The sequence below is a fragment of the Phocoena phocoena genome, chromosome 7, assembly GCF_963924675.1.
Source record: "Phocoena phocoena chromosome 7, mPhoPho1.1, whole genome shotgun sequence".
Lineage (NCBI taxonomy): Eukaryota > Metazoa > Chordata > Mammalia > Artiodactyla > Phocoenidae > Phocoena > Phocoena phocoena.
Genome location: NC_089225.1, coordinates 110978861 through 111267218, shown reverse-complemented (window position 1 = coordinate 111267218; position 288358 = coordinate 110978861). Strand labels below are relative to the sequence as shown.

At 46.2% G+C, this 288358-nt stretch overlaps 2 protein-coding genes across 2 annotated transcripts; one reads left to right on the top strand and one right to left on the bottom strand.

Moving 5' to 3' along the window:
- Positions 1–58119: 58119 nt before the first annotated feature.
- On the bottom strand, positions 58120–59208 carry ACKR3 (atypical chemokine receptor 3). Its single transcript, XM_065880928.1, has one exon. The coding sequence runs from the start codon at positions 59206–59208 to the stop codon at positions 58120–58122; it is 1089 nt and encodes a 362-aa protein (XP_065737000.1).
- A 59892-nt stretch (positions 59209–119100) lies between these two features.
- On the top strand, positions 119101–287558 carry IQCA1 (IQ motif containing with AAA domain 1). Its single transcript, XM_065880633.1, has 19 exons — positions 119101–119254; positions 128134–128458; positions 132082–132201; positions 135994–136185; positions 138619–138690; positions 157323–157528; positions 182927–183011; positions 191359–191481; positions 203824–203899; positions 210927–211033; positions 211191–211292; positions 231948–232000; positions 235450–235532; positions 243181–243288; positions 247245–247444; positions 261001–261087; positions 271378–271555; positions 279497–279735; positions 287430–287558. The coding sequence occupies exons 1-19, from the start codon at positions 119244–119246 to the stop codon at positions 287556–287558; spliced, it is 2496 nt and encodes an 831-aa protein (XP_065736705.1). The 5' UTR covers positions 119101–119243.
- The last annotated feature ends 800 nt before the right edge of the window (positions 287559–288358 follow it).

The window sequence follows — 288358 nt, the reverse complement described above, 5'->3', positions numbered from 1 at the left end:
GGAGCCCAACAAGATGAACACATTTACTTACTTGACCTCTCCTACAATATTCACAAAGTAATTTAAAAATTGCAGAATTATAGGAGCCATGCCACTCTCAATAACAAATCTACTTAGCAAAGTTCAAAGTTACTTGAATTAATTCTTTTCTCCTGTACAATTAAGATTATCAATTTGACACACGGCTATTCATTTCTTTAAGTTTTTATTCAATACTAGAATTTGGTTCTCCTGTTTTAAACCTTGTTTTGAGTAATAAACTATATATGGCACAAAGATCACAATTCTATAAGAAAATTGTACTCAAACAATCCTTTCTTCCCTCCTTACTCTCTACCTTATTTTTATCCAGTCCCTGTAGGTCGGCACTTTTACTACCTTCTACTTTATCTTTTCTGTGTCTATTTTTTTCGTAAGTATGCAAATATAATCCCATATTTTTATCTGTTCTCTTTAACAGTTTTTTGGACCTTAACATCCCTACTTAACCATATATCCTGGAAATCATATTATATCAATTCTTAACACTCTCCTTATTATTAAATTTACTAATGCACATTATTTCATCGAGTGTCAATCCATCCCATTTCATTGCCTCACACACATCAGCTGAGAAGGAGAAAATGGAGATTGACGAAGTTGAGAAAAGCAGAGGTTAGAAGAGAGACGAGAAGGTGATAAATAGGGGTAGGGCAGGTCCAGAAGAGTAACTTGAGGCCTACCTGTGATAGAATCCAATACAGCATATGCCCTCCGTGTGGAAGGAGAGGCTTCAATAGGACAAATAGGAGAAAGGGTTCCCATAAGGTCCAAGCAGTGAGGTTCCTTGCAGGCTCAGAAGGGGTCCCAGAGAGCTGCCAGAAGTGAGTGGAGGACAAAGTCCTACACAGCAGCTTAATCAACAGATAGGATGCAGTGCAGACCTGGTGAATAAAGTCAGCTTTGCAAATTAGAATTTTAAAGCATTTGTGTAGGATTACCTTGCAGATGGCACAGTGATGGATAAAATGACACTCACAAAAGCAGAGATTCTCAACTGGGGTGTCTGGAAATACTCTGAAATTCCTTGTAGAACATCTGAGTGGACTTCTTGAGGAGGAGAGCATACAGGACTTCCGGCAGATTTTGAAAGGAGTTTGTGACCCAAAATTTTAGTTAAGTTAGGAACCCTAATGTGAGGGCCGGGAAACTAATGGATGAGCAGATGGCCACGGGCACTGAATGGATTGTACCAGCCAATGCGGGCAGTGAGAATGACTTTCCCAGGCTTCCTCCATTATAACCATAGATATGTTTTGCATACATTAGTTCATGCATCCCTATAATGTGTTTATTATTAACCCTGTCCCAGAGGGGTTAATAACAACCCAAGGCCATGATATTGGCAGGTGGTAAAGCTGGGATCTGAGCCCACACCTGCCTCATTCCAAGGGCCACACGCTGAAGCCAGCATCAAACGACTTCTTACCAGTCTAGCCACTGCTGACGTACCACACCCAGTCCTGTGTACCTTCCTTAGAAACCAAGTGGCAACATACCCAGAGAGGAGTGGCCTAACGGTGTGAAACTCACAACCTCATCACTGCAAAGACCAGTCAGGTGCCCTTCCCCGACTCTCCTCCACAGCCAGTGCCCCCTGCAGCCTCATCCTGCCAGCTCCTACATCACGGAGCTGCAGGATGCAGAGAAGGCTGAAGATCTTCCGCCTACCTGGACCCCAGGAAGTATGCTGCTTCCTCCCTGTTCTGGCCAAGTCATCACTTTACCCACCCCTGGAAACTGGACCCCCCACCACCCCAGATAGGTCTGCATTGTGAGTTCCTTGGTACTAGAATCTTTTCGGTTCTCTGTCCTGCACCTGGACCTTTCTCCTGCCTGCTGGCTCTCTTCCAGGAAGCCTCAGCCTCTCCACCTACTGGCCCAGATTCCCACCTGCGTCCAGAGCCTCCTATTGTACGTGCTCCCCCTTCCAACACTGACTCTGCCGGACCACCCTGCCCTCTGGACACGGCATCGCTTTCCAACAGCACCTGATGGTCTGTCTCTTGCTAATGTCCTTAGTGTCTGTAAAGCGAGCTCTTCTTACAAAATGCATCATGTTAGCAATCAAGAAATGAATGCCAAAAGCCAAATTAGAGTTTATTATTTTTTAAATTTATTCTCAATACTTTTTATGAAATGCCTGCAGGGTTATAACTTCTCCATCCTGAAGAGGAGAGAGTGGGGCATCCCTGCCACTGCAGGACTGCCCAGCAGGTCCAGAGTGCCTCATGAATACTGACTCCGATAGGGAAACAAACACCATCTATACTGAGGCGTCTGATGGGAATACAATTAATAACAAATGTAAAGAATTACTTGAAATTATTACAGCAGAACGTCGTAACTCCACTTTTATTTGACTGCATTTTTCTGGAAACCGGTCTTTTTCCATGGCTTCTCTCTGGAGGGAAGTTAGGAATATTTTTAAGTATTTAATAAGGAATCATCTCCTTGTTAAGGACATCCTTGTGTTTCAAATCTGGTGCTTGGCCTCAGCTGAACAGATGGGATTTTCCGTTAGCTCTCTTTAGAGAAGAATTCTGTGTGTCTGCAATCAGCTGTGAAATCCTACCTCCCCCAATAACACTGCCATTTATTTAGTCGGTTAGCAAACATGTTTATAGTACATGTTTACTCTGTGCCAGGTACTGTTCTGCCCACTACAAACATTAGCGCATGTGATGTACACCCCTAGCTACAGAACCATGGAAGTGGTAAGTCTGTGAACCTGGGCTTCTCCATGTGATTTAAAATTCACTAGAAGTAAAATTTCTTTTTAATTTTATGCCATCTCAACCCCCCCAAAATTTTAAAGATGCTATAATTAGAAGTTAGAGTGAAAGAGAAGTAATTGAAGAGTGATCGCTAATGGCTTTCTTTTTTGGCATGATGGGAATCAGAGTGGTGATATTCGCACAACTTTGTGAATATTAAAAGAAGAAAAGAAAAGAAAACACCGAATGGTATGTTTTGAAAGGGTAAATTTTATAGTATGCGAATTGTAGCTCGATTTTTTTAAACTTAACAAGGTAAGAAGACAAGAAAATCAACCATTCTCTTCCTCCTTCTCATGTTCCAACCACCCAGGCACCACACCGACCATCATTTTTTCCCCTCTTGCCTGCGACTCAGACGGAGAGAAAGGAAACAGTAAAATTGAAGAAAGAGAGAAAAGAAAACATAACGATACTGCAAGAGTAACCGGGGCGGCCGTCCCCACTTCGGGGTGGAAAACAACTTTTGGCTCTGAGAATCCTCCCGTCCCTGGCTTGAAGCCCTGCCTTGTAGCCATTGGTTTGGTTTCAGCAACGTTCTCCAGGTGGCTACCAAGCCAGGCTGGCTGGACCTTCCTGGTACTAGAGTGAGACAGCGGGGAGAGGCCACACACAAGCAGACAAGTGAAAAATGTCTTTGCAGGAGGTACACGCAGGCTTCGGGAGGAGAAACGCAGGGAGAGAGACGATGCTGGCCCAGGGGCAGCTGCTGTGATAGAAGCTCAAGCTGGGAGTTGGGGGAGCAATGGGTTCTACTAGGGCCTCAGAAAAGCTCTCCAGAGTAGGTCCATTTGCACAGGGTTTTGAAGGATGATTAGAGGGTGCACTGGAGAACTGGGCTCGGGAATGACCTTGCACATTTGGTGCAACTAAAACACATGCTGAGAAGGGGATCCCGCAATCAGCTTTAAGAAGGTGAAAAAGGAGGGTGCTCTGTGAGTCTGAGAACCCCGCTGGAGGGGTGGACACTGGGCCTGGCGAGGAGGGAAGGAGGTGCAGCTGGAAAGGATTCTGTCCACATCACTCCCCGGGCTTCTGGCTTCACGACAGGAGTCTCACGTTGGAAAAGCTGGGTTTGATGTGACTGTGGGTCTTGCCAGTGAAGACATTGTAGGGACAATGTGGGATGGAGCTCAGGGGACAGGGCATCCTCAACAGCAAGAGTGGGCTCGACCTATCTGTGAGCACGGAGGCAAGCAGGGCAGGGGAGAAAGCAAGAGAGTAAAGGATGGAGCCGCTAGGCGCAGGGAGGAGACGGGACCTCATGCAGGGGATGGAGAGAGAGGAATGTACACGGCCAGGTGGGGAGAAGAGGTGGAGCGCTCCAGGGGAGGGGCCGCGAGGACGATGGACACCAAGAATGTGGGGCTCCAGGATGCACTGCAGATGCGATGATGGATGGACAGGGCCCTAGCTAAGACGGGCCCTCTCCCCAGTGCTGAGACCGGATCACTGCCCTGCACGCGTCACAATTGCTCCTAGAGAAAGAGCTGCTCTCCATGCTTCCTCAGTGGAAAGGATGCAGCCCAGACAGACTCGGCGGCTTGTCAAACTCTGGGCCTGGGGCCTGGGGAACCCTGCCCCCCCGACACACTCCCTCCCCTCATTCTGCTCACTTCGCAGAGAAGATGCTTTCCTGGGCCGAGTGTGTGCTTCTGATTCAGGCCCTGGAGGAGGCCCCGGAGCAGAGGGCTGGTGTGCCCAGTGGCTCATGTCATAAAGAAACATCTTACAGACAGCGTTCTGCACGGCCTGAGAATCTTCTCCAAACACACTCCCAGAAAATGCTTTCTGGAGGCCCTTTTTAAAGGCAAAATTTTCAGGGGTTTACAAAAGGATTTGTTGAGAAAGAATGAGCCGTCACATGGAAGGATAAATGTGTGTGGTTACACGAGATTGATAATGTAGCCATCACACGCACTCACACGTGCACACGTGTGTACACACGCAGGACCTCCTTGTGACTCGTCCGCAAGTCAGCAGCGGTGGACTCTATGTTATTCTGACCTGGATTCTCCTTCTTCTAGGCTCTGATGATCCCAGGCCATCTGAGCTGAAATCATTCTGTGTTTAAAACCTTACGACTTCCTGAAAAAAACTGGGCAGACTTTGATCTGAAACTGCTCAGATCCCCATTTACATTCAGTTTTTACTTGGAGGTTTCTACAAGGCTCAAGTTTGCCAAAGAACTTTTCACAGGGGAAGTCTCCTGCCTGCCCTGCGGGCTCAGAGACAACCAGCAGATTAGGAAGTGACCAAGCAGGCCTGCAGCCCCTTTCTCTATTTTTACATTAGTCAGCGTCTACCCTGCGGTGTGGGAAGCATTGCGCTCCGCGCGCTGGAGCCCCCGCTGAACCAGGGTCCCCCCCGTGCGGCGGAAACGTGGGCCCGTGGATGCCCCTTTGCACGCCGGGGCATTAACCACCAATCCGTGTCGGGGCCCTTGGCTGCGGCAGCTCTAGAGAGCTCCTGTGAACTGATTTCATTGTGAACTTCACCTAGGCCACTCCAGTAGTTCTCGAACACCCCAGAAAGCATTTGAAAGGTCCTTTCCAGATCCTGATTCACTTGGTGTGGTGGGACTCAAGAGTCCACAGTTTTTAAAATGTCCCATTGTCCAACTGGGGATGGGAACCCCAGGCCATCCTGTGATAAAAGGTGCCAGGAAAGATTGTGCCGACCCCCAGGGTGGCTTCCAGCCTTCCTTGGAGCCATGTCACTGTGTCACATCAGCAGGACAGAGGCTGAGGTCAAGGTGCCTGTGGTGTGTTGTTTTCAACTGCCTGCCAGTCTTGGGGCTGAATTCATCACCCTATGAACCTAGGTACACCCAGTTCAGCCCACAAAGAGTCAGCATGGCTTGTCACCCTCCTCCCAGATTCTTTTATAATAGAACGTTAAAATACTCAAGAATTGCAAACAGTTTTCTCCTTCCTGGCTCAGAGGGTCAGGGGAAGACTGGCTGCAGGGGAGCCTGAGCGAGCGAGGTCCCCGTGGCAAATACCAGAGAGCAGCCCTCAGCCTGGATCTTGAGGTGTCCTCCATAAAGCCCCCGGGAGGGGAAAAACACTGATTGGGAGGGGAGGGAAGATAAAGAATAATATCGGGTCCAGGCACCGAGCCAGACCTACTGTCTCACTTTGCCTTCCCATCTTCCCCATGGGGGGAGGGGGCTGTGTGTGACAGCTTCCTGTGTCTGTTGTCCCAAAGTACCACGAACTGGATGGATTAAAACCACAGTGATTTTCTCACACAGTTCTAGAGGCCAGCAGTCCAAAATCAAGGCAGGGCCACACTCTCTCTAAAGGCGCTGAGGGAGGCTCCTTCCTGTGTCTCCCAGCGGCTGGGGGCTCCGGGCGTTCCCCGGCTTAAGGCAGCATCACTCAGTCTCTGCCTGTGTCCTCGCATGGCCGTCTTCTCTGCGTGTCTCCCTTTGTCCTCTCCTCTTCTCAGAAGGACACCAGTTGTCCCTTTGTCCTCTGCTCTTCTCAGAAGGACCACAATTGACGGTTGTGGACGAAAAATGTCGCCTCCCATATCAGTAAATAAAGGATGCTGCGGCCATCGAGACAGCAGCCACTGTAGCCTCCCCCAGCTGACTCCCCTCCCTGAGGGGAGTCAGGATGGAGAAAAACAGGATACTAGCCGTAGACAGTTAAGGTGCATATCAAAGGAATGATTTCAAATTTAAAAAATTTTTTAATTGAAGTAGAGTTGATTTACAATGTTGTGTTTATTTCTACTGTACAGCAAAGTGATTCAGTTATACATATATTTATTCTTTTTCAGATTCTTTTCCACTATACTTTATCACAGGATATTGAATGCAGTTCCCCCTGCTCTACAGTAGGACCTTGTTTATTTTATATACAGTAATTTGTACCTAATAAGCCCAGATTCGCATTTTCCCATATATAGAAAAGTGCTAAATTCATCAACTTGAGATGTCTGGTTTTTCTTTAATTAACAGTAATCTTTTGATATTTCAACTATGTGGTTTTTGTTGCAAAACTTCCTATAGATCCTGGCTCCTCCCTTCCCTCTTGGGAGAGGTCCCTCAGAGCTTTTCTGAGACGCTACCTCCTGGGCTTAAGTCCTCAGCCAGCCCACCAAATAAAACATAGTTCGCAACTTTTAGGTTGTGCCTTTTTTTTTTTTTTTCAGTCGACAGGGTCCACATGAACCCAGAATAATCTCTTCTCAAGATTCTTAGCTAATTACATCTTCAAAGGCCCTGTTTCCAAATAAGGTCACATTCACAGGTACCAGGGCTCAGGGGAGGGTCACTATTAAACCCACTACAAGGGGATCACCATGTTACCCCTATTCCAGAGATGAGGATATAGGAGGAAAAGTGCAGTAACTGGTAAGGGTATAAAGCTGGCAAAAGCAGAGCACAGAGCTGTGATGCGCGGGCGTGAGTCTGAGTGTTTGTTCTAAAGAAGGAGAAAGAGAACTCCTTTGGGTGATGACACACAAGGCAAAGTTTAGTCGCCAGATGGCATTGGTTTTGATTCTTCTAGAACCAGGGCGCTTGAGTAGTCTCTGTCTATGCATAGACTGTAGACCACCCATCCGTGGCATGGTCTCCGGCAGGAACCCACCCTCACAGCCAGGGTCTGTGACACTGGCCCCAGTGACAGTACCATGAAATAGAAAGATGCCATTTTAGCAAACACACTCACTGGCTTTTATCCCTGAATAAGCAAGGACGCTTCCCATGCTAATTAACCAAGACTCACAGGCAAGGGTCTCACCTGGGGCTCACAAGGCAGCCTTAATTTATGAGGATTGATCATAAATTCTCATTTAATGCGAATCATTCCGCAGCTTGTGGGGAATATGTCAGCTGTCACAAGCGCCCCAGGGCTGTGCTTCGCTGCCCCCGGTGACTTGAGCCTGATGCTTGGAGAGAAGACACCCGAAGCAGCCTCTGAAAAAATTACAGAAATCTAGGAAGAGACATCCAAGATCTCCAGATCACTGATCCAAGACTGAAGGAATTACAGTAGAAAATGTGACACTAGCAGGACAGATTCATCAGAACACACTTGCCACTTAGAGGAAGAGAGAAGTGGGAGAGAGAAGAAGATATGGAAAGTTAATTAACCTGCCAAATTTTTAATCCTTCACCTGTAATTGAGAGCTAGAATGAGAATGACAGGGAAACAAAGAAGGAGAGACATTTCTCATGTGCAAAGAGCACTTAGTAGCTGACCCTCCAATCCCGATACTGGACATGAGGACACAGGCCGGAGAAATCAGGAGACACAGCTGGAAGTCACCCTGCCCCTCAGGCCAGGCTGCTGGTGGAAGCCGTGCTCCTGGCTCAGCTCACCCCATTACACCCAAAAAATGGGTTTCCCACTAAGAGAGTTGCCAAGTTTCCCTCTGACTTTAATCAACACCAGCTGAGGATTTTGCTTTCTCCCCAAACCGGTAGCTGGTCTCCGAATGTGCTGGCGCAGATCTTAGCATGGGTGTCAGGTTAGAGATGCTCAGGTTGAGTGGTGTCAGACAGAACTTGGGGTTCATTGTGCAGCTTCTTCTGCAAAGATGCCCCAGCATGAAAAAGCAGAGCCCAGAAATTGGTTTTTCAACTGGTTGGAGTGAGCTTCTAATATATGAAATAAATGCTCCAGAATCTTAGAGACATGGTAATGATATTTATCCAAAATACTCTAACATTTATAGATCTGATTAGTTTTCCACCACCGATGCCCCATGGACCCTGCTCCTGACCACCTCCTCTGCTTGTGCCATGGGGCCATTTTCCAGGCACCTCACCCCCCACCACCATGTCCAGACTGATGACTTGCACATCCTAACCTCCATCCCAACTCCCTCAACTGTCCAAACAGAGCAGATCCCCCTCTGTTTCCCCTCAGCTGCAAACCTCCTCTTCCAGCTTCAGCTCCTGGCGGGGATATTGGCCCCGCCACCCATCCAGCCTGACGTAAGGAGGATGTCGCCTCCCCTGGGGTTTCAGGCCGGCCCGCGGTCTCCACTTAATCCCCTCTTTGTCTTCCTCTCCTAATTTCTTAACTCATTTGATCCTTTTCTCCCCACCTCCCCACCCTGGCTGAGGTCCTCTCCTCTTTGGAGCCTTTCGCAGGAAGCCCTTGACCACTGTCTCACCACCCACATCTCCACTGAGTCCCCCATCCACGGTGCACCCAGGTGGTCACGGACCCGCCTGAACGCCTTCCCAGCCTCTAAGCCCACAGGAGGAGGGACCCTCGGTGGGACCCACAGGCCGTCTGCAAGCCCATCGCCCGCTGTCTTACCCACACCACATCCTAGAAATGCAAACCACCGCATTCCTGCCCAACACATTGCCTCAAGGCTCTGCGCCTGGTCATCTGCTGGCCCCCAGCCTGCACTGCCCTCCCCATTACCCTCCTGATCAACTACACCCTTTAAAAACGCTTTCGTAGATCGTACCTGTGAAGCCTTCTCTGAACGCCCCCTGCCCCAAAAGGAGTTCATTTATGCTGCCCTCGCCTCCTGGGGCTGTCTCACACCACACATGTCACGCTTGTTCACTTTTTGCAGGCCTCCATCCCTCTGCACCATGGCTGGGAGCTCCTTGAGAGAGACCTGTCTTGTGCCTTTCCAAATCCCCAGAGCCCATCTCTCTATACAGCACAGATTTACGGGTCAAATCCCCCTGCCTCTCCTCAGGGACACGTCGTGTTGACAGCCTGTACCTTTGACATGATGTGATGAAGGGCACTTCAGCTCTGTGGGCTGCCCCACCCAAAACCCACAACCCCAGTCCGGCCATGAGACACAAGGGCAGACAAACCCAGAGTGAGGGGTGTCCTACCAAACAGCTGAGACTCCTTAAAATCCCCCCACACTCAAAAGGGGAAAGCACAGAGAGAACTTCTCCGTAAGTCTGAAGCCTGGTTTCCCAGCCAAGATCAGATTCCAGCATCACCAGGGCATCCTGGTCGTCAGGATGAGCGGTAGAGATGCCGTTGCTGTCACCCAGCTGCCTCTGCACTGATCCCAGCACTGCTGGCACAAGGGCCTATTGTAATAGTGAGTCACCCCCCACCCCCAAACTGTCCCACGTTTCTCCTTGCCCTTGGAAAGAAACCCAGAGTCCTCACCCCAGTCTAAAAGACCCTGCTGGGTCTGGCCCTGCCTGCCCCCAAATTTATTTCACTCCCCTCCCTCCCTCCTCTCACCGTGGACCAGCCGCACTGGACCCCTTCCATCCCCCGGACACCCCAAACTCCACTTTTGCTGCCTGCCCTCCCCCGACCCCGATATACCTGACCCTTCAAGTCTCCTCTAAACTGTCCCCTCCTCAGAGTGGGCTGCCCTGCCCACCTGGGGAGCAAGTGCCCCCTCCAATGCGGGGTTTTGTCACAGCCCTAGTCATCCTCCAGATTTGAGAGGTCCTGCTTCCTGGCCGCGTCCGCCACTGACCTGTCAGCCCCTTGACAGCAGGGATCACACATGCCTCATCCAGTAGATCCAGGGCCCAGAAGCTCATTAACACTTACTGAAGGGATGAAGGAATTATGCTGTCCGTAGTTAAACACCAGGGAAAGACGGTGAGTTCTGGGGCCAGCTAGACGGGGATCTGAAACAGGACTTCCAGAAAATGTATCTACAGCAGAGCCTCCTTCCCTGTAAAACCCCAGATGAAAGATGCCATGTCACAGGGTTGCAGGGATTAAGTAAGATAAGGGCTTTGAAGAGCCATGTGCTGCGTCTGGGGTAAGATGCTTGTTATCCCCTCATTTCTTAAAGATACGGTTAAGCCAACAGTGTACATGTTTCAATCCTTTCCCAAACCAACCCCATGGCTGTCATCCTTCCAACCTGCAGAAAGGACTCATGTTTTAGCTCGACCGTAAGTCATCCAATATAGCCCATTAAAAAAAAAAAAGTCACCTTTCTACCCTTCTCACGTATCCTGAGTTCCAGAAAGATTCTAACAATACATTTTGAAGCAACTTTTTCTGCTGGTAGAAAATAAAAGGTGAATTTGAAAGCTCCACTCGGAGGTGAAGGATGGTGAATTCTGTGCCTTTGTGGGTGGAAGCTGCAGTCAAAGGAAGAATCCAGAGAGAAGACGACTGTGAATAGGAAACAGAGAGGGAGAAAATAAGACAATGGCACTCAGCCTTCAGTCCCATCTTTGCTCTGAAACATCCCTCTCGTCCAATTATAAAAAGGAAAAAATCCCTTTCTTGGTGATAATTAGAACACTTATCAAAAAAGGTAAACAATGGTGGGAAAAGCATAATTTATTGCAGTAAAGACAAATATCTGTCAAGGAAGACAATGTACAAAAAGGGAGAGAGAAACACCCCTCGAAACAATAGCGGCTACGGGAGACTTGAATGGGGACACCAGGCCTGGCACCACCGTGCCCAGGAATACAAGTAGCATCGCACAGCTTTTTGCCCCAAAACAGGACACATGGAAGTGGCGAGGACCTGCTCCTGCCGGAGACGTGTCCCAGCCTTGTGTTGGGATGCTGGACTGCGTTTGAGGGATCTCTGTGAAGTGAGGGGCATTGCACACGGCAGTAAAGAGACATCCGGCGAATTCCCTCTCTGAGAGATTGGGACCCGTGGTACACGAAGCCTCCTTCCCACCGGACGGCCCTGTGGGTGGCTGGCTCATCGCCCTGGCAGTGTTCCCTGAGAACACGTGCAGGCTGCAGCAACAGAAGTAACCTCGGGGGCCTTGCTCGAAACCCTGTAGGCTGCAGCTGAGGAGGGGGGAGCTCAGGGCCCAGACCTCCCGCCCCTGAACACACGGGCAGGCCCCCTTGCACACACCACACGGCCTGACTTTTGAACTCCGAGGTTCGAAGCAAAAATCGCTCCTCCTGCCCAGCGATGCCGGCTTAGGAAAGTACCTAAGATCGTGGTGTCGCCAGACAAAGAGCCAGTCCCAGACCTCAGCAGAATGACTTCCCTGTGCTGGGTTCTGAGTCACCAGAAAACGTACCACTGCCAGGCGGAAGATCAGCTGGGGATCCCTCCAGGCTGGATTCTGGAAACGGCGGGCAGGGCAGCACCGGATGTGGAGTGCTGCCACGTCCCCTGGGTCACTGGAACAAATCCCAGCTCAGGCGGCTCAGCAGAGGCCATATCCGCGTCTGTTAGGGTAAGTGTGGTGGTTGAATGGTGGCCTCCCCCAAAAGATACTCCACATCCTGGAGCCTGTAAATGTGACCTGATATAGAAACATGCCTTTGCATATTTCATCCAATTACAGATCTTGAGATAAGATCAACCTGGATGATCCGGGTGGCCCTAAATCCAACTGCAAGTGTCCTTAGAAGAGGAGACACAGGACGAGGAGGAGAAAGCCACGTGAAGACAGAGCAGAGACTGGGGAGGGGCAGCCACAAGCCAAGGAACGCCGGGCGCCACCGGGAGCTGCAAGGCGCTGCCACGGGAATCTGCCCCAGGACCTCTGGAGGGAGCGCAGCCCTGGGGACACCTTGATTTCGGACCTGCAGCCTCCAGAAGTGTGAGCAGATAAACACCTGTTGTTTGAGCCACCCAGTTTGTGGTGATTCATTATGGCAGCCCCAGGGAACAAATGCACTCGGTTTCTTTAAGTCCAGCCAGACTCAGAAGGTGGCTCCGCCCCCAGCAGGCACCTGCGGGGATCAGTGGGCAATGGTGTGAGGGACCGAAGAAATCTCATGTCAGAACAAGGTCTCTTCCTCCCAGGTCACTCTGGAAACAGCAAGGTCAAGTTTTCAAAGATGGCACTGGGCGCCCCCCCGCCAACACCTCCGCCATGGTCCCTGAGCCCAGCTGTCCCAGGCCTCCCCTGGCGGCACTGCAGGCTGGCATCGCTGCCCCGCCCCTCCCCTGGACCTCTCCCAGACTCTGATTGTCGCAGGAGACTGTCCCCTTTACGAAGCGTGGGTCTGTGCGGCGCTCAAAGGCTGGCTGTGCAGGCAACAGCAGAACTTGAACAAATGAAGGACTCCATTTCCACGAAAAGTTTGGAAAACTCTGGGAGGAATTAAGTCAAACAGGTTTGTTTCTTACCTGAGTCCTCAGAGCGAGCTAAGGACCGCGGTGCCTGTCGTGAGGGAGCAGGGTGGGTGCACCGGGCCAGAGAGGGACCCCACCCCCCAAATTCACATCCACCCAGAACCTCAGAATGTGATGTTATTTGGAAATAGGGTCTTTTTGCAGCTGTAATTAGTTAAACTGAGATGAAGACATATGGGATCGTGGTGGGCCCTGATCCAGTGGGACTGGTGTTCTCATAACAAGGAGACAAACACACAGGGGGAGGCCAAGGGAACAAGGAGACAGAGATTGGAGTCACGCAGCCACAAGCTAAGGAAGCCTGGAGCCACCAGAAGCTGGGAGCGGCCAGGACGGACTCTGCCCTAGAGCCTCTAGAGCCTTGATTTCACGGTTTCTGGCCAGAACTCTGGGAGAATGAATGTCTGTTGTCTTTAAACCCCCGGTACCATGTCATGGTGGTCACAGGAAACGAGCACCATGGGTACCCTCACCCCGTGCTGTGTGATCCTGTGGGGATGCCAGGTAGGGGCCGTGCCTGCTCACCACTGTATCCATCACTCCCTGGCCCTGTGGCCCTGGGAATGTTGCCTGCCCTGCCTCCTCCATTTCCCCATCTGTGAAATGAAATAATGATGCCCCACAGGGCAATGAAGAGAAAACCATAATTCGGGAAGAGACATGCACCCCAATGTTCATAGCAGCACTATTCACAATAGCCAAGACATGGAAGCAGCCTAAGTGTCCCTCAATAGACAAATGCGTAAAGAAGGTGTGGCACATGTATACAACGGAATATTACTCAGCCATAATAAAGAACGAAATAGTGCCATTTGCAGCCACATGGATGGACCGAGAGATTATCAGACTATGTGAAGCAAGTCAGAGAAAGACAAACGTCATGTGGTATCACTTACATGTGGACTCTAAAAAAATGATACAAATGAACTTGTTTACAAAACAGAAACGGACCCACAGACAGAAAACAAACCTATGGTTACCAAAGGGGAAGGGTGGAGGGAAGGGATAAATTAGGAGTTTGGGATTAACAGATACACACCACTATATATAAAATAGATAAACCACAAGGACCTGCTGTATTGCATGGGGAACTATACTCAATATTTTGTAATAACCTATATGGGAAATGAATCTGAAAAAAGAAAAATCTATATATACATATATAAAACTGAATCACTTTGCTGTAACCTGAAACTAACACAACATTGTAAATCAACTATACTTCAATTTAAAAAAGAAAACAGAGGGCTTCCCTGGTGGCGCAGTGGTTGAGAGTCCGCCTGCCGATGCAGGGGACGTGGGTTCGTGCCCCGGTCCGGGAGGATCCCACATGCCGCGGAGCGGCTGGGCCCGTGAGCCATGGCCGCTGCGCCTGCGCGTCCGGAGCCTGTGCTCCGCAAACGGGAGAGGCCCGCGTACCTCAAAAAAAAAAAAAAAAAGAAAAGTAAAGGAGGTCACGATCTGTAAGGCCTCGGGGACAGCGTGGGTCCTACACACACCAGACACTCCATCCGCGTGCATCACCTGCCCTGCTCCCACGCTCTGGGCTCACAGACCCTCCCCAGGAGGCCCCGGGGAACCCCAGGGCACTGGAGCCGCTGCCGACGTCTTGCTGTCGCTCCCTTCGGCCCCTCTGCATCTGGGCTTGGGGCGGGGGGAGCTGACCTTTTCCTGGAACTTTCACATCCCATGGCCACATCTTCATCACTCCCTTCCACCGCCCAGCCTCCAGCACAGCCCAGCGCCCCAGCTGCCCGCAAGGTCAGCTTCAACACGGCCAGCCGGTGTGGATGGGGCCTCTTTCCCTAAGTACTTTCCTCCAGGTAGGAGATTCCCTCTCTGCCCCTTGCCCAGGCCCCTCCGCTGGATCCAGAAGCCGGGTGTTCAGCACTCACCATCCTCCTCCGGGTAGGACCAACCTCCCGGTCTGCCCAGGATCGCGGGACCTCCCAGGATGCAGGACTCCCAGTGCTAAGCTAGCACCATCACAGCAGATCAGGACAAGATGTTTACACTCCCGTCCAGCCCTGCCGGGCCCCTGAGTCTGGTAGAAAGTCTGCGCTGATCCCAGAGTCCTAGGTGAGTCAATTGACCTGGGTCACACCCCCCGCCCACATCATACAAACCCTTCCTGGGGTCACCTTCTCCCATCTCCCCAGCAACCTACAGCCCAGAATGAGCGGCATCAGGACGACTTTCTCATTTGGTGAGAAAGTCAGCAAATATTTCCTCAACACTAATCAGGAGATCTTTGCTTTCTGGGGTCTCACCTGGTCACCATATCTTCTAACTGACAGTTGCCTCCTTGAGACCCAGCAGCTGCCCACCAGCACAGGGAAAGCCTCCGGGCATAGCTGCCGATCTGACGCCCTGGTCCCACTGATGTCACTGTAGTGCAAGCTCTTCATCTCCCGAACCCAACACTGACCACTGATGCTATGTGACCCTGCCTCCCCGCGGTGGGGGGGGGGGGGGGGGGACAGACCTCGAGGTGGAGGGGTGTGGCCATGCAGGAAGAGGGTGTGAAAGCCACGCTCGTGGGAGCAGAGGTCTGGCAGATACGAATCATCCCTGCCCTGCAATCCTAACATTGCAAGCTGGTCCCCAGAACAGTTCACCCCAGCTCCCACCGCACACCTCAATTTCCCCTCCCCCAAAGAGCGCGACCACGCTCTAAGCTTCACTTTACCCCCGTGCACCCCTCACAGCTCTGTTCCCTCCCAGCTGACTGGGCAGGCAGTGACCCTACAGGGACAGGGACGGGCTTGGCTCCTAAGGACGCTCCTGGGAAACAAAGGGACAGGAGACACTTACTGGCCCTGCCCACGATATCTCTCCCATGTTGATTACTTAGTTACGTGGTTCTTTTTTCGTGACACCGAACTGAACTTGAGGGAGAGAATCACACCTGAGCGTTTGGGGATCCAGGGCACTGGGGACATACTGTTCGCACGTGAAGGTCGTTGGCTCTCCTGTTGCACCCATTTTACAAATAAGAAAGCTGAGGCTCAAAGACAAACCATTGTACCCAGGTCACGTGGCAGGGTCAGCTCTGCGCCTGGGTCTCCTGACTCCTGCCCCTGTGCTCACGCATTCATTTAACAAACATTTATCAAGGGCTGACACGAGCCAGCACAGCCTAGGGGTGGGGTAAGGCAATGAGCAAATGCACAGAAGCTCCTGCCCTCGGAAGCTTGAGTCCAGTGTGGGGGACGGGCCCTGAATAAACACACAGGTGCCCATTCGTCCTCGGTAAAGAAGCCCAAAGCAGGGCACATCCAGGATGGGCCTTCAATGCCTGTCTGCTACACGGATGGTCACAATGTTTCTTAAGCAAAAGAAAGCCTTTCCCTGACCGCCCCCCCCCCAAATCTTACATTGAATTGCAATGAGTAAAGCTGACCCAAGGGGCTCTCTCTGGTTGGGTGGGACCCTGTACCCCAGCCCAGCCCTCCCCCGGCCCCTGAGGCCTGTCTGGGAAACATCGGGGTCTGTGGGCCCCAGCGGGAAATTCAGTCCAACGGCTGGGATCTCGTTTTACTCTGCGGGCTTCACGGCCCCGACTTCAGCTGGGAGGCTGGCAGTACCAAGACCTTCCACCAGGCAGGCCCCGCTTTCGGGAGCCAGCCAGATTCCCTAAGTGACACCCAGGGGCTGCCCCTCGCTGTCCTGCCCACTCCGGGTGCTTCCTTATTGAGACAGAGGCACTGAGAGCCTGGCACCCCCATAGAGAAGGGGCCCCCCTCCCCAAGGGTGCTTTCCTGGAAATCGATGACGGTGACAAATGGCCCTCTTGTCTAAAAGGCTCAGATGTCTGTAACGGTGGGCACCCAGGCCATGCCACATTAGTGGGTCCTGAGAACAGGGGGCCACCTCCCACAGGCCTTTATTCACAGGCCCACACTCTTTCCACAGCGGAGACGGATCCAGCCAAGGGGCCAGCGAGGTAGGCGGCTGGTTTCTGAGCCGTGGACGGCAGGTTCCCTGGGGACTTGAGAGAAGCTTTTGACTGTGTTTAAGCTGGAGGCTGAACGTGGAGGGGGTGCTGAAATGAGGGTGGGAGCTGGGGGGAAGCGCCTCAAATTCACCATTCTCCCCGCCCCCATCCCCGGGCCCTCCCCACCCCTTCTGTTCATTCCTGGTTTGCTTGAATTCTCTAAACCCTTGCACTGGCTTCTCTCTGTCTCCCCTCCTCTTTCCTTCCTCTCACTTTTATTATTCCTGCCAGCTCTTTTCCTGGGCTGCATTAAGTGCTCACTCTAGAGTGGCTGGTGAATTGGATTAAAAAGCTGGAAATTATTAAAGGGAAATCAAGGTCGGGAAGCCTGGTCCCGCTGGTGATTGCTTTCCCGATTGTTAACAAATGGGCAGGATGCCATGAGGGCCCCGAGCTAGGAAACGAGAAAACTAAGGAACGGCGTCCTGTCCTGCCGCCAGCAGAGTGGACGCTTGTGCCCAGGCCCCAGTGGCCTGGATGGCCTGGTCTCCCACCTGATGGGCACAGGTGTCGCCCCCTCTCCTTGACACCTTTGCCCATGTAGGCTCACTGCCCTAAGTTTTGTCCGCTCACACCTCGTGCTGCGCACCCCGATCCCCGACCGCTGGGATCTCCGTGTGACACACCTCCCACATCGTGCCCCTCACGTGACATCTCAGGTCACCTGGGTACGCAGCTGCCTCTGCACTATGCCCTCACCTTTGCAACCCAATACCTCCTGCTCCGGACACGTGATCGGGGCTCAGCCTGGCTCCTCTTCGACCTCCACCCCCACCCCCCCATCACTCCCATGTGCACCCCTCACTACACTCCATTTCGATCCCCCCTGAGGACGAGGGGCTGTGGCTGCCTCAGCTTTGACCCCAGGAGCTCCATCAGTGTCCGAGGCCGAATCACTGAATGTCACCCAGTGACATCCTGGGACTCTCCCCAAGCTCCATGCCCCCGTCCTGAAATCAGCATCCGTAAGTGAACCACACACCCTGAATACAGTTGCCAGTAAGGCAAAGTCACCAAAAATGCCCCCAGAATTGATTCTCAGACCAGAACCATCCAGAAGACCTTTAGGACAAAGCTGAGGACCTGCCCAAGGTTTGTACTTCCAGCAGGCAAGGCTGCTGCGGCAGAGAAACACTCAATTCCAGAAACAAGGAGCCCACCAGGCCCCCATCCCTTTCTCTGCCCATCCCCTCCTCCCCAAGGTTTCCCCAGAAAGATTTCCAAGTCCTCAACGTCCCATTTCGCCCCCAGAACCTACCCCCCAACCTGCACAGAGCAGATGACAGCAGGCTGCAGGGCAAAATGTTGATTCTGAAACATGAAGAGTGAGGCCCCACTCAGAACCTGGGAAGGTCCTCTCACCCCGGGAACCTCTGCGTAGCTGGCTTCACCTGCCCACGTCTCCCACGTCAGTCCATCAGCGGGACGTGAAGTGGTGGACTCTCAGGGTTGGAAGCTCAACCCCACTTCAGGCATAAAACTCCTCCACATGGTCCTAGGGAAGTGCCCGAATGCCTCCTCTTAGAAGCCTCTGTTGACTGGAGCCTCACCACTACTAATTCACAGTAGGTGCTGATGACCTGGGGGATCTTTACACTGAGCCAGCCTCCAGCCCCTCACCTTGGACCCCCATCTGAAAGCCCATGAAGGGGTCTAACCCGTCTGGCACTCACACTGGGATGCAGAGGCAGGCCCGTCAGGACCACATCTCAGCACCCTCAGCTGTGTTCACTGCAGAATCCAGCCCATGGTGTCCTTTTGGATGTGGAGTTTGTTTCCAGCAAACTGAAGGTAACACAGAGCCTCCCATCATTTGAAATTTTGATCCACAGGTCATCTAAATTTGCATCAATGTCACTGATCACTGGTTGAGCAGCTAGGAAGAGGGCAGGGTCAGAGGGCCCTGCACGGGGGCGCTTTGGCCAGAGGATGCTGGCTTTGCATCCCAGCCAGAGCGGTCACACCGACCAGCCACCAGGGAGGAGGAGGGCCCCTGAGGGTCCAAGAGCTGAGTGTATATATGTCCATGCCTCTCTCTACTTTGTCACAGCTTACCCTTCCCCCTCCCCATATCCTCAAGTCCGTTCTCTAGTAGGTCTGTGTCTTTATTCCCGTCTTACCCCTAGCTTCTTCATGACATTTTTTTTCTTAGATTCCATATATATGTGTTGACATACGGTATTTGTCTTTCTCTTTCTGACTTACTTCACTCTGTATGACAGACTCTAGGTCCATCCATCTCAATAGATGCAGAGAAAGCTTTGGACAAAATTCAACACCCATTTATGATAAAAACCCTGCAGTAAGTAGGCATAGAGGGACTTTCCTCAACATAATAAAGGCCATATATGACAAACCCACAGCCAACATCGTCCTCAATGGTGAAAAACTGAAACCATTTCCACTAAGATCAGGAACAAGACAAGGGTGCCCACTCTCACCACCCTTCCTCTTCTTTTAAAAGAGGAGGGTGCTCCCCTGGCCACACTCGGCCATCTCCCCTCCACTCCCGGAGCTGCCGTCCTCAGCCGGTCACTCCGTGTCCCTGACAATTCACAACCGTTCTCAGTGCTCAAGCAGCGAGACCCACAGCCTCTGACACTACGAGCGCCCCTCCACCTGCCTCCATGAATTCCCATCCCCTCTGCAACCCCTCCTCTTCCAGATTCTCTCCTAACCTCTTAGATTTTTCCTCCTTGGTTCATTTCTCCAGTCTTTCACCAACTCCCCAAATCCCCCCTAAACCCTACTCTTCCCCCTGTGTCCCTGAGATAATGACAAAGCCCTTCACCATCTGAATGAAATCACAGAGGCAGCCCAGGGTCTCCAGGCAGAACTCACTTCTATCCCCCGACCCCGTCCCTGTCTGCCCAGGCTGCTGTAGCAAAGCACCACGGCCCAGGCAGCTTAAACAGAAATCTATTTTCTCACAGTGCTGGACTCCAGGAGGCCAAGGTCAAAGTGTCCACAGGGTTTAATTCCTCCGGGGCCTCCCTCCTTGGCTCACAGACAGCCACCTTCTCCCTGTGTCCTCTCATTCTTCCCTCTGGATGTCTGTGTTCTAATCTCCTCTTCTTATAAAGACACCAGTCAGATTGGATCAGGACCCACCATAAAGACCTCATTGTAACTTAATTGCCTCTTTAAGGATTGTCTCCACATACAGTCTGAGGTACTGGGGTTAGGACTTCAACATACAAATTATGGGGGGCACGGTTCAGCCCAGAACATACCCCCTAACTGAGTACCTCACAGAACCGTTCTCTCCCTCCATCCCCTCTGCTCAGCAATGGTCCTTGCAGTATTGCCCGGCAGCGGGAACACATTCCCACCCCCCACCTCCCAGCCCCCAGCCCTCAGCTCCCTAATCCACCTGCCACCCCGCCTCCAGTGCCGTGCTGCTCTTGTTTAAACATCACTGTTGTAACCCTGTTACTTGCAGGAGAAAAAGATTTGTCTCTTCACCCTCTGTCCCAGCTGTTTCTCTTCCCCACCCTCTGCTCTGCCCATCTGGCGTCCTGAATTGACACATGAACAAACTCTCAGGCAGGGGTCAGAGCTGCCCTTTCCCTCTCCCTGGACCCAATGCTCCCTTGTCCCTTACTTCTTTACCTGGAAAACGAAACCAGTCCTCTTCCTCCTCCAAGACCCCACCAAGGGGGCATCCTGCCCTCACCCCCAGTTGATGGTCACTCCATCCTCTGTGCACCCGAGTGCTTTATGCAGACCTGTCTCCTGCGTGGAGCCCAAGGGAGGCTGTTTGCCTCTCTGTCACCCACTCCAGCCGACAGAGAACAAGCCCCTTCCATCTCTGTATTCACTGTGCCTGGCACAGGGCAGACACCCCTCGGTCCTGGATAAATGAACGAATGATTAGCTCAGTGAATGAACCTACAGCCTGGTGCTCCTCCCCTCAGAGTAAACACAGAGCCTTGCAGAGAGTTGTTTTGCCCTAACTTGCAGTCTCTGAAAAATGAATCACTGCCTCTGAATTCTAAGAAATCCAATATCAAAGCCCCTAACAGGAAGCTGACATGTGCATGTTACAGACCCAGCAGAGGAATTTAAGGAGGTCTGGGCTTCGCAGCATCCTCTGGTCTGTGCGAGCCTCAAAGCCCGGGAGTGTCCTTCGGGGAGAACATTCATCCTGCCTGCCACGGCGTCCACTTAAGGGAATGCCAACCGCTTCACGCCACGCTGATTTTACAGGTGCGTATAATTACATGTGAAGTGTTCCAGCAGCTCCAGTGAGGAAACGGCAAGGAAAGCCGGCCCCCGTCTGCTGGATGCAGCAAGCAGGACAGGTCGTGCCTTTCATCGGCTGCAAGTCTTGGGTTACAGCTCGAAAGCTGGAACATTTTGGTTCTGTCTCAGAAGCCAGAAAGTTTGGGAAAAAGGGGAAATTTTCTGCATAATGAAGAGCCTGTTTGTTGGCGTGAAATCTACTCCTTGGCTTCTAGAAATGAATGCATGCTGCTTTCTAAGTCTCACGTAGTCTCCTTCAGAAAGTGGGACAAAACCCAAAGCCTTGAACTTTGCTGTGCTCGCAGTTCTGTATATGCCCAATCCCCTCAGTATTCTAGCCCACGTGCCTGCACCTTTTCTCTGGGTTCAATGCCACCTTACACAAAGCTCACACTCTGACAGCGACCCCGAGCCCCTGAAACACAGCAGGTGGGGCAGCCGGCTCTTTGGGCCCCTTCTCATTCCTGGCACAGGTCACAGCAAGCCCGCATCTCAGCTTCCCACAGGGATTTACAGAGCCCAGCCTCGGGGAGATGCTGACCCAAGACTACCCACACAGTTCCTGCCCAGTCACTAGCAATGTCCTTATTTATGCATTCATTCAACAAACCCTTATTGGGCACCTACTCTTTGCCAGGCATGGTTCTAGGCGCTGAGGATACTACAGTGAAAAAGTCAAGAAAGATGCCCACGTCCAAAGCCCTGTAAGCTGTTTGCTGTTTCCTTATGTAGCAGAAGGGACCTTGTGGATGTGAGTAAGACGGAGAGATGTCTCCTGAGATGGAGAGATTCTCCTGGATTATCTGGGTTGGGCCCTAAACGTAATCACAAATATTCTCATAAAAAGTCTTAAAAAATTCTCTGATTACTCCAACCTCACAATAAAACCTAAAAAAAAAAAAAATCTATCCACACATCCTACCTGAGAATGGAGGATTCTATAATCCTAGGAGGAAAGACCACATTTTCTTTGCTAGTTATTGGCTATCTAGAACATGAAGTATGTCAACAAAGGCTCAAAGGAAGAAACAAGAGATGCTATTTTAATACAAGCTTAAAAGGAGAAAAAGCAAATTGCATTGATGCACATGGTTTTCTTCAACATACACACAATAAGCTAAACATATTTCAAAAAAAGAGAGAAGGAGGCAGAGGGAGATCTGACCACAGGAGAGAGAAGGCAGTGTGATGACTGAAGCAGAGGCTGCACGTACTTTGAAGGTGGCAGAAGGGACCACAAGCCAAGAAATACAGGCGGCCTCTAGAAACGGAAAAGGTAAGGAAACAGATCCTCCCCTAAAAGCCTCCAGAAGGAACCAGTCCTACCAGTACCCTGACTTTAGCCCAGTGAAATCAATTTCGGACGTCTGACTTCTCAAACTGTGAGCAAATAAGTGCGTGTTGTTTTAACTCACTAAGTTTGTGGAGTGTGTTACAGTAGCCATAGGAAACTAATACATACCTTCTCCCTCAAGTGTGGATTTCAGGGAGCCAGGGTATCCAGGCCTGGAAGGCACAACGTGGGCTATCTAACATGCCACCAGATTTCTAATATTCATTAATCCACTAATTGGGCAAATGTTACACAGCATATCTCAGTGGGGCACGGTGCTGATGCAGGGAATGGAGGTGACAAGGACAGCCCTACTGCCTGGCCTTGTGGAGCTCCGGCCATGAGGCTCCCTGCACATGTCCAGCCACAGGGACCTCACTCTGACCCAAGGAAGCCCATTTATCCGTGGACAGCTCACTCTTAGAAAGTTTTAAGGACTCCTTGGAAATTATAATATTTCTTCCAACCAGTTTGGAGAAAGGCTGCTGCCCGGAGATGAACGTACTGTCCCAGGGGCTTGTTCTGTGTCTTTATTCCACAATCTACAAGCGTGTGAATGCAGCCCGAAGCTGAATCGCTCACCCCTTGACTTCATTACATCATCCTCCCAAATCCCCAGCCTCTTACACACCTGCCCTCATTCAGACACATCTTCTTTGTACCTACGCAACTGGTTTTCTTGAAGCCAAGTTAACTGTGCTTATGAAATTCCATCTTTTTAGATATGCTCCAGTATTCCTTCCTGATTATACATCCAGCACATTCGCAGACTCCTTAGCTATCTGTCATCAGAAAAGTATTTCTTCTATTTTGTGTGTGTGTGGAAGTAGAAACTTCAACAAGATCCCCATGCAGATCATTCCAAGCCCAGGTCTCCCCTCTCGCAGGAATGCCCCGCAAGGACATACATTCAAACGTCCTGCAATCGGATGCCTAGCACCCTCCTCGTCTGTCCTCCCAAGGCAGCGCCAGCTTCTTGCCAAGCAAGAAGTGGTTAATGCATCTCCTTGCTTTCCTCTATCTGGAGACCCAGACATCAGCCCTCTGGCGTGCACATTCCATGAGCATTAGGGTACCAGGCAAAACCCTCCCAGGCGGATTCCATGGAAGATGCATGGAGGCAAAGAGCATGTTAATCAAGAGGCTGGCTTCCAACAAAGATCGGTGAAGCCTGCCTTATCGGTTCTGGGAGCTGCAGCCGGCCGCCCAGCACACTCACCAGCCCTGCCAGCAGAAAGCGGACACTGGTAATTAAGGGCACGCCATTTACTAGAGACAAAGAAGAGTATCACCAGAAAGCTGAGTTTGGGAGGACTGAAAGGGCACAATCAAAATGTAATTGGGGGGTGACAGCCTCTGTGCATCCTTGCCAGCCCCTCAGCAAAGCATATTCTCGAGCCTTGGTTCGTGCTGTACTTTGCTCACACGCTGGTCATAGCATAGGAATAAAGAGAGGAAGACAGCCTCTCTGTAAAAAATAGAGTAAGTTCCCAAAGCCATGCCAGCCACAATCCTTCCACTGCCCAGAAAGAGGTTTTAGTGCTTCATTTTTTGTTTTATCTTTGTGTGTACTCTTTATTTGGTGTTTTATCTTTCCAGATCTTTCCAGCTCTGAGCGTAGACACACCGAAAACTATGCTGGACACATGCTAGTGCCTTTGAAATATACATGAGGTTTGTTTGCTTCTTCTCTGCATACATATAACCCATGGGTTATGCAGTGTTCTGCCACTTGCTGTTTCCAGGCAACAGTATGGGTTGGGTTTCCTGTCGTGTCTGCACGTATAAATTCACTCACTCTTCTTCACGGCAGCCGAGCGCTCCGCTGTAGGGACACATCTGAGATTGTCTCACCGTTCCTTCCATGTTGAACATTTGGGCTGCTTCCAGCGATTTTCTGTCCCTGACATCTTTGTCAACCTGCCACCTCCATCATCCTCTGTTGGGGCTGGTGTCCCAGATCCGGGCCCTGAGCCTCCTCCCGTCGCTCATCCACGAGCAGCACAGAAAACCATGTGCCACAGCCTGAACACACACTGAGCTCCCTCCCTCGCCGTGGTCCACACGGTGACCTGGACGGATGGTCTCTGCCCGGCCTCTTGGTCATCCACCGGGTCTGCCTCCCCTTCCTGCGCTCTCGGCTCCCTGGAGACCTCTGCCGAGACCGTTACGGGTCTGCCCAGGCAGAATGCGCTGCTCCCCGTTTGTAGGACACTTCTCACTGTATCACCCTCATTTTACATCCCAGCCCCTAGCACCATGCCTGGAATACAGCAGGCATTCAGTAAGTATTGTTGAGTGGGTGTAAGAATGAATTCACTGGGTTCACACCCACCCAGAGACAATGCCCATCTCCTTGTGGTAGACCTCCTTGGGCTCTACATGTTTGTGTTTCCTTTGTCATTATCGGCCACCCCTCAGTGCCACGGCCATTTAACCAATGAATGTCTATGTTCTTCCAGGTGAAGCTCTTGGTGGTGCTGCAGGAATCAGAGGGAGTTTACTGAACTCCCCATGTGCCAGGCAGAGCTCTCTAGGCATCTTCTCACCCAGTCTCATGCAGGAGTGACCAAAGGTCCTGGATGGCCAGGTCCAGCTATACTGGGCTGAACAGTGTCCCTCAAAAATTCATGTCCACCCAGAACCTGTGAATGTGACCTTATTTGTAAATGAGAGTCTTTGCAGATGTAATCAGGTTAAGTAGAGGTCACGTTGGATTAGGGTGGGCCCCCAATCCAATATGGCTGGTGTTATGGACTGAATGATTTGTCCCCCCAAAATTCATATGTTGAAATCCTGATCCCAAGGTGATGGTATTCGGAGGTGGGAGCTTTGGGAGGGAACGAGGTCATGAGGGTGGAGCCCCCATGAATGGTATTAGTGCCCTTATAAGAAGGGGTTGGAAACTAGGTGGGTCTCTTCCTACCACACGAGGATACAATGAGAAGCTGGCCGTCCGTAAGCCAGAAGTGGGTGCTCCCCAGAACCCAACCATGCTGGCAGCCTGATTTCAGGATTCCAGCCTCCACAACTGAGGTAAGTGTGCTATTCATAAGCCAGCCAGTCTTTGGTACTTTGTTACAGCCACGTGCACAGAGACAATCAGTGTCCTTATACGTAGAGAAGAGACACACAGGAGAGAAGCCATGTGATGACAGAGTCAGAGATTGACATGCAGCAGCATCAAGCCAAGGAACCCTGAGGATGGCCAGCAACCCCCAGAAGCTGGAAGAAACCAGGAAGCCTTCTCCCCTACAGGTTTCAGAGGGTGTATGGCCCTGGGGAACCTTGATTTCAGACTTCCAGCCTCCAGACCTGTGAGACAGTACATTTCCCTGTTTAAGCCATCTGGTTTGTGGCACTTTGTTACAGCAGCCCTAGGAAGCAATCCTGCCATCCTTCCTTCCACCCTTTCCTCCTCAGCCAGGCGAGTCAGGGAACCCGATGACACAAAATCTCCCTCCCGCTAGACTGAACACACACAGCCCTGCTGCCCTCAGGAGGGGCAGCCATACGCAGAGGCGGCTACATGATTGGCAAAGCCCAGCACAAAATGAGCATGCAGGCTCTCTGGTCAAAAGTCTTCTCTTCTGTGGTCTCTCTCTTGACCTATCATGTTAGCTTTTGTTTGCTGTTTATGTCCCTCTGGCTTGGGCACGGGGATATTTGCGGGGTGACTGCAGACCTTCACAAGTGTCTGGTCCCACATCTCAGCACACCTACCCTGGCTCCCCACTCCTGTGCCCTCCCAGACCCTGAGCAGGGGTGGGTGGGGGAAGAGGGGCAGGGAGGCAGCAGGGGGTGCACCCTCCATTGTCCCATCAGACCCCCATAAAAAAACACAAATTCAAAGACAAAACGATGAAGGATTTCAAGATGGCGACTGCAGGGCATTACACCCCAAGGGCAAGGCCCTCCGAGCTCAGGCCCTGTGACTGGCCTGTCACACACGCAGGAGACCAGCCCTGATTAGACCAAACCAAGGCCACTCAGAAGAGGACACAACGTTTATTGAGTCTGATGTGCTCAGGCCAAGCAATTTAAAAACCTTTTCTCCGCCAGCCCTGGAAAGCCACACGGTATGATTGTTCCTTTTTCCCAGACGAGAAGGCTGAGGCTCAGAGGGCAGAGTAAGGTTTGCGTCAGAAGGTTCTTTCTGGACTCTGGCATCATCATTCCCTGAACATTCAGCCCCCTCTGACAGTCAAGTCTCAGCCACCAGCTGGCCCACACCACGGGTGGAGAAAGTGGTCTATTTCCAGGCAAGGTTTGGGGCAATTTACACTAAAAAAAGATGCAATAAATCCAAAAACCACTGAAACAAGAATAAAAAGACTAGAAGAAAAGAATAAGGCGGGGGGGGGCGGCGCTTCCCTGGTGGCGCAGTGGTTGAGGGTCCGCCTGCCGATGCAGGGGACACGGGTTCATGCTCTGGTCCGGGAAGCTCCCACATGCCGCAGAGCGGCTGGGCCCGTGAGCCCTGGCTGCTGAGCCTGCGCGTCCGGAGCCTGTGCTCCGCAACGGGAGGGGCCACAACAGTGAGAGGCCCGCGTAACGCAAAAAAATAAAAAATGAAAATAAGGCGGGGGAGGCAAATATTTTTTCCCAGAAAACCTAAGCTGGGATAAACGACCTCCACTGCAGCACAAACTACCACCAAGGGAGGAAGTGGGGCCCGCGCGGCCCTGCTGTGGAAACAGCACGCTGCCTGGGACCCGCGCGACGGCCGCAGAAGAGCACGGCGAATTCAAGAATTGGGGGATGGCAGTCCTACCAAAAACATGCAGGTGCGCCAAATCTGGCCTTTTCATGTAATTATGCTTCTTATGAAAACTGAGGGCATCCTGTCAAGGTGAGTGTAGGGGAGGGGAAGAGGCAACGAGTACAAAGGGCGGAGATCGCTTTCCCACAGACCCAGTGTGGACACCCTAATCCCTAAGGACCTGGTGGCCTCTGGAAGGACTAGCGGGGAGTCACCACTTTCCCCCTGGCCCCGGATGCTCCATGTTGTCGGCGGGGAGGAGATGCAGACACACACGAGCAGCTGGTGTGTGCGTGTTGGATGGCAGAGTCTGTGCCGAGAGCCGACGTCCTAGAGGATGCCCTGCCCCCTGCTCCTCCAAAACAGACACCTGTGCACACTACCCACACACACAAAATACCTATTTTTTTAAATAAATTTATTTATTTATTTTTATTTATTTATTTTTGGCTGCACTGGGTCTTCGTTGCTGTGCACGGGCCTTCTCTAGTTGCAGCGAACGGGGGCTGCTCTTCGTTGCGGTGTGTGGGCTTCTCATTGCAGTGGCTTCTCTTGTTTCAGAGCACGGGCTTCAGTAGTTGTGGCTCGTGGGCTCCAGAGCGCAGGGTGAGTAGTTGTGGCGCACGGGCTTAGTTGCTCTGCAGCATGTGGGATCTTCCCGGACCAGGGCTCGAATCCGTGTCCCCTGCACTGACAGGCGGATTCTTAACCACTGCGCCACCAGGGAAGACCCAAAATACCTATTTTAAGTAAAATAAGCGGTAAAAGTAGTCAAAAGAACATTCTCTTCTTTAAAAGGGTGGTGGTTTTGTCTTAGTTGAGATAAAAGTCTGTTACTAACATAATTGCTTTTGGGCCACATAAAACGTGCCCTTGGCAGGAAGACGCTCATTTGGTGGCCTTGGCAAGTGCCAACCTTGGAGAGACTCCTAGAGAAGAAGCAAACGCGGTAGCTCGTGAGCGATAGACCCAGCTCACCCAGTCAAGCATGGAGAGGTCACCCGGCGTGTCTAGGGGCCCTGGCTGGAGCACAGAGCTCAGGGCTGAACGACCAGCTCTAGCAGGCAGGGCCAAGGCAGCAGCTGCAGGAGACCGTCAGGCTCCCTCCCAGCCCAGCACGGACCAGGGGCGCGCCCACCTCTGGCAAGCCCAGTGCCCCGAACTGTAGACAGGAGGATGATGGTGAGAAGAGCTCAATGAACCCAGTGGGTACCCAGCCCAGGGCTGGAAACACGTCCTCCGAGATGCCACTTCCCTCCCGCACCCCTGCGTGCCCACCTGCATGGTGCACATGCAGTTCTGGTCCCTTGGGAGAAGGCAACGTGACAATAAAAAGCTGTTCGAGGGAACGGCTGAGCCCGGAGTGGCCTGACTCTTTCACAGGGATCTGTGGTCCCTGGAGGGAGGAGCTGCTGCCCTCCTGGGACTTTGTAGTCTGAACTCAAGCAAAGAATAATGAGGGACCTTGACTGATTGGAAAACATGACGATGGGTCCTGCTGGCTTTCCTTAAATCCCACTGTTCTCTGGGTGCTGGCAAAGATGGCCCAGAGAGAACGCACACACTGGAGCCGCGAAACAGGCCCCAGTGAGCCAGGGTTGGTGGGTCTACTTCCCAGCCAGGTGAGGATGCCCAGTGCTCGGCCAGAGTGCACAAGCAGCCCTGGGTTCAGCATCTTGTGGCCTTTCCGTGAGGACTGCAACGCCAGGAAGAACGTGCCCTTCGGAGACACGGAACAGCGGCTCAGCAGGCTGAACGGACAGCTTCCCGCTCTGCAACACGGCAGGAGGGGGAGCCTGGAACTGGGCACGGTGGTTCTGTAGCTCACGGAGTGGCCTGGATCACGAGGCTCTCGCCTTCCGACCCGGGTGCTGGCAGCAGAGAGCAGGGAGGAGGGCGAGCATAGGCCAGTGGCCTTCTTACGTCACGCTGAAAAGGGCCTGCCTGCAGTTCAAGTAGGAGCCCCAGGGTAAGGACACAGGGCACAGGACTCAGGCCACCCTAGAACTCCTGTGGGAGCCCAGAATGTGGGCCCAACACTAACCCTCCCTTAGTGGGAAGTGGAGACACAGAGACCCAGCAACTAGGGCTTTTTTCAAACTGTGTAACTGATCCGAGAGCCTGGGAGCCTCTGGGGATGCTTTAAGAGACCCGGAAGTTTCCAGGACTCACGCAAAGCTGGACTCGCCCCTTACAGGGAGGCAACTGCAGTAAGGTGGCAGGTGAGCAGTCCCTTAGCTTCCGTGGGTGACACCCTTAGTTACCCCCAAACTACCTTTCTTAGGGATGTGAAAGAAGACTTGAGCTTGAGTCAATCATTTGTCGCTTTCCACAGAGTAAACTGCTCGCCTCGTCTCTTCTGGGCGCCTGTTCCAGGTCCCTCAACACTCACGTCTTGAGAACCCTGTGCCACACGCAGGTGCCGCAGCCGACGGAGAAGTGAGCGAAGTACGACCCCTGCCCCTGGGACCTTGAGGTCTAGGACAGAAGGAGGACCATGGGGTCATCATGGTCAGACACATGGTTAAGGAGAAATGAGCTCCAACCCCATGGCTTCCAAGGCCAGACTCGACCATGCACAGCAGGCAACGGCCACGTTGTCACGTCCCCAGCTCCCATGTTTGACCCAATGGGAGAGCCCCCCGCCAACCTCAGTCTTCCTTAGTGTTGATCCCCTAACACCAAGGTGACCAATGAGCTGCCCCTTCAGGGTCAAGCCCAGCTGATTGGCAATGGCTCCTGCGATCACTGCGCTGAAAGGATTTTGAGCCAGGCCTGCTAGCGGGGGCTGGCAGGGAAGAGAACCAGGACGGATAAGCCGTACCTGCCACTGGCCCCAAGGTGCCCGTGCTGCCACACGTTCACTGCTGACCTGGAGGTATTTCTGCGCAGCAGGTCGGTTTCCCCATCTTGACCCAAATGAATGATCCAACTCCATCAGAGCTCCTGTAACTCGGTATCACATCGACCGTCACAGCTTCCCAGTGCAGGCTCCACCGCTCACCGCTGGCTGTGAGTAAGCAGCAGGAGACCTGCCTGGCCCTGGGCACAGCTCGTGGGAGATTGTTAGCAAAATAACTTTGGACCTAATTTGTTCACTCAAGCCATCCACCGCCAAGGAGCAGGCTAGAAGGTTTGGTCTGATTAATCATTGTTGCTGAAGCCGAAGGGAATTAGCTGTATAATTCTGAGCAGTTGAACTGTAGTTCCACTGAGCTTTCATCACGAGACTGAAGCGTTTGCAAGGATGCCTTTCACGGGGACTAGAGGTGTGATTACGCTTTCACGTTCTCTCCACTTGACTCTGAACTAAGTCCAGTGCCAAAGGCTCACTATCAACTTACATTGTTTTCATAAAACGTTTGTGGAGCCACAACACACAAGGATTTCTTTATTGAAAACCACGATGCCCACCCCAGGACTGAGGCACCTGCTCCTGGGTGGTACATTTTGCACTGGCTGGTTTCCCCAGCCCTCTTCCCAGTGAGGCGCTCTCGTTGCAGCTGTCCCTGTCACTCTCTGCCCAAAGCATGGCTTTCCTCGTTGTCTCCTCTCTGTCAAGACGGTCATACATGGGGCTTTGTTCCATTCGCTGTTGCATCGGCCTGTGGCCTTTGTCGTGGTGACCTGAAGAAAGCCCTGTGACCTCGTCTTCCTAAATCTGCCCATTTAAGACCACAGGTTGTCGGCAGATTCTACTTGTGTACCCTTTGGGGTATGTTTTGTTTGCAAGGACGTGAAATCTGCCTCCTGACACTAATTTCTAGCATAAGTGTCTACAGCAGACAGATAACGCTCAAATTCCTGAACAGCCCTGGACCCCTGTCACTCTCCCCTTTTCTAAATCAAGCCACATGGGTGCTTGGGGTGCCATTATGGTGTAGGAGTTGGCTTCCCATGCTTCTGTGGTGTTGCACGTATTCGTATATAAAACATGTAGAAGGGTGCCTGACTCTGAATACATGAAGCCATCACTTTCTAATTCATCCCAGCTCACATCAAAAAGAAAACCCAGGGCTTCCCTGGTGGCGCAGTGGTTGAGAGTCCGCCTGCCAATGCAGGGGACACGGGTCCGAGCCCTGGTCTGGGAAGATCCCACATGCCATGGAGCAACTAGGCCTGTGAGCCACAACTACTGAGCCTGCGCGTCTGGAGCCTGTGCTCCGCAACAAGAGAGGCCGCGATAGTGAGAGGGCCGTGCACCGCGATGAAGAGTGGCCCCCGCTTGCCACAACTAGAGAAAACCCACGCAGAGAAATGAGAACCCAACACAGCAAAAATTAATTAATTAATTAATAAAAAAATAATAAAACCCAGCCCACGGTCCCGTCGACAGAAGAAGGTCTTAGAATGAAGCAGACCCAGGCACCAAGGGTAGGAACAGCACTCCAGGCTGATGGCTGCGATCACAATGATACAGTCTTGCAAGGTGGCCTTGACAGTAAGAGAGACGCTGTCTGAGAAGCCCTGGTCACACCGCAGGAACCCAAAGAGTTAGGGCTGTTGTCATGGGGGACCTGCTGGCACAAAGGAGCAGTACCTTCTCCTGTTTATTAAAATTCTAGCTCCGTGGCCCGGGAACACTGGTCTCTCCCATCCGTATTCAGGGTTTGTCCCTTGTTAAGTGTTATCTCATTAAGGAGCTGTCATCTAAAAACTTGGTTTATTTTGAAAATCTAGCCCTACATAAACAAATGGGGGATTATGCTGATTGAGTGATTCATCATTTAGTTATTCATTTATTTCCCCATTTTGTTCTACAACAAATCCCAAGGAAATTATAATATACATAATAACTTCATTTCTTTAAAAATACCAAGCGAAAGTATATAATCATTCAGGTGAGCTAAGAAAGTGTCTGGGATGAGCTCCGAGTCTTGCATTTAAAGATGGCAGCTTGAGTTCGTGGACTTCACTCCCCCTCACCTTAAACATTCTCACTGAATTCACTTTCAAAATAAGAGAGGAATTCTGTGACTGAGCTGGAAAATGATGCTGCTGTCACCATAGGTAATAAATAACCAGAACTTTCCGTAGTTACGTGGCTGGTGGGACACAGACCCCACCTGTATTGGAGGAGTGACAAAGTCACGCTGTGAAAGAACATGGGTCAGAATACGTTGCTGCAAATATCTTTGAAAAATACAAAATGCCATGGCACCGTTGACTACTTCACCATAGCCTGTGGTATTGATTCAGTTAATGAACTAGTTCAACAAACTGATATGGAGATGTCATCATTTATCTTTCATCAAAATAAAATTAATAAGGAGTCATTGGGTGATTTTTCATGATGAAACGTAAGCAAAAGGTAGCCTTCTTTTATTAATTAATCTATTTTTATTTTTTCTGTGTTGGGTCCTCATTTCTGTGCGTGGGCTTTCTCTAGTTGTGGCAAGTGTGGGCCACTCTTCATCACGGCGCGCGGGTCTCTCACTATCGCGGCCTCTCTTGTTGCGGAGCACAGGCTCCAGACGCGCAGGCTCAGTAGTTGTGGCTCACGGGCTTAGTTGCTCCGCGGCATGTGCGATCTTCCCAGACCAGGGCTCGAACCCGTATCCCCTTCACTGGCAGGCAGATTCTCAACCACTGCACCACCAGGGAAGCCCCAGAAGGTAGCCTTCTTGATCAGCGAACATTAAAAAGCATAAGCGCGGTTGCTGACAGCTCTGGGTCTTAGACACAAGTGGAATCAATGACTTTTGTACCGTGTTCCATAGCAATGCCGGGTTCTCTCGTAGATGTGAAGAGGGAAACCTCGACTTCCTGACTTCCCCCTTAACCAGATCAGTTTGGATTTTTCTGTATTTGTTTGTGTTTTATTTTACCTGAAAAAGTTACGCATCTGAAAACTGTTACAGCAGCCTTGAGCTAACGCGATTGCCTTGTTTACAGATAAGGAAACCGAGCATGGCCCAGGACCCAGACTCTCACCCTTACCTGGGATCTTTGCTAAATCGACAGGCAGCAGCCACAAGTCTGCACTTGCCTGCATTTCTGTCTCGCTATCAGTCAGGTTCATCCTGATCATACCTCGGGGTGATTGGGTGGTTTTATTATAACCAAATAGAAAATAGTTTATAACAGGGCAGAATAACGCAATGCAGGCAGACGTGACATTTTTCTCATAGGACTTGATGAAAAATGGAGTTATGACATTGTTTGAGATTATTCCAGAAAGCGAAATGCAAAACAAACTAGCCTGAGGATACAGCATAGCCCTCGGGGTATGTTAGATCCTCAAAGCCCTTTTGTTCTGCTAGAAGGTTTGCTAAATAATGTCAAGAACTGAAAATGTCAGTGACTTCCATTACTGAAGACTACAGGTCTTTTAAAAATGGTTAAACCCTAGGTTTTTGCCTCCTGTTCAGTTTGGAGAAATGTCAGGACACATACCATGTGAGAGTAGCAAGCCCGAGGATTGTCTGGGACAGGCTCGCAGACCTAGGATTTCAGATCTCTCATCTGGAATCCATTAGGTGGTAATATTATTAAGCTTCTAGTCAAATAGAAAAAAAAACAAAAAACACCGTATTCATTGGAAATGGAAGGCATTTGAATGTCAGCAAGGTTTCCTACAGCCAGGGACAATGTTTTCTTGAAAGAAATGGAGCAGCAACCAGTCTGTTTTCCTGGCAATTCCACCCTGTTTGCACATGGTTGGAATATGTAGCAGTTCTTCCCTGGGCAGGGCACTTGACCTCCCCATAAGCCCTGTCTCCTTTGTCATTACCTCAGCCCTGTGGAGTAAATAGGACTCCTTTTGGCTGGTCGGAGAAGTTGTGAACTTGGCCGAGAAGTGGCAAAGGCGCATCTGGAATGCCACCCTGGGGCTCCTGGCCCTGAGCCCCATCCTGGGCACCCCCCTCCACATCCCTGAGCCACCGAAAGTCTCTGCGGTGGACTGAATTGTGCACCCCCAAAATTATATGTTGAAGCCCTAACCCCCCACGGGACCATATTTGGAGATAAGGTCTCTAGGGAGGTAATTAAAGTTAAATGAGGTCATAAGGGTGGCACCTAATTGAGACTGTGGCCTTACCAGAAGAGGAAGAGACCCCAGAGATGCTCTCGTTCTCTCTCCCTTCTCCCCCCACACACAAAAGAAAGGTCAAGTGAGGACACAGAGGGAAGCTGTCTACAAGCCAGGAAGCAGGCCCTCACCAGAAACCAAGTTCACCAGCACCTTGACCTTGGACCTCTGGCTTCCAGAACTGTGAGAAAATAGACGTGTGTTGTTTAACCCCCTCATGTGCAGACTTTGTCGTGGCGGCCTGAGCAGGCTGAGACAGCCACTCTCACCCAAAGCTATGGGGTGTGAGTAGAAGATCTTAGAGAGGCCAAGGGAAGAGATCCCAGAAGTCAGAGCATGGGGGCCCCTTTCTATGAGAAAGAGCAAATGAGGGGTCCAGGCTGAGGGCCCAACAGGGCCGGTCTGTGTGCTCAGGACTCTGTGGAGGTAACTGCTATGGGGCCTCCGATCTGGGGGTGAATCCACTGAAGGGAGGCCCAGCCATGGCGGGAGGCCATGGGCCCCACTCCCGCAGGCTTGGGGTTACACGGGGACTCCAGACTTACCCTGGCCAGCCTGCCAGGTCAGAGGCAATCCCAGAAGGGACCCAGAGTCGACGGCAGAGGTGGGACCCTGAAGGCCTCGCTGGACTGGACAGTCAGGCCCAGAAAAGCTGCCCTCCTCTCTCCCTTCCAGCCAGTGCCAGGAGGGAGCATCAGAATGCCCCAGGGACATCACCAGGGGTCACGAGGGAGCTGAGGACCAGAGGACATGCGTGAGCCTGGATGGTCCTGTCTGTCCAGGCAAAGCAGGTTCATGTGTTCATGAAACGTCTGCTGAGCCCTGACTACAGGCAGGGACTACAGTGCCCACTGGAGACCCGACGAGGATGGGCTCAAGCACGGGGTGGCGTCTCCTAGGGAACCAGGGCTCCCGGGGAGCTGCCAGCCAACCGTGTAACTGAGACGTGGGCACCTTGGCAGAGAGCAGTGCAGAGCACGGAGGCTCTGCTCAGGCAGTTGCTAAACGAGGAGTTTGAACTTGTCAAGTGAAGAGGCATCCCTGGGGATTTTCAGGCAGGTGTGAAATGCCTAAACGTGCATTTCAGAAAGGTCGCTCAGGTGGCGTTTTGGAGAAGGGAAAGGCTGGAGGGGAAGAGGCTGGTGGGAAGGTGGTACAATAGTCCAGACAGTGAGCCCCTGCACCAGGGTGGAGATGGCAGAGACAGAGAAAGAGCTGGTGATGGACCAGACGTGCACATCAGGGGATGGGGGTGTGCTTCCAGACCCCCTGGTTTCTGGTTTGAACGACTGGCATGATCAGCCATTGATAAGGTGGGAGCACAGGAGGGCAAGTGGGGATGGTGGAGGCAAGGAGGCTAGCTTGCTTGAGTTCCTGAGACATCACCGTAAAGGTGTCCAGGGGTGGATGGGACACAGATCTGGGTCTCAGAGGAGAGGTCTAGACTGGATGCATGGAGTCAAGGACCCCTTGACCCATAGATGGCATTTCGGTGGGATCACCTGCTATAGGTGAATTGTGCCCTCATCCAAATTCATGTGTCAAAGGCCTAACCCCTAGTTCCTCAGAACATAACCACATTTGGAGAGCGGGCGCTTAAAGTGGAGCTTAAGTTAAGATGAGGCCGTTAGAGCGGGCCCTACTCTAATCTGACTGGTGTCCTTATAAGTAGAACTGTGGGCACACGGGGGACCCCAGGGATGCACGTGCACAGAGGAAAGACCGCGTGTGGATGCAGCGAGAAGAGGGCCTTCTGCAAGTCGAAAAGTCTCTGCAGAAACCAGCCCTGCCGACACCTTGATCTTGGACTTCCATGCTCCAGACTGCAAGGAAACAAATTTCTGTTGTTCAAGCCCAGTCTGTGGCACTTGGTTGCGGCAGCCCAAGCAGAGGACAACCAAGGCATCCTGTAGGAAATCGGGATACTAGTGAGATGGAGAGGAAAGCAAGCGCAAATCAAGATGATTGCGGATGGAACCGTGAGGACCAGAGGAGCATCACGTCAAGTGGACACTTCCTGGTGAGGCCACACACCAGTGAAAAGCAAGAGCTGTTTCTGTGGAGCAGTGGGGACCAGGCCAGACTGGGTGGCTGGACGGAGCCGGCGGGAGGGCAGACCATGGACATAGCAGGAGTAAACAGCCCTTCAAGAGGCTTGGGGTAAAGGGCAGAAACGGTGGGGACAGCGGTGTGATGGGGACCAAGCGCCCAGGGAAGATTTTAAAATTCTGTTTTCTTTTGTTCTTGGTGACGAGCATGTGTATTATGCGAGAAACTCAAGACTGCTTTTGTGGACAAGGGGTAGCATGTGGCTGGCATTGGACGCATCCTGCAAGATCCAACCGAAGCCGTACAGAACACTCCTCTGGGATCGTGCAGAGAATTTACCGAGGGAACAGTGGGCAGCATTACAGGAACGAAAAGGGCTGCTGAGACACCCAAGGAGAGTCATTAAACAACCAGAGCTGAACAGAAGAGAGAAAGAAACGGTGATGCCCGCGCCAGGCTTGTCTAGCAGGACCGCACGGGGGAAGGTGCCCAACGAAGTTGTGCATCAGAGGACCTGGCGCTTTCGGAACTGCAGCATCATCACAGGAGGGTCAGAAAGCAGGGCTGGATGCCTCTTTCACCTCGCATCTGCTCCCGGAGGCTCCTAGAGACAAACCCAGCCAAGGACCTAGGGCAAGAATGCCAAGCCAAGAGGCCAGAGAGGCCATGCCCGCCGGGTACAGCGTAGAGCTGATCATGGATTTGGGGCTGTTCTGGGTGAATTTTGTCTGCCCAAAAAAGATACATTGAAGGGCTTCCCTGGTGGCGCAGTGGTTGAGAGTCCGCCTGCCGATGCAGGGGACGCAGGTTCGTGCCCTGGTCCGGGAGGATCCCACATGCCGCGGAGCGGCTGGGCCCACGAGCCATGGCCGCTGAGTCTGTGCATCTGGAGTCTGTGCTCCGCAACGGGAGAGGCCACAACAGTGAGAGGCCCGCATACTGCAAAAAAAAAAAGATACATTGAAGCCCTAACCCCGAGGACCTCAGAATGTGACCTGATTTAGAAACAAGCTCGATGCAGATATAATGAGTTAAAATGAGGTCACACTGGGGTAGGGTGGGCCCGACTCCAGCATGACTGGTGTTCATATAAAAAGACAGCTGTGTGAAGCCGGACACACAGGGAAAGCACCACGTAAAGACGGAGCATTAGACTGAGGATCTAAAAGCCCAGAAACACCAAGGATGGCCACCAAAGACTGGAGCGAAGAGAACGGAAGAGGATAGCTCCTCCCCTAGGGCCTCTGGGGGAGCAAGGCCCCGCTGGTCCTTTGGTTTCAACTTCCAGCCTCCAGAACGTTGAAACAATACTTTCCTGTGGTTTGAAAGTACCAGTTTGCCGTACTTTGTGAGGGCAGCCCTGGGAAACTAACACACGGGGATAGAGGCTAACAAGCAGGTTTAGGGAACAATGATGAGCAGAGTTCCTGGTTGGGCCGGAGGGTCATGAACAAAAGGCGGGAAGTAAGGCTTCCTGGGAAGAAAGAGGAGGGGGCGGTGTGGGTGCAGAGAAGGAAACTGAGGCCATGCCCTTCCTTCCCCTGCTTTCTCCAGCGTGTGACAGGCAAGGTCCTCAGCCATGAGTTAGGTGCAGTGGCTGGGGTAGGAGTGGGGGAGCCGGGGAACAGCGAGGCACATGTGGCAGGGAAGGGACAGGAAGGTTTCTGAAGAAGGACGTAGTGGCCAAGTGCCTGGGTGACCTGCCTAGATTCAACTCCATCCCCTTGTCTGGCACCTGTCTTCACAGTATTGCGATTTTTCTCCAGCGGCTACTAGCCTGGTATGGGGCGAGATGTGGGCTGTTGGTATCAGTCCACGGTGGGGACTTGCAGTGTGGACGCTGCCAAGCAGTGCTGCCTGATAGGACTTTCTGCTGTGAAGGAAGTATTCTCTAAATCTTTACTGTCCGGAGGGAGGGCCACAAGCCATGCCTGGCCACTGAACACTTTAAGCTTCTGGTGCAACAGACAAACGGAGTTTGTTTTACTTTCATTAATTCCAATTTAAACCACAGGTGGCGCTTGGCTGCCATACTGGATCTGGCATGGGTGAGCCATGGTGGGTGTAGAAAAGGCCGGTTTCAGCCAAGGAGCTGGACCCACAAAGCCCGAGGCCAGGTTGGAGTCTCATCCAGACAAAGGAACAGCCTGAAATCATTAGATTCTCTCTTTACTAAATTAACTCCTCAAGGGGAAATTGGCCACTGGCCTAGAAGTTGGTGGGTAATTTTGAGGGGTGAGAGTTGTGTTGAGGTGTGAACCCTGGAAGGAAAAGTCATTCTCTAACATCTTTTCTCAGTTGGCCAAGGTCACCATGCCCTGCAAGTACCTTGTGCTTGTATTATGTGCGAGAAGCTTTCTGAAATGTTTTAAAACTTCCCAGATGTGCTGAAGAGCTTTGTCCTAGAGAAGTTACAGACCTGGTATTTTCATGGTGCTTTATCGTATCCTTGGGTCCTTCTCCCAACGTTTTAAAGAAAGCTCTTGAGAGGATAAGACGCCTGTTGATTAATTAAACTCAGTACAAGCCATTTGCCCTCTCCCGGGGCTTATTAAGCCACAGAGATTCCATAAAGAAGCCCCTGCTCAGATGTAAGAAAAATAAAAGAATTGTAAACAGTCACACAAAAGAATTCTAAGGATACAAGAAAAATAAATGTTGGGAAGTCTGTGCCGTGCCAGCAGTGGAAAAATACACACACTGATACCTGCTAGAATCACTGATAAGTGGTCCTCTTATGAGAGTCGGAAACACAGCCACAGGGCCTGGGCACCACGGCTCATAAACGCATGGAGGATACTCAGCTTCCCAGATGCTGACAACCGGTCTTCATAAATCCCCGAGTGTAAAGAGGCCAGGGGTCTGCCATGTGTTTCCAAACGATAAAATTCAAAGGATTAATGACAACTTAGTTTCCTAGATTGATTAAAAAAAAAAAAAAAGCATGCTACCCCTTTGTTTAAGCTGGATGTGGTGGTGTCGGTGCTGCCCGCCCCAGGACCACGTGGTTCTGTGCCCTCTCCACCCCAGCCCAGGCAGCTGTGGCATGGGGCAAAGTATCCCTTTGTGCTCTGTGAATTTTTCATACATAGACTCTTAGTGCTCTGGGTTTTTTTTCCCCCCCATTTATTCAAACCTAATTGGCAAAAAGTCATTCCAAGAACCCTTATTAAATACTGTCATTTCAGAAGTGAAAGTGCAATGATGAAGATGTCATGTGGGGATTTGGAAAAACAACATTTTTTTCAAAATCTATGAAGTTAGCCTGCCCTCTGGAAGTTTGGGTGTTATCTCAGTAAAATGAGTATCCCTAGGCAATATTTTTGGAAGGGAAAGGGCTGGTCAACCCGCACACAGGTGACTAAAACAGCAATATTTCTCTCTCACCAAATAGCCCATGAGGTTTCTCTTACTAAAGCAACATCCAAAGCTCGCCTTTAGCTCCTGCTGGTAAAAATCAATTCCAGCAACAGACCGGGGAGCAGGGTTTCATGATGAATGCATTCATTCTATGTAGAGTGTTTGGTAGCAGAGCTAAGTCTCTCATAAGCTGCGGAGCCAAAGGTAAGTAACTCTGGCTTATGAGTTTTGTTCTCAGTAGGAAAAAGAAACTATTTAAAATAATATTTCATGGTTACCCCTTCTGAAAGTTACATGTCAGGTGCTGGGGTGGAGGTGGAATCGAGGAGACCTGCCCGAGGTTGGTTTGGAGGCTGCCGCCTCGTCCGTCTGGAGCAATGTCTCCATCACGCGATGCTCATGGAGAAGGCAGGGCATTGACAACTCGGGTTTTGTTATGATGACTGCTATTACTTACGTATCTCTCCAATACTCAGCCCCCACTGCCAGCCGCCGCTCCCTGCAGAAATAATGCAGGTAATTAGAGACAAGCCTGCCTTCCCAGGGCCGTAGCTGGTAAGTCCGGGCACGATTTATGTTGTTTGGTTTTCACTAAGGAACCCACAGATAGCTGCTTTCAAAAACCCAGCCTGCCCTGAGGATAGATGTGGTAAGTCTGGGCCAAATTTATGAGAGTTTCATGAAAGCACATACATCAATCAGCTGGATCTGAGTAAGTGAAGTCCCTCTGTTCCCTCAAATGGCACGAGTCTCATTCATCCACTCCTTAATTCAGCAAGTATGGATGGATCCTCCTGTGTTCCAGACACTGGAATGACCCAAAGACACCAAGATGAGCGGACAGTCTCCTGTTTAATCATTCCACTGCCCTCCTCCCAACTCCTTTTAGGTGAAAAATACAGTAGAAGTTGGAGAACACACAAGTGAGACAAAACCCAGACCTATTCTCTTACATGCCATGGTGTTCACAGGTGGGCATGGTTCCCAATGTTCCCATCCCTTCTCTGTCACACCTGAGATGGAAGAACAAGCAATGAGCATCAAGGGGGGCCAGGTGCTCAGGGACAGACAGGGGAGATGGCTGCCCTGATGGGCGTGTGGAGTAGGTTCTGATTAAGGCCCCTCGGGGAATTCCACCTCCTCCAGGCAGCCCTCAGGAGTCTGTGAGGCAAGCTGGAGCCCCGTCCCTTGGCCCCAGTGTTGTTCCAACAAACTGAATTAGTTGACTTTGGGGAATGGCGCCCCATCATGACTTACTCAGGCGCTGGCTAAGACAGAAGGTTACATGAATTGAGTCATCATAGCTGGGGCCAAGAATGTTTTTTATTTTCCCCACTGTTACCAATTTTCAGATATATGGATTCCTCAAATATTATGCACATAACCACAGGACATGGTTCTAGAAACTAATAGCAGAGGGCTGTTAAAATGGAAAAGAACTTTGCATTTGAAATGTAAGAACAAACAACTTCTGGTAAATCTGTTTAAAAAGAAGGAAGATGTGGAAAGAATTCTTCTTGAGAGGACCAAGAAGGCTGCAATGCAATCGGCTGCTTCTGGATCAAGTTAGAATCTGCCAAGTTTGCCAATGGTGAAATTGAACTAACGGACTGATTCATTTGATAACAAGGCGCTCCCAGCATTGTCCAAGCCTGTGTGTCACAAGTGCGCTCACCCGTCCTCAACTGTCCTTTCACGATAATGTCAAACATTGGAGGAAATTAGAAAGAGAAGACTGTCAGGCAAGGGGAAAGGGGAGCCATCCCCGAAGGGACAAGTGCGCTAGGCTGTGTGTTACCAAATGCAAGTTCGTGTGCCTGACCCACAGTCGGGCCAAGCAGACGAAAACGGCAGAGTTTGGAGCAGAAAAAGATCTATTGCAGGGCCCTGCAAGGAGACGGGTGGGTCGCGCCCGAAAAAGCCTGAACTCCCTGAAAGGTTTCAGCAAAGCACTTTTGTATTTAGTATGAACTTTTAAAGGCAAGGTGAGGAAGGGGCGTGGTTTGTTGTTTCAAACTTCTTGGTGTCGGCATCCTTTGTTCTTGCCGCAGTCCTCCTAGGTCAGGTCAGATTCCTGTAAACCTCCAACAAGACGAATGTTATTCTCTGTTCTGCAACTTTGTACATCTATATGAACGTAAAAGTGTTATACCCCTAAAGGTCAGAGCCTTGAGAACAGCCTATCCTGCATATTTCAGGCTCTAGGCAACATTCTTTTACAAAAGGTGCAGAGCCAGCAGGACTAGGCACAGGCAACAGAGCACAGGGGTTAAAGTAAAAGAAATAGATCCAACATGGAGTCAGATGTGTTCTTCCCCATTATGTGTGTAGTAAGGGTCATTACAGAACTGTCTCAATTGACTCTCACCACACACTTTGAGGTGGACGTTAGTATGGAATCCGTATTCTAGAGGAGAGAACGAAAGCTCAGAAAGGCTGAGTCACTTGTCCAGAGCAAGACTTTGAATTTAGGTATGTCTGATGTTGCCATCTATGAACTAGAAAGAAAGCAGCGAATGTTTGGCTGGAGGAAGCCAGCCGTGGGGGATGGGCAGTACTCGCTTCCAGAGCTGGGCTGTGAGCTTGGTGGTCCTTCCCAGGGAAATCCGGAATAAAAGTCTGGCTGGCTGAGATCCTGGCTCACAGATCTGAGTTGGCGGGATCCAGGAAGACTAGTCTGTTGGTGGCATTTGGCCTGTCCTGAAGTCAGGGATATTCAGAGAAACACAACCCAGGGTGGGGTGAAGCACACTTCATCTGACCCAAAGCCAAGCCTGACCCCGGCGATCATTAGCTCCTCGGCCTTGGCCACAGCTTCTTGGAGCTGGATTAAAATCCAAGTGGGTCCGCTCTGACTGCCGGTTCCCTCACCGAGGGGAGTGTTGCCAAAAGAGCATTCATCTCCTGTATTCACGCAATTGCTTATTAAGTCAACGAGCATCTCTTAGGCCTACTGCGTTGCCAGGCTGGCATGAGACCCTGGAGGTACAAAGGGGCAGGAGGGGCCTCCCCAGCTGCCCTTCCCTTGGAATATGATTGAGTGAGAAGCACAGCAAACACACCCTCCGCTGAGCCTTACAGATCTATGGGCATTTTGTAGATCAAGTAACCGAAAGTAGGCCCTGCACAGAAGCCAATAATTCCCCATGGAAACAGCCATCTGTTGAAGGAAGTTCTGATTCGTGATTGGAAAGCAGGAGATAGTTGGCCGCCTCTCGATACAAAACCTTCACAAAGCCTCAGGGCCTCTGATTGGCCTCCTCTAAGACAATCTCCCGTTTCAGACATTTCAGGACTTTTCACCAAAAACAAGCCATGTGGTTAGGGTGTCCAGTCTTCACAGCCCACCCTCCCTACATGGCAGGGGTCTGGCTTCCAAGTTTGAGCTTTCTAGCCACATGAGATCGATATTATTTTTATGAACTTCCAGGAAAAAGAATGGTCAGTTTAATAACCTGCAAGTGATCTTAGAAGACCCGACCCAGCTCTCAGAAAGGAAAGATGGGGAAAACAAACCACAAAGTAAAAATCAGTGCACTTTCCTTTGCTTAGTTTTAAACCCATCCCTTCATCCTTCCTTCCCTTTGACTGGAACCCCAAAGGCCCGATTTCCTATTTTCAGGTAGTCCTCCTGGGCTGCAATCCTGCTTGGCCTGCAGACAACTTCTGACTTTGGGAAATTCTGTAAAATAAATCTATATATCATCAGGTATATCTGCTCTTGAAACCAAGGACTTACACCTAACCCCATAGCTCAGCAAAGAGGGAAGAGGAAACAGAACTCTTTTGCAAATTGGGTTTGGGTTTGTGGCAGCGCTGGGGTTTGCTCTAAGCAGCTGGGCTGACCGTCCCAGAAAGCCCCCCGGGTCCCTGTACTAGTCTGCCTGGATTGATTCCTTTTCTTGGCAGCAGCTGGAGGCAGTGGCCTCAAAGCCAGCCAGTCCTAGGTTCAAAGTCAGGCTTCCTCCCCTTATATGCCTTGTGTGGGTTCCTTTATACATGAAGCAGGGGTGATAATCACACTCGATCAGGATTCCATGAGATGATAACATTTGGGAAGGGCTTAGCCCAGCGTTTAGCATCTAGATGGGAGCTCCCTCCCTCTCGTTCCCTCTCAAACCTCAGACTGCACAGGGCTCTCCTCCGGACCTGGTCACCACCCAATCCACCGTCTTCAGTGGGCTGCTCCCGTGGCACCATTGCTGGAGCTGCCGAAGCACCCAAAGCTTGAACAAAACTGCCAGGAGCTCCTGGTTTTGTGCACCAAGAACACAGGAGTTTTTTTTGTTTTTCTTTTTTTTTTTTAATTATAGTTGATTTATAACATTTGGTTAGTTTCTGCTGTACAGTAAAGTGATTCAGTTATACGTCTATATACATTTTTTAATACTCTTTCTCATTATAAACCATGTTTTTATTAATTGTGTGGGCCTTTATAAGTTGAAGCACATGGAGGTATTTCACCAGGGACTTCCCTGGTGGCGCAGTGGTTGGGAATCTGTCTGCCAATGCAGGGAACATGGGTTTGGGCCCTAGTCTGGGAGGATCCCACATGCCACGGAGCAGCTGAGCCCATGTGCCACAACTGCTGAGCCCACGTGCCACAGCTACTGAGGCCCACACGCCTAGAGCCTGTGCTCCGCAATGGGAGAGGCCACCGCAGTGAGAAGCCCACGCACTGCGACGAAGAGTAGCCCCCACTCGCCGCAACTGGGGAAAGCTCTCACGCAGCAGCGAAGACCCAACGCAGCCAAAAACAAATAAATAAAAAATTTAAAAACAGAAAAAGAAAATCCATAGACTGTTTAGTATCTTAGTTTTCAGGTCTCTGAGCAGGAAACCACTGGATCCCGTAGAAACAGGGTTCCCCACCCCCCGGGCCTCGGACTGATCCTGGTCTGAGGCCTGTTAGGAATCGGGCCGCACAGCAGGAAGTGAGTGTCAGGTGAGCAAGCAAAGCTTCATCTGCCGCTCCCCGTCGTTCGCAGTACCCCCTAAAATTGTCTTCCCCGAAACTGGTCCCTGGTGCCAAAAAGGTTGAGGACCACTGCTGTAGGAGACCAAGTCCAGGGATGCCTGCTAAGGCGGGGCGTCGTAGCCTCCAGGCCCCCTTGGTTATCATTTCTGAATGTATCTAGAGGCCATGGCACAGGACAACATTGCTGAATGGGTTTAAACCAATCATGTTCCTGCTTTCACTCTTTGTTGTCATGGCATCTCTCTAAAGACAGCAGACTGTAGCGTGAAGAGCTTGGGGTTTAGTGGTAAAAGCTCTGACTCTCCTTCTTCTGTTCATTCATCTGTTTATTCAACAGCTCTGCACTGAGCAACTAGCAAAGAGTGAAGCACGGTGCTGGGCGGTGGGTGTGCAGAGACGATCTGGTTCCTGGCTCAGGGCGCTCACGTCTAGCTGGGGACACGGGACACAAAGGAAGCCAGGTCTAAGTGATGCAGGAGCCCAGAGGGACCATAACTTCTGTGACCATACCAACCCTGTCTGGAGTGTATACATTTACCAGACATTATGCCGCACGGTGAATACACTTTCTCTGAATGAATCCTCAAAACAAGCCCGTGAAAAAGATACCACCTGCATCCCCATGTTACAGTCATCAAAACCAAAGCTCTGAGATGTGTAACTTTCCCAAAGTCACACAGAGACTAATGGGGAGTAAAACCCAGACCTGCTAGACCCCAAAGCTCCAGCATTTGGCGATCCCTTCACATGCTGTTTGTTTCCCCTTGTACCTGAGTTGCCGCCCACACCCCTTTCTGGGTCGTCTGCCATTTAAAACCCCCAAAGCACCTTGATGGTAGGGGTAGGGAGGTAAAACAATTCGTGATGCAAAGTATCATTAGGAAATTCCTGAGTTCTCTACACAGGGAAGTACTTGCTGAACTAAGCAAGATTTTGATGCATTTTCAACAGCCCTGAACTTAATTTGAGGCTGAGATATGGTCTCTTAGTAAACATGATTGTTCAACTGATTTTCAGATTCTTTGGTGCAGCCAGGCTTAACCACGCGAGGTTCATAAGAGCCGTAGAGTCCTGTCTGGCCCGGCTCTCACTCACCACGGGGCCACCCAGCCCAGGGTGCTATTGCTTCTGGATCTACTGTATCACAACTCAGTGGGACCCGATTCCACAGGAGTCGGACAGCCCCGTTTTTGCGGGTCCCTCTGTCCTACACGATGGTTTCAGCACAAGATTCGAGGCAGCCAGGCCCACCTGCCCCACGCACATCCCCTGGCCACTCACGCTCGCCTTAGGGGATGTGGAAACAGGTCTAATTGCCTCTCCCGTTACTAGAGGTGCACGTGGATCAGTTCTAATCCACAAGCTCGGGCTCTCCCTCAAGTGATGGGTCGGTCCATGCACTTCTCAGATGTCTCTTCCGACTTGACTTTTCCAGCGAATGTGGAGCACATTTCCCAGGATGGGTGGAAATGCACTAGAAGACTTGCCTGCATATTGTGTGAACCAAGGGTGAATAAACATTCACAGAGGAGACCATCTCCTCCCCCGGCTTCCCAAAGGGAAAGCCACTAATTTAGCAGTTTGGTCCCAGCACAGTCTCTCTCACAATTTCACTGCAAGCCACTAACGGAAAGTTACTTTCCCACCTGTAAAGTTACAGCCATCTTTTCCAGCCCTCGAAAGGCATGATTGCTCTATCAGGGTCTCTCCTGAGACAGTGTTTTCCAAGATACTCAACTCAAAGCCACGGGCTCCTTGTTCCTGGCCGGACTCTGAATCAATGAATCCTGTCCTTGAACTTGACAAAGTCTCCTGCCCTTGGCAGGGAGAGAAGGTGGGGACATTCTTGATTCCCACCCATCACGCCCACTCCCTTGCAGTTGATATTTTTCTTTTCTGTTTTCTTTCTAGTAAATTCTTTTTAACATCTTTCCAAGATGCTCCTTTCTCAAGGAGAACCAGGACTCCGGTTGGGCTGGGCACTCCTGCAGAAATGCTGCCAGGACACAAAGTGCTGGGCATCCATTCATCTCTCATGCCCATGCTTGTATTTGTGCCCTCTCGCCAGCCAGTGTTGCCTGGAGCATAACTCACCTGAAATCCACTACCCCAGGGACAATCCCCCAACCTCAGCTAAGACACTTGCCCTCCTTGTGTCTGTTTCTTCTCTATAAAACAAGTGCTGGCCTGAACCCCAGAGTCTGGCATCTGAGAAGCAGAGTTTGTAACTTGCGATCAAAGAGCCTGGGGCTTTGGGGTTTGGTCACAAATGAGGGTGATGACGAGGCTGGTCTCCTCATGACTTATTTCACCCAACAGGGACTCAAACCAGGAAGATAAATGTGCAAGGTCCCCACAGTAAGCTGAGCCCGGGCGGTCCAGAAATGATGAGTTGATTAAGTCAGCCTCCAGGCAGACTACCAGTGACCACACCTAATTACTCACTGACCGCTCTTGGCCTGACCCTTGGAATTCCACACCTGTGAGTCACTCACCCTCCTCAGCTGCTGGGCTGTGTATCCTTCTCCAGCCCGCTTGTTAGTGGTCACCCTGCAGAGATGGTCCTTCCGCCAGCACCAGGGCCTTTGGGCACCATCAGGCGGGAGGTTAAGCCCTGAGTGCTAGAGAGGAGATATTCTGGGTTTCAGGATTCTACATGGGCAGTAGTAGAAATAAGGTGGAGTTTTACCCATGCTAGTGTCGAGTATTGGAATTTGCTAAAAAGAAAACAGAAAAGAAAAATATCAACTGCAAGGGAGTGGGCGTGATGGGTGGGAATCAAGAATGTCCCCACCTTCTCTCCCTGCCAAGGGCAGGAGACTTTGTCAAGTTCAAGGACAGGATTCACTGATTCAGAGTCTGGCCAGAAACAAGGAGCCCATGGCTTTGAGTTGAGTATCTTGGAAAACACTGTCTCAGGAGAGACCCTGATAGAGCAATCATGCCTTTCAAGGGCATAGAGACCTTGGTAAACGGTGTGTGACCCTGTTGACCGTGCTGCAGAGCCATTCAAAGGCCACGAGGCCCCCCGGAGATCAGCATCTCGCAGGGAACGGAGCGGAGGTGGTACCCGAGCAGAGGCCAAGGCCACCCAGCAGGAGAGGCTCTGTGTCCAGGCACCACCAGTGGGAATTAGGATCACAGAGACGACGTAACCACTGCCAGAGACACTGACCAAAGCAGAGACAGGGAGGAAGGGACAGCCTGGCTCCTCCCATGTGCCCACCCTCCTGCTGGGCCCATCCCGTGGCCCAGGGTGGCCAGAAGCTGGGGACCAGGAGTCCCCCGAAATGTAGCTTGTAGAACATTTGGAAGGATGACTCTGTCATATGTGTGAAGGGTGAGTTGGAGGGACAGAGATAAACCAACAAATGAAGCTAGAAAGGGCTTAAACTGAGGTGACGGCCCTGGTGGGAGAATGACAGGGTGGCTGCAGACCATGAGGGAAGACAAATCCCTAAGACAGCTAGCTTGCTTGAACTTGAACTTCCCGTGTGACACAGCAGGTCGACTGCACTGACTCACCCGGCACCACCCCATCTCAGTCAGGGCCCAATCAGGAGAAGAAATTTGAACAGGGAAGGTTTAACATAAAGAATTATAAACTGTAACAAGGAATAACTGGCACACCTTCCCAAAACCTCACTACAAGGGCAATAGAGAAAATAAAAAGAAATATAAATACACATAAACACATGTGTGTATATGGATATACACATATATATCAATATATAAATGTATTCACCTTGACTACTCACTCACCTTTTACTTTCCATCTTCTAAAACTGCAACGAAATTAGAAGGCTTGCAGAAGGAGAAACCAGTAAGAAACAAACCTATTTATGCCACAAATTCCAAAAAGCCTTAGAAATCTGAGCTACCAGGTGCCAATGAGAGGGTGATGTGGCCCAGTGGTGTGGTGCGTAACATACAGTTTGCAAGAACCAATTGCTACATTTCCAAGATGTCTGTGAGTCAGCTTTTAAACATGGCCATTATCAAAACTTAAATTATATAAACTTAGAATTTAAAGTATTTTATTAAAAACAAAGATAAAGGGCTTCCCTGGTGGCACAGTGGTTGAGAGTCCACCTGCCAATGCAGGGGACGTGGGTTTGTGTCCCGGTCCGGGAAGACCCCACATGCTGTGGAGCGGTTGGGCCCGTGAGCCATGGCCACTGAGCCTACGCATCTGGAGCCTGTGCTCCGCAACGGGAGAGGCCACAACAGTGAGAGGCCCGCGTACCGCAAAAAAACAAACAAAAAAACAAAGATAAAACTCTCAGGATGCATCACTTCCTAATTCTTCTATCACGTTTTGCCACCGTCTGCTCTTGAGGGGACCCCGGTCACTTGTGTCTATGTGAAGAATGTGCTACAAGCATCTCTTCCCAAATCTGCCTTCAGTGACGTCACATGGTAGCTTGAAATGGACCATGATGGGAATATTTACACCACAGGAATCAAGAGACAATAGAAGTCAGGGCTGTTTTTTCCTTCCAGAAGGTATTTGTTAAACATTTACCAAGATGCCACTGGATGCAACTGAAGACATGTGATCTTAGACCCTCCCCATATCCCGCCCCTACTTCACACTCCGGAGACCACCCGTCCCAATCCAGACAGAAGAGTGTGTCCTATGGGGAAACTGAATCGGAGTCCGGGAAATCGGAGTCTGGGCTTTGGGAACTCAGGCCCAGCAGACAGTGGGTACAGGAGGAAGGACTAAAAATAGGGCAGTTAAGCAAAATTGTCCCCCCAGATGGTGAGACTCGCTAACCCCCTTCCCTTGTTTCCTTTCCAGGATGCCACGCATCAGGGTTACACTTCCCACACCGAAGGAGGAAGATCTGGAAGAAGAGACCAGCCTGAGAAGAAAGCCCCACAGCCACTCACCCTCAGGGCGCCGAGGTGAAGCATCTCGGCCCCGTCAGCTAGTTCTTCCCCAGGGTTCGCTGGCCTCAGGGCCCCTCAACGCACAGTCGGTCAGACTTTCAGCGTCTCACTGTGAACGGTGACTAGATCACCAAAGATCAGTAACTATTTGAGAAAAATCCTAATGCGAAAGACAGAAACCAAAACCAACTAGCAGGCAAACAGGGAGAGAAGGGCTTGGCTGGAGCCCAGTCTGTGCCAGGCCCCATGTGCGCAGGGCTGGGCTGGGAACCCCATCCCATTCATGGGCAGGGGCATCCCCGCAGTGGGTTGACCAGTGTCCCCGCAAAAGACACTGCCAACAGGAGCCCGCGAATGGGGCCTTACTGGGAAAGGGTCTTTGCCTAGGAGTGTAACTTGCACCTGGAGTCCTCCCTGCCTGAAGCCCCTATACTCCCACATGCCCAGGCAGTGGCCACGCGCCCTCCGGGGCATCCCCAGCCATCTTACAGACCAGGAACCCCAGAGACCGAGGGCAACAGCACGAGGTTCCACTTAGCTTACAGATCCTGCGTGCGGTGGGGAGAGAATGTGACGGAAACCCTGGGAGCCCAGCTTTAAAAGTGGCCTCCGTGCCCTTCTCCGTGAACCGCCAGAGACCCTCCAGCTGCGATCAGCCTGCGGCAGGGCCGCCGAGCAGGACAGGAGTCCAGGCTCTCTGAGAACCGCCCATTCCTTCTAGAAACACGGGTCTAGTGGTCCATCCTACAGCTGTGAGAACTGAGCACCCACTCCCCGAAGCCTCTGTCTGCTGCCCACATCCTTGTCCTGAAGCCTCACCTTCTGTTCTCTGGGTGTGGGTGGCCATGATGACCTTGGCTTCTCACCTAGAAATAGGCTCCTATCGCACAGTGATTAATGACATCAGTGTTGATTACTTCTGGACACCTCAGAACCTTCACTCCTCCTGAAAGCATTTACTTTTAACAGTGACGCCATTCCAGAAACCGTCCTGGGGACTGCCAGCCCACATCCGTCCCCTGGGCCTGCCCCCTGGAGTCCCTCAGGCTGGGAAGGGAGGCCCCCTCTTTGTAAACGTTCCCTGATTCTTCCTGGAAAGGTTCACTTCCCCCTCTTGGCTCTGAGCATCTCCAGAAGAGGCCACCGGGAATCTTCTCAGCATCCTGCCCATGACAGTTTCTCAGCATCTCACTGTCCAAGCCCCCTTCCAGGCTGGGAGCATAGAAAAAACGAAAAACTGTGACTTCCCTGGTGGGCCAGCGGTTAAGACTCCACGCTGCCAATGCAGGGGGCGTGAGTTTGATCCCTGGTCAGGGAACTAAGATCCCACATGCCTTGTGGCACAGCCAAAGAAAGTTTCTTTTAATTTTTTTTTTTTTTTTTTTTTTTTTGCAGTACGTGGGCCTCTCACTGCTGTGGCCTCTCCCGTTGCAGAGCACAGGCTCCGGACGCTCAGGCTCAGCGGCCATGGCTCACGGGCCCAGCCGCTCCGCGGCATGTGGGATCCTCCCGGACCGGGGCACGAACCCGCGTCCCCTGCACCGGCAGGCGGACTCTCAACCACTGCGCCACCAGGGAAGCCCTTAATTTTTAAAAATTAAAAACAAAATAAGAAAAACCGAAGCCACAGCTGTCTCTGACATGTTAAAGACAAGCACAGTGCCTGGCACGCAGTGGGGGCTCAATAAGCCTCATCCGATCCATGACTGAAGGAACACACGCACGGATGGATGAATAAATTAAGGGGAGCCAGTGTGGAATAAATCACAGGGAAAGATAATCACGGGCTGCACAGCTGGGCAACGGGCGATTTTTCATTGACACTCCGGCTCCGCACAAAATTCAAATTCTCATTAGCACACGGCCTAAAACACAATCCTCACTTTTAACCACGACCCTGAGAAAGGCAACGGTGGGGGAACCTTTAATGCCTTCTTCCTATTGATCACAGCCTCGCAAAAGGGAATGAAAAGCTTAGCTTCAAACACTTTGCTGTGAAAGGCTAAAAGGAAGCAAATTCAGCGTGGTATCGTGAGGCCCGGGTCCCTTTCAGACACACCGCGGCCACCGACTCGCCGGGTTTGTGACTCGCCCCGTGACATGCCGCCGTGCCAACACACATTCTGAGTCACCCAAGCAGATTTAATGCCCTCGCCACAATGACTCTCTCGGCCTTTTCTTCTAAACATGGTTAAAGGGAAGATTCCGACCTACCTAGGAAAGGATTTTAATCAGTTTAGTTCCGGAAATAACTATGGAAATTCAGATTTTTCCATTCTGCTGCCCCTGAACATTATATTCTAACAAATGGCTGATGAAGTCACCCCCAGCCCCGTTCTTTTTTTCCCCCAGCCCATCGGGGGAAATGACTTGATTGGCAGCCTTTCTGAATCCCACATGGAAAGGTCTGAGTGAATAATCACATGAAGAGGCAACAGAAATGAAGCTTTGGAAAATAAGAAAAACACCAAAATCACCCATCACTCTTCACACACCCTACAGATAACCAGGCCCTCCCGTGAAGAGCCCTCCCGCTATTGCCAATTATCTCGGTCCTTGGGAAGCACGAGCCTGAGAAATCTAGACAAGGACGTGTGTACAGTGTCCAACTGTACTATGGACGGGTGACCGTAAGCTCACTTGTAGACTTAAAACAAGCCCGGAAAGTACAGAGCGCACGCGAGGTACGATATTGAAGACACGCCAGGCTGCATCGTACTTAAGCACTGGGGCAGCATGAAATGAATCATGCAAAAAGCTTGGGAAATGTTCGGGGATTCTTTGGGTGGCTTCCCAGCATCTTGCAGCATTCACCCTTTTATCCTGTCACTCAACAGTATTTACTGGCATAACTGCTCCTTTGACCTTTGCAAGAACCCTTTAATGGAGGTGGAGAAGTCTTTTTTTTTGGCCTCACCGCGTAGCTTGCGGGATCTTAGTTCCCCGACCAGGGATCGAACCCTCTCCCCCTGTACTGGAAGCACAGAGTGTTAACCACTGGACTGCCAGGGAGGTCCTGGAGAAGTCATTTTAAGGGTGAGAAAACTGAGGTTCGTAGAAGAACTGTTGCCAGCATCACAGAGCTATCGAGGGGCAGAACTGAATCTGTCACCCTGGTCTCCTCAAGCAGCCCTGTCACTAACGGTGTTCTTGCTGGGGCCTTTAAAACTAAATGGTGTAAATATTATATTGGAAGGTAAAACCTCCCAAGGGCACTTCAAATGTTGACTGAAGTTTAATTTGTGTGTGCCTTTTTTACAAGCATGTCTTTAGCTCTTAACCAGATTTGTGGAAGTAAAATCTCTTCAGGCACCATGAGGCTCTTGGTCTGAACCCTGCACAAGGATTGAAGGTACGTCTTGCCCTTGCCTGTCAGCTCGCAACCTTCTGCAGAGTTGAGGGGCAAGAAAAGGGAAGCTGAGGGCTCTGAGGCCCCCCTAGGATATACCCCCAGCCCCGGGACTGTCAAAGGGCCCTGCTCCGAGCGGATCGTAGGAAGTCATTGCGTAGCAGCCAGAATTCGTGTGTCTAGTGGTTGGCTAGTCCGAGGCCAGGGTCCCTCAGTCTCAGCTCTACTGACATCTGGGGCCAGTAATTCTTTGCTGGGGGCCGTCAGTGCATTGTAGGATGCTCTGCAGCTTCCCTGGCCTCCACCCACCAGATGATGGGAGCATCCCCACCCCAGGGGAGACAGCCAAAAATGTCTCCAGACACTGCCCGATGTCCCCCAGGGACATAATGGCCCGGTTGTGGCAGATGTGCCTCACTCTTTCAGTCACTGCCCACAGGTGGATATTCTCTCCCAGTATTTCTCTGGAGTGCATTGCTTCTTGCAAAGAAAATGCAGACTGTGCCCCGAGGCTGTGGACAGAGCAGCCCTGGACCTGAGCACGTGCTCTGTGTGCCCCGGGGCTGCTGGCGAGCACCTTGTAGAGGCTGTGGAACTGGCTCATCACAGGAACCTTGTGAAGCAGGTACTATTATCATCCGACTTTATGAATGAGGAACCTGCGAATTCCCAAAGATTCCCCAGGACGTTAGTACTGAGGGCTCTTTGGGCCTCACGCTCAGCTGTCCCCACTCCAGGGGAAGCCCTCACTTCCCGAAGGCAGACCTCAGTGCTGTGGCCCAGACAACGGCTAGACCACCCTAGACACGACCGTTGAAGCCGTGTCCGTGATGCGTGTGTTAGTGACCCCGTATGGTAACGAACCCACTGGTGTGCGTGTGTGTGTGTGTGAGTGCATGAGAGCCGGCTCTAGGGAAGTAAACTCTTAGTATTTTACAGAAATGTCAGGCCACCGTCAGTCACTCAGAAAGCAAAAAATAAAAAAATTTAAAAAAATTGCTGCAAATACAAAGTGCCTACAATAAGTAATCTAATTTCCTATGAGTCCTGACCTAAACTAGCATCATTCCATATTAAATGTCTCTGGACATTTTAGGATCCTGGCAGGCACTGCTTGTACGTGCACCATCAAGGGTATAAAGGAGCTTTCCTTGGAGGGTCCAAGACCACAGGCAAAGAGGAGTAAAGCGTTTTTTAATGCTGAGTGGACCTTTTCAAACATTTAGCTCACCGAAAACCATTGCTCTGGAGAGATGAAATCTCAGGGGCTTGTATCCACACAGAGTGTCACCCTGGAGTTTAAGACTAAAGCCTGGTCCTTCCAGAAAGGAGCTCTGCGGACCTTCCTGCACTAATCAGCCACCCCACTCACCCCATTCAGGGCAGATTCATGTGTGTCCCCAAATTCTGTGATACTGGGCTTACCTTAGATGGCATGTCTCCTGGACCCCTGGTTGGGGGTCAGTGCCCTCACAGGAGGAGCCCAGCAAAGGCAGAATTTCCACATTCCTAAAAAGTTGGGTCACATCCCTGAGCTGTTGTCTCCTGGGGAGACCCTGAGAAAAGGCCAGCTGCGAGTGAGTTAAAATTCCTCGCTGCTCCGTCAGAGATCTGAACACAAACATGCACGGGGGTCTCATCCCAGTTTGCTGCCAGGCTCCTGCGAGGACTAAAGTCCGTCGGCCAGCGAAGAGTTTTATGCCCGCAGGATTTTCCATCCGGGGTTTTCAGTGGCATTATTTTTCTTCTTCACTTTCTGGGAACCCAGTAAATTGCTCATATGTTGAACCAAACGGAAAGCATTTATTCCTGACTGACAACAGACTGCCGTCAGGGTGGCTTGCGGTGGTCCCGCTGGTCGCTGCCATTTGGAGCACAGTGCCAGGCGGGAGGGAGGGGAGCGGAAAAGCTTCCCCATCTCGGGCTCCAGGCAGGGCCTGTCGCGGAGCTGATGGCTGCTTTCCTCCCCAGCCCAGACCCCACCCTACGCTGGAGCTCCCGCCATCCGCATGGGGTCCAAATGCCATCACTTGCTAAATGACTAACAGTGTTATTACTATCTCACGAGGCCGGCATTTTCAAAGATCTTTCCATCACAAAGGACGCCAGAAGAATGGGCCTCGCGTGGCAGAATTCAGACTCTGGCCTCTGTGTTTGAGGAGGGCCAGGGTCTTCTGCCGAGCCCTTCTTCCCCACCAACGCCCACCTCGTACCCCAAACCTGGCACATGACCTCTGCCCACCCCAGGTCCACATCCGCGAGGTGGGCAGAAATTGTTTAAGATGTTAACTGATGATACCCCCATGGATATTCTGTACCCTTGACCTGGGCCTCTGTCATCACATCTGCAGTGACACCATCCAGTACCGCTGCTCCCGAGAAGGACGTTATAGCCAGAGATCAAAGGGAAGGCTTTTGAGTCTGTATGAGCAAGTCTTCAAGCCCCAGGCAGGGCAAAGAAGGGGATTTCTGGAAGGACCAGAGAGACCTTAGTCACTGGAGCATGCCACAGATGGAGCTTGCATCCCGGAGACCTGTAGGGGTCTGCGACACTGTGTGCTGAGCCCTGCGGGGAGACGGAAAAATCCACGTGATGCGTCTAGATTCAGTTCAGCCTCCCTCCCTCTGCACCTCAGGGCAGGAGGAAGCAGCTGGTGATTCTCCTGGGCTTCAGAGAAGGCAGAAACGCAGAAAAGAGCCAGGGGCAGCCCCCCGAGTACCCTAGTACGCCGTGGTCCAGAGAGGTATGGGACAGCAGAAAGAGACCCTTGAACAGGGCTGTCAGAAGGAGCCCTGCATGAGGACCAACCAGGCAAGAGGACATCTCAGCAGATGCCGACAGGGATGGGGGAGTTGGGCATCTCTAAACTGACCCAAGATGGGGCCTCAAAAGAGAAATTCAGTTGAATCGCTTCTGATACACCTATTGTAGAGCTGAGCTTGGGGTGCAATCAGCGCCCCGCTTCACACTGACTACATGCTAAGTATGTTTCTGTCTGAATTTAGGCCACCAGAAAGCACAGAGCAAACTTGCGACCCTTTTCTATTCTCAGGAACCTGTAACTGGGTCATAATTTTCTCTGATTTCACTTTGACAGTCTGCTCTTATTTCTCCTTGATCTTGGTGTCTCACCTATGGTTACGCCGTTATCCCACTACCCACATTATTATTATCTGACCTGAATCCTATTTGGAACAAGGCAAGGCATATGTGGACCTGAGAACATATGTGTGTATCAAGTAGATATTTAAAGTAATTTATAACCCAGGTTTCAAAACCCTCAGGCATAAAGCCCTCTGAGAAGGGGGACCCTTCCTGCAGGAGGTTGGATCTGAGGCCTGGGGGCTGCAGGAGGCTAACCGCTGTGGGCCGGCAGGGGAGCCGAAATGCACGAGGTGCTTTCCTATAGAATAGCAGCCCCCAAATTCACAGGTGAGGCTTGGATCCTGGTCCGGGTCGACCTTTATGTTGGCAAATAGCTCTCTATGCTCATCGGTCCCATCAGAGGTGGAGCTGGTCATGGCAGCGTTGGGGCACCAGGGCCTTCTCTGAGCTCCTGCCCAGGCTCAGTAGCTGAAGCCCCCGCTGCTCCTGTAGCCCAGGTAGAGTTGGTGAGGGCACAGCAGAAGTGGCCATTCTGAGAGCGCACTTCCAAACTACTAGTAAAGTGGGTTTACTTGGCGATGCACGGGCCAGGAATTTACTCACTGCAAGGCTGGAAGAAGAGCGTCATGGATGGGTTAACTGTTAAATGAAGAGTCTGTCTTGACCAGAGAAAGAGAGAGAACTTAAACCACAGAACCTCGGCGGGGAAGGTTCAAGGCCCGTGTCGTATGGCCTGGGGGAACACGGATCAGTTCTGGGGCCCAAACCCTTTGGGCAGACACAGCAGGTGGGGACATTTCTGCACCAACTTTGTGCTGACAGGGGCACCTACCAACCATCTCCCCTCCCTCAAACACAGGGCATGAATTTTTTTTTTTTTTTTTTTTTTTTTTGCGGTACACGGGCCTCTCACTGTTGTGGCCTCTCCCGTTGCGGAGCACGGGCTCCGGACGCGCAGGCTCAGCGGCCATGGCTCACGGGCCCAGCCGCTCCGCGGCATGTGGGATCTTCCTGGACCGGGGCACAAACCCGTGTCCCCTGCATCGGCAGGCGGACTCTCAACCACTGCACCACCAGGGAAGCCCCAGGGCATGAATTTAAAAAAGAAAAAAAAACAAACACTCACACTCAAATTTTTCTCCTTTTATATCATTTCATCCAAGTTAATCTCTTGGGCTTTGCCTTTATGGTAGTACTCTTTTCTTTAAACACATTTATTCGGTTGATCATCTATGCTGTAAATATTTGTATTATTGTCAAACATGCCACCTAATGCCAAACATGCTTTTAAAACTTAGACCCGAATGCCTTTTTAGGAAAAACAAATCTTTATTAAAAAAAAATAACTTACAAATGGAAAGAACTCTCTGAAATACAAGGTTTGTTTTGTGCTCCGTGTTACAGACTGGAATAGTGTTGCTTTCTTTATTTTCAATGTAACTTTACAATAATATTAATGTCACAAACTGCATTATAGAGCAGTTCTCGTTCCATATCCCAGACCGGGTCAAAATACCACACAGATAGAAAGCTATCGTAAATAAAACATTTCAGCCAAGACCAGCATGTATTTATATATATATTTATATGTATGTGTGTGTGTGTATATATATATATATATATATATACACTTTCAAAACAGCTAACAATTAATGTCATCCTTAGTCAAAACGGAAGTCAAACTAATGTCGCAACTACAACACTGCATATATGTCAGCATTATACCTCCCATACAATATTTAAAATATATTTAAACTTTCAAATACATTTAGAAGGTACATCAAGAGTGAGAAAAATAAAGTCTTAAGATTTAAATACAAACCACCATATAAAACCTTCAGGGAGCACAGAAAAGTCCTATTGTACAGAAGTGCAGGCAAGCCTGTCCCGCAGCTGGTGTGACAAGCAGCGGGGACTGCTCGGCACAGCCCCGCATGGTGGGTGCCACTCCGTCGGGACACACGGCCACGCGACAGACAGCCGCATTGGCGCGCGCGCGAGAGAGAAAGGAGCCACAGGGACACACGTTCCCCTTTTCACGCAACCGCGGCATCAAGCCTGAAGCCACTTTGCTTTACTGTGGAAAATGACGCAGCCCGGTGCCCTGCTGGGAGCAAGCACACACGTCCCGGAGGCCGTGCAGAGCGCATCACTTGGTGTTTTGCTCCAAAGCCGAGTACTCGGTCTCCGACACTCGGGAGGCATCGATGAGCTTGGTGAGACCCGTTTTGGCCGAGTACTTGAAGATGAAGGCTTTCATCAGCTCGTACCTGTAGTTGCGGTTGATGAAGCTGTAGAGCACGGGGTTGACGCAGCAATGCACCAGGGACAGGCACTGCGTGACGTGCAGAGCCGTGAAGAGGAAGTTCTCCAGCTGACAGGTGAAGGGGATGTAGTGGAGGATGGAGAAGATGTCCAGCAGTACCACGACGTGGTAGGGGAGCCAGCACACGAGGAAGACCACCACGTAGGAGAAGATGATCTTCCGGCTGCTGTGCTTTTCCTGGTCGCTGGAGGAGGAGATGGCTCGGGCGAGCAGGAAGTAGAAGACGGCAATGATGGAGAAAGGGAGGGCAAAGCCCAGGACCACGGAGATCAGCTCCATGCTGATCAGCCACTCCTTGACGCTGTGCTCGGGGTAAAAGGACCGGCAGTAGGTCTCATTGTTCGAAGCGGACGTGACAGTCTTCAGGTAGTAGGTGTCGGGCAGGGACACGCAGAAGGCCAGGAGCCACGCCAGGACGCACACGGCGCGGCGCGCCATCTTCTTCTTGCGGCTGGAGGTGTTGGTGAAGTAGGCGACAGAGAGGTAGCGGTCCACGCTCATGCACGTAAGGAAGAAGATGCTGCCGAAGAGGTTGATGGAGAAGATGAGGTGAGTGACCTTGCACGTGAGCTCGCCCATGGGCCACTGGTTATGCTGTACGAGGCTGACCACCCAGACCGGGATGGTGACCACCACCCACAGGTCGGCGATGGCCAGGTTCAAGATGTAGCAGTGCGTGTCGTAGCCCGTGGTCTTGGCCTGGATGTTCACCCAGACCACCACGGAGTTGGCGATCATGCCGATCACGAAGATGAAGATGTAGATGAAGGAGAGCGTGTACAGCAGGACGTTCTTGTTGGGCATGTTGGCACACTGCACTGTGTCCACGACGATGCAGTCACTGCTGTTGCACGGCCAGCTGATGTCGGAGAAGTTCCCCGGTTCCGAGTAGTCAAAGACGTGCAGATCCATGGTGTCACGGGCAGCGATCAAACAGCCTACGTGCAAAAGCAAACGAAAGGATGGAAGACCAGAATGGCTCCATTAGCAAACACTCCAGATCTGTAAAACGCTCTCCCAGTGCCCCTGTGTGCTCAGCGGTTTCCTAGTATCTTTGCGAAGAAAGGAGAAAAGAAACCAAACATAACAGAATCTGCAAAAGAAAACACACCCAGATTCTAAATCCCTGTGAATCTAAATCCATCTCTCTCAAAGAGAGAAACAATGTTTCCTTGCTCTGTCTTTGCAGGGCTTTGTTCTCAAGACATCGTCAGCCTGGCTGTGCCCAGGGTGTGAAACCAACACAGTCCAGAGGCCAGAGGGACATCAGGCCCTGAGCCTCAGGCCCAGTAGTGCTGAGGGCCCGCTCATTCTCTGCTGGGGATGGCACAGCCGTCTCACCTATGATCCCAAGAGCGGCGGGGTGGATCTGTTCCTGGCACTGGTGTGTCACAAGCGTCCTGCTCGCCTGTCTCAGGTCCACTGCGGTTTGCAGTCAGGAGGCCCCTGGAGATGCGGGCAGCGTGTGGCACGCCCCGCAGCTTCCCTGCACCCCAAACCCGCAGCCTCTGACTTCGCCATGTGGTTCACAACTCAGCGCAACCAACCAGCTGTCTCAAAGCGTGGGCCATTGCCTAGTTTTCCATCTTCTATGCGTCCAACTGCTTCAAGAGTAACTGGTGTCAAGACCCAAAGCACAAAAACCACCATCTCTGGAGGGGCTGACTTTTCTCGTCTTCCCTGCTGACCCGGCATGAGGTCAACACTCTCAACTGTCACCATTTTAACACCCATGGAGAACCCAGGCCCGAGGCTCCACCACGCCTGGAAATGATTCCCCCACAAACACCAGCTTCGAGAGCTGCCCAGGGCTGTCTTCTGCTGACTGGTCCACCCAAGGGCCCTGAAATCCCTCCACCACCTGCCGTGGGATGGCAGCCTCACTGCATGACTACGGGAAGGAAGATGTAAAATGAAACTATTCAACCTGAGGGTGCCCTGATCGGAGTTATCACCTAGAGTAAGGAGTTTGTGCTTCCTTTTCACCTGTTGCAGGTAATGACTGACCACGAGTCAAGCTTATTTGCCAAGTTCATTTAAAGTGGACTCCAGGACTTCCCTGGTGGCACAGTGGGTTAAGAATCCACCTGCCAATGCAGGGGACATGGGTTCGAGACCCTGGTCCGGGAAGATTCCACATGCCGCGGAGCAACCAAGCCCATGCGCTACAACTACTGAGCCTGCGCTCTAGAGCCCACGAGCCACAACCACTGAGACCACGTGCTGCAACTACTGAAGTCCGCGAGCCTAGAGCTTGTGCTCCGCAACAAGAGAAGCCACCGCAGTGAGAAGCCTGAACACAGCAACGAAGAGTAGACCCTGCTCGCCGCAACTAGAGAAAGCCCGCGCACAGCAACGAAGACCCAACACAGCCAAAAATAAATTAATTAATTAATTTTTTAAAAAAATAAAGTGGACTCCAGGCCACATGTAAGAGCTCCCAGACCATGAGGACTATGGTCCCTGGGTCAGTGCCCAGGTGACTGGGCTAAGGGTCTGCAGAGGCCCAGCTGGGAAAGCACCCATCTGGCGATCAGACCTTCCTGGATTGAGCTTCAGGTTCCTCACTCATTAGTGTTTAATTTGAGACTAGCTAACCTGTCGTGTGCCGCTGCTTTCTCAGGACACCAGCACACATCTCACGGAGCTACCTAAGAATTCACGGGCCTGAGACAGCACCTAACACAAGCAGACACTCAAAACTTCATGCCCACCCCTCCCCCTCTCTTTACCTATTAGAAAGCACAGGCTCACTTAGCTTTTGCTCCACGTTCAAAACTGACTCTTCCCAGCCGCTGGGAAACGTCCTGCCCTGGAGGGAGACGCAGGAGCCACGCAGAGAGCGCGGTTTGATGCTCTCATCTCCAGGCTTCATGAACAGAATCCCAAGAAGTGAGACCGTCTGCTGCCTCCCAGGGCTGCCTCCAAACTCACGGCAGAGGACCTGCTCTTGAATCCCATTTAGGGAGACAGCCCTCAGGCTCCTGTCCCTTCTCCTCCGTGGGTTGTAAGCGGCCGCTGGTTCCCCTCCAGGTGACCTGACCACACCTCAGTGTCCCCTGCCGCTGACGGAGATGGCTGGACCTCCCAGGAGGCGGCTGGAACCGCGGGCCCTGCAACCGGGAAGCCTGGTGGTCCACAGTCACCCCACCAGGAGGACCTCAGGCCCTGGGACCACCAGCTTGTCTCAAGACCTGACCCGTAGCGCGCCCACGCAGAGTCAGCCGGGTCAAGTTAGGACAAATAAACTGCTCGCGTTAAGAGACTTTGGAATGCCCTGTCCTAAGATGCAGCTCCAGGACCCCAAGAAGACATGGACACACAGGGGACGCCTCTGAGAAGCCAGGCCCCCGACCCACTGGATGGGCCTCAGGGTGGGCAGCCACCCCCAGACCAAGCCTTCAAGGTACTACTGACCCCTCCCGCTGCCCAGGCTGCTCACCTGCCTGGAGCTGACTGTGCCCGCTGTACCCCTGACCCCAGATGAGGGCAACAGAGGATTTGCGCTTTCCTCTCCTGCCTGGCTCTAGCGTGGTGACACTTCTCCCCCGTTTCCTTAAAATGAAACACATTTGCAGCATGGCTTAGTTTTATAAAGCGCTTGCACCCCGTGACCTCATCTGACCCGAGTCCCTGCAGAGCAGAGAAGCTCAGCTAGAGGACGAGCCACAGCCCCGCCACAGCCCCACAAAGGTGGGCCGGCCCCTAGCTGGGGCTCCTTCGTCTGCCCGCACTGGCACAGCCCTAGCAGGCCTCGGCAGACACAGCCAGAAACCCTGGAGTTTGGGTCATTCACAGGGGCTGGAGGAAACGGAAGGACCCCCAGCTTTGTTGGCCTGACTTGGATGCCATGTCCTCACCTCTGTCTTCAACCCAAGGAGTCATTCCGCTCGCTGGGCCACTCTTGTGCCCTGCAGGGTCCAGGTGGCGGGGCACTGCTCAGTGTGGACAGAGGGACGCACGCACGCAGGGGACCTCGGGGAAACGCCAGGCGTCTGTGTCCCTCTAGGACCCCACTTCTCCCACACAACAGACCGTTCGCACTCACACCACTGGGGCTGGGCCAGCCCTTGGTGTTCCCTGAGCCGGAGCCGCGGTGGGAAAGGGCTCAGGGACCCTGAATCGGTCCTTTGGTTTCTGCCCTCTGGGTGATGAAAACCTGATTTAGTGATCACTGGTCCTCTGAGCCCAAAATGTCACTCGTGAACCGGGCACGTCACTCCCTGCAGCCGTCCTTTCCCCTCGCTCCTGGACAGCATGAGGGAATCTTCCAGAAAGGGCTGAGGGGAGAGCAGAGGCTGGGGGGCTCCTCGCTGGAGCTTGAAAGCCAATTGGCCAGGCTTCCCTGGTGGTGCAGTGGTTGAGAGTCCACCTGCCGATGCAGGGGACGCGGGTTCGTGCCCCGGTCCGGGAAGATCCCACATGCCGCAGTGCAGCTGGGCCCGTGAGCCATGGCCGCTGAGCCTGCGCGTCCGGAGCCTGTGCTCCGCAATGGAAGAGGCCACAGCAGTGAGAGGCCCGCGTACCGCAAAAAAAAAAAAGAAAGCCAATTGGCCCCACTGATCAATCATCAATCACCGATCATCCATCACTGATCACCCATCAGCCCAGGAGATGAGGCCAGAGGCCCATGCCTTGACCACCAGCCTCCTGCTGGGGAAGGAACACACCCACCCCGACCCCACGGCCGAGGCTCCAGTGGTCCAGAGAAGGAAGAGAAGCACCAAGAGAGGAGGTTAAACAAGCAGTGCAGTAATCCAGTCCTTCCCCGATTTAAATGGGAAGCTTAAGGGGGAAAAAAAAGAAAGAACGCCAGACGATTAGTGTAACTTCGGTCATTTGTTATTTTACATGCATTCTGTTCTGGAAACAAACAAGGGCTCTTTCCAGAAAAGAGAATATTATGATATAAAGACAATCTGCCATGTTACATCACATGTGGTCCGTGGCTGTCTGAGCGCGTGTCCCAGAGGTCTGGGGCTAATGGTGTGCATCCCTCACTGCCCCGCTGAAGACGAGAATCTTCCTAAGTCACTGGCTTGGGTTTTAACAAGTGATGCTCTCAGAGCTCCTGACCCAAACAAACACATGACACAGCAACTACGAAATAGCGACCCGGGCCCCTGGTTCCCCGAGACCTGGCCAAGCCTGAGGGAGGAGGGGGTGAGGGAGGCTTTCCACCGAGCCCCCGGGGCCACTCAAACCCCCTGAGATCCTGCACCAGTCTCATCTCCAGGAAAAGCGGGAGTGGGGATCACCCCATCCACTATGGAGGCCCCTGCGGGCCCGACACTCCTCGTACACACGGTGACACCTCCCAGCCGTGGGGCTGGGCTGCGGACCCCAGGGCCTGGAGCAGATGCCCTCATCCACTGGGACCTGACCCCCTCTGCTGGAATAAACCAGCAGTTCTGTTCCTGTCAGCTTGGGCCAGAGCTGAGGAGGGACTTCTGGGTGTTAGGCCCACCTGCCCACTGCCTGCCTCCCTGTGGGCCAGGCCCCCCACCGGGGTGGACAGGAGAATGAGAGACCACTTCTGACACAGGTCATAACATCTGCATAAAGACTCCTGATGGAAGGAAAATAAAGGGGCTTGGAATAAAAGATTCTTACCATTGTTTAATTTTACAAGTTCACACGTTCTCCTCTCAAAATATATATTCCCAGGTCCCCAAATGTACATGCAAAAATGTTTACTGAAGCACTATTTATAAACCAGCAAAAAACTAGGGACAACATAAATGTCTACCCATGGAGGACAGCAAACCACTGTCTGGAATATAATGCAGCTGTACGAAGAAATAGGAAACCTACTTTCACGAACGTGGAAAGTTACACTTATACCGTAATCTCATGTATGTTAAAAAAAAAAACCCCAAAATTATGTGTATTTTTATAGATAAATATATGGGTGTAAAGGAATGGGAAAAAGATCTGTAGTAAGTATGACTTTGGGCTGGGAGTGTGGGATGAGGGGACAAAGGGGGAACTGTAGTTTCTACTCTATACACTTCCATATGATTTGAAACTTGCCAGGAAGAATTCTGTAAATGTGAATAGAGGGAGGAATGTTTCCCAGAACAATAAAGGTTCACGGTCCATTTTTTTCTAGACCAGGGAGATCCCACTGAGAACAAAGGAGTAATCATCACTTTTCATTCCCTTTTCCCCAACACGTACTGCTTTATCTCACCGAACCCCCCTCCAGGGATCACTTCCCATAGATTCCATGCCCAACACCTGCTTCTGGAGAGCATCGCACTTCTGCCAGGACAGGAAGTGGATTTTCCTACAGCCTGAGGATGGAGGGCCAGCGTCTGTCCATTCCGCCTCCCCCACCGGCCTGGGGTCTGTAAAGGAACTCATCTGCCACTCGCATCTCCAAATGGTGGAAGGGAGATGCACCACTCATTTCTCAGGCTTATTATTCATCAATCGAGTATCCTTGGCAACCACTTCAAGCGGCCTGACACATTCAGCTGCCTCCAAATGGTTGCCCTGCGCCCACCAGGCCAGCTGGGGGCAAAGTCAGAATGAGAATCTCCAAGTTCAGGGTCCCCATGGGGTGGCAGTTTGGCCTGCAAGGAATATGTCCTTTCACTGGCCAAGAGTCACTCCCTCCAGGACACGGTCTGCCAAGTGTTCAGGTGTCTGGCCGGTGTTCCCCAAAACTGCCTTCAGTATGTTTGCAATTTCCGATCACAATCCCGGAAGACCCTTCCCGACCAACCCCTGAGCCCCTCCCGCCCCAAATAAATTCCATCCCAAATATCCCCTCTGTTTCTCCCGCCTTCTCCCAGCCCGGCCGCGCATCTCCAGTCTGTGTCACTGGGCTATTGGTGTGTCTCACCTCATCCTCAAGCTCCCACCACACGACGTCTTACTCTCTGTGTACCAGCAATGGCACCTGGACAAAGCAGGTGTTCAACGAATTCATAGTCAATGAATCGACAGTGAATCGAGCTCCCCCAAGACCAGAAATCTGAGGTTATCGATGGAAATGGAGGCTCAGAAGAGACTTTTCTGAAATCCTCACAGAGCTAAGATAAACATCACTGGTTTCTATGTCCCCAGATGTTTGTGGAGCCCCTTCTGTGAGGGGCACTGCTCTGGGGCGTAACAAACTGAAATCATCACACCCGCCTGCCCCCAGGAACTCACCAAGTAACCGAGAGGTTCAGGAAGGCAGGAGGGCAGTGCTGGACAGCCCTTGAGCACAGTGGTGAGGGATTTCCACCCCAGTGGCTGATGGGGACCCCCAAGGAGAGAGGGGGTGGTGGGATGCTCAGTGATATGCCATGAGGAGGGTCACCGAATCTGGCTGAAACAGTCAGGCGGGGCCTGTCCATGCAGGAGCCACCAAGGCCTTGAGCAAGGGACCGGCTTTGGGGCAGAAAAGGAGGAAAGAGGTGACACAAACCACGGAGAAGGCTTGCACTGGAGGCTGGGTGCAGGTCAGACTGGAGGCAAACACCAGGATGCCGTGCAGAGAGGCGAACACAGGCCAGGCCGCCCGGGGCACCGGCTCGGACGCCAAGGGGCCCTCCAGGACTCTGCCTGCAGGTGGCCTTGCTGACTGGTCTTCTGCAATTGGGACTTGTGTCCTCCCAGGGTGGAATTTCACGGAGCAGCTCAGTGTCGTCCCGACAGGGTGACCCAGCTCCGCTAATCTCGCTGCTGGGCACCTGGCAACTGAGGTCAGACAGGCAGCAGGACCAACAATCTCAGGGGTGTGGCTCGTACCAGCTCTCGTCACTCTCCCCACTCCCCAGGGGCTCTCCAGTGGCACTCAGCCTCTGGCCTCCTGTGAAAGCCCTGCCCCTTCTACTACTCAGCCCGGTGCAGTCTGCGTAAAGAGGGCCCACATCATCTGTAAAGGTCATTAGGAAACCGCACGTCATTGGCGTTTGTTTCACTTCTTACCAATCCTGCATTAAATCTACGGGAAAGTCCAGGAGAGCTTCAGCCCAAGCCTGGGAGGCCACCTGCTGGGGCTGAGAGCAGAATGGGAGCGGCGTGTGCCCCACCCCGTGTCGCGCAGACAGAACAATGCTGTCCTGACTACTTATTTTACACAAGTAAAGAATTGCTCTGAATCGCTTGAGAACCTGAAAAAATAATAGAGAGAGAGAGAGAAAGAAAAACCCAAAGCCTAATTCAGATATGGGCCACCTATTTCCAGAGTCCTCAGACACACTACACACTGACGCACAGGGCAGCCTTGTCCACTGTAAGTACTGGGGGAGATAAAACGAACCCACATCCAGAAACCTGATCTGCTCTATTGGGCTTAGCAGCCCAACAGGGAAGCAGTGCCGGACCCAGAAGGGCAGATCCAGAGATTCCCACGGCACAAAGGCTGCCGTCTGGGTTGATGGGTGTAACCAGAGCCCTAATTCCCACCCAGCTTAGTATCAGGATGAGGTAGTGGGAGGTCAGCCAGCCCAGGACAGCCACTCACCTCCGGCTACACACAACAGGGTTCCCAGGAGAGCAGGACGCAATCTTAGACAAAATTAAGGGAAGACCCGACAAAGATTTCTGTTACAATAAGAGAACTGGAAGATGCTAGCCACCTGGCTGGCAGGGCCCTCACCATGCGGTCCCCATGCGGCCCCCTGCACCTTTATCTGTCCCTTGACCTAGAGCGGTCCGAGGCCACCTGAGGTGGTCTCAGCCCCTCCACCTTTAAATGCTTGGAACAAAAAACAAAGGGGGTCAGCTTCCAAACCTACTTGGGGCTCAGCAAACTTTTCACTATAAAAATATGTAATTCTCTCATCACTTGAAGAACCGAGCAACGTTTGTTTTTTTCCAATTCTAAGCTAGTAGATTCTTATGTAACCAAAGTATCAAAGATTCCCTACAGAAAACCATTAAGGATTCAAAATCAGAGGACTCCCCCCTTTTTTCCTTTCTTTCTTTTTTTCTGCTTGCATGCCTTTACTTTAATAAGACATATGTGTCCCAGAGCTACAATTTCCTGGACTTTAAAAACACTTGACACGACACACAAATGTCCACCTACACACATGCAATTCGATTGCAAGCCCTTCTCATAACGTTTTTGCTCCTGAGTAAAACCAAGCTCCTTGGTTGCCTGTACGAAAAGTACAAGTACTTTCTAGCCCCCAATTCCATTAGTGTTCTGCAAAATCACTGAGGACCATCTCAAGTCCTGAGTTACTCTTGGGGCTCACAGAATGACTCTCTTTCAGTCTCAGGTTTGAGTGACCAACTTCCCTTGTGTCTCCTGGAAAACGGGAGCCTCTCTGCCTGGAGTGATCACACAAAAAGCCACTGTTCCTGATTAAGTAGGTTTTTTTGTTTGGGTTTTTGTGTTTTTTTTCCATCCAGAAAGCCTATACTTTGCCTGTTCTGGACCTGATTAGAAAACATAATACCTTCTCCAGTCTCTCAAGACTTGCCGTTAATATGGGATAACCTCACTTCCGAAGTCCTGACTCAGTTAAGCATCGTCATGATGCCTGGACTGTACTCTCCGGAACTTTTTTTAAAACTACGATTGCAATGTACACCCCTTTAAAAAACTCAGATGGGCGGCAAAATACAGGCATTTCTCCATTTTCTTTTGCTTTTCCACTCGAATCCCGTGCAGCCCTCCTCCCCCACCCCGGTTTCCAGGAGGCTGTGGCATCAGGCTCCGCAGTTGTGTGCACACTGGAGTGTTTATTGCAGAGACTGGGGAAAAAAGAGCAAATTGTTTCCAAGCTAGAGCTCCCATGTGCAACTCCGCTTCAGAAAAAGGCTCTGCATCTGGGGAAACTCGAGGGCTGATGAAAGAAGGGCAAGAAGTTTATCCATTTAAAATCTATGGGAAGTTAAGCACAGACACCAGCAGCCTCCACTTTCCTTTCTAGGCAAGCCTATTTGATCTCTGCATTTTCCTGGAATAAATAAAGGGACACAAAGGCAGCACCGGCACATTTAAAAAGAAAAGAGAAAGTTACCACATTGAGATTTTGCAGAATGAAGTTTCAGGGGATGTCAGGGCATCAAATACCTTCAAAGGGCTGTAAGCCATTTCAGGGAGGCCTCTTCTATATCTGGAAAACGTTAATTATCCTGGTGTGAGCAAATGAATTGAGAGAAAAGAAGGAAGGAAAGAAGAAAGAAGGAAGGACAGACAGAAGGAAGGAAGAGAGAGAGAGAGAAAGGAAGAAAGGAAGGAAGGAAGAAAACAAAGAAAGAAAAGAAAAGAAAGAAAGAAAGAAAGAAAAGAGAGAGAGAGAGAGAAAGAAAGAAAAAGAAAGAAAAAAGGAGACAGCCAGTCTGACTTTTACAACTTCTCATTCTCCCTGGAACTTACAAGTCTTGGCTAACCACCCAACCCTGACCTCACTGCAAAGTTTTTACTTTCTGTCACCCCTCAAATCTTTATGCGGGCTAACAAAATTCATGTTTTACTTTAGGAGTATAATTAAATTGCAAAATCCTACACTTGTGTGTGTGTCTTTTTTTTTCCAGCTGAAGTTGGATTTAACACCTTCTGAGCGAACAATAGATACTCAAATTAGATCAGGAGGGATGCAGTCAAGAGACAAGACCACCGAGCTGTATTTAACATTCACCCTTATAGCTTCCGGACTTACAGGCTCTGGTAATCCTCCAAAGCAGTGAATTCAAACCACTCTGGACCCAAAGAGATTCTCAGCCCAGTTTTCTTCTTCGTTCAAGGATGCCTCTTCATAAATGGTACATCTTTCTGGAATTACACATTCACTGCCAATTCTATTTCCCAGTGGATATACCAGAAGCAAAACAGGTAGGCAGCGGTGCCAAGCTGATCCCAATGCCAACTTTGAGCAAGCTGCATGGACAGTGTGCCTTCTTGTGAAGTTCTCTGCTTGCAAATAAACCCCAGATTCCTCAATCCAACGAACACACACACACACACACACACACACACACACTGTGCCTTCCACTTCAGAAAACCACCCTTTTTTACTTTCTGCAGCCAAGGTGAAGCCCCCAGTTAACAGCCACGCTCTGCAATGCGGCCCTGCAACATGCAGCCTGTGCTTTCAGAAACCAGACCTGCAGACGCTCCAACACCCATCACAGCTTATAAGAAAGAAGAGCTCTGAAAAAGACCATTAGCTTAAGAGCAGAGCCCCTGCCCGCCATCCTCCCTTCCTTTCTAAGCAAGGCTGCTGACCCAGCACAGCTTCCTTACCTCCCGGCTGGACTCCGCTCCGGCTTAGGGCTCAGGGCTCGCCCTCTCAGCTCCTGCGCTCACTGCCTTAGGGTTGAGCACTTTGCAGGAAGTGTGAGCTCTCGGGCTGCAGACTTGCGTTATATACACTGCAGGGAGGCGGCCTCTAGATGGCAGCTTTGTAACCCGCATCTCCTCCCTCCCTCCTCCAGCCACCCCCTCTCTGCGCGCACGCGCGCGCACACACACACACACACACACACACACACACACACATGCTTGCATGCACGCACACACTTGCACCCGCGCACACACACCCCTCTTGTAAACCCCGATCTGTCATTTCCGGCCAAGCTCTGCCACACAAGCACACTCTTGGGAAACCCCAGCCTGCCTTCATTTGCAAAGTTTAATGAAGCTGCAAGGTCCAGACCCCGGGTGGAGATGTGTCAGCAGAAGAAAAAAAAAAAAAAAACGGGCGAAGAAACCCTAGTGCTTTGCAAAATCATCAAATATTTATCTGGTCTCAGGTATATCTTTAATAATCCCATTAACACCAAGAATTCCTTTGAATGCCTCTTAGCTCTAGCGAAGACTTTGTTCCCAAGACAAATTGCTCTGAACTTCTGAACTTCGGTGTTGATTTATTAAGCCTGGGTTGTCTTTGTTAATTCCTCCAAAACAGAAGTAACAATTTTGGTATGGGAGCAATGAATGCGTACCACAGCATATACAACCAAAGTGAGGGAAAGAGCCTTGTAATAGATTTTAGTAGATTTTATTTAAATACTTTTGTTTGTAAAGGACTTTAGGTGCAAAAACCTTGAAAATCTAATGAAAATGATGTTCTGAAGCACACCCAGTGCCAGGCACACATTAGAGGCATCACACATGTCTTTTGATAATGTCCTTTACGGAGGTGAATTTAGCAAATATTTCTTTATTTTTATTATTGAAATCTACATTCTTATCTAGAAGTGGGTAGCTGGAGTTCCATCCGTGGGGGAATTGGACCTAAAAATGTGTTCCATATAATAATCACCTCTACTGCCCTATTTACATAAATCAGGATGACTTAAGCTTTCACTTTTAAAGCCGTGCTGAGCTTTTCCCCCCAGTAACGTGCAGGGTTGTGGCTTTTGTTTTGCCTTCTGCTTCTCATGGCGTTAGTTCTGTGGCTCAACTCCCTGTGCGCTGGCACCCGGTGTTCCCACTCTCACCCCAGCTGAAACTTTTTGAGGTTCTTTTTATACTTCTACTAAAAATACCAGCAGACAGCCAAACGCTCCGTCTGGAGGATTGGGAGGTCAAACTCTCACGCGGCCAGAAGGCCTGGGTATGCAGAAAGCCCTTAACAAAAGAAATATTTTGTTTAGATGAAACTTCACAGTGGAAGTCACTGCAAAATGGGAGCTAAGAGCACACCTGCTCCGAGGGCTCTCACAGGGGTCTGCCCACACTGTCCCTGCCCATCTGGGCGCTGTCCTTAAGAACTGGCATGGATCTTCTTCCTGTCCTGTTGCCTGGGCACCCAGAGCCCCATCTCCGAGCTCCCACAGTGAAAGCTGCTGTAAAGCAAAACCACAGGCAGCTGGCTCTGCACGCACGCAGGATTTGGGGAGACTGTACGAAAACCCTCGCGACTTTCTCAGTCCTGTTTTCTACCAGCAGGTGACCCTGTGTCTGAGCCTGACGGAAATGTACCTGTGGCGGCCAGAGCAGAGATCTCCTCCGTGACACTGACACCCAGGCTGACTTTCTATTTCTATGAACGTGATCTGTCCCTTAATGCGATTCTCCTTTGGCAGGTTTTGGGGCAAGACCGAAGCGCGGGATGGGTTTGAATCTGCTCTCAATTAAGTGTGCTACGTTGAAAAGAAAGCAAGCTTTGCCGAGAAACCCGCGACAGGACGCAGTTGCTGAAGTGGAGGAAGGAAAACGCAAAGTAGGTGTTAAAAAAAAAGAACACGCTTCAGTTCAGACGCTGTAGGACCCGCGCTCCCCGGTGGCAGAGCTGGGGCGCCGGTCGCAGCACCAGGAGGACGGCGAGGGGTACAGGAGCCGCGCGGGCACAGTCTGGGTGCAGAGCTGTGTGCATGGGTGCCCCCTGGGACGAGGCCCGCAGCCCTCCCGCGTCTGAGTTCTGCCTGGGTCTCCCCACCCCTGACGGAGAACCCAGTCCTGGGGGAATTGAGAGGGTAAGTAAGCCAATGTTCTGTAAGGGAGGAAGATTCCATCACCCCAGGACCTAAAATGTCTCTTGGAACGTTTGGAAGTCTGCCCCAGCTGGTGGAAGGATTGCATTTGGAAGGGAGGGTTAGTCTCAGAGGAATGAGTTTGGTTCCCCCACAGTGGGAAACTGAGAAGGCAGGAATGGGTCGCTGTCCCTAGAGCTGTCCCGGCTGACCCAGAATTCAGAGTTCCTGGACCTGTTTTGCTCGTCCCGACTACATAGTGCAGGGGGGGCGGTGAAGGGGTTTTCAGCCAAGCCCCCCGCCCCATCCTCCCCTGTCTATAATCTGCACCTGGGATTTTAGACTCCGCAGAGCAGGCTGTCGCCTCTGGGCTCTGATTTGCCTGCAGGTGTGGCACCGTCATCCTCCTCCCTTGAAACCCCACCTCACTTTCAGAGGGATCCTGGAGGGCCAGAGTTGCGGCTGGCGGGCTGAGGCCTCCAGGGGAGCACAGTTAGGCTGGAGAGAGCTAACTGACAACTGCAAATGTGGTCCCAGCTCACCTGCATCATCGGCGCAAGGGCTGAAGACCGGCTCTGCCCAAGGGCGGGTGTTCCGTGCATCCTCAGAGCATCACACAAGGTGTTACGGATTCCTGGAGCCAGCCAGTAGACATCTTGGCCCGCCGGGAGTCATCTCAGCCAGGACTGGACATCCCCCCAGAATAACAGATACCGACGCCTTCTGTGGGGGAAGGACCTGGAAGGAAGGACAGAGCCCTGCCCACAAGGGGATGGGGGTCCAAGCCTGGGCTCCATCCAGACAGGCCTGATTTGGAACCTGAATTATACATTGTTATCTCCTTAGGCAACCAGCCTCTTTGGAATCTTAGGTTCGGAGCTTTAAAATAATTATAATAGAACGTTCTGTTCTCGGCAGGTGCCTCCCGGGGTTAAATGAAAAGGTTAGAGGCACCTCGCAGGTGCCAGGAAGGCTAGTTCTCTCCCTCTTCCTCCTCCCCTGGCCGTGGCCAAATTCTGGTGACACAGAGCATTTTTGAAGATATACAACCCAAGTCTTGCCACATTTTATGAGCTCTTTCATAAGGTTTGGCAAGTTTGCACAATAATAGCTCTGAGTGTGGAACTTTTGCCGGGCTCTGTGCTAAGGGCTGCGTTCTTTCAGTTAATCTTCACGGCAGCAGCCATTTACCTAAAACGTCTCTAGTTTTGTCCCGCTTTTCTAACTGAGAAAACTAAGGCCCAGAGAGAGTGGGCAAACTGCTCTGGATAGCTGTCAGTGAATAGAAGTGGGATTCAAACCTGGGTTTGCCCAGCTTCACAGCACATGCTATTACCTGGTACCGCAGAAAGACATACTCTTGAAACAGAAAAACCATTGTGAGACATATATCAGGGTGTGTTAAGTTGGTTCCCTAAAAACAGACTCTCGGATGAGAATTCAGGGCAACTGTTGTATAAAGGATGTGCTCCCAGAAGAACCTGGCACGGATAGGGGAAAAGACAACCAGAGGTGCAATTTCTAGCTAAGTCTCAGCTGCAGCCTGACCCCTCATGTCTCTCTGAAGCCTAAGTTACGCCCTAATTTGTCCCAACTCCAGGCAAGGGAGCTGGCTTTTGTGCTCCTATATCCTTCAACCAGTGGATTAGGGCTACTGGCTGATGGATGGGGTAATGTAACCCCCAGATACTCCCCATTCTCAACCTCTGTGAGCAAAGCTACTCCAGTAACCCAAGGTCAGTCTCTCAGAGACTCACCCAGTCTCAAGCCTGGGCAGTAAACCCACATCAAGGGTTGGGGAGGGGTGCACAGAACTAGAAAGGGGTCAGGGGGAGCTGAGCGCAGCACCGCCAGGGTCCACCGCAGTGAGCATCTGTGGCGTCTATTGTATCAATTTGACCCAAATAAGAGAGTACTCTCTAATCAAGACTCGGACCAACATGTTTCTATGCCGGGCCCTTCGCACCTGACATTTTCTGTTCTTGGAATGCTCTTTCCAATAACGGTTATATGGCTGCCTTCTTCTCACTATCCTGTTTCAGGCTTGAATAAAATTGCTTTAGAGAAACTTGCACCACTCTAGCCAAAGAACCCTCCCATCCCAGTTACTCTGTCATTATCCTGTTTTCTTCATAACAGTTAATCACCATCCAAAGTCGTCAGTTCCTTGTCTTCTCCCCACTAGAGTGTAAATTGCCGCAGGGCAGGAATGTGGCTGTGTTGTTTCAAGGCAGGATGCCTGTGGTCATACTCAGTGCTTGGCCCGTAGTAGGTGCTCATAAATATTACCTGCATAAACTTGGAAAAATCTCGCTTTTAAATCAGGTTTTCACCAGTCCCGTATTTTGCTCACTTTCTGCCTCGTAGAAATGGGGGGGGCGGGGGGGCGGAGGAGAGGGTGGTATTTAGGAAAGAGCCCAGGTTAAGTGCTTTGGGGAAACTTAAAACATAAACCTTGAATTAGGAGGTTGAGATTAACATATACACACTACTATATATAAAATAGATAACCAGCATGGACCACTGTATAGCACACGGAACTATACTCAAGATCTTGTAATAACCTCTAAGGGAAAAGAATCTGAAAAAGAATATATATGTGTGTATCTATCTATCTATCTATATATACACATATACTTATGAATTGCTGTGCTATACACCTGAAACTAACACGATATTGTAAATCAACTATACGTCAATAAAAAAAAAAAATAAACCTTGAAAGTGGGCAGAAGACTTGAATAGGTACTTCACACAAAAGGATCTACAGATGACCAATACACATATGAAAAGTGTACGACTTCCTTAGTCACTGGGAAAATACAAATTAAAACCACAGGGCCAGACAACTGGACACCCACCGGAAAGAATAAAATGAAAATGACTGAACGTTAGCAAAGGTGTGGAACCACCAGAATTCTCACACACTAATGTTACTTAAACTGTATGTGATGAAGGACCAGCAATTCTTTCTTCTTTTTCAATTTCCAGTGCATTTCAGACCAAAATATTGTGCCACTGAGAAAGACTAGTATGGAACTCCTGCTACCTGGGCCTCATCATGCAAGTGTGACATCTGCAGTGTCGGTCTTCACTGTCACACAAGGCTGCTGACTGTGGATTTGTATGCCACAGAAATGGCTCACTTCTATAAAAGTATCTAAATGCTCATTCTCGATTTCTGGACCTACCTCTTTGCAGACTAGTAGCAAATAGCTCACAACCCACACTTCCACTGACACACTGTGCCCTGATGGTGGAGGTGCAAATTGCCACAACCAATTAGGCAGGATTTACTAAAATTAAACATACACATACCCTCTGACTCAGAAAGTACATTGTAAGGTATATACCCAACTTGAAGGTGCAATATTGCAGCAAAAAATATACCAGAATGCTTATAACAGGACTATTTATAAGAACCCCAAATTAGAAATAACCTGACATTAGCAGAAAAGGATATTACAGACCAGTATCCCTCATGAACATAGACATGAAATCCTTTAAAAATCAAATCAAATACAACAATATAGTTATCATGACTAAGTGGGGTTTATCCTTGAAATGCAAGCCTGGTTTAACATTTGAAAATCAATATAATTTAATTTACTATATTAATAAAATTAAGTATTTGAAAACATTCAAAATCAATTTGTGATAGTTATTTTATTTATTTATTTATAATTTATATTATTTATTTATTTATTATTTATATTATTTATTTATTTATTAGTTTATTTTCAGCAATCTGAAAATAAAATGATTTTGATTTGATTTAATTCCTCAGTTTGATACAGGACATGTATAAACTTGATATAAGGCATGTGTGAATACTTAAGAGTTAACATCATACTTAATGGTGAAAAATTGAACACTTTACATCTAAAATTGAGAACAAGGCAAAGATATCTACCTTTACTATCTCCTTTCAACATTGTACTGATGGTCCTAGCTAGTGCCAATAAGGAAAAAAAAATAAATAAAGGCAATGGATTGGAAAACAAGATGTAAAACTTCTTTTATTGGTAGTTGATGTGATTATTTACATAGAAAATCCTGATTAATCTACAAAACAAATTCAAGAACTAATCAGTGAATTTAGAAAGGCCACAGAATACAAAGTCAGTATAGAAAAGTCAATCATATTTCTATACATCAGCAGCAAACAATTAGAAAATAAAATTGAAAATTTTCTTTACAGTAGCATCAAAAAACATTTACTACATAGGAACAAATTTAACAAAAGATTTGTGAGACCTCTACACTGAAAACAACAAAAACAGCAGTGAGAGAAATTAAATGAGAGGTATACCATGTTCATGGATTGGGAGACTCAATACTGTTAATACATGAATTCTTCCCAAATTGGTGTGTAGATTCAATGTAGTCCTAACCCAAATCCCAGATAATTCTTTGGTAGAAATTGGCAGGTTGATTTTTACATTTTTATGGAAATTGAAAAAACCTAACCATATCTAAAACTATCTTGAAATAAAAGAATGTTGGAGGACTCATATTTTGTGATTTCATGACTTAATATAAAGCTATGGTGATCAGTCTAGTGAGGTATTGGCATGATAGACAAATAGATCAAGGGAACTAAACAGTCCAAAAATAGACACACATGTACAATCAACTGATATTCAGCAAAGGTCCCATAGCAATTAGCAAAGTTTAAGAACAATGATATTTACTGTATCATGGTAGAAATCAAATAGTTGTCTATTGGGGTGAGGATTGACTGGAAGGGAATTTTCCGGGGTGAATGGCCATGTTCTGTATCTTGATTGGGCTAGTGGTTACATGAGTGTATATATTTATCAAATCTCATCAAACTGTATGCTTAAGATCTGTGATTTTCATTAAATTTTACCTCAATAAAAAATGCAAACTGTGGAATGTATATAAAGTGATATTATTTATATAAAATTTTAAAGCACTCAAAGAAAAGTATATATTGTTTAGGGAACTATAGTAAAAGCCTACTTAGATGGAAGAAAGGATATACACCAACCTGAAGACAATAGTTATCTCTGAGGAGAGAAAGAAATAGGATGGAGTGGGAAGCAGGAGCACATACACTGTCTCTATAATGTTTTTATTTCTTTAGGCAAAATACTCTCATTTGTAAGATCTTATTGGTGGGCACATTGGAATCCTTTATATTACTTGTTGTTCTCCATATTTGAAAAATTTCATTCTTAGCTTTTAAAGTTTAAGAGAAGAAAAAAAATAACTTGAATAGAAAATTCTGAGTGAGGCATCGCTTTCTCTACATTTACTTCACTGTAAAGTTTGACACAGAAAAGAACGTTTTCTTATCTGTGAGTGAGACCAGAAAACTTCTTCCAGGAGAGTATATCAAAGCATGAAAGACCTAATGAGATACCAAGCACATCAGGTCAAACCTAAGTCTCGTTTTTTCTGAAACTTTGGCAACATTCTAAAGTATTGTGATTTCACATTCCACAAACTTCAATAAAAAGATTTTAGCTTCAAAGCCTAAAAACAATTTCAGCTCAAAAATATCTAAACCTGAAAACAATCAAAGAAGAAATATCTGAGTATAGCTAATAAAATTATTTCAGCTGATATGAGTTTTAAGATTACAAATTTTATATATGCTAATAGGGTTATATATTTTCATTTCCACGTATGTTTGAAAATGCCTCTACAGATCTTAAAACACCACATGAGGTCAGTTATATATTTTCATTTCCACATATGTTTGAAAATGCCTCTACAGATCTTAAAACACCATATGAGGTCAAATTAGAATGGGAGACCCTTCCTTCCTTTCTCCCTCCTTCTTTCCTTCTTCCCTTCCTTCCTCTTTCCTTTTTATTTTTAAATAATTATAAACTTACAGAAAAATTTCAAGTAGAGAAAAAAGACTCTTCTTTCCCTGAACCATTTGAGACTGAGCTGCTGACATGATGCCCTATCACCCCCTAAATACTTAATGTGCATTTCTCACAAACAAGGATACTCTCCTTCTTTAACCCAGGGCAGCCACCAAATTCAGAAAAGTAACATCAAGACAGTCCTGCCTCTAAGTCTCCAGAGCCCATTCGAGTTTTGTCAATTTTCCCAATAGCGTCTTGGGTAGAGAAAAGAGCCTCTGAATTGTGTGTTACCCTAAGTCATTATATCTCTTTCCATGTCAGCCTTCTAGACTGTCCTTACATTTGGGTTTGTCTGATGGTTCCTTGTGATTACATTCAGGTTATGCATTTTTGGCTGGAATCGTACAGAAATGAGGGTGTGTTCTCACTGCAGCCCATCAATTGGTGAACAGTGTTCACTTTGATCCCTTGATCCCTTGATTCATTACAGTACTGACAGTGTTCACTTTGATCCCTTGACTCAGGAAATGTCTGTCAGACATGTCCACTGTCTTACTCTTTTCTCCTACATAATTTTGAGGGGACAGATTTTGAATCTATGCAGATATCTCATTCTTCCTCAAACTTCTGCTTTATTCATTGATTTATTTGTATCTATATGAATGTGTGGTTTCCTCTCTGTAAGTTACAGTCCATTGCTCTCAGTATTTATTTTGCAGCTAAATTGTCCCTGATTTAGCCAGTGGGAACTGGCTTCTGTGTTCTTTTTACATATCCCTATCATTCTTTGAACACTTCTTGTTTTCAGGCACAAAAAGATGGTCCAGGCTCATCTTGGACTTTCTCTAACCCAGCCTGGAATTGGCTTTCCAAGAAGCCTTAGTGGAAAATGGTATTTAGAAGCCAAAATCTAGGTGCAAAATGTGCTTATCATGGTATTGCAACTCCCCAGCTCAATCCGTTGTCAGTCAAGACATACATATGTATGCATACACACACACACACCTATACAGACATACATGCACATCAAAATATTTATATACATATATATAAATATATAAAATAATTGGTTCTAACACCAACACTTCTAATTCCAATCCAATAGACAGGTTTTATTTAAGTACCCTCCCTTTCCATATTCAGAACTCCCATCTCCATAGCAGGGAGATTATCCTTATTATAATTACTGTCCTTATTATAGTTCTTTAGTCATCATTCCCTTTATACTAGTCTCTTATTGCTGCTGTAACAATTTACCATAAACTTAGTGCTTAAAAAAACCAAAAATTATTTTTTTACAATTCTGGACGTTGTAAGTCTACAATCAACGTGCCCTGGGGGTTTCTTTCCTTCTGGGAGCTTCAGGAGTGACCTGCTCCAGAGGGTCCCTGCACGCCTTGGCTCAGGCCCCTTCCTTGCATCACTCCAACCTCTGCTTCCATCCCCCCATCTCCTACTCCTGACTCCAACCTCCTGCCTCTCTCTTACAAGGATCTTGTGGTGACACTGGGCCCAACTGGGGAATCCAGGATCACCTCCCCGTCACAAGATCCTTAATTAATCACATCTACACAGTCCCTGGTACACAGGTTACATTCACGGGTGTGGGGGACGTGGACATCTTTGGGGGTCTTGTCGCCCCTTCTTCCTCTGGGGTTGGATGTCCTCTTCACCATGTCTGGGCCCTGAGACCTCCTGCAGGGCTGCCCTGTGAGAATGTCTTCCTCCCCCTAGTCTGAGCCTCCATGGCTCCCATGTGGGCCCCACCTAATCAATTTAGGACTGTACTGTCAGGAAAGAAAAGGGGCAGAGCCAGAGCCTACTTTCTAATACGCTTTCCTTACAAATCATTAACAACTAATTTCTAGAGTTTCTATTTAAAGTTATGCTCACTTCTGCAGAAACCTTATCAAAGAAGTGAACCAATGGCCCTCCTACATCTTTTTTTCTTTAAAAGTCAGGAGGGCTGCCATTGTTATTCTTTGTTGGTAATTGCCAGGAACCCAACTTGAACTAGTTTAAGCAAAAAAGAGAAATTTATTGGCTCATGTAACCAAACCAAGGCAAAGAGGGGCTAGAACTGGGCTCAGAGATGGCAGGAACCAGGGGCTCCAATGAGGACACTTTCAGGACACTTTCCGTTTCCCATCTCCGCTTCTCTCTCATCTTGGATGCTTTCTCCCAGGCTGGAATCAGGGTGGAAGTGCTGCTTTTCCAGTTAATAACTTCGTAGCTTCATCACCAGGTGTGAAGAGAGACTTCTCTTTTCCAATACCAGCGTGAAAAGTCCCATTTCTGATGTAGATCAGGAGCTACCCCTTAGGTCAACCCCTTTGGCCAAGGAGACGGGCTCATTTATGAATGAAATGGTCCTGCTCCCTCTTGCACGAGCAGAGCACGTTTGGAACAGACATTTGTGTGGAGAAGTTACCCAGTCTCATGCCTGGTAGAGTGAAAAGACTGTGAGTGTCAGGGAGGTCATAAGGATGTGTAGTTTACAAGAGGCGGAAGACTTGGAGAAGGAGCAAAGCAGGAGGGTCAGGTTCATGTATTTGAAGAGCTGTCAGGTGGAAGACGGAAGATAATTAGCTCCAGAACCAGAACCAGTGATGGATGCTGGCTCAGTATGTGGAGGGACTGTCTGACCATCTCAGATGTAGATAAGCTGCCTTGCCATGGATGACTCACAAGCTTCGCAACGCCACACTGGGGATGTGAGCATCTGGATTCAATAGGACTTTTAAAGTCATTTCCAAACATGGCACTCAGTGAGACCCTATTGTAATGCTCCCAGCTATAGATTCAGCCTTTTTGCTTGTCCTGTGAAAATGGATATGTGACCCCTTTTAATATCTTTTCTTTGCCAGTTAGCCTGATGTTCAACTCTGTGGGCAGAAGGTGCATGAGGAAGCCCGAAGGAGGCAGGAGGAAGTGTTTTGCTTCCTAGTTTGGTTGCAGCCAGCAGCTTCCCCCAGCACCCCTGGGTGGTTTTTAGCAGAAACCTGGTGGTTTTTGGTACAAAACTTGGGTAACCTCTGATGAGACATTTCCTCATGAACAGCTTTCTCCGGTACCCTAGAGCACAGGGTTCTGGTAAGTCCTGATGGGGCATCACCATAGCAACACCTCTGCCACCACGGAGCCCCGGCTGTGCCATCTTCAGTGAGGTCTGGGTCCCAGCCCTGGGGGTCATGGCTGCTCTTTATATCTGTCAATCGTATCTTCTTTAGAGTTCTCTTTACTTCTTACTGTTCATCTCTCCTTACTCGATCCTGTGTTATAGTTAATAATTCTTTACATTAGACCTCCCCTGTTCAAGTGGCCTGTGGCTTCTCTCCCCCGTCTGGACCCTGATCAATACACCCACCTTGTTCCCCATGATGACTTCCCTGATCCCTCCCTTAAGAATTCATCATTCCCTCAAGGATCCAGAGACCTTTTACCTAGATCTGTGGGCACAGGCCTCAATCATACTTCACTTTATTTAGATCAAATGCACAAAGGGTTAATAACTCCTCGAGCGTAAAGGAATGTGTCTTAATCACCTTTTTTCCCAGAATGGAGGAAGGGAAAGGGAGCAGGTATCACAACCAACTGGGAGTTTTTTCAAACCACACTTTCCTCCTTCAGATTAAGTTCCACTGAAGCTTAAATCCACCATGGACTCCCAGCCATGACTCAACACTGCTCCTCGGGACACTGTGTCCTGCCCCCAGAAGCAAAAACACTCGGTGAGTCTCTGTCCTGGACCCTATCTAACAATGGCACAGAGACTAGATGTGAAAGAATTTTCTAAGCAAAGGCCCACACTAATGGAATAACAATGCTGGACAAATTCCCCAAAATGGCTAGAACAAGTTGAGATGAAATAATTAACATATCACCAAAGAAAACGCTTTCTTCTTCTGAAGTCTGTATTTTTTGAGACACTTCCTCCTCCCTTCACTGTATCAGATGCCCAACCAAACTGCCTCTTTCCACAAGCCCAGCATCTGAACACAGTCGGTGGGGGGAGGGCGGGGAGGCACGGGGGGGCTCCCATTCCCAACCTGCAGAGCCAGTTCTGCAGACCTCTGACCAGCCATATTTCATGGACTGGGCCATCTAAATACTCCCAAACACGACCAAGGATGAGGGGTTTCTTCCCCACCTCAGATTTTAACCGGGTGCTTCACTACCCATGCCTTAATTTATTGAACTTGGGGTTCTGCTCTGAGCAGCTGGGTCATTTTCCAGCTTCTCCTTGACTGAGACCCTCAGGAATCTGTTTTCTCGCTGTTCTGACTCTTTGTCATTGGCTTCTCCATGTCTTGGTCTTTCTACCTCAGGCAGAGCTCTCTTTAAAAGAGAATTATGACTAAACACACCGGTGCCACTCCAGACCCCAAAGCACCAGGAATGTGCCAAAGGGGCCCTTGAAATCAGAATGGAAGAGACATGCGTTACCTGCTGGCGGTTAAAATGTGTTCCTTCTACAAATGTCCCAAACAATTTGACACCATGAGCCTCACCGGGGGCCCGGGAAGGGAGGATCCCTTGCAAGTGGCCGGCATGAAGTCCTGTGGACATTGCCGTGGCCCCTCTGCTCCGGGACCCTTAGCGCTGCGGCTCTGTTACCCCACCCCTTCCGGTCACCGCACCCACATCTTGGTACATAGATCCTTTGTAGACAAACACACCTCATGGTGTCACCACAGCTTATCTTCTCTAATTTTTCAACAATAGCAGACATTTACGTCTTTTCCAAATAAAAATCCTCTCCAAAGGAGGAGCTGTTCTGGGGTCACCACAGCCCGTGGCGATCAGTACAACGCACAGAATAAAACAGAGGAGGAAAAGGCCGGAAGGAAATACACCGAAACTCTACAGGGGGTTTTCTTTGGGTGCTGGGGCCCACGTTAATATGTTCCCTTAGTTCTGATTTTACGAATTTCCTCAGTTGTTCACCACGTAAAATAGAAATGAGTTAAATGAACTATAGATCAATGACAGGCTTTGTCCCCTCCTGCTGCCCTCACACATACCCACGTGGACAAGAGTCTTCAGCCAGAGGCCCCCTACCAGGGACGTCTCCTCTGCTTCACATCTCACCCAGCGTTTCACAAAGCCCGTTTACATCTTAAAAGATCATCCCCAGTTTGCTCTGGGAACCCTTGAGTCTTCCCCCACAAAACTGTAAATACTCTGAATCAAGGTACTGGATGGGAAACCCTGCAGAAAGTTCCACAGGGGGAGGAGACCATGTTTCAGTTACTAAAATGGGGAAGAAGGGAGTCTGAGGATAAGGAATTAAAGGCAGAGGCCAAACACGGGTACCTGAGTCCCACTGCAGGATGAGATCAGCAGCCAGACGAGGCGCTGGGCCTCTGAGCCACGGCCGTGGTCTCCCTGACCCCCTGGACAGGGCCGGCCGGCTCAGAGGCGGGATGGGGCCCAGCCTCCCTCAAAGTTCCAGCTGCAGGAATCAGAGAACCAGGGCCCCAGGCCTCCAGGCAGATGGAGGTCTTGGAGGTGTGGGCTAAAATATAAATCTCTGCTGGCTGACACTGAAAATGAGAAGTACTGTACATTATTTCAAACAGCCTCAAATATATTTTGTTGTTTGGAAATATTCCATTCTGCCTTTCAGAAGCCATCGTTCTGTGGATTAAGGGGTCAGGGGCAGGGAACAGGCAGATAGGCCCCATACAACCCGTTTTGACTTTGGGGTCTGTTAGTGTATGAAAGGGGGTGCCTGATCCCATTCTTCTTCCAGAGACGGTGCACCTGGGGAGGGAGCAGGCAGCACGCCCCCCTCCTGTCAGGGCACGACAGCACATCCGGGTCTGAGGCCTCAGAATTCCAAGGGCAAAAGCTTTCTGAGTTCCCCGTGGAAAGCCGGAAGCACATTTTCCTTCCTGTGGCCACACGGCTGGCCTTGTGGGCAGCCACCTTCAGCTCAAAGTCATGGTGGGGCTCCTAGACACCTGGTCAAGGGGCTTCCCCTGGCCGGGGCGGAGGGGCACGAGGGCTCTAGGACATGAAGTGTCAGCCTCCTGGCCGGGCCCGGGTGAGGAGCCCCGATGCTCTGAGGATGAAGGAGAAGTGGGGTGCGCATCAGGCAGCCCCTCATCATGTTACCCAGGCCTCTCTGAGATCAGCCCTCAGGTGGGATGTGAGATGCAGAGGCGGACGGTGCCCTGTGAAAGAAGGCACCGAGGGCAGGTGCATCTCCAGTGCTGAGGGACCAGGGAAACCAAGGTGGGAACACCCATGGGGAAGAACACTCTGCCTCCAAAACAAGTAGAGGCTTGGTCATAAGAGACCAGGAGCGCCAGATACGGATGGACATGACGCGGAATGGCTTTATTTTAACAATAAAAGTATGATGGCAGTAATAAGTAAATCTTTAATGAGCATCAACTCTCTGACAGAGACCTTTTATTTATCTCTGAACCCCGGTAACAGCCCCACAAAAAGTATTAATATACCCATTTTACAGATGGGTATATTAATCCTCAGAGAGGCACTGTGCTTTGCCCAAAGCCTTGCCCAGCTCTTCAGTCTCCGGCCTGGGTTAGGGAGACTGACTCACTTGCTCTCAGAGAACCCTGCCTTGCCTGGAGCTGGTGTAGGGCTGCGTCTCACCCTTCGAGTGTGGCACTGGCCTGAAACAAAACTAAGTCGTCCCCCAGGCATGGATTTCCTCGAAAGGTAATGCCATCAATCAACGCGTATTTTACTGCCCGATGACACGAAGAACGTTGACTCACCAGGGGCAGCTGCACCACTGGAAACTAACAGGTTGTCTCTAACCAGGCTCAGCAGGTCAGCACGCTGGGCTGGCAGGCGTGTGGGCCCCGGGATGCCCACCCACCCCCACATCTCCCACTGGGACCTCGTCTGGCAAAGCAGTATTCCTGCTCCAGCGTTCCAGCCCATTCCACCCCAGCTATAGACACGTGGAAGGACATTATCGATTTCTCCCCAGCACTTCCCACACTGCACAGCCTGCCTGAGGGAAGCCAGGCCCTCTGGTGACCGTGGGGATGGGAAAGGACAGGGTATGAAGCGAGAATCCACACTGCTGTAGCTTGGCTCCCTGCTGCAGAGCTAGAGCCCGTGATTATCCACTTTGAGGGTGCACCTGTCAAAGCCTAATGAGCGTCCCCGGTGGACAGTGCTGTGTCTGTCCTCGCCATCACAGTCACAGCACACAAGATTAGATCAGGGACGCGAGTCAGGTGGAAACGTCCTCATCACATTTGAGAAACTGATGATTTTCAAACACTATTTACCCATCGGTCCTCTGGCTCTCTGGAAATAAGTGGATTGATTCATGGTTCGCATCCAATTGTCTTCTACTGAACACAAAACATAATGTCCACATTCAAAATGCACTCTCCAGGGTTGTACCAGGCACGCACCACGATAACATGGACCTGCCACAGCTCTGCAGGCACTCAGGTGTTGGCTCGCCGCCCCCCAGCTGTGGCATAGGCTGGGCGTGCACCGTACACCAATCTCCCAGCACCAGCTGTGAGCTTGCTTCTGTTCTCATGCCCAGAACTGCAGCCAAGGGAGGAGGATGCTGCCTTGGTGAGCATCTTCACTCCGTTATGATTTAGTTAAAAACGAAATCGCTTGAGACCTACTGGCAGCATGCCTCTCATGGGATCCAGACCCAATAGTTGGTAGAGACACCTCACAGAGAAGAGCCCTTGGGCGGGATAGATCCTCCAGTGTGCTGTGCGTGGGGACCCCGAGGATGGGAGCCTTCTGCCCGTAAAGGAGGGACACAGGGTACCTGAAATCACCCTCCAGGCAAGGGCAAGGGACAGATGGCATGCCAAGAAAGGGGTGAATGACAGGGACTCAAAAAGGATGATGGACAGGTTTACAGACACCAACCAGGGATTGTGAAGCATATGGGGGCCAGCAAAGGTGGAAGCACCCCCTTTCTGCAGCCCTTCAGGCCTGAAGGGTGGGGTCAGGGCTAAGAATGAAGCCTGCAGCAGGCAGAGCTAGAACAGGAGGAGAGAGTTGCTCCACGGACGTCATGGGCTCAGACCAACCTCCCAAAGACAGAGAGAGCAGAGGCAAAAATACCTCAGCCTTTCAAAAGCATCTCAACTCAATCTTATTGCAAAAGAGAAGAACTTATCTCATTTCAGATAAACAGAGTTTATCAAAATTTGTCATGGGTTCTTAGGAACTCACTAAAGCTGTCTCATATTTCCTTCCAAAGTTGAACTAAGGTAATTAAGGTTCTCTGTTGAATTAAACGACTCTAATTGATGACCAAAAGCTGGCCAAGTTAGAGTTTTAAGAATAGCCTATGTGTGCCCTTGCTGTCTGCCTTAAGGTCATATACCTCAAAATGGTACTATGGCCTCTTTAGATACCTGTAAATGAGCTAATTGGCAAGAAACTCATCCAGTAATTATAAATCACAATTAAATAAATACTGAACTGTGCCGATGTGAATTTTTATTGGCCGTTATGTCATAAAAAAGCCAACATCTGCAAGTCTCCTCAGATAATACTCTCCAGCCTCTCCGTGCATGTGTCACATGGAGCTTCTTTCCCAAGTGGAACGATGGCTCCATCCAGAGGTATGCAGTGTCCTCTCTGCTTCCTCTTGCTGGATTGGTTTGCTCAAAAACATGGGACAGTAGCCAAGGGGTCAGGTCAGGGACCTCCCCACACAGCACCACACCCTCCATGGGGAGGTCAGTTAGGGAGACAGTGAAGAATCTTATCCTCTTGGTCTTGGTCCTGCTTAGAGGGAGAGAAAATACTCCCCGGGATTCATGATAACAGGCCAGACTTGTGTGAGTTTGGGGGCTGACTTCATCCCACTTTTGTGGTCCAAAAACACCTTAGCTGAGAAGTTAGTTTGAAGTAGAACTTCACGCAGGAGCCAGACTGAAGTAAACACAAATCTCTCTGGAAGACGGTGCTCTCAAGCGAGGCCTCAAAGAGTTCCCTGAGATGAAGAGCACTGATCATGAGCTCACAACCAAAAGAAGCTCAGAAAAATCACAGAATACGTGAGCAGACAAGGGACCAGGAATGCTGAATGAGCAGAAAAAACAAACAGCAAATCCAAACTTGCAGACACAGGTATTAAAATTTGGGGGGAGAGACAAGAAAATAAGAATGTAGAAAAATGAAGACATGGTAATGGGAATGAGAAATGAAAAGATATGAAGGGCTAACAAGAATGTCTAAGATGTCTTATGGAAATTCCAGAAGGAGAGACAGAAGAGCATGAGGATGACACAATAATCAGGAAAAATAGTTCTGAATTGTCCAGAAATGATGAAAGACACAAATCCTCAGATTCAGAAAACACAACTGTTCTCAAGCAGAATACACAGAAAGAGCTCAACACCCAGATATATTATTTTAAAATTTCAGAGCACTAAACACGAGAGAGCTCTCAGAAGCAACCCTCAACAAAAGACAGAGTACCACAAAATAATGGCAATTTGACTGAAATCTGACTTCTTAGCCATAATAATGGAAGTTAGAAGTCAGTGGGATAATTTCTTTACCATGATCAATCTAGAACTCTCGATTTAGAATTGTCAGCCCAGGATAATTATCTGTTAAGAATGAGTGCAAAATAAAAAACCTTTTGTAGCCACACGCTATAAAGTTCAACTGTTTAAGTGCTTTCTAGTATATTTATAGTTGTACAACCACCACCAAATTCCAATTTCAGAACATTTTCATCACCCCAAGAGATACACTTAATTTTAAATTTAGTCTCTACTCAGCCATAAAAAGAATGAAATTTTGCCATTTACAGCAGCATGGATGGACTTGCAGGGCATTATGCTAAGTGAAACAAGTCAGGCAGAGAAAGACAAATACTGCATGATATCACTTATAGGTGGAATCTAAAAAATACAACAAACTAGTGAATATAACAAAAAAGAAGCCAACTCACAGATACAGAGGACAAACTAGTTGTTACCAGTGGGGTGATAAAAGGACGGAGGGGCAATATAGGGCTAAGGGATTAAAAAAGGATTACTATGGGATTATATGAAATCGTATGTGTGAAACTTTTGAAAATTGTAAACCACTATAGAATTAAAATTTTTTATTTTAAAAAATAAAAATTAGTTTCAAGTATTCATTTCCCAAATATCAACCACACACACACACACACACACACACACACACACACACACATATACATATATACTGTCAGAAATTAATCTTTTGTACTATCAAAAATTGAGTTTTTCACCAACAAACCTTCCTTAAAGGAACTTCTTAAAGGTTCTACTTCTTGAATATATAAAATGATCTCAGACAAAAATGATCTGATACTCCAGAAGAAAGGATGAGCAAAATAATACAAATAAACTTATTTACAAAACAGAAACAGACTCACAGACTTAGGGAACGAACTTATGTTTACCAGAGGGGAAGGGTTGGGGGGAGGGATAGTTAGGGGCTTTGGGACTGACATGTACACAGGGCTATATTTAAAATGGCTAACCAGCAAGAAGGACCTACTGTATAGCACAGGGAACTCTGCTCAATATTCTGTAATTATGTAATTGGGAAAAGAATTTGAAAAAGGATAGATACATGTATATGTATCACTGAATCACTTCGCTGTACACCTGACACTAACACAGCATTGTTAACCAACTACACTCCAATATAAAATAAAAAGGTTTTAAAAAAAGAAAAAAAAGAGCAAAGAAAATAATAAACTTGTGGGTAAATCTAAAAAAATTCTGATTGTATATTTTTGGAGCTTATTCTTTCTGGACCAGGAAGATGTATGCTTTTGCAGATAAGCCTAGGGACAAATTGCTTCTCTTCAGAGCATCTATTAATTGGGACCTGAACTTCAGTGATTGTGCCTAGCCTTTTACGGTGTATGATTTGAAATAAGTTAAAAACAAAAAAGAAGGATAATATTTGTGAATAGTCGTTATCTGTGCTGAGAGGCTCTGGGTGATTTTTATTTCCTTCTTTATACTCTAATATGTTTTCCGCATTTTCTAAAATCAACCTTGCAGAGATCTCAGGAGCGTGGCCAAGCTGGCAGCCGGAGTGCCCGCTCCAGGGTGAATGGACATCCACCCATCTTTATATTTTATAAAAATACATAAACCTCGCAGGACGCTTTTACTACCTTAAATCTAATTTCTGACCGTAACCACCAAGAACTGAGCTCATGCTTTATTCAATTTGTAGTGGAAAAGTAGCTGTGTATTAAAATAACCAGATGGAATAGGTCCTGCCCTTGTGCAGGGAGAGACTGATGGAGAGACACAGAGCAGAGTCTTCAACGGCCCCTGAAGCCAAGAGTCCTCTGTGGGTCGGTGCTGAGAAGACATCCTTCCAGAACGAGCCCTGAAGGAGGCTGGGGTCCCTCAAGTGCATGCCGGTCATCAAAGTGCCCATTTTACCTACGACTGAGAAACAATCTTCATATCGCAAATTCAACACGTTTAGCCAGTTATCCAGTTTCTCACAGGACCATGGAGAGTCAGAAAGAAAATTCTGTTGTTTGGTGCTTTGCAATTCACAAAGCACTGCTGTGTATGTTCTGCAGTCACACATGTGATGAATCTCTGAAAAGGAAGCAAAACCCTTGTGGTCATAAGATGGCTCCCTCCTCTGCAGTCAGGCTGAAAAAGGAGGCAGAGAACAGCTGCTCCGTAACTTCACTTCCTTTCCCACATGCTGTAGACTTGGGGCTTTTCAGTTCTCACCATACTGTGTGTTTGAGGCAAGTGAACTGCAACCGCAATAGGCGAAATCACGCAAATAATTTCACCAATAATCATGACTTCTCTTTCTAGTGATGCAAAAGTATTTATTGAAAACACAATACGCTCTCCCCGTAACGGCTATAAAATAAATTCCCAGAGGTTTTATTTTACATCCCCAGAGAGAAGCGATCCCATCTTACATACCATGAAATCTTCCTGTTTTATAACCAAGATGCAAAGAGCATTAAACAGTTGCTGTACTGAGACTAAATCCATACTGCACCCCTCATTCCCTGCTCACTGTTGAAGACAAAAGTGTCTGTGAAGGAAGGAGAAGTAGAATATCAGGCCCAGCTGAACGTCCTGACCTTTCATTGGTTTGAACTACACTCAAAAGAGAAATCGATTGTGTCCACTTGCTTGCCTGCACTAAGTCCTTTCTGGAGTCCTAATATTGTGCGTGTCTTTACTACCATGTCTTGAACATCGTTATGAAAATAGGCCTGTGGCTCCCTGGGTCCATTATCATGGGGGCTAAAACATTTTCATTAGCCTCTTGCCTTTTAAAATACAGCACTTACAGAGGGTTCCAAGGACCTAGAGACGTGTGCACAAACGCGAAAGAAATACCCAAGTAGAAGCACTGAGAATTGCTATGGCTTTGAGATGGTGAATAAAGAGGGAAGCGTGAACGTTGTATTCTTAGGCAGGGTGACAAAAGGAGGGGCTGTGGACACTCAGCAGAGGGGCACTTCAGAGCTGGGAATGATACCATGGGCACAAATTCCCAAATGTGTTTGAGAGACAGAGTCCCTGAAGGTCAAGGTGTCTGTCTCACATCCTTCAGTTGCTAGAAACAGAAGCCCTCTCAACCTCACTTAAGCTTCCATCAATGAAGGATGTATAGAATGGGTGCAGGACGATCCCAAGAACCCAAAGGAAACAAGAGTGGCATCCTGAGGGATTTCAGTAAACAGGAAACACCAGCCCCCTGAGATGCAAGGCTGCTGGGGGGTCACACGTCTCTTCCACCTCTGCTGTGGTTGCCCGCCACCATCTGCAGACCAGATTTCTCTCCTTTGGAGTGAAAAAGATGTAAAGATGTCCAAGTGTCTTCAGTTAAAAATAAAATAAAACCCATATTGTATCTTCTAGATTTCTGCCATGCTTTCTAGGTTTCTTAAAATAATAGTCTACATTTTGTACCTCTACTTTCTTCCTAATCTAGCCCAGATCTCTTTTCCAAGCATCAAACCAATATTGACTCCTTCCTTGATGCACCTCAAATTCCTGGATTGAGCCAATCATCGTTCCCCTAAAAACTGTTCCTCCTCGTATTTCCCTGGCTCAGTCATAAGACAAGGACCCGTCAAGCTGGTCAACCCGGAACTCTGGGGGGAGTCATCCCTCCTCCTCTGTGCAGCCTCTATCACCACTGATCCAGTCTCTGGATCGCTCTGGAATCTGCTGGCAGCTCTATGGTCCCAGATACAAGCCCTGTGCTCCTGCAGTGGCCCCCTCACTCAACTCCCTGCCTCTAGACTTGGGGCCATCCCATCCGATGGGCCACCCTGCCACCAAAGGCAGCCATGGAGTTGACAAAGCTGTTCCTAACATGACCCACAACACAACGGCCTCCCACTGTCTGCAGCAGCAGTTAGAACGTCTCTGAATCCTAGGCCTCTTGGTGTCCATATAAAGCTATGGCCCTTTTCAGGGAAAAAAAAAAAAATTAGAGAGGTCTGTAACCACTATGTTGAAGAAGCATAATACATGGATACAATAATCTGTTAATTTTATATGGAGTTCCACTGTACCTTCAAATTACCCTGGTGGGCTGATTCTTCCCCTGCCCTGAGATGGAATTTGTGTCATGTCCCATCACTGTTCTGGTCACTTTCAACCAATAAAAGTGCCCATATCAGTCAGGAATGACAATGTCCCATGTAGTGACGTAATCAAAATATGTGATTTCATTTAAGAGTTCTCCTCCTGGCCAGCACATGCCCACTACAGGCCAGGCACCTGCTTGGGAGGGTGGGGCCTTCACCTCTCCTCCCCCCAAAATGCATATTTGCCCGTCACCCCTTGGGGATAGGATTGGGACACACAACACATCAACGACCCCCTGAAATCTTCCCTTCGCCTCTAGGCTGGCATTTCTGTAACCTCGGTGTGTACAAAGAATTAAAAGTAATAAAACAGCTTTTGTCTTTATTGTGTGTGTGATTTCAAATCATTTATTTTCAACAAAATTGAGGGAGGACTTGATTTAGCTGTCAGATGATAGAAAATTAAAAATAATACTTGATAATGGGAACATATACAAGAAATTATTTAGGTGCATAACTCTTATAACCATTCTCTCCCTTCTCACCTACTTTTTATGGGAACAAGGTGGTTTTAGCACTTACATCTATATTAGTCCTTCTCGAAATGTGGTCCAAAGACAGCTGGGTCCCTGAGGCTCTTTCAGGCGCCCATCAAATCCTTTCTCCAGCTACAAGTTTGTGTGCAGCCAGATTTTTCTTCATATATTTCAATCAAAACAACATATTACAAAAGATTAAATGTATAAGCAAGTATGAGAATCCAGTTGCCTTTTAAGGAAGGCATTAAAGAGATTTGCGAAAATGGAAAATAATGCCAATATTCTCAGTATTTTTTTGAAAATATAGTCTTCATTAAAAATATGTCCTCTATGGTTATATGTAATGGATTTGTTACTTTTATTTTTCATTTTTTTAATTGAAGTATAGCTGATTAAAAATGTTGTGTTAGTTTCAGATATACAGCAAAGTGATTCAGTTTTGCATATATATGTATATTCTTTTCAGATCCTTTTCCATTATAGGTTATAGATTATTACAAGGTATTGAATATAGCTCAGCATACAGCAGGACCTTGTTGTTTACCTAAAAACAGCTTTTGTCTTCACCACCTCCAGCACGGGGCCTCAGACTCCACTTTAGAACACGGCGTCCATTTCTTGGAGTCTCAGCTGAAACAGAGACAAAGTGGTTCCATTTCAACACCCTGCTGCACACAATTTCTGAGGCCGACAACACATGAACCCCATCCTTGGTGCCCGCCACTGCACCATGCTCTGGGCCCCAAAGCTCGAGGCTCTTCCTTCTGCCGGAAGCAACCTCCCTCTCCTATCCTCTAGGATGAGTCCTGTTCATTGTTTCATACCCCAAATAGCACCTCGTCCAGAAGGACCCCCTGCTCTCCTCTTAGGTTCAGGAAAGCATTTGTCACACTACCCTGCGATCGTTTTACTTCTTGGTCTCCCGTCATAGATTTGTACTCCTGGAAGGCAAGAACCATACTCTTTGTAACCATACTCTTTGCAAACTGTTCAGCACAAGGCCTGTGTGTAGTAGGTCTTAGACAAATAGTTTTCCATAGATAACTTAACTGAAAGACCCACCAGAGGGAACACAAACTATGACTGAAAGTACTAAAGCGTCATGGTGTGCTCTCAGTTTTTTACAAGACGCTCTCAAAACGCAGGGGAAGAAATTCCAGGTTGGATTCTCCTACGTGAGCGGTGTCCCAGATCACTACTGCTTTCCCTTAAGGTTTATACTGTGTGTAAGAAGTCTCATATACTTTTTCACTTATACGTAAACTTAATTCAAACTGAAATGTAACTTCTCTTGAAATACCACAATGCTGCTCAGAACGAAATCTGTACGACTCCTTCCTAACCCAAAACACATGTAAGGAGGATTAGAAGTTTCTTGCTGCCAATTTACTCTGATGGCATAAAAGACCCAAGAGATAGTCCAAATGCTATAGGATAATGATAGAACTACAGCTGGTTGGGAAAGTTTCCAACGCTTTTTGAGGATGTGTGCCTCTGAGTAAGTAGGTGTAGCACTTTTGAAAATGGGGTCCTTATCTTTTGCAACTGCTGGGGTGAATGAGTGGCTGGAAGGCAGATATGGACTGGGATGCATGGCCCCAGAGCATCCTCCCACTGGTCTCACCCACCCATTAGATGCCATCTGCAGAGAAGCCCCTTCTGGAGATTAGCTGCAAGGTTGTTCTGCGGCCAGATTCCATCATAACGCTCGGCATGATCATTTACATTAATCTGAATAAGTCTGGCCGAAGCAGTGAGATGTCTGTCCCCAGTGTCCTGACGTCATGAGCTCTCACTGCACATTAAGGGCACACGTGCAATCTCCACCACTGCCCTATCTCCCCGCCAGCAGCAAAGTTGCCCCGTGATGTACTGGTAAATGTTTAACAACCTGTTCCTTGGGGAAAAATGTCCTAATCTGTAGCTCTTGCCAATTTCCATAGTGTAAATGCTCCCATCATGGCTGATGACAAGCTACCAACGTGGCATCCGTCACTGAATGTGGAGTCGGGAAGAGAAGCACAGCTGGTTGGATCCTACATTTCCACCCCTGAGAGGGAGCCAGGATCAGCCAATTGCTTATTTGTGCATCTACCCTACAAGCATTAAGCCCTTGCAGGATCACGGTGCTGTGCTGAGCTGCATGAAAGACAAAGCAGCAGGATCTGCACTGGGTGCTGGGACACAAGCAGACTTTCTCACAAGAAAGTACCAAGGTTTACAGGTATTGACCACTGAAAAATAAAACAGAGATTCTCCCCTATACTAAGGTGACTCAGTCATCTTCCTTTGGTTGCACATTTCTGAGCAGGAGACAATGGGGTGGAATCCCAGCTATGGCACGGTTGTTACCGATCAGGGTTCTAGGCCTTCCTTAATCGATAGAAATTGATAAGAGGCCAGACGAGAAATTCAGGCAAGGCTTTAATGGGACTTGTGCTCCAGCACAAGGGAGCGAAAACAAGTAACAGGTACCCTTGATGGCTTTCTGAGGGGGCAGGGAGCTGGTCCCTTAAATGGGGTGAGAGTAGGGGGATGGGGGGATCTGGCTGGAGGGGTGACTTGGATGCTCTGCCCACCCCCCTGGTGGTGCTGGGTGCAGGAATCATGCTCAGGACCCCTGCTTTTGCTCCCAACACCTCAGAAATGACAGCTGGGTTTTTTCATCTTTTTGCATCTTCTTGTCCATAATTTGCCCCAACTGCGCATACATGCAGTTATTTTTAGTCCCTCGTAATTTCTTTGTACTTTTTGCTTGAGGAGAGGAGACGTTTGTCCAGGTGCAAGCACTGCAGCAAAGGGTCCCAGGTCCCAGGCTGTCTCAGTATTGCTATAAAGACAGATGTAACGGTCAAAGAAGCAGAATGTGCGCAGAAATAGGTGCACATAGGCGTACTCAATTAATTGTCAACAAAGACACCAGTGTAATTCCCCGGGAAAGCAGAGTCTCTTCAGTAAACGGTACTGGAAAAACTGGACAATTATGTGGGCGGGAAATGAAGCTCCACCCTTACTTTCTACCATGCTTCCCGGCCTCCGGAACGGTAAAAAACGAATTTCTGTTGTTTATAAGCTACGCAGCCTGTGATGGCTTGTTATAGCCCCTTGAATGGACTAGGGCAGCTAGTAAGAGTGTACAGTGGTACAAACATTTTGGAAGACTGCTTGGTAGTTTCTTATAAAGCTAAACTTTACCATTAGCAACTTAACTCTTAGGGTTTCACCCAAGAGAAATGAAAATGTATGTCCACAGAATAATTTGTACATTGAAACACAAAGCAGCTTTATTCATAACAGTTGAGAACTGAAGATAACCCGAAGGTCCATCAAGCAGTAAATAGATAAACAAACTGTGGTACTTTGATTCAATAGAAAACTACTCAGTAATAACAAAAGAACAGCAAACTACTGAGAGAGGCAGCAACGGGGAAGAAATTCAAAATCATACTGAGTGAGAGAAATCAGACACAAACAAGAACACTGCATGCTTTGATCTCTGTGAAGCTCTAGAAGCTGAGAGCCCGATACGATTCCTACAGGCCTGTTAAGAAAGGCTCACCAGCACAGCCTGTTGGGGCCTCCTTTGCCCTGAGCTGGGGTTGCCAGGTTCAGCAAATAAAATTTCAGGACACTCAGTTAAGTTTCAGCTTCAGATAAGCCACAAATATTTTTTTTTAGTATAAGTATGTCCCAGGCAATTATTCGGGACATGCATGGGTGGCACGTACATGCATGGGACATAACTTTACTAAAAAATGATTCATTTTTCATCTGAAATTCAAATGTAACTAGGCATCCTGTGTTTTATCTGGCATCTCCGCACTGTGGTTTCCCGTGGCCCCTCTAAAGGCAAGCCAACTACTGACCGAGAGGCCCCCCCCCAGGCTGGGTCCTTTCCCTCAGGCCCTCCTCAGAGAAGAGAGAAACAAGCCTGCCCTGGTCCTCCCAGCTCGCAGGCCCCAACCATGCTCAGTGCCAGTTCTGCAGTTGGTTTCTCAAAGGGTGGAGGGGTGCAAGGTTTTCCCTCCCTCCAAGGGTTGGGGGGTTGGGGGGGAAACCCCACCCAGGGAAGACACGTGGCTTCCCCTGTGACCACAGATGGAGCCCAGTCTCTGGCTTGAATGGTTCCTTCTGACCACGTTTTCATCATTTCACGTTGTGAAAAGGCATCGTTACCATGTTTCTGTTTCATTTTGCTCATTCTTGCCTACTCTGTCTTTCTTTTCAGGGGGCATCTAAAGCTCCTGCAACTTTGCAGGACACAGTCACAGTTCATCATGTTGGGGCTTACGATGAACAAGACTTTTAGCCTGTTTCCGAGTAGTCAGACACCAGGTGTGATGTGCCCGGATATTAACTGCACCACACAAGGAAAGGGGGGTCTGATCTATTCACGTTGCTTTTCATAGTAGGGACAAACGAGGCCTTTGAGTCAAAATCTGTTAAGAGTGGTTCAGGGAATTATATTTAAAAGAACCATTTTTTAAAAGACTACCTACTTGGAACATAAACACTTTCTTATTAGGTTATTTTTGTTTTCCTAGCCTGGCAACTAAAAGAGGTATAATTTGCAAGAGTTGACTGCCTAAAAGAAGCACATTCACTTGCTTGAAAGAGCATGAATACATGTCAGTGAAAGAAAGAAACTAAATTTGTTGAGGAAATTATACTTTTTGCGGAAAGTGCAAAAAATAATAATAAAGTAGTAGACAGGAACACTTTGATCATAAAATTATTATGCATTTTTCCCTCTGTAGAATATCACTAACCTTGGCTCATATATAATAGTAGTAAAAAGATGAAAATGTGAAATTAAAAGCAGGCCACTTCAAAAAAGTGAAACTCACGGAATCTAAAGCCATTCTGAAGGACGGGTTGTAATGCTCTCATTGTGTCCAGAGGTGTTCCAGGTGGCCTGCACCTTTTCTATTTATGTCAGGGTGACCCGACTAAAGTGGTTTTAAAACTTGGGGTCGTGGATCATGAAGACTCTAACAAAAATTATGAACCTGCTTCCTGGAAAAGTGCACATACACCCATGTGCACACAGCTTTACGGACTGTTTCAAGAGGTTCAGACACTGCCCCTGAATTTATTCACGGAGCCCTGGCCAAGAGTCCCTGGGCTGAGCAAAACCCACGTGTTTACCATTCCCTGCTTCCTTATGGCTGATCCCCACGCGGCCTCTTGCACTTAGAGCCGGGGCAGGCTGCCCGCGGGGCTGAGCTTTGCCCCCTCCGTCTCCCTCTCAGCAGCTGGTAGTTTCAGTTTCCCAGCACTAGCGTTCCTAGAATGAGATCACAAATCCCAGGATGCTGGCCTCGGTGTTACACTGCCAGGTGACGCCCACCATGCTTTTTCCAAGACATAGAGAGAGCAGAGGCAGTGGAAGTCCCCCTGTGCCACTCCCCGCATGTCCCGGGTCCAGTCCCTTGTCTCTTCGAGTTTCTGTTTCCCTATCTGTAGATGGGGACGATGATGGTGACCACCTTAGGGGCTGCAGTGAGGATGACGTGGCATTATATATATAAAAGTTCCTGACATGCAGCAGGCACTCCAGAAAGGTTAGGAGGCCATCTATTCCAGCTGTCACATGGTTTAGATATTGATGTCTGCCTTTAACTGTCGGTGTTGATTCACCCTTGGACAGTGATTTACAAATGGCAAAGCATCTCCACTGGAAATTCATTACTGATAATACTCACAACACCCACGGGATAGGAAAACTCGAGACTAATGCTCCCATTTTACAGGTGAGAAAGTCAAGTCTCAGGTTAAGTGAGTTGGTTCCTCCAGAACCAGACCACCGGGTGGAAACCCGACATTCCCTCCTCCAGATAAAAAGACACAGGTCACCCACAAGCTACTAGTGAAGTTCGTGACAACCCAGGGGCTACTCAGTCCTGATGCCCGGACCCGCCAAAGGGCCCCGGAGCTGCATTCCAAGTCCCTCCTTGAGCCCCACCCCACATCCTCTCCCCCTACCTTCTCCTGCAGCCGGGTTCCTGCCGGTGCCACCTGTCGGCACCTCCTGTGTCCGTGACACCTGCCTGGTACACCCATAGCCTAGAAGTACCGGGGAGGGACGCCATGTAGTGAGGTTCCCGACGCGGGCCGCAGGAGCCCCAGGGAACTGCTCCCTCTCCCTCCTCAGGTAGAGCATTCTGGGAGGCAGGCTCCACGTGGCTCTCAGAGGGTGCTAGGGGATGGGACCCGACGGCCCTCAGTGGTGGCCAGTGTCAGGAAGCACCTAGTAGGGCCCTGCCCTCCCAAGCTTCCCTCTCTCCAGGGCCCACAGCTGCCCCCTGAGATGACCTCCCCAAATAAACTCCATCCAGCTCTGTTTTCTGGAGGGGAATCCAGGCTGAGACAGGAGCCCACTCTCGGTCTCCATCTCCCCCCAGTGCCCACCCTCCTTCTGTGCCCACCTCCCTCAGCTGTCCCTGCTGATGGAGCCCACAGGCCAGTAAGAAAACCTACCTTCGAAAAAGCCACTGCAACTCAGGACTTAGAAGATTGCCGTCCAAAAGTACTGGGTTCCAATGTCAGGATTCCACACCTGACCGCCTGAGATGGCGCTGTCAGCTCTCCCCTTGCCTAAGGAGGCCCCAGCTGAGGCCTGGGCTTTCCTCGGTCATGGCCAACCAACTCTGGGGGGCAAAAGCACTGTTCCTAAGCCCCCAACCCAGGGCTTTGGGTCTTTCCACCACAGAGGAGATGCCGGTGAAGGCAGTGGCCTGTGTGGGCTTCCCCTAAGCCCACCTTTCCCTGCTTTGACCACCGGTGGGCTGCCTGACGCGTTAGCCAGGACCCTGGTCCCCACCCTGGACAGGAATCAGGTCGGGATGGCTGAGTCCTCGGAGACAGAGCCTTCTTCTGGGAGAGCCTTGGCTTTCGGTGGGTCCCACACACAGCCCCACATAATCTCCCACACCAGGGCCTGCTCATCCTGGCTGGCTGCTCCAGTGCCAGGCCCATATCTGCCTGTGTACTTCACACACACTGCCAAGCTCTGCGCATGAAATGTTAGCAGCGTGATGAACCAAAACCATGGTTTTCCCTGGCACAGCTTCAAAAATCCTGCACCACTCCCAATCCCCCTGTTCTAGACACCAACCCAAATCCCTGCTGAGGTTTAGACTCTCTTTCCAACCCTTCAAGAAGACCTCTAATCCTGGGGGAGGACATGCCGGGAAGCACAGCAGGCAGGGCAAAGGCGGCCCCTGCCTCCAGGCTGGTATGTTCCTTGTCTCTGCTCCGCCCACGGTTGGGATAGGACTCAGCTCACCCCTCCAAGTGCTGTGGCTGAGTTCGCTGCTGTTTGTGCTAACTGGTGCTCAATTCATTCCGAAACTCAACAAGCTGGGCACTAAGCTCTGTCTTCTCTCACAGAGAATTCCACACCCTTCACACTTCTCCGTGGCTTCTCTTACAGCTGTGCCTCTGCTCAGAATCAACTTCCCACTAGCCTTTCTCAGCTGATATGCCCACATCAATGGTGAGTTCAGAGCCTGTGCCGAGGACTGAAGGAAGACTGGCCATATTCCACGTGGACCGTCCTCACCTTTACGTGGAAGGTTTGAGGCTGATACGACATCTAAGAACCTGTTCAGCTCTGAGCTCCTGATTGCTTTTTGTACTTTCACTTGAAATTCTGATTTAAGTTTTTTCATTTTGTCAATAACCTTCAACATTAATTGCATAATTGTTATATAGAGGCTGAATCTGAGATTTTTGTATGATTTCTTTTTTTAATTTTTATTGGAATATAGTTGATTTACAATGTTGTGTTAGTTTCAGGTGTACAGCAAAGTGAATCGGTTATACCTATACATGTATCCACTCTTTTTTTTAGATTCTTTTCCCGTATAGGTCATTACAGAGTATTGAGTAGAGTTCCCTGTGCTGTACAGCAGGTCCTTATTAGTTATCTGCTTTATATACAGTAGTTGATACTGCGATTTATTTGGCTGTTTTCCTAATACTGAACGTTGCTTTTTTACTGGAAATAAATTGGTACCGAGGGTTTCTCCACTCTTAGGAGAGATTCCCAGGAGTGAGTAAACAGATTATAATATTCAAAATCACGGGCTTCCCTGGTGGCACAGTGGTTGAGAGTGCGCCTGCCGATGCAGGGGACACGGGTTCGTGCCCCGGTCCGGAAAGATCCCACATGCCGTGGAGCGGCTGCGCCCGTGAGCCATGGCCGCTGAGCCTGCGTGTCCGGAGCCTGTGCTCTGCAACGGGAGAGGCCACAACAGTGAGAGGTCCGTGTACCGCAAAAAAAAAAAAAAAAAAAAAAAATCACTTCCCTTGGGGGATGGGGGATGTAATTATGTCCTGTGGTTACTCACGGGAGGGAACATTTTTCCATCTTATTTACTAATTGTATTTATTCTTGTGAAGAATACTCATGAACCTGTGCATTTGTTCACCAACTACTTGAGGCGACTCCTATCAACTTGTGTGGATGTCAAGGTAATATGGGTATTTACTGTTATTTTTCATGCAATCCTTTCCGTCGTGTAAGTTATGATTGTAGACCTGCCTTGACCTTCCAGTTTGGGAGCTATTTCTGGATCCATCTCTGTGGTGAGCATTGCATAAGAGAATCCCGTGAAGTCCTGAAGCAAGTCAAGTTCATCATTTCCTGACTGAGTTCATGTGTTCTTATCCATACAATGGAGAAAGCTGGGAGTCGGAGCCTCCTGGTACTGATGTCTGTTCCACCATCTTCTCAGATGCCCATCGTGAAACTTTCTAAACAACACCATTACTGTTTTTTGGTTGTTTGTTTTTTGCGGTACGCGGGCCTCTCACTGTTGTGGCCTCTCCCGTTGCGGAGCACAGGCTCTGGACGCGCAGGCTCAGCGGCCATGGCTCACGGGCCCAGCCGCTCGGTGGCATGTGGGATCTTCCCGGACCGGGGAAGGAACCCGTATCCCCTGCATCGGCAGGCGGGCTCTCAACCACTGCGCCACCAGGGAAGCCCCATCATTACTGCTTTATAGCCTCATTTTTATTTACTAATTATGTTTTCTCTTATACAAAAAAACCCATGACCTACCCATTTTTAATGTGTGGGTTAAATTTCATATTCAGTGTTCAGGAGCAGTAATAATTCTCTGTACTAAAAATCCTATATTGAGAAGATTCTATTAGAAAAATGAACGAGCCAAAAATGTTTAATACAGATGGCAACGTATACATGAAATTAACCTGACGCACTTTGTGAAGAACAATTTCACCTTGTTTAAAATGACTTTTGCAATTTAAACTTAATATATAATACTGGCCTTTCTGATAGCCTCTCTTGTTCTTGAGTAAAGAATCTATTAGAATGTACACTATATTTTATCACACCTGTGCTTCCTACTTGTAAAAAGCGATGGACTGGGAGGCAGAGTTTACAATCTGAAATCTGACGAAAGAGAAGAGAGTGAAGCACAGAACAGATGAGCAGAGGGAAGCAGCTCCACGGGGAAGCAGCAGGTGGGGAGAGCAGCCGACCTTCCTCTGGCAGTTCTTCTGGAGCTCTGGCCCTCGTCAGGTCCAATTAATCCCGGATTCTGGTTATGTCCTTGAATCTTCTTTTTTCTTCAGGAAAAAATTGTTTATTCTTGTCTCTCGCTAACTCCCAGCACTCATGGTCCTTGAAACTTTGTGATCATATTCAGCAAACTGTCAAATACAAATCCAAACCACCGTGAAGGGCCCAGTCTCTGCCAGACACTGTCACACAAATAGAAAAATGTTTAAGGGAAAAAAAGCCAAGCTCTTATTTCAGACCCTAGAGGGACAGTCCGAAATAACTTGTGGTGGCATGTACATACGTAACTTTAGACTGTAATTTTTATTGCACTGTTAGTTCATGATCAGTCTTCTTCAAATGGACCACCATTGAACCTTTCGAACAAACCCCTCTTGTTGTGTAAGTTGGTTTGTGCGGGCTTCTTTTCCTTTTACCATGCGGTTCCAATAGGAGTGTACTTTCCAAGGCTTTGTCAACTGCCATTTCTCATCGTGGGAGGCTCTGGGGTATGAAAGTCTTAGGGCAACTGCACTCCTCGTTAGCTGTGTGACCTTGAGAAAGTCATATGACTTTCATTTCCATATTTATACAATAATAATAATAAGCTTGCCTCACTGGTATGAAGACTGAGATATATATGGAGAGTGCTCATAAGCTATAAAATGCTACATGACCCTTTGATAGTATTTTGTCCTCAAAACAATCCTGAGTGTTTTGTAAGGAAGATAGCATCACAGCTGCTTTCTGGGTGAGGACTCATGCGAAACGGAAGAGGAGGCCCAGCCCAGAGCTTGGTCCACTACAGCTTGGGCACAGAATCAGGGCTGAACCCCAGGCTGGGCCCTGGTCCAGGCGATTCTGCAGGTCCACAGCTGTGAGGACCTGGGGAGGTAAGGCAGAAAATGAGTATGTCTGAAGTGATTTGGAGCTTTTCTTTCTGGAGAAAATACAAATATAAACAATAGGTTTTAGACATGGCAACAGACTCCCTCATCAGACCCTTCCTGGCAGAGAGCCAAGACGTTTCCAGGAATCGCTCGCTGAGTCCCCAGCCAGGGTATTTAGACTATTGGCATTCAGTGCAATTACTGACATGGTTGGGTTGAGTCTGCCATCTTGTTCTTTATTTACTTTTTCTTCCTTTTTCCTCTCATCATGGAGAGGTCCAAAGGCCAAAAGCAGAACAGGCTCCATGATGGAGTTGCCCCAGGAAAGAGGCCCCATCTCAAGAAGGGAGGATGGAAGGGCTGACACACCCTCAGATTTTTTAGCCTCCAAGAAAACACAGAACATCCACCATCCTGTCCTTTGCCACTCAAACCAAGTTTATCTGATAAATTTAAAGACATATTTTTGACTTGAGTAAAAAACGATGGTTTTAGTTATTCGAATTGCCGCTGTCCGTTCTATTTTTCTGGTGGCACGAGAAAACATTATTTTGGCAAATGCTTTGAACTCATTTCTTCAAACAATATTTATAAACATTTATCAAAAAGGATTATTTCCTTCTTGTAAACTGGAAAAAGACAGGCAGTCATCACCACAGATCAGAGGCTGCAATGCCAAGAGCATATGAAAATATCGCACATGTCTTAGGTTTTGAATGACACTGACACAAAAGACTTTAAAATTCAAGCACAGATTTTGTGTCTTTTAGACTGTTGCAGCTTTTCCCCAGTGTGTTGCTTGCAGTCATCATGCTAATATTTGTTAAGAACACCAGGCACGTGTGAATAGGTGACGCTGCTTCAGGATGATTCCGAGGTAAGAAGCACGAAGCATATTCTTGTGCTAATAAGTCAATTCCGTAAAGATTAGCCCCTCCTCAAAGAAATGCAACAATAACTTTCAAAGTAAAACATTTTCATTTGCCATAAGTCGTAAAAGAAAAAAGTTCTCATTGTCTATCAATTAATATTACTTTCCGTCATTAACAACATAAATCATTACTGCACTTCCCAGGGCCCAGAAAAACAGAAAAGATACTCCAATAGTCAGACCTTCTAATCACACGTGGGGCGAGATCTGTTCATTCATATACAAACAAAAAGAAAGAAATGAAGAAGTGATCCAGAGGGAAATATTACAGGCCCCATAACTCTTTAAATTAATGGATGGGGGCAGAAGCACGGCTGACTCGGGATCAGCTGGAGAAGCGATCCATCCCAGGCCACCAGGCAGAGACTAAGAATTCAGTCGGAGATGATGAGTTGCTAGTGTTTGCAAAAAAGAAAGCAAACCCCAATTTCAGCTTTGTGTGAAGGCTTTGTTAACCCCAAGGCTTTTCAGGTTTGCAGCCAATAAACGGTGCTTGTCGCTAAGCCCACTGGAGTTGGTTTCTCTGCCATTTACAACCTAAAAAAATAAACAACAGCCTCGCGGGAGTTTAGATGAAGGAGAGATTGCTGTGGCTGGGCTGGTAGAAAAGGCTTGTGGCGAGTGCTGGTGGGATTCATCTGGTCTTTGAAGGTCACGGAAGAATGAGGTTAAGTGAAGAAAGGGGAGGGTGAGCTCATTTGTGATGGTGGCCAGGAAGGCGTCATTCAGTAAAAGGTCTCAACTTGGTGGGGAAGAAAGAGAATTAAAATTTTATTCTTCAGAAGAATTCAATATTAAGAAAACAAACGTGGATGCTCTGGTGGATGGTTTGGTTAATCTTTCACCGGGGAGATGAGAAGCAGCCCTCGTCTGATAAACAGCTTGAGATTCCAAATACTCAACGTTGTGAGGAGTCATGGGATAAGCTTAGTCTTAAACACAGCGTAAAAACCCCACCTAGTGCAGCTACTCTGTAGAGCGACTGAGCATTCTCTCTTAAGTTGAAGAGAGATATATCCTTCAATTCCACTCCGCTCCACTAGGATACATTCATTCAATCAGAAAAAAATTCTTGTACGCATACACAATGGATCATGGGCCACAATGTTGGTGGCAGCATTGCCTGTGTTAGAAAAACTTGGAAACGATCCAAATGTCTCACAAAGAAAGAATGGCCAGATATCTTTTTACAGTAACTACAGAGCCGTAAAAATGAATGAACTAGAGCTATGAATATTGGATGAAGCTCACAATGTAATACTGAGTGATAAAGGGATCACAGGAGAATACTTACATTATGATATCATTTCAAAAACATCCGAAATCATGAGAAACTGAAGTTTGTCGATACTGTAAAGAAAAGGGAAAGAAGAGAAAGAATAGTTCATACTCACCCTGGGGGAAAGGAAGGAAAAGAAGACAATTGGGGAGGATACATTGGGGTCTTCAACTGAATTAGCAAAGATATTTTAAATTTCTGGAGTGGGAATCTATGTGCTCATCATGTAATTCTTTACACCTTTTTAGTTGCATGAGATATGTTACAATAAAATGTCCAAAAAAAAAAAACCCCAAAACCCTACCCAAGTGGGAACTTCTAGTCTAAGCTGAGATGTGGTTGATGATTGTTATGGAAAGCACGCCTTGTGTGCCTATATTTAAGAGAAAGGTAACTCTCTCTGAGCCTGGAAAAGGAGAAAGGCTTTCAATAATGCCTCCTAACTTGCTACAAGTTCAAACCAGGTCAACATGTCACTCATAATTCCTTCATTCTGCAGATTACATGGCTCCACCACATGTATTTATTTTATGCCACGAGCAATAGCCTTGTTGCCAACCCTCAGCGAGCTGATTTCAGCAGCCGTGAGGATGCTGACGGTATCTCTGCCTCACACCACATGACTGTCAAAAGCCCACTGTACCGCCAGATTTCCCTGTAAACCAGATTCACCTCCACCTGGGAGGTTGGCAGCTCCAGGCTTGTGCGGCTCACCCTAGAGGCCACTGGTTACTACTGTGAGCTTTTAAAGCGTGTCTGTGTTCAGTTTCTTTTTGTTCTTACAGTAAGGCAAAAGTAGTTCAAAATGGTATTTCGTGCCATGATGAAAGCCTCACTTACTCCTGCTTAGAGTATATTGTTTTGTTTTGTTTTAACACGGAAGCGTCTCTAAGAAGGCAGAGACCCTGAAGAGTCACTGCCTTTGGTGACATTTTTTCTGCACTCAGTAAATGCTCCGTAAAGGAAGCCAGTGAAATCGGCTGAGGAGGACCCTCCAGGACCCCGGCAGCCCCTCCCACCTGCATGACGCCTGCACCCAGCCTCACAACGTGCTGATTTTATGGTGGATTATTGTCCCTTTATTTTTTGGTGGCACTAAAGTGGATGCAACAATGATTAAGGTGCAAACTCTACGGTTGGAAAGGTTTCAAATTGGTAAGGAACAGATAAAAAGTACAAAAGAAATGACAAGAGAAGGTGGCATGTGTTAACTTCCTGTAAGAAGCTGAAAAGGTGATGGGTGGACTTCTGCATGGCGGCGCGGAGGCAGGTGACGTAGACGGTCTACTGCAGGCGCATGCGCGAAGGCACACAGGAGTCCCAATTCTCTTCTACTTGTGGAAGCTTTGCGCGTGCAGGAGTCCAGTCGGTCTTGTAACAGCCGCACGTAGGACCAAGGTTTGGAGTAGCATCTGAATTTTACAGAGACTGCAATTAAAAGACCTAACTCCTAATAATAATAATAATAATGTCTACTAATTGTTTTCTTTATTAGCCAATGTGGTAGGTTGTTCTTTTGTAATTGAAGTAGAGTTGATTTACAATGTTGTATTAGTTTCAGGTGTACAGCAAATGGTTCAGATATATATACAAACGTATATATATGTATGTATACATATATGTGTATATCTGTCTATTCTTTTTCAGATTCTTTTCCATTATAGGTTATTATAAGATATTGAATATAGTTCCCCGTGCTATATAGTAGGTCCTTGTTGTCAGAATGGTTTTTTGAAAATCACCTGATTTCATAGCCTGTGGCAGGTAGAATTCTAAGGCCTTCGATAGTCACGCCCCGTTATAAGCCCCTCCCTGAGAGGGGGCAGGCCGGTGCCTGGGATGGGAGACCCGCCCCCTTGATCAGGTTAGGAGCTGTAAGACTCCCTTGTGGCTCCCACAAGACAGAACGTCTCTGGCTGGCTTTGGATAAGTGAGCTGTCTGTGCTGTAAGAGGGCCCTGGGGCTGGGACCTGAAGGTACCTTCCAAGAGCTGTGTCCTGGGGCCTCAGTCCGCACGGCAGGGAAGTGAATTCTGTAACAAGCTGAATGAGCTTGCAGGGGGACCCAGAGCTCCAGCAGGGAACGCAGCCCAGCCAGCACTCACCTTCAGCCCTGCGTGACCCTGAGCAGAGACCCCAGCTAAGCCGTGCGTGCGGGACCTCTGACCAATAGAAACGGTGAGATACAAAATGGATGCTGTTCAAAGCCCCCCCCCGCAGTGTGTGATCATCATTACACGATAGAAAGTGCATGGAGAGCACATCTTCTGTGATTTGTATCCACTTCTTCTTTTTCTTTTTGCCTTTTCTTCCCATCTGGCCATTTCTTTTCTCCATTTGCTTCTCCCTGAATTCTACGCCCATTGTATTGTTTAATAGTAATACAGTCTCCAAATCACACAAGGAAGGAAAGGTGACCCGAGTCCAGCTCCTTTTCTAATTCTTCCAGGCCTTGAAACAAGCAGAAATAAAGACAATCCCTCGATGACTTCTGGTTGTGTAGAAAACAGAATTGTATCCTCACCAGAGATCTCTGCATCTCTCTGCAGGTGAACTTAAGCGACGGTCGAGATGTGGGCACTGTCTGGTGCAGGAGGACGGGGGCAAGACCTTCGTGCCCAGCTCTGACTCTGAGGAGACCAGAACCTCTTTCAGAGTCTGGAGACCTTCAACATCCCACCGCCAGCCAGGGAGATGCGGGTCTGTCGAAACACGAAAATAATAACGACAGACCTGGCCTCACCCAGGCCACCTCACCCTTTTATCCTTTGAGCTGTAAATTCAGGCCTCTGGGGCACTTTGATTTTTTCTTGTTCATCCTAATGCCTTTTTAGAGGAATATGGATGATGGCTCCAAACTCAAGAGACTTGGGAAAGGAAGCCCTTTCTGGGAGGGGCCAAAGGTTAAAATTCTGGATATTCTAACGCCAAACTCTTCTGCACAAGGAAACGAGAGATGGACACACATTTCAAATAACTTCTGCATTTGAAACGCAAGATTGGAAGGAGTATTTCTGAACAGTGACAATCATACATGAATGAAACATTTTAAAAGTTCAAGGAAATAACTGAAAATCATTTTGACTGCGTATCACTTATTTAAATTCTAATTATTATGATTTCATAGTGTAATATCATGTGATCTACCACTTTTCCGAAATGATTTTAAATCCAATCAGTTACAGTCATAGGAAGGTTATCAGCGCTGCAAACAGAGGTGCTGCTGTTTCTTATTAACTTCCTGTTATAGTTACTGTCTCTGCCATTAAATCTAGATGTAGCTAAAGCATAAAAAGAACAGATGTTAAGAGAATAGTTCTGAAGCAGAAACTATAAAGGAAAAATATTTGGCAAAGAAGCAGTCTCTCAGTTCGCTGGAAGAGGAAGCTAAACGCAATTATTTGTTAAAATAAACATAAGAATTCTGTCCAGACCTGTTGAATTCATGGGTACAGGACCAGCCCTCCTGCCATAAAGAACCATACAACTGGATAAAAGTGGGGGGTAAACTGTTTTTCAGACGCTAGGTAGTGAAGAATCTGAGAGAAGAGAAAAGCAAGAGTGGTGGTAATCACCTCCAAGATTACCCTCTCTGGCTCACTCGCTCCCATGGAGTCCAGTCCCCTCCCGTGAGCCGCCCTATGGAGAGGCCCATATGGAAAACCTAAGAGCCAACACGGGACTGAATCCCTTCCATCCAAAAGCCCAAGAGGAACTTGATCCTGCCAACAACCATGCAACTAAGCTAAGCCAACTCTGCCCCAGCCGAGCCCTCAGATTTGTATTGCGATTAATTTTCAATAAATATATTTTCAATAAATATATTCAATAAATATATTATTTAGTTTCAATAAATATACTCAACATAGACTTGTCAGAATACATCGACATCATCTACAAATGAAAAAGACAGAAAATTCAATAAAAATCGGTCAAAGATTTCCATAGGCAAATGCCCAAAGAGGCTTATGAAAGGGTTCTCGGGACCTTTATTTATCAGCGAAGTGCAAATTAAAACCACAATAAAATAATAATACCGCAATTTCAAAGAAAAAGAAAAAGACAGAAAATACCAAGTATTGGTAACCGTGTAAAGTGATCAAAATTCTTATTGGTAAAATTGAAGAAAATGCCACAACGACTTTGGAAAACTTTTTGGCGGTATCTGCTGAGGTTAGACGCACGCATGCTCTGATCCAGCGCAGGACGTGCACTAAGAGATACGTAGGAGATTGATCACGGCAGCATTGTTCATAATAACCTCAGCCTGGGAGCACCCCAACTGTCCCTCACGGTAGAGTGGATAACCAAACTGCAGTCTGTTCATACGAGGGAAGACTGCACAGCAGTGGAAACAAACTGCATCTCCGTGCAACAACGTGGACGAACCTCACACTCATAAGTAGGTCAAAGCTGCATTCAAAACAAGGCACATCATCATATCATTCCCTCTTATAAAACGTAGTCTTCCTTTTTAAGGGAAAAATTAATCTTCGGTGTTCGGCAGTGTTTGCCTTTGGGAAGCAGAGCCTGGATGAGATTAGGAAGGGCTCAGAGAAGCTCTGGAATTTGGCTTTTCCTCTGTGTCTCGATCTATACGAGTGTTTGTGAGCTGAGAAGTTTCATTGAGCTGGATGCTAAGAGTTTCGGTTTTCAGCACTTATTATACTTTAAAGTATTTTTTAGATTGTAACTATTATTTTTTTATCTGCATTTCACCTGTCAAGACAAAAGAAAAGTATGACATTTCTTTCTTAGCATAAAAAGCATACGGAAACAACTCCCTGGGAATATCTCAGGCAGGCACATGCCCAAGATGACATTAATATTTAAGCCTTAAGCTCATCTAAGGCTGCGCTGGTTATCTGAACCAGTAAGATGCCTCAAGGAAGAGGACCCCATCCTGAATGCTGTGGGGCCTCTCATGTCCCAGCCCTGGTACAAGGCAATCCCACATCTCAGGAGGACCACACTTCTAGAGAGAAAGGATAAATCGAGAAGGGCGAGCAGAGAGACAACTGGAAGACAGATGAAGAAATGCATATAAAAATTCTTACTAGCCTTCTGCCTCATTTTTTTTTATTGAAGTACAGTTGCTATTCAATATTATATAAGTTACAGGTGAACAACATAGAGATTCACAATTTTTAAATCTACACTCCATTTATAGTTGTTATAAAATATTGGTCTACGTTCCCTGTGTTGTACAATATATCCTTGTAGCTTATTTGATACATAATAGTTTGTACCTCTTACTCCCCTCCCTGCTTCCCTCTCCCCACTGGTAACCACTAGTTTGTTCTCTACATCTGTGAGTCTGCGAGACGGATGGTGGAAGAAATGTGCATATAAAAAATCTTACTAGCCTCCTGCTTGATGTTTTAAAAGCAAGATTATATTTCTATTAAGTCTGGCAGTGTAAATTAATTGATTAAGTAGGTGTTTTCTCTGCTGTTAAACTTCATCTTACTGCTGTAGCCCGGGCCATTGGCAATGCAAGTCCCTAAATAAGCCTCATTAATGTACCACTTTTGTTTTATGAACAATGCAGCTGCTATTTGTAATTGGCTCTCTACCCTGGGTACCCAAGAACTATTGTTTCATTATAAGCATTGTGAGAATAAAATAGCAGAAGAGGAGGGAACACGTATGAGAGTCAAATGGAAACAAAACAAAACAAAACAAAACAGAAATTGGACAGACACATGCTGGTTATTCAGAAGTAGTATCAAAATATAGGAGACTGTCGTTTCTGAGGAAGGTTTAAGGCTGAATTTATCAATGGCCTGTGGAAATCGTATTCATTTTAAAAGACAGCAGGTGTTAAAACAATGAGAAGTGACCTCCTTTGCACCTGGGTTACAAGAGCTGCCCCAATGTGTGTGAAAAAACAGGATAATAATCATTTGAAAAACATCCTGCCTCCGGCTAGTTCCTTTTTATTTTTTTCTCACACTGGACAGTTTTATTTATAGATAATAAAGGCAGCTTATAAGAATCACACACACACACAAACACACACACACTCTTACACTCATTTCCCAGTGGAAGTGATGTTTATGTGACGTAAAGTAGCTTTGGTGTTTGTAGACTCTGTTATCTTTGGAATCCCATCCAGAATGTAATGTTCAGATTGCTCATATCCCTTTTAAATCAGTTTACTAGCATATTCTCAACAAACTCTACCAAATAAGACTCATTTCCAGTCCAAAACATCCTTTGATATGTGATTATAATGGACTAGAGAGAAGCCAAGATTCACAATCAAAACTTCTTGCTGCTTGGGAATGTCGATTTCACCTGCTGGAGGAGTTTGTAACTATCACCGTGGTGAAGGCGTGGTGAACCCCACCTATGGAGCAGGTCTTTGACACCCAAGATTTCTGTGAACCCCCAAATTAGGAATACTGCTAGCTGAGTTGGGGATTTTGAGCAGACACCTAGGCTCTCCCAGGAGCTTAAGGAGCAAGCTGCCACACAACAGCATGTGGTTCTAACTTGTGCCAAGTGCTTTACCTACATTATTCACCTAGTCCTTTTCATAATCCCTGGAGGTAAGTGGGACTGTCCCTCTTACAAATTATAACATTCATGGACATTGGGGGTTGGTCAGGAAGAGTCAAGACAGGAAATATTTCAACACCAGAAGTCTACCAACGCTTTACTTTAATAATTATGAATTACTGAAATCCATTCTTGATTCATTTCCAGTTGTGTGTGCAAACATAACAAGTTAGCATTTTATCCATTTGCTTTGGTACAGACATAACATCAGACACAAAAGCGGGCGTGTTACAGCAGAGAGTTTAATATCTGACATTTTAAGATGCACCTCTTCTGTAGAATGACATTTTATACTTAGAAGCATAGAAAATGCTTCTTACAGCTAAGTTGAGAGGAGAAGTCCTTCAAATTCGATTTGAACTTGAGCCCTTTTCACGTTTATCCATCCTGCTTCCTCTACCTGCAGCCCTGCAGGCCCACCTGAGGAACACGTTGGAACTGAACCAAGGTCCACTCTGCTTCCTTCTCAAGGTGCCTTCAAGGCTCATCAGGCCAGGGAGGGACCACAGCCATCACTCCCCAAACTCCATGGACACCTGCGTGCCAGCCTCCTCCCAGGCTAAGGGAACTCACCTCTGAAAGATGATTCCTGTCCCAGGCGCTCAGTGAGGGAAGTGGGGAAAACTGCCAACGATGCTCAAGCACCGAGTTTTCAGAAAAACATCATGAACTAAACCTCTAGAATCCGAAGTACACAGAGTCGTAACATCCAGGATTCCAGCACAGGGCAATTCAAAGACCACTGGAGCACGAGGCTCACCACGGGCTTTGAGTGATGCGGGGTTTGTTCTCACTGAGGCTCAGAAATGGTACGCAAGCTGCTTTAAGTTACCCTGCTAGGAAACGGAAGGATTGGGACGAGGTGTCTGATGGTTCCAACTGTCCACTATTCTATTCATAGTAATAAAGCCCCCAGGTTTTTTTTTTAACTCTTTTTTTTTTTTTTTTTTTTGCGGTACGCGGACCTCTCACTCTTGTGGCCTCTCCCGTTGCGGAGCACAGGCTCCGGACGCGCATGCTCAGTGGCCGTGGCTCACGGGCCCAGTCGCTCCCCGGACCGGGGCACGAACCCACGTCCCCTGCATCGGCAGGCGGACTCCCAACCACTGCGCCACCAGGGAAGCCCCAAAGCCCCCAGTTTTTATTTTCAAACGAACTATGGGCTTACAATTTGCCTGATTACACTGTAACCTGTTTTTGAGCATCAGTGGAGCAATTAAAGTATTAAAGGAGAATAAGCGACATCCTGTGCTCTACAGAGTAATGAGCATGATCCTCGCACTGGAGGTGTTTCAGGAAATCTGTAACTGGGCAAAGGACGGAAGAGATGCAGCGTGACACTGGGCAGGTCCCCGCTGAGGGGAACACACGTGTGCTGCTCCCTAGAGATGGATGTGCTGTTTCCGGGTACAGCTGGGGTGCTGGGGGTCACGGAAAACCCACGGAGACTGCATCGTGCTGCTGACTCCACTCACCCTTCAAAGGCCAAATTCCATTGTATATATGGCACAAAATTTGCCATTTTAACCAATTTTAAGTATCCGATTCGGTGGCATTAACTACACTGACGATGTTCCACAAACATCAGCAGTATTTCCAAAAGTGTTCATCACCCCAGACAGCAATTCTGTAATCGTTAAGCAATAACTCTCCACTCCCTCCTCCCCTGCCCCAGCCCCTGGGAACCGCTAATCTATTTTCTGCCTCTATAACTTTGCCTATTCTAGATAATTCATATTAAACGAAATCATACGATATCTGTCCTCTTGTATCTGGTTCATGTCAAGGTTCATCCATGTTGAGGCACATATCAGAACGTTATTCTTTTTATGGATGAATGCCATCCCACTGTATTTACACCTCATTGCGTTTATCCACTCATCTGTGCTTCTTGACTTTTAATTGGCCTCCCTGCCCCACGATCATGTGAGTCCTCTGCTCAAGCGGACCTCCGCGGTCTATAGAGCTCAGTCCAACTCCTCTGGCTCTCCCTGAGCACACACACCTTCTGGCCAAGGGCTAGGATGCCAAACCTATTCCCAGATCAGATCGAAATGTCCACCATCAGAAGAATAGCTCCCCACACTTCTGCTTTTAAGCCTTTGCCCATGTTGTTTCCCCTGCCTGGAATGTTCTCCTTCTGTTTCCTCAAGTCAAAGCCAGATCAAATCCCACCTGCTGCATAACCCCTTCTACTTTCCCAAGGGCACGGTGACCCCTCTCGCTCTTCTAAACTCCCAGGGGACTTGGCACCGTGGCATTTAATCACCTTGGAACTACCTCTCTTCTCCTCTCCTCTTTGAAGGCAGAATTCACCAGGGTCATCTTTTTTTTACTGCCCAGTGTTGAGTACTGGGCTCTGTAGAGAAGGGGCATCAATCAACGTCTGCCCAGTTGAGGTCACACATGTCAGGAGGACGATGAGTTTTCCCAGAAAGCTGGCTGTTGAATTATGAGGCTGTGTAAAAAGATATGAACATTTTAAATGAAACAAAACACCGATTATTAGGACAAAGCATAGTCACTGTGGAAATGATACTGATCAACTTAGAGGAAATTACAGAAAAGTGAGTCAGAATAATGACCTGGGCCTCAGATGCCCAGGGAAGCAGAGAGTACGGCCACTGAACAAAATGAACTTGGCATTTTCCCGCCAGAAGAGAGAGAATCTAACACACCTGGGCATGGCAGGAAGGGACTCTGGGATAGACTCGCCAGGACAGAGAGAGGTCAGGGAGTGCGGAGCAGAGCACGGGTCTCCCAGGAAGCCCAGGACTGTTCTGAGTCCTTCAGGGAACTAACCCCCAGGGCCATGTTGCTGCATCTGGCCAGTCCCCCAGCAGCACTGCCTGGCTGAGAGTTGGGGCCTTTCCTGGACAGGGTGCTTGGTCCAGCTGTAGAGTCTGATCATAGGGTAGAGTGCCTTCCTGCCTTATGTTCTAGTCTTGCTGTTAGTGGGAAGAGCAGAAGGGGGTTTGCTGGCAAAGGAGGAGGGGCAAGGAGGCTGGGTCCTTGAGTGAGAAGGTGGCCCTGGGAAGCGGGAAGCAGTGCCCCATTCTGATTGGTTAGTGGCTTGCGCACCACATGGTGGTATGAAAAGGCCCTGCTCCTGGTGGCAGCTGGAGTTGTCCTGGGCTGAGGTTTGGACGGATGAGCGGCTCTGGGGTGTTTTAACCCTGGTGCAAGCCTTTTTGTAGATTCAGGTGTGCGTGAGGACCCAGGTCCCTGGGGCTGGCTGAATTACCATGCTTCACGGGAAAGCAGGGTCTGGTGGAGAGGTTCTCAGTGACTGGTGACTCAGAAAAGAAAAGAAAAGAAGGTCAGGGCTTCCCTGATGGCGCAGTGGTTGAGAGTCCGCCTGCCGATGCAGGGGACACAGGTTCGTGCCCCGGTCCGGGAAGATCCCACATGCCGCAGAGCGGCTGGGCCCGTGAGCCGTGGCCGCTGAGCCTGCGTGTCCAGAGCCTGTGCTCCGCAACGGGAGAGACCACAGCAGTGAGAGGCCCGCGTACCACAACAAAAAAAAAAAAAAAAAGAAAAGAAGGTCAGGTTCTGGTCTAGTGAACTTAATGCAGATCCAGAACAGATCATTAAAACGATTTGTGGGTTCTTAGAAAAGGAAGCAGAGACAAGTGGGTTCTCTAAAACAGGGCACACCTAAATTTCAATGTCCATAGTGACTAGCCTAGTAGAAAAGGACAACGCTGCAGTTGTAAGAGGGCTGTATATTAGCGACAAACTTGACAGCATCCTTATCTCATGGACTTTTTGAGGACAGAGAGGAGACAGGGTGGCTGGAGAGGTTGATAACTTGTGGACTGATGCTAACTTGGACACATTTCTAGTGCTGTTCTGTCAGTCTGCTCAGCTTTCTCATAGAGAATGTTTTCATCGATGGCCTGGACCAGATTTGAGGGATGACATGGAATTGGATGGAAAGGTGAGCACACGGAATGACAGAGGGCTCAGCAGGTTGACTGTGGTTGACTGTGGCCGCCCAGCAATAGATGGAAGGGGTGGGAACCAAGGTATGGCCCCTGATGGAGTGCCTACCAGCCCCTACCTGGAAGGTTCTGTTTCATCGGTCTGTGTCTAAAGGACACTGACAGTGAGCAGAGATACAGAGGGACTGATGGCAGGGGAACTTGGAATCTGGTGTTGAAGAATGTGGTCCTGCTTACTCTGTAATTAAGAAGACTGGCGGGGAGGGGATACATGGGTTTCAATGTTTAAAAGTCTGCTCCTGTAGAAGAGGGTTGTTCTGTTTTGCTCTGGGGCTTTGATGGAAAAGCCAAGACTAATAGTGAGAGTTGTCCAAAATCAGATGGACTTCGTAAAGGGGCCAGGTGGTCCCTCCCGCTGCCAGAGTGTGGGCAAGAAGGGATGCTCAAGAAACAGGAATGTCCTGGGGGCTTAAAGCATCTGAGACAGAAGTAAACCAGACAGCCTCTGATGGCTCTTCCAGGCCTGTCATCGCTCCAGGAACGGGATAATGAAGCCTGAGATCATCATTGTCCTGGATGTTTACCTCCTCTACTCCTGGAAGGCAAGATCCGTTCATGCCAGACTCATCCTTTCCTCTTGCACAGTGAGAACCATTGTGCTTTGCATATAACAGGCATCATTTAATATTTGCCCAAATGACTTCACATATATCCAGAGGACCGAGAAGATGAATTTGCCCAGAGACCTGGCAGTCTGATTAGTAAGCTGCATAAATTATTAACTACTGAGGACAAAGTCGCCTTTTCTACTGGATCTACATAATTAAGTAGCAATGTTTTTTCTAAAAGGAAAAGTAGTTTGAGGAATACTCTTCTTAGTAACATTTGTCTCACAGGAAACCAAATTTTTAAACAAATATCAGTTAAGGTAGGTGTGGCTACCAACACAGAGATAATGATTAGGGGTGTGGTCTTTAAAGGGAGACTAGCAGGTGGTCCGAATACCAACTCCATCATCAACTGGAGGATGACCTTGGATACACAGTTACTTAACCTCTCTGAGTCTCAGTTTCCACGTGTGTAAAATGAGCATGAAAATATTACTCAACTCATAAAGTTAGTGGGACGATTTAATGAATTAATATATATCAGGTCCTAAACTGTCCCTGGCGTAGAAAAAGTGGTCGATAAGTGTAGCAGCTGGCAGAGCTCAAGGGATATAATCAGAGAACTATGTTTGTTCTCCTGGTATGCAGAGTTGGGAGACCTTGTTTCACTGTCTTATACTGAGTACCTGCTCCTCCTTTTCACATGACTTGTATCTTTCGATCACTGGATTTCATCCTCAAGTGTTTTATTTTCCAGAAGAGCTCATGGGATTTGGCTCATATGGAATGTTGCCAACCCAACAGCCCATACTGCCTGATGCGGTTCTTTTATCTACCTCTCTCTCTCTTAATGCAGGTAAATGCTGATTACGACAATAATGGCGGTCACATTTCCCAGCTGGTCCTTTTTCTATCTTGAGATGTTACAGAGTGAGGCTGTAACATCTAGAGCCACTGTAGAGGGAAGCCATTTGACATCCCAGGGATGACAGCTCCAAAAGATAGAAAGCCCATCAAAGATTGATGATGTCAGTGAGCCACTGAAATCATTGGCTCCCAAAGAGCCTCACCTCTATTCTTGTTAAGGGAGATTATAAATCCTCTTTTTTTTTTTTTTTTTTTTTGTGGTACGCGGGCCTCTCACTCTTGTGGCCTCTCCCGTTGCGGAGCACAGGCCCCGGACACACAGGCTCAGCAGCCGTGACTCATGGGCCCAGCCGCTCCACGGCATGTGGGATCTTCCCGGATCGGGGCACGAACCCGTGTCCCCGTGTCCCCTGCATCGGCAGGCAGACTCCCAACCACTGCACCACCAGAGCAGCCCTATAAATCCTCTTATTGTTTAAGCCATTGGACACTGGGTTTTCTATTACTTGCACTTGAAACATGCTAATTTACGTGAGTGCTGTATTACCTGAGAACTTTCATATTTTGGAATATTAACTGCAATGAGTAGAAATATCCTGGTTCACATTTTCCCCCAAGAACTTTGTAAATACATCTAGCTTTTCACCTGACATTGAAAGGTACTGAGGAGAAATTCGAGGCCAACCAGATTCTCTGTATCACTTCTCCTTGAAGTTCAATAACATATCCAGAATTTCTTAGGTGTTGGTTGTTCTATGTCAGTTTTTCCTGGAACACGATGAGAACTTTTGATCTGTAAGTTTCATTCTTTTATTTCAGAAATGTTTCTTTAGATCTTTGAAAAACTTAATTGGAGCTTTCTTTTTCAGGAATATCAAGTAAACCTTTCTAATTGCTTAAACATCTGTCTTTTCCTTTTACCTTCCCTGCAATTGATTTAAGCTTTTCCTCTAAGTTAGTAATTCAGATGAATTGTGCCCAGTCCATTCCTTGGTTTTTCTAATTTAGTTCCTATATTGGACTATTTCTGGTTTTCATTTGTTTCGTTAGCTATACAATCTTCTTTTCCTTCTAATTATGTTGCTTTATATTACTCCCAGCACTTACTCTATTAAACTTCTATTCTTATTAACTTATTCTATAGTATAAAACACATGTAAAGAATTTTCTTCTGTTTGGTTACCTTTTTTCCAGGCTAGGTTCTTCACCAGTTGTAATCCTTTTTTTTCCTTCCCCTTTTATTGAAGTCTTGGGCTTAGATAGTGGATATACTGCTTCTTATTCATATTTAATATGGATTGCTCTTTGTATATCTTCCAGTTCCTCGTATATAATGTGAGCAAATTCTCCTTGACTGCTTTCTCACTGTATCTGACTGAGTTTGAGAGCTGGAAAAATTGTATTTTTATCCACCTTTCTATAGCCTGGACACAGGGTAAGGATAAGGACCGATCCTCTGAGTCTTTGCAAGGTCTGCGCTCCGCTTTCTCTCCTGAGATTTTGGTAAACTCTTTTACCACCATCCCTCATGCTTCTTGGGAGTATATCCTATTCCTGTGACAAAATGTCCTTTGACTTTGAATCTTTGCCTCAATTCAGTGTAAAGTCCTAAAAAGTGGCAAGCCCTAGTGATTTTTTTCTAGTTCCAGAAGGGCCCTGTGGGTGGTAGTGATTGTTTCGACTAGTGCTACTTTTATCTCACCTGGATTTCCCCAGGTAGCTCACTTACCCTACTCACCTTTCATCTCAATTATCAGATTCCTGACTTCCTTGTATTGAAAAGTATTAGTGAGAATTCTTGGTACTTTGCTTACTTGGTACTTTCTCTCCCTAGTAGGGATTTTGCAGGGGAGTGGGGATGAGATTAGACGCCATTGTCCACTGCAGGTTTCTATTTCATTGAGTAGCTTTTGAAGTTTATGGCATGAAGTTGTACTTAATTTTTTGTTTGGCTCTCCTTTTCTTTTCCTTTTTTTTTTCTTTCTTTTTTTTTTTTTTTTTACTATTCTTTTGTTCATTTCATTAGTAATTGTGGGAGAAGGGTTGTGTGATCCAGATTTATTCTGTCCTTTTTCCGTGTTTGCCCTCTATATACTCTTTCAAGTGCATTAGTTCTAAAAATGTTCCACTAGAAATTGCAGATTATAAAATTTACAAATAAACCTCAACAGTTACCAAAAATGATGAAAGAAGAACAATGCACACAAACACAGTGACTTGCTAATAACTAACATCCACACGGCATCTTGCATTTACAACGCACTGTCGCCGTATTTCATTTTCATTTAGCCTCAGAAGGGCAGCATCTGCGTCTGCCCTGCACCCCCAGAACCTGAGTCTGCGCTAGCCCAGAGTAGATACCCAGTAAGGTTTCGAAGGAACGAATGACTGTTACCCCACTTTACAGATGGGAAGACTGGGGCTACCATCATTAAGGACCTCGCCCAAGGCTACATATCTGAAGGTGGATGAAAAGGGGCAAACGGGAAAGCGGAACAACGGCGAGGAGGACAACGAGCGGGTGGACAGGACCCGGGGCCAATCCCGCGGAACGCTGGGCGGGTCCTCCGGGAGGCGGGTACTACGCGTGGTTCCTGCGAGGATTGCCGGCCTTCGGCGTTCGGCGCGGTTGCCAGGGGAACAGCAGGCGCCTAGCGCGAAGGGGTCGGGAGCGCGCCGGCGGAGCGGACCCGCGCTGCTCAGGCGTAGCGTCCGTAGCTAGCTTCCGCCTCGCGCCTTGTCACTGCCGGGCCACAGTAAGGTTCCGGAGCCTGGGGGTCTAGACGAGAAGGCTCGAATCCCCCTCTCGGCGGCTGCTCTCATCCCTGCCTATCGCCTTTCCCTTCCCATCGCCTTTCCCTTCCCGAAGTGAAAAGATATCCCCAACCCCAGTCCCTCCCTCCAGAAGGAACTTACCCCAACGCCCTCTGGCTGTGTCCCGACCCCTGCAGCCAGCCCCCCTTCAGAGGACAACAGAAGAGCTTCCCAGCGGGCGAGGGAAAGAGGGAAAGTAGCCAGCATGTCGAACGCGTAAGTGATGGGCCGCCCGGCCATAGCCATGGGGTGGGCTTCTCCAGACAAAAAGATAGCCTGCTGTGCTTCTTTTCCGTTTCTTTCCTCCCCCACCTCTTCTTTTTGCAGTTTTAGCCAGTAAAGATACACCTCAGCAGAGAGCATCAGCTTCTGTGGACAGGGAATGCCATACACTTAGCCCTGCCAACTCCCCTTGTGCTATCCCTGCCCCACATTGAGATGAGCTCCTCCAGGCCCAATGCTTATGCCCGCTAAGCCCTTGTGGATGTATTTTTGAGGAAGCAGTGTCTATGCTTCCTCAAAAAAGCATTGCCTGCTTTTTTGTTAATCTAACCCAGTAACATACCGTGCTTTGCGAAAACACCCAGGTCCCGATATTTAAGAAAGATCTTGAGGAAGCTTTATTGTACCACATTGCTTTTCACCAAGAAACGCCAGTCAGGTGGCAGTGGCACCGAGGAGTATTGACCCAGCACTGTGCCGTTTACACAGCACCAGCCCAGCAGTTATTTCATAATGGTCTCAAACATCTATTAGAGTGCTGACTCTGCAGGCCCAGTTCTGAGTGCTTGAACGTAATAACTCATGACTCCCCTGTAATGTAAGAGTCGTTAATATTATTTCCGTTTTACAGATGAGGACTTAGGCACAAAGAAGCTAAGTAGTTCATACACAGCAAGGACATGGTGTCAACCAGGCACTGCAGCTCCAACCTGCATTCCAGCTCTCAGTAACCCTGTTTTCCAGGCCAGGAAGTAAGAGCAGCGAGGCTAAGGGCTTGCCAGGCTTTGCGGGTGGGGAAGATCAGGAGTTCAGTTCTGGACGTGTTGAGTTTGAAGTGCCTGTTGGACATCAAGTGGATACAAGTAGACAGTTGACTTGAATTCAGATGAGAGGGCTGTGTATGAAATATAAATTCGACAGCTGTTGGCATAGATGGTCTTTACGAGACATGGGATGAGTGTAGACAGAAGAGAGAACAGGTCCAAGGACTAAGACTTGGTCATCCAATGGCAAGAGATGGAGGAGGAGAGACCAGCAAAGGAACCAAAGGAGTGATCATTGAGAAGGAAACAAGATTGTGGTGCCTTGGAAGCCAGGAGAAAAAGTAGAGTTTCTTGGAGGAGGGAGTAACAGACTCTGTCAAATGCTGCAAGACAAGCCAGACGAGAGCTGAGAATTGACCATGGATTTAGCAGTGTGGAGTCCAGCGGTGACCTTGACCTTCAGGGGGTGATGGAGTGGAAAGGTGGACTAGAATGAATGTAGGAGAGAGGAAGAGGAGAGAAATCATAGGCAGCACGGCACTGGCTTTTTAAAGGCATTTCGCTGTAGCTGGTGGCAAGGGAAATGGGGTTGAGAGAAAGAATTTTTAAGATAGGAGACAATAGCCTATTTGTGTGCTGAAGGGAATGGCCAGTATAACGGAAGCGGGATAACATGGGAGGAGGAAGGAGAAGTGGGGTGACATCCTTGCTAGTGGGGGCACGGGCCCCAGCAGACACAGGTGGTTTATGGAGGGAAGATGAGGCAGGGTAGAGGCTGTTTGATAAAGGTGCTGTTCGGTGGGTAGATGTCCTGGTGGGGCCTGGAAAGGTGATGTAGATGGGAGATGGTGGTGATGCTGAGGGGCCGAGGGTGATACCCTCTGATGAAATGAGGTTGCAAAGCAGGGAGCGTCGGGGGTGGGAGGGAGAACGGCCTGGAGGTGGGCTTAGGAGCCAGGATCTGGCCCCACTCCGTGCTATGGTCCGAGGGCTCTGGGACGGAGGGAGGGCTGCAGGAGAGGCTGTGTTCTGAGGGGAGAGCCAGGCCTCCCTTAGAGCAAGAATGCCAAGGAGTATTCCAGAAACAGTGCAAACACCTAGATAGTATTGGAAGAATCTGAAGGTTTATCATATATAAAATAACTTGAGAATTCCCATTTTGCAAGATTTTGTATCAAAGTACATGTTTATGTCTGAATATTTAAGTCTTTTTTTCCCCCTCCGCCCACCTATGCATCAACCCTCCATCCCCCAGTTATAGGAAAACTGCCAAGCTGTAGAAATAACAATCTGGTCTTTTTCAACTGTCATATTCAGTCTTCTGCGCCCACAGTCCTTCTAACTTCAATATCTGTAACATTTCTAGGTCATGTGCTGAAGTATGAAACCAATCACGTACTTCAAAAAAATTCTAAGTGGTCTCATGGATAAAATACTACCTTCTCTTTACAAGGCACATTTAAAATTTCAAGAACACTTTAACGTCTGTTATCCCATTCATCAGTAATCCTGTGGGGTGTCCAGGGTAGGTGTCATTATCCAGGTTTGTCACTTGAGGAAGTGAAGGTACAAGGTTAAGTGACCCTCCTGAGACCGACTACCTCAAGAGACGGGTTCTGATTTTAAGCTTGGAGTACTTATAGCTTTACAAACCACCTTGCCATACCCCAGAGAAATAAAAACATAGGTCCACACAGAAACGCGTATTGGAATGCTCATAGCAGCATCATTTACGAGAGCCCAAAGGCAGAAACACCCCATGTGTCCATTTACTGATGAGCAGATAAACAACATGTGGTATATACATGCAATGAAACATTATTAGGCAGTAAAAAGAAATGAGATAGTGATACACACCACAACACAGTGGGCTTTGGAAAAGTTATACTGAGTGAAAGGTTCCAGTCACAAAGGGCCACCTGTTATATGATTCCGCTTATGTGAAATGTCCAGAATAGGCAAATAAGTAGAGACAAATTAGATGAGTGGGTTGCCAGGGGCTGGGAGGAAGGCGGATAAGGGCAAATAGGGAGTGGCTGCTAGCGGGCGTAGGGTTTCTCTTTAGAGTGATGAAAATGTACTGAAATCAGAGAAAGGTGAAGGTCGCGCAACTCTGTGAATATGCTAGAAAAAAAAACCCACTGAACTGTGCACTGTAAGAGGGCGAGTCTGTGGTACGTGAGTCACATCTCCATAACGGTCCTGTCAAAACATCATCTTTGCCGCGTTCCGCGTCTCAGATCATCTTCGTGGGCACTGGCTCAGAAGAAGATGCTGAGACCTTGGCTTTGAGGCAGGGTGGGGCTCAGGCTGGACTGAGGCTTCGAGAGACGACGTGGAGGCTGCACTGGCTGGGGGTCCAGGGAGCGATAGGGTTGTAACCAGTAGACACACGTGGAGGGGCAGCAAGGCAGCGGGGAAACTGGAAAGCTGGAGCCAGTCTCCAGGGGAGAGGGTAGCAAATGCAGGGTTGCGTGCTCACACAGCTACTTAATATCTCCCCATCAACCAACAACCTTGCCTGGTCTGTCCAACAAGGGTCCCCCAAAAGACAGCAGGGGAGGAAGAAAGAGGCTGCAGCCCAAATGTCAGGACTTGGAAGGATCAAGCCCCCAGGATGGTCTTTGGCCAAAGGTTCCAGTTAGGAGTCAGCTCTGCCCTGGCTCTGGAGGGATTCCTGCCTCTTTGACCCTGGGTAGAAGCCCGGGAGTGCACTGCACTAGGGCAACCAGGCTTCCCCAGGCTGGATCTGCCGCAAAGCAAAGTCTTAAATTCTAGGTGTGTCCCATCCATTAATTTGGCTTTTGTTGCCCCTGGTGGAAGCCTCCTTTACCCAAGATCCCTTGCTAATGATTGGTGTGGGTCTTTATGGGATTCAAGTCCCCCCCCTGCACCCTATAGAAGCAGCCTCCATGGGTGGCGTAACACACCTTAATGCTTGCTGGTGCGTTAAATGCTTTGAAGTCTGATAAATACCCTTTATCTTTTATTATCAACTCCACCCCTACATATAGAAATTATGACTAGATTTATTTCCAGAGTCTCCTGGATATTATTACCAGATTCTTGGTCATATTAAATCTGCCTGTCAGTCTCAAGAATCTGCTTTCTTTCTATCTGGTCTCTCCAGGCAGGAACAGAGACCACCTTCTGCCTGTTCCAGTCCTCTGCAGCTAGCATTCCAGAATTTTCTTCAGCTACGTCTTGTGTGGCTCTAGCCATATGTATTCTTGAATGTTTAATGTTCTTGATCAGCACTGCGAATGGGGTTTTGTTTTTCGTATTTTTTCTCTGCATTTAGTTTTTGGGGCTTTTATCTATGTCTTGCAACTCTGCTGTATTAATTGACTTCTTACTGATTTCCTTGGATTTTGCAATGGTGTCATTTACAAGCAGTTTTTAAAAATCTTTTGTATTGATCCCTTTTCCATCTGTTTCATCCTTTTTGTACTTGTATTTTTTAGCTTTCTGGTGTTTCTCTACTGAAAATATTTATGGTCTCTGGTTTTCAGCATTTTGAAGAGATTGTCATCATCAGCCTCTTTGGGGTGTGTGGACAGTCTTCTTAATCAGGCATATGCCATAAATTAAATTTATTGAGCATCTTCTTGGCATCTGTGAAAACAATCCACAGTTTTTACTGTCCTGTGCGGTATTTCGTCCAGCTTTCCTGACTCTTGTGAATTTCCCGGGTGACCCCCTCCTTGGTCAGAGGGAACAATGCTTTTGATCTGGCGCTGTGTTTTGTTTGCTGAGTGGAATTTCAGATCCCAGTTCCAAACAAAGTTAGCCTGTAATTTTCTTCTGTAATGTCGTCCTGCCACGTCTAGGCCCTGAGCCCTATTTATTCTACAGAACGGGTGGATTTTCTGTTTTATGGGAACATGTGTCGAGCCTCGTGGCACGTGGGGCCTGAGTCACCTGTCAGGTCAGTGAACGCCTTGGGTCCCTGGCCCCCTCTCAGATGCTGGAAGTCTGGGCTTTGGTAAACTAAGAATCTGCTCAGCCTCTTTGTACCCATTTATCATGCAACGAGTGAGAGGTCCTGGGCTAAGTAGAATTCTAACTTTTTTTTTTTTTTTTTTGCCGTACGCGGGCCTCTCACTGCTGTGGTTTCTCCCGTTGCGGAGCACAGGCTTCCGGACGCGCAGGCTCAGCGGCCATGGCTCACAGGCCCAGCCGCTCCGCGGCATGTGGGATCCTCCTGGACCGGGGCACGAACCGGTGTCCCCTGCATCGGCAGGTGGACTCAACCACTGCGCCACCAGGGAAGCCCTGGAATTCTAACTTTTGGTAGTAACTTTTCTCTGTTATAATGAAGTTGTCTATCAGAGTGCTCTTTCACTAGCAGTATTTTTTAAATATTGCCAAGTTTGGAGAATCTGGTACTTGAACCGAGGGATGGAGTGCCAGGGGCAATATTTAGTATCCAGCCTCAGTGGGGTGCTGGGAGGGAGGAAGAGTTTCGTTTTTAGCTATAAATCTTGGTTTCCTTGTGGTGTCCAGCGCTCCTCTGCCCCGGGATTTGTCCTGACAAACTGGAGGCAATAAAGGTTCAGAGCCTGTACTCTGGAGCCTGACTGCCTGGGTGCAAATCCTGTGTTCAAATCACACAACTTCGGGCAGTAACTTCTCTGTGCCTTGGTTTCCTCATCAGTAAACTGGAGTAATAATAATACCCACCTCATAGGGTTTTGAGAATCACATGAGTTAATATATGTAAAGTACTTAGAACAGTGACTGATATGATGTAAATGTGAGCTATTACCCGTCATCATCACCAGAACCCTAAAGACTTTTCACATCAGGAGACGCTTTTCACTTTTGGCCAGGAAGATAAAAATCTCCCATCTCTGCTCTAAGCACATAAAAATGATAGAAACAGCAGAAATTAATACAACGTTGTATATCAACTATACTTGAATAAAATAATTTTTTTAAAGTATACAAGTTAGTATAGAAACAGTAACAGATTTAAGTTCCTTTCTTGTTTTATGAGCACCAACATGTCAGTAGGTTTAGAAATTAAACAAAAGTCCAGCAAACTGAGGTTTTGTTAATACTATGATTTCCATATTTATCTTTCTCTAAAATTAAGGACGTTGCTTTGTTCTTAAATTATTCCAAGTACTCAGAATTAACAAAGGAAATGTTTCTTTTGAATTTAAGGGGATTTATTTAGAGAGCAGAGGTAGCTCAGTAGAGTCTAGCACAGAAAGTAAAGTGACAACACAGTACTTAATTTTGAAAAATGTTCAGAGTATAGCTAAGCGGCTTTCCATATTTAAATAGCGTAGTGTATGACATCTACTTAGTAAATGTTAATTATTTTTATTTTTAATTTGGAATTTTGATCAATAAAACAAAAATCAAATTATAAAAAAATAAAAATATTTTTAAGGATTTTCATTTTTTATCTAAAACTTTTGTTTTTAATATTTTTATTTATATGTTAAATTTATATTTATAATATACTAATATTAGTATATTAGTTTATATATATATTTTATTTTTTATTTTATATATTTATATATATTAGTATATATTTAATAGTATAATATTAAATTATAAAACAAAACTAAAATATTTAAAATTGAAAATAAAAAACTTGTTTTTTTTTTAATCCAAGTTGAAAATCTCTGCACCAGGAGCAGAGTGGAAACCCAGGGCAGTGAGCAGGCCAAACCAGGAGGCCTAGTCGGTTCTGGCACAGGGGTGGGCAGTGCACTCTGGGATTTCAGCTCCTGAAAGGCCTGGGATCAGACCCTCCAGGAGGACTGGAGCTGGACTCCCATGGAATCCAGGGCAGGACAGCCCTTCCCAGCTGGGTCAGAGGCAGAGGGAAGGGCCACAGCCCATTCTAGGTCGTAGTGGGAAACCAGCTTTTCAGCCAGAAGGCAAGCTGTGGAACACATAAACTCAGAATACATAAAGAAGCCCCACAGTTTAGCAGAAAAACAATCCCACATAAAAACAGGTAAAACAAATGGATGAACAACTTAAGAAAGAGAAATTGCAGATGACCAGTAGCACGTGGAAAGATACTGTCTTGGTAGCACCCGGGAAAGTGGACACAGAGTCTTATTTCTTACTTGTCATCGTGGCACACATTCTGGCTGTGTGTCTCAGGGCGGTGGCAGGGGCTCTTTTATTTTGGGGAGAGGTGGAGGTGGCAGTGTGGTTTGAATCGTGGTTTCAGCTCAGAATCGTGTAGACCCTGGTTCAGATGCTGACCCCGCCTCTGAGGGCCATCACCTCCCTCCCACTCCAGTGGAGCGGTGGGAGGCTTCCCCAGGGATGCTTCGAGGATGACACACAGCATGGAACATGGCAGGTGGTCAGTTTCAGCGCGAGATGTTCACACCTTACCCATGGGAAAGTGGGGAGCATGCTTGAGGAAGGGCAGATAGTGGAGCAGAGGGCCAGAGGGAATGCCTGGGAATGACCTCGGGAAGGAGATGAGGGATCCCCAGTGAAACAAGGTGGATTGACCAGCATATTTATCTCCAAATGGCCTCCGAAATGGCAGTAAGGGATTTAAAAGGCTGTAAACACACGAGGGCCAAGAGAACATTTGAGCATTTGACAAGAGACATCAGGAAAATGTAAGAGGAGGGAAAGCAGACTTGGATGAGAGGGGAGAGGTGGGGTAGAGAGCGTGGCCTGCAGGCCAGCAGAACCCTGGGAAGGTCTTTCAGAGGTGGGGGGCCCTCGTTGGAGATCAGCAGAGAGCAGGTGTTAAGCTGCTCCCATCCTGGTGGAAGAGGCCGGTGCAGCAGCCTGGACCCAGGATGCAGGACACAGGTGAGCGTGGGAACGGGAGGCCGGGCTGACCGCAGGAAGGCAGTGAGAGCCCGCAGCCCCCTGGACCCGCTTGCTTCTCAGGCTGGAGGTTGGAGCCGCCCTCGCCAGTGCATCCTGGGAAGACCCTACAGACAGAGACAGGCATTGGCGGGTTTCGCCCTCAACCCAGGGAGATGGCCAGGATCCTACCCACCCCATCACCCCCGGTTAACCCCACTGGTTAAGAAGCCCCTTCCCAGACACAGTGAACTTCCAGTTAGCTTTTCAGAACTGGGTCTTGGATATAAAATAGGAGCCAAAAAATCAGCCAAATTTTGAAAGAAAATAAAAGTCTCTGCCATGAGTGTTTTGGTCAGAGTCCCAGCAGGAAAAAGAGGGCATACTCAGCAGGGTGGCTAATAAAGGGACCAGTGACAAAGCTGTGAGCTGAATCTCGGGAAACCAACAAGGGATGGGGTGGTGTCCTGGGGGTGGCAGGGCTGTCACCACCCTAAGGCTTTGCTAGAAGGAGGATCGTTTGTTGACTCACTGGGGGGCCGCGAGAGAGGATACATCCCCATCTCACTCTCCCACTCCCCGGGCTCCTGGCTGCACCCTCCACTGAGCGGCTCAAACAAGAGCAGGGAGCCGGCCTCCCCAGCCACAGTCTGCACCTTACTTCCTACAGTCAGTGTTATGGTTCTGAGGTTCCTGGGTGTTGCTTAGAGCTGTAAGTCGTTCATTTCTCACTGCTGTGTGTTAGTCTGTTGGTGACTATACTACAATTTATTTATCCATTCTCTCATTGATGGACATTTGGGATATCTCCAGGTCTTTGCTTTCATCAAGAAATGCTACTGTGATCATTCTTAATGCAGATTTACAAGAGTCTCTCCAGGGTATAATTGTTCATTCGTAGTTATGCCCGTGTTCAACTTTACAAGGTATTTTCCAAAGTATTTGTTCCAATTCGTACTCCACCAGCTATGTATATGGACAGATCAGGTAACTATTCTGGTTATCAACTTCCTCATCTTTTAAATGGGTATAATAATACTGACTTTACTGGTATAGTGAGGAATCACTTTATATCATTTAGGCAAAAGGCTTTTTAAACTATTTATTTGATGATAATAGCCGTGGTCATATCCAAAAATCACATGTACAACAAAACAGGACATAAGTGGTCTAAAGAGCCTTGCAACTATGTGCAGTGTTCTTAGCTCACGTTTACGGTGTGTTACATTTTGTTATACCAGATGCCCAATATGTATGCCTTGCAAAGTAATTTTTTCTTCTTGTATTGTTGACCCTGTCGTCCCTCAGAATGTATAATAAGATGTGGCATCAGACCCAAGAAGCCCTCAGTTCTTTGCTTGATAAAGAATCTGAGAAGATGATGGAACCACAAAGGAATCACGTTTTCATCTTCCAGATGTTAGCCACCTTCTACATAAAATATGTGCAGATCTTTAGAAACCTGGAGAACGTCTATGACCAGATGGTCCATCCACAGAAACGCATACTGATCCGAAAACTCCTGGACGGGGTGATGGGTCGCATCCTGGAGCTGAAGAATGAGATGGCTGAATTGGAATTAACCGAGTTTCATTACTTTGATGATATCTTACAGGATCTAAAGTTGGTTCCTGTAAGTACTCAGGGTTTTTTTCATATTGGTTTCTTCTTCTTATAAATAAGATACATAGGCCTGTAACCAATACTCTGCAGACTTTCTAGTCGCATTTATTAGTTGCATGTTGTACTGAAAGTCGAAGCACAGCCCTTCAGTGAAACTATACTGCCGTGGACAAGGATTGGGTTTGCCCAGGTTTTGGCGCAGACATATCTTTGCACGGTCCTGGGGTCTGCTGGACACCGCTGTTGTGGGCTTACCTGTCACCATGGTGTCTGCCCAGGTAGGTTGGAATGGAGTAGGACGAGCCTTTCCCAAACATCCTCCCAGTTTCCAATAGCCATGCCCCTACTTCTGTTTCCAAAGGAAATCTCTCTCTGGCCTTTGCTTCCCGTCATCTTCTCGATGATCAGCCTGTTGGTTGCTGGTTCCAAATTCCCGGGAGGATGCATCTCCTCCTTTGCTTTGGGTCAATGGTGACTCAGGAGATGTATGGCAATGGGTCTTTGAGCCTCCGACACCAAAGAAGGGCTCCCTCCCCTTCTCTCTGATGCCCTGAGCGCTCCCTGCCGGCACCTGTAACCACAGTGCCTACCTGGGAGCATTCTGTCCTGCAGCTGCCCTTACGACCACTGCCTGAGGCCCGGGATCTCTTCTGGCTGGGTCTCTAGGGGCTGGTGAACACCCCGTTTCAGTGTGAGGAGTCGTATGAGTTCAGTCTTCATTTTGAAAAGATCGTTTCCCTAAAATAAAATTAGGAAGAGAAAGCGTTTAGTTTTCTACACGGGGTTTAATATTTCTTCCTTTTGAAAATATTCAGGCTTCTATAAAAGGATGTCCCTCTCTGGGATAAACTTTCCTAGCGTTATTACTGCATTGAATCAGAATGGACTAAAGAGAATACCAGGAATGAGTGAAGACGTTGAAGATCGTCACAAAATGTTCGTGTTTCTTGCATTCATGTATAAGAGCATGGGTTAAAGCACTAGATTTTTTAGGTCAGGAGTACTTTACCCACCCCCAGTGTGAAAATATCAAGAACAACTCAGGACAAACATGACATAAATAGTCATTAAGTCATAATAATAAATTTAATTAATGAGGTAATATTCAATTTATTAATTTAATTTCAAGAATATTAAGTAATACTCCTAAATTTAAGGAATAAGCAGTTTATGGAATTTAAATGGTGGGCTCCGTCAGTTTTTTCCCTGCTTTTCATCCTGCCTCAGCACCTCTGCACTGGCTGGTTCATCTTCTTGAAGGCCATGACCATTGAGGAGGATGATGACTGAGTGACATCATCCAGGCAGCCTTCCTGATAGGAGACGATGAACTACGTGTTCTGCCAGCCCTGGAGGGTGTTGATGGAGCTGTACAGTGACACTGAGCTCCAGGCGGTTAGGGGGTGCGTCACGCAGCCTCAGCACAGGCTCCAGGAACAGCGCCCTTGCCAGGGAGACACACATGGACTAGCCTCTGGGGATACCTGTGTGGACCAGTTCTGCATTTCAGGGTGAAAGCTTGACCAACCAGCATCCTCTGTGGCTGGGCCTGTGTGGCTATCACCCACAGCTCCTCTGTGTTTTGTTGGGCCAGCACGCAGATATTCATACAACATGACCACCCCTGACCATAGCTTATTGGCTCAGGGATGGAGACCTTGGTGGCTGCACCAGCCGGTCCTTCCTTGAGAGATTCTGAAACTGGGACAGAGAGAGACTACTTTCTGTCTCCAGTTCTGAACTGTAGTCTCCCAAACTTGTAAGTAGTTGGAGGCTTTGTTCACCAGATGCTCCAAAGAAAGAAGCTTCAGAGAGAAAGAGCGAGAGAACAGAGAGAGAGGAGAACAAAGCAGGATCCAAGAGGAGTAGAAGGAAATGGCAAGTTCCTGAAGGCATCGTCTCCCCTGGACACATCCCTGATGCTGACAGACACCCAGCTTTGTTCCTGGCCTTGTTCCAAGAGGCCCCAAATCCTTCCATCAATGTCCCCTTTGGCTAAACTAGCCAGAAGACTGTTTCTTTAGGTCCCCATAACGTAGAGAAACATGTAGAGGAGAGAGAGATTCTCTGTTCCAACAAATTTACTTTGATTCCACCCCATGGAGAATGGAAACCCCAAGGCATCTGTGATGGGCATAAAATATATCACAGATGGGGGCTTCCCTGGTGACGCAGTGGTTGGGAGTCCGCCTGCCGATGCAGGGAACACGGGTTCGTGCCCCGGTCCGGGAAGATCCCACATGCCACGGAGCGGCTGGACCCGTGAGCCATGGCCGCTGAACCTGCACGTCCGGAGCCTGTGCTCCGCAACGGGAGAGGCCACAGCAGTGAGAGGCCCGCGTACCGCAAAAAAAAATATGTGTATATATATGTATGTATCTCACGGATGGGATGCAGCAGCAAGCCTGAAGCAAGGGATACCTACATTCCCCTCTCTTGCATTCTCAAGTGCTCTGTTTCCTCACCTTCAAAATCCTAACTGTAACTTTATTGGTCCCACGTGGACCAGACAGAGCCACGTCAGTAAAGTTTCGTCTTAAAATTTAGAAAAGCACGACACTTGAACATGGTTATTAATAAACAGAAACCACAACATTAGATTAAAGTGTCATCATTCTCCACCGACTGTCCACACTCACCCACTGGCACCCAGAAGCTCAGTCTTAGTTCACCCCAAACACTCCGTTAGCCTAGGAAAGTTTTGGTTTTCAAAAAGTGCTGCCTCTTCCTGGAAGTCCTGGGTGCGCTATTCCACCAAGTCCTAAAGAGACAGTCCTGTATGCTAAAGTGCTTTTCCAAGGGAAGGCCTATTCAGAATTCTCTGAATTGGGGAGATGTGGGGAGGCACACCAGAATGGGAAAAGGCAGAGCTGATCCCAAGGACCAGAACTTAGCTTCCCCCCAGTCAACTGGTCTACCAGAAGGCAGCCATGAGTGTTCTCATAGAGTATCTAGGACAGTGTTTCTAGATACTAGGGCCAAAGGCCCACCCATATTCTTGAATAACACTTCTACAATCTTGATTATTGACCTTGGAATGGTAAACATTCATTTGACCTCCACTAATTTGAAATATCTGTACACAAATGAAGAACAGAAGTTTATATCCGTGCATAAAAACAAGTTTCCTAATAAAGCAAATTAATTTTGTAAATGATTTTCGTAACGGGGTAATTTAGGTCAAAATAAAACCAAATTATTTTTTTTAATTGTGACCACGTACACATGGTCAATGGTGCTAATGATAAATAATTAGGTTTAATTCAGAGATCTCTATAGCTCAATTCTGTGCTATCCTAATTTGCATTATTATTTTAGGTAAGCTCAGATAATATTATATTTCTTTAAAGAAAATTTGTTAAGCCGTCATTGGTTAATTGAGGCCTAATCGACACGAATTACTGGAATTTTACAGTAATGATCAAAACGGGCTATGGTTACACTTTCTCCTTTTGACTTCATTTATGTCTCCTTAGCGGGAGGGAACTGTCTTCACACCACTGGCTTCATCACCTCTTAAGTGAGGATGGGAAGTAAAGCGAGTCTCTGATGCCCTTGTCCTAAGTGTATATTTTAAATGGATTTGAGTCCTGGACTCATGATCAAAATGCTCTTCTGCTTTCTCTTCTCTAGCAACAGTTAGATATCCCCATACCGAAGTATTTTCTGAAGGAGAGGTTGGAAGTAATAAAAGGAAGAGAGAAAATCCTTGCTCAACTATTAGCCGACAGTGGATTAGGCATAACTGAAAAGGTTTGTATATCATTTTAACAAACATTATTCCATAATGTATAAAACCTCCTTTTCTGCTGTTCCTAATTGTGCGAAAAACAAGAAGACCGTTTTCAATGCGACGAACGTGGCACCCTTTCTCCCGTGTTATTCAGTCACTAAGAAGTTGCATAACCTTTGGGTGTGTTTTTGACCAGTCATAACCGTTCTTTTTTTAAGATCAAAACATAGTACTTCATTGGTTAAATCAGCATCTCTAAGACTGAGTAGATTATTGACTCGGTTTACTGGTTCATCTCAAAGTCACCCAGCCCACAGTCAGAAGGAGAATGTTGTTCATATAAAATAATTAAGAGCTGAGATAGCTAGGAGCTAAAAAATTATGACACTCTCTGAAAATGCCGATTGACTTCTTGTAACTTCAAGCTGAGTGGCACTTAGATCACCTCGAATGGACTGTCTCTGGGGAAAGCGGGGGAAACCCTTAGAGACTCCCCTGGAAAGTCAAGGGCAGAACCCAGTGGGGGCTCTGGCCCCATTCCTCCTGTATCCCCAGTACGTGCGCGGCTGCACCCTTCCCGGTTTCCGCAGCTGTCTTCGCTCTGACCCTCACTGCCTTCTCGTGGATTCTGTGGTCATCTCCGTTCAGCCTTCTGGTGGGCAGCCCTTTCCACAGGGCACTGCCAGCTCAACCTGATCAACCCCTCACTGCCGGCAAAACAGTGCCTCCTGCCTCTGGCTGGTCTTCACGGCCCAAGCGTTAAGGCGGCAGGTGAGTATCCACACAGGGACAGTTCAGAGTGACAGGGGCACTGTTAGTAGCCATGCTGAGACTGCGTGCAGCCTGGGCGCACAGGGCAAACCGACACCTGTGGTCTTGGGGCAGGTAGGCCCCGTGGGGTACTGCCAGCCTGGGCCGTGGTGTGAAGGAAGATTCCAGGTGCACCCAGGATGGCAGCGGGGAGGGAGAAGCGTGTGCCCTGTCTGCCTGCCGAGGGACACACCTGAAGTGCATGCACCGGATCGGCACACGCACCACGCCCCGAGCTGTCTGTCCTTTTGCACAGGCAGCGTCTCGCTGCAGCGAGGGTTTGGTCTCCTCGCTGTATCCCTGTCAATGTGATGCTAATTCTGCAGAGCCCAAGGTGGCACAACATCCCTGGAGAAGCCTTTCTTGACCCACCTCACTCACGACCGCCCCGCCTTCCTGTGCCCCTTCTCCAAACGACCGGCCCCCCTTCTACATTCTACGTTCCTTGAAGTGGATTCCTGGGAATCTGGCCTGGGGGTTGTCCAGCCGTTCCTTCACCACAGGCTCCTGGGTCTGTGCCGTCTGTCACCACATCATCACCAGAACAGAGCCCTCCCTCCCCAGGAATCCACCCCAAAGAGGCCCTGGCCCAAAGCGTTGACAAGCAGTGCAGAATCCGCGGAAGATCTTCTAGGGAAGACAGAGAAGGGAGGTTACACGGCACACGCTGCAGTCAAACCCAAAGATGTCCTCTCTGCCGTTTCTCCTCCCCACTGTCCCTCTCGGTCTGTGCGGGGTCAGCAGCAGGAAGGTTTCTCTCCTCCCTCACTCCGCATCCAGCCCTGGTGGCTCCTTTCTCCTTGTTAGGTCGAGCCGTTCATCTCTGCTCCAGGCCCTGTTTCAGGGGTGCCTAATGCCCCGCAGAACACGGGGCTTCTGAGCAGCACCCAGGCATCTGTGTGACCTTCCCATGCCCTTCAGTGTCTCACTGGACCCCCGCTCTCACCTTAAGCTGCTTAAGGTGAGATACCCCAAGAAGAATTTTGGTAAGGGAAAATTACTGCCCACTGCTATAGTCATGCAGAATATTTCACTGATGTTCAAAAAATCCTCGTCGGACTGAGGAGATGACACGAAATCCCTCACTAGTATCCCGTAAAAGCTGAAATTATTTTTAGAATGGCAGTATGGAACCTAAAGGAAATAGACAATAATAACTAATGTTTGCCGGGCGCCTGCTCTGGGCTTGAGGGTTTTTGCATACATCAGCTGCGTTAATGGCAACATAATTTTCATTTTACCCTCACGTGCAAAACGCATTATCGAAAAGGAGTGCTCACTGCAAATTCGAAGCAACGAGATCCCTCTGAAAACCAAACCCTGAGCAATTGTGTGAAAGAGCTTCCTCCCGTAAGGCTCTAGGTGTCCCCATGCTGGGGGCAGTGGGTGCTTTCGTGGAAAGAGCGTGGCCGTCTAGGTTCCAGTGGGCCCCACCCCTGACTAACCGTGGGAACTTGCATAAATTATTTTACTGTTTCCACCCTTGGTCTTCTTAAGTGGTCACGGTAATACCTGTCTTGGCATTTGCTCTGTGAACTGGATGAGAACGCATGTGAAAAGCTTCTGGCATCTGTAGGTCCTCAGTAAATGTCCCCTTTCTCCCCTACTTGCCCCTTTCTCTGCACCACCCCCTGTTGCACAGAGAAATGACCGTCCCGGGAAACTTTGGTCCAGGGGATGAATTGGAGCACCTCTACCTGATCCCACAGTGTCTTGCCCTGGACCCTGATGGGGTGGCCATTGCTGTCCTCTGAGGCCTGGAAAAAGACTCAGCCCACGATTGAGTGTTTTTCGAATTCGAAAGGCCTCTCCCTTCTGCCTCTATCCATGCAGGAGGCTTGGGTGAAGCCAGGCCAGGTCCACAGCTGATCCCTCCTTCCAGGAACAACACCTGAGCTCATGCAGGACCCAGGACGCCCCCAGCAGCCTTGCTCTCGTCCCTCTCCTCAGAAGACAGCACTGCGCCTCGCCGGACCTTGCCTAAACATACCCCACTTGAGATCTCCAAAAACAATATCCTATTGCGTGAGCCTGATTTTCTCAGTCTTGATAGTAACTGTCACGTTCAGATGGTTTAAAGTGCAAGTGTGCAGGTACTGGCACACATTTCCCATAGAAAGGTTTTTTTATTAATTAATTCTTATTGGAGTAGAGTTGCTTTACAATGTTGTGTTAGCCTCTACTGTACAGCAAAGTGAATCAGCCGTGCAGGTACATCTATCCCCTCCCTTTTGGACTTCCCTCCCGTTTAGGTCACCACAGTGCATTAAGTAGAGTTCCCTGTGCTCTACAGTATGTTCTCATTAGTTATCTGTTTTATGTATAGTATCAATAGTGTATATATGTCAACCCCAATTTCCCAATTCCTCCCACCCCACCTTTTCCCCCTTGGTATCCCTTCATTTGTTCTGTGTCTGTGTCTCTATTTCTGCTCTGCCGATTTGGTCATCTATCCCATTTTTCTAGATTCCACATATATGTGTTAATATATGATAAAGTTAAATAAATACCCCTAAAGTGATTCTAATATTAGCCATATTCACTAGATCATCCTGTAATTGATATTAAAGTCAGCATTTGACTTCATCTATATTTCACATTTCAAATTCTCATAGTAGATATGTTTTGAATTTGTACATTTCTACTATTAAGTTAATGAACAGTGACAGCAATTTCAAGTTCATTTCAATCCATTTTATTGGCATTCCTCGTATAATTTGCTACCAACCTAAAACCTTGTGGAGCTAATTAGTATTTTGTTCAAAACGGTAGAGGAGAGTTTAAGGGTCCTTAAGTATGGGCCCATGGCGTGAATGAGGCATAGTATCAAAATATATGTATTCACGGGAAAAAATGATGCATATCGAATGGCTGTCATACTCTCTATCAGCAGTTTGGAAACTCTCAGCAGGGTGGTGTTAGAAGTTAGCATGTGATGTTTCTGGAATCAGCTGACATCATGAACATGTTTAAACATTGATTTATCTTAAATGTTTTTGCAGAAATACCCTGTAAAGCCTATCCCCCTAGAAGAGGCTGTTAAACTAATCCAGGTCGCCGAGAGGGCACGGCAAGGGCGCCTAAGAGCCATGTTCATGAAGCAAATCTATCTTCAAGAATACAGAGCAAAGCAAGCCAGGTTACTGGGCGAGAGAGTAGCAGACGTGGGGACTGCTGCACTGTGTATCCAGAAGGTGTGAATGGGGTGCTTTTGGACTTGGGGGCAAGGTGTCTTGACACAGCTGGAGATGCAGACCGGGGACGGGGGTGAGCTCTGAAACTCAAAATTCCCACATCCTACCTTTAGTAGGACTGGCCTAAATTCCAGAAGGACTGATTATCTTACCCTGGGGAAACTGTTAAGCAAGCTTCGTTATATTTTTTTTTATTTTGTTATAAATAGGTGTGAAACGCAGGCCTTTTACTGAAATATTTTTAAAGATCACTGATAACTGTTGGAAAGAATGTTGCTATATAAGTCCTTACTGATTTTTTAAAAATACATTTACACGCAGATGTGGTAATTATAGAAAGGGAGCGGGTTAACACCTGGGAGCTTGCAGAAGCGTGTGCCGTTTGCAGAAGCTCCAGTGACCACCACTAATAACCAGAACACAGATGGTCCTTTCAGAAGGGGCCCTTGAAGTTTCCTTCCCTTTGTCAGATGACCACCCTCGAGTTATACCCCATCTTTTTTCAAATTGTGACTGAGGTTGCTCATGGGGAAATGCAGAAGATGGCAACGTGACACAAGTTAGAATTAGGCTGGGGAGAAAGTAAGTACAAGGACATAAAACAGAGCCAGAAGATCAGGAATCTTGTCCCTAATTGTGTTTGAATGGGAGTGGTGGGGATGCTGGGGAGAGACAGATAGACTATTTTCTTTCAAGGTTCTGTGGGGATATAAGGTTTTTTAATATTTATTTTATTGAAGTGTAGTTGATTTACAATGTTGTGTTAATTTCTGCTGTACAGCAAAGTGATTCAGTTATACATATATATATTCTTTTTCATATTCTTTTCCATTATGGCTTATCTCAGGATATTGCATATAGTTTCCTGTGTTCTACAGTAGGACCTTGCTGTTTAACCATTCTATACATAATAGTTTGCATCTGCTCATCCCCAAACCATCCCCACCACGACCCCAAGCCTTGGCAACCAGAAGTCTGTTCTCTATGGGATATAAAGTTTTAAATGAGCATCTGAGTCCGAAGCTTGAGTTGTACAATTCTTGGGTGTTACTGTGTTATATGCCTCCATGTTACAGTGGAAATTTTTCTGTTAAAACTCTGAAGTGCCACCCTTAGATTTAGCCCCTCACTTCTGCAATCTAGAAGTTTCTCTTGAAGAAATACAGGTAGAGGAACCTCACTAACAAAAGCTATAGGCTATTTGCTCCCCAGCTTTATTGAGATATATTTGACATATAACGTTGTGTAACTTTAAGAGTAGGACATCGTGATTTGATATATGTGTGTATTTCAAAATGATTGCCACAGTAAGGTTACTTAACACATCCATCACCTCACATAATTGCCATTTTTTCTTGTAGTGAGAGCGTTTGAGGGCAACTCTCTTAGCAATTTGCAAGTATAAAATACAGTATTGTTAACTATAGTCACCATGCTGTACATTATACCCCCAGAATTTATTCATTTTATAACTGGACGTTTGTGTCCTTTGACCACCTCCACCCATTTCCCTCATCCACCCAGCCCCTGGCAGCCACCGAAGCTACTCTCTATTTCTATACATTTGGTATGTTCAGATTCCATAGGTTAGTGAAGCATAAAGTATTTGTCTTTCTCTCTGTGACTTATTTCTTTTGCCCATAAAATGCATACACATTGTCGCAAATGGCGGGATTTCCTTCTTTTCGTAGCTGAATAATACTTCACTGTAGGTGTGCATCGCATTTTCTTGATACATTCATCCATCAACAGACACTTAGGTTGTTTCCATATCTTGGCTATTGTGAATAATACTGCAGTGAACATGAGGGTACGTGTATCTTTTCAGATTAGTGTTTTCCTTTTCTTCAGATAAACACCCAGGAGGGAATTTATGGATCATGTGGTAGTTCTATTTTTAATTTTTTGAGGAACCTGCGTACTGTTTTCCATAGTGGATGCACCCAGTTACATTCCCACCAACAGTACGGGAAGGTTCCCTTTTTTCTCCACGTCCTCGCTGACACTTGTTATCTCTTGTCTTTTTGATAACAGCCATCCTAACAGGTGTGAGGCTGTTGCTGGGTCAGCAGCGGACCCTCCAGTTGCTCCCAGACACAAGGGTGGGTCCTGTCTTGTCCCTGGGTGGACAGAACTGCCTCTAGTACCCCTTGTTCAATAGGGAGGCCCTGGATAATGGTCCTCATCGGGGTCCATCGTTGGGCCCTGGGAGAGTAGACAATGGTATAGGCCACTTCTGTGGTTCATACTTTCTTTAAAAATTTTGCTTGTGATCACAAAAGAAAAAATACTCCATCAACACACACAGGTGCCCAACCTTGACCGCATAATCATTACATCATTTGGGATGTGCAGGTTACATGGGAGAAACAGTATGACCATGTTTTCTTTATTTTTTATGTATTAAACAAGTAACCATTTATTTATTTTTAGGTTTGGCGAGGTTTCCATCAGTGCAAGAGAACTGAAAGAGAGAGAGAAGAGGAGATGATATTCCTGGGTATGGTAAGTTTTCTTATAGACAAATAAGCATCTGGTTTTCTTAAAGACAGTAGAATCTGTAAGACTTGTGTCTTCCTTAGAGAGTTTTTGAGAGAAGAAAGGAAAGCAAAATACATGACCGGTGACTTAAGAGAATGGAATCGCCTGTATTATCTAGAAGCCTGCCCCAGGTGATCCAGAGACAGCAGGGTCTTGTCTGTTTACACGTCTACTGGAATACACGGGCTGCTCCAAAGGTGGGACAAGCTGTGAGCTGCCCACCGATATCAGCCGTGCCCTACACTTTGTTAATGTATGTTAGTATTCGTGGTCCTGAGAATGGGTTTGCCCTGATACAGCCGCCTTCTCTTGGCTGATCTCCATGGTGATTACTGAATCAGAGTTGAAAGGGTATATTACTTAGTTACGGCCACAAACTCAGCAGCTGCAACAACACATGTCTGTTACCTCGGTTTCTGTGGGTCAGGAGTCTGGGCTTGACTGAGTCTTCTGCCCAGAGGCTCACAGGCTGCAGTCAAGGTGTTGGCTGAGGATGGGGTCTCGTCCTGAGGCTCAGCTGGGGAAGGATCTGCTTCCACGGTTGTGTGGTTGTGGGCCGGATTCAGTTCCTGATGGGCTGCCAGACTGAACGCCTCTGTTTTTTTGCCAGTTGTTAGCTGGAGGTAGCCCCCAGCCCCTTGCCAAGTGGGCTTTCCATGTGGCAACTTGCTTCCTCAGAGCTGGGGGGCGGGGAGCTGCTTCCAACCCTACACAGGTGACGTGCATCACCTTTGTCCTATTCTGATGCTTATCAGCAAGTCATAGGGTCCACCCCGTGTTTTTTAAGACAAAAGTGATGACAGTTATAGAGCAATACCCTGAATGTGCGACCAAATGCTATTTTTTCTATTCACAGTAATATCACTGATAAGATCTTCTAATTTACTTTAAATCCTAAGACCTCAGAAAAGAAATTTTAAATAGTCACGTTTTTGGTTGATCCCAGAACTCACTCTTGGCTCTTGCATCACTTTTTTTTGTTTTGCGGTACGCGGGCCTCTCACTGCTGTGGCCTCTCCCGTGGCGGAGCACAGGCTCCGGACGCGCAGGCTCAGCGGCCATGGCTCACGGGCCCAGCCGCTCCGCGGCATGTGGGATCTTCCTGGACCAGGGCACGAACCCGCGTCCCCTGCATCGGCAGGCAGACTCTCAACCGCTGTGCCACCAGGGAAGCCCTCTTGCATCACTTTTATAATGGCCTGTTCTAAGCGACAGATGACGTGGTTTTAGAATAGCACATATTCTCCTCTGGCTCCGCATCCTGACTGCTCCACGTGCACTTCAGCCTCTGTGTTTCACCTCTGTTGTCAGCACAGAATGGAAAACAAGAATTATTTTGTTTGAGGAAGGGATTCACCTCCGTGGTGCAGACACCTGGAAGAGCATCTTTCCCTGGTGAAGGGGCGTACGCTCACTGCACCTGTGTGCGGAACCTCAATTGTGACGTCCAGGCTTTATTATCTTAAAAAGCATGGTGACTCATATCAGAGTGGCACATATGATTCAAGAAATACCCTGATTTCACCACCTGCATTCTTGATTTCTTTTTGATCTTTGAGTTTCAAAAATAAGTCAACATTAATTTTCGGAACCCCTAGGATCCCAGCCCATCTTTTATTTCTTGGTTGTTAAGGTGCCATGAGAATCAAATGGGTGAGTCCCTGTCAGTTTTTAAGGATCTTTATGATTTCAGAACTGTGCTGGGTGCAATATTATTCAGCCATAAAAAGAGGGAAATCTTGACACATGCTACAGCATGGATGAACTTTGAGGACATTATGCTAAGTGAGACAAGCCAGTCACAAAAAGACACATGCTGTATGATTCCATCTTTATGAGGCATCTAAAGTTGTCAAACTCATAGAGACAGGAAGTAGGAGGTTGCCAGGAGCTCAGGGAGGGGCAATGAAGAGTAGTTCAATGGGTATAAAGCTTCAGTTTGAAAAAAAAAAGTTCTCCAGATCTGTTGTACAACAATGTGAATATACTCAACACTACTGAATGGTATACTTACAAATGGCTAAGATGATAAATTTTATGTTATGTGGTTTTCACCACAATTTAAAAATGGTGTTTAGTTCACTGAACATGGAAATGTATATTGAGATGGTTCTATAGGAATCATCACTATTCACTAATGGCCAAAACATACAAGTTAAAAATTAAATGAGATACTGTATTTCATTCAATCTAAGATGTTGTTCATTATAAGATACATCATGATTGAAAATGAAAGAAAATGTTTGAGCAAATAAACCAAAACATATCCCTGATCATAATATACAGCCATCCCTGTATATTTAACATTTCAGGTATGTTAAACCATGAAAAATATGTATGTTAGAACTGATGATAGAAGGCAATTTGTATCTGTCTTATTGGGGGGAAAAAGTCTTTTCAAGTTATATTGGAAAAATCAATATCGTTAAAATAACCACACTACCCAAGGCAATCTATAGATTCAGTGCAATCCCTATCAAATTACCAATGGCATTTTTCACAGAACTAGAACAAGAATTTTTTGAATTTATATGGAAACACAAAAGACCTCGAAGAGCCAAAGCAATCTTGAGAAAGAAAAACAGAGCTGGAGGAATCAGACACCCTGACTTCAGACTATACTACAAAGCTACAGTAATCAAAACAATATGGTCCTCACACAAAAACAGACACATAGATCAATGGAACAGTATAGAAAGCCAAGAAATAAACCCATGCACCTTGGTTCAATTAATCTGTGACAAAGGAGGCAAGAATATACAATGGAGAAAAGACAGTCTCTTCAATAAGTGGTGCTGGGAAAACTGGACAGCTACATGAAAAAGCATGAAATTAGAACACTCCCTAACACCATACACAAACATAAACTCAAAATGGATTAAAGACCTAAATGTAAGATCAAGTTATAATTATTGACAGGAGTGTGATGAGATGCTTATTCTCATACACGGTGAGTTAAATTGATTCAGGTTTTCTGAAAGAGGCAACACAATCATTAAAATATATCCTTCCACCTGAGTTCTAGTTCTAGCTTAAGGAAATCATCAGAAATAAAGGTTTATGTGCATAGACATTTCCTACAGTGTTGTTTTAAATAATGAAAAATTGGAAATACACAGTCCTAGTGTTCTAGAGTAGGGATGGAGTTAAATGATTTATGGTGGACCTACCTTAAAGTAGTGATAGACCACCATTAAAAAAATATGTTTACGACTCATTTTTGATGTGAAAATGCTCAGAGTGAAAATACAGGATTTGGAATTGTACATATAATAGGATTTCAACTAAATAGATACACACATACATACATTATATCGTGTTCCTTTTTTCATGTCAGAACTTTGGAAGTTTTTTGTTTTAATTGTATTTTCCAAAATGTTTAAATTTTACTGCATTAACTGGAAAAAAAAGGCACACATTTAAAAATAAAAGCAAACAGCCATAGAATATTATCAATTCTTTTATTCAGATCTTCAAATTGTTTGGTGTATGTACATAGGTAGACAGTTTATGATACAAAATTGTTTCTCTGTTCTACCCGTTAGAGACACAGAAATATGAGATGTAATGATAAAAACAATGGTTATCTCCAATTTTCTACTTTAAAAATTAAACTTGTGGTCAGAAGATTCAATCTAAGATAATCTAAGTTTAACATGAAACTTTATGTAAGCAGCAGTTTGACTCAACCACTTCCATTTAATTTAATTCAGCCGACATTTACTGAATATGGTGCGTAACAGGCCAGAAACTTAGGGAATGGCCAAATGCTATTTTTTTAACCTAAAGTTTTAATGGCTTACATTGATACCACATAAAGATAGAGTAACATGTTTTTTGCTGTAATTTGTATATGCTCAACTCAAATAAACGAAGTCTGTTTTAATTTTTCAGCAGTACAGAGCTTGGATAGTAACGAGGACAGCTTGTCTGTTTTGTATTAAATGCGACTTTCTCCAGTTTGCTTTTTGCCAAGCATGTCTTCTCTTGGTATTACATGTTCTATGAAATTTTACACCATTGAGAAATATATGCATTCAGTTTTTAAAAGAATGGTATCTTCTGTTTGCTGGCTGATAACCATAAAAATCCATTACCCCAAATCCTGGGAATGTTTTCAATTAAATACATTTTCCACTATATCACTAATTAAGATAGTGTCTACTCATTTTAAGGTTTCACTTTTCCATTATTTTACTTTGTTACATCATATCAGTGTATAAACCATTGACTTCTCTGATCAAAACAGTATTTGTATCTTTGTGGGAAGCTTGGCCTGTTTCCAGGGGTGAGTATTTAGTAACTGAAATGAGAATTAGAGCAAATGACATAATTATGTCCTCAGTTCCTGACTAAATGTTGCCTTTACCATTGTCATATAAATTATTTTTTGATATTGCCATTTTAAATATTTATATTCTAAAATATACAAAGGAAAATAAATAGCACTCTAAAAATTCATATGCAGTTGTTTTAATTGGCAGAGCCAATGGAGTGGATGAAGGAGGACACTTAATGAATGTAATACATTTCATTCTGTGGGTCCCTTTGAAATAATGTGTCCTACAGCCACGACCATGGTGTATTTTATGTTACCCTGAAGCTATCAATGTTTACATTATAATAAAGAACACTAGGGGACACTTATTAAACACGAAGAACTGTCACTTTGAAATGCATCAGCTAAATCCTCAAAACACCATAACACCCTGCTCACTTTCAAATTCTAACATGAAACAGGCTACATTATAGATTATTTTTCGGTCAATAAATTAGACTCATTTCTTATTAACAAATAACCCCAGGTAGGAGCTTGGGCACCCAATGAATGCTCCCGAAAGGCGGCTCTCTCCTGAGGCTCCCCTTGGTCCGGGGCCCTCAGGGGCTTCTCTTTGAGAACTGCTGTCAAAGCCAAAATGAGCGAAGAATCAAAATGAAACCGTCTTTATGATCACACTTTGATTTCAGCCCCAAACCACGGCGTCCGGCTTGGTCCTGTGCATTATTCATTATATTTGGCACCAAATGACCTTTGGTTGTTTATAGAAATAAATGTATTAAAAAACAGATTTGCCATGATTTATGGGGTTTTGTTTTGCTTTGCTTTGGTTTTATTTTACTCTTTAAATACAAAAAAAGCTGTTTCCCTAAGTGTCTGGGGACGGCAGCATCTTAGAAATGAGTGCGCGTCTCCCCCTGGCCTTTGAAGGGTTGGCCTGCCAGGTGGATGGAGAGGCAGGTGTCTGGGGCGGCCCTTCTACCACGTGGGTCGGGGGGGGGGGGACACTTTGAGCCACTCACTCCCCCTCCCCCTGAGCCTCAGTTTCTCCTTCTGTAAGAGCAGGATAGTGCCACCTACTTCACAGAGCTGTCAGAAGGGCTTCCAGACCCGGCCTAGAGCTTAGACGGGTTGCCTTCAAGGAATGGTGGCTGATTGTTCACCGTCTTGGAAAATTACATTACGTTATCCCGATAACTGAATGATTTTGTACAAAGGAAAACTATCACGATACATCACAACTTTTCTATGTAACAAAACAAAATATTTCAAAATAAGTTGTTGCCTAACACACGCATGCCACTGATTTCAAAATATAAACTAACTTGGCCCTTGTTACTTGCTGCTCGTGTTACCGACCAGGATTCTTAGCCTCCTTAATCAATAGAAATTGATAAGAGGCCCAAAGAAATTCAGGCTAGGCGTTATCGGGGTCCCTGCTGCAGCTGGAGGGGCAAAAACAAGTAGCGGTGCCCTTGCTCACTCCCCGAGTGCAGGCGAGCTGGTTCCTTGTAGGAGGTGAGGGTAGGGGTGTGTCCAGGGGTTGGACTGGAGGTCTAGCTTAGGTGTTCTGCCCACCCCTTTGGTGGTGGTGTGCTGGGGGCATGTGCAGTACCCTGCTTGCTTTTGCTCCCGGCTCCTCAGAAGTGGCAGTTGGGTTTTTGGTCTTTACGTATCTGGTTGTTCATGATTTGCCCCAACTGTGCATGCACGCAGTTATTTTTAGTCCCTTATAGTCCCTTTCTTTGCTTTTTGTTGCTGGAGGAGACGTTTGTCCAGGTGCAAGCACTGCAGCAAAGGGTCCCAGGTCCCAGCCTGTCTCACTTAGATTTACGAACCTGAAATTAGTCTATTAAAAGTACAATCTGGAAAAGCAGTGCCATTGGAACAGCCCAGCAGGGTCCGAGCCTTACCCAGCTGCAGAGGGAGAATTCGGAGATCCCTAGGGCAGCGGGTACTGCCCACCACGTACACTGTGTGTGTTGCACCGGGAAAATGTTTGCAAACCAGGAAAAGCAGTGATCCTGATACAGGCATGCATGAAAGGCTCTTAGGTTGAGCAAGGGAATCAGAGCCCGAGGAGGACACCCTGAGTAATTTCTGTGATTCAAAAGTCCACCTCAAGATGCTTTGGGAAAAAAAGAAAACTCAGCATTTTCTTTTCTGTTAAATGAGATCTCACAGTCTAGTTAACTGGGAACCTTTAGTTTGATTGTAAGTATTTTTTATTGAAGTATAATTGTCATGCAGGATCATATTAGTTTCAGGTGTATATCATAGTGATTTGACGTTTATGTACATTTTGAAATGGTCACCCCACAAAGTTACTACAATATTATTGACTACATCCCCTAAGCTGTGCGTTTCACTCCTGTGACTTATTTATTTTATAACTGGAAGTTTGTTTCTCTTAATCCCTTTCGCCTCCTTCTCCTGGTATCCACCCCCCCTCCCCCGCCCAGTCCCCCTCTCCCCGCTGGCAACCACTTTGTTCTCTGTAACAATGAGTCTGTTTCGGTTTTGGTTTGATGTCCATGTGTATTGATTTTTAGATTCCACATATAAGTGAAATCATACGGTATTTGTGTTTCTCTGTCTGACTTATTTCACTTAGCATAACACCCTCCAGGCCCATCCATGTTGCCACAAATGGCAAGATTTCATTCTTTTTTATGGCTGAATAATATTCCAGTGTGTGTGTGTGTGTGTGTGTGTGTGTGTGTGTGTGTGTGTGGTATATTATATATATATTCATTTATTCATTCATCTATGGATGGACACTTAGGTTGCTTCCATATGTCAGCTATCATAAATAATGCTTCAGTGAACATGTATCTTTTCAAGTGAGTGTTTTTGTTTTTTTCAGATAAATACCCAGAAGTGGGATTGCTGGATTGTATGGTAGTTCTATTTTTAATTTTTTGAGGAATCTACACACTGTCTTCCATGGTGGCTGCACCAGTTTACATTCCAGCAGTGTAAAAGTGTTCCCTTTTCTCCATATCCTCACCAACACTTGTTATTTTTTTTTTTTGGCTTTTTGATAATCGCCAGTCTGACAGGTGTGAGGTGGTGTCTCATTGTGGTTTTGATTTTCATTTCCCTGACGATTACTGATGTTGAGCATCTTTTCATGTGTCTCTGTTGGCCGTCTGTATGTCTTCTTTGGAAAAAGGCCTGTTTATGTCATCTGCTCATTTTTTAATTGGGCTGTTTGTTTTTTGACATTAAATTGTGTAAGTTCTTTATATATTTTGAATATTAACCCTTTATCAGATACATAAGTTGCAAGTATTTTCTCCCATTCAGTAGGTGGCCTTTTAGTTCTGTTGATAGTTTCCTTTGCTGTGCAGAAGCATGTAGTCCCATTTGTTTATTTTTGCTTTTGTTGCCCTTGCCTGCAGAGAGAAGTCCAAAATAATATTCAGATTGATGTCAAAGAGGTTACTGCCTTATGTTTTCTTCTAGGAGTTTTATGGTTTCAGGCCTTACATTAAAGTCTTTAATACATTTTTAATTTATTCTTTTTTTAAAACTATTTTTTTTTAATTTTTTTATCTTTTTGGCTGTGTTGGTTCTTTGTTGCTATGCACAGGCTTTCTCTAGTTGCGGCAAGTGGGGGCTGCTCTTCATTGCCGTGCGCGGGCTTCTCACTGCGGTGGCTTCTCTTGTTGTGGACACGGGCTCTAGGTGTGCCCGCTTCAGTAGTTGTGGCGCACAGGTTTAGTTGCTCTGTGGCATGTGGGATCTTCCTGGACCAGGGATCAAACCCATGTCCCCTGCATTAGCAGGCAGATTCTTAACCATTGCACCACCAGGGAAGTCCCTAATTTATTCTTGTATATGGTGTGAGATAGGGGTCCAGTTTCACTTTTTTGCATGTAGCTGTCCAGTTTTCCCACCACCATTTGTTGAAGAGACTGTCTTTTCTCCATTGTATGTTTGTGCCTCCTTTGTCATAGATTAACTGACCATGTGTGCATGGGTTTATTTCTGGGAAGTATTTATTGTTATTCTTATTCTGCTTTATTCTTGCCCTGGGTCCCCAGGTCATCAGAAACTCAATGAGCAAAACAGTTCTCTTCCTTTAGTCACCTGATCCCAGGATTCTTTTATCCCTACTCTAGGGCAGGACATTTGCCCTTATTTATCTCAGATTAGGGCCCATTACAAAGTCCTTTACCGCAGCATAGTAGAATGGTTAAGGCCAGGAACTCTGGAGCCAGCCTGCCTGGGTTCCGATTCTGGTTCCACCATTTACTTGCAGGGTGAACTGGGGTGGTGTCTTGGCTTCCTGGTGCCTCGATTTCCACATATGCAAAATGGAGAGAGTGCTAGCACCCAGGCAAAGATGTGTGTTAAGTATTAAAGAAATTGGTGTCTGTAAAGCATTTAAAATAGTGTCTGACACACTGCACCCTGTGAGCACTAGGTAGGTGTTCACTGTTATTTTTTGAAATGGCTCATAATCGTGGGTTTAAATGCTCACGTCACTCGTGATTTTAAAATGCTTATTAAATTGTCATTTTAAATCTATTTAAGTTGGCCAAGATCAAAATGGTTAAGGTCACAATGTTGGCAAGGTGTGGGAAGAAAGGCTCTGTCATACACTGTTGAGGGGAAGAGTAAAGCAATCCTGCAAGCTCTTTGCAAGGCAGCTCAGCAATGTCCATTAAAATTACAAATGTATATTTTTGAAAAGAATGATCTATAGTACCCATAAAAAACCATTTTCAGACAAACTATTTTAAGCCAGAAGAAAACTATCAGTGAAAAGATACAAGAAGGCATACAGGGTAAGAGCAGAGATTCTGGAGGTACATGCTTCGGGTCAAAGCCCCAGTCTACCACTTCCTGGCTGTGTGACCCTGGACAAGTTCTTTGACCTCTCTGTGCCTCAGTTTCTGCATATATAAAATGAAGATAGTAATGGTACTCATACATAAGACTACTTATTATGAGGAATAAATTAGTTAATATTTGTAAACCAGTTAAAATAGTGTCTCACAAACTTTAAGTGCCATGCAAGTGTTTATTTTAAAACATTTTTAAAGAATGTAGGACACAAAAGTAGCAAATTTAGCTCCCACCACTACTCAATTACAGGCTCAACTATACAGTTCTATTCCAGCTCTTAATTAAGCAAATCTTAAAACTACTACAAGTTTCCAGAAAGTAGATTTAACGGGCTAGAAATTGCTCTGTTTTTAATTGTTTTGCACCCACTTGAAGTTGTGGCATCCTAAAATAAAGATTTACCGTAACTGTAGTATGAGCAGAGGGCAAAAGAAAACCATCAGCGGGCTTCCCTGGTAGTGCAGTGGTTAAGAATCCTCCTGCCAATGCAGGGGACGTGGGTTTGATCCCTGGTCCGGGAAGATCCCACATGCCATGGAGCAACTAAGCCCATGCACCACAACTACTGAGCCTGCACTCTAGAGCCGATGAGCCACAACTACTGAGCCCACATGCTGCAACTACTGAAGCCCACGGGCCTAGAGCCCATGCTCCACAACAAGAGAAGACACCGCAATGAGAATCCCGTGCACCGCAACGAAGAATAGCCCCCGCTCGCCACAACTAGAAGAAGCCCGCCTGCAGCAATGAAGACCCAACACAGCCAAAAATTAAATGAATAAATAAATAAATTTTTAAAAATTAAAAAAAAAAAAAACCATCAGCCCTGACTCTCCCCACAACTTTTTTTCACTTCTTGCTGGGTTCTTCTTTCTGAGTAGATGTGTTTATATAAACACAGATATACAAGTATAGATATATTACTGTGAAATGAAATGGTGAAACAAAAGAGCTTATTTTTATAAACTAGGGAACGTCCACGCACACGCACATGCACACGCATGCACACGATCTTAAAACGGACCAACCGAAGAGCAGTTTACTCCACAGCATGAGGCATTCCACGTGTAAAATTAGCGCAGGAAGCGCACGGCGCGAGCCCATGGGCTGATGGGGCGGCTCTGAGTGCTCCCTAATGATGACCAACCGGGGGCTGCGTGGAGCTGATTAATCTCTGCACTGACCACGGCGGTCATTTGTTGGAACAGACCCTCTCCCTTCCCCTCACTGCTCCATCCTCGCCTTAAGTGACTACAATACCCCCAAGACCATGAGCTCCTCCAGGAAGTTGCCAGCATTAAATCACTTATTTGCAAGGGGATTTGTGACTGATAAATTGGACAGATTGTCATTTGGACAAATGTCCATTTTATCTTACTAACTTGACCAAGGATTTTTAAAGGCAAAGCCCATCAAACATTAGATAAGCATTTTAAGTTAATGGACCATAGAGTCCTATTTCTCCACAAACCCAGGAGTCATCATCTTATGTCCTATTTTTACAGCAACATCAATTATTAATATGTATATTTTTGCTGACAGAGGACCTTGCTATAAACTTAGGTTTCGTTAACCAGTTCTGGGTCATTAACTGTGGAAAGCTTGTAAATATAATGGTTTATTCACATGGGAAGCCTTCATTAAGATGCATTATTCTACAGCTGATGTATTTCCGTATATAGTATATTACTGTGTTTTCTATTTCCCTTTAATATTCGTAATTTATTTTTCAATGAGTTGCTGTCTATGCGGTGAGTTAACAAATTTGAATGCCGTATGAACAAAGTTGCTAAACAGGAAAAAGATGTTGTAGCCCAAAGGAAAAGCTACTCATTAACATAAGAATCTAAATATATTATAACCTTTAAATTCAAAAGCAACTAGCGAAAGAAGCTACAAATGACCCCAAATGTATTTTTGTCAGAGAAAGTCTATCTCAAGCAACACGCATGAATACACACATATTAACAGCCCAGCGTGGTGTAATAGGAGAAACACAGACCCGGAGGATTCCAGAAACCTTATTGCCAGCTTCTTCAGTCACGTAGGATGGCTTGGGAGAGTCATTAAGTGATGGACCTCAGTCCCCATCTGTTCAATGGGATAATCAGGTCCTTACTTCTGTCTCAAAAGATGGATGTAACATCAGTAAAGAAATGTAGAGAAAGAAGGTGTGGGACAGAGTGCCATGCCAATTACAAAAAATCTGATGAGCGCTGGGAGACTTCTGTTTCACTTGTAGACCATGGACGTGTTATGAAGTTGGCTGAACACTTTGTGTAGAGCTTTGCCAGGACACCAGTCAGAGTTGCCTACTCATTAATTCACTTTTAGGGATTCAAAGGGGAAAAGGCCCAGCTAAAATATAGTTTGTATGTGTGAATCTATGAAAAAAATATGCTATGATTTACCATAAGAACAATGTAGTGGGGGGGATTTCATATGATTCACTGATAAAAAATCATAATATTAAAGCAAGACTTCAAGACAATTTTACACGTTCATCAGAGACAAAGAAATTTGGGTCATTTGTAGCAGAGATGCATTTGAACATCTTCACGAAAACAATGGACTTCAGGGTAGTCATTGGAGAGATCAGATAAAAATCTCTGTGTTAGTTATAAACTTCTATTTCATAACACTAGGAATGTAAGACATTTCCTGAAAAATATGAGAATTGGATACTTCTTTAAATGATTAAATAAAGGGATTTCTTATCTCTTTATTTTGACACAAAGTAGATAATATAAAGTCATGGCTTTGAGCACTTACATCTTGAGTCAATTTAGATCACTGGCTTTTAACATTGTTCTTTAAAATGATTCTGTAATTCTCATTCTAGGTCCACTTTCAAAGTCGTTTTAGGGGTTTTTCCCTATCAAGAGTTGTACATTCTCATGTTCTCATTATACTAAACTTAGACAATTTGCTTAGTTTGTTACACATTCTAATACATATTTTTATCAAGTATTATATGTGTGATTTTCTTTTCATTTTCTTCCCCCTGGCTTTATGTCATTAAGTGGATGCTGTATTCTGACAGCATCTCAATTGTGGATTCAAGTAGAGAAGTCACAAACCAAAACAATGGTCACATTCCCACCAACAGTGCAAGAGGGTTCCCTTTTCTCCACACCCTCTCCAGCATTTGTTGTTTGTAGATTTCCGATGATGCCCATTCTAACCGGTGTGAGGTGATACCTCATTGTAGTTTTGATTTGCATTTCTCTAATAATCAGTGATGTTGAGCAGCTTTTCATGTGCTTCTTGGCCATCTGTATGTCTTCTTTGGAGAAAAGTCTATTTAGGTCTTCTACCCCTTTTTTGATTGGGTGGGTTGTTTGTTTTTTTAATATTGAGCTGCATGAGCTGTTTATATATTTTGGAGATTAATCCTTTGTCCATTGATTCGTTTGCAAATATTTTCTCCCATTCTGAGGGTTGTCTTGTTTATAGTTTCCTTTGCTGTGCTAAAGCTTTTAAGTTTCATTAGGTCCCATTTGTATATTTTTGTTTTTATTTCCATTACTTTAGGAGGTGGGTCAAAAAAGATCTTGCTGTGAATCATGTCAAAGATTGTTCTTCCTATGTTTTCCTCTAAGAGTTTTATAGTGTCTCGTCTTACATTTAGGTATTTAATCCATTTTGAGTTTATTTTTGTGTATGGTGTTAGGGAGTGTTCTAATTTCATTCTTTTACATGCAGGTGTCCAATTTTCCCAGCACCACTTGTTGAAGAGACTGTGTTTTCTCCATTGTATATCCTTGCCTCCTTTGTCATAGATTAGTTGACCATAGGTCATAAATCAAGCCTTAGGAAATTGAAATTGTATCTAGCATCTTTTCCAACATAACACTATGAGATTAGAAATAAATTACAGGGGAAAAAATGTAAAAAACACAAACACATGGAGACTAAACAATACATTACTAAATAACCAAGAGATCACTGAAGAAATCAAAGAGGAAATCAAAAATACCTAGAGACAAATGACAACAAAAACACAACAATACAAAACCTATGGGATGCAGCAAAAGCAGTTCTAAGAGGGAAGTTTATAGCAATACAATCCTACTTTAAGAAACAAGAAAAATCTCAAATAAACAATCTAACCTTACACCTAAAGGAACTAGAGAAAGAAGAACAAACAAAACCCAAGGTTAGTAGAAGAAAAGAAATCATAAAGATCAGAGCAGAAATAAACAGAAACAAAGAAAACAATAGCAAAGATCAATAAAACTAAAAGCTGGTTCTTTGAGAAGATAAACAAAATTGATAAACCATTAGCCAGACTCATCAAGAAAAAAAAGGGAGAAGATTCAAAAATCAGTAGAAATGCAAAAGGAGAAGTAACAACTGACACTGCAGAAATACAAAGGCTCATGAGAGATTACTACAAGCAACTATGTGCCAATAAAATGGACAACCTGGAAGAAATGGACAAATTCTTAGAAAAGCATAACCTTCTGAGACTGAACTAGGAAGCAATAGAAAATATAAACAGACCAATCACAAGCACTGAAATTGAGACTGATTAAAAATCTTCCAGCAAACAAAACTCCAGGACCAGATGGCTTCACAGGTGAATTCTATCAAACATTTAGAGAAGAGCTAACACCCATCCTTCTCAAACTCTTCCAAAAAATTGCAGAGGAAGGAACAGTGCCAAACTGTTTGGCCTCATTCTACAAGGCCACCATCACCCTGATACCAAAACCAGACAAAGATACTACAAAAAAAGAAAATTACAGACCAATATCACTGATGAACATAGATGCAAAAATTCTCAACAAAATACTAGCAAACAGAGTCCAGCAACACATTAAAAAGATCATACACCATGATCAAGTGGGATTTATCCCAGGGATGCAAGGATTCTTCAATATATGCAAATCAATCAATGTGATACCCCATATTAACAAATTGAAGAATAAAAACCATATGATCATCTCAACAGATACAGAAAAAGCTTTTGACAAAATTCAACACCCATTTATGATAAAAACTCTCCAGAAAGTGGGCATAGAGGGAACCTACGTCAACATAATAAAGACCATATATGACAAACTCACTCTCAGTGGTGAGCAAACATCATTCTCAGTGGTGAAAAACTGAAAGCATTTCCTCTAAGGCCAGGAACAAGACAAGGATGTCCACTCTCACCACTATTATTTAACATAGTTTTGGAAGTCCTAGCCATGGCAATCAGAGAAGACGAAGAAATAAAAGGAATACTTGGAAAAGAAGAAGTAAAACCGTCACTGTTTGCAGATGACATGATACTATACATAGATAATCCTAAAGATGCCACCAGAAAACTACTAGAGCTAATCAATGAATTTGTTAAAGTTGCAGGATACAAAATTAATGCACAGAAATCTCTTGCATTCCTATACACTAACAACGAAAGATCAGAAAGAGAAATTAAGGAAACAGTCCCTCTTCTTTTTCTTTATCATCATCATTTTAGGCTTTGCAGGCCACATGGTCCCTGTCCCAACTATTCAGTGTGGCCGTTGTAGTGTGTAAGCCACCATAGACAGCATGTAAATGAATGGGCATGGCTGCATTCCAATAAAACTTTACTTACGAAAATAAGCAGTGGGCCAGGTTTGACTCATGTGCTATAGGTTACCAAACCTTTTTCTAGAGCAGTTAGTTTTTCCTCAAACCTGGATATTATCAGAATCACTTGAAGACTTTCCTAAACTACTAGTTTCTTGCTTCTTCCTCACCCCCAGGATGGAACTGGGAATCCATATTTTTTTTACTGCTTTTCAGAATTTTGAGGAAAAACGTGAACTTGGAAAAAATAACTCACTGGTATATTTGAAGATGTGTTGCATCTAAAATAATTTCCCTGAACAAAGTGACTACTAAAAACAAGAAAGGAGCAAATATAAAATAAGAAGGAATTTCAGGAAGATAAGAGCATGCTCAAAAAAGCAAAACAATAATAACCCCTCTACAATTCTAAATAGATCCAAATAATAAATGGACATAACTGAAAGCCAAATTAATTGTGAAAGGTAACGATAGAGAAATCTTCTGTAACATAGTGCGAGCAAGTAAAGGAGAGATGGAAAATACAAGAGAAAAGGTCAGATCAATCTGGTGCTCTGCCATTTATGGAATACTTGTTGCAGGGAGAAAAAGAAATAATAGAAGGAAAATTTACAGAGGAGAAGACATAATTCTTTACATTGAAAGAACCCACTAAATGGAGAATGTGATGAATGAGGAAATGCTCACACCTAGATTCATTTTGATAAACTTTGAAAAGACGAAGTGTAAAGCATCATAAGAGCAGAAGAGCTTTACCTACAAAGGAACAATCATCAAATTTCCAACAAGCTGGTTGCTGGCAGCTCTGCCCATTAGAAGTATCCTCCAGGGTAGCTACTAAGCTGCCATTCAAGTGGGAAGGGCCAAGTGAGGACATGTTAGAAATGCAAGTACTTAGAATATTTATGGCTGACCATATCCGGTCTGAAAGTGACACTCAAGGACATGCTTCACAACCTAGATGTCCATCGACAGATGAATGGTTAAAGAAGATGTGCCACATATATACAATGGAATATTACTCAGCCAGAAAAAGGAACGAAATTGTGTCATTTGCAGAGATGTGGATGGACCTAGAAACTGTCCTACAGATTGAAGTAAGTCAGAAAGAGAAAAAACAAGTACCATATGCTAACGCATATATATGGAATCTTAAAAAAACGTACTGATGAACCTAGTGGCAAGGCAGGAATAAAGATGCAGATGTAGAGAACGGACTTGAGGACATGGGGCGGGGGAAGGGAAAGCTGGGATGAAGTGAGAGAGTAGCATGGACATATATACACTACCAAACGTAAGGTAGATAGCTAGTGGGAAGCAGCCGCATAGCACAGGGAGATCAGCTCGGTGCTTTGTGACCACCTAGAGGGGTGGGATAGGGAGGGTGGGAGGGAGGGAGATGCAAGAGGGAAGAGATATGGGGCTATATGTATATGTATAGCTGATTCACTGTGTTATAAAGCAGAAACTAACACACCATTGTAAAGCAATTATACTCCAATAAAGATGTAAAAAAAAAAAAAAGAACAGTGAGACCAATAGCTCCCTCCCTCTGCTTGGCTCTAGCAGCCACACTTACACCTCTTCAGGAGCAGATGGGAGGATCTCTGTCTGCAGAAACCAGCTCAAAAGAAAGAAATCTGGGTACTGATACTCAGATGCCTCCAATAAAGCAGCTCTGACCTCACCAGTCAGCAACTCCCCAACACAGGTTCCAAACAGCTCTGGGAGCCTCCCTCCTAAATAAGCGTGAACCACAAAGGGTCACCAGTCACTTAGGAAAGACAGAGACCCAACAGAAAAGAAATTGGAAGGAAAAAAAGAGCTGTAAAATAAAACATAAAAAACAAAATTCTAAAAGTAATAACCTTATGGAAATAAAATAGGATTATCGAATCCAGAAATTAGAACAAAATTCCCCAAAACAGGAGAATCAAAGAACAGTGGAAGTGCTGCTGAAGAGTTCAAATATAATAATAGAAACTTCAAAAAATAAAGTTGAAAGAAAAAATTAAGAAAATCTCCTAGAAAATAGCAAAATGACAAAGAGATGGATGAGGGATACGTGTAAAGAAAATTGCAGGAGTTCTGAGAAGAAAAGAACTAAGAAAACAGAGGAAGGTAATTGTAAAGGAACAGTAACCAAAAAAATCCTTGTAACAAAAGGATATGGATTTTCAGATTTAAAATGGTCCCTGGCTTTAGTTAGGTTCTATCCATACCTTGGCTATTGTGAATAATGCTATAGTGAACAGGGGGGTGCAGATATCTTTTTAAGATCTTGATTTCATTTCCTTTGGATATATACCCAGAAGTGGGATTGCTGGATCATACGGTAGTTCTATTTTTAATTTTTTGAGGAGCCTCCATAGTGTTTTCTATAGTGCCTGCACCAGTTTACATTCCCACTGACAGTGTACAAGGGTTTCAGTTTCTCCACATCCACGCCCAACACTTGTCATCTTTTCTCTACTTGATACTAGCCATCCTTTGCTGAATCAGACTATAGTTTTTGGATTCTGGAAGAGTATTTCCTCAGTTTTGTGTGCTATTCACAGTGTAGGTGACACAGACACGACACACTTTTACGTTTATCTGCATTATTATTTTCTCTACCACTTTATTAAGTCTATACAATCAAATCACAATAGTAAATCAAGCCCTCATTTGTAGCATTTGCTAATTTCGACGGTGTGAGTATTCCTATAGCCAACTGCCAGCTGCTAACCTGAATGAACGCAGGAAGGTACGCACAGAAGTGACCGCATTATTACAGTATTTTCACCTTAGAGATACAACAGACATAATGACATCAAGAGCATAGATGACAATAAAATCCAGTCAAAGTAATTATGAAGCAGTGAGTTTTTGGTATCGATAACTTGCGTTGTTAACATAATTTAATCCTAAATCTATATAATTTAGCATTTAAAAATAACTGTGCCTAACAGCAAGCTTGCAAAATTTCTGAAAATCTGTCAACTGGATCTCATGAGTCATTACAGGCTGGCTCCAGCACACCACTGAATTTGTCCTTAATTTGCTAACTTACCTGGGCTGAATCTCTGAACTCCTTAGAGCTCAGGATCTTTAGCTCATACCTATGATTCCCATGTGTGTTCTTCTTCTCCAAGTCCCTTTTAGTTCTTTCCATCCAAACCCACAAGGTAGCACTTTTATAGATCATTTGACATCGTTCCCTACTGTGACGGACATTACTCTTACCCGCCAACCTCATTTCTTGAGCGGTTCTAAAGAACAGGAATTATGTCTCAAAGTGACTTTGTATTTTCGGTGACCACAACCCTCCACATGTTGCTGGACCAGTGCTGAGCATTTGGTGGGCGTTCTACAGCTAGACGTTGTTGCCTTTCTGATCAGCAGATGTGGAGAGAGAACATTCTGACAATGAGATGTAATAGCGTGAATGTCTAGAGTCAGCTGAGAATTTCCTGCTCTGGAGGGTCTTTAACAATACACAGGATGTTTTCAGAGTTGATTTTGGCGTCATTTTTCTTGAAATCAGAACACCCAAACTCTTTTCATCAATTCTTGCTTCATTTACTTTCTAATGCTATGTTCTTTCCTCTCCCACTAACCAAGAAGATTTGGAAAACTTTACCTTCTGTAACTTGAATGATTTACCGAATAAGCATTTTTTAAACTAAGTACCAGTTTCTGGGAAATAGTACAGAGTGATCCCATTCTTCCTCCCCATGGTTGTGAATTACTCCTTCAAGCCCTCCTGCAAGATTTGATTCTGTTGTTCTGTTTGTATTTCTTAATGGGTCTTTGGTAGAACACCATTGAAGATATGACATATTTCATTATTGTCTAAAATTTTTCACCGCTCTGTAACCTTTATGATCTCAAACCTTTTGGCTTATATTTTCAGAACCCGCCTCCTTTGTTTAATGAAGTCAGTGCTGCATTAATCCAGGCCGACAGGGTGACCCACCTGCGGGATGAGGTGCAGGTAAAGCATGAGGAGGAATACAGAGATGCCTTGGTTACAATCAAGGATGACTTGAAACTAATAGAAGGTCCCAACATCAAGGAGAACCTCCAAGATGAGATCCGGCGTTGGTTCATAGAATGCAGGTGAGTGTAGGACATCTATCCTGACAGTCTCTTCTGTGGTGGTTGATATTCTTGTATGTTTTTAAGCACAGAAACATGTTGATATGGATTCATGTGGTTTTCTGGCTTCATTTTAGAAAAGTAGAATGTGAAGGCTAAGAATTTAGGAACTAATTCTTTTTTTAATGAAATTGCTTTTGTTCCTGTTTTTAAATACAGTCTATATAACACTTCTATAGCCACATAAAATTGAACATCATGGGTGGATTTCACAGACCAGGTCTGTCTGAAATCCGAGGGGTCCAGCCACAAGCAATTCATGCTGCCCTTCCTTCTGGGATTTGACCCTCATTGTATGAGGCTCCACAGTCTCAGTCATGCTCCTTCTCTGTCATAATCCCTTGAAGCAGCTGCTGACTCTGGGACCTGATGCCTGGCCCCCAGGCCTCCCATGAAACGATGGGAAGGTAGCAGTTCTGGGGACAAGGCCTTATGTATATTAAGACCTTCTTGTATTAAGGGTCTTCTTTAATGCTCTTAAGTGAAATGTTAAGTAACTTAAAGCTTGTTTTCAAAAGGTGGTTTTTGTTTACAAAAGATGTGCTCCTTTATTAGAGAAGTACAGTAGAACAAACACTTAAAGAACACAGTACAAGTTTCCACACAGCAGAACAAACGCTTTGTAGGCAACCCAGTTGGAGCAGCTTTAAAATCTATTTCAAGGGCTTCCCTGGTGGCGCAGTGGTTGAGAGTCCGCCTGCCGATGCAGGGGACACGGGTTCGTGCCCCGGTCCGGGAAGATCCCACATGCCGCGGAGCGGCTGGGCCCGTGAGCCATGGCCGCTGAGCCTGCGCGTCCGGAGCCTGTGCTCCGCCACGGGAGAGGCCACAACAGTGAGAGGCCCGCGTACCGCAAAAAAAATCTATTTCAAGAGGGGAAGGAAAGAGAGCAGCTTGTGTGATCAGTCCCAGGGCCATGGAAGCAGACTCGCCACCTGTTTTCTTTGGTGGGTATTGTGCTGTACCACATTAGGTTCAGAGACACTCAGATTCCAACTTTGATGAGCTCGTCAGGACCAGGGAATTTAACTTGTTGGCAATAGAAAACCAAACTCCTTCTCAAAACATTACGTTAAAAGATGTTTATGTCTGTGGTAGGCAGCTTCCCAGATGGCCTCTGCTGACCCCACCTCTTCCTCTGGTAATGTCCTCCCTTTGAGTGTGATGTAGACCTAGAACTTCACTTCTAAAGAAAAATATATGGGGAACTTCCCTGGTGGACCCGTGGTTAAGACTCTGCGCTTCCACTGCAGGGGGCACAGGTTCAGTCCCTGGTCGGGGAACTAAGATCCCACATGCTGTGCAGTGCAACCAAAAAGAAAAAAAGAAAGAATAGAAAGAATATGGCAGCGGACTTCCCTGGTAGTCCAGTGGTAAAGAATCCACCTTACAATGCAGGGGACGCGAGTTCGATCCCTGGGCAGGGAACTAAGATGCCACATGCCGTGGGGCAACTAAGCACGCATGCCACAACTAATGTGCCTCAACTACAGAGCCCTCGCGCCACAACTAGAGAAGAGAAAACCCGCACACCACAACTAGAGAGAAGCCCAGGCACTGCAACGAAAGATCCCTTGTGCTTCAATGAAGATCTTGCGTGCCGCAACTAAGACCCGACAGAGCAAAAAATAAATAAAATAAATCAATAATAAAAATAAATAAATCTTAAGAAAACAAATATGGCAAGAGCGGTGGGGTGGCACTGCCATCTTGCTTGCCTCTCGCCCCCCTCACTTGCTTTCACCCCTGGCTCTGAGAGGGGTCAGCTGCTGCCCAGCAGAGGGACCCCGTGGAAGGAACAGAGGGAGGTTTCTGGTGACAGCCAGCAAGCAACTTGGGCCTCCTTCCAGCCTGAGAAGAGCTGAATCTTGTCCACAGCCACATGCGTGAACTGGAAGGGCATTCTCCCCAAGGCCAGCCTTCAGATGAGGCTGCGGCCCCAGCCAACACTGTTTGCAGCCTCGTGGGAGACCCCGAGGCAGAGATACTCACGTGAGCCACATCTAGTTCCCTATCCACAGAAACGGTGACACAATAAACATGTGTTGTTTCGGTCACTAAGTGTTGGGGTGACTTAGCATGCAGCAACAGATGTCTAACGTACATCAGTTATTTTACAACGATTCAGAAAAACTTGAACAATCACAGGCTTCTCTTGTGTTAATTCTGTATGGGATTCGAACATGCTGTCTCCTCAATGATACTTAAATTTTATAACAAAGTTTCTTCAGGAATGTTTGATATAACAGTTACATGCTTTCGATTGGGGAGTTCTGTCCTTTATTATATAAATAGGGCTTTTAAATAGTTATGGTTTTTTAAAAATCAAAATTGATTAATTTTGTGAGCTTTTCTCTTTATATCGTATTTATCAGGGATATTTTATTGCCAAACTGGATATTTTAAATGAAAGGAATATTTTAAAATGAGGAACTTGACACTGTGTTAATTCTATACTGATAACTGATAATAATAAAGAGGCAGAGATGCTAATAGGGAGGGAGACATTTCTACATGCACATAGCCCCTCTTCACTTTATCAGCTTCCTCCTTACTTTTTTTTTTTTTTTTGCGGTACGCGGGCCTCTCACTGCTGTGGCCTCTCCCGCTGCGGAGCACAGGCTCCGGACGCGCAGGCTCGGCGGCCATGGCTCACGGGCCCAGCCGCTCCGCGGCATGTGGGATCTTCCCCGACTGGGACACGAACCCACATCTCCTGCATCGGCAGGTGGACTCTCAACCACTGCGCCACCAGGGAAGCCCCCTCCTTACTTTTAATTCTGGTGATGGCTTCATGGAGACATAAGATATACATATACGTGTGTGTGTGTGTGTGTGTGTATATATATATATATATATATATATATATATACACACATACAGGCAGATAGATATCTCAAGCTTATAAATTGTACACTTGAATATGAACAGTTTATTATGTATTACACATCCATAAAGCTGTTAGAAATAGATCAAAGATATATCAGCAAAGATGTTAGTGTTTGAGTTTTTTAAAATAGCATGTTTTTTTGTTATTCAAACACCAAAACCCAGTATTCCAATCACTAACCTTGTTCTCAGACTACCCCGCTACCCCCCTGCCAAACTCCCACTCACAGTATAAGAAAAACTTAATCGGTAACAATTATAGGTAACAATCTCTTCTGGCTTAAATAGCCTCTTTAAGGTTGACTGTCTATTTTGAGTAAATTTGCAGTCACTTCAGATGCCTCCCTATCATGAATGTCCCTGTTTTTCTTCCCTTTGTGGCGTCTGACTGCAAAGGGATGTTACCAACCTTCACAGCATCGGCTGGGGGCCAGCAGAGTGAACAGCATCTGGGCTCGGGCTATGTCAGCACCCTGGCTGGTTTCCGCAGGTGGGTGGTGTAGCCATCTGGTCCACGAGGAGAGACCAGTCCACCTGGTCTTCGGGGACCTCCTCCTGTGGCCTGTGGTTTCTGCCACGCGCCCTCACTCCCTGGGCAGCTGCAATTCAGGCCTCTCACTTCCTGAACAGTCCTCATCCCGCTGGATGCTGGTTCCTTCACGACCCACACTCCCCAGGAGCGTACAGGGTGCCCTTCTCAGGCCTTGGGGGACGGGTGGGATCTCTCAGACCTTCCACCAGCAGGTCCCCTCCTCCTGGCTCCGTTCAACCCCATCACATGCTGCACACCCAGGAGGACAAGCACTGCCCAGATGGTCCCTGATGCTCTTCAGCCACTCCACAGACTCTGCTGGGATCTCAGCACTCATCCCCTCCTTGGCTGAGACCCCTGGAGGATGGGGCCCAAGAAGCAGATGGTATCCCCGCTTGTCCACCTTCTCCTCCCTTCCCCTACCACTCTGCCTCACCAACTTCTTGTTCAAATCCATCCTCTGTATGAAACCCTCCCTGAGTGCTTCCCTGCAGTTCCTCTCTATCTCCTCCTTGAGCTCTACCCACATCTTCCCCTTCGCCCTCCAGGCGATCTGCATAATCACAGAAACTGGAGCCTTGCTTCCTGAGAAATAGCTGTGCAGCCTTGGGCAAGTCGCTTAACCTCTCTGTGCTGTCAGTCTCCTCATCTGTGATACGAGAACAAGACTCAAACCTATTTTGTGGGGTTGTTAAGATATGGGAGACTTCGACCCCAGTATGCAGACCATTACTATTCCTACCGTATTGTACACATCTGCTCATTCATATGCCCCTCCCCCAGATAAATGGCAAGCCCTGTGAGGACAGTGCCTGGTGCTAAGGACAGAGTGGTGGATACAGTCCCCATCTAAGCAGTGGGTAGTGCAAGCCAGCAGTACTGCCCTTTTCCTTTCTTATCTAATTACATAATTGTGTCTGGAGGAAATATACTCAGGATGATTTTGTGCAATCATGGAACTTTAAGTAGAAAGGCATTGTTTCAAAAGAACTGTCTTCTGATTATATCACCTTGGTTTATAATTGAAACCTTCATTTTCATAGTTAATGAAGATGATATGCCCTGTGTTCATGAACTTTCCTTATCAGAAACTTTCCTCCCTTTTCTCAGGACATCAGAGAACAGATGCCCACAACCATGTTTTCTACAAATGAAATAATCCTTTACTTTTAGATAGACTTTTATAATCCAATTTATTGTTAGGTGATATAACCAAGTTGAAAGCACTATGTACAATTATAACTCCAAATAAGCTAAAATACATAAAATGTATGTATACACACATATACATATATACAAAGATATATTCACACATGCATTTAATTTATTAAATATATGTTTGCATATGGATAGAAAATTTCTGGAAGGATACACTAGAAACTTTGTTAGCATGGCCACCTCTGGCGACAAGAGTAGTGACGTTACTTTTATCTCATATTCTCCTGTACGCTTAGAAGTCTTCCTTTCAATAAATATTATTTTTATAATGAAAAAGCCTAGTTAAAAATATATTAGAAGAAAAAGAAAGGCAAGAAGTTAACTTGTGATAATCCAAAGTAAACATTTGAAATGTTAAAACACCCTAATTTTTTAAAAAGTATATTGATGCAATACCTGCAGAGCGCTCCTGGAAATTCTTCTGATGAAAGAATAGGGCGCCTTGAGGCTGGCAGTAACTGTGAGTTGCTCCCCCGTCTGAGGTGCTGGGAGGGTCATGGGAGACTCCTGGTGGCCTCCTGGGAGCAGCCCCTCCCATTGGCTCTGGGCTTTCTTTGAAGACCCAGCCCTCCCGGCCAGTCCCCTTAAGGACATTCCATCCTGCTGTTACTGACCTGACAGTTTGGAGGCTGAGTTGGAGCAGCTCCCATGGGTATGCTGTGTGTAATTCACAGAGACGTAAAGATCCCTCCTTTTGAAGTAATATAAGGTCGAGGGCGGATTTATTTTCATAATTGGATTACATTTATCTGATTGACTTTGATAAAATCCCTTTCCTTGCTTTTTTAAATCAAAGACAAATAAAAAGCAAATATTGTCTTTTGAAACATGAAACGTGATCAGTCTTCAGGATAAATTCCAACAGGACATACAGTGACAACTAAAAAATGACTAGAAGTTACAAATATAAACTCCCACAATTTTGAATACTAATTCTTAGCTGATTTAATCAATACTTGTAGTTGCCAAAAGTTGCCCAGTATTTTATCAAATACTAGGATTTGTGGTTCAAGTTGATTTTTAAATTATTTGAAAGGAAGTCTTTTTTTTCCAGTGTTAAAACTAATGCATGCTCATTGTAGAAAATTTACAAGACAGTTTAAAAAAGAAAATTTAAATTGTCTATAATTTTAGTAGACAGAGATAGCTACTATAAAAATTTTTGGTAAATTGCTTTCCAGTATTTTTCTCTCATGTATATATTTGAACCACAGTTTTATGAATCCTTTTACTAATTTTTAAAAATTTAACACTGGGTTTCCCTATGTCCTTAAAATATTTTGCAAAAAGATGTCTTTCGTGATTGCTTAACGTTCTGTTGGATGGATGGACTGGCTAGTGAATCAATGATTATCTTTTTAATATTTTGTCAAATTGATAAGAGAACAGTGCTGTCCCTTAATTTGCATTTATTTTATTATTTGGAGGGGTTGAAAAATCTTTTGGACTTTTTGTCAATAGCATTTCTTCTGTGAACTGCCCTGTCATTTATATGCTTCCCTTTGTGATGTCTTTTTTCTTAAGTGACCTCTAAAATGTAGTATATATATATAAAGTAGTTTAACTCTTGCATTAATTTGCGATTACTGCTGTAATGCATAACCACAAACTTGGTGGCTTAAACCAATAGAATTTTATTTTCTTCCAGTTCTGGAAGTCAGGAGTCTGAAATCACGGACTCAGCAGGACTGTGCTCCCTCTGAAAGCTCTAGGGGAGAGTCGGTTCCTCACATCTTCCCTTCTGGAGGCTGCCGACACTCCTTGGCTCGTGGCTGCATCACTCCCATCTCTGCTTCGTGGTCACGTGCCTCCTTCTCTTCTGTGTGTCTAATCTCTCTCTGTTCTTCTCTTATAAGACACTTTGGATTTCATTTAGGGCCCACCAGGATAATCTTATCCCAAGAATCCTAATCACATCTCAAATATAGATATCTTTGTTCTTATAAATAACATTCAGAGACTCCAGGAGTTAGGACCCAGTATCTTTGGTGGCTGTTATTCAGCCTACCACAGTCCTCAGCAACCCCATGAGATAAGTACTCTTCTTTCTTTCATTCGCTGGCAGCATTCCTAATGAAGGACAAAATGAGAAGTTTGTAGTCCTCTCGGTCAGCACTGTCCAATAGGACTTTCTGCAGTGGTGGAATTGGTCTGATGTGTACTGTCCACTCCAGTAGCCACCAGCCACATACAGCTATTGAGCACTTGAAAGACGGTAGGGTGACAGAGGAGCTGAATTTTTAATTTAATTTAATTTTAATTCATTCAAATTTAAGCTTAGATAACCATGTGTCATTAGCGGCTACCGTATTGGATGGCACAGTCGTGGGGATACTTGTTTCCAGAAAATCTCTTGCTATCATTAGTATTTCTTTTGGCTTGGGACCTGTCGTAAACCGTCATCTAAGTGTTATGATCCACGGATGAGCTTCATTTTAAAGTATCATAAAGTAACCTCATCCAACCCCTTAGGGTGATAAAGGAGAACCTTGAAGTCCGTGGGACTGTGGGCTCTTGTCCGTGAAGATGCAACAGCCTCTTCCCCCATTTCCCTCACGAGCATCTGAGGCACCTGAGTAGCTGTCAGCTCTGAAAACCGGGCCAAATCGAGGCCTTTGTCTCTTTGCAATTGGTCCTGTGTGGACCACTTCTCCCCACCTGCATTTTTTAACTGAGTTTGTTGAAAGTATGCCCGGCATCCAGCTCACCTTCAATCTAGAGAGAAATAAGACCCTCAAATGGGGTGACAGCCCTAGGATTGGCCCTGTGGCAGTTCTCCTGGGGTTTTAGCAGGTTCCTTTTAATCTTGAGGAATCTGGAAGTGGTAGTAAATTACATAGCCTTATTCCATTTTTTAAGCCAACACGCAGTCAGTCAGAGGTGATGGCTAAGAGGAAGGGCTCTGGGGGCTTTGGGATGCTGTTGGTCCTCAGCAGGGTGAGCCTGACTGCGAAATAAAATGCCTTTTAATCTTATGATGTGATGGCATCTATCATGCTCTCTATAATAAACAAATACATTACACATCACACACACACACACAGGAGGAGTGGTCTGAGAGCCAGGCTGCCTGGGTTCAAGTCCCGGCTCTAGCACTTACAGACTATGTGTCCTTGAACCAGTTGCTTAACCTCTCTGTGCCTCCATTTCCTCAACTTAAAATGAGGATATTAACAGTATCGACCTCGTGGATAGGATAACAGAGAATAATACATATAAAGCCCTTGGAGCAATGTGTGCCATATGATACAGCCTCAATAATTATTTTAAACATACAGGAAGGCCGTTACATTCTCAGACACACAGTTTGCAGTTTGGAAGAGTTGCCATTGCCATAGTGCCCTGCGTTTTCACTCCTGGATCCGGAGCCTTTATATTCGCCGCCGTAAAAGCATCTTTTCAAGTGCTGCATCCTGATCTGCAGGAGAGACCGGCCGGGGGGTGGGGGTGGGGGAGGGGGAGGGAGGGCTGCCAGGGCTGGGGGAGGGGGAGGGAGAGGGAGGGAGGGCTGCCAGGGCCGGGGGTGGGGATAAAGCTGAGGGCTAATAACAGGGTAGGCAGACAAAAATTAGGGTGGAATGTGCTCTCAGTCCCCAGGGCGGGGGAGCCAGGACGTGACATGTCTACAGCACCAACAGACGTACATCCTTCCTGGAAGAGGCCTTGGAATGCTTTGTTAATTTTTTTGATTAAAAAAATGAAGATATGATTTAAATGCGGTAAAGCTCACCCTTTTTGTACAGTTGTGCTGGTTAAGCTTTGTCGTTGTAAGGTATGTGGACCTGGAGAGACCTGCAGATTTGTCTCTCGCCCGCACAGTTTATGCCAGTTTAGGGCTCCAGGAGTTTACACTGGAGGGGGCTCAAGAATTATCTGCAAGTGGAGAGAATGGTGCACTCACAACCCAGGAGAGCTCCCAGACACGTGCAGAAATTTGCTGAGGATGGGAATGTGTTTGGAGCGAGGCGGAATGACAGAGTTTCCTATCAGCCTGGAAGAGTGTATGTCTCTTTTGGAAAAGACTTTCGGACCTCTCCCATCCAGCCTCCAATGCTGTCCCCCTGCCAGGACCTCCCGGGCCTGCACCAGCTTCCATCACTGTTCACTCCTTCTGAACTTGCGTACCTGTCTACTGCTCCTCCAAGAGGGACCTCACCAGGTGCTTCCCATGGATGCTCTTCTGGGATCCCGAGGCTTAGAAAGGCTGAGTGCCTTACTCGGGGTTCATGGCTCATGAGAGGCCATTCATACTCCAGTCTCTTGATTCCAAAAGCCATGATGCTCCCACAACGGCAAATGTGTCTCCTTGTTCTGAGCATTCCAGCAACAGAAGCCTTGTCCTGTGTGTCTTGGGCTCCGTGGTCATTTCATAGGAAAAGATGGAAGTTGCCCAAGGCCGAGTTGCTCACTAGGTACCACCTGGAAACCAAGAGCTTTCCTTGTTCCTGACTCCTTCTCTGTCCCTGCTTCAAAGCCTCTTCCCGCAGAGTGAGGTGATGGTCTGTGTAGGTAAGAGGGAGAAAGACAGAGGAATCGTGGGATTTGAGAAAACTGGCTGACTCCAATTATTTTACAGGTGACAAAAGGGACTCAGAGGGGTCAGGTAACTTGGCTAAAAACTTGGGTCGCTACGGCAGAACTAAAACCAGGGTGAGCAGAGCAATGAAGCCTGATCATTGTGTAAAACGAGATGGGTTCTCAGGGAAAGGTTCGGAATTGTTCCGAGGACTTTTAAGGACATCAGAAGGAAACCACTAGAATGTTCACGATAGTATCTTCCCGGGACTGGGACCACAGCTCTGTTTGTTCTTTTCCTTCATTTTCCAAATGTTCTACATTGAGCGCGAGTTACTTTCAGAAAGAAAAAAGAAATTTCAGGAGGACAGTGGGAAAGAGATGGCCAGAAGAAGTGATTAGGGGTCGTCATTTTGAATTCCTTGCGTTATGATATTTTCAGTGAATTCTCAAAAGCAGCTGTGGTCTGTGGAGGAGATGTGAACACATGTGGATTACTCTTGTGAGAAGGTGAATAGCTTTTTTTCTCTCTGCCATTCGCTTTGGTGCAAAATATATTAGGTTGAATGGAGGACATAAGAAGAGGTAGGTGAGAAATCAAGGTTATTCACAGAGGCCTTGGGGACAGGTGCACACCTGCGTGAAATCACGTATTTTGCTGTCAGTCGTCACAGGAAATCGGACTAAGAACACCCAGCAGCTACAGGCTCTCTGGGCTTATCCAGGCACCAAGTCATGACGAAAGACAGGCCCTGAGGCTCTTTTGCAAATGCAGTGGCCAGACTCTCTCTCTGTGGTCCGTGGTCATATCCCTGGCTCCCAAGGTCCCCCCACCCCCACTGAGCCTCTGTCTTTCCCTCTAGATTGCAAGCCTTTGGGGGGACAGGGCAGCGATGTCTTCTTTGGTTTTCTTCAAACCCTGCAGAGTGCCTGTGGTTCAGCAGATGTAATGCGTGTGCTGAGCTGAGCTGCGGTCACGGGCAGAGAAGAGCTGAAGGTCCAGCGAGATACTGTAATTAACGTTGGGCCAGATTGCAGTGCCTCTCACGCCGGTGCATGCTTCAAAAGCAGCTGGACAGCCCGTCAAAACGGGTTTTGCCCCCCACCCCCGAAGTTCTGATTCAGTAGGCCTTGGGTGGGAACTAAGAGTCTGCATTTCTCTTTCTGTATCATTACTTCCCATTCTTTTTTGTTTGTTTGTTTGCGGTACGCGGGCCTCTCACTGCTGTGGCCTCTCCCGTTGCGGAGCACAGGTTCCGGACGCACAGCCTCAGCGGCCGTGGCTCACGGGCCCAGCCGCTCCGCGGCATGTAGAATCTTCCCGGACCGGGGCACGAACCCCTGTCCCCTGCATCGGCAGGCGGACTCTCAACCACTGCGCCACCAGGGAAGCCCACTTCCCATTCTTTTGCTGATTTATTATTGTGCGTGTGATAAGAACACTTAACATAAGATCTACCCTCCTAGCAAACGTTTAAGTGTGCAGTGTGGTATTGTTAACTATAGGCTCTATGCTATACAGTAGATCTCTAGAACTTACCCATCTGGTATAACAGAAAGGTTGCACCATTTGACTAATACCTTCCTGGTTCCCCCTCCCCCCAGCCCCTGGCAACCACTGTTCTACTCTCTGCTTCTCTGAATTGGACTATTTTAGATTTCTCATATAAGCGACGTCATGTAGTATTTGTCCTTCTGTGTGTGACTCACTTCACTTAGCACAGTGTCCTTAAGATTCATCCACGTTGTCACCTATGGCAGGATCTCCTTTTTTTTATGGCTGGATAATACTCCATCGCATGTATGTACCACATTTTCCTTATCCATATACATGTCGACGGACTTTTGGGTTGTCTCCATATCTTGGCTCTCGTGAATAACGCTGCAGTGAACAAGGATGTGTGTAAAGAGAAAAACGTTTCCTGCTGTGTGTGTCTCCTTTACTCACCCACTACATCCACGCTGTCTTCTGACACCACGTGGGGGTGTCCACACATCAAGCAACTCTCTGCAACACCAGCTGGGTGTCCTACAATTCAATGGAGTTCTGACACTCCCTGGAGAGAGCCTCAGACCCCCCAAGTTAAGGGCTCAGTCCCACAAAACTGCTTCCCCCAACATCAGATGTCAGTGTCAAATCCCAGGTTGTCACCTGTGCTGCTGACCAATCGGCTATAAATCGGGGTTCCCACGACTCCCCGCTTGGGTTCCATAATTTGCTAAAATAGCTTATAGAACTCAGGGAAACACTTATTTACATTTACTTATTGATTATGAAGGGAAATGGTAAAGGATACAGGTGGACATCCAGATAGAAGAGATGCACAGGGCAAGGTGTTGCGGCGAGGGGCACGGAGCTCGCATGCTCCAGGCACCACCCTCCCAGCTCCGCCACGTGTTCACCCACCCAGAAGGTCTCTGAACCCCATATACCTCGGGAAGTTTTATGGAGGCTTCATCACGTAGGCGTGATCGATCATAAACTCAATTTTCATTCCTCCGCCCTTCCTGGACAGTAGAGGGTGGGGCTAAATGTCTCAGCTTCTAATCGTGGCTTGTCCCCACCCCAGGAGCCCACCCAGCATCTCCTCATTAGAACAGAACGCTCTCCTGTCACGGGAATTCCAAGGGATTTAGGAGCTCTGTGCCAGCAGCCGGAGGCAGAGACCAATCGATGCCTCTTCTGTTGTTTCGCAGTGGACGTGTAACTCTTTGAGATCCCAATTTCATTTCCTTTGGCTATATACCCAGAAGTGGGATTGCTGGATCACATGGTAACTCTATTTTTAATTTTTTAAGGAACCTCTCATACTGTTTTCCATAATGACTGAACCAATTTACATTCTCACCAACAGTGTTCAAGGGTTCCCTTCTCTCCACATTCTCCTCAACACTTATCTTTCCTCTTCTGATAACAGCCATCCTCACAGATGTGAGGCGACATTTCATTGTTATTTCAATGTACATTTCCCTGATGATTAGTGATGTTGAGCATCTTTTCATGTACCTGTTGGCCATTTGTATGTCTTCTTTGAGAAATATCTATTCACTTCCTTTGCCCATTTTTAAGCCAGGTTATTCGGGGGTCTTCTGCTATCGAGTTGTAGGAGATCTTTGTATATTTTGGAGATTAGCCCCTTATCACATGTATGCTTTGTGAATCCTTTCTCCCATTCTGTAGGCTGCCTTTTCATTTTGTTGATGGTTTCCTTTGCTCCACACAAGTTTTTAGTTTGCTGTGCTTCCACCTGTCTATTTTTGCCTTGGTTACCTGTGTTTTTGGTGTCGAATTTCTAACACGCTCCTGGGAGACGCTAAGAGTCCTGGTCCTGGGATTATACTTTGAGTAGGCTTGGGCTAGAGGCACTGCCACCCTCTGCGCACCTTCCAGGGAGGTGGGAAAGTGTAGGAAATCGCCTTAAGGAGTGTCAGAAAACCACTGAAAAAATTAAAACCAGTATTATCCTGGGAATGTGAAAGCCCCCAAATCTACTGACTCTCTGCTAAAGTCACTGGGAACCGCCTCCGTCATAGGTACTTAATACACTGCAAGGCAGGACAAACTGTTCTTTGGATATGGAGCCTTTGGGTTTGTTTCAGCAGGCTCTTAATTTTTGTGTCGTATGGTGACATATGTCAATACACGTGTTGCTTCAGACAGAAATTATCATGCCTTTATGTTTCATAAATAGGTGCTTGTCACTCGATAGAACTAAGGTCAGAGGATCTTCAGAATGAACCTTTACACTCTAAAGCTTCTCTTTTCTGTAATTCACTCTGTCGCTGTTTATGAAAGATTAATTTTGAAAGTAACGCATAGGAAATGAGTTTAAAATGTAAACATCTGTAAAGTTTCGTTTCCTAAACTTTCTGGACTCTTGAGTTAGGAAAGGCAGTGACTCACTCCTTTAAATGAGGAAAAGTCTATGGATGAATGATGTCTGGGCTTTAGAACTATAGGTGCATGGACAGAAATGGACGGCCATCTATTTAAATGGAAAATTCTCTCCGTTCCTTCCTAAAGTGATTTGTTCTTGCTTGGGTATGAATTTGTCTCTACAGATAAATATTTCAGACAAAAGGTGAAAATAAAGCATATGTAACATTTTCTCAACAAAAGAGTAACCAAAGTCTAAATAATCAATGACGTCATCTGTAGTATATTGTTCCTTTTAATAAAATAAAGTGAGCGCAGGGCAGGGAGGTTCCTGTAGGATTCAAGCATGAGCAACGATAATACTTTGGAATCAAGAAGGAAGCTTCCGGGCTTCCCTGGTGGCGCAGTGGTTGAGAGTCCGCCTGCCGATGCAGGGGACGCGTGTCCCGGTCCGGGAAGATCCCACATGCCGCAGAGCGGCTGGGCCCGTGAGCCATGGCCACTGAGCCTGTGCTCCGCAACGGGAGAGGCCACAACGGTGAGAGGCCCGCGTAGCAAGAAGAAAAAAAAAAAAAAAAAAAGGAAGCTTCTTTCTGGAGTAGTAACTGCTAATCCTAGCCCACTAATAAGTAGAACCATCAATGAATAAATCAGATTTTGTAATGTGCCACTGAGAAATCGCCTTGCTTTGCACACGACTTTCTCCACCTCTGCTTCGAGAGATGGCAAACCCCTCAGTTTCCCAGCGAGGGCCATGGTAATTAAGTCCATGTGTAGCCAATTGCCTTTATTGAGTGTAAGTGAATTTATAGGCAGCAAGTGACACTTTGGGAGGCTTCTGTGCGGTGGCGCAAGCTGCTTTCTTTAGAACGCAGGAGAAGTTTATGAGCCTGCTGACATTAAGGGAGGTAGCTGGATGACTTGGGGGGGACCAGCCGGAAACCCCTCCATCCGTATATTTTTCATACTTGGTGAAACACAGATAAATCTCTACCCTGGGCATCTGAAACGGTGGGACCGTTGAAGCTCAGTGTCAGAGCTCAGGGGAAAAATGTATCATTTTAGTAGTTCTGCTTTCTAAATCACTGCAGACTCTAGAGCTGGTCCTTTTCACGTCTGTGAAAGAATTTTTGACAATATGCATAAATTCTTAATCAGCTCTAACTTTACCAGATGTTCTGTGCCTCACGTCTGCTAACCGAAACATGGAAGGCATGGGTGTTTTTCTCTTCAGGCTCCCTTAAATAAAAGAATATAAAGGCAGGTAGGTCTGTTGAAGGGGATTTTTATAAGAAGGTAACATTACTCACTGAATATTCTGTAAGAAATTAACATTGCCCTTCCCCCATTAACATTGTCACATATGAATTATAGCTTCTAGAGGTGAAAGGAACTTTAGAAATTGTCTGATAGACACACATTACTTACTTTTTAATAACGAATGAATAAACCTTGTCCAACAGCATCATTTGGCAGAGAGGGAAACCTACCAGCCTCCCACAGTGATGGAGCGATTTGCTCAAATCACACCTCTGATTAGTGGGAGCAGCCCGCTTTATTTTTATTTTTTTATTTTTTTGATGTGGACCATTTTTAAAGTCTTTATTGAATTTGTTACAGTATTGCTTCTGTTTCACGTTTTTCGGGGGTTTTGTGCGTTTTTTTTCTCAGCCGCGAGGCGTGTGGGATTCTAGCTCCCGACCAGGGACCAAAGCCACACCCCCTGCATTGGAAGGCAAAGACTTAACCGCTGGACCACCAGGGAAGTTCCTACAGCTTTATTATTGGAACCTAAAGCACCCGTGCGCCTTCCTTAGTGCCCGTCAGGGGAGCAGAGCCTGCAGGTTCTCGACTTGCTCCAAGCTTGGTTCTGCTGGGGCAGCCGGTGAAACTTGCTAAGCTTCAGTTTTCTCATCTGAAAAATGTTGATGGCAAAAATAGCACCCACCTCACAGGGCTGTCGGGAGGATTAAAGGAGACCATGATATCAAGTTCTGAGAGCATAGTGCTTAAAAAGGAATATGTTACCATGGAAGACTCTTTGCAAATCATTTCAGTGCAGTCACTAGATCAGGTTATCCAGAAATAACATTGCTTTTTTGTTTGTTTGTTTGTTTGTTGCGGTACGCGGGCCTCTCACTGTTGTGGCCCCTCCCGTTGCGGAGCACAGGCTCCGGACGCGCAGGCTCAGTGGCCATGGCTCACGGGCCCAGCCACTCCACGGCACGTGGGATCTTCCCGGACCGGGGCACGAACCCGTGTCCCCTGCATCGGCAGGCGGACTCTCAACCACTGCGCCACCAGGGAAGCCCTTAGGTTTTCTTTAATATCGCTAAGAAATCTTTTATAGTTTTTTTGTTTGTTTTTTTTTTTTTGCGGTACGCGGGCCTCTCACTGTTGTGGCCCCTCCCGTTGTGGAGCACAGGCTCCGGACGCGCAGGCTCAGCAGCCATGGCTCACGGGCCCAGCCGCTCAGCGGCATGTGGGATCTTCCCGGACCGGGGCACGAACCCGCGTCCCCTGCATCGGCAGGCGGACTCTCAACCACTGTGCCGCCAGGGAAGCCCTACTGCATTTTAAATAAAGATACAGGTTCATCTCCTTTAAGCCATTCAGTTTATAGGAGAGCCAGCAGCCAATGTAGAGCGGAATCTGCCCAGTGGGGTCCTAGGACCTCGGCCTTTCCAGCTGGACAGGCCACTTGACCTGAAGGAGCCGCTGCCGCTCGTGAAATCATCAGCTTTGCCCAACAGATCCCCTGTCTTGAGGCTGATTTTGGTCACGTGATATAAATGACAGTCCAGTAATCTGAAAAGAGGGGAGAAAAATCCTCGGACACAAAAGCGTGGCTGGTCCCTTCTCTTAACAGCCAGAGGTCCAGAGCCTAGACCTTCCTCCCTCTGCTCCCTGTCCCTCCCGGTGTCCATGGTAACCTCATCCAGGCTCACAGTGTCCCACTCCATCCCTGCCTGGTTGACTCCCAAATGCGAGTCCCCAGCCCGGAGCGCTCACTCTCCTAAACTCCAGACCTGTGGATCCCACTGCCTACTCAGCATCCCCACAGAGGTGCACTTGGCGGGAGCGGCATCTCACGCTCCACACATCCAGAAGTGCACTGGCCTCTTATCCTCCCAAAGCTTCCGCACACAGCCTCCCACCCCAGCAGATGTGAACCCACCCGTCCAGTCTCTTACCGTCACCCCGACTCTTCATCTTCTCTCAGCCCGGCCTGCAGTCGGCCAGAAAATCCCATTGGCTCTACCTTCCAGATATGCCCCAGGCCCACCGACCTCTCAGGCCTCTGACTTCACCACCACCTGGGGTCTGAGCTGCATCAGCCCCAGCCTGATGAACCCACCTCCGAGCCACCACCCGGGCTCCCGAAATCTGTTTTCAGGATGAGGACAATGTATTCACCACCTACTGCTGCGTGCATAACAGTTATCACTCAGACCTGCAAACTTAGTGACTTAAGAACCACACCCACTGCAGCTCCCACGGTCTCTGTGGGTCAGGAGTCTGGGCTTAGCTGCATCCTCTGCTCAGGGTCTCACAAGGCTGTGGTCAAGGTCTCACCTGTTTCCATGCTCTCCTGGCTGTGGGCCTCGGTTCTTTGCTGTTGGCTGGAGGCCGCCCCCGGCTCCTTGCCAGGTGGGCCTCTCACCATGGCAGCTTGCTTCACCGAAGCCAGCAAGAGAGAGAGTCTGGGAGAGAGGTGGGAATTACAGCCGTGGAGAACCATCGGGGAAGTGATATCCTGTCCTCGTGCTTCCTGTGTTCTGCTGGCTACAAGCCAGTCCTGGGTCCCAGCCCCACTCCAAAGGAAGGAGAGACACAAAGGTGTGGACACCAAGACACAGAGAACTCAGGGGCTGCCTCAGAGTCTGTGGACACAGAGAGGAAGAATCATCCTTCAAAAACCTAAGGCAGGTCTTGACCCTGCCTTAAAAAGTGGCTCCCTTTCCTCTCCAGAAAGGCCAGTTTGGGCTCGGTGTCCCGCGGCCACTGACAATCCTGGCTTTTCTTGGGGCAGCCCAGGGGCACCTCCTTCTTGGAGAATCGCCGTGACCAGGCCCCAGGAGCCTTCTCCACAGGGATTCTAGTACCTGGGAGATATGCTTCCACAGTTTCTGCTCCCAGAACTGTCCCCAGTGCATGTTTTGTTGTTTCCTCTGATGAAATCTGGGAGAAGGGAAATTAGAGGCTTCCACTTATGTTACTGAATCCTCATTCTGCACGATAGAAAATTATGTCATGATTATTTTTTTTGATTCATTTCCAACTTGTTTGTGTTTTGATTTTTCTGACTCACTTGTTCTTTCAGATAGGACCTCTAGGTTTCCAAGTCATTCAAAGTTAGACACACGTGTTTATTCCTAGGAATAAAAATGGTTCAGTGGTAGGAGAATGCAATACTGCGTGCATCAGGAAAAACAATATTATCATTCCAGTTCATGCAAAACAATTATTTGATGAAACGGAACGCCCACTTCTTATTGTAAAAATTTAAAAACAAAGACAAGGGTTAATTCTTAGCACAATAAAATGTAAACTGAATAAAAACAAGGATTTTTTTAATCTTCTGTTTACTGCTTTTTCCCTGTGCCTAGTACGGTGTCTGGCACATAGTTCGAAATGAGTGAATGAATGAGTGAAACATCAAGTATTCTTTAAAACAAAAGAGAGCTATACACTTAATGAGGAAACACTATAGGTCGTCCCACAAAAGGAAAGGAAACTATCGATGACTTTGTCCCCTAATAATTAGTGCCATAATATAAATTATTATCAATATAATGACATCAAGAGGAAACAATATTTTTTTAAATGTAGCAAAATGTATTTTTAAAAAATCAACCACAGACTAAGTATGAAAGAGAAGTATATGAAAGTTTAAGCAGTCTATAAATGTTAAAAGGAAGAAATTTTAGAAGACTTGAATAAGTGGTGAGACGTGCCATGTTTCTGGTTAAACAGAAAGATGACATGATTGCTCTGGGTAATTTATAGAGAGAACACAATTTCAATTAAAGTCCCAACAGGATTATTTATTGAACTTGAAAACGTAATTATTAAAGTTATTAGGATTAAAATAAGAAAATAAGAACCATAAGGAAGAACAGATGACACTTTATTTTCAAGAATATTATAAAGAAAAATAAGGTATCGATATAAATGCATTACACTAATATAAAAGCACAAGCATAACTCAGTGTGAAACAAAGTAGAGAGCCCAGGAACTGACAAACATAAATGGAAACAAATAGCATATGATCAATTAAGTTTAAAAAGTAATAAGAATGGAAAAAATATACTTGCGATAGCTAGATTGCCTTAATTGCTAAAGCCAACAAGCAATCGAAAGCTGAATGGAGAACTTAACTTCCCTAGAGAAAGGTCACAATTTTCTAACTATGGAAACAAAAATGTTTTCCGCTGGCTGTAAAAATTACAAGGTCTTTATAATAATCAAACCCTAAAGTAAGACAAAAAAGGGAGTCAAACAATAAAATTTATTTTTTATTGTACATTATTTTACTGACCACTTTATTTAATTACAAACATGATTTCTATTTGTCATGGCAAGGAAAGCAATACCGAAATATGTACAGAAAAAAATGAATGGTCTCCTCCCTCCAGGCCACATCTCTGAGCTAATCCAGGTGGACAATGTACGCGTTCCTCCCGCACCTGCAAACATAAACACAGGCACACAAGGCTCTCCTGTCCCCTTTTCTTTTGATAACCCAGGTCGCTCCCCAGCCCAGTCTTTCCCCTTAATATTCTATCTTTAACATCCCCTCTGTCCACATAGAGCAGACTAGTCTTTATGAGAATTGAACTGACTCATCCACCTAAGTATTTATTAAGTGCTGGTGGTGAACAGGTAAAGAGGAACAGATGAAGTCTAGTCCCGATGCTGGATTCCACAGTGGGGCTTTACCATAATTACATAAGCACTCCCCATTGGGTGACTATTTGCAGTCTCTTACTACAGTTTTTATTTCTTACAGCTTTTGCTAGTACAAATGGTGCATCACAACATATCTCTGCTTTTACTTCAGTAAGGATTCCCAATAGTGGAATTGTTGGGTTAAAAGTTGTGTACATGTGAAAGGTGTATAACACAAACTTGATAGCTAAAGAATTCAGGAATCCATTGTCTAAGGGTTTATGCAAAGCCAGTAAGTGACTGTGATTAGTAGAGACATCCTAGGCTTCTTTTTTTTTTTTTTTTTTGCGGTACGCGGGCCTCTCACTGCTGTGGCCTCTCCCGTTGCGGAGCGCAGGCTCAGCGGCCGTGGCTCACGGGCCCAGCCGCTCCGCGGCATGTGGGATCTTCCCGGAGCGGGGCCTGAACCCGTGTCCCCTGCATCGGCAGGCGGACTCTCAACCACTGCGCCACCAGGGAAGCCCTAAGATGTAGCTTTTAGGCAGAATCCCAAGGTTAGAATTGAGGCACTTCTGTAAGGAACCGTTTGCCTTTGGAAAAGTCACTTAAACTCTCGGATTTTCCAACTTCCTCCTTTGCAAAATGGACAAAAGTGCTTATCTCACAGAATTTCTGTAAGGATGAAATGAGAATTTGTGAAAGGCGTGTGTGAAAACGCTTTGTAAACCTGCATGCAACAAACACACAGTCGATGATCATTTCTGCTAAATAAGTGGGTCCAAGAGGTAAGGAGACAGTTACACAAATGCACGTGCACATAGCAGGAAGCAAAGTGCCAACCTTAGTAGCAGCTAAAGAAATGCAAATTCAGATTGGGCTTCCGTTTTGTACCCCAAACCCATAAAGGCATCCGAGGAAGAGGAAAGCCAATGCGTTGGTGTGATAGGTGAAGCAGACTGCAGGGGGCACTCAGAACTGTCTGGTGGGTTTGTGTTTGAATTCTGTTCTTTCCAGGAAGCGACCAGGGCTTTTCTCTGTGTACTTCCATCATGGGCACCCCGGCCCCACCCCCGGCCCCAGAATAATTGGCTGGGACAGGGGGTTGTAGTTACACCGAATTTTAATTCTTCCCATTTAAAATAATGAGCCGTCAGCATCCTGCCCAGAGCATCCTGACTTTCAGGAACAGGTTGCTGCTGTTAGGAGATGCCTGTGAGGTGTGAACTAAGGTCACCTGAATTGATGTGAGTTTTGATGCTTGGACGGGCCAGGCTGGCACCTCGGTGTCTGAGTGCTGTGCCGCAGAGCCCAGGCGCCTGCCTCCAGACCGTGAAGCCATTTTTCAGGCACGAAAAGGAAATGGCAACAGCATTGCCTGAGTCACGCAGATGCCGGACAAACGCTACTTGTACAAGATAAAATGTGGGCTACTTCCCACCTCCCTGTGTGAGATTAGGGAGGGGGCAGATCTGTTTGCCCCTGGCCTCAGACAGAGTGGAGACAGGCTTCCACAGTGCCTCAGGCAGGAGTTCTTCACTTAGGCTACAAGATGTGCAGGACCTGTATCATATCTGCAGGGCCAAAGACAGATTGAAAGCCCAGTCATGGACCAAGGGTTTGGCTGGAGGTTTGGACCAAGGGTTTGGATGGGGGTTTGGGGAGGAAATTAGGTGGGAACAGTTTGGGATCAGACGATGGGATGGCTGGGGATTCAGAGTCATTGCTTTACACACGTGAACCCTGCCTGGAAGCTCCTTTAGTGGAGAGATGGTGCAGGTCCCACTTAAGAGCCGTGGACTTGGAGGCCGTTATCCTAGATAACTTTGATCATAAAATGTGGATGGGATGCTTGCTGAGTCAGTAACTAAGATTGGTATCAAGAGAAGAAGCTGGAAGAAATGTCAGATTACTAGAGCTTTCCAGCCCTGGAGCAACTGCCCTGTACCATCACGTAGAGGGCTAATTCTCTGGTGGGGAGGGGGGCTTGGTGGCTTCTCAGCTTCTTTCCTTTGTAAGTTTCCAGGGGAGGTCCAAATTTAGTGGTAGGGAGGTGTCACTCGTTTTTGAAAAATATTCAACAATCTCTAGTTTGCTGATAAATCTAAAGTTTGATAAATAATATATTTCATATTCAGCATTCCTATTCAAATTTTCTTAAATACTTTTTATTTTACTTTATTTTATTTTGTTTTTTAACTGACAAAGCAAAAGACTTGAACGGGAAGGGGTGCCCGGGTGGAGAGCAGCAGGGTAAGGGAACCCTAAATACTCTTCAGGGAATGGATTTAAGGAATACCTGGAAGTTTATCTTTTGGAAATTATACTTAATACTAATTAAATATTGTTCCAAAAAGTTGAATTCTTGCTTTTAGAAAAAATAGTAATCCCCACGAGACGTGCCAGCACGTGCTTGGTGGTGACTAAATGGTGACTAGGAGTGCAGAAATATCTGGTAAATCCTGTCTTGTCGAGTTCCAGATCCCTTTCTCAAACTTTGTGTTTTTGGGTGGTTTTTCACCTTTCTCGTTTCTCCTGTTCCGTAGATGCGGGTGAAATGTATATAGTTCAGGTGATTTTTCATGCAGCCATGTGATGAGATCCATTTTCTGCATCACTTGGTCCATCCAATGGTTTGGTTGCCCATTTGAAGAACCTGCTTTGGCCTTGCCTATTGCAGCAATTTGAGGGCAAATGGAAATTAGTTGGTGGCGGGCGGGGGGAGGGAGTGGCACGGTGGGGAGGATACTAGCACACGCCTGCACGTTAACTTTGAAAATCAGCCAGACGCTGAAAGTTCAAAGGTAATCAAATGTCTGTGGAGTTAAGATTCAAGCTATAATTGAGGGAAAGCTATGATTTAAATAATCACCACGTACCACATCAGGATCTTTACCATGTAATGCTTTTGCAGAGGATTTTGTGCTAACATTTCCTTTAAGTAGAAAAGAAATCCCGCGTCTATGAAAGTACTTTCCAAACTACAGAGAGAAACTGGGGTAATCATCCAGAAACAACTTAACATCCCCTCTCTTCTCCATCCCAAACGCACATCCCTCAGCAAGACCTTTGGTTGTGAGATAAGAGGGAACCTATTTTATTTGGTCAAACAGGTACTTTATGCAAGGTAGTCAGGGAAGGCCTCTGTGATATGATGACATTTGAGCAAAACCTTAAAGCGAGTGGGTGTGTGTGTTTTCTCTCTGAACGTGAACATCTCTGAGCAGGGAGCATCGGGGTGGATGGAGAGCAACTGGAATGATGAGAAGGTGGGGGAAGGCAGGAAGGCAACAGGGCAGTACCAGGGAAGCCGCAGTAAGTGCAGGAACCGGGTCAATCACCATCCAAACCAGGAGACTTGTAAGAATGAAAGGGGGTGCTGTTGTTAATTACGCATGACTGGGCCTGTCCCCAGGAAAGCGGGCCATAGGTTAACCTAATTATGTGGGTGGTGGTTTCATTTGGAGGGAGAGTTTCGGCAGACTTGGAGCAGAGAAACGGCACGACGTGATTTACGTTTTAAAAGCATTTGTTTTGAGTCCTCAAAAACACTCAAGCTTTACAATGAAACAATAACAATTTACAATGGAATTGCTTGTGAAGTTGGTTGTCAAAGAAATAAGGTGGGTGGGTGTGAAGAAGGGAAAGTGCTCTAACTTTTAATTCAGTTGTATTCCTGGTTTTTATCCAAGATCGTGTAGGCTGAATGATGCACACATAAGACAGAACTCGGTCAGGCTAGTTAACAAGGTTTGAGATATGAGTCTCGTAGACAAGCAGGATCTGGGGCCAAATCTATGCATCAGCCCCGTGGTTGTGGAGTGTAAGCTGCATGAGGACGAGGTCTGACATCTTTTAACCTTCAGATCACTGTCTTCCATTGCAACATCCAGAATCTAGTTGGTACTAAATAGATGTTTGTTGATTGACTATGTGCACGAATGGATGGATGGATGGATGGATGGATGAGTGCACGAAGCCGCTCAAGTAGCTGCAGTCACGGTAGCTCCATTGACAGAGTGGCACACATAGTGTGTGACCACCCGACTTCCCCACTGCTGGTGCATATGTCCATAGAACCGCCCCCCAACCCCAGGCAGTGCACGTGTTCAGTTCCTTTCAAAGCAGTACTGAGGAGCTGAGTCACGTGCCTGCTGAATGAACCCATAGGAGAGTTTCAAGAGACCTAAGAGATTTTTGTCCAGACAGTGATGTAACTGTCCTAAGATGTCTGAGAAGCAGTCTATGAAAGGGATGGGGCCAACGCCCTGCGGTGGGGACGGTTAGGGAGGTGCTGGCTGCCGACCTCTACCCAAGGCAGTGGCCCCAATTCAGACCCAATTCAGACTCGTCTCAGTTTTCACTGTCATGCACCTGCCTTTTTAAAAAGTTCCTTTAACAATATCCTTGAGGACACCGTAAACAATAATTGTAAGACTCAACCCTTAAGTACATAGCTTTTCAAAGTTGTACGTGAGGAACCTGGAGGTGAGGTGGCTGCCTTCTGCTGCAGCCACCAAAGTATGAGGGCCGCTCAGGATGGACCCCTGCCATCTGTCCAGCTTCAGACTGAACCAGACACTTTTTCTGGAACCTCATTTTTCAGACTCAGGTTTGGGGCAACATTTTCTCAAAAATGAACCAAGTGAGCCTGAAGGAAAACAACTGAGGGCATTTGTTGCTAATAATAAAATTCAAGCTTTCTAGCGAGAATTACAATTTTGGAAATCTTGTAGTCACCTCTGTGAGTCTGAGAGCTTCTCGTTACTTAGCTTTGGGGTATGAGATTGGTGGCGTTATTAATGGATGTGATTTTTGGTACGGTGAAATGTGTAAGCATTGGGAAGATCCACATAAGTCAATGAATCATTCGTTTTGAAATGACCAAGAAGTTACAAAATCATGTTACAAAGTCATTTTGGGGTGAAAGACCTATTCAGTGCAGAGGCACATGGGTTTTGATGTGACACAGGGAAGGGAAAGTTCTTGATATGATTTCAGATTCCACATCACCACCAGCCTTTAGGAAGCCACCACTTGTCGAGTTGTGGTGTAGAATCAAAGCAGAATATTCGCAGCTATCTAAAAGACTATTAAAATTCTCCTCTCAGGCTTCCCTGGTGGCGCAGTGGTTGAAAGTCTGCCTGCCGATGCAGGGGAGCCGGCTTCGTGCCCCGGTCCGGGAGGATCCCACGTGCCGCGGAGCGGCTGGGCCCGTGAGCCATGGCCGCTGAGCCTGCGCGTCCGGAGCCTGTGCTCCGCAACGCGAGAGGCCACAGCAGTGAGAGGCCCGCGTACCGCAAAAAAAAAAAAAACCTCTCCTCTCTTTTCCAATTACACAGCCGTGTGAGGCCAGATTATCTTTCTATACTTCAACCAAAACAACATATTGTAACAGATTGAATACAGAAGCAGATACAAGCATCCTGCTAGCTTCCATTAAGCCAGAACAGTAACGCTGTTCTCACTAATTTTTTTGTTCTGGGAAATACATTCTTCATTAAAAATTTTGTTTATGTGAACACATAACGGGCTTATTATTGTTATTTTTTAATGAAAATGCATATTTTAGAAATATGTCAGGTTTAATGTTTAATACAGTAAATATCTATAGCTAGAACTCACATAAACAAAAGTTTTTGGGGATCATCAAAAATTATCAGGGGTGTCAAGAGCAACTAAGGCCAGAAGTTTGAGAACCGCTGTTACAGAGTCATCTGGAGAGCATGGGCATCTCCTCTAACCCTCAGATTCTGTTCTTCTGTGGATTAATGGAACTAACTTGCTCGTTTTTTCTTTCTATATATGGAATAAATATAACACTCGTATCCAAGTCAGTTTCTCTTGGAAAAATTAACTTCATTTCCCTTCTGAAATCCCTCAACATTAAATTTCAAAGTCTGCATTTTAAAACATAGAAACTATATGGTTACAGAAAAATATTACTATTTGGAACTCTTAACATACGGGGCCTTAGACTCGCTAAAATCTAAAGCATGCATGCGTATTTCATGCACTAGTCCTAAATCTGTAATTCGAACAATGCCATGCTTCTGTTTTATGTCAAAATCCTGTGTTTATCCTAAATTTCAAACAGGAAGAAATAGTTTGTGCTTCTGTCTTTTCATTTTTAACACAAGCACAGAGTATCTCAGTGATTAAAAAGAGAAAAAAAAAAAGGCAGAAAATTACAATCTGCTTCAAAGAGAGGTGTGTCTGTCTCACAGTCACAACTGCCTTGAGGAAGGAAACCTGTTCCTGAATGTCACCAGGTCCTTCTGCTTCTTAGAGACCGGATGTCTGGCCAGCAACTGGCAGGGAGCCCCTCTCCTAATAAGTATCACTCATTTCAGTGAACCTGACCAGAGCCAGCTAGTGGGGAATGCAGCAGAGAGGGCTGTGCCCATGGATGTTCATTCTGCCTTTTTTCCTCCTCAGGAACTTAACGGGCACATTTCCCGACTACCCTAAAGAAGAAGAAGGAGGTTCAGCTATTATTTTTTCCAACAAGACACGACAACAGGTACAAGTATGCGTGAGAAATAAAATGTAAATATATCATAATCGCGTTTCTTTAAACTTTAGAGATAATGACTTTTGCAGTGTTATTAGGTCTTGGTTATTTCCCTACAGATGTTTACCTGGAAGTACTTTGGTTGTTTGTCAACTAAGGTGCTTACAAAATTTTTTAGATGAATCCATGCTTTCTCCTGTCTTTGAAAGTGATGTGACAACACAGGAGTCTCATCTTCTTAGTCAGTGATGAGCAGCTCGATTCCAGGAACCCTTTATGTTCTGGTCCCTGCCTGCCTCCCAGTATCATTTCCTGTCCCCGTCACCCCATCTTCACACCGTCAACTCCAGCGGTCCACTTGCCCGTCCTCCTCGCCGCTCACGCCCCTTTAGTGCCTTCGTGCATCTCATGCTCTCCCCTCACTCCAGGATGCCTTCTGCCCTTCCTCCTCTGCTTAGCTCCTGCTTGCCTGTCAAGACTCAGCTCTTTGCCATATTAATGCTCTTCAAGAGAAACACCCTTGGACCATCTCTGTAGATGCTCTAGTGGCATTTGATGGTTGACACCCAAAGCTGCTTTTAGAAATGCCTTAATAAACCAGAAATAGGAACACTCTTCTTAACCTCAGAGTATTTATCATAGAAACCAAGAGAAGATTTGCATTACTCAACAGTGAAACGTTTAGAAGCATGACCATTAAAAGTGAAACTCAAGAAAAGAATAATTGCTATCAGCACTATTAGTTAATACTCTCTGGAAGTTCTAACAAATGCAATAACATAAGAAAAAGAAAAGAAGTTACAGATATTTAAAAAGTGGCGATTTTATTATTGTTTTCAGATTATGTGATGATATTCCTAGAAAACACAAACTTATCAAAAAATTATATTGACATATTATGCAGAGTTGTACAGAGTTATGCAGACAAAATTCACTGAAGAAAATGAAAGAAGACATGAATAAATAGACTGATGGTTTGTTTCTCTGGATAGAAGGATTCAATAAAATACACATTATCTTTCCATTGTTTATGCAGTTAGTGCAATTCCAATAAAAGCAAAACAATTTTTTATTGACAAAATTATTCTCAAGTTTATAGAGAAGAATGAATGCGTGACAATAACCAAAAAGTTTATGAAAAAGAACTGTAGTCAAGGGAACTTGCCTTACTTGGTATAAATCAAATTATGAAATTAAAATCATATGATAAAATGGAGAAAATATTAGCAATGTAGCTGACGTTAGGTATCTTTCATATGTAGAGTTCTTAGTAATAAGAAAAATCTGAACACCTCAGTAGAAAAGGCAAAAAATATTAAAGTAATTAAAAATTTTTTTAACTCACTAGGAAAGAAATTTAAATATAATATTACTGTATCTCTTTTCACCTATAGGATTGCTAAAACTTCTAACTTGTGATAATAATTGGAGTTGGTGAGCATGTGGAAAAAAGTCACTCTCGCACATTGTGGCTGGATACATAAATTAGCATGACATTTTTTGAGGGCCATGGGCCAAGTAAATATCAAAATACTTACTGTGTATACCCTTTAACCCATAAATGCTCTTCAAGGAATTTATACTAAGGAAAAAATAGAAACAAGTTGCTATAGATGGGCAACAACAAACTTTTTCTATTAGCAGCAAAATAGTAAATATTTGTGGAACATACAGTCTCTGCTGCAACTACTCAACTCTGCTATTATAACATGAAAGCAGAGACAATATGTAAATGAATGGGCATGGCTGTGTTCCAATAAAGCTTTATCTACAAACATGGGCAGCAGGCCAGATTTGGCCCATGTGATGTGGTTTGCTGATACTTGCCATAGGTGACTGAAACAGCTGTTCTTGTCTGCACTGTTCACAGCATTGACAGAGAAGAAACAGGCTGATGTTTGTTACTAGGGAATTAGTTAAGTAACATGAAACACTAACTAAGCAGCAGTAAAAACCATGCTCTAGATGAGGTTTTGTCAGCACGACTGACGCCACAGTCAGCATCCCTGGCTTCCTCTGCTTCCCCGCCTGAGCCCTCAGGATCAAGGGGAAGAGCTCTTCTCCCAACTCCCTGTCAAAAGCCAACATCAGCTCCCAAAGCCTTCTCTCCACCCTCCTGTCTCTCCCCTGAACTGTGTGACCACTTAATAACCACCCTCTTGTTGGCAGTTCGAGCCCTCCCTTGAGTGACTGTCATTTTGATGTGATGTTATTTCACTTTTTTACATGTTTAGGTCTTGTCCCTCCAGCTAAATCATCCGGCACAAGTTGTGTCTTGAAAGCCCATGACAAGCAGCCAGACATGTTTCATGTTAGTTTTTAAAGGTAACAATTATAGGATTAAGAATGTTGGTGGAATGTCTAAATTGTCCATCAGAAACTCTCAGAAGTAGAGTTAATGTCCAGTCAAACTAAAAGCAAAAGAAAACAGAAGACGTCTGGTTAATACGTACACTAAAATCAAACAAAGGGAGCCACAAAGCAGCATGACTTTAAAAGGCAGATGACTGAAGAGTCAGGACAGCATTGTGGTGAAGAATCCGAGTTCCACTAGGTCTGCATCCTTAGGCAAGCGACTCCCCCGCTGCGTCTCAGTTTTCTTGTCTGCAGATGGAGATGGTAAAAACACCTGCCTCCCTGGGCCGAAGCAATAATTAGATGAGATGATACACGTAAGGTACTCAGAACAGAGCTTGGCACCCTGAACTCATTCAGAAAGTCTTAGCAATTGTTACTCATGGAGGAGAGGGAGCAGGAGGGAGAGGAAGAAAGGAAGAGGCAGAAGAGGTAGACCAAACATAATCACATAATCACTATAACATACACGTAAACAGTCAAATTTATATTTGTAAAAACAAAACGGTGCAAATACTTTTTCTGAAGTGAGCATAATCACATTGATGCCAAGCCCCCCAAAAGATGGAATCCAAGTAGAACCCCAGCTCAGTCTTCCTTATGAGCATAAATGCAAAAATTCAAAGTGAAATATTAGCGAAACACTACAGTCAAGTGGTGTTTACTCCCGAACGCAAGCACTGCTGTGTTTTGGATGTTCTGTGAATACATTGCATCATATAAAGAGATCCAAAAGGGAAAACCATAAGCTCATCACTGTGGATGCTGAAAGGGCATTTTACAAATTCAACTCCCTTTCTTGATATTAAAAAATAAAACAAAAAATGGAATATAGGGATACCTCTTCAACATGACAAAATATTTCTTAGTTCAAAAGTTAATATCATGCTTAATGAAATTCACAAGAAACATTTCCACTGGTGTCATGAAAATACAAGGATGGCCATTATCGCCACTGACCCACAGGATCTACTGAACACTGCTACACAAGAGGAAGAATGTAGAGATAGAGAATTGGAATGGAAGAGGGGAAATGGTCACTTTTTGCAGATATGTTCTGTACTTAGAAAAGCAAAGAGAATAAACTGAAAAACGCCTTAAACAATATGAGAAGTAAGACGGGGAGTTACAAAATTAATATGCAGAAAGAGAAAGCTTTTCGAAGTTCAAACAGCAGCTACATGGAAAATATATTAAAAGAGTCCATTTAGGGCTTCCCTGGTGGCGCAGTGGTTGAGAGTCCGCCTGCCGATGCAGGGGACACGGGTTCGTGCCCCGGTCTGGGAAGATCCCACATGCCACGGAGCGGCTAGGCCCGTGAGCCATGGCCGCTGAGCCTGTGCTCTGCAACGGGAGAGGCCACAACAGTGAGAGGCCCGTGTACCGCAAAAAAAAAAAAAAAAGAGTCCATTTACAATGGCAGCAATGACACGAAGATAAAATATCCAGGAATACATTTGATAATAAATGTGTGTTCTATGGGAAGAAAAGCTTAAAACATTCTGAAGAATGAAAATGAGCAGATGGAAAAGCATATTGTGTTCTTAGGTAGGAATACTCAATGTTATAAATACTTCCACACTCCCAAACATCATCTATACATGTAGTGCGATCCAAATAAAAATACCAATAGCATTTTGCTGGAGTGGGGAGTCAGGGCATGCAGAGGGTGACTAATTTGATTCTAAAGTTTAGGTAGAAAGTAAATAACCAGGAATAACTAGTAAAATTCTGAGAACAAAGGGTAATGAGGAGGAACCAGCCCTGCCAGGTATTAAAACATGTTTTAAAGAGCCCATTGATACAGGCACATGACTAAATGAAAAAGAAAAGAAAATCAAGAAATATATCCAAATACACATGGAAATTTAATATATAATAAAGAAGCATCTCATCTTTCTTGCAGAAGGAAAAGAAAAAAGACCATTTAATGAATGGTATTATAATAACCAGGTTGTCAACTGGAAAAGAAGAAAATTAATCTCTATCTCTTGGTACTTTAGCCCAGAATGATTCCAAATGGATCAAAGATTTAAATGTCAAACAAAACAAAAACACAAAAGAACCAGAAGCAGCCAACAAAGAAATATGTCATAACCTCAGAGTGGGAAAGACCTTTTTACCTCTGTCGCACAACCCAGGAGACATAGAAGAGAAAAAACATAAATTAAACTACATTAAAAAAAATTTTTAACCTGCGTGGCAAAACCGACCCCAAGTAAAGTCAAATGACAGATGACACACCGCAAGAATTATTTGTAATGAGTATCACAGATAAGAGATCAGTTTTCTAATATATAAAGAGCTCCTGCAGCTCTATAAGAAAAAACTCAATAACCCAATATTTTTAAAGCCAAAGGATATGAACAGTTCTCAGAAATGAAAATCTAAATGGATTTGAAACATAATAAAAGATGTTCAACATATGAAAAGACAATCAACCTCACACGTATAAGAGAAATGCAAATTAAAGCTACACTGACAGACAAAATTGATAGATTAAACCTCATCAAAATTTAACACTTTGGGGCTTCAAAAGATGCCATTAAGAAAATGCAAATACAAGAACAGACTGGAAGAAGATATTTGAAAACTTATACTTGATAAAGGATTTGTATCCAGAATGTACAAAGAACTCTTACGTTTCAATAATAAGACAAACAATCCAATCAAAAAATGAGCAAAAGACTCGAATAGACAATTCACAAATGAATATATATGAATAGCTAATAGGCACATGGAAGGATGCTCAACACTGTTAGTCATTAGGAAGATGAAAATTAAAACTATAATAAGGTACCATTTCACAACCACTAGGATGGCTGTAATTAAAAAAAAAAAAAAAAAAGACAATAACAAATGTTGAGGATGTAGAGAAGAGGCAATCCCCCTACATGGCTGGTGGGGATGTAAAGTGGTGCAGCCACTTTGGAAAACCAGTTGGTCAATTTTTTAAAAGTTAAATACAAATTTACCAAATGACTCAGCACTTCCACTCTTAGGACTTTATCCAAGAGAAATGAAAACATATGTCCATGAAAAAAAAAATTGTATGTGAATACTTATAGGAGCATTACTCATAATAGCCAGAATTTTGAAACAACCTAAATATCCATCCGTTGGTGAATGGGTGGGTGGAATGTGGTATATCCATGCGATTGAATATTATTCAGCCATGAAAAAAGAACAAACGATTTATACATGCTATAACTTGGGGGAACCTCAAAAGCATGATGCACAGTGAAAGAAGCCAGACATGAGAGACCACATAGTATACAATTCTGTTTATATGAAATGTCCACAAAGAGTAAATCTATGGAAGCCGAAAGTTGATTAGAGCCTGGGGAGAAGGGCAGGAGAGGGAAGACAGATTAACAATGAATGGACATGAGGGGATCTTAGTAGTGGGGTGATGGAAATGTGCTAAAGATGATTTATGGTGATGGTTGCACAACTTAATAAATTTACTAAATAATGATTGAATTGTACACGTGAAATGGGTAAATGTAGAAAATGTAAAATACATGTATCTTCAAAAAGAAAAATAAAACAGGTAGCAGGCCAGATAGGACCTTTAGTCCCCTTAGTTTACCAAAAACGTGATGGCTGACTTAATAGGCACTAAAGTGCACCTCTAATTTTGGGAGGTTTTGCTATAGTTGAAAAGCACGAGCAAAATAAATTCCATATTGACACCTAAAAAAAAAACCCCAAAACAAATACAACAACATGCCATTTTTCACCCGTTCAGCTGGCAAACATAAGCGCCGTGTCGGTGAGCATGTGGGGAAGTGCGTAGTTGCCGGCATCGCTGGCAGAAGTAAATCAGCAGAACCCGGTGGAGGCCGTTTGATGGTATTATACCTGTATGTGCACGTGATCCAGCGTTTCTCCTCGTGGGAATGATCCTGCACGTATGCTCGCACACTTGCAAAATGACATTTGCATGCGTTGATTCATGGCAGCTTTGTGGGTAATAGCAAAAGATTGGAAATAACCTTAATTTCCATTGGTAGGAGAACGGTCAAATAAGTTACGAATGGGGAGTAAACATTTCACTGCATGCTCTTTCGTAACTTCTGAAGTGTGGATGGTGTAAATGTTTTATCTATTCAAAATAGTAAACTGGGTAAAGATCTAGAGGGAACAAACAATGCTATTGATGCAGTCGATACACTGAATTTTATGCTTCACAAATAAGGATTTTATCCTCTTTTCAGATGCATATATATATATATATATATTCAAGTTTCTGAACGTTTCCAAACTTCCGAGAACCAAAACATGTCGATTTTCCATAAGTGCACCAGAGCATAAAAGTCCTGGCAGCCACAGTTTGGTTCTATGAGTGGAGGTGAGCCTGATCCCCAAGGAAAACATTGTTATTCTGATAACAAGGGACTTTTAATCCTATCTAAGGACACCCTTTTTATTACCAAATAATGTGCACAACATATACGTCACCTCAACTCCCCCTCGCCGAGCGCCCCCCGCCCCTGCAAAATCTTCATTAGAGCCTAGGGGATGGGTGAGCCTCAGGATGGTGTGGAGTTATACACATGACTATAGGTTTTATTTTTTTAAGTCCAGATGGTGCCTGAATAGTCTGCTTTGTTCATGATAAAGCTGGTTTGAACACTTTTAAAGGTATGAAGTAAGCTCCTAAAAACAACATAGCTATAAATTCAAAACTACAATACTAGAAAATAAACTTCAGCATTTTAGTAAATCACAGTAAGGCATAATCAAAGCAGGCTTGATCCCAGGAGGATGGTTTAGTACAACACACTAGGGGTGAAATGATATTAGCCCTATTTTTTAAGTGCATACCTTGCTCTCCAAAAGTAACCACTGGACTGAATTTGGTGTTTATCATTCCCTTACATTTCTTACACTTTGACTCTGTGTGTATGTATCCTGAAACCGTAACCGTCAAGTATCATTTTTTTGTTTCACTAGATGCATTTCACAACGAAGGAGAAATTTAGAGATATCGTTCAGCATCGTGCCTCTTTACTTTCTGCATTATGCAGGTCATCCTGGTTAGCACCTGTTTGAATCCTGGCTCAAGCCACTTGCTAGCTGTGTGTGTTGACCGTGTGACTGAACGCTCTGTGCCCCATTTCCCTCATCGATAAAACAGATCGATAACAGCTTCCACTCGTGGGCTGTGCTTGGCAGTAACTGAGCTCGTCTTTGTGACGCTCTTAGAGCCATGCCTGGCGATCATTAGTGCCGTGGATGGAAGTGTTGACTTCATTCTAAAGCTGAGGAAACTGAGGCTCAGAGAGGTTATCCTGCTTGTCTCAGTCACATGACCAGTGATGAGCAGAGCCCGAGGGTCAGACAGGCTATGTGTCCCATCACGGTCACCATCCTACCTCCCAGAATTCACAGTGGGAGAGAGCTCAGTAAATACCTGCTGTATTGAATGGAATTATATAGCTTTTTACAGACTTCCACTAATTCTCCGGTGATGCTAATCCTATGTGAACCAGGTATTTTTTAACCAATATTTTAAATTTTAGGAGAACAAATGGATTTTCGTAGGAAATACAAATTAAATCACAGGTGAAAGACACCAACTCTGAGGAGAGATGAATGATCGTATATGGAGTCCAAGCAGGAGTTCTTGGCTGGGATTTGGGGAAGAGGTGTGCGTGGGCCTGGTGCTTGGGCTGCGGCTGAGATGCTGGCGGAGCCGAGACCTTTCCTGGTGTTCGTGGAACCCCTGGGAGCCAGAGCAGCTCTGAACCCACAGGGAATGGGTTCAGAAATGTCCACCCTCTCTATATATCTGCCCTCCAAGATCCCACTGCTGCCTCCACTGATGAATCCAACCAAAGGCAGATGGCAGGAGGGAGACCAATGCTGCTAGGAGGGCTGGGTCTGTGGGCCCAGAGCAGGGACACTGCACAAATACTTCCTTCCAGACGGGAAAAAGAGTCCTCATCTCGATCCAACTCTATGAAAAAGCCACGATGATTTTGTTTTTTACCAGGTTATCGAGGATATTATTGCAAGCCAAGAAGAGGAGGAAAAAACCAAAAAGAAGAAAGAGGAAGAGAAACCCAAAAAAGGCAAAAAAGGAAAGGAAAAGAAAGAAACAAAGGAAAAAATTAAGGTAACGTATTTGGAATTTGAGAAATTGGGGATTTTTTTGCTTTTTTGCTTTAAATCCGTGGAATAACCTCAAATTTGTTGAGACTATAGTCACTCGTTTCCTTGGGAACCATGCTATCTACCAGCTGTTTTCCTTTTTTTTCTTTTTTTTTATGAAAGCTGACACTTTTATTTTCTTATTTGTTATTTATTTTATACATATTCGTGTATATATGTCAATCCCAGTCTCCCAATTCGTCCCACCACCACCGCCCCGCCACTTTCCACCCTTGGTGTCCGTATGTTTGTCCTCTGCATCTGTGTCTCTGTTTCGGCCCTGCAAACCAGTTCGTCTGTACCGTTTTTCTAGATTCCACATTTGTGCGTTAATATATGATACTTGTTTTTCTCTTTCTGACTTACTTCACTCTGTATGACAACCTCTGGGTCCATCCACGTCTCTACAAATGACCCAATTTTGTTCCTTTTTATAACTGAGTAATATTCCATTGTATATATGTACCACATCTTCAGTTTTTGCTTTTCATGTTGGTCAACAGTTGCCATCTTTTCTATGACTCATAAATACCTATTAGGATGAGGAGTGGTTTCAGCAACTCAGATACTTTACATTATTCACAAATGTGATAGCTCTGAATTTTCATTCTTCAAGATAAATGATTCCACTCATCTTTTCTCAAGGGTAGAGATAAGGAACAGTTCTTGGCAAACTAAGTGACCACTACAAAGTCAAAATAATTGTGTCTGCTTTCACCAAAGTGTGTTCATTTCAATTTATCACTTCACGTCGACATCTTGGACCTGTTTTAACAGGACTTGTTTCTTACTACCCAAAGGAAAGCAGAGTTCAGAGTCACTGCGGGCCGGGCATGCCCTGTGCAATGGGGTTGCTGGGTGGTGGGCGGGCAGGGGGGTGCTGCTGTCCTGGGTGCGATCGGAGGGGTTTTCGCCCTCAAACATGTGGAGAGACCACTGCCAGGGTGGTGGTTCTCTCTCTGCATAAACTCCTTCTTTGGGAAATGGAATTCAGTCTGAAAGCTAACGTCATCTGAAAACGTGAATATGTTCACTGTAGTGGCCGGCCCAGACAGATACTGCTTCACAGCTGACCAAAACCCTGATCTGAATCGGAGTGGATCCCGAAAGGTTGTGTCCCTCTGTGACTGTCCAGAAGCAGAGGCCCAGCTCTAGCTCGGGCAGCCGTGGCCCTGACCCTCATGTTCTGAGGATGCCCACTGACGCACAGACTCACAAATTTCTCTGTGGGAGAAGCAACTCACTGGGGTCTGGTAGATACATCTGGGACGTCTGGTGCATCACAGTGAGAGAGAGATTGGACGGGCTATGTAGTCAAGGACCAAGGAGGCAGAAGTTGTGAGCATGGGAGAGGGGGTGATGGTGAATATAAATGTCAATACTCAGAGTCCACGAAAATGCAAGTGATAAAAGCCAACCTCTTGTTTAAAATCCTTTGGCTTGATTGAGGCCGACACTGCAGGCGAGGGTCCCTTTCCAGTGGTCACACCTGCAAGGTGATATGCGGAAATCAAGCACCTGCCCCTGCTGTCCTGCCCTCTCTAACTGTGTTCCATTGTTTTGCTGTGCGGACAAAAGAAGAGAGACCCCTCCCCACTCATTTTGAGAACAGCCCACTCCACTGTAGTAGATGCTGAATGGGGCCCCTCTGATGCCCCCTTCAGGACCAAGGGGCTCAATCCCCAGCTACCCAGGATGCGGTGCTGACCCCTCACACTTAGTCCCTCCCCAGGAACTGTTCAGGGTCTAGGGGGGTGCTTCAAGTGAAGTGAGCCGCCACCACAGGGCACGGGCCTTCAAGGACAGTCACATTAGGGACTTCCCTGGCGGTCCAGTGGTTAAGAGTCTGTGCTTCTACTGCAGGGGGCACGGGTTCAACCCTGGGGGAACTGAGATCCCGCAGGCCTGCACGGTGCGGCCAAAAATAAATGAATAAATAAATAAATGAAATGAAATGCAATGAAGAAATAGCATCATCTTGGGGAAGAAAAAAAAAGATACTCGTGTGAGGGCGCAGAGACCCAGCCCTCAGCCCCGGGCAGCTCTTCAGCTCCCCCTCTACCCAGTTCAGCTCCCCCTCTGTCCAGCTCAGCTCCCCCTCTACCCAGTTCAGCTCCCCCTCTGTCCAGCTCAGCTCCCCCTCTACCCAGTTCAGCTCCCCCTCTGCCCAATTCAGCTCCCCCTCTACCCAGTTCAGCTCCCCCTCTGTCCAGTTCAGCTCCCCCTCTACCCAGTTCAGCTCCCCCTCTGTCCAGCTCAGCTCCCCCTCTACCCAGTTCAGCTCCCCCTCTGTCCAGCTCAGCTCCCCCTCTACCCAGTTCAGCTCCCCCTCTACCCAATTCAGCTCCCCCTCTACCCAGTTCAGCTCCCCCTCTGTCCAGCTCAGCTCCCCCTCTACCCAGTTCAGCTCCCCCTCTACCCAATTCAGCTCCCCCTCTACCCAGTTCAGCTCCCCCTCTGTCCAGCTCAGCTCCCCCTCTACCCAGTTCAGCTCCCCCTCTACCCAATTCAGCTCCCCCTCTACCCAGTTCAGCTCCCCCTCTGTCCAGCTCAGCTCCCCCTCTACCCAGTTCAGCTCCTCCTCTGTCCAGCTCAGCTCCCCCTCTACCCAGTTCAGCTCCCCCTCTGCCCAGTTCAGCTCCCCCTCTGTCCAGCTCAGCTCCCCCTCTACCCAGTTCAGCTCCCCTTCTGTCCAGTGCTACTTCTCTCCCTCCCTCCCTTGCAGGTGATGTTCCCAAAAAACCACCTGCACGTTCTCTGTCTCAGTGTTTCCAGGGAACCCCACCCAAGGGACCAGCTATTTGCTCTGTCTCATGGACTCACAAAGCTTTCAACCTTGTTACCTTTGTGATATTTTAAAAAGGGTCTATTTTCCCTTTATGGAGATTAGTTGAAATATTCAGATGTTTTTATATGAGGTCTTTCCCAAGTTTTCTGACTATATATATGGGGCTGGCAACTGAGAGATGACCAAGTGTTATAAAAATACTCAAAGAATAACCATACAGCTCTGCTGTTGTGGTTAGGGTTAGGGTTAGGGGTGAGTCAGATAGCAAGTTAAACAAAACTCGTTTCCTCTGTTTCCTGCCTTACCCTCCAACCAGGATGAATAATAGACGTCTTTTTCTACAGGTCAAAATACTAATTTCCACACAAGGATTTGAATAGCTGGTCTCAGGAATGCTTCCTGATTCTTTAAGAATGATTTTAGAATAAGACTTTAAAAGTCAATGGAAAAGGTAATCTGATCTATAAGAAACATACCAACATCATTTAATTGCATCAAGCTTTCGTAGAGATTAACATTTCACATTTTAATAACCACATTGTCACTGTGTAGACCTATACTTTTCATATAAATTCATTTGTAAGTAATTCTGAAGGATTTTCCCCATGATTTGCAACTACTTCATAAATGCTGATGTACTCAAACTTTGCTTTTTTGTCCAAAACCATTCATCATTAAGTGACTATTTAATAGCTAGTTAATAAAACACTATCACTCAACAGAGACCAGATTGTGTAGCAGATAGTTTCAGATTTTTATGGAACAAGCTTCACTAACAGTGAATTTTAATTTGCAAGTGTCAAACTCACTCATGCATATTTAGAGGAAGAGATGCTTAGAATAAAATTGAAATTCTTCCAGTTGTCCCTTTTCTTAGGCACTGCTTCAAAATTATCTTGCCAGGTGGAGGAGGGTTTTAAAAATTAACTGTATCAAGTGAGCTGTCTTTTGGGTTTTTTTTTTTTTTCTGGAACAAATTAGAATTTTACGGGTGCAGGCAGAACAGTAGGGCAATAGGTGGTCTATGGGTTCCCTGGAAACACTGAGATGGAGAACATGCAGGTGGTTTTTTGGGAACATCACCTGCAAGGGAGGGAGGTAGAGAAGTAGCACTGGACAGAGGTGGGGGAGCTGAACTGGGTAGAGGGGGAGCTGAACTGGGTAGAGGGGGAAGCTGAACTGGGTAGAGGGGGAGCTGAACTGGGATGCATTTGCAAAGGAGCATAAATATCCAGGGAGTAGCTGTTGGGAGGGGCCTGGAGGGTGAGTGGATCGTAAGGCTGGGCGGGGGCAGTATTCCAGGCAATCTCCAAGCCACATAACCAGAGGACAACTTCAGAGCATGGATGACAGGAGGCCAGGATAGCTATGCAGTGTGTGGAACCCGGAAAGGCTGCAGCAGGCAATGAGTGATCCCTTGGGGGGCCTGGCAGAGACTTCTGCAGAGAGAAGATGGACAAAGAGAAGACCCGGTGAAAAAGCTGAAAAGACAAGCTAGACTAGGAGAAAGTATTTTCAAATTATATATCTGACAAATAATTTGTATCTAGAATATATAAAGAATTCTCAAAATTCAACAGTAAGGGAAACAAATGTCTTTCTTTGAAATCTTTTGTTTTAAATCCATCTCTAAAAGTATTGAGGATTGCAGATAAGGAGATCCCCTTAAACGAGGGCTTTGATAGAGGAGATGCTGGTGGCAGAAGGACATTTTCTGCAGACCAATAGCAATCTCTGCAAATATGCTTTCAATACCAACATAATTTTATTTGCCTCACTCTGGACCTCATGTTGGCTTTAGAAACAAAAATACAGAAAAAGAGCACTCTGTAATCCATCCCTACGATTCTTTTCTCTTTCTTGTTTTTCAATGTTCCGTGTGTTCAACCATTTGGAGCTACTTTCAGTGGTTTTGTCCTGCCCATGACACATGCTCACGCAAATACTAAGGAGTCTTCTGTAAGTTTCCTCCAGCCATAAAATGACCTGACGTGGTGCTCACTTCTTCTGGAAAGATCCTTGGACCTTGCAGCACAATTAGCTTGAAAAGCTATTGTTTGTCTGCAGTGCCCCCCAGCCGCTCTGTCCACAGTGCCCCTTGGCCCAAGGAGGTGCTCCACATTGAACCGTGGAGCCAACCACGTTCTTATGTAATTTGAGAGTATTTCAAACCAAATTTTGCACTACTTCACGCAGATGGAAAAGTGAGTGTCATGGGTCTCCAGAGGCTGCTGTCAGGAACAAGGATTTCATTATGGAAATATACATACCGAGCATCTTCTGTGTCCACTGAAGTGCAGTAAGAGAGGGGATATAAGGAAGTGAGAGTCTTCTGGGCTGTAGAGGCAGGGGCTCTTAACCCAGGGAACACAGACCCTATGGATACACACCCTGAAATTGTACGGAATTATGCGAGATGCATTCTCCTGGGAAGAAGGTGTATGGGTTTTCTTTGTGTTTTCAAAGGATTCTTCCCTCTACAAAGCTCAAAAACCACTGCATACGGAAAGGGCATATTGGGTTGTTTAAGGGAAGGGCCAAGAGAAGCACTGCGGACTCAGAAGAGAGTGAGGCTCTATAAGCGTTGGACAAGGTGGAGGCTTCCCGGAGCGGGTGGCATCTCAGGAGAGCTACAGGAGTGTACGCACATCTCGTCATCTCAGGGGAACAAAATCTCCCGGCCGCTGCCCCGCCTCCTGCCCTGCGCGTGCAATCTCTTCTTCCCGCAGCAGCCAGAGTGCCCGGACCCCAGCGTAACTCTGATCAGCACTGCTAGCAACGCTTGAAACTCAGGAGCTGTACAGTATTTATTTCTGAAGGAATGAGGAGGTACTCAGGTGAGGACCCTAGGGTGGAAGTGGTAGATGGAAAAACATGGAAAAGATGCAGGAGATATGGCAAAGGATAACCAGCCTGGTGGACTAGGTGTTTGAGGTGGAGACGGAGACCAGGAGTTGAGGTGACTTCCAAGCGTCTTGAGCAGCAGGAACTGGCTTCAGAACCTCGATGGTGGGACATCCAGGTAGATGTCCGACAATCAGCTGGAGGTTCAGCATGAACTCAGGCGGGGTCAAGACATGGTGTAGTTGCAGGAATTGCCCCTGTGCAGGAAACCCTAGTGAAGGCGGGAGGGTGGGTGGGTTTTAGGAAAATCAGTGTGGGTATATGTTGGAGGATCTGGATTACATCCACCTATGAGGGCAGGGGGAAGAGGTGAAACCAACCAGGGAGACGGAAACAGCCTGGCGCAGGGAGAAATTCAGCGCGATGATTCTCCTATTTAATTTTCCACCTGGGTGAATTTCTAGAAGGAGGAAAGGAACATTTCCCTTCTGTTCCCCTCAGTCCATTCACCATGAGAAGTGAAAACTAAGAATACGATGGAGGCAGAGTCAGGAGACTCTTTAAAGAGAAGGGACCGCTGGTGTCAAATGCCGCAGAAAAGTCAAGGAGGAAGCTTGAGAAAGGAAGCGTGGTGACGAGCACATCACTGGGACTATTTCAGGAGAGTGGAGCAAGGGCGGCAGGTGACAGGCAGGCAGGGGACTCTGGCTGAGACATGTGGGCAGCTGGTGGACACACCTCCTTCAAGAAGTTGCAAAATGATGACTTTAGTTGAGAGAGGACTTTAAGATGGGGAAGAACTGTAAATGTGCCGGGACCAAGGGAAAAGTGCCCCTGGCCTGGGAGAGCTTAAAATTATCAGGAGGTGATGCCGAATAGAGTAAGACAAGGTTTCTGTGCAGCCAAAGGCAGTCGAGGAGGAGCCGGGAGAGACACGGGCATTTGAAGAAGTGAGAAGAGTGTGGAGAAGGGGAGCCCGTTGTATTCAAATGGCCTCTGTCCTCTCAGTATGACAGGAAGCAAGTTTGAAACTGGTGTGACACTGCTCAGCTCTGAAGGACACAGCGAGGTACATGCAAAGACAACAGGCAGGTGGAGAACCCACCTACACGGGGACCGCCTCGGGCTTCAGTTGCTACAGCTGTCCCACCGCACCAGCTGGGTGTCGCCCGGACCAGAACCAGACTGATTCAGGTGGACTGTGTTCTCTGGACCCTGATTTCCTAAACTGTGACTTTCTGGAAAGGTCATAGAGATTTCCTTCCAGGAGAAGTAAGCGCTCAAGACGGGAGGATCCCGGGATTCCTTTGCTGGCCTGGCCCTACCCTGCCAAGGCTCATCTCATTAGCATATCAAGCATTATATAACGTCACTCAAGCAGTACGCGTTCAACGGAGAGGGGGAAAGAATCACTGATTAGCAGAAAGAGAAAAATAAATAGAAGTTGCCCTTGCACCATGACCCAAAGTTAATGTCATTAACATGTTGGTGTATATACCCTTCCAGAAATTTCTTTATGCATATATATATATAATATATATATATATATATATATATATAGTTTCTTAAGATACATTATTTCCAGTAACTGTTAATTGTCACATCCTGTGGAGATGTGAAGTCAAGATACAGGTAAGGATTCTAAGCAGGAGCATGTCAGTTAAGCTACGAGAAGGCTGAGTGTTAGCTTGAGCTAAGTCTTCTTAAAGGGCAAGGAGGTCAGCCAGGTGGACAGAGGTAAGAGTGGCTCCCCCAGCAAAGGGGGCCTGTGAGGCCTACAGAGGTGGGCGCCGAGCCTGGGTGGTGGTGGGTGGGCTGGGGAAGGAGACAAGCTGGTGGTCTGGATGGCCTGAGGGAGAAAGTAGTATATTCCACAGTAATAGCCAGGAAGGTCCTTCTGACAAAAATTAAACCTAGATATCCACAGAGAAAATTGGGACAGATGTATTGAGGACATTGCTATACATTTTTAGACTTCAAATTGTAGGTTTTGTCGGATCTGCCGTACATCTTTCATGTGGGAAGGCCAAAAAGGTTGAGTAACTGATTCTCTAGTCTCAATGGAATGTGAGAGCGGAAAAGGCAAATGACATTCTAAATGCAAGCTTGAAAACAGTTATGAGATGATGAAGTATTTTTACAAGTCAAATTTCATGAGATATCACATTATTTTCATACATGTTTATTTTTAAAGGCAGTTTTTAATGATGATAGCTTCTGGGCTGATTTTTTCACTTCTGGATCTAAAACCGGATTATAATTTCACTCTCAGCTCAGTGGGAAGTAATCAGCCTCTTCCCAGTCACAGCAGCCTCACTCCTACCCCAGGACAGAGACCCTAAGGGAACCATCAGATAATCTGAAAGGCACAAGCGATCAGTTGGACTTTTGGACTTGTATGTTAATAGGTATATGCTGAAACACATACCCCCATTTAAAAAACGGAACAAGGGGCTTCCCTGGTGGCGCAGTGGTCGAGAGTCCGCCTGCCGATGCAGGGGACGCGGGTTCGTGTCCCGGTCTGGGAAGATCCCACATGCCACGGAGCGGCTGGGCCTGTGAGCCATGGCCGCTGAGCCTGCGCGTCCGGAGCCTGTGCTCCGCAACGGGAGAGGCCACAGCAGTGAGAGGCCCGCGTACCGCAAAAAAAAAACGGAACAGGGACTTTCCAGTGGTTAAGTCTCAGCGCTTCCACTGCAGGGAGCACGGTTCGAGCCCTGGTCGGGGAACTAAGATCCCGCATGCCGCATGGTGTGGCCGAAAAAATTAAAAAAAAAAAAAAAAAACGGAACAGTTGTGACACTACTTGAATTTTGACACTTACCCACTAATGTGAAGTGCCGACCGTCCCTCCACCCACAGACCACCTCAGATGCACCCGTTGGCTAGTAGAAAATTTCAAGAGGGCTTCTGTTCATCTGAGTCCCTCTTTAAGCCAGGCTAGAAATCATCCTAAGGGTTAACATTTGGGGAGGGGCGTGGCCAGGCACACTGTTTACCTCCGTCTGCTCTCCTAACTTCACCAAGACAAATACCTAGGATACGATATTTGACAATGAAAAATCTTTTGGAATCCTCTGCATTTTTCTCTGTATCGCTATCTCATTGATGATGATTAAGGAAAAAAATTGTGCTGTATAAGGACCCATGTCACACAATAGATGGTAACTTACTAAAAATTGTCAGTTTCAGTGATATTTACAACATTTCTGAACGAATGCAAAGGCTGGACATGTCTAAGACTCTGTCTCTTATTGGGACTCACTGGGCCTACAGGGTGGCAACACCAGGGCACTCGGGTCAGCAGACAGTGAGATGGAGCCAGGGCGCGTGGAGGGCTCAGGACCTGGCCGGCGTGGGCTGGAGCCAGGAGTCGCAGGACCCAGGTCCACTGGGACCAGCTCCTCTGTCCACCCCCTTCTCTGAAGAAGGCCGTATGGTGGCTGGGACCACCTGCAGGCAGAGTCCCCTGCCTGCCTGTCATCTGTGTGCCCCCGCCAGTGCAGAGGGAGCCAATGTGGCTGCCCAGTCTAGCTCCTTGGGGTGAGGCTGCTCCAGGAGAGGCATGTCTCTCTGGTTAGAACACTCTCCAGCCACTCGGCTGAGCTGGGAGTTGTGCCCGAGAAGCTTCCATCAGAAAGGGATGTTGTTCAAGGCAGGCACCATTGACAGGTGCAACTGTACTTGTATGACCCCTTCACGGTGAAAGATTCAGGAAAAAAAAGTGACTTTGGAGTTGAGAGGGTAAAACCTCCTCATGGAATTTCTCTCTCCCAATAATTGTCAAAATGAGAAAGATATTAAGTGTTTAAAACAGCAACCAAAGGAAAGGATATGTCCAATGAACTATTGACCAAAGGAAGAAGTATCTCTGAAAAGGAAAGCAGACGTGTTCCATCGTGCTTTCTCTCTGGTTAAAAGGTGTCTCCTGTGACGGCCAGTTATGTCATTACCACGTGGAAAGTCGTGGGAACCGCTAACGTCCACTGTCATTCTGTGCAATCAGGATCAGATGTTTCCAAAACTGGTCTTAACAGTGTTTTACTCCCCTTGAGAACTTGATATTTATTATAGAAATAAAGCTGTACAAATAGACCTATAAATCTTATTTTTACTTGCATGCGTTAAACACCTAGAGAACAGGCCTGATGCTGGTTCCATATGGGGTACAAAACGTCAGCAAGACGGAATCCTCCTCCATGGGGGCCCACAGCCCAAGAGAGCAGCTAAGACAGGAACACAAACAGCCCATAGTATGCACAGAGAAACAGGCGCCAGGAAGGAGGAGCAGATCCTGCTGAGCAAGGGGAGAGTCTTTTTGACCTGGGACAATCCAGGACAGCTTCACAGAGGAGGGGATATTTGCCTCAGACCTAAGAAGAATTTTCCACAGAAGAAGATGGGACAATGAATTCTGGTCAGAGATAGGTGGGCACCCTGACGCCCTCCGGCCTGTGCCCGTGCTCCAGCCAGAGTCATGACCCGACAGGCAGATCCATTCATGCCAGGCTCCTGCGGGGACCCCCAGGTGGCTGCCCTGCTCTCAGACCAAGTTCACACTCTCTGAGGAACACGGCTCATGGGCCTTCCAAAGCCCGTCCCCTCTCTGTGTCTCTGTCTCTGTGTCTCTGTCTGTCTGCTGGCCCTGTTCCGTACGCCCCTGCCCTACTAACTTCCAGTTACCAAAGGCAACGTGGCCTTCCAGCTCAGACTCACACGGACTGGTCCCTCTGCTGAAAGCACTTCCATGATGCTCCCCTTGCTTTCCCTCCCCCCGCCCCACCTCTACCCATGAAGGCGCACACTCACCACCTGTAGGGGCTCCCAGAGGCCAAATACAGGACGATCTGAGTATCTAAAACCAAAAGAGAAACAGCACGTCCGTCAGCAACGCACTGACTAAAAAATATAAAAGATCGGGCTTCCCTGGTGGCGCAGTGGTTGAGAGTCCGCCTGCCGATGCAGGGGACACGGGTTCGTGCCCCGGTCCGGGAAGATCCCACATGCCGCGGAGCGGCTGGGCCCGTGAGCCATGGCCGCTGAGCCTGCGCGTCCGGAGCCTGTGCTCCGCAACGGGAGAGGCCACAACAGTGAGAGGCCCGCGTACCGCAAAAAAAAAAAAAAAAAAAAAAAAAAACCAAAAGATCCGTGAATGCCTAGTGATACCCAGGCAGGGAGAGAGATGAGGAATATCTCTGAGAGTATTCATTAGCTATTTTAGATGCCCCTTTCTGTCCACGAATCATGTTTCATCCAAGGACATGGCTTTTCCCAGCACTGGTCTTCTCCGTGCTTCTCGGGCTGATTCTTCCCGAAGGCCTGGGTGTCCCGGGCTGTGTGAGTGAGTGGGGCTCCTTCCCCCGTGAGCTTTGATTTCCTGTGGGTCCTGGAAGGTGGGTCAGTTGCGCCACAGGCGTGGAGCCCCCAGGAGTTCTGGGTCCAGGTTCTCCCCCCGCTTCTGCAAGGCAGGTGGCCTCGCGAGGAGGCTGTGTTAGCCCCTGCGTGTTCCGTGAGCTGTGGTTCAGGCAGGTCCCCCGTGTCACCCCAACCCCGCAGGAGTCAGAGTCCTCCCGCCACCCTGACCTCCTCCTGGGAGCTCCCATCGCTCTCGTGAGCTCGTATCACGTGTCTTCCCGACTGCCACGTGGAGTAGGGGAGGAGAGGTAGGCGGGGATCCAGTACACGAACACTGCCGGACCACGGCCCGTGGCGCGTGGGGTCCCAGAAACGAGGGCACGTCCTGTGCCCAGAGTCACCAGAGATGCTCACCATCTTATTGCGGCTCCTCCTTCAAGCTGTACAGAGAGCACTTTGATTGCTTTGGGAAACTCCCCATAGACGTGCTGTAGAGCAGCATCCTTCCTTTTGCCCTTTGTGGGGTGACAATAAGCAGGATTTTGGTCGTGGGGCACCAGACTCTTAATACAGTACAAACATTATTGCCCAGAAACGTCGGATGGGGCTTTGCGAGGTATGGCTCTTCACGACGCGGAACAGCCCTGGTGGTGTAGGGCGACTTCTGCTGGGGGTCGGGGCAGACCCTCCAGCTGCAGTGGCCGGTGTCCCTGCAGCTCCGATCTGGCTGCACATGGGGCAGCCGGGACCAAGGGTGGCGTGGCCGGGCTCTCTCTGCAGCGGGGGCCCAGGGAAGGGAGGCTGGCAGGACCTCCAGCTCAGGCTGGGGCTCAGGACTGGCTTCCTGGCTCAGGGAGGGGACAGGCAAGCCACGAAAGGAGCAGCCCGGGTGCTCCTGCAAACCACCACCTGACAAGTGGCGGAGCAGAACACAGACGGAGAGCAGCAGCAAACCTGGGAACATGGCGAAGGAGGTGGCAGGACGTGGGTGGGCATCAGCTTTCAGAGCAAGGAAGGAGCAGAGCATCAGAGGACAGGACCAAACTCGGGGTGGGGTACCCCAGGGAGCCTGAAGGTAGAGCCAGGTCTCCAGACCATCCCCGCCCTGGTCGGTGGACACAGCACTCCCTGCTCAGACTGGTCAGCAGGGAAACTGCCCAGGTGGGCAGACGAGGGGCTGGACCTTCACTGCACAAACCAGAAAAGAGTCTACGTGCTTTTCTGTAGCCACAGCAACCACGATGTACGTGCCTCTTACTGTCTGATCACGACAAATAAACTCTGCCTGTAGTTAACAAGTGTATTATTCTGCTTTCACAGGATGAAGGTGAGGGCTGGCAGATGTCACCGAGTGTTTTCCTTAATACGATGCAAGAAGGAAACAACGTATACAAAGGTCAGTTGAGCAGAAGAGGTGCGCTCCTGTCCACCCAGTGCGGCCTCAGCCTCTGTTGGGCAGGATTTGGTGCCCAGTCATGAGAGGCTGCAAAAATGCAATTCACAGCCAGGACCTTCTGTCCATCTCTCTTTTAGAATTCCTTTGGGTGGCTTCAAGGCATATAACTGGTAAAAGAGGAAGATGAGAACATAATCTAAACCCCTGTTCTGTTTTAAACCCTTGAGACTCCAGCTGAACATTCTCTTGCTAGGAATGAAAGGGAAGAAGGATTTTCCCTGGATTGTTTAAATTAAGAAAATCAATGCCGTATGTACAGTAAAATGTTTTAATCCTATTAGACTAAGACTCGTGCCTGAACACTGACACCTAAATCTTTTCTCCCATGTTCAGCATACTTAGCAGAGTATAATCTGGCTCATTCGGCAAGTGTATGAATTGGTCTTTGAGATACTCTCATTATACCTTCCTGGAACGGTTACCCAAATCCTGTGGTTCCACTCCACCCTCACAACAAATCCCAACACAGAATGACCTGCCAAGGTGACCCTGGCCATCAGTGTTATTTGGAAATTCCTGAAAAATGCAATAAGGGCATGAAGTAGAATATTTCCAAACTCCAGTCACATGCGTGCCTCCTCCCTAATTCTGGTCTTAGGTGGACAGCACCGCTACTGTTATTTACTTAATATCTATTTTTAATTGATGCACGGTTTTTATCCCAATTAATTGAGCCTCATCCTCAGCAACTATATCAAAAGTCGTTGCAGGTTTGATATGCCGGTTCTATAAAATAAGAATGTCCGTGGACTTCCCCCCAGCAATCCAGTGGTTAAGACTCCACACTTCCACTGCAAGGGGAGCGGGTTCACTCCCTGGTCAGGGAACTAACATCCCGCATGCCGTGCAGTGTGGCAAAAAAAGAATGTCCATGTACCTCCTGAAATTCTTTCACTTACCACAAGTGGCAAAGGTCCCACTCTACCTGAGATGCTGAACGAAGGCAGAAGCACAGGGATAGGATGACCCCAGCAGAATTTAGCGACTGCTTTAATTGGGGGGGAAGGAGGTCAAAGGGTAAATTAACACTGATTAGGTGCCCGAGACGCTGAAGGCTTTGTGTTTTCGTTCCCATCTTACTTACCTTTATAACAACCAGGAGCGGTAAACATCACTTACCCACCATCAGCAGTTCTGATCTTCTATCATGTCTACTGATAGAAGACCTGCCATCATTCACGTTTAAGAACATCAACTCTTTTTCTTTTCCATTACGGTTTATTACAGGATATTGAATATAGTTCCCTGTGCTATATACAGTAGGACCTTACTGTGTATCCATTCTATATAGTTTGCATCTGCTGACCCCACACTCCCACTCCAACCCTCCCCCATCCCCGCCACCCCCTTGGCAGCCACAAGTCTGTTCTCTATGTCTGTGAGTCTGTTTCCCTTTCGAAGATTAGTTCATTTGTGTCATCTTTTAGATTCCACACGTAAGTGATATCATATGGTATTTGTCTTCCTCTTTCTGACTTACTTCACTCAGTATGCTAATCTCTGGGTCCATCCATGTAGCTGCACATGGCATCACCGCATTCTTTTTTATGGCTGAGTAGTATTCCACTGTATACATGTACCGCATCTTCTTTATCCGTTGCTCTGTCGATGGATATTTAATTTGTTTCCATGTCTTGGCTATTGTGAATAGTGCTGCAATGAACACTGGGGTGCAAGTATCTTTTCAAATTACAGTTTTGTCCAGATATATGCCCAGGAGTGGGATTGCAGGATCATATGGCAACTCTGTTTTTAGTTTTGAGGAACCTCTATGCCGTTCTCCATAGTGGCTGCACCAACTTACATTCCCACCAAGATAATACCAACTCTTTAACAAACAATGGTGCCAAGCAATCACTATCAAAGCATCCATTCACTTACATATTCACTCAACAAACATTGATTGACTCCAGTGTGCAGGTGCAATGCTAGCCTGGAGCTACAAAGCTGGCACGTGCCATCAGCAGGCTCACAGCACACCAGGTGCGGTGGCGGTAGATGGGTGGGGACAGTGGCACAAGTTGGATGGCTTGTTAGGCTGGCCTCAGCCGCCTCCGAGGGACCCAGCTAGGAATTGCAGTAAGTCACAGGCCTGGCTGTGGTGCCCCCGGAACTCAGGGCTGGGTCCCAGACAATAGCTGCCGTTTGTGAAGACACCACTTCCCATGACGTCATGTATTGGTCTGTACACACTGGCTTTTGTTTCCTATTCTGCATATCTGTCACCAACCTTCGAGATAATTTTCCAGGCCTTCGAACGCATTAGGTAATTGACCAGCTACTCTTCTTCTGAACACCTCCCTTCTGGAGCCCTGCCAGCTGTCCTCCTTGGGGCTTCCTTTGCCTTCTCTGACTGTCACCCCTTCATTTTCCTGTTACTCCCTCATTTTGGTGGAGCCTGTCCTACTGGGTGTCCTGAGAGGGGCTGCCGGTGGGGAGTCTTAGGTGCCAGGTACATCTCAATGCACTCACACTCGGGATTTGGAAGGCCTGGCTCCCTTGGCCTCTGATGTAACTGCATATGGAGAAAGAAAGAAAAGTGGGGAAGAGCAAAATTCTCACCTACCTTAACAAGGAGCCAGGAGCCCGTGTCTAAAATTGATGCATCAAGAAGCAGCAGTATATGCGTATTATCTAGACATTGGGAGAGAAACAGACAAACAACCAAAAGAGCCCCCGTGAAGCTAGATCACTTCACGCCCCCCTCCCCTGGGCCCCCCCCCCACCTCAGGGCTGTCGTGCTTTCTGTTCCCCTTGCCTAGAATGCTTTTCCCTTCAGGCCTTCTCCCGCCTCACCTGTGCCCACCCCTGACTCCACTTTACTCACCTCCCTCTGACTTCCGTGTGTGTGTTTGCTGTCTCCCCGCAGGGGGTGGGAAGGGGGCGCCAGGTCCATGAGGGCAGGGCATGAATTTCATAATTTACAAATAGATCAGATTTATGAATAAATCTGAATCTAGTCAATGCATTTTTGAATGAATGAATGTGGGAATAAATGCCACTGGACAGTGTAACTGGAAGGCAGAGTTTTTTTATTATAATCTTTTCAATACTCTGACTTTAAAATAAGGTGCATGCATTATTTTGATAAAAACAGTAATTAATTTGGGGGACATCTAATGTTCCCATGGGAAGCCTGCAGACCCACCCAGCGAAGCTCTTGAAACGACCCACACCTGGTGTGTAATATCTGTTTCCATCAAGACTAAGAAAACACAAGCCACTGGGGAGCAGGAAACATGAAGCGTGATTTTCCTAGTTGGCTGTTGGGGCATTTGATGAGCTATCTGTCAGGTCTTCAGTAACTTACAGAAATTAAATGTTTTCACCTGAGAATTCTTTTCATAAAAATCAAAGGTTTTCCTTCTCAGACGAAACATTAGCATTTTAATCACTGAGATTAAGCGCCCTCCTCGGTCACCCCTCATCGTGCAAAAGCTGCCGCAGCTCCTGCTTTCCCAATTCTGGGATAAAAGCTCATTCTCTGCTGTAGGAAAGAGCGGGCCGTTGTTTTCCTTTGAGAGCCATGAACAGCTTCCTGCATTTAGAAATGTCCATGAAATTCTTGAAGGGATTGAGAAGGGCCCTGTGCAAAAGTGTCATGAGAAAAACAAAGTCGCAGTGGAAAACTAGGTCCATTTACATGAACTAGAGGTGAAACCGGGAAAGGCTGCTACGAACTGCTTTATCTGTAAAATATAGTTACAGCTCCAGAAATGGGAATGTCACTGCTTTTACATAAACAATCACATCTTGCTTTCCTTTCTGTTGAATGTTCTGTGTTCCTTTCATTTTGAAACGCATTGCTTCCCAGTCTTAGTAAATCTATCCCCTGAAAAAGCAGTGTAGCTTCCTTTAAATAACAGAGCAGTTTTGCTCTAAAAGATCTTAATGAAACAGGTGGCTTTTGCTGTGGGAGGAGATTTAGTCATCATACAAGGGGGAAATCTGCTAGGAAAGAGTTGTTATTAGTGAATAGCACGTTTTAACACAGTTATAGTATTTTCAAGGGGGAGCGCTTACAATTTGAAACCCACAAAAAAGAAGCATTATGTTATTCCTGCATTTCAAAGTTTTCCACAGTCTAAGCTTATGTAAATTTCAGAAAACGTACAGAGAAGGGGCGGTTGCCTTCAAGCCCGTGAGCCAGCCTCCCCTTTGTGTACTCACACCTTCCAAGCTCACTGCAAAATCCCCCTTCTGTGGGGAGAGGGCGGACAGGCACTCAGGCCAGAGCAGAAACTGAGGTCACCCTCAGACAGGCATACAGGAGGCACACCCCCAAACCTCTCCTGCCCTATCATCCCGTCCCATCGTCTGAGCCCTAGCGGCTGGGCCACCTCTCACGTGGCCACCCTGCTTGGGAAGGACATGTGGGTGAATCAATTCTATGAAAATTTTACCCCCCTGTGATGTGTTTCTTGTCGATTTCTTATAAATCCACACTAGCCACCCTAGAAAAAGGTTTGGGTACTTCCATCATCCTCATTTTCAAAACTCTGCCCCTGAAACTTTGCATCACCCGTTGGTTTCTCCTTGCTGTCTTCCTGGCACAGACTGTGACCAGCCAAGGACTGGCCCCGTCCAGGCCGCACTGCCCTTGGTTGGCTGGTGGGAGGGCGGTGAGCCTAAGAGCCCTCACCGGGCCTGAAATCCAGACAGGCCGACCCCTCTGCCCAGCTAACTGTCCAGGAAGTGAGCCGGGCCTGACCTGTGTGTGGCCATCACCTTGTGATGACCCCTCTCGCTTCCAGAGATCTCCGTGCCAGCCTCTGGGAGCAGCGTCAGGGTCTCCAGCCTGTGGCTTGTGGAGCCGACCCACACTTTGGGAAAACTGGAGCTGCACAGCCGCATCCCGTCTTGCTTCCCTTGCATCCTGTGTGGCCCTGACTCGGACGCCGCTAGGAGGACACGCCCAGTGGTCCTCCGCCTCCTCACTTCCACCTGCTCTCTGGGCACAAGTGTTTTTAGAGTAGCCGCTGTCCTGCCTGGTTCCTCGCTCCTCGAGAGGTGGAGACTGTTGACAAGGAAAGGGAAGACTGTAAGACCAGCAGCTGGAAAGCGGTAGCATGGGGGACCCACCTGCCGGGGCTGCCGCCTGGCTGGAGCCCTGCAGGCGATGCCCTCGCCCAGTCGCCCGTTCTTGGGCATCTGCATCTCGTCGCCCTTTTGCTCCATCTCCCCAGGATCTGCAGCCATTCCTGGCTCACACCACGTGCCGTCCCTTCTCCTTTCCTTTCTCGCAGCTTCTGCTCATCCCCGGCCTCCATGATTTACGTGGAGATTCCACCCTCCTCTCTCATCTGTTTGCCCACTTGACTCTCCGAGAATCTTCTCTGCTGTCCACCTTCACAGTTGACACCTCCTGCTCTGTGCGCCCAGACGTATGTTTCTGCCTGTGACTGTGACTGTCCTCTATGGCTTGTCCTCTAATGCCACCCTTCTTGATGAGCTATGTCGGGGGACACAGTCCTGGCTAGTCTCAGGATCCCGTGCGGTGCTCGTAGGAGAAGCTGTGCTTGAGAAACTTCCATCCCATCGTTCACCGCCTGCCATCCAGGCCCCGCACGACCCCCTTTCTTCCCAAGCCGTAGCCGTTGTCAGACAGAGGTGGGGAAGCCCCTGCCTGGGGCCCCGTGGCCCCCGGTTGCCTTCCCGAGTTGCACGGCATCCGTGCTCCAGGGATGCGCTCCCGGCAAAGTGGCCCAGCGGAGTGGTGGTTGCAGGTTTGGTTCCAGAAATTTTCCATCACATTCTGAACACAAATTCGGGGAAGAGATCTCATTTCCCAAACTGGCAAGTCTTTTTCCGCTGGGAGATCCCCCGATCCGGCAGCCAGGATCCAGTGATCTGCACCTCTGTACAATTTGGAATTCCCCTTCTGAGAAAACAGGTTTATTTCCATTTATTCCAGTGACACAAAATTACCCTTATTTCCTCTAGGGTCACATTTCTCTAACCATCCTCCTAACTGCCAGGCAAAAGGGAAATGTAAAATGTGTATGATTTCAAAAACATCCAAAAAGTGGTACAGAAATAGAGCCGTTGAATTAGGGGCGAGTAGTGGGTACTTGTGTATTCAGTGTTGGCTTTTACTAGGAGCCAGGGTAAATTACTGGTGGGTTGAACTAGCAACAAAATCTCTCCTATTTTAGCACATCATTTGAAGAATAAAAATAATGTAAAACATATTACAGAAACAGTCACCTATAACTGTATAATCCCACAATTAACATGTTATTTTTTACATGTTTTTAATCGTATGGAAGAATACTGTTTGTTTCATACTTTTTTATTGGATCTTTACACGTTAGCAGTTTCCTTCTTTATTTTTTAGACATTATACAGGCACAATCCTTCTGTTTGGGAAGTGGAGAAGGATGTAGAGCAGAAAACTGAGTTTGTGTTATATATCGCAAAACTGCATTCCTCAGTGTCAACCACAAAGGAACGGGCACTTGCCATCTACCTCTACAAGGATTAAATCATGAGCCACTGCGGCTGCTGACTTCCAACACCCCCTGAAAGGAGCTCAAGGTGGAGAGCATACATGAGGCCCTCTGTGCTCTGGGGAAAACTGGCAGAGCAGGTCTTCAGAATAGTTAGATATTTTCAGGAGAAGATTTTATGAGCCCAATTCTTGTATCTCCTCCTATCTAGAAAAGCACTAAAATCCTTCATGGTGACGACTGCTCCTCGAGACTAGCAGGAACCTTCTGCAAAAAAATATGCTCGGTTGCATGTACTCCCCCTTCACCAAAATCACATATATGCTAACCTTCCCCCCTGCCTCTTTAGAGCAGTTTCTCAGAGCTCTCTGAGACGCTGTCTCCCGGGCTATAATCCTCATTTTGCCCCAAATAAAACCTGACTCGCAACTCTCACGTTGTACATTTTTTTTAAGTCGACATTAGTCTTCACGCTGAAAAAATTTCATTTTCTTTTTCTTTATCCTTCTGGAGTACAGACCTGTGGAAGAATAAAGATGAATCGTGGAATGTCCCCCAGGGCTATGATCCCGAACTGATCAAAGAGGACAAACGGAAAGAATTGGAGTCGGAGATCAGGCTGCAGGTAAGACTGCTTTTATGCTGTAGTCCCAGCAAGTCATTCGCTGCAGTGCTTTGTTACAATTTCCTGTTAATAACCTACCCAGAATTTAAGCTATTTTTAACTTCACAAAGAAAACACAAGTCATGCGAAGTCACCTAAACCTTTTGTATTCACCTAGGTTGACGAGCTGATGAGACAGGAACTAAAAAACTTAAAACTAGCTGTGAACAGAGAGAGGGAATTATCGGGCAAAACAGGAAGGAAGAAAGGAAGTAAAGAGGTGAGTGGTCCTTATGCACGGGAAGCAGAGGGCAGATCCCAACCACGACCAGGAGCCCGGCCCCCGCGGGCGGTGGCCCATCCATGCGTGCTGCCCGCGGACCCCGGCTGTCCCAGGCTGATTCTCCGGGAAACGTGCCTACCTTTGGTGAATTTACGTCGGTCCACCAGGTAGCCCTCAGGGCTGTGGGCTCATAAATGAGATAAATCCAACAGTCTGGGAGTAACTTCCCCAGTCCCCCATCACTGCAGATCCGTGGTACCCAAGCCCCACAAGTGGGAGGAGACCTATCGGAGGAGCTGGGGCATGTGTCTCAAATGCCCACCCGTCTCTCCCTTTAGAAGATCTGTAGGGGAAGCCAGTGGCAATGAGCAGGTTCTTTGTGAGTCGGGGAATCCGATGAATTGAATTTTCAGTTGCCACCCATCCGTCTCATAGTGGTTTAGAGTAGCCAGTTGGATTCCAATATTCCATGTTCACATACTAGGGTCCTGAGAGATAAGAGAAAACATACATATTGGTGTCTGCCCCTGCTTGTTGGCAGGGAGCTCCTGGAACCCTTGTAAATTCCTAAGTGACTGAGTAATATTCCATTGTATATATGTGCCACATCTTCTTTATCCATTCATCCGATGATGGACACTTAGGTTGTTTCCATCTCCTGGCTATTGGAAATAGAGCTGCAGTGAACATTTTGGTACATGATTCTTTTTGAATTATGGTTTTCTCAGGGTATATGCCCAGTAGTGGGATTGCTGGGTCATATGGTAGTTCTGTTTGTAGTTTTTTAAGGAACCTCCCTACCGTTCTCCACAGTGGCTGTACCAATTCACATTCCCACCAGCAGTGCAAAAGTGTTCCCTTTTCTCCACACCCTCTCCAGCATTTATTGTTTCTAGATTTTTTGATAATGGCCATTCTGACTGGTGTGAGATGATATCTCATTGTAGTTTTGATTTGCATTTCTCTAATGATTAATGATGTTGAGCATCCTTCCATGTGTTTGTTGGCAATCTGAATATCTTCTTTGGAGAAATGTCTATTTAGGTCTTCTGCCCATATTTGCATTGGGTTGTTTGTGTTTTTGTTACTGAGCTGCTTGTAAATTTTGGAGATTAATCCTCTGTCAGTTGCTTCATTTGTAAATACTTTCTCCCATTCTGAGGGTTGTCTCTTGGTCTTGTTTATGGTTTCCTTTGCTGTGCAAAAGCTTTGAAGTTTCATTAGGTCCCATTTGTTTATTTTTGTTTTTCTTTCCATTTCTCTAGGAGGTGGGTCAAAAAAGATCTTGCTGTGATTTATGTCATAGAGTGTTCTGCCTATGTTTTCCTCTAAGAGTTTGATAGTTTCTGGCCTTACATTTAGGTCTTTAATCCATTTTGAGCTTATTTTTGTGTATGGTGTCAGGGAGTGATCTAATCTCATACTTTTACATCTACCTGTCCAGTTTTCCCAGCACCACTTATTGAAGAGGCTGTCCTTTCTCCACTGTACATTCCTGCCTCCTTTATCAAAGATAAGGTGACCATATGTGTGTGGGTTTATCTCTGGGCTTTCTATCCTGTTCCATTGATCTATCTTTCTGTTTTTGTGCTATTTGTAATGAGGTGGATAGACCTAGAGTCTGTCACACAGTGAAGTAAGTCAGAGAGAGAAAGACAAATACCGTATGCTAACACATATATATGGAATTTAAGGGGAAAAAAATGTCATGAAGAACCTAGGGGTAAGACAGGAATAAAGACACACACCTTCTAGAGAATGGACTTGAGGATAAGGGGAGGGGGAAGGGTAAGCTGTGACAAAGTGAGAGAGAGGCATGGACATATATACACTACCAAACGTAAAATAGATAGCTAGTGGGAAGCAGCCGCATAGCACAGGGAGATCAGCTAGGTGGTTTGTGACCACCTAGAGGGGTGGGATAGGGAGGGTGGGAGGGAGGGAGACACAGAGGGAAGAGATATGGGAACATATTTATATGTATAACTGATTCACTTTGTTATAAAGCAGAAACTAACACACCATTGTAAAGCAATTATACTCCAAAAAAAAAAAAAATTCCTAAGTGATAAGCACACTGGAAGCGTCTTTTGTTACAAAGAGGCAATGCTGGGTGGGTTCCTAGATGGTTCCCAGGTGGGGGCTGGTTACAGGGAAGACCAAGCCATGATTAGAAGCCTGGAATTCTCAGCTCCACCCACCCCCATTCTCTAAAGAGGGGACAGGAGATGGAAATGGAGTTAATAATTGATCAAGCCCACATGAGGAAGCTTCCGTGAAACCCCAATAATAATGGGATTTGGAGAGTTTCCACGTGGGTTAACACATCCACATCCTGGGAGGGTAACACACCCCAATGTCACAGGGGCAGGAGCTCCTGCACTCAGGACCCTCCCAGACCTTGCCCTACATACCTCTTCATCTGGCTGTTCTGTATCCTGTATCATATCCTTTAATGAACTGGTGGATGGAAGTAAGTGCTTCCCTGAGTTCTGTGAGCCACTCTCACAAATTAATCATACCTGAGGAGGGGTTTATAGCCGGTTGGTCAGAAACATAGGTGACAACCTGGACTTGGCAATTGGCATCTGAATTGGGCTGGGGATCAGTTTGGTGGGACATCACCCTTAACGTGTGGGATCCGACTCTATCTCCAGGTAGACAGTGTCAGAATTGAGTTAGATTGCAGGACCCCCCAGCTGGTGTTGCAGAAAACTGCTTGGCGGGGGAGAACCCCGCACATCTGGCATCAGAAGTGTTGTGAACATGGTCCACTTTGATCCAGAGCCAGCCCTACCTCTGGGGCCAGGATACTCCAGGCAGAGGAGCTGGCAGGATTGTGGGCAGCCTTTGCCCTTCGAAGGCTTTCTCAGGTTTCCATGGTCCATCAACTCTTCCTGGGACTCACACACTCCCTCAGAGTTTACCACACTCCCAGCTACATTAGTGACTAGTTTCGACAGCCCAGGGGCTGTATGGTGTCTTTACAGTGGCTCTCTCCTAATGCTTTTTGTGTTGACTTTACAGTGTATAGTTTAACTCTGACTCTGAATGTCCTTCATGGGCCTCTACTGAGGCTCCATCTCTGTAGCCCACTGAGGGCTCTATAGGCTATTCCCTCATCAATAGGAAATAAATATGCCACCCATTGGCCCTATTAATGAATTTCACGTCTTCAGAAAGTGATACTTTCATGACTGAACATGGAAATCAAGCCAAACAAAATGGAAAATGAAGCCAGGAGGTGACTGCACTCCTCCAGCTGAGAATAGTCCTCTTACCCAGCACCTGATCATCAGTCTGGCCCAAGGCCACCCTCTCACTCCTCGCAGCCTGGTGTCTGCCCTCACCATGTCCTAACTCATGACATGTCACAGGGTGAGAAATTGCTATGAATTTCTCTCTTGGAATTAAACTGGTTGAACACACAATAGATGCGCTCAGGGTACCCCAATAGATTGATGGTAATTGTGTAACTGTAGAGTTTTCAGTTCTCAAAATTCCAATCCAAATGACCTTGGGAGACATAATTATGATTTAATTTCATAAGCTGAAACTTAATTAGCTATACTAAATCCCCTCCTTAAGAAGACCATTAGCAGAAGGGGAATGGGCAGCCTTGAACATAGAAAAAGAGAAAGAGGACTCAGAGGGATAGAATTTGACAGTATTATTTCAGCATTATCCACAAACAGTGACTTGATCAGAGATTATACAGCAGCCTGAGTGCTCCTTTCGAAATACAAATATGACCTTAGCACTCCATGCTGAAACCCTTCAATGACACCCCGGTTCCCCCAAGGATAAAGATGACAGGCTTACAAGGCCATGACCAACCTTGCCAGTGTCCTCTTCTTCAGGCTCATCACCCACCTCTCCTCCCTGGCTGCACTCCAGCACGCTGATCTTCCTCTTTGGGCCTCAAACACCCTGTGCTCCCTCCCACCACAGGACCTTGGCACATGCTGTTCCCTCTCAAGAACTGTCTTTACCCCCACACCCTCAGTCCCGAGTGTAGTTAACCCCTACTCATCCTTGGGGTCTCAGTCTAAGCCCTTCTTCCTCAGGAAAGCCTTTTGGGCCCTCCAAAGTAAGTCTGGTTGCTACACATACACTTGACTCTGAGTCCCATGTCTTCCTGGTGCTTTATCACAGTTTTAATGTTACATTTACTGGTGAGATCATTTTGTTTGTTTCTGCCTTCCCAGATCTACTACTGAAGGGCCATGAGTCCAGCGACTATGTGACTGTCTTTTCTGCTCACCTTTGTAACCTTTTCTGGCATGTAGCAAGTCCTCAGCACATAATATTGAATGAATTAATTAATCAAATCTAGGTCCTATGCAGATTGACCCCTATAGGCTAAATAAGTGCCTCAAGATGTCACAGTATGGCATAGGTAGCAATTCAGAGCATCCAGCCACCTCCTTTGCTTATTTCATACTCAACAAGCAACCTTCTGATGAGTTATTATAGTTTCATGTTCATTTTCTTACAAGAAGGAAGGTTACAGAGTCTGTTTCCCTTGGCAATTATATTTCACATTATAATTTAATCTACTTACATTACAGTCTGTTCCACCTTCTGTTGTGACTTAGAGATCCAAAATCAGATCTTGGGGGACATATCATCTTTACTGATTGTTTCATTTAATATTATTTATTGGGCACTGTGTGCCAGGTACAGTTCAAGGCATTTGAGGTACAGAAGATAACAAGACAGACAAAGAGTCTGTACTTTCAAAAACAAGTTTGCAGATATGCAGGACTGTGAATCAACCCTGGATTTGCTGTCACCCCCATTATGACATCACTGAGTGAGGTCCTGACTCTCAGAGGCCATCTCTCTCTCTCGAGCTCCTCTCTTGTTCTAATCACAAAAACTTTAAGGACATAGGAGTTCCTGAAGTGGCCATGAAGCTCCTTGAGGATAAGATTCTTGACTGGCTCTATTTTTTGCATTCCTGAGTGCTAGCATATATAAATGAAAAAAAATGCCATATTTAAATAGAAATTTAGAATCTACATTTAAAAGAAACAAATAAACATTCTACAGTTGAAAAATATGGTATCCAAAAATAAGAAGTCTTCTAACTGGTTTAACAACAGCATAGACATCGCAAAAGGCAGGTTGACGTCAAAAACAAGTCAATAAGAAATCCAAACTGAAGTACAGAAAAAAAAATACTATAAAAAGCAGAATAGAGAAGAAGAGAGATTTGAGACATGGTCAAAAGTTGTAACATATGTGTAATTAGAATTTGCCCCAAAAGAGGAGAATGGAACAGAAGAAATACATGAAAAAGTAATGTTTGTGAATTTTCCAAATCAGATGAAATACACACATCCACAAATTCAAGAACCTTACTGAGGTCCAAGAAGGATGATTACAAAGAAAACCACATCTAGACACATCACAGTCAAAATACTGAAAGTCAAAGATAAAAGGCAAACTCTTACTAGATTTTTTTAAAAGGCACATTTCCTTCAGGATAACAAAAAATAAGAAAGACTACTAAATCTCTCAACAGAAACCATGGAAGCCAGAAGGAAGTGTGAATAGCATCTTTAGAGACTGGAAAGAAATAACTGCCAACCTAGAATTCTATACCCAGTGAAAATATCCTTCAAAAATGAAAATAAAATAGAGACAAACAAAATCTGATTTGACTTAGCAGCAGCAGACCCATAATATGAAAATACTAAAAGGATATTCTTCAGGCTGAAGGAAAAGAATCCCAGATGAGAGAACAAAAGTGTAAGAAGGAATAATCAGCTCTTCAAAATGTAAAATTTGGGCAAGTATAAAAAGCTAACTATTCTTAAAATATTCTGGTTTTTAAAGCAAGAATAAGGGTCTGTACCATACATACAAAGAAAATATATAACAGCAGCAACAGAAAAGTTGAGTAGGAGTAAACGGACTTGTGAGATTGCTGCATTGTTCAGGGAGCCAAAAAGAGCTAATTTAAGGTAAATTGTAATAAATTAATGATGTATTTTATAATTTTTTAAATCATACTAAAATGTATAGCAAAAAAGTAATAGTGAAGATAAGCAGAAATTTTTAAATAATTAATCAAAAAGAATACAGGAAAGGAAAAATAGGAATAAAAAGAAAAGAAAATAAATAATAAAAAGAAAGCAAATATGAATTTGATAGAATTAAATTCAATTAATTTAATCCATAATTACCTAAAATGTAAGTGGACTAAATGTTCTGTTTTAAAAGACAATGATTGCCAGACTGGAAAAAAACTCAACTATATGCTATTTATAAGAAACACACTTTAAGCATAACAAATAGATATGTTGAAAATAAACTATAAACTATAGATGGTAAACTAGAAACCATCAAAGTACTAGCCAAAAGATAGCTAATGTAACTCAGTATCAGACAAAACAGGCTTTAGTTAATAACCACCCTGCACCATCCAAACACCACAGAAAAAATGTGGCCCCACTCCAGTGCACACCAGCAAAGGCTCCATGGGGAGCCTAGACTTCTTCCCTCATGAAGACATAGGAGACAACCCAACACCCTCACTGGAGTGGTGTCAGAGAAGATCAAATAAGGAACAAAGACTTTCATTCCTGCCCATTGGTTGTGAAGCCTTCCCATCCACTATGTCAGTGGAGACTACATGGGGAATCTATCTGGACTCCACCCCCAACCAGTGATAACAAGGCACCCCTCCCTCCCTGCTGGGATGGATCAGAGGCAACCTAGTGGAGAGTCAAGACTTCACCAGTTCCCAGTGGTAACAAGGACACCTTCACCTCAGTGTGAGTGGAGACCACATGGAGAGCCAGAACTCCCACCCCCACCCAGAAATATAAGGAGCCCCTCCCACAATGGATTGGGTAACTTAGACTTCTACCTTCCTGGCAGTAACAGCACAACACACACACACACACACACACACACACACACATACACACACACACACACACTATTCCCCTGCCAGAGCAGTGTCAGAGTTAAAACAACAGATTTAAATTAAGTTCAGAGTCTCATAACATAATACAAAAATGTTTAGGTTTTATTGAAAGTCACTCATCAGAGAAGAACCTGGAAGATCTCAGACTGAAGGAAAACAGACAACAGATGCCAAGTCTGAAGTGTCAGAGATGTTAGAATTACCTGACAAACATGTTAAGGCAGCCATGATTAAAATGCTTCAATGAGTAATTATAAAGCTGCTAGATACAAATGAAAAAAAGAAAAACACAGAAAGCCTCAGCAAAAAAGTAGAAGATATAAAGGAGAACCAAATGGAAATTTTAGAGCTTAAAAGTACAGTATGCAAAATGCTGGATGAGCTCAGCAGCAGAATAGAGGAGACAGAGGAAAGAATCAGTGAATTGGAAGACAGAACAATAGAAATTACCCAATCTGAACAACAGAGAAAATCAATTGGAAAAAAAAAAAAAAGCTAAACAGAGAATTAGGAACTATGGGACTATTAAAAAAAATCATATATTCATGCCATCAGAATCTCAGAAGGAGAAGAGAAAGAAGATGAGGCTGAAAAAGCACTTCAAGAAAGAATGGTTGAAATCTTCCCAAATTTGACAGGAGATATAAACCTGCAGATTCAAGAAGCTAAATGAATACCCAACAGGATAAATCCAAAGACATATGATCTGAGACACATCATAACTAAGCTTCTAACTACAGAAGACAAAGAAAAAATCTGGAAAGCAGCCAGAGAAAAAAATGACCCTTTACCTATAGGAGAAAAACACCTTAAATGACTGTGGGTTGCACACCAGAAACTGAGACAGAAAGAAAGGGCACAATACTTTTTCAAGTGCTGAAATAAAATAACTGCCAACCAGAATCTATACCCAGCAAAAATATTCTTCAACTGTGAAAAAGAAATCAAGATATTTTCAGATGAAGGAGAACTAAGAGAATTTCTCACCAGCAGATTCACCCTGAGAGAATGTCTAAAGGAACTTCTTTAAATGGAAAGAAAATGGATCAAAAAAAAAAAAACCTGGAGCATCAGAAAGGAAGAAATAACTTGGTAACCAAAAATATAGGTAATCTGGGTATCAATGAAATCACAAAACACTCCATGTCATGGACCTCCTGGGTACTTCAGAAATACTAGAGGTGGCAGGTGCTCAGTGATATAACCAAGGATCGTCTACCTCGGGAGTCTCAAACTCAAACGCCTTCAGTGTCAGTCAAGTTCCATAAGTGAGAGAAGCAGGCATAGGACTGTGATGAACTAAACAGCACACGTGACTCAGCTCTGGCCAGTGATTGCCAGGCGGGAAGGCATACCCTGTCCTGCCAGATCTTCCAACTTTTCAAGAAAAGCCAGAAATCCTAACACATTGTAAGTCAACTATACTCCAATAAAAATTTACATATATATATATATGTATATATGTAAATAGGCTTTTCTTCCCTTTCTAAATTATGTTATTTGATTGAAGCAAAAATTATGACATTTGTTTGACTTGGTTCTCAGTGATGCAGAAGAAATATTTAAAACAATATTACAAATGACAGGGGATGGGTAAAGGCATGTAAAGGGAATTAAGATTTTTCTACTTCACTCATAATGTGACATGAGTAGACTCTGATTCACTATGCATATATAATATAACACCCAGAGCAACCACTAGAAAAGTACACAAAGAGATACACTCAAAGAACACTATCAAATGAAATTCTAAAAACGGTCAAGTCACCTACAGGATGACAGGAAAAAGCAAATAAAGAAATTAAAAATATAACCAAAAAATGGTAGACAAGTCCTAATATATTAATAATTACATTAAATGTAAATAGTCTAAACACATCAATTAAAAGACAGAGAATACCAAAGTAGATTTTAAAACATGACCCAACTATATGCTGTCTGCAGGAACCTCATTTGATATATAATGATATAAGCAGGTTGTAAGTAAAAGGATGGAAAGAATATATCATGCAAACAATCAAAAGAAAGCAGGAATGGCTATTCTAGTATCACATAAAGTAGATTTCAGAGCCAAGAAAATTATCAAAGTCAGGGAAGAACTTACATATGATAAAAGAGCCAATCCATCGAAGACATATTAATCTTAAATGTGCATACACCAAACAACAGAACTATAAAATATAGGAAGCAAAACCCAGTAGAACTGAAAGGAAAAACAGACAAATCCACATTCATTCTCAAGAACTGATATAACACTAGACAGAAAATCATCAGCAAGGATACTGAAGAACTCAACACCATCTACAAACAGAGTCTAATGGAAATTTATAGAACACTCCACCCAACAAACAGAATACATATTCTTTGCAATGCCCACAGAATGCATTCCAAGACGGACCTTATCTTGTGCCGTTAAACAAATCTCGACATATTGAAAAGAAATGAAATCACAGAGAGTGCATTCCCCTACCACAATGGAATCAAACTAGAAATCAATAACAGAAAAATAATAAGAAAATCTCCAAACACACGGAAACTAAACAGCACACTTCTAATTCATAGGACAAAAAAGAAACAAGAGAACTCAAAACAAATAATGAAAATACAAGATATCAAAAATATCTGGGACAGGGCTTCCCTAGTGGCGCAGTGGTTGAGAGTCCGCCTGCCGATGCAGGGGACACGGGTTCGTGCCCCAGTCCGGGAAGATCCCACATGCCATGGAGTGGCTGGGCCTGTGAGCCATGGCCACTGAGCCTACACGTCCAGGAGAGGCCACAGCAGTGAGAGGCCCACGTACCACAAAAAAAAAAAAAAAAATCTGGGACACAAATAAAGTAGTCCTGAGAGGGAAATTTATAACTAAACACATACACTAGAAAAAGAGGAAAAAGTTCAAATCCATCATCTAAGCTCCCACCTTCAGAACTTCAGAACCTAGAAAAAGAAGAGCAAAAGAAAAAAAAAAAAAAAACCCACAAAGTGAGAAGAAAAAGATAAGAGCAGAAATCAGTGAAACTGAAAACAGAAAAACAATAGGGAAGTCAATGAAACAGAGCTGCCTCTTTGAAAATTATCAACAAAATTGACAAACCTCTAGTAAGACTGACAAAGGAAAAAAGAAGTCACATATTACCAACATTAGGAATGAAACAAGAGGTATCACTACTGACTGCAGATATCAAAAGAATAATAAAGGGATACTACAAACAACTACACACAAAATTTGACAACTTACATGAAATGAACACACTATTCCTAAAAATACAAACTACTACAACTCATTTAATATGAAATAGATAAATTGACTAGCCCTACATCTATTAAGGAAGTTAAATTGTAATTAAAACAATTCCCCAGGTAGAATCTCCAGGACCAGATGGTTTCACTGGAGAATTCTACCAAATATTCACAGGTAAATTAACACCAATTCTACACAGTCATTTCCAGAATAGAAGAAACACTTCCCAACCCATTTTATAACAAGCTTTTCACCCTTAAGTGAAAACCAGACAAAAGCAGTACAAAAAAAAAAGGAAAAATATAGGCCAATATCCCTCATGAATATATATACAAAAATTCTTAAAATATTTTCAAATAGAATGCAAAAATAAAGGGAATTATAAACCATGACCAAGTGGGGTTTATTCCAGGAATGCAAGCCTAGTTCAATATTTGAAAATCAACAATGGAATCAACTATGTTAACAGACGAAAGGAGAAAAAAAATCACATGATCATATCAATTGATGCAGAAAAAGTATTTGACACAATTTGACGCTCACCCATGATAAATCTCTCAGAAAAATTAGAGAACTTCCATGACTTGATAAAGAGAATCTACAAAAACACCTACAGCTAACCTTCTACTTAACAGTGAAAGACTAAATGCTTTTCTCCTAAGACTGGGAATAAGGAGAGTGTGTCCACTCACTGCACTTTTATTAAACATAGTGCTAGACATTTTAGCCAGTGCGGTAGGACAAGCAAAGGAAATTTAAAAAATAAACAGTCCCTATTTGCAGACGACATGACTGTCTATTTAGAAAATCTCAAGGAATCTACAAAGAAACTCCTAGAAATAAAAAAGTGCATTCATCAAGGTTGTAGGGTACAAGGGGAACATATAAAAATCAACCATATTTCTGTTTACTAGCAATGAACAGATGGACACCAAGATTAAAAATATAATATCTCTTAAAATCACTCAAAAATGAAATACTTAGGTGTAAAGCTAACAAAATGTGTGTAGGACTTGTATGCTAAAACTACACCATGCTGATGAAAGAAATCAAAGAAGATCTAAATAGATAAACATACTATGCACGTGGATTGGAAAACAAAATGTAAAGATGTCAATTCTTTCCACATCAACATACAAGATTAATCCAATTCTTATCAAAATCCCAGAAAGAGGGCTTCCCTGGTGCCACAGGGGTTGAGAGTCCGCCTGCCGATGCAGGGGACACGGGTTCGTGCCTCAGTCTGGGAAGATCCCACATGCCGCAGAGCGGCTGGGCCTGTGAGCCATGGCTGCTGAGCCTGCGCATCCAGAGCCTGTGCTCTGCAACGGGAGAGGCCACAACGGCGAGAGCCCACGTACTGCAAAAAAAAAAAAAAATCCCAGAAAGATAGTTTATAAACATAGACAAGATTATCCTAAAATTTATATGGAAAGGCAGTGAATCTAAAATTGCTAAAACGATTTTTTAAAAGAGGAATAAAGTAAAAAGAATCCATCTACCTAATTTCAAGGTTTATTATACAGCTACAGTAATCAAGACTGTTTGCTATTGGTAGAGGGTTAAACTGAAGATCAATGAAACAAAACAGACAACTGAGACATAGGCTCACACAAATAGGCCTGACTGATTTTTGATGACGATGCAAATGCCATTCAAGGGAGGAAGGATAACCTTTTCAATAAATGGTGCTGGAGCAACTGGATATCTACAGACCAAAAAAAAAAAGAAAAGAACCTTGAGCTAAGTCTCACATATTGTACAAAGAATAACTCAAAACAGATCATGGACTTAGATGTAAAATGTAAAGCTGTAAGTTTTAGAAAAAAAATATAGGAGAAAATCTTTGGGATGTAAGGCTAGCAAAGAGTTCTTAAAATTAACACTGCAAGTGCAAATCCATTAGAGGAATATTTGAACTTCATCAGAATTAAAACTGTTTGCTCAGTGAAAGACCCTGTTAAGTGGGTGAAAAGACAAGCTACAGACTGGGACAAAACATTTGTAAAGAACATATCTGACGGCGAGCTAGTATGTAGAACATACAAGGAACTCTCAAAACTCAACAGTTAGAAAACAAAACAATCCGATTATAAAATGGACAGGAGACATGGAGACATTTCACCCAAGTGGATGTACAGAGGGAAAAAGAGCACAGAAAAGGTGTCCAACATTGTTAGCCATTAGAGAAATGCAAATTAAAACCACAGAGAAATCACTTCATACCTATGAGGATGGCTAAAATAAAAACAATGGCAACACCAATTGCCTAAGATAACGGGGGACAAACTAGATCACTTTTACATGATTGGTAGGAGTGTAAAATGGTATGACCACTCTGCACAAAACTTGGCATTTCTTAAAAAAAAATACAACTACCATAGAACCCAGCAATTGCATTCATGAGCATTTATCCCAGAGAAGTGAAAACTTACACACACACACATACACACACACACAGAGACATTTGTTGCACCTTAATCAACTCATGATAGCCCAAAACTAGAAACAGCAATAAAAAAAAAAAGAGCAAACTATTCATGCATACAATGACCTGGACAAATTTCTTGAGAATTATGATGAATAAAAAGCAAGAAAGTAACATACTCTATGATTCTGCTGATAGAACATTCCTGAAAGGACAAAACTGTAGAAACAGAACAGATTAGAGGTTTCTAATAAAGCTGGATTGGCTGTGGGAGGGAAGCAAGGGTTACTCTGAAAGAGCAACTGGAAGGACCCTTGGGGTGATTGAAACATCCTGGATCTCAACTGTATCAGTATCAAGTCAAGATCATGGCTGTGACCTTGTGAGAAAGTTCTGCCAGATGTTACCCTTAGGAGAAACCCACTAAAAGTTACATCTCTCCATAGCAATTCTTACAGCTGAATGTGAATCCACCATTATCTCAAAATAAGAACTTTAAATTTCAAAATACTGAAAAACATGAAGTATAGCTATGTGCAACCACATATGTGAATCTTGGAATTGTAATACTGATTGGAGGAAGCCAGACCTAAAAGAGTTTATGGGGTGTGGAGTCAAGATGGCGGACTAGGAGGACACAGAATTCACATCTTCTCACAACTAGGGCACCTACCAGGCACTGATGGGGAACCACGGACACCTAAGGGGACAGGAGGTTGTTTTTTTCCTCTTTTCGATTGGAGTTCTGTTTAACCTTGTTGATTCTTTGTTGTTGATTCTTTTATATTTTTATTTTTCTAACAAATCTTTTATTTTTCTAATTTTCTTTCATTCTTTATACTTTGCTATTGTTCTCTCCTTTTGGCTTGTTTCCCACCCACCCTTTTTTTTTTTTTTTTTTTCCTTTTTTCTGTTGTGGTTTTATTTTATCTTGTTGCAGTTGTTTCAACTGTAGTTTTATTTTTCCTAATATATTTTTTATCTTTCTAATTTCATTTTGTTTTTTATTCTTTGATATTGTACTGCTCCTTTTTTTCTTTTCTTTCTTTCTTCCTTTATTTTTTTTTTTTAACCATGCCACAAAGTTTGCGGGCTCAAGGTCGGGCTCGAGCTCCTGTGATGCAAGCTCCAAGTCCAAATAGCTGGATTAAAAGATAACTTCAGACCCCAGGGAATATCAATCACAGTGAGGCCTCCCGGAGGTCCTCATCTCAGCAGCAAGACCCAGCTCTATCCAACTGCCTGCAAATGCCAGAAATGGACGTCTCAGGCCAGACAACCAGTAAGACAGGAATGCAGCCCCACCCATCAAAAGAAATGAACCAACAAAAAAATATGTTACAGACTAAGGAGCAAGGTAAAAACCTACAAGATGAAATAAATGAAAACGAAATAGGCAACCTGCCTGAAAAAGAATTCAGAGTAATGATAGTAAAGATGATCCAAAATATCAGAAACAGAATTGAGAAAATACAAGAAACATGCAACAAGGATCTAGAAGAACTAAAGAGAAAACAAACAGTGATGAACAATATAATTACTGAAATTAAAAATACTTTAAGGGCTTCCCTGGTGGCACAGTGGTTGAGAATCTGCCTGCTAATGCAGGGGACACGGGTCTGAGCCTGGTCTGGGAGGATCCCACATGCCATGGAGCAACTAGGCCCGTGAGCCACAACTACTGAGCCTGCGCATCTGGAGCCTGTGCTCTGCAACAAGAGAGGCCGCAATAGTGAGAGGCCCGCGCACCATGATGAAGAGTGGCCCCTGCTTGCCACAACTACAGAAAGCCCTCGCACAGAAACGAAGACCCAACACAGCCCTAAATAAATAAATAAATTTTAAAATAAATAAATACTCCTCTGTTTAAAAAATAAAAATACTCTAGAAGGAATCAATAACAGAATAACTGAGGAAGAAGAATGGATAAGTGAGCTGGAAGACAAAATGGTGGAAATAACTGCCAGGGTGCAGAATAAAGAAAAAACAATGAAAATAATTGAGGACAGTCTCAGAGACCTCTGGGACAACATTAAATGCACCAACATTCGAAATATAGGGGTCCCAGAAGAAGAAGAGAAAAAGAAAGGGTCTGAGAAAATATTTGAAGAGACAATAGTCCAAAACTTCCCTAACCTGGGAAAAGAAATAGTCAAGTCCAGGAAGCACAGAGAGTACCATACAGGATAAACCCAAAGAGAAACATGCCGGGACACATATTAATCAAACTATCAAAAATTAAATACAAAGAAAAAATATTAAAAGAGGCAAGGAAAAAGCAACAAATAATATATAAGGGAATCCTCATAAGGTTAACAGCTGATCTTTCAGCAGAAACTGCAAGCCAGAAGGGACTGGCAGGACATATTTAAAGTGATGAAAGGGAAAAACCTGCAACCAAGATTACTCTACCCAGCAAGGATCTCATTCAGATTTGATGGAGAAATTAAAAGCTTTACAGAAAAGCAAAAGTTAAGAGAATTCAGCACCACCAAACCAGGTCTACAACAAATGCTAAAGGAACTTCTCTAGTTAGGAAACACAAGAGAAGGGAAAGACCTACAATAACAAACCCAAAACAATTAAGAAAATGGTAATAGGAACATACATATTGATAATTACCTTAAATGTAAATGGATTAAGAGCTCCAACCAAAAGACATGACTGGCTGAATGGATACAAAAACAAGACCTGTACATATGCTGTCTACAAGAAACCCACTTCAGACCTAGGGACACATACAGATTGAAAGTGAGGGGATGGAAAAAGATATTCCATGCAAATGGAAATCAAAAGAAAGCTGGAGTAGCAATTCTCACATCAGACAAAATAGACTTTAAAATAAAGACTATTACAAGAGACAAAGAAGGACACTACATGATGATCAAGGGATCAATCCAAGAAGAAGATATAACAATTGTAAGTACTTATGCATCCAACATAGGACCACCTCAATACATAAGGCAAATGCTAACAGCCATAAAAGGGGATATTGACAGTAACACAATAATAGTAGGGGATTTTAACATCCCACTTTCACCAATGTACAGATAACCCAAAATGAAAATAAATGAGGAAACACAAGCTTTAAATGACACATTAAACAAGAAGGACTTAATTGATATTTATAGGACATTCCATCCAAAAACAACAGAATACACTTTCTTCTCAAATGCTCACAGAACATTCTCCAGGACAGACCATAGCTTGGGTCACAAATCAAGCCTTGGTAAATTTAAGAAAATTGAAAGGGTATCAAGTATCTTTTCCAATCACAATGCTATGAAACTAGATATTAATTACAGGAAAAAAACTGTAAAAAATACAAACACATGGAGGCTAAACAATACACTGCTTAATAACCAAGAGATCACTGAAGAAATCAAAGAGGAAATCAAAAAATACCTAGAAACAAATGACAATGAAAACACTATGATCCAAAACCTATGGGATGCAGCAAAAGCAGTTCTAAGAGGGAAGTTTATAGCAATACCATCCTACCTGAAGAAACGAGAAACATCTCAAATAAACAACCTAACCATACACCTAAAGCAATTAGAGAAAGAAGAACTAAAAAAAACCCCAAGTGGGCAGAAGGAAAGAATTCATAAAGATCAGATCAGAAATAAATGAAAAAGAAATGAAGGAAATAATAGCAAAGATCAATAAAACCAAAAGCTGGTTCTTTGAGAAGATAAACAAAATTGATAAAACTTTAGCCAGACTCATCAAGAAAAAAAAAGGAGAAGACTCAAATCAATAGAATTAGAAATGAAAAAGGAGAAGTAACAACTGACACTTCAGAGATACAAAGGATCATGAGAGATTATTACAAGCAACTATATGCCAATAAAATGGACACCGTGGAAGAAATGGACAAATTCTTAGAAAAACACAACTTCTGAGACTGAACCAGGAAGAAATAGAAAATATAAACAGACCAGTCACAAGCACTGAAATTGAAACTGTGATTAAAAATCTTCCAACAAACAAAAGTCCAGGACCAGATGGATTCACAGGCAAATTCTACCCAACATTTAGAGAAGAGCTAACACCTATCCTTCTCAAACTCTTTCAAAATATAGCAGAGGGAGGAACACTTCCAAAATCACTCTACGAGGGCACCATCACCCTGATACCAAAACCAGAAAAAGATGTCACAAAGAAAGAAAACTACAGGCCAATATGTCTGATGCAAAAACATAGCTGCAAAAATCCTCAACAGGATATTAACAAACAGAATCCAACAACACATTAAAAGGATCATACACCGTGATCCAGTGGGGTTTATCCCAGAAATGCAAGGATATTTCAATACAGTCAAATCAATCAATGTGATACACCATATTAACAAATTGAAGGATAAAAACCATATGATCATCTCAATAGATGCACAAAAAGCTTTTGACAAAATTCAACACCCATTTATAATAAAAACTCTCCAGAAAGTAGGCATAGAGGGACCCTACCTCAACATAATAAAGTCCATATATGACAAACCCACAGCCAACATCATTCTCAGTGGTGAAAAACTGAAACCATTTCCTCTGAGATCAAGAACAAGACATGGTTGCCCACTCTCACCACTGTTATTAAAAATAGTTTTGGAAGTCCTAGCCATTGCAATCAGAGAAGAAAAAGAAATAAAAGGAATCTAAATTGGAAAAGAAGTAAAACTGTCACTGTTTGCAGATGACATGATACTATACATAGAGAATTCTAAAGATGCTACCAGAAAACTACTAGATCTAATCAATAAATTTGGTAGAGTAGCAGAATATAAAATTAATGCACAGAAATCTCTTGCATTCCTATACACTAATGACAAAAAATCTGAAAGAGAAATTAAGGAAACACTCCCATTTACCACTGCAACAAAAAGAATAAAATACCCAGGAATAAACCTACCTAAGGAGACAAAAGACCTGTATGCAGAAAACTATAAGACACTGATGAAAGAACTTAAAGTTGATACAAACAGATGGAGAGATATACCATGTTCTTGGATTGGAAGAATCAACATTGTGAAAATGACTATACTACCCAAAGGAATCTACAGATTCAATGCAATCCCTATCAAAATACCAGTGGCATTTTTCCATTGGTATGAACCAAAAATTTCACAATTTGTATAGAGACACAAAAGACCCCAAATAGCCAAAGCCATCTTGAGAAAGAAAAACGAGAGAATCAGGCTCCCTGACTTCAGACTATACTACAAAGCTACAGTAATCAAGACAGTATTGTACTGGCACAAAAACAGAAATATAGATCAATGGAACAGGATAGAAAGCCCAGAGTTAAACCCACAAACATATGGTCACCTTATCTTTGATAATGGAGGCAAGAGTTTACAATGGAGAAAACACAGCCTCTTCAATAACTGGTGCTGGACGGTACTTTGTGACCACGTAGAGGGGTGGGATAGGGAGGTGGGAGGGAGGGAGACACAAGAGAGAAGAGATATGGTGATATATGTATACGTATGGATGATACACTTTGTTATAAAGCAGAAACTAACACACCATTGAAAAGCAGTTATACTCCAATAAAGATGTTAAAAAATAATAATAAGTGGTGCTGGGAAAACTGGACAGTTACACGTAAAAGAATGAAATTAGAACACTTCCTAACACCATACACAAAAATAAACTCAAAATGGATTAAAGACCTAAATGTAAGGCCAGACACTATAAAACTCTTAGAGGAAAACATAGACAGAACACTCTATGACATAAATCACAGCAAGATCCTTTTTGACCCATCTCCTAGAGAAATGGAAATAAAAATAAACAAATGGGACCTATGAATCAACTAACAAAGGCTTAATCTCCAAAATATACAAGCAGCTCATGCAGCTCAATATCAAAAAAACAAACAACCAAAAAAAAAAAAAAACAAACAAACAACCCAATCCAAAAATGGGCAGAAGACCTAAAGAGACATTTCTCCAAAGAAGGTGTACAGATTGCCAACAAACACATGAAAGGATGCTCAGCATCACTAATCATTAGAGAAATGTAAATCAAAAGTACAATGAGGTAGCACCTCACACTGGTCAGAATGGCCATCATCAAAAAGTCTACAAACAATAAATGCTGGAGAGGGTGTGGAGAAAAGGAAACCCTCTTGCACTGTTGGTGGGAATGTAAATTGATGCAGCCACTATGGAGAACAGTATGGAGGTTCCTTAAAAAACTAAAAATAAGTGGGAAAAAAAACCCACTAAAAATAGAACTACCATATGACCCACCAATCCCGCTACTGGGCATATACCTTGAGAAAACCATAATTCAAAAGGAGTCATGTACCACAATGTTCACTGCAGCTCTGTTTACAATAGCCAGGACATGGAAGCAACCTAAGTGTCCATCGACAGATGAATGGGTAAAGAAGATGTGGCACATATATACAATGGAATATTACTCAGCCATAAAGAGAAATGAAATTGAGTAACTTGTAGTGAGGTGGATGGACCTAGAGTCTGTCATACAGAGTGAAGTAAGTCAGAAAAACAAATACTGTATGCTAACATATATGGAATCTAAAAAAAAAAAAAAAATGGTTCTGATGAACCTAGGGGCAGGACAGGAATAAAGGCACAGATGCAGAGAATGGACTTGAGGACATGGGGAGCGGGAAGGGTGAGCTGGGACGAAGTGAGAGAGTGGCATGGACATATATACACTACCAAATGTAAAATACATAGCTAGTGGGAAGCAGCTGCATAGCACAGGGAGATCAGCTCGGTGCTTTGCAACCACCTAGAGGGGTGGGATAAGGAGGGTGGGAGGGAGATGCAAGAAGGAGGGGATATGGGGATATACATATGCATATAGCTGATTCACTTTGTTATACAGCAGAAACTAACACAACACTGTAAAACAATTATATTCAAATAAAGATGTTAAATTTTAAAAAAAGAGTTTATATTGTAAGATTCCATGTTCAAGAACAGGCAATGCGAATCCCCAGAGAAGTCAGAGTGGTGGTTACCTACAGACCAGAAAGCAGTGTGAGAGAGAATTCAGGAATGGTGAAAATATGTTCTGTATTTTCAGCTGGGTGGTAGTTATATGATTATATGTAAAAATTAAATGTAAAGTGCTAATCAACCTGATGTGGGCATACTTTATGTACATTATGCTGCAATAAAAACAATAAATGAAAGCATGAATGAAATGATAGGGAGCAAGAGTCACCTGAGAAGGCCTGGGATAGAAGATGAGACAACAAAGGAAGATGGGGCCAGGCTGCAGAATTTTAACTTTATCCTGTGGGCAGTGGGGAGGTACTGGTGGATATTTTATTTATTTATTTATTTATTTATTTATTTATTGCGGTACACGGGCCTCTCACTGCTGTGGCCTCTCCCGTTGCGGAGCACAGGCTCCAGACGTGCAGGCTCAGCGGCCGTGGCTTACGGGCCCAGCCGCTCCACGGCATGTGGGATCTTCCCGGACCGGGGCACGAACCTGTGTCCCCTGCATCAGCAGGCGGACTCTCAACCACTGCGCCACCAGGGAAGCCCACTGGTGGATATTTTAGGCAGAATAGTGCAGCGATAAGCACTGCTTTAACGGACCACGTTCTGAGCACTGCCCTCCAGCTGGCACAAGGATCTGAATGCAAAGCCTTTGGGAACCAAAGTTGGATGGTTGCCTCACTCTTTGGGCTCCAGGTTCGGGTCCTGATGCTAACAGAGAGGTGATCAGATACCAAAGAAAAGCACAGCTTGGTTGCCTGTGCACTCGGCACTCTCATCCTTTGTAGCAAGCATGCCAGGGCCCAGAAGAAGAACCAGAATGCTCAGGGCCTGTTGGGACTCAGTCCACGCAGGTTTCCAGGTGGCCACCTCACCTGCCAGTCCCTATGTTCATGAAGTAAGTGTTGCAGCTCCATGTACCGCGATTGACTTCCCACCTCCCATTCCCCTATGCCACCACCCAAAATCAGCTTCCTTAGCTAATTTCTAGAGCTCATTTTTCTTGTTTACACAAAGCTTGTTTTTACTAAATGGTTTTTTTTTCCATTTTCTTCCAGAAAGACAAAAAACGGAAAGTGGGGAAGAAGGATAAAGACCCAACGGCTGACAGGTGAGGGGTGCACACGGGTGGGGGGCAGTGCAGAAAAGAGCATAGGACATGGCCTGAGTCCTCGGCCTGGTCTGGGAAAGGCAACCCCCCCACACACTGCTCTGTACACCACACCCCTTCATCCTGGAAGAGTATGGTGGGGGAAAGCACGGAGACCTCCCTGCAGTCCTGCATGCAGGCCAGCATCCTCGACTGGGGAGACGCAGTGGAGAGGGGGGGCCTGGAAGGCAGACTCGGGCCCCATCGCTTCTAAGGCCGTGTGACTTTTTTTAAGTTTTAAAATTCATGGGGTTCTCAAGAAAGTTTTTTAAGAACTAGCATCCTGCAACAGCTTTTGAGGGAACACTGAGACTGCAGTCCTTGAGGGCAGAGACCGTTCATATGACATGCCCGCCCCTGGGCCCCGCCCGCTGAGGCCCTTCATAAATGCTCCTTGAAGGAAAGGGTGAGGATTTGTCTCATTGTGAAAGGATACGTCCATTTCCTTAAGCCTCATCGGCTGAACTTTGATATTAACGAATAATTATAAATGCTCATTTTTAAACTGAAATGGCCTTCAGGGCTTTAATATTGGAAATAAATAGGGCCTAGGTTTTCAAACATTTTCAAGGAATTTAATTAAAATCCCTAGGAAGTGAATGTCAGAAATCATTTTGAATGTATACCTTTTTTCCCATGGGTTTGTTAATGGGTAACAGGTGTTGCTCCCTGTTTGGGGTGTTCCCTTGTTCCCCTTTTGGTACACTGATAACAGTCCCAAACTCTGCTTGAAAGAAGACCCATGAGAGAGGAAGCCAGCTTGGAACCATCCACAGGAGAAGTGGGGACCAGAGCACCCCAGAGCTGGTGCACATGCCCAGGGCCCTGGCAGGCAGCCTCTGGAGAGACACCCAGCCTTGGTGTGGGCTTTGGCTCTGGGGAGAAAAGGCTCCCACGGGATATCGCTAGAGGTAGGAGCTGCAGGCTTCCTCACATGACGTTCCATTGTTTAGGGAAAAGTTCAAGTTCAAGAGCTTTGGCTGACCGCTGCCTGGTCAGCATTCTGAGACTCAGGCGCCCAGTTCCCGGGAAGGAGCCCATCTACCGAGGCACCAACACTGACGCCTCCTCCGGAGGATGTCGTAGTCCCTTCCCTGGAGGAAGGTCCAGCCCCTGCCTACCCGCAGGGCCACTGCTGTCTTTCAGTGACTTTCACATGCCACGTTTCTCCTTTGTCCTTACCTCAGTCTTTCAGGAGGAGAAGATCCTGCTAAGTGTCTTATTGAGTGACCACCCAGAGCTAAACTCAAATCTGCCACGATGAGCTGACCACTAAGGAAAAGTTACCTATTCACGTTCTCTGCACTTAGAGAGTCGCTTAACTGACTACAATTCTGCTTTAACAACACAGAGCACACACGTGGCTCATGGACCGTGTCTGTTAGCCAATGAATGTGTTCTTTGCATAGGTTTCTTTACAGTCGAACTATTATAAATGAGCTACAGCAATTCTCTAGTGAAATGAAGAAAGACCAGTAGTATTTTATTCACTTTTATACCCCAAAGTACAGAAATACCTGATCATCCTATTCCTGGAAGACTTTTCATTTTAAGTTTAAAGACTCTATGTTATTCATTAAGTGGGATTCAGTAAATGGGCTAGTTCTCTGCCAAGACACTGTAAGACAACTTATGTTTCTCTCATCCAGTTAATATGAACCTTAAATCAGTATTTTTATCATAGTTTATAAGGTGGTTTTATTTTATTTATTTATTTATTTTTTATTTTTTTTCCCGTCACAAAACTACTCAACAGTGTGTTGACAGTCAAGGTATTCAAGCAGCATTTTATGCTCCCTGCCATTCACAGGGATTGTTCTTGTTGAGTATTGTAATGGCCTCCTGAAAAATCAATTTAAATAGATTCATCGTTCTCAGCTCCCTCATCTCTTCCTGGTCACTGTACGTGGCCGTGCTCAGAGAGGGACCGTCTCTTCTCAGCAACCTCCTGGTTAATGATTAGGATGATCTATTATTAGTTTACAACTTGGGATTCCTCCCTGACCATTCCTGGGCACGATGCTTTTCTGTTCACTTAAGGCAGCCCCAGGCTGGTAGGTCGGCTGCCCAGACAAAAGGGTGCCTGGGGCTTTCAAACTGGCTCAGCCGTAAAAGGTAGCCATATAAGGTAGTTTTCGAGTTGAAATTTTTTATTCTGTCGCAAGAGTTTATTTCACTGGAAAGATCCAAATATAGATTCGTGTTCCCGGAGTCTTAAGATATTTGGTTTGGATTATTTTAGAGAATCTTATTCAATTTTATGTTAATATTTTACGCATATGTTTATGTTAAACGAATATTCAAGTCAAAACACTGCAGTTGATACTGCCTTGGTAGAGGTCAGATACTGTCATCCCAAATTCCATTACAATTAAAACTTTCTTAATTCTCAGCTGAGGGCACACTATTTTAAATATATTTGATAGAATAAAATTTCAGTCAACCAAAGACTGGAGTCATTGAATTAACATCTATCCCGATGGTATTTGGCTTGAGTCTCCCTGATGTTCTTGAGTCTCTTTTAATCACGCTAACTTGGATCACTGAACAATCAAAGAACAGTTTAAAAATAGGTATATTTACAATTCTTCAGTCTAAAGAAAGACTGGGGTTGAACCAAAGCATCAGGCCCCTAAAAATGAAAAGGGAAAAGACAAAACATCTCGAAGGACTCTGCTGTACCGTATTTGAGCATGATCTATCTGAATTCCAGCAAGCCAAGCCCCAGTTAATTTCATGGGGAGTTTCATTCGTTAAGTGGGATACTATCTCCATTTCTTTTCCTCAAGTAGTATAAATTACCACTAGACTGGCTACATACCCAAGGCCCCCTTAGAGAAGAGGTTTTGTCATCTGTAAATACTATGGAAGAGTATAACATCCTCCTAAAAAATTATAATATTTTGTCTTTCATATTAAAATGATTTCCATTATAAGCCTTTGTTTTTTATAGATATTTCTTTTAAATTGTTATGCTATGGCGTTAAAAGGAAATGTCAATTTCACGAAGAATTGATGATTTACTACAGCTTGCAGACGCTAACTGAATATATAATTATGGCCCTTTTACGTTACCATTATTGTGTAATTTCTAATTCATATTTGTGCCATCATGAAGGCTGATGAAAGGGCAGACTGCAGGAGTCATAGCTGGTCTCAGATGCCCAAAGATAATTCTTATTCATGGGAAACATCAGGTATACCCATGGACGAGTGCAAGTATTGTTTTTAAAAAGCCTAATTTATCCCCAAATTGTAGTAACGCTTCAAAAATCAATTTATTTGCATACATACAAATGTACCTTGAATGAGATCTGGTTAAAGTTCTCTTGAGTATGTGAGATGATTAACATCAGTACTGCTGATTTGATGTGTTTGCTCACAGAATAGATGGTCTGCTTTATCCCCAGGACCATCGAATCTCTGTATAAGGAACTAGTGGAAGAAGGCTTACTGATCCAGGCTCTGAAAGTCAACCTCTCTGATTACATTGGTAAAGTACACAAAGAATAATGCATGTATGTGTCACAGATGCATGTCACCCCTTGGGTTCTGAGGACCCAACAGCCGGAAGTATGTTTCATCTGTGCTTTTGTCCAACCTAAAATCTGGCCCTTAGTGGCTTGCAGTAAATGTTGGTTGGATTGAATTGATTTGAGTTCATTCTGTGCTGGGATCTAATGGGTCCAGCTCTCTCCCCTAATGTGGTAGAAGCAGGTTTCCAAACCTACTAGCAAGGTTCCTGGAGGCATTCTTTGTGGCTTAAGCTGAATTGAGGAAATGAAGAATTGTTCCTGCTCTCTGGTTATCAAAGTGCCCTAGGGGGCAGCCCCTGGTACTTCCAACACAGAGTCCTCACAGGAGAAATTCCTTCCAGAATTCCATCTAGGGGCCGCCACAGGAGTAGCTGGGAGGAAAAAGAGGGGACATTTGCTATCACCGTTCTGCTAATGTTTTTCTCTTAATTTTTAAAAAATACCATAAGGATCTGAAAACATACTTAAAGCTTAAAATTCGTCATACTCCTACCACCCTAATGCAGATATCATTTTCACTTTCATACATCTACAATCAACTGAGGACATTTCGCCTACATAACCACGAAAAGATAATCACACTCAGAAAATTTAACATTAATGTCGTACTGTTACCACTAGGTAATATCTAGTTAATGATCAGTTTTCCCGGTAGTCCTAATAAATAATGTCCTTTGTAACTGTTTGTCTTTCTCAATCCCAAATGCAGTCAGGGATCATGGATGTGACGGATCTCCGTCGTCCCCTTTCATTCCTTTAATCAGCACCAGTTTACAGGCTTTTCCAGTCCTTCACAGCATTGACATTGACATTTTTAAAAAGTCTGAGCTGTTTTACAGACTCTCCTTCAGCTGAATTGGTTTGATGGTTTCCTCCTGACTTGATTCATGTTAAACATTTTTTACAGGGAAACTACAGGTAATATTGTGTCCTGATTCTCAGTCTTTCACATTGAGGGCACAAAAATGACGCTTTGTCCCATCGCTGGTGATGTTGGGTTTAATCACTGGTGAAGGTGCTGTTCCACAGATTTCTCCATTGTAAAGCTCCATTTTCCACTTTGTAATCAATGAATAATCTGTGGGGGATAGTTTGAGGCTCTGGAGATTCTGTTCCCAGCCATCTTAAAGGTTTAGGCATCCGCCGTGATGACTTCTGCCTGCATCAGTGTTTGCTGTGGTGGTTGTAAAGTGGGAATATTCTATTTCTGCCTCCTCTTCTAGCAGGTACCATTCTTCTGGAGAGATTTCCCTCCCACCCTCCTTTTAAAATTGTTTTGGTATTAGAGTAGACAGATGGATTCTCTCTTTCTAAAACTGTATTACAACCCATTTCCGAGTTATTTGTTCCAGTGTTTACACTGCCCCAGTTTTGGCCTCTGCAGGAGCACAAAGACTGACATTTCCCTTGGCTCAAAAAAGTGATCACTTTAATCCCTTTGATATAAAGCCACATTTCCTTCTCAGGGGCTTGGAGGAGCCTTCATATTTCCTAATGGTGTAAGATTTTACCAGAATATGTACTGGAATATCTGTTGGGTTTCTATTTATTTTATGGGTTTCTTATTCAAGTACTGCAGGGTTTTCTCCTGGATTGCCTTGATTATGTTCTCTTAATTCTGTTCCTATGAAAAAATAACACTTTTAGCAGAACGCTACCTCTTTACTTACGACTGGGGTCTCTAAGTGCGCTCTCTCTCCTTGTCTGGTTTCTTTCTCCGTATCATGCCTTTTTTGCTTATCACCGAATTCCTAGTTTTTAGTGCAGTGCCTAGCACATGGCAGAGTCTCAGAGAATTAATGGACATATTTCTCATCTTCTTACTAATTTCTTATCCATCTTGGACTTCCTCACTGATCTCTTTGTCAGTTTCCAGGTAGCATCTTGAAGATGCTTAAGGTCAATGAAAATGAAATCAACCTCTTAAGAGTGACCTCAAATGTAAATGACCCAGTCTAGCAAAATCAGTCAAATTGCCACAAGGACTGGCTCCCTTTGGTCTCTTCCACGTTTGTCTTCTTTTTCCCGGTTAAGATCCTTCGCTTGAAAAGATGGCAGTGGATCTTCCCAGATCCCCACGTAAAAATAGACAAAGCAACTAGATGGCAAAAGCAAAAGCCTGTGGACAACATTAACACAAAAACGAAATAACCAAGTTTCCCCTCCAAGCCCAAAGTGCAAGCCACTGGCGCCAAAAAACAAAAGAACCCCAAAATAGCCAGCAAGCACTCACTGGAAAGCACAACAGACCAGGGTAGTAACTGCAGCTGGAATTGGGAGGGGTTTGCCCACTTCAACAGCAGATGCGTGAAAATGGATAGAATCAGAAAGTATGAACGGGCGAGAACAGTCCAACCTCTGGACGCTCTTGAAATTGACCCTTCTAAGGCACGGCCTTATACTGAGAAGAAACTCTTGGGAGTAGATCACAATCGAATAGGAACAACAGAGATGAGGGAGAGAAAAGGTCCAGAATAAATTGGGGGAGGGGAACAGAACAAGGACATCTCAAAAAGCAAGCCACCATACTAATAACATACATGAAAACAACAGAAGAGGGGACTCTATGAAATTTAAAAAGCTGCCCTGACCCAAACTATCTTCTAAACATATAGGAATATTAACTCATATGAATTTAAGCAATGGAAACTTTCAAGGTCAAAGCCCATGCCAGATGTCTATTAAAAAAGAAAGAATAAGGAGCAAAGTGTCATCACAAAAAGACGTGCCCACAAAGCAGACATAACTGGAACGTCCTCTTTCAAACCAAGCTAATATACATTAAGAAAATTATAGAAGATATGTAAGAATACATAAAATGGAATTAGAAAAGTGCAGAAATGAGTTACACAAAATTCCAGGAATATTTTGGGTTTTTATTTTGTTCTTTTTGGGTTTTGTTTTGTTATTTTTCTTTTCTGTGGTACGCGGGCCTCTCACTGTTGTGGCCTCTCCCGTTGCGGAGCACAGGCTCTGGATGCGCAGGCTCAGCGGCCATGGCTCACGGGCCCAGCCGCTCCGCGGCATGTGGGATCTTCCCGGACCGGGGCACGAACCTGCGTCCCCTGCATCGGCAGGCGGACTCTCAACCACTGCGCCACCAGGGAAGCCCCAAGAACATTTTAAATAAAGGAGAAAAATCGTTTTAGGACAAAACTAAATTACAGGGAACACAAGAATGAATAAAGTCCACAAACCGTGCTTTAAGAGAAACGAAATGGGAAAGACAGAAATTTTTTCTAAATAAAACTAGAAATGAAGAACAAGATTAAAAGGTTTCCAAAGAAAGTAACAAGTACTAAAGATAGGCAAAGAAGATTCACATAGGCAGACAAACATAATACACATCTCTGAAGAAGAAAACCAAAGCCAAGGAACAGAACAAATTCTAAGAATTTTTATTCATGAAAAATTTCCTAAAACAGAAATGCAAACCACATAATGAATGATCACACTTTGTATGTGAGAATATCAACTCCAATTGGCCAACACCAAGATGTATTCTAATAAAAGTACCAGAGCTTAAAGTAAAGGGGAAAAAGAAACCTTGGGGCATTACCCCTTCTCCTTTTCCAGCCGGCCCAGAGCTGGACAAGCAGGGCAGGGTGGGCGTTGGCTGAGCCTCAGCAACTCCCCATGCAGGCAGGGACGGAGCACAGACCCTCAGACTCAGAACATGGCCGCATGGTTTGGACATTCCCCACAGCCCAGGAACCCTGTATTCGCAGCCAGCCCGGCTCAGCACTGCCGGGACACGAGTTGTTTGGGGAGCTTCCACTCTTTTCTAAACACCACTCAAATCCAAATACGCACTAGAATCACAGCAGTTAGGGCTGAAAGAGACTTGGAAGGCAGGAAACTCAAGTGCGTAATGTCTGGTTCCCCCAGGGCCCAGCTCCCAACTCCCCCCACCCCCAGTTCCTTGCTCTGTCCCTGCGCACTGCCCAGCTCTGAGCGCTGACCCTGTGCCCAGGAACGAGCTCCCGCCACAAGCTTGGGTATGCAAGAAATAGCACATTTCCTTATTCTTTAAATCACCATAACTTAGCATCACAAGGGCTAAACTGCCAAGGTTATTCAAATTCGATCCTTCTTACAAGCCTCCACCCCTGCCCCCAGGTACCATCAAGGTCCCTGATTCCCAAATGGTGCCTGGATGCTGGGGAGAGATTCTGGGCACTGGCGTCCTCCAAGACCCCCTGGTGCCTGCAGGGGCCACTCATGCCTGCCTGGGGCCCTCTCTCAGTGAGGGGCTCTCTCCCCTGCTCCCTCGTCCTCCGTGCCACTAGGACACAGGGCTGATGCCCACTGACCAGAGACCCACTGACCAGCTGTCCCGCCCAGGCTGGGAATGTCTTCTCCCTCCTGCTTCTGAAGCTCGCACCCTCTGGGTTGCCGGTCCCTTCTGTAATCTTTCTGTCCCTCAGTTTCCACAATTATGAGGATGATAACAGCAACCGCCTCACTAAATTGCTATGACGGTTTAATGAGTGCGGAAATGGAACACTTGAGGGCGCGCTGGCACAGAGCTAGCTGGCTGCCTCCCCGTGTTGCCGCAGTGGTGATCTCACCTATCTTCCGCGGGCTCAGGGTTTGCCGAGAGGGCTTGTGAATTCCTGGTGCCTCCGTGCCCCTCCCTCCCTGTGCACGTCGCAGAAGCACGAGGCACCTGGGTCAGCCACTGCTCGAGGGGAAAATGCAGAGGGAACAAACACAGCCAATAGCCCCATAAATTACCTGGCTCTGCCTGTGGTTCTGGAGCTGCTGCGTTCGGTGGGAACATTGACACCCAGGCCAGGGCTGGTGTTTCTTGCTTTCTCCTTGGCATCCAGGGCCTGTCCTAAGAACAAGAAGATTCAAAGGGTTCCTTAAAATCCCAGCTTACAAGACTTGACTTAGACATTACATGTGGAAAACATCCGAAGCTTCGGAATACCTGGGCCCCGGGGTGCATAACCTTGGCAGAGCTGTTGCAACAGAAGGTTAACCTGAGAAGTCTCTCTGTCGACCTCATTCTGGAAGCTGGTAGCCTGCATCCAACGTGAATTTTTATTGTATAAACAACGCAGGAATCTGGATTGTAACCACGTAGCATGTGTCACAGTGCTCATCGCCATCAGAAGATGCTCTGTGCAGCTCTGGCAGTGCCCGGGGCAGAGCTGGCGTGTCCTGGCGCAGGTGGGAAGCCCCAAGTCCTACGAGGATTGTCTGCTGACTTGAGGCCTCCTGTGTCCTCTCGCTCCTTTTCTTCGAGTAACTTTTTTAAGAGGCTATTATTTTTTATCAATTGTCTGTTCTTTATTCTCTTTTCAACGCTCTGTGGGATAGAATGGAAACGTTAGAAGCTGATTTCACCTTGCTTTCTCAAATATTTTTTATTTCTCCTTATTTTTTAAGTGTGCTCGTATGTTCCTATTCTCTACAATTAGTTCCTCCTTCTGTGTTCATTTGCTAGGACTGCTCTAACAAGTACCACAGTAAAGCAGCTTAAACAGCAGAAAATTACTCTCTCCCAGTTCTGGAGGCCGGAAGTCCAACGCCACGGTGTCAGCAGTGTTGGTTGGTTCCTCCTGGAGGCTCTGAGAAGGAATCTGTTGGCTGTAGCCTAAGAGCCCCTTCAAGCCCCCACCTCTGTCCTGCTCCCTGGACTTGTCAGTCCTCCTGCCAGGATGCTGAGCTGCCCTGGGGCTCACATGGCCTAAACTGACCTCATCCCTCGTCTTGTCCCCTGGTGGCTTGCTGGCGGTCGTTGGCGATCCTTGGCTTCTGCTGTATCACCCCATCTCTGCCTTCAGACCTGACGTGACCTCCTCCCTGTGTGTGTGTCTGTGTCCGAACTTCCCGTTTTTACAAAGGACACCAGTGATATCGGATTAGGACCCACCCTAATAACCTCAGCTTCATTAACTACATCTGCAGTGATCCTATTTCCAAATAAGGTCACATTCTGAGATACTGGAGGTTAGGCTTTGACATACGAATTTTTAAGGGGACACAATCCTACCCATAACACAGTCCTGTTTCTTTTCCCACTATTGTCCTAGGTTTCCTTGCCCTTTTTCATGCTTTCTATCTCTAACACCTCTTCATCTGTTTCCTTCTTCCCTCGCTCGTGGAAGACCTGGTGTCTGTGCAGGGAACCCTGAAGTCTCTAAATTCTGAATGAGTCCGTGGGAGGGGCTTATGGCTTCCGTGCTGGGCAATAGCAAAACGTAGTGACACACTTTCAGAATGAGTCTCCTCACTTGGCAAAGGGTCGTTCCTTCGATCAGAACCAACAGCCAACAGTTCAACTTCCTTTGTCTAAGTAGGGTCTAGAAAATATGGCGCGTCTGGGTATTAACTTGGATTTACTTAAGCAGGAAAATGGGGTCACTTTTATGCCCCCCCAATGTCATGTTTACAGCAATAAGTGCTGGATTTAACGGTGGCTGCGGGATCCCTTCCTGCTCTAGTGAAGGCGAAATGAACCGCTCTTCTATTTATTACCTGCTCATTAAAAAGCGTGCAGATCGAAAGCCATAATAGATGCTTTCATTATCACTCATTTCCCTCACCAAGACCATTGCCCTTGCCAAGGACTTTTTTTCATGCGGAGGCTTTGAAAGGCTGTGGCCCACAACAAAATAGCAATCGTTATCTGGATTTTAACTCTCATTTTCTTAGCATTTGAAAATGCTTTAAAGCCCTTGATATTTTCAGGATTTCATAGACGCCTACATGTATTTCTTCAGTGTTTTCATGCACGCATAAAGGCATTTGTTGTACATATATAACGTTGAAAGCTCTGCAAGGATCCACACATGTTATGAAAAGAAAAGGTCAGGAAAAAACAACATCAAGAGATTGTGATTCGTTTATCGAATATTTTTCCTTCAGATTCAGGTACAAATCAAGAGAGAATCATATGAGCGTGTAAAAGTCCATCCTCATGACAAGTGAAGGCAGCAAAACTAATTTTCGTGGTGACCTTATCTAAATTAGTTAGAAAATAACACTTCAGATTTATGACTAGTTACAATGAAGCTCTTTAATGCGTTCTAATTAAACCTGTAAAGATTTATTTCGATATGATTCCTTTGGTAATCCTTTAAAAACGATAAAAATGTTAATGAATATCACCCTCAAATGGGGATGTTTCTATTTACCCTAAATTAGACTCAGATCCTACCTTTCAAATGATTGCATTTCAGGATCAGATTTACACGGCTTCAATACAAATTTCACATCCATCTTAAGTAAGTTGTTTTTAAAGTTTGTGCAAACATTAGACATAATCTCTTGGAATAGAAATTAAACCAAACATACTTCGTACGTTCTTCATTTTAGAACTTTGCTCTTCACATATTCAACATTCAGGTTATTTTTGAAAATACTGGGAGGTTAGTATCATACCCAAGATAATTCTCAGTTATTGTAGCAAGTATAGAAATGTTCTTGTGGCTGGACAGTTTTTCTTCAAGCCTTTATCTGAGAAGTTCTTTATAATGACTCTCCATAATATGTTAAATTTGTATCCTGTGTTAATTTTGCAAGTGTCCAAATTATGCAACTCAGAGTAGCGTGGTTTCCCATTCATTTGTCCTCTATTTTTTTTCTCCCCAGGTGACTACAGCTACTTGGGGAGTACTCTTCGCCAGATGTCCATAGAACCCATGCCTTCCCTCCTGGATGTCCGACAGCTCATCACCCTGTACGGGATCCTGCCGCTAGGTAAGGACTCCACTTGCCCTGTTGTGCCTTTGCTAGAAGCAGGCGTGTCTGCTCGCGTGTTCCAGGTCGTCATCAGTGTGCATTGCAGCTTACCTCTTCTACTGAGAATTGTGAGTGAGGGTCGTTCTGCTGGGCTAGAGCATCCTGGAGCACAGAAAGGTACCGCCCAGGAAGCATATCTGTAGCACCTTTGAATGTCTGGTTAGCATTCTGAAGGTCCTGGAAGCTGTCATCTGGAGAGATGATAACCGAGGCAAGCACCTGCGATTCAAAGTGACCAAATTAGACAAAGGCTGAGGTTAGGCTTACCTGTTACACACAGGCTCTGTCACTGGGTCCTTAACAGAGCCGGCCCTTCGGGAGTCAGTGAAAGTGTATTTCTTGGATCTAAAGAATCAAGGCTCTGCCAATTTCCACGGAGATTCAATCATGGTTGTTCAGACAGACGGACCAGAGTCTGCAGAAAAGTCGGGGCTCTCCGTAACAGATACCCACTCCTCTCGTTCACGTTTATTTATGTTTTCATGACTGCGTCACCTGGGGCAGGGGCAGGAACTCCAGCCAGGCCGTGCTCTGATGACCATTCTGAACTAGAAGTAGCATTTTGTTTGTTTAATTCGCTTTAAAGTAAGATGGGAATCGTTTGGACACTTATCACCTTATTCCACTTTGACTTAAAGAAGAACTTAAACCTATTGGCAAGAAATAGTTCATTCTGCTTTCAACTTCATGTCAGAAGCAGTCAGTAGGATAGGGGTCAACATAAATAAAATACATATATCCACAAATATATAATACTTGGGGATCAACATAATTTGGAGTCAACAAAATCAATATACAATATTTAATGGGGTCAGATGAGCCCTCAAACCTCATCGCAGAGTGATGGAAGGCAGTAGAGCCAAGGACATCAAGGGGTGTCAAGATTTTAAGGGAACTCCTCCCAAGTGAGCGTGTGGTGTGTTTGCATCCTCCACTGGCAGATACGAGGCGATGGGTGTTGTCTCCAAGCTGACCTGAGGGTTCTGGAAGAAGCGTGCCTGGGAGGCATCCCACCCGGACCCTCCTTTTGTCAATGAGAAACCTGAAGTCTCCCTGGTGGCTGACCCGCGCCCCCAGGCCCCAGAGTCAGCGGGGCGTTTGTTCTCGTGACGGGTTCATGAGTTTGCACCGTACAAACGAGTCAGACAGAGAAGTTCGCTCACACGGCAGCCTGCCAGGGCTTCGTCTAAATTTCATGTGTCTAAACTAGTATCCGGGCACAAAAGGGAATGCGTCTGTTGGTCTGATTATTCAGGTCACCCCTGCCGGGACTAGGCAAGGCGGCCACTTGGAAGAGGGCACTGAGGACACACCGCAAGGCCACTTCCCACCCTGCCAGGCGACAAAGCTCGCACCGGCCCCCAGGGTTCCAGGAGCCTCAGCCAGGGCTCCCAGGACGAGCTGTGAACTTTCAAAGCCACAAGGGCAGTAAGGGAGTGCCCAGGAAGCATCTGGTCAGAATTCACCCGCTCACTGCCCCCCGCCCCGGAATGTCACTGTCCCTGCAGCGTGGAGGGAGAGAGGGAAGCGAGGGGGGAGGGCGCTCACGGAGCAGAAGCTGCGTTTTATGTGCGGTTTCATTTCCCAGCGGAGGGGGACGTTGAACAGCTCTCACAGATGAGTAAGCCTTTCCAAGATGTTGAAGAACTTTCTCCAAGTCCGAGGTTGGAAGGGGCAGAGCTGGGCTTAGGACACGGAACACTGGCTTCCTCGTGACTCTTTAATCCTCCGAAAGTTGAAAAGGGTGAACGCACAAAAGCCTGGAAATTTCCTCTGTCTCTTAGCAATTCTAGGCAATTTGTACAACTGCCCTTGAAAGGCGAGATGAGCAGCTAGAGCCATGGACGCCGTGGAAGGTCTGTCCCCAGCAACTCCCCGGCCCCTCCCTGCCCTGCCGTCTGATGAGCTGTCCAGAGGCCAGCGAGGCGCCGGTGCAGAAGCCTTTCTGGACCTCCCTCTCCACCTCTGCACGGCGCTGGTGACCACCGCTTCCTTCTGGAAAGTCACATCCCTGGGGTAGATGACGTGTCCGGGTCTCCCCCGCCTGTGCCCGTCCCCCAGCGCTGTCCTCCCCTCCCTCCACCCCTTCCGGAACTCTCCTGGCCCCCTGGCTTCGGCCACCACTCTAACCCCCATCAACTTCCAGGGACCCCGACAGCTGGCACCACTCTCCGCCCCACCCCCTTGCTGACCCCAGCTACCTCGCCAGCCAGAATCATCCACCCCCCCAGGACCTGCCTGACCTTCCGCTGCAGGCTGTGGTCACTGCGCCCCACCCCCTTCCTGACCCCAGCTACCTCGCCAGCCAGAATCATCCACCCCCCCCAGGACCTGCCTGACCTTCCGCTGCAGGCTGTGGTCACTGCGCCCCCTACTTGCATCCTTCTCAGACGCCCCCTTCCACCCTGCCCACTCTTCACCGGCCAGCCCAGATGCAGCCCCTCTCTCCAAAGTCCGGCCTGACTCACCCCCATGCACCCACCTCATCCCCCAAATGGGAAGTCCTTTCTTCCCTGAATCTCTGTCTCCCTCACGGATCTTAGCACGGATCTTTTCCTCCCCTTCTAGTTCCTTCTCAAGTTTAGCTCCCCCCGGCCATGAACTCTTTACAGCAAATCCTGGCTCTTCCGCATGAGCGGCCCCCAGCCGAGGCCACAGACTGAGCCCTCAGTTATCCAGGTGTTGAGCGGGAGCCGGGAAGAATGGCATCTCTCTGCTGCCGTGGAAAACGAGGTCTGCTTCACCATAACACATTGCCGTTTCCCACGCTAACCACAATGGAAGCGTGCCCGTTTAGCTTCATTTTAAAGAAAACTTGCTCCAAACTACTTTCCAAGTTTTTGCAGAGTGTCGTAGGTAACTATAAAAATTTGTTTCTAATGATGCGATAAATTCCCCAAGTCTTGTCAACCACACAAGAAAAACGAAAGCACAGTAATAATTAGAACGTTGGCATGTTTACAGCTGATCCAGAAGAGCCCAGCAGCTGACCGAAAGCAAACCAGTGTGACAGCCGACGTTCCAATCACAGCCTTCTACAGGATTTCATTCTGTTCACTCTCTAATTACTTAGCGCCGAAGTCTGCTCTGCTCGTGTTCAGGATGGTGGAAGAAATCAAGCCCGAGTTCCAATCTGGGCTCGAAGGAGATGGACGATGCGGTTGAGAGCACAGGGCAGGGACCTCTGAGTGACCTAATAATTCACGTCCTTTATTATCAAGGGTCAGGTTGACTCTGCCCCTACCGACAGACTAGAAACCAGGACAGACGAAACCAACAGGGACCTACTGCATAGCACAGGGAACTCTGCTCAATATTCTATAGTAACGCGTACGAGAAAAGAACTTGGAAAAGAATAGGCACATGTGTGACTGAATCACTCCGTTGTATACCTGAAACCAACACAACATGGTTAATCAACTATACTCCAACATAAAATAAAAATGTTTTTAAAAAGCCAGGCTACTGCTGCCTGGATCTTGTTTCTTCCCCCTTTTCCCCTGCATCTTCCTGTCCATCGCACATTCGTCTTCCTGAGCCTTCAAAGGCTATAGTGCTGCTGAAAAGCAGAGAAACCCCCAGCCCCTTCCCCCAAAATGCCAGAGGTTAGCTACTGCAGGAATGTTCTCTAAAATTATGAGTGTGGGGGGAATGCTGGGGTGAGAGGTGAGAGAGAAGCAGTGTACTGAACACCCAAGGAGACCTGACAGCTCCACCTTGACATACAAATCAAAGGTGTCACGGAGCTGGCTGAGACAGGAGGCGTGCCCCTGGTGAGAAACGCCTTCCACGCATCCATCACTGTTGCCGAGACTGGTGTCACGCCATGGAGTCATGGCCTTGAGGAGTCCCCGTCTAAGAGCCACTTATTTTCTTGGCGGGATCTTAGAGCCTCTGCCTCTGCATTTTTTTAGGTTCTGAAGCAGTGCATGAGAAAGCTCCTTTGGTGAAATCCCTGCTCTTGGCTGGCCCATCTGGGGTGGGGAAGAAGTTGCTGGTCCATGCCATCTGTACCGAAACGGGAGCCAACCTCTTCGACTTGTCCGCAGCCAACATTGCCGGCAAATACCCGGGCAAAAGTGGCCTCCAGTTGATGCTGCATATGGCCCTCAAGGTATTTATCACATTTCTTGACCTCCAGTTCTCCTCCTTCTTTCAAACTGCATTTTCAAATGCTGCCATTAATTTCCTTAAGCCAACTAGCACAGACCCTCACAGATCATTTCCTTAGGCAGACATGCACACCCCTCTTAAACTTCCCCATTGCGTCCTCCTGTAAATCACTTTATTATTGCATCTGGCTGAGCGTCCAACAACCAGACACATCTCCTTTCTTTGCGTAAACGCCCTCCTGTGCCATTCAGATCAGCCTCCTTCTGCCACAGGAATCCTTCCTGCAGTGCTCACAGGTCTCGTTAAAAATCAAATCCTTTTTCAGCCCACCTCCCTCCAATAATGGCATCAGATATTTGCATTTGGGGGTATTTTTTCTCACGTGGCATAAACTGAGGTCAGCTTCTCACACAGGAAATAAAGGAGGAACCCACAGGAAGCTAAGCTGACCGCAGTAGTGTAGATACTCAGTTACATCCCAGTGCCAGAGGATGCCATGTCCTCGAAGGTGCATACACAACCCAGCACTGTGATCTTAGATAAGCTCTTCACCTCCCTGGGTCTCTGTTTTGTCGTCACTGAAATGAAGGAGTCAAACCAAATGATACTGTCAGCCCTAGAAGCAATGATTCTCTGATATAGTTTAGATATGGATGATGATGGTGATGGATGGTGATGAAGATACATCGATGGATGGATGGATGGATAGATGGATGATAGATAACAGATAGATGGATGGATGGATAGAGACACAATATACATATGTACACTTGAGGATTACCAAGTTCTAGAACATTCTGATACTCAGTATTTATATTTGATATTAAAACTTCACAGGATTTCATTTTCATTTGTTTGAGTCCCTCAAGGTTGTCCTTAGGCTGTTCAGTTCATTTTCAGTTACTAGCATGTCCGATAAGCCAGCTTTTACTATATCAAGATGTACACAGAGCAAGGACTGTCCGGTACTTGGGGCTAGATGTTAGCTCTGCATCTGCTTTCAGGGGAGATGGTTACACACGAGCAGCCGCTCATAGAAATGGTTCCTTTTCCACCTCCTCCTAACAGCCCCACGGAGGAAGTGACGGCAGCAGGGTTTCCTCTCCCAGCCACATGGACCCCACGCTGAGCAAGTTAGGACATCCCCCCCTACTTTCGTCCCTTGCTTGTCCTGAAGGAATCCATGGAGAGAGAAGTTTGGGGAGCTGGGAGGCGAGAAGGAGAAGGAGGGTGGGGAATAAAGAGCGAGCATTAAGCTATTTGATAGAGCGCCTCATACACGCTAAATGCTCCATGTCTTGTGTCATTGGATTTTACCTTCACAGCGGCCCAGTGAAGAGTTCATTCTCATCCCCATTTTACAGATAAAGAAAGTGGGGCTCTGAGAGGTTAAGTAACTTGCCCAAGGCCACCGAGATCAAGTGGCCGAGCAGGGTTCAAACCTAGACCCTTCTCTCCCTGACCCTCCTGCACTATTTTTATTAGGATAAAATTTATATACAGTGACATGCACAGATCTGAAATACGCATATTAAGTGTGAGCTTTGAAGAAATGGATACAAATGTGTCCCCACCATTTTCATGTGCTTTTCGGTCCTCGTATAACTTCTTTTTTGAAATGTCTGTTCAAGTCATTTGGCTACTTTTCACTGGACTGCTGGTCTTGAGATTTGGAAGAGTTCTTTATATATTCTGGATCCAAGTTCTTTGTGGGACACACGTATTGCAAATGTTTCCTCTCATTCGCTGACTTGCTTTTTCGTTTTCTAATTTTGTTGTTGTTTACTTGTCCTATCAATTACTGAGAGGGGGTATTAAAACCTCCAACTATGATTGTGGAATTCTTTATTTCTCCTTTTAGTTCTGTTGGGTTTTGCCTCACATATGCTGAAGCTCTGGTATGCATGAGATGTATCCACACTTAGGATGTTATGTCTTCCTGATGGGTTATTTTATCATTATGAAATGTCCCTTTTTGTCTCTAATAATACTCCTTATCTTGAAGTCTACCCAGTCTGATATTAATGGTGCCACACCAGCTTTGTTTATACTCTTTTGTTTTCAATGTCTTTAGAGTTAAAATGCCTTTTTGTGGATAGCACATACTTGAGCCTTGCTTTCTTATCCAATCTGACAATATCTACCATTGAATTGGAGCGTTTGCTCCCTTTACAATTACTCACATGGTTGAGTTAGGTCTCCCGTTTTGCTGTGTGTTCTCCATTTGTCCCATTTCTTTTTTATTCTTCTGTTTCTCCTTCTTTGGGGTAAACTCAGTACTTTTTATTATTTTATTTGAATTCCTCAATTGTCTTTTTAGCAATGACTCTTATTTTTCAGTGACTGCTCTACAAATTACAATAGTCTTTTTTTTTTTTTTTTTTTTTATAGTACGCAGGCCTCTCACTGCTGTGGCCTCTCCCGTTGCGGAGCACAGGCTCCGGACGCGCAGGTTCAGCGGCCATGGCTCACGGGCCCAGCCGCTCTGCGGCATGTGGGATCTTCCCGGACCGGGGCACGAACCCGTATCCCCTGCATCGGCAGGCGGACTCTCAACCACTGCACCACCAGTGAAGCCCCAATAGTCATTTTTAACGTAACACAGCATTAATATTGTACTATTTTCCTTAAAATGTGAGAATCTTACAATATAATCCATTTATTATCCCTTGTCCTTTATGATTTTATCATACATTTTACATCTAGAAATGTTGTCAACAATAGAGTGTTATTTTTTTGCATTGTATAGTCATTTGTCTTTTAAAGAAATTCAGCAGAAAAATTTATTTTATACTTACCCACACATTTACCATTTTCAGTGCTTTTCATTCCTTTCTGCCTATCCAGGTTTCCATTTGGTGTCATTTCCCTTTCAGCTGCAGGACTCCTTTCACATTCCTTTCAGTGCAGGTCTGCTGGCAACGCATTTTCTCAGCTTTCATTTTATTTTTAGATGTTTTTACATTGCCTCCATTTTTGAAGGATATTTTTGATGGATGTAGAATTCTGGGTTGACACCTTTTTCTTTCAGCACTTTAAAAGTGTTATTACATTGTCTCTGTAACTCCATTATTTCTGATGAAAAGTTGTCCAAAATTCGAATTATTGATCTCTTGTGTGTAATGTGTCGATATTCTCTGGTTGTAAGATTTTATCTTTGTTTCCGCTCATTTGGCTATCACGTGTCTAGATATTTTTGTTGGTTCTTTGTACTTTAACGACTTGTGGCTCACTCTGCTCACTGAAACTGTAAATATATGTTTTAAGCCAAATTTGGGAAATTTGAGCCACTATTTCCTCAAGTATTTTTTCCGCCCCACTTCCTCTCCTCTCCTTCTGAGACAGACATATATATATGACTGCTTCATATTGTTCCACAAGTCACTGAGGTTCTGCCTCTCTAGTTTCCACGTCGGATAATTTCTATTAATCTACATTCAAGTTTACCTACCCTTTCTTCTACTATCTCCGGTCTGCTATTAAACCTATCTTGTGGATTATTTTTGTGTGTTTCTGATATTTTGCTTTTCGGTTCCAGGATTTAAATTTGCTTGTTCTTATAGGCCTCTATTTCTCTGCTGTAATTCTCCATCTGTTCCTTCAATGTAGCTATCTTTTCTTTTAAGTCCTTGAACTCAGTAGTTGCCTTATAGTCTTCATCTGCTAATTTCGATACTGTGTCATCTTGCGGTTTGTTCCTATTTGTTTTTTCTTGACTATGTGTCATGTGTTTCTGTTTCTTCATATGATTGATAATTTTTTATTGTACATTAGACATTGTGGATGATACACTGCTGACTCTGAAGCATGCTAGGCTTGGTTCTATCAGGCAGTTAAGTTGCTGGCCGATCAGCTTGAACTTGCAGAGGTTTTGTTTTCTATTGTGTTAGTGTGGGTGTATTTTGAGTTCGCCCTTAGTCCTGGAACCTTGTCTTTACTTTGAGGTCTAAAAGGACGGCTTGACGTGTTTACCAAGCTCTTTTAACTTGGCAGAAGCTAAGGTATGTGCTCAATTATTTTAGTTTTCCAGCTGTTGCTTTCCACTGAGCTTGTTGGAATCTTCCCCCATGCATGCACACTTGCAGGGTTACCCAAGAATTTGAAGATGAGCTGGAATTTGAAGCCCAGCAACCTGACTTGTGGCCTCTGTGTACTTAACCACCAAGCTCAAAGCACTAAGTTCTTCAGAGGTAAAGTAAGAGAAACCCATCCTCTTGCCCAAAAGAACACCTAAATGCACTCATTCTAAATGCTGAATTTTGTTGACATTGTCAGGTAACCAACAGAAGCACGTGAGTATAAAAATATTGGCATTTCGTGAGCATCTATATATCACGGACCTTACACTTCTCTCTGTTTTAACTCATTCACTCCTCACAACAACCTTATGAGGTGGGCAGTATTGTTATTCCCATTTTACTGACAAGAAAACTGAGGTACAGAGCATTTGCGTGATTTTCCTGGGTTGCAATGCCGTGATGTGAGCTTGGTCAGTCTAGATGCAGAGGCTCCAGGCCTAACAGCTGCATTATTCCGCCTCTGAATTAAGCCGCTCTTCTCCAGCCACCAAATGGCTCAGACTCCAGGACAGAGCCAAGGACGTGGTCACGATGTTCTCACTCTCAAGAAACGATTTGCTCCTGCCACTGAGAGGTTTGTCCTGATAGCAGACGAGCTATCTTTGTATTAATTAGAATCACTGCAGACTGACATTATGTGGACCACAAAATGCTGGATGTCAGATTATCAAAATGTGGAACAGTACACGCATCCACCTAGGCCACTCCACGTCGGAGGGCCTGACACACACCTCATTAAGCTTCACCTTTACTGTGTATATAGCTGATTAATGAAAGACCAAGAGGTCTCTGGAGTGAAAGTCATTCAATTAAAGATCACGTACAGTGAGCCTCTGTGTCCTGGCAGGACTGATGGAGCAGCTATCTGCATTGCAAAGAGGTATTTGCCTTTAATTAACCAAAGGAAAGAGGGATTTTATGGCTGTGCTGGTGAATCAGTGGCAGGAAGCTCCAGCGCGGTCCTGTTACGTGGGCCGGGGCCGCAGCAGCTTGAAGGCAGCAAAATATGGATCTGAGGCGTTTGCTGGAGAAGGTGAAATAACAGAAGGGCCCGATTACTCATCACGTCTTCTTATAAAGAATTCCTCTGACTGAATTAATCTCGGCAGAGCAAAGAATGCAACGCTTGGAAAGCATCATAATTTCGCTCCTGGCTGGAGGCGTCTGCTTCGCCCACAACACCCTGTGCACATGAAAACACGCTGGCGAGACGAGTTTCTGATCTGTTTCCCAAGCACAAGTTCAAATCTGTTCTGTTCTCATTATTTTGGGAGGGTTCCTTTACTTTACACACAATAACTATAATGCATTCCTTTAAGAAATGCCTTTACCGTACCAGTTAACAAACGTTATTTAAAATTCTCTCTTCCGGTAAAGCTATATGTGGAAAGGAATATACATCTATTTAGCTAGGAAATATTAGAAATACATCTAACAATTAAGAGACACGGGATAAATGATTAATATTTAATAGGTGTTTTACAGACTAAACAAGTTATCAAGGCAGGGTGCCAGCCTCCTCAGGTGTTTATGATGGTCAAGCAGGGGATGGAGAAGCAGGGAAGACTCGTTGTCTGGCCAGAAGTTTTATACACACTTTCCCTTTTAATTGCCCCAATCCCTGATAGGCAGGAATTCATGTCTCCATTTTACAGACCAGAAAACTGAGGCTCAGGGTGCTTAATTCAACCAAAAATACAAGAGAACTAAGGGGATGGCATCTGGATTTAAGCCTAGATCTGACTCCAAAGCCATCACCTGGCCCCCAGCTGGCCTCTGAGAGAGTGAAGGCTGTGTCGTGCCCGGCCCTGTGAAAGCTGTGCCCTCGTGGTGGCCCGAGCGCAAGGCCATTCCTGGGCCAGAGTGTCAGCTTACCCTTTTCAGCGTGAGACATTTCAGCGTGAGACGGTGAAGAGGCTGGAGGCTGTAGCGTCCCGTTGGCAGCTCCCGCGGCACCCCACGCCCTCCTGATTTCCCCCTTCCCTGACCCTCCAGACCGCCCATGAGCAGGCGGAGGGGAGGCCAGCAGCACCGCAGAGCAGGACAGAGCAGACCATCCTAATCCTGGGCCCTGAGTCCTGGGGGAGACGGTCCCTCCCTCCCTGGGGTCCTGGCTTCCTCCCTTTCCTCCTCTGTCAGAGGTCTGGCCACCGAGGGCTGGACTCAGAGAGAGACCTAAGAGAGCAGGGCTAACAAGGCCGCCCAGCCGGTGTCTGGGCCACGTGGCCCGTAGTGGCCTGCGAATCTGGACAAAAGGGAGCTGAGATGCTGCTCGTGCCTTAGCACCGCCCACCAGGGCTCCTTGCTGGGCTCACAGCCAACGGCCTATGGCAGCTGGCCAAGGGGTTTTGCCCAGATGTGCTGGTGTAAACAGCTGGCCCAGGAATCAGCAGATGGGGAGCCCAGCCAATTACATCTCCGTAGCCCGTGGAGACTTATACTCCTGGTTAATAACCCAGACAAAGGCATCGTGGCTATTCGTGGATGATCTTTAAAAAAAACACACACAGATGTACAATAAATGTAATTAATATGTTAGTCACCCTTTTCAAGGTGAAATTCAGTAAGGGTAAAGCAAAGACCTGCACCTGGCCCCCCAAAACAGAGCTGCTCAAATGATAGAGGGGGTAAGAGAGGAGGGGGAGAGGAGAGGGAAACAGAGAAACAGAATTGAGCCGCCTCCGTGCAGCATCAGGTGTGGCAATACAGGAACCGGGGGCTGCTGCCCATGAGCCCTCAGTGGGCTGCTATCAGAAAGTTGGGTCCCCTCCCGCCGGGTCGTGTAGACAGTTTCAGGTTGAAGAAGGGAACGCACGTAGGCAGCAAAACCTTTTTTTTTACTAGAGACTTTCCATTTTACAGCAGTTTTAGGTTCACAGCAAAACTGAGCCGCAGTCCCCACAGAGGATGGGCGGCTGGGTTGGGGGGAAGGGCGGGTCCCAACCCCGGATGATCCGGCGCCATCTGCGGTGAGGTGTGTGGAAACGCGCTGTGGGCTGTAAGGCACGTAAGCGTGGCTGCATCTGCTCTTATTCTGTGGTGGGTAATGGGAACGGGGTCAACGTCACAGGCATTAAAGAATTTTTAACCAGCTTGGAAACGCTTAGAGCGGGGAGTGCCCTAAATGTGGCTAAAAGGTGCATGGGGAAGGTGAGCATGGCCTTGCACCCGGGCATTAACCCCTGTGCTTCCCAAAGTTGGCACAGAGTCAGGGCGGGTGGGCATGAATCCATTAGTTCTAATGGATTAGCTGGGAGTCGGCTGGGAAGAGGGGGTCCCAGGGGAAAGTCTGGGTGATCTGTAAGCCTGACACCTGTCACCATCCAGGCACCATCCCCTCGAATTCCACCTGATAATCAGCAATGGTATCAGTGGCTTCCTGGCACCAGCGCTGACCTGGTTCCCCCATGTCACCTGTCCCAGTCCATCAGCTGTGCCTCCCTCCTGGTCCTCTCCTCTGCCTCAGTTTACCTTCCTTTCTATACAGGGTCATCCCAGCCGGGCTCCTGACTCTTTAATCCACTCTTCCTGTGATTGTCATTCGTGGTCTATCCCAGCTCACACCCAGCAAGGACTTGAAGTAACTCCTACAATCACATAAAAGATAATGCAAGGAAATAGAAAGTTTGAAAATATCATTTGTAAATAATGGAAATAGAGAACAAAATGTCTTCACATATTAAACGGAAACAGAATCCGAGTGACTATAGTTCAGAGAGCTAAGCGCCGCCCCCCCGACACACACACAATAACCACCCCCGAGCTCCTTCCCAGCATGGCAGCACCTCGCTGACGGCTGCCTGACTGCCCAGCAGCTCCCATTCAGACACAGGAGGCCACACACTCTGCAGGCCGGGACCATGTTTCCCAGACATCCCTGCCTGTCACCACAGATGCTCAGCAAAATCTGTGTGGGTTGGATGGATGGAAGGGCGGACGGACGGATGGATGGTCCTTTTCAGTTTGGTAAACTAAGCCACAACCACTGAAAAACGGAGCTGGGTTTTCCTGGGGTTCTCTATGGCAAACAAAATAGGATCCTTTCAGAAAGAACTCCCAAAGCTTCCAAGGGTCATTTGGGCAGATCTAATTAGTAATTCAAGCGTGCCAAACACAAACTGGTTTTCATTGTTGAGCCATTATATCCCAACCAAGAGAATCTAATTCCGATGGCGGATGCTTGACAGCATTTCTTTGGAGAACACAAAAGATCAAATCCATAAAACTCACATGGATGGAGAAGTAACTGTTTGCTAGACCTTCCCAGAACTTGAAAAAGCACGTTTTGGTTGAAACGCATCTTTAGTCCGGAATTGATATTCAATAGGACTGCAGAGCCCTCTACTGGCGGCTGAAACAAACTATCCCCTGTAACTTCTGGAAAGTTCCATCACTAATTAATTACATTTAATTGCCCATGACCTCAAACTATCTGTGGGTAATTTAAATAAAGCCTTTTCGTTGCTAAGTGAAAATTAAAATAGCAAAGACTACCATTTCTCATTAACAAATTGGCAAAGAGTTTTTTATGGTTAATACTTGTTGAGAAGAGAGTAGAAAAACAGATCCACTTATTTGTGGCTGGAGAGAGTGTGAACAGAGGGCCTCCGGGAGGGCAGGTGGACCACACGGGTGAGGACGTGAAGAGCTGGCAGGCCCTCCGACCGACTAGCTTCATGGACCCAAAAGCGCCTGTCTAAGCGCTGTTTGGTTTAGCAAGAAGGCGGAAAGCCATCCAAATGTTAAAAAAACAGGGGTTAGATCGATAAATGATGAGACCCCTTGCTAAAATGATGTTGGAGAAATAAATTTTGTATGAAGTGAACAAGACTGTAAAGCAGTGTGTGAAGAACCGTCTCGTGCTTGCAAGTTTAGATACTGAGAAAGGTCTGTAGAGACAGGAAAGGTCTGATGAGCTGTCCTCAGTGGAGGGGGCAGAGGGTGTTTATGCCTGTCTGAATATGTATTCCGAAATTTTTACTAACCAGCGCTGCTTGTGCATGACAGTAAGAAAGGGCTGAATTTCCAGGGCACGTGTTTTCAAAGCTCAGCCTTGCCTGCCTGATGCCTCCGTGGATGCGCCTTGACTCTCCAGCACCTGCCTGGCCCACAGGCATCCTTCCCCTCCCCGTGGCTGTGAAGCAGGGAAGGCGTCTCCCCTGCAGGTCATCCTCTCCCGCCTTACCTCCCTACCCAATGCCATCTCTAAACTCTGCCAATGTCTCCTGTCTCTGTCCCATGCACTCCTCCGCTCCCTGTCACCTGGCTTCTGTCCCCTCCACACCCTGCCAAGGCCACCAGTGACGACCTGGTTGCCAGACCCTTGGGCCAGCACTGGCTGCCGTCGCCCACCCCTCACTGCCCTCTACCGTCCCTGGGCTGCAGGACGGCTCCCTCTTCTGGGCCCCTTTGTTCTCTCTGGGGCTTCTCTTCCTTCTCTCCTCCATCAACGTCTTCACCCTTGGTCCCCGCTCCGCAGTCCTGGTCTGGCTTCCTCCCCTCTCCCCCTTTCCTTGGCAATCCCCTCCATCCATTCCCATGGCTCTGCTGCCATCTTCAGAGCCCTTTCCAGCCCCCCACCTCCCTCCTGCCCCCCAGACCCATCAGTCCTCCCGCCTGGATGTCCAGCTGCCCTCGGGCTCCCCTGGCCTAACCTGACCTCATCCGTTCATCCCTCATCTAGTCCCCTGTTTGGATTCCTGGGCCATCGTCCTCCTATTCTCCAGGCCTCGCAGCGTTGGAGACCCCCTACTTCCTCATCCCTCCTCCAACCATCACCAGGTCTGGCAGGTCCTAAATGCCCCTCCTGTCCGTTTCCTGCCCTCCCCGCCACTCCTCTGCTCCAGGTCTCACCTCCTCTTCCTCCAACAGCCTCCGAACCCTCTCCCTGCCTCCAGCCTCACCTCTCACCATGCCATCTGCACACACACACCCATCTCTTTCCCAGTCTCCGGGGAACAGTCATGCTTCACACCCCACCAGGGGGATTTTTCTCTAACACAACCAGCATCAAAGGTCACGATTCAAGACCCTTACAGATCTCCACAGCTTCCAGGGTAGAAGCAAACTCTGTAGCACGGCCAAGGCCTTTGTGACACCTTCCAGAATGACCCCGAGCAGCCCCATTCGGGCACACCTAGCCCTGCACCTGGGCTCCTGTCCTGAGCATGGCAGATGCATCCCCTTCTCCAGGCTCTGGGACCTTCTGGAAGCCATTGGAAGGTCTGTCTCCTTTAACCCTCGTCTGCAGTCTCCATTTCTACTTACCCTCCTCATCTACTTCTCCCTCTTTCTGTCATCGGTGGTCCTTGCTGACAGCCCATTTTCCTTGTGCCCCCCTCCCAGCTACACATCTGCCCTCCCCTTCTGTCGGTGGGGACTCCTTAAAGTCAGGGACCCCAGCACCTACCCCAGTGCCCGGCACATCAAAGCCCCTCTATCAATGTTGTGAATGAAAAATGAGAGAATGGCTTTCATTCTACACGCTGGACCCAAAATAATAAAACCAGACTTTCTTCCGCCTGACAGCCTTTCAACTATTTGAAATCAGCTCACTTGCCCCCTTGAGTCTTCTTTTCCCCAAGGAAAAGAGCCTCGGCTCCTTCCATTCTTCCTGGTGGGAGAGGTGTTCGGCCTGGGAGGGCCCGGCTTTCTGTACCCCTCTTCTCTGCCCAGAACTGACCAAGGTCACCAGAGGTCCCCTGACCAGGCACGCCACCGAGGAAGGTCAGGGAAATAGAGATTCATGCTCTGGAGGACAAGACAGTGATGGTCTTAGAGCCCTTCTTCCTGTTAGAGGGAAAGGTGATAGAGGAGGACATGGGCCAAGGGTAAGGAGATGCTTTGGAATAGGCATCTTCTCTCCAAGGCAACGTGGGAGCCTGCTGCCTGGATGATTGTGCTGGCCTGGGGGTGTCGGGCTGACCCAGGGCTTACTCTGGGCTCCACGTTTCTCTGTGCCGGGGGAGGAGGGGATTTTACTGACTTCTTTCTCTGCCTCCGCACCTTATGTGTGAAGGGGAGTTGGGTGGGGCGTGCTTGCCTCCGCATGGGGTACATGGAAAGGGAGTAGCAGTGCTGTCCTAGATCTCAAGGCAATTTGCAAATGACCATTCTTTGTATTGTTAACATCAAAGAACTCTGCTTGGGAAATGTTTTCTGCTCATTTGATAATGACTGAGCCCTTCCAAACCATGTGGCCACCCAGGCCCTCTGCACAGCCCTGGGAACCCCAGAGCAGGTGACCGTCCGAGGAAGGAATTCCTTCACAGGTGCATGTTAGAAACACAGGAAGTGCGGAATTCCCCCACCGCTCAGAGAGAGCGCTCAAGTTCAGGGAGCAATCCATAGCGTTCCCATTCAATGGAATGGTGCGGCCAGGTTTTCAGAACAACTTTAAATAAGGTGCGAGACGTAAGACTGCTGCTTTCAAAGTTATCCCAAACTAATAAGATGCCTGTGTTTCAAGTCCATCTATGTAGCTTGCCTTGTTAAAAGCGGAAAGAGAAAAGGAATGCTGGAATACTTGGTACTCACATCTGCAATTTCCATTAAGAACAGCTGGATCTAGAGAAAAGAGGCACACAGATAAGAGCCATGGAAGATCCGGTGTTTGCCAGGTGGACACAGGAGAGGCCGGTCTGCTGCCTCGGTGAGCGCACGAGTTAGCCTGAGACAGGAGACAGCTTTGTATGAGAAAACTGTGTTTCCATTGGTTTCCGTTCTAAAGCTAGGATTTTCAAGAGGGATTGAAAAGAATAAGATTTTTGCCTTTGTTAATTATAACGTATCTTTGTTCAGAGAAGCTGAAAACCTTTTATGTAAAGTATCTCATTTCCTTATTTTCTTTGGGGGCTGGAAGTAGGGAAGCTCTTGACTTAAACCCTAAAATAGCTTTTAGTGGTACAAGGGTTCCTTGGAGCCTGCGCCTCTGACACTTGAGTGGGCCCCTCTGACTGCAGTGGGCAAGACAGCTGGAAAGAAGTTGGGGGTTAAAGTCAGGAGCTGAGAGAATGGATGCACTGACGTGGTTGAAAGCGATTAGGAGGGGGGGATGGAGAGACTTGAGGATGGTTAGACGTGGGAGGTGGGGCAAGGGAGGATGCTCAAGCATCTGGCTGGAGGAAGTGAGAGGACCCGAGGACGTGGCCATGCCCCCAGCACAGACCCGGCAGCCATCCATCAGCCTGGCCTCGCAGCCTCCTTCTAGCTGTGTGACCTTGGACAGGTCGTGTAGTGTCTTTGAGCCTCGGTTTCTCCATCTGTAAACAGGGATGCTAATAAGGCTACCTGCTACATAAGGGCTGTAGTGAGCTCAAATGAGTTATCACAGGTGACATCCTCCGAGCAGAGGAAGTGCTGGTCTGTGCTGACCCTAATCTTGCGTGTGATGCCCTGTACGATGCGTGTGGCCCGGGCCTGTCTCGCTCACTATTTTCACTGCTCCACGCCAAGCCGCCTCGGGTACTGGGATTGAAACTTGTAATTCTGAATTCTTAAACTCTGTGGCTCAGGGCCTAAAGAATAACGCTGACCAAAGGGTGGTTGTCTGGTACCGTTTCCTCTCTGAACGTCCTGGCATCCCGGCGTGTGTGGGACTGGAATACGGCCAGCCCGGGGGTCGGACTGGCACGGGGAGCAAGCTGCATCCACTTTTGTCTTTGAACGTGCATAATCTGCTTCCCTTGGTACGTAGTGCTGGCGGAAACAGACTCAGCCAGTGTTCCATCATTTATTAAATGTCTGCCTTGGTTTAGGAATCACATCTGCTGCCTTAATGATGTTTAAAGAAATATAAAAATAGGAGTACGTAACACTGTATTCGCTGTGGCTGGAGACCACTTTTATCTGTCACCATTTTGCACAAAGCACAAATTGTTGCAAAAATACCCGAACTCTGCTCTCATGGGGGCGCTTTGAAGAGATTGTTAGGTGTGTGGCAATTATTCATGGGTCCACGGTAAGTCCCAGCGCTGTCACGAAGCCCCGCTCGCCCTGGAGGGGCTCAGAGCCACCTTCCAGACGAAACCACGGCCGCAGAGGCGCAGCCACACGGAGACGAACAAATGGCATCACGGGGGCCCTGGTGCTAAAACAGCTTTTCTCGAAATGAGCAAACTTGAATCAACCTGGGAGCGGGGCGTAGGCTGTAATTAAAAGCCCTGGCCCAATTCCCTTCGTTTGCAGCAGAAAACTATTGGTTTATTTCAAGCCAAACTGAGTCGAGGCTCGGGGTCCAGGAGCAGAACGCACAGACACCCAGCGCATCCTGACCACAGGTGGGAGAGGGCCAGGCAGCGCCCCCATCCCGCGGTGAAGGAGGCTACAGGCCGTATGCGCAGTGCAGCCCCGCGAGCCCCGCCCCCCACGCCAGCCGTCCCCGAGCCAACACGGCGGGCCGCCGAGTCCTGCTGTGGCCGGGGGTCAAGTGTGCACCCCAGAGGGAAATGCATTTACAACCCACCGTTTCTCCTTGCAGGTGGCCCGCCAGCTCCAGCCCTCCGTGGTGTGGATTGGAGACACCGAGAAAACCTTCTACAAAAAAGTCCCCAACGCCGAAAGGAAGGTGAGGGCTTCTCATTTCTTAATGTGGCCCTTTCCCTCCTCCACAGGGGCCCCGTACCAGGGACTACCTCGTTTTTTCAAGACGGTCTTGGTTTTTCAAGGGAGGAAGGAAACGGAGGGGCAGCCGTCTCTCTGCCCTAAGCACTTGACTGCATTTGAAAGGATCCAGTGTCTGATTTTACGAGGCATAATTTAGAAGAAATGAAAAAAAGTATGGAAAAGGGGGGAGGGGAGCGTTAAACCCAAACCTACCGATTCACGGGTAAGAAACAATTGAGAGAACTGTAGTCAGTTACAGCAAATGGCACACATAGGAGTTATTATTAGGATTTCCTATTGTTCATTATAATAAATAGCAAAAGGCCTGCAATTTATGAACAAAGACCGTCCATAGAACTGCCAAGCGCCCCACACTGGGTGTCCCCGGGGAGTCTTCTGTCAATGCCTGCTTCCTCCTTTTCTCTCCTTTCAATGGCTCCCCTCCCCCGCACTTCCCCCGGCAAATCACCAGCAAATTTCCCACAAGTTAAAAAAAATTTGCAGACACACGTGATTGTTATTCCACATCAATTTGCACCAAAGCAAATAGTGGTTAACTGTGAATTTCTGATTAAATTCATAAGGATTTTAATCACTTTTGCTCCTTATGTATTATACATCATTTTTAGCAGGTAGAGATGATTTGGATAAAGAATGAAAGCTGAATCTTTTCTTCCCCAAATGAGCCTTGATTGCCCTGTCATTTTAGAAACTCTTAAGAGGACTCATTTATTATTTAATCTGGGAATCTGGTAGGTAGCTCCCTCTGCTGGCGAAGTTGCTACGTTAAAAAAAAGTCCACATACATACAGTAAAGCAACTATACTCCCATGATAATTAATTTTAAAAAAATAACAAAATAGGGCTTCCCTGGTGGTGCAGTGGTTGAGAGTCTGCCTACCGATGCAGGGGACACGGGTTCGTGCCCAGGTCCGGGAAGATCCCATGTGCCGCGGAGCGGCTGGGCCCGTGAGCCATGGCCGCTGAGCCTGCGCGTCCGGAGCCTGTGCTCCGCAACGGGAGAGGCCACAACAGTGAGAGGCCCGCGTACCACACAAAAAAATAACAAATAACAAAATAAAATAAATCCTTTAAAAGGCCACATACATGCGAACTTGAAGGCAGCAGTAACTACGGTAAATCTAAAGAGAGATGCAAGGCAGCGTTTAATCCAGGTGTCACACACTTCACGTCACCAGAAGCTTTGTCTCATGAATGGGCGAGGGCTCTCGCACTGGACATCAGCCTGGAGAATGAGAATTCAGGAGACGTATGTTCCCGGCCTGCTTTGCCCTTCACCTTAGTTGGCTGTGTGTCCCTGAGCAAGTAATTTAACCTCTCTGAGCTTCCACTTCCTTAAGTATCTAATTAAAGGGCTCCAGAGAGAATAGCCTCTGAGTTCGTACAGCCCCTCTCGAATTCTCTCCCATGACCCCCTCGAGCTGTCGGTTTGTCACCAACAATTACATCTGCTCGTCTGTACCCCTCAGTGGCTCGAGAGTAAGAGGGATGGACACACCCGTTTGAGAGAGCCAGAGGGGCCCTGGGGGAAGGGCTGGCGGGCTCTGAGGGAGCGTCAGGCAGGAAGCGAGGTGTGAGTTCAGTAGATGCCCCCCCAAGGGGAGTCACTGTGAAAGAGCAGGGAGCCGGTAAAGGAGAGTCTCCAGAACCCTCCCCTGAATAGGCCCTTCCTTGCTGATCCCGAGGTGTTCCCTCCAGCACAATCTCTGATTCCCACAGATACGGTCACCAACTAGTCTTACTCCTGCAGAAAATGAAGGCCTTTGGTGGCACAGTCTTTGTTGTGGACAAATCGGACATTTATTCTGTCCACCTCTGCATTAGAAGCGTCTGTCGTCCGTCCGGGGAATTAACTGCACGGAGGACTGAATCACAACCTGGGAAAACCCCAGGATGCCTGATGAATACAAGCAGAAGGGTCCCTGGGTCCCCAAATGTCCAGAGGCCGGCTGGGGGCCTGAGCCAGCGCAGGCACAGACAGAGCTGCAAGGGGCATGCCCACCCCTGCAGCAGTGCAGCGGCCCCAGCTCCAGTGCCCCGGCCAGGGGAAAGCACGGTGGGCAGAGAACCACTGCCTGTGCATCCTTCAGCTCGACGTCCTGGGCCTGCCCCTCGGAGAGCAGGGCTGCAGGGTTCCTGCTGCCTTCCTGCCTCTGGGGCCAGTGCTGGGCCAGCTCTCCTCTCCTTCCCACCCCACCTCCAGCTTCTGACTCCTGTCCTTACCCAAGTCCCTCAGCCTCCCGGGCCTGGGGCAGTCATGAGCACTGGACGTCCATGCTCTGGAGGTGGTCACCAAATTCCAAGGGCAGCAGCCGCATCCGCCAACGAGAGGCACCAGGAGGTAGCACGACCGGCTCCGCATTGCATCACCCGGCCATCCAGGAGCCCGGCGTCCTCACTACCACCCAGCCCAGCCTCCGTCCCAAAGGCTGCCCCGATCCCCAAGGTGCTGAAACCTAGAGAAGAATGTCCACCTGCAGAGAAACCACCGCCTACAGCCACAACACAGAGCACTCCCAGCGTCCGCCCAGGGCACTGGAGGGATTCCAGGAACGCGCTTCGAAGAAAACTCTCACCCGCAATGACTAGCTCCACCCTCGAGGCCTCCACCTCTGGGCTCAGGCCCTTTAGGAGGTACAGTGTGGAGGCTCATGCGGTCATAAGGAGGGAGGCAACGGAGAAGGCCAGGTGGCAGCGATGGCTCCTGGGTGCAGAGCCGGGCACAGGGACCCCTAGGGCTGCTGCCACAGGCAGAGGACGCCCAGGGGCACAACGCGTAGGTCAGGAAGCTCCTGGCACCCTGGGAGGGAGGCGGCCTTCTCCTGTTTTGCAGAAGAGGACAAAGGCCCGAGAGGGCGCACAGCTGGTCAAGTGCAGAGCTCAGACTCTGAGGCAGGACCCCTCTCCCTGCTTGGATGCAGCTCCAGTGTCAGCACCGGCTTCTCATCTGACCCTCCTTGCTTCTACTACACCTGCGTCCTCCCTCTTCCCCTCTTCAACCCCCAGGCTACTTTAAACCACATCCTGAAGACTGCCCGTGGGGCCCTCAGGTCTTAGAGGCAAATGTGTCAGGCTCCAGAGTCCCCTGGTCCCTGACCACCCCTGCCCCCCACGTTGTCCTCAACACCCAGCCCCCAGGGACCTGGCAGATGCCTGGACAGCGCCCTCTCCCTCCCCTCCCAGGAGGAGGGCCCTCCTTTCCACCATCTGAGGCTGGAGCCTCGGTCAGCTGTTGGTGTTTGAGGCGAATGCAGTAAGGAATGAGGCAAGACGGGCTGCTGATGCATTTTCTGCTCCGTTACCCTCATGACTCCATCTAGCAGGAGCCCTACCCACGTGACAGTAGGGCCTCCACGAGGGAAGCGCTGGCTGGGTTGAAGCTGGCTGCTGCCGTGGTTTAGTGGAGCTGGCCGCAGAAAAGCGAATGGAAACCGCTTCATGGGTGTTAGACACTAATTTGAAGTCGCCCACAGTAATAAGGTGGTGTGGGGCTGGCAGGCCCAGCGGTAGGGGCGGCTGAGAAGGTTGCCAGGTGATGGTGAGGATGTTGGCTGACATGATGGATGAGCACGCCAGTCTCATGAATAACGGACGCGGCTCTGAACCGGAACAGGGGTGGCCCGAGTAGAGAAGAGTGTTGGCTGAATGTACTCACCTTTCATTTCCATCCCCTCCTAATGGGACTCGCCATCAGTGAAGATATCACTCTGGACGCGGCCCAGGATCAACATTTGTTATCCAAACAGGCTAATTAAGTTCAGTCATCCCTGCCATCGTCAGGAGACACAGACAGCAATATCATCTCCTGCCTCAGAACAGGCAGGGCTGCACCACTGTCACCATGGCAACCAGGCTGCTGGGGATGGGCTCAGACCTTGCAAGCATGTGTCTGCTCCCACAGAGTAGTAGTCTCCAGTCTCACCAGGTTAACTGTGTGAGGTAGGGGTCAGTCCTTCTTCCACCGGTCTTTGGGCAGCTCCATGTGCACCCCACACACGCCCCAGTCGCCCCTACCACCTTGCATTATTCTCCATCAAGCTTCTTAAAAGACTCTTCTCACCATCCCCGCTCACTCTTCAACCCACCACTGTCCACTCGATGCTCTGCAGCTCCATGGAAACTGCTCTCACAAATTTCTTTGAAACCCGTTTCGCCAGTGGGCCCCAGCTTGTAAAACCCTGTCCTCCCTTAGCCCCCATAGCCTTCTCCTGGTCTCCTCACACCCTGCCAACGCTTTCTTCTGTGTCTCCTCCATGCACTTCCACCCACCCCTTAAATACACTGGTGCTCACTGAGAGTCCATCTCAGGCCCACAGACCTTTTTGCTCTCCTCGCCCTCCTTGGGCACCAGCTTAACAAATCACCCCTGAGCCAACGAGTGCCCCCACTCCATCCCCAGCCTGCAGCTCGCCCCTGAGGCTCGGGTGCAGTCACCCGGCATCACCCAGAATCACCCATGGGATACCTCCCCCACACTGCTGCCGACTCAGGCAGGGCCTGTCCAAACTCCTCCTCCATCACCACCTACCACATGACCCTGCCCCTCCTCCTGCCTTTTCAAAGGGTTACGTTTTTAGTATAACAACTTTTCATAAGAGAGCTTTGGATCCACCCTGGTAAAATGAATTCTGGATATCTCCAAACTCTCCAAGCCTTGTCTAAATGCAGTGGATTTTTTCCTGGCACAGGTGTAGATATTCCTATAAGGAATATTCTTCCAGAATCTCAGCAGAGGTCTTTCCTCAGTGGCATGAGGCCCAGGAGGCAGCTCCTCAGAGATGAGCAATTGACACCTTATCATCCAGTGCAGTGGAAACGGGGGGAGATTTTTACACCGTCATTTTCAGCCCCGTTGGCAATATTGCTAGTTTCCTTCAAATCATAAAGCCCCAGTTTTTCTGACTCTCCCCTTCAGAAACCTTTCTCTTCAATAGAGCAGACCTAGCATTGATTTCCTACCAGCACTTACATTTCAAGCACCTGTCAGACAGACACATTATGCCCTATACTCCTCATGGCATCCCTCAGGTTAGGACCTATGATTATCCCCATTTCTCAGATGCAGGGACTAAGGCTCAGAGAAGTTGAGTAACCTGCCCAAGGTCACACATCTGTTAAGAGCAGAACCAAGACTGAGATCAGATCTGTCTGACCCAAAGCCTGTGCACGGAACCATTTGCTACGTCATCTGCCTGTTATTGTGGAGTTTGTTCCTTGAGCTTTTCATTTTTGCACAGAGCCCGACCCCTGAGGGAAATTCAGTAGCAAAGTCAAGCCCCACCAAACATGCCTCGCTATCCTAGGCCGCCCAGAGGCATGGGTCTGAGCAAAGGCAGGTTTCTGCAAAGACCTGGGGTAGGGGTTGGGGAGCTGCCCCTTCGAGAGCAGGTTTCCATCCTCATGCCCATTTCCGGGATTTCAGGGAGTCTCATTCTGGGTCATCCCTCTCCTGTGCTTTGCCCTCTTTTAAGCTCCTCTGTTGTCCCCAACCCCCATTCATGCTTCCTGGGTGGAGTCCTGCAGGGCCATTGTTCCCTCCCGATGGAGCCAGGCAGCCTCTGGACTTCTGTGAGGGCAGGAGGAAGGGATCGGAAGCTGCCTGGTGATCTGGCTTCAGGCCCAGCCTGTGAGATTTATTTTGCTGTAAAAATCCCATCTCTTTCTCTGCTGTGAGTTACATTACAAAACGTCCCTTTAAACTGAATCCAACAGCACAGAAGAAGGATGATACACCATGACCAAGTGGGATTTATCCCAGGCTTAACATCCAAAAATCAATTAATGTAATATACTATATCATTAGAAATAAAGGACAGAAACCACACCATCCTCTCAACAGATGCAGAAAAAGCATTTGACAAAATACAACACCCCTTCATGATTAAAAAAATAGAAAGAAAAGGAAACTTCCTCAGTCTAATAAAGGGCAGCTACGAAAGAATCCACAGCTGACATCATCCTTAATGGTAAAAGACTGGATGTTTTCCCCTTAAGAGCACCTCTTCTATCCAACATTATATTGGAGGTTCTCACCAGGGCAATCAGGGAAGAAAATTAAGTAAGGCGTCCATATTGAAAAGGAAGAAATAAAACTGTATTTGCAGATGACATGATCTTGTATACAGAAAATCCTAAGGAATTCACTAAAGCAGTATTAGAACTAATAAACTAGTTCAGCAAGGTTGCAGGATAGAGGATACAAGATCAATATACAAAAAGCAACATTTCTATACATGGCAGTGAAAAGATTAAAATTAGAATTAAGAAAACAATTCCAATTATAATAACATCCAAAAAATCGGAATAAACTTAACAAAAGAAGTGCAAGACTTCTACTCTGAAGACTACAAAAACACTGTTGAAAGAAGTTAATGAAGACCTCGACAAATAGAAAGATACATCATATTCATGGATTGAAAAACGTATTGTTAAGATGGCAAGAATCCCCAAATTGATCTACAGATTCGACACAATCCCCATCAAAATTCCAACGACCTTAGTTGCAGAAATTGACAAGCTGATCCTAAAATCCATATGGAAATTCAAAGGACCCAGCATAGCCAGAACAATCTTGAAAAAGAACGGAGTTGGAGAACTCACACTTCCCAGTTTCAAAACTTACCGTAAAGCTGCAGCAATCAGGGCAGTGTGGTACTGGCCTAAGGAGAGACAAATGGGCCAATGGAATAGAACTGGTCCAGAAATAAACCCTCACATTTACAAAAAAATTGACTTTTTTGACAGAAGTGCCAAGACAATTCAATGGAGAAAGAATAGCCTTTTCAACACATGCTTCTAGGACAGTTGGATTGCCACATGCAAAAGAATGAAGTTGGACCCCTACCTCACACAGTTAACCAACAATGCACCACAGACCTAAAAGCAAGAGCTAAAACTATAAAACCCTTAGAAGAAAATAGAGACATAACTCTCTGTGACCTTGGATTAAGCAATGGTGTCTTGGCTACAATACCAGGAGCACAAGTAACAGAAGAAGACTTAAACTGAACTCATCAAAACTGAAAACTTTTTGCTGTAAAAGACATCGACAAGAAAGTGAAAAGACAACTCAGAATGGGAGAAGATATTTGCAAGTCATTAATCTGACAAGGGACCTGTATCTAGAAAATATAAATGACTCTTACAACTCAATATTAAAAAGACAAGTAACCTCGGGCTTCCCTGGTGGCGCAGTGGTTGAGAGTCCACCTGCCGATGCAGGGGACACGGGTTCGCGCCCCGGTCCGGGAAGATCCCACATGCCGCGGAGCGGCTGGGCCCGTGAGCCATGGCCGCTGAGCCTGCACGTCCGGAGCCTGTGCTCCGCAACGGGAGAGGCCACAACGGTGAGAGGCCCGCGTACCGCGAAAAAAAAAAAAGACAGGTAACCCAATTTAAAAAATGGGCAAAGGATCTGAATACACGTCTTTCCAAAGAAGGTATACATATGGCCATTAAGCACGTGAAAAGATGCTAACATCTTTAGCCTCCAGGGAAGTAAAAGTCAAAACCACAATCCGATACCACTTCACACCCACCAGGTTAGCTAAATAAAAGGAAAAAATAAGAAAAACAGTAACAATTGTTGGTAAGAGTCCAGAGAAACTTAAATCTGCTCTCTGCTAGGATTGTAAACCGGTGCAGACACTTTAGAAAACAGTCTGGCATTTCTGTAAAAGGTTAAACAGAGAGTGACCATAAGACCTAGCAATTCAATTCCTCTGTACATACCCAAGAGATACGAAAACATTAATCCATACAAATCTTATACACAAATGTTCCTAGCAGCGTTGTTCACAACAGCCAAAAAGCGTAAGAAAAACAAATGTCCATCAGCTGATGAGTAGATGAGTAAAGTGTGGCATAACCGTACAATGGATACCGTCCAGCAGTTAAAGTGAAGTCCTAAAACACGCCACCACATGGGTGAATCTCGAAAATGTTACCCTAAATGAAAGGAGCTGCACACACACATACAGACACATATGGAATGATTCTATTTAGGAAATATCCATAATGGACACATCTGTAGAGACAGAAAGTAGATTAGTGATTGCCTAGGATTGCAGAAGGAGGTTGGGGGAAAATGGGCAGTGACTGCTAATGGGTGGGGTCTTTTGGGGGACAACGAACATGGAAACGTTCTAAAGTTAATTGTGGTGATGGTTGCACGACTCTGTGAATATACTACAAAACACTGAATCATACATTTTATTTTTTTAATATTTTAATTTTATTGGTGAATCATACGTTTTAAATAGGTGAATTATATGGTATGTGAATTACATCTCAATAAAGCTGATCTATACCATAATAATGATATAATAATAGATAATATAACAATAATAGATATTTGAAGTCTCCTTTGCAGCCCTCAATCGCTATAGGCCCCTAAACAGGAAGGGAATTGGGAGTGGGGCAAGCAAGGCCCCCTGCACATCCCCTCTGAAAGGCAGGGTCCCCAGAACAAGGGCAGGAGCAAGGTTGTGGAGTCACTAACTCCGTGCTGGCAGCTGGGGACCGGCTCATGAACTCTGGGTCTCGGATGTCCCTTGGTCTCCTTGTGCCTCAGGCCAGCATGTCCAGAGTGAGGGTGAGAACGGGTCCCTCTCCTGGGGCGGCTGCGAGGATAAGGTGAGGAGGTTCATGTCAGGCACCGAGCAAGACCCCGGGAACACAGGAAGAATGCAGTCGATGCTACCAGTACCATGGAAGCAGCCTGGGCGTAAGAAGTAATGAGCGAGGCTGACGGGCCGGGAAGTAACAAGCTGCGCTGTCCTGGAAGGTCAAGGCAAGCCCCCAACTTCTTGCCTCATTGGAGCCAAAAGTTTCTGCAACTTCCCACTGGGCTTTCCTCCGAACGGCCCCTCGGCCTGGCGTCTCGCTCTTTTCTCATCCAGTATTTTCCCTGCACCCCGTCAATCCAGACATGGAACTGGGCCTTTCTGTTGGTCAAACAAAAGGAAGGAGGAAGGGGCACAACACTGGGCCCCCTGCATGGCCACAGCCCCTTCCCTCCCCGGCATCACCCACCCAGCTCACACCCGCCCTGCGGACCACACTCCTAACACCACCCTCCCTCCTTCTGCCCAGCAGGCTGCCGTTCCAGGTCTGACTCCCAATTCCACGGGGCAGCCAAAGAGCCTCCCAGGGAACGATTCCCCAGCACACGAGTGTCCTTGTCCCAAAGGCCCTGCAGCCGTGCACAGCTCTGTCACCCCCGTGCCTCCAGTTTCCTGCCATTCGCGTTTATTCTCGAGCGTGGAATTTATCCCACGCCCACTCCCTTCCCTAGATGTTACCAGCCCCTTCCTGCAGGCAGACGTGCGGGGCTGTCTTCCGGCCAGGTGTGCAGGACACACAGGGCCAAGCAACAGGCGACCTCATCTCTATAGAGTAGCTCACATGTGCTGGGGCGGTTCCAGGAAAGCCCCAGGATAGGTGGGATCTTTAACTCTCCGGCTCAATTGCCCCTGAGCCAAATGGGAGCAAAAAAGGCCCAGATTGTTCTTGGGTGTCTCTGTGGAGGCGCCCCCATCACCCCTAGACGCTTCCTCTTCTCTTGCTGCACTAGTTGTGGTTGATTTAAAGCCCATGTGTTGCCATGGCAACGTGGCCAAATCTGACATGCCCCCCCACCCCACCCAGAGGCCAGAAGTTATCCTCCCTCAGGTACCTCAGGTCTTACTCCTGCCCCTCATTAGTGCTCAGATTATACTGAAATAATACAGGTTCAAACTACACCCAAACTGCTTCAGAGAGAAGTTTCACACTCTTATGTAACCAGCTGTTTTCAGATCTGAGATCCAAGACCTTGGTCCTCGTTGTCACAGCCGTCAGCAAAGGAAATCTTGAGTTCACCTTCAAAACAGCTCAGAGGAACACACTGGAAACCAATTCTCAATCCCAGCCAGTTTCCTTCCGCTTGGAAATCCGCCCTGTTTCCCATTCTTAGGGTTAAGATGCTAGTACGTTCGGTCAGGTGCTTCCTTCCTTCCCCCTTTCCAAATCTGAACACCAGATTTAAGGAAAGGAAGTGCCAGCAGTTCAGACCATGCAAACCAGGAACCACGTCCCGAGACCCGACCCAGAACAAACTCTAAGAAAGTGTGTTTGGGCATCACTTTTTAACCAACGAATGCCACAGTGCATCCAAGGCTATATTTTCTTTTGTTCTTAATTCTTTTTTTCTATGTGTGGGCTTATTTCTTCCCCTCTCTCTTCCTCCCAGATGGAACCTAAACGCCTGAAAAAACAGCTTCTCAAAATCCTGAAGCTCCTGAAACCAGATGACAGGGTTCTGATTGTGGGGACAACACAGCGACCTTTTGATGCTGAACTTCAACCTCTTTGCAAAGTTTATCAAAAAATTATTTTGGTTCCCAGACCAGACTATGCTTCCAGATATGGCAAGTACCCCTCACCCCTTCCAGTATGCAGTAACCGAAGCTGGGCCGTCCGGTGTGGGCTTGCATGCATGTGGGCTTGAGCCAGGAGGGTGGCCTTCGTCACCCGGTGACCATCAGAAGGTGATGTAAGTCCCAGTGCCCCAGGACGTCAGCGAACTCCAAGCCATAAACATAAACACCAGGTCCCAAGAGCAACAGATCTCTGTTCTGTTGTTAATGTAATTCTTTTTACCCAAGGCAAAAGGAAACAGGACAGGGATTATTATTTTGAGCCCTGAAGGAGACAAAAGCCCCTGTGGGTGAGAATTTTCCTTTTGACAGGTAGATTAGGGTCACTCAGCTTGTCCCCGTGGTGGTGATGTCTTTCCCGTGCAAAAGCATTTCTTTTCACCTGGTCAATTTTTTTTTTTCCAGGCTCAAAATACCAGTCCAAGAGAATGTTGATTTACTTAAACACTAAATAAAACAAGAGTTTACTTTTTTTCCATTTTTTCCCTTGGATAGACAGATTCAAAATCACTTCTTTTGAAACCTATTTTTAAATGGGAACAATACAAAAAAGTGACCCTGGGAGGCAGTGCAGTGAAATTGGGAAGAGCCGTGGCACGTGGGTTCTCACGAGCTCTGGTTCTGATCCTGGCTGTCCCGCCGAATAGCTGATGACCTTGAGAAGTAGGCTGACATTCTGAGCCTCCATTCTCTCAGCTCTAAAGTAGGAGAACTGTTCAGTTCCCAGGGCTGTGGTGACCCTTATATGAGATGGCTAGAATGCCCCGCACCATCTCAGCTCCCGGAGAGCACAGGTGGAGGAGTAGAAGGCGGTGATGGGGGGCATGGAGGAGAAATATTTAAATGGCGGGTCAATAAATGGCCCAGGGAGCCGGCAGTGGTGCCGGTGGTGGTTTCCTTTATCGATTGCTATGTGACAGACCTCCCCAGTGGCTTGAAACTACAAAGTACACCTCTCGTGATTCTGAAGGGCCACTGGACTCAGTGAGGGAGTTCTCCCCAAGGTGTTTCATGATGGCGCAGTAAATGGCGGCTGGGACTTCAGTCATCTGAAGACTGGACAGAGCTGGACAATCCGAGACCATTCCCTCCGTGACTGTGCTGTTGCTGGCTGTCAGCTGGGAGCTCGTCTGGGGCTGGTGATCAGACCTCCTCTACCCGGCCCCTCCCCATGGCCTTCCACGGCGCGGCAGCTAGGTCCCCAGGGGGAACATCCTAAGGACAAACGTTTCAAGAGGTTCAGGCAGAAGCTGGAAGGATCCTTGTGACCCAGCTGCAGAAGTCACACAGAGTCACTTACACCACATTCTACTGGTCAAGAGAAAGTCACAGGCCAGCCCAAGTTCAAGGACAGTGGACTATACAGCATGTGAATACCAAAGGTGCGACTCCTTGAGGGGTCGTCCCGGCCACCCATGGTAGTGGTGGTGGTGGTGGATTTGGTTTAGAGATGATGATGGTGTTGTTGGAAATGGCGGTGATGGTGACCACAGCCTGGTGGTGATGGAGATGATGGTGGTCGTGACCACAGCCTGGTGGTGATGGAGATGCTGGTGGTCATGACCGCAGCCTGGTGGTGATGGAGATGATGGTGGTCATGACCGCAGCCTGGTGGTGATGGAGATGATGGTGGTCATGACCGCAGCCTGGTGGTGATGGAGATGATGGTGGTCATGACCGCAGCCTGGTGGTGATGGAGATGATGGTGGTCATGACCGCAGCCTGGTGGTGATGGAGATGATGGTGGTCGTGACCGCAGCCTGGTGGTGATGGAGATGCTGGTGGTCATGACCGCAGCCTGGTGGTGATGGAGATGATGGTGGTCATGACCACAGCCTGGTGGTGATGGAGATGATGGTGGTCATGACCGCAGCCTGGTGGTGATGGAGATGATGGTGGTCATGACCACAGCCTGGAGGTGATGGAGATGATGGTGATGATGGTGGTCACGACCACAGCCTGGTGGTGATGGAGATGCTGGTGGTCGTGACCGCAGCCTGGTGGTGATGGAGATGATGGTGGTCGTGACCACAGCCTGGTGGTGATGGAGATGATGGTGGTTGTGACCACAGCCTGGTGGTGATGGAGATGCTGGTGGTCGTGACCGCAGCCTGGTGGTGATGGAGATGATGGTGGTCGTGACCGCAGCCTGGTGGTGATGGAGATGATGGTGGTCACGACCACAGCCTGGTGGTGATGGAGATGATGGTGGTCGTGACCGCAGCCTGGTGGTGATGGAGATGATGGAGGTCGTGACCACAGCCTGGTGGTGATGGAGATGATGGTGGTCGTGACCGCAGCCTGGGGGTGATGGAGATGCTGGTGGTCATGGTGGCGGTCATGGTAGAGGAGATGGCAGTAGCGATGACATGGTAGCCATGGTGCATTGCTGATAAGAATAAACACTATTAGGTCGGACTTGGTTTCTATTCATCCTTCATTAGTCACAAGCACCACCAAAACAGAGAGGATGTATGTCCTTTCTGGTCGATCTTAAGTTCCTGGTCAGTGTGATTTGCTAGGAGAACAACCCTTTACTCCCCATACATTATAAACTCTTAGCTTATTAGCCACTCCGTTTGCAATATGCATTCGTTTCTGTCTTGATAAAGTGTGATCGTAATCACAATGTTACATGCAAAGCACAGGAAGACTTTGGGCGCAGTTATCTCTCCACCCATCTAGGGACTTCTCCATCTTCTGGGGCCTGCAAGCCCTCCACTGGATCCTTTGCAACCAGCCAGCATCAAAGGAAAAGAAAGAAAGATAGTATAAATGATCTCTCAGTAGATTTAGGGACCAGACTGAGGAGGGGCCAACAGTTCTTCTAGCCACATTGGCCAGAATGACTCACGAGGCCCCTCTGAGGTTCAAGGGGGCAGGGATGTGTAGTTTAGCCAAGGAAGGAGTCGACACAGAGATGGGTGAGCACCAGTGTTCTCTGCCCACTACAGAGGATTCCACGCTCCTGGCTTCATCAGAGCTTTCCCACTCCCGTGCCCCTTGGTTAGATTCTCTGTGTCTCTCTGACTCTCTCTCTCTCTCTGTATTGTATATATATTTTAAGCTATCTCAATGGAATAAGGTAGAGTATTATTAATTTTCAGGGCCTAGAACATTATTCTTGACTTTGAACAGTTTCGATTGTCTGACAAAACCATAGGCCCTTTCGAAATGGAGCTATTGATGTATAACAAGGACAGGTGTGTTCTTTTGATAAAGTGCCAGGACTCTCTAGGGACTCAGATCACAAGACAGATTCCAACTTGAATCCCCTCACAGCAGCATCGTGGGAGAGGAAGGAGGAAGCATCCCTTCACCGGTGGGCGGATGATAAACCTGCAGCAGTGGTCATCTTGGGCCCAGGGCTCTGTCCACTCAACCACGTGTGTCTCACATATTTCTTTCTCGGTGGGTGATTTGTTCAGGCTCCCATTCTCGCCAACATCATAAATGCTGCCCAGCGTTTCCCTCAGTGACCTTGAAGTTACCATAGCCACAGTGGCTGGGACATCTATCTTAAAGAAAGACTATTCCTGTCTTTGCAATGATCAAAAACGGTCTCTTGGGCTTCCCTGGTGGCGCAGTGGTTGAGAGTCTGCCTGCCGATGCAGGGGACACGGGTTCCGTGTCCCGGTCCGGGAGGATCCCACATGCCGCGGAGCGGCTGGGCCCGTGAGCCATGGCCGCTGAGCCTGCGCGTCCGGAGCCTGTGCTCCGCAACGGGAGAGGCCACAACAGTGAGAGGCCCGCGTACCACACACAAAAAAAAGGTCTCTTGCATCCTGTAAAGCCTGGGCTGCAGATCCATAACTTGGGCCCTTGCTTGTCCACCTGTCTGCTGACAGCCGAGGGCCAAAGGTGCATGGAACACTCTCGATCCAACTTCTCAGATTCTCCAGGCGGTGTGGGGGAGTGACAGGGCTGAGAAGAGAAGGGTAGATCAGCCGGAGGAAACACGGTCCTTAAGGTTTACCAAATATAATTCAATAGCTACCTCCTTTCCCCAAATCAAGCGGTTTCCTTCAAAATGTCTCTGCAAAGAAAATCCACCCCCAGGTTGATTAATGCCATGTCTAGTCCCCAGAAATCCCTTTGGGCTTCCTTCTCTCCACGTTCCTCATGCCTCCTCCTGTCTCTCTTCCCCGGGGTCTGCTCCACTAATAACCCGATTCATCACAGGCCCCCCACCTTAGACCCTGTGTCTGCTCGGAGGGGTCCAGCCCATGTCTGTCTTTTTTTTTTTTTTAAACATCTTTATTGGGGTATAACTGCTTTACAATGCTGTGTTAGTTTCTGCTTTATAACAAAGTGAATCAGCTGTACATATACATACATTCCCATATCTCCTCCCTGTTGCGTCTCCCACCCTCCCTATCCCACCCCTCTAGGTGGACACAAAGCACTGAGCTGATCTCCCTGTGCTATGCGGCTGCTTCCCACTAGCTATCTATTTTACATTTGGTAGTGTATTTATGTCCATGCCACTCTCTCACTTTGCCCCAGCTTACCCTTCCCCCTCCCTGTGTCCTCAAGTCCATCCTCTACGTCTGCATCTTTATTCCTGTCCAGCCCCTAGGTTCATTAGAACCTTTTTTTTTTTTTTAGATTCCATATATATGTGTTAGCACACGGTATTTGTTTTTCTCTTTCTGACTTACTTCACTCTGTATGACAGACTCTAGGTCTATCCACCTCACTACAAATAACTAAATTTCGTTTCTTTTTCTGGAATCCTAGACTGCGGAGGCCAGAAGCTCATCCCGATCACATTATTCACCCTCTTGTGCTTTTGCGAAATCCCAAATAAAAATGAATTTTAAGAGACTGTGTCATCTCAAGCACTAGCCAGGATAGAATCAATTGGGAATGCCAAAAGCAGAGAAGGGGCCCCGAAGACCAGATTCCTTTCAGCCTAAAGAAGGGGAAGGGGATAGAGATTAGTCTGAAGAACTGAAGAGCCCTCTACATCCGGGAAAGGAAGGTAAAACACGGCAGCAGGTCCAGAGAGCCCCTCAGCTGCCTTGAACCGTTTTGTAGCCCTGGCCTCAGGTCCTCACCGCCGCGCCCGTTGCCAGTCCCCAAGCCTGTTGTGCTTTTGTGCCCACCACCACCCCTCCCCCGCTGGACCAAAGGCTTGGCAGCCTGCTCGTGGCCCCAGTACAGGCTGTGGGGCTTCCACTGAAATGAGCCATCAGGCTAGAGCTCCCTCCACGCCTGAATCCCCTCTTTGCCCCAGAGCAGCTATTTAAGGGCCAAGAACCCATGATCCGGTGGCTTTGTACAAGCAGTAGAAGCTGTTCTTTTAAAGGCTAGTAAGTCTAGTTCATCGAACATGAGAAGGAAGTCAAGCCTGATTCTCTTTCCCCTTCTCTGGACCTGGAGATGGCTGGGGGCAAGTGGGCAAGTCCCACCGCAGCTGTGACTGCACCACCACTGAAAAATGATGAGCTTGGGGAAGTCATCAATGTTTTAGGTATTTTGACGAAGCTTGACCAAGACTTTACACGAATATCATACATGTTCATTGTCAATAGGGTGTTTACATGCCCACACTAGACCAGAGTTTTTTGCATCACTATTTTTTTATTGGAGTATCGTTGATCTACAATGTCGTGTTAGTTTCAGGTATACAGCACAGTGATTCAGTTGTACGTATATATGTATATTCTTTTCCAGATTCTTTCCCCTTATATGTTTTTACAAAATACTGAGTAGAGGTCCCTGTGCTATACAGTAAGTCCTTGTTGGTTATCTGCTTTATATATAGTAGTGTGTATCTGTTAATCCCGACATCTGCGTCACTATTACTGAATCTTTACTTGCAGGGATTTTTGTGTTAAAATACAGGGAGGCTGTGACTTTCATAGCTTAACAGGGAGGCACGGGAGAGCTGATCTTTGTCGCTGGGAAGCCCTTGGCCCTCACTGTTTGTCCCCTCCACGCTGCAGGTAGGAATTTCACCCACGGGTGCCCAAGTCTGAAGCTGCTCTGGGTTCCCAGCCTGGGGTATCTACCAGGTCCTCAGGTTTAGGGGTTCTCACCAGTGACTGTCCCATAAAACGTGTTCCCTTCTCAGCACCCAGAGTCACCACTCAGACCTGTTTGCTCGGCTTCTAGATGTTATGAATGAGGACAGGAGACAGATGAGATCCCAAGGGATGGTGTCATCTGGTTGTTGTTGCTGCTGTGTGTTTTTACCACGGGCTGTGTCTCCTGATGTCTAACTCTACAGCAGTTGTATTTAGATAAGGGTAATCCTCCCCTGTTCCAATCTGTCTTTTACACAGATATGCTTAGAAATACTCTGTAGTTTATTTTGTGTTCGCTTTTATAATTGATGTTTTACTGAGCATTAGGAAACTGTGGTACAAAGTGGAATGACTTGATAGTAATAAAATACAGAAATAACAGTAATAAAGCTACAGAAGAGAAAGTGTCCACCATGTGCCAGAACAGTTCCTTCCAAGTGATTTGTACACATTCTTGTCCTTATTTCTCATAGCAGCTCGAGAAGTAAATCTTTCTACTCCCACTTTTACCTTAGATGAGTTCAGGTTCAGATAAACCCACCAAGGAAGTAGCAGTGTAGACACAGGAAAAAGATGTTGCTTTAGGCAAATTTGGGGGCCCCCGTGGCCCTTGCTGGTCTCACTGCAGCTTTCATCCCTTGATGGCTAACCTTCCACCGTTGGAAGACACCACAGGCCCCATGATAACATGCACCCCTTCCCAGCAACTCAGCTCACCTTGGGGCCAAGGATCCCCCGCCAAGGAGGACAGTGGAGGCGTATTTTTGGAATAACTCGTGGCCCCAAAAGCCAGACTCTGATGTGGGTGGGTCCTAGTTACGTTCCAAGTCATTCTATCCCTTGACAGTCATTGGACCTTTTCATCTCATCAGGTACTTTTGGATCAATGTAGTTAGATGCTGCAGTCACGTCACACACCTGACAGTGCTCAGAATATGCAGTAATCTTCAGTTGTTTAAACACTGCTTCAAATATTCCTCAAGGAAGGTCAAAATGCTCTAGAGACATCTGGCCGAATCTTCTCAGTACCGCGGCTGGTTCTGATACGGAAGGCCTTACCCTGTCTGCATCCTTCCTCACCATCTGGATAGAACTAAACACACCACAGCAAGTCTCATTTATTTCCCTGGAGCCTCTCTTGACAGAATAGACGTAGTTCTCAAAGTGTAATCTCGTCTCAAATGCTGTATGGGAGACCATCCTATCTCTATGGTTAAGTAAACATCAGGGATAATTTCATAATTCATCTTCACAGCATCCCTGTGTTCTACGTGAAATCTCCTGGTCACCCCAGGTCCCACTGGCCCACACAACAACAGGACTCCCATCGGGTAGATCTGTTAATCTGTGCTGTTTTTCCATTGTTGGGGGCAGAGAATAAAGGGTCCAGTTGCTCTGTCTAATAGGACCTGTGGGACAGTGTCTTACACCCAACGGGAAACGAGCCCTGCCGTGGCTGATAGAAATTGGACTCTGCGTTCCAATTCCACGCATAAAAATCATGTAAGAAATGAACTTTATAGGTCAAACAAGTCAGACTCCTACTTAGCCAAATGCCATAGACACCCACGTAAATTTCCAATGTTGGAAGATTTTGAACATCTTTGAAAGTACCACCCTAAAACTATACTGACCCTAGTTTAATTTTTCCTTGTCAATTCAAGGGGCTCGTAGTCTGCAGACCTCAGGGCCATCCACGTGCATCCCTTATGCTTGAAAATCCCTTGGGGCAGAGCATTTGGTCAGGTGGCTTCCTGCTCATTTGAATTACAAATTGGAGCAGACCTCCTGTGCTCTCCTTTCTTGGTGAGCCACTGCTTTGTCCTGGGAACTGGGTCAATGCTGCTTTCTCTGTGGTGACTCCTGTTCTCTGCCTTTTCCATCATTTTGGATACAACAGTTTTGTGGAAAGAAATCATTCAGCGCCACGGCGGAGTCATCACCGGTGCCCTGAGTGTCAGTTGCTTGGCAAAGATCACCGACGGCTTCACCCAGGGCCACATCGTCCAAGTGGTGAAGGAGGTGCTCACGGAGCGCAGAATCCGGCAGCAATCTCACAAGCCGCTCACCGCCCTCGAGTTCATCGCGTCTCTCACCAGCATGAGTCCCGTCTACCAAGAGGAAGAAGAGAGCTTTAAGGTAAACGCAACGCCTACCTGGCCAGGTCCTAGCAGCAAACACTTGTCACAGCACCTCCTCCCTCCAGTCCCCTGGGCTTCATGCATTTGGACTCTACCATACCCAGTAAAATTTAGAAACTCGAAATTTGGGGGCCACGGTATTTTTCTGGCCTTAGCAGTAAAGCACATGTCTTCCAAATTTTAGGAAAATTGTGATCCATGACCTTATAAATGAACAGCCAAATTGCAGAACTGAGTAGCAGCTTCAAAACCATTGGATTTGCACACACACACACACACACACACACACACACCCCTCTCTTGGTTCTCACTGGTTTTTACTTCATAATTCACATAATGGAACAAGTTTTGCATGGAAAAAACCAGTCCCTAAACAGTGTACTTCCAGCCAACGCTTCTTTTGCTCCATATTTGCCCTGGTGCACGTCATCTTCTAGTATACTTGCGATAGGAAATCACAAGAAAATTCACCAACATTTAGTTTTCTTTTTTTTTTTTTTTTTTTTTTTGCGGTACACGGACCTCTCACTGCTATGGCCTCTCCCATTGCGAAGCACAGGCTCCGGACGCGCAGGCTCAGCGGCCATGGCTCATGGGCCCAGCCACTCCGCGGCATGTGGGGTCCTCCCAGACCGGGGTACGAACCCGCGTCCCCTGCATCGGCAGGCGGACTCCCAACCACTGTGCCACCAGGGAAGCCCTAGTTTTTGTATTTTTGAACACACCCTGATATGTTCACGGAACTTTTTATATCTGGAGGAAGCTTTGAGAATTAACTCTTCATATCCCTCGATATGGGAGGAAAAGAAGTAGCCAAGAGTGATGTGCCTGTTCCAGGTACAATGAGTTTTAGAGCCTTCGTCCCCAAGGCCCAGGCCAGCAGGCAACCCCTCCAAATCCTTTGAATACGAATGAGTACAGCTGTGTTCTCTTTCTGAACCTGAAGGTAGTTTTCTTGGCCAACTGGGAAAAAAAGGGAGGAGAGCTGTATCCATGCAACTATATCCACCACCGTCTTAGCCATGCAGTCACCGGAAAGAGAGTTGGAATTCCCGTTCAAGCCCCTGGTCTCTGAAAGCCTGCTTGGGGTTAGGAAAATTCCCTCTACGACGTGTCACTTTTCCACCAACTCTAGAAACTCTTTCCCCTCTGCTTTACTGCTGATGCTTAAATGAAGGTTGAAAACAGTCTCAATACGGATCCCCAAAATAACGATCTGCACAAGGGTTGCACAAGTAGTGGATCTTGATCTTGATCTGCACAAGTAGTTTCATTAGGTCCCATTTGTTTATTTTTGTTTTTATTTCTCTAGGAGGTGGGTCAGAAAGGATCTTGCTGTGATTTATGTCATTGAGTGTTCTGCCACTGTTTTCCTCTAAGGGTTTTGTAGTGTCTGGCCTTACATTTAGGTTTTTCATCCACTTTGAGTTTATTTTTATGTATGGTGTTAGGGAGTGTTCTAATTTCATTCTTTTACATGTAGCTGTCTGTTTTTCCCAGAACCATTTATTGAAGGGGTGTCTTTTCTCTATTGTATATTCTTGCCTCTTGCCTCCTTTATCAAAAATAAGGTGACCATACGTGCATGGGTTTATCTCTGGGCTTTCTATCCTGTTCCAGTGATCTATATTTCTGTTTTTGTGCCAGTACCATACTGTCTTGATTACTGTAGCTTTGTAGTATAGTCTGAAGTCAGGGAGCCAGATTCCTCCAGCTCCGTTTTTCTTTCTCAAGATTGCTTTGGCTATTCGGGGTCTTTTGTGTTTCCATGCAAATTGTGAAATTTTTTGTTCTAGTTCTGTGAAGACTGCCATTGGTATTTTGATAGGGATTGCACTGAATCTGTAGATTGCTTTGGGTAGTATAGTCATTTTCACAATGTTGATTCTTCCAATCCAAGAACATGGTATATCTCTCCATGTGTTTGTATCAGCTTTAATTTCTTTCATCGTGTCTTATAGTTTTCTGCATACAGGTCTTTTGTCTCCTTAGATTTATTTATTCTAGGGAGATTTATTCCTAGGTATTTTATTCTTTATCTTGCAGTGGTAAATGGGAGTGTTTCCTTAATTTCTCTTTCAGATTTTTCATCATTAGTGTATAGGAATGCAAGAGATTTCTGTGCATTAATTTTAAATCCTGCTACTTTACCAGATTCATTGATTAGCTCTAGTCGTTTTCTGGTAGCATCTTTAGGATTCTCTATGTAGAGTATCACATCATCTGCAAACAGTGACAGCTTTACTTCTTCTTTTCTGATTTGGATTCCTTTTATTTATTTTTCTTCTCTGATTGCTGTGGCTAAAAACTTCCAAAACTATGTTGAATAAGAGTGCTGAGAGTGGACAACCTTGTCTTGTTCCTGATCTTCGAGGAAATGGTTTCAATTTTTCACCATTGAGAACGATGTTGGCTGTCATATATGCCCTTTATTATGTTGAGGTAAGTTCCCTCTATGCCTACTTTCTGGAGGGTTTTTATTATAAATGGGTGTTGAATTTTGTCAAAAGCTTTTTCTGCATCTATTGAGATGATCATATGGTTTTTCTCCTTCAGTCTCTTAATATGGTTTATCACATTGATTGATTTGCATATATTGAAGAATCCTTGCATTTCTGGGATAAACCCCACTTGATCATGGTGTGTGATCCTTTTAATGTGCTGTTGGATTCTGTTTGCTAGTATTTTGTTGAGGATTTTTGCATCTATGTTCATCAGTGATATTGGCCTGTAGTTTTCTTTCTTTGTGACATCTTTGTCTGGTTTTGGTGTCAGGGAGATGGTGGCCTCATAGAATGAGCTTGGGAGTGTTCCTCCCCCTGCTATATTTTGGAAGAGTTTGAGAAGGATAGGTGTTAGCTCTTCTCTAAGTGTTTGATAGAATTTGCCTGTGAAGCCATCTGGTCCTGGGCTTTTGTTTGTTGGAAGATTTTTAATCACAGTCTCAATTTCAGTGCTTGTGATTGGTCTGTTTATATTTTTTATTTCTTTCTGGTTCAGTCTTGGAAGGTTGTGCTTTTCTAAGAATTTGTCCATTTCTTCCAGGTTGTCCATTTTATTCTCATATAGTTGCTTGCAGTAATCTCTCATGATCCTTTGTATTTCTGCAGTGTCAGCTGTTGCTTCTTCTTTTTCATTTCTAATTCTACTAATTTGAGTCTTCTCCCTTTTTTTCTTGATGAGTCTGGCTAATGGTTTATCAATTTTGTTTATCTTCTCAAGGAACCAGCTTTTAGTTTATTGATCTTTGCTATCGTTTCCTTCATTTCTTTTTCATTTATTTCTGATCTGATCTTTATGATTTCTTTCCTTCTGCTAACTGTGTGAATTTTTTGTTCTTCTTTCTCTAATTACTTTAGGGGTAAGGTTCAGATGTTTATTTGAGATGTTTTCTGTTCCTTGAGGTAGGATTGTATTGCTATAAACTTCCCTCTTAGAACTGCTTTTGCTGCATCCCATAGGTTTTGGGTCGTTGTGTTTTCATTGTCATTTGTTTCTAGGTATTTTTTGATTTCCTCTTTGATTTCTTCAGTGATCTCTTATTTAGTAGTGTATTGTTTAGCCTCCATGTGTTTGTATTTTTTACAGATTTTTTCCTGTAATTGATGTCTAGCCTCATAGCATTGTGGTCGGAAAAGATACTTGATACGATTTCAATTTTCTTAAGTTTACCAAGGCTTGATTTGTGACCCAAGGTATGATCTGTCCTAGAGAATGTTCCATGAGCAATTGAGAAGAAAGTGTATCCTGTTGTTTTTGGATGGAATGTCCTATAAATATCAATTAAGTCCATCTTGTTTAATGTATCATTTAAAGCTTGTGTTTCCTTATTTATTTTCATTTTGGATGATCTTTCAATTGGTCAAAGTGGGGTGTTAAAGGCCCCTACTATGATTGTGTTACTGTTGATTTCTTCTTTTATGTCCCCTTTTATAAAAGGAGAAATAACTCTCGACCTAAAATTTGTATCCAGCTAAATTAACATCCAAGAGATCGGAAAAAATAAAGATACTTTAAGACACACAAAGATTGAGATAGTGTCCTACTCACTTAGCATTTGCCTTATGTATTGAGGTGCTCCTATGTTGGGTGCATAAATATTTACAATTGTTATATCTTCTTCTTGATAGATCCCTTGATCATTATGTAGTGTCCTTCTTTGTCTCTTGTAATAGTCTTTATTTGAAAGTCTATTTTGTCTGATATGAGAATTGTCACTCCAGCTTTCTTTTGATTTCCATTTACATGGAATATCATTTTCCATCCCCTCACTTTCAGTCTGTACGTGTCCCTAGGTCTGAAGTGGGTCTCTTGTTGACAGCATATGTACGGGTCTTGTTTTTGTATCTGTTCATCCAGTCTATGTCTTTTGGTTGGAGCATTTAATCCATTTACATTTAAGGTAATTATCGATATGTATGTTCCTATTACCATTTTCTTAATTGTTTTCGGTTTGTTATTGTAGGTCTTCTTCTCTTGTGTTTCCTGCCAAGAGAAGTTCCTTTAGCATTTGTTGTACAGCTGAATTTGGTGGTGCTGAATTCTCTTAGCTTTTGCTTGTCTGAAAAGGTTTTAATTTCTCCCTCGAATCTGAATGAGATCCTTGCTGGGTAGAGTAATCTTGGTTGTAGGATTTTCCCCTTCATCACTTTAAATATGTCCTGCCACTCCCTTCTGGCTTGCAGAGTTTCTGCTGACCCCACATCCATTTCTGCTTCCTGTCATATCTCCAGGACTTGGCACAGCGCCTGGTCCCACCTAGATGTTCAGTTAACTTGTTTAGCGGCAAATGGATTGAGCAGATGGATAGAAGGAATGAAACTGTCACTCTGCCGAGTAATGTGATTCCATGGCTGTAGTTGCTGGTAATCAGGTCTATCATTTTCACCCTGAGAAATTTCACCCAGCTGCACTTCTGACAACATGTCAGACTAGGGTCTTGCAGATTCTCCAAACACATGTACCTGCACAATGGACATGATGGAGAAGATATTGAATGATAATGATGTAATAGTTTTAATAGTGTTAGCTAATACTTATGACTACTTATGTGCCAGGCACCCTATTAACTCAGTTAGACCACACCATTTACCCTATTTTGCAGATGGGGTAAGTGAGTTATAATGAGGTGTAGTAGGCAGAATATTGGCTCCCCAAAGAGGTCTACATCTGGGTCCCTGGAACCTGGGCCTATGTTAGGTTACATGGCAAAGGGGAATTAAGGTTTCAGATGGAATAAGTTTGCTAATCAGCTGACCTTAAGACAGATTACCCTGAATTATCCTTATGAGTCCAGTGTAATCATAAAAGTTAGAAGAGGGCACAAGAAGAGAAACCAGAGAAATGGCAGTGTGAGGAATCATTGAGACTCCAGGTAGCACAACACTGCTAGCTCAAAGCTAGAGATGGGGCCACAAGCCAGGATAGCCGGTGGCCTCTGGAAACTACAAAAGACAAGGGGACAGATTCTCCCCTGGAACTCCAGAAAGGAACACAGCCTGCAGACACCTTGATTTTAGCCCCATAAGACCCATTTTGGACTTCTGATCTACAGAACTATAAGATAATAAGTGTTTTTTTAAGCCATGTGGTAATTTGCTGCAGCAGCCAAAACAAAACAAACAAACAAACAAAAACCACAAGAGGCAAAATGACTTGTTCCAGGTCACACAGCTTAAAAGGAGTAGAGCTAAAATTCAAATCTCACTCCAAAGCCAATTTTATTGACCATATTCCATACTGTGCCTCAGTAAATTAGCAGTCCATCACCTTAAGTACTTGGCCACCTCACCTTACGTTGAAAGGCGAGTCAATGCTTAAAGAAGAATGAGAAAATCCCCAAGTGCCAGAAACAAAGATAAATCTCAAACACAGGGACAAACAGATGCCTGGCATGTAGCAGAGAGAGAAATAAATGATAGAAAACAAAGATTAGGAGTTGAAGCAGATAAAATGACAAATCTGCTACTTCTGTGACTGGATCTTTGATATCCCAATATCACCAAGGAGCATTAGCTTCTATACACCCTATAAGTCCTGGTTCTGGATGTGGGTTTAGAGAACCACGTGGAAGCAAGTGCAGTACTGCTAGGGAGGTAGGTATCATGAGAGAGAGAGAGAGGCCAAAACAAATCTGAAAATCAAAATTCCAAAACATTTTAGGAAATCTAGTGTTACATACAATCTTCAAACAAAAATGATTAAAAGACAATAATTTAAACAAAAACATTTAGATTAATATGATTAAGATGTTCAAGAAAATAAATGAAGGCATAACTTCCATTAGAGATACACACAAAGTTTTGAAACAAAGACAGGCAGAAATGGAATAAAAACATAATTATGAAAAAATCACAAAAAGAAAGCTTTGAAATGAAAAATAAGGTAACTAACATAAAAAGCCAAAAAATAAAAGAGGTGTGAACTCTTCACAACTTTTTCACAGCTCCCCCCAGAAGGCAACATAGAAAAATAAAAACATAAAACCTATAAACTGCAAGTAAGAACCTTTGAAGACACTGACACCCAACTAATAGCAGTTCTAGAAGAAGAGAAGAAATGTCAGAGCAACAATTATTTGAAGAAGTACTTGCTGAGAATTTTCCTTAATTAAAGACGTGACTTCTTAGGTTAAAAACAAACTCCACATGACCAGCAGAACACATGAAACAAATCTACATCTACATGCATTATTGTGAACCTAAGAACAAGGCAACAAGTCAGTCTTAAGACACCAGATTACCTGCAAAGAAGCAACTGGGAGATCAGACATCTCCTTGGCAAAAATAGACACCAGAAGAAAGTGAGAGTATATCTGCAAAGTGCTGAGGAAAAATAACTGTTTACCTAAAATTTGTATCCAGCTAAACTAACATCCAAGAGATCGGAAAAAATAAAGATACTTTAAGACACACAAAGACTGAGATAGTGTCCAACTCACACACTTCAGACTGCAGTTTGGAAATATCAAATAAAATTGAAGATGCTCATGACCGACAACCAGGAATTCTATTTCTGTGTATATGCCCCAGGGAAGTTTTCTCATTTGTGTATGAGGAGATATAAAAGTTGTGAATTTCAACACGGTTCATAATAACAAAATATTGGAAATGACCTATATGTCCGTTAATGGGCGAATTGATAAGTAAGTTGTAGCATAGTCATTTAATGAAATAATATAACCACAGAGCTTGTAGACCGAAGTGTTTCTCAGATTTCAAATAAATATGAAAGTTGAAAAAAATGTCATCACAGGGCCAGCTGCAATCATTAAGTGCTTTGGGGTATTTTGGCTCCAGTATTTCTGCCATGTTTTTAACAGTATCCCTCAGTCCAGCTGCTGGTGGCCTTGTCTGAACCATAGGGAGCCATTCACATTACCAAGAAAACCCACACCTTCGGGATAGAGCAAGCTTCCCAGGAAGTCAGGTGACTTAGTTGGGAAGGGTCATTGGTTAGATCTGGCCAGTGATCCTCCTTAACTGTTAACTCCTTGAGATAGAAGTTTCAAATTGTATAGAAATACAGGTTGGTAAACCCACGTGGAAAGAATTTGTATTGAACATACATTAAATGCCCAACATTTAATGGCTGCTTGCCCCTTTCCGTTCAGTGAGCTTTTCTTTATTTTTAAGGGCATACTAGTGAATTCACATCATTTTGATATTTTCCTGAACGTCTGTTCGATTTCAGGACTGGTACGCCAAGACCCCTATGAGTAAAAAGCGAGCCTTGGCATTAACAGGAGATAACAAAGAAAACGAAAAGGACAAAGGAAAAGAGAAGGAGAAGAAAGGGATAAAGGAGAAAAAGAAAAAGTAATGCCTCTCTGAGGAGCCAGGGATGGAGGTGGGCCCGACTCTCCAGGGAGGAGATTGACCATTGCCTGTGTGAAGACCCACACTGATGCCCTACGTCCACCAGCCCTGCCCTCGCTCAGTTAGATCTTTGTAGGCTGACCACCAAGTTAGTTTTGCATAACAAATATTTCTAGACCTTGTAATTATTTCTTAATCTATATAAAGTTTGTATATAAGCAAAACTCACTCTTCACACACTCCACAATCTATCCCAGTTGGACACTTCATCTCATCGGTACTAGTTGCTAAATTTAAATTTTGATACTTAGAAAATACCCTAATCTGACAACTAGTAAATTCAGTCAGTCATCGGTGCTATTAGCTTTTTATTAATAATCTTGCACATATTTTAATAAATTAATTCTTTGCTCTATTCATGTATTCTATATAATGGAATAAAAACTTTTTCTTGGACTGACTCAGTAATTTGGTTGCTGGAGCTAAAAAAGATCTTTTAAATTAACGCTTTCAATCTTCTGACTTTGAAGATGAGGAAACTAAGGCCCAGGGCCACACAGCTAATATTTGGAACATTGGAGCTATGTCATTGCCTCTTAGTTCCTGGGTTCCTGCTCTTGGGAAACACTGGAGCAGCGGCGGGCCACTGGCTAGATGAAAACGACCCCAAATGGGGTATAAGTAGGAGAAGAGAAACTCTAAATAAAGAAGTAAGAAATTCTAAGAAAGAAAAAGATTAAAGAATAGAAAGGTGAGGGTCAAAAGATAAATTTCAATTTTGTAAGAATCTGAAAGGTTACTTGG

Excerpts from the sequence above, each read along its gene's own strand:
- IQCA1 (XM_065880633.1), top strand. Across the intron at positions 138,691-157,322 it reads AGATGATATTCCTGGGTATG|AACCCGCCTCCTTTGTTTAA; the intron begins GTAAGTTTTCTT and ends TTATATTTTCAG. Across the intron at positions 183,012-191,358 it reads CCAACAAGACACGACAACAG|GTTATCGAGGATATTATTGC; the intron begins GTACAAGTATGC and ends GTTTTTTACCAG.
- ACKR3 (XM_065880928.1), bottom strand. The coding sequence starts at position 59,208 with ATGGATCTGCACGTCTTTGACTACTCGGAACCGGGGAACTTCTCCGAC.